This window comes from Pseudorasbora parva, chromosome 2 (assembly GCF_024679245.1).
Source record: "Pseudorasbora parva isolate DD20220531a chromosome 2, ASM2467924v1, whole genome shotgun sequence".
Taxonomy (NCBI): Eukaryota; Metazoa; Chordata; class Actinopteri; order Cypriniformes; family Gobionidae; genus Pseudorasbora; species Pseudorasbora parva.
In genome coordinates this window covers 22311380-22599737 of record NC_090173.1, presented here as the reverse complement: position 1 = coordinate 22599737, position 288358 = coordinate 22311380, and the positions used below count along the sequence as shown (strand labels likewise).

The window sequence follows — 288358 nt, the reverse complement described above, 5'->3', positions numbered from 1 at the left end:
GTCGTAATTTGATTGTTTTGTAAATTTTGACTATTTGTAATAAATTAATTATTTTTGCTTTTTTTGTAATAGTATACACTGTCGTAATTTGATTGTTTTGTCCATTATGACTTTTTATAATAATTGAATAAATTCACTTTTTTGTAATAGTATACACTGTCGTAATTTGATTGTTTTGTCCATTTTGACTTTTTGTGATAAGTGAATAAATTCACTTTTATGTAATAGTATACACTGTCGTAATTTGATTGTTTTGTAAATTTTTGACTATTTGTAATAAATTAATTATTTTTGCTTTTTTGTAATAGTATACACTGTCGTAATTTGATTGTTTTGTCCATTTTGACTATTTGTAATAAATAATTATTTTTGCTTTTTTGTAATAGTATACACTGTCGTAATTTGATTGTATTGTAAATTTGGACTATTTGTAATAAATGAATTATTTTTGCTTTTTTGTAATAGTATACACTGTCGTAATTTGATTGTTTTGTCCCTTTTGACTTTTTGTGATAAGTGAATAAATTTACTTTTATTTAATAGTATACACTGTCGTAATTTGATTGTTTTGCAAATTTTGACTTTTTGTGATAATTGAATAAATTGACTTTTATGTAATAGTATACACTGTCATATTTTGATTGTTTTGTCCATTTTGACTATTTGTAATAAATTAATTATTTTTGCTTTTTTGTAATAGTATACACTGTCGTAATTTGATTGTTTTGTAAATTTTGACTATTTGTAATAAATGAATTATTTTTGCTTTTTTGTAATAGTATACACTGTCATAATTTGATTATTTTGTCCATTTTGACTTATGATAATTGAATAAATTGACTTTTATGTAATAGTATACACTGTCGTAATTTGATCGTTTTGCGAATTTTGACTTTTTGTGATAATTGAATTATTTTTGCTTTTTTGTAATAGTATACACTGTCGTATTTAGAGTTTTTGTCCATTTTGATTTTTTATGATAATTGAATAAATTCACTTTTTTGTAATAGTATACACTGTCATAATTTGATTGTTTTGTCCATTTTGACTTTTTGTGATAAGTGAATAAATTCACTTTTATGTAATAGTATACATTGCCGTAATTTGATTGTTTTGTAAATTTTGACTTTTTGTGATAATTGAATAAATTGACTTTTATGTAATAGTATACACTGTCGTAATTTGATCGTTTTGCAAATTTTGACTTTTTGTGATAATTGAATAAATTGACTTTTATGTAATAGAATACAGTCATAATTTGATTGTTTTGCAAATTTTGACTTTTTGTGATAATTGAATAAATTGACTTTTATGTAATAGTATACACTGTCGTAATTTGATTTTGTCCATTTTGACTTTTTGTGATAATTGAATGAATTCACTTTTATGTAATGGTATACACTGTCATAATTTGATTGTTTTGCAAATTTTGACTTTTTGTGATAATTGAATAAATTGACTTTTATGTAATAGTATACACTGTCGTAATTTGATTGTTTTGTCCATTTTGACTTTTTGTGATAAGTGAATAAATTCACTTTTATGTAATAGTATACACTGTCGTAATTTGATTGTTTTGCAAATTTTGACTTTTTGTGATAATTGAATAAATTGACTTTTATGTAATAGTATACACTGTCATAATTTGATTGTTTTGTCCATTTTGACTTTTTGTGATAAGTGAAAAAATTCACTTTTATGTAATAGTATACACTGTCGTAATTTGATTGTTTTGTAAATTTGGACTATTTGTAATAAATGAATTATTTTTGCTTTTTTGTAATAGTATACACTGTCGTAATTTGATTGTTTTGTAAATTTGGACTATTTGTAATAAATGAATTATTTTTGCTTTTTTGTAATAGTATACACTGTCGTAATTTGATTGTTTTGCGAATTTTGACTTTTTGTGATAATTGAATAAATTGACTTTTATGTAATAGTATACACTGTCGTAATTTGATTGTTTTGATCATTTTGACTTTTTGTGATAAGTGAATAAATTCACTTTTATGTAATAGTATACACTGTCGTAATTTGATTGTTTTGCAAATTTTGACTTTTTGTGATAATTGAATAAATTGACTTTTATGTAATAGTATACACTGTCGTAATTTGATTGTTTTGTAAATTTGGACTATTTGTAATAAATGAATTATTTTTGCTTTTTTGTAATAGTATACACTGTCGTAATTTGATTGTTTTGTAAATTTTGACTATTTGTAATGAATGAATTATTTTTGCTTTTTTGTAATAGTATACACTGTCGTAATTTGATTGTTTTGCGAATTTTGACTTTTTGTGATAATTGAATAAATTGACTTTTATGTAATAGTATACACTGTCGTAATTTGATTGTTTTGTCCATTTTGACTTTTTGTGATAAGTGAATAAATTCACTTTTATGTAATAGTATACACTGTCGTAATTTGATTGTTTTGCAAATTTTGACTTTTTGTGATAATTGAATAAATTGACTTTTATGTAATAGTATACACTGTCGTAATTTGATTGTTTTGCAAATTTTGACTTTTTGTGATAATTGAATAAATTGACTTTTATGTAATAGTATACACTGTCGTAATTTGATTGTTTTGCAAATTTTGACTTTTTGTGATAATTGAATAAATTGACTTTTATGTAATAGTATACACTGTCGTAATTTGATTGTTTTGTCCATTTTGACTTTTTGTGATAAGTGAATAAATTCACTTTTATGTAATAGTATACACTGTCGTAATTTGATTGTTTTGCAAATTTTGACTTTTTGTGATAATTGAATAAATTGACTTTTATGTAATAGTATACACTGTCGTAATTTGATTGTTTTGCAAATTTTGACTTTTTGTGATAATTGAATAAATTGACTTTTATGTAATAGTATACACTGTCGTAATTTGATTGTTTTGCGAATTTTGACTTTTTGTGATAATTGAATAAATTGACTTTTATGTAATAGTATACACTGTCGTAATTTGATTGTTTTGTCCATTTTGACTTTTTGTGATAAGTGAATAAATTCACTTTTATGTAATAGTATACACTGTCGTAATTTGATTGTTTTGCAAATTTTGACTTTTTGTGATAATTGAATAAATTGACTTTTATGTAATAGTATACACTGTCGTAATTTGATTGTTTTGTAAATTTGGACTATTTGTAATAAATGAATTATTTTTGCTTTTTTGTAATAGTATACACTGTCGTAATTTGATTGTTTTGTAAATTTTGACTATTTGTAATGAATGAATTATTTTTGCTTTTTTGTAATAGTATACACTGTCGTAATTTGATTGTTTTGCGAATTTTGACTTTTTGTGATAATTGAATAAATTGACTTTTATGTAATAGTATACACTGTCGTAATTTGATTGTTTTGTCCATTTTGACTTTTTGTGATAAGTGAATAAATTCACTTTTATGTAATAGTATACACTGTCGTAATTTGATTGTTTTGCAAATTTTGACTTTTTGTGATAATTGAATAAATTGACTTTTATGTAATAGTATACACTGTCGTAATTTGATTGTTTTGCAAATTTTGACTTTTTGTGATAATTGAATAAATTGACTTTTATGTAATAGTATACACTGTCGTAATTTGATTGTTTTGCAAATTTTGACTTTTTGTGATAATTGAATAAATTGACTTTTATGTAATAGTATACACTGTCGTAATTTGATTGTTTTGTCCATTTTGACTTTTTGTGATAAGTGAATAAATTCACTTTTATGTAATAGTATACACTGTCGTAATTTGATTGTTTTGCAAATTTTGACTTTTTGTGATAATTGAATAAATTGACTTTTATGTAATAGTATACACTGTCGTAATTTGATTGTTTTGCAAATTTTGACTTTTTGTGATAATTGAATAAATTGACTTTTATGTAATAGTATACACTGTCGTAATTTGATTGTTTTGTAAATTTGGACTATTTGTAATAAATGAATTATTTTTGCTTTTTTGTAATAGTATACACTGTCGTAATTTGATTGTTTTGTAAATTTTGACTATTTGTAATGAATGAATTATTTTTGCTTTTTTGTAATAGTATACACTGTCGTAATTTGATTGTTTTGCGAATTTTGACTTTTTGTGATAATTGAATAAATTGACTTTTATGTAATAGTATACACTGTCGTAATTTGATTGTTTTGTCCATTTTGACTTTTTGTGATAAGTGAATAAATTCACTTTTATGTAAAAGTATACACTGTCGTAATTTGATTGTTTTGCAAATTTTGACTTTTTGTGATAATTGAATAAATTGACTTTTATGTAATAGTATACACTGTCGTAATTTGATTGTTTTGCAAATTTTGACTTTTTGTGATAATTGAATAAATTGACTTTTATGTAATAGTATACACTGTCGTAATTTGATTGTTTTGTAAATTTTGACTATTTGTAATAAATTAATTATTTTTGCTTTTTTGTAATAGTATACACTGTCGTATTTAGAGTTTTTTTTGGTCCATTTTGACTTTATGATAATTGAATAAATTCACTTTTATGTAATAGTATACACTGTCATAATTTGATTGTTTTGCAAATTTTGACTTTTTGTGATAATTGAATAAATTGACTTTTATGTAATAGTATACACTGTCGTAATTTGATTGTTTTGCAAATTTTTACTTTTTGTGATAATTGAATAAATTGACTTTTATGTAATAGTATACACTGTCGTAATTTGATTGTTTTGTAAATTTTGACTATTTGTAATAAATTAATTATTTTTGCTTTTTTGTAATAGTATACACTGTCGTATTTAGAGTTTTTTTTGGTCCATTTTGACTTTATGATAATTGAATAAATTCACTTTTATGTAATAGTATACACTGTCGTAATTTGATTGTTTTGTAAATTTTGACTATTTGTAATAAATTAATTATTTTTGCTTTTTTGTAATAGTATACACTGTCGTATTTAGAGTTTTTTTTGGTCCATTTTGACTTTATGATAATTGAATAAATTCACTTTTATGTAATAGTATACACTGTCATAATTTGATTGTTTTGCAAATTTTGACTTTTTGTGATAATTGAATAAATTGACTTTTATGTAATAGTATACACTGTCGTAATTTGATTGTTTTGTCCATTTTGACTTTTTGTGATAAGTGAATAAATTCACTTTTATGTAATAGTATACACTGTCGTAATTTGATTGTTTTGCAAATTTTGACTTTTTGTGATAATTGAATAAATTGACTTTTATGTAATAGTATACACTGTCGTAATTTGATTGTTTTGCAAATTTTGACTTTTTGTGATAATTGAATAAATTGACTTTTATGTAATAGTATACACTGTCGTAATTTGATTGTTTTGTAAATTTGGACTATTTGTAATAAATGAATTATTTTTGCTTTTTTGTAATAGTATACACTGTCGTAATTTGATTGTTTTGCGAATTTTGACTTTTTGTGATAATTGAATAAATTGACTTTTATGTAATAGTATACACTGTCGTAATTTGATTGTTTTGTCCATTTTGACTTTTTGTGATAAGTGAATAAATTCACTTTTATGTAATAGTATACACTGTCGTAATTTGATTGTTTTGCAAATTTTGACTTTTTGTGATAATTGAATAAATTGACTTTTATGTAATAGTATACACTGTCGTAATTTGATTGTTTTGTAAATTTGGACTATTTGTAATAAATGAATTATTTTTGCTTTTTTGTAATAGTATACACTGTCGTAATTTGATTGTTTTGTAAATTTTGACTATTTGTAATGAATGAATTATTTTTACTTTTTTGTAATAGTATACACTGTCGTAATTTGATTGTTTTGCGAATTTTGACTTTGTGATAATTGAATAAATTGACTTTTATGTAATAGTATACACTGTCGTAATTTGATTGTTTTGTCCATTTTGACTTTTTGTGATAAGTGAATAAATTCACTTTTATGTAATAGTATACACTGTCGTAATTTGATTGTTTTGCAAATTTTGACTTTTTGTGATAATTGAATAAATTGACTTTTATGTAATAGTATACACTGTCGTAATTTGATTGTTTTGCAAATTTTGACTTTTTGTGATAATTGAATAAATTGACTTTTATGTAATAGTATACACTGTCGTAATTTGATTGTTTTGCAAATTTTGACTTTTTGTGATAATTGAATAAATTGACTTTTATGTAATAGTATACACTGTCGTAATTTGATTGTTTTGTCCATTTTGACTTTTTGTGATAAGTGAATAAATTCACTTTTATGTAATAGTATACACTGTCGTAATTTGATTGTTTTGCAAATTTTGACTTTTTGTGATAATTGAATAAATTGACTTTTATGTAATAGTATACACTGTCGTAATTTGATTGTTTTGCAAATTTTGACTTTTTGTGATAATTGAATAAATTGACTTTTATGTAATAGTATACACTGTCGTAATTTGATTGTTTTGTAAATTTGGACTATTTGTAATAAATGAATTATTTTTGCTTTTTTGTAATAGTATACACTGTCGTAATTTGATTGTTTTGTAAATTTTGACTATTTGTAATAAATGAATTATTTTTGCTTTTTTGTAATAGTATACACTGTCGTAATTTGATTGTTTTGCGAATTTTGACTTTTTGTGATAATTGAATAAATTGACTTTTATGTAATAGTATACACTGTCGTAATTTGATTGTTTTGTCCATTTTGACTTTTTGTGATAAGTGAATAAATTCACTTTTATGTAAAAGTATACACTGTCGTAATTTGATTGTTTTGCAAATTTTGACTTTTTGTGATAATTGAATAAATTGACTTTTATGTAATAGTATACACTGTCGTAATTTGATTGTTTTGTAAATTTTGACTATTTGTAATAAATTAATTATTTTTGCTTTTTTGTAATAGTATACACTGTCGTATTTAGAGTTTTTTTTGGTCCATTTTGACTTTATGATAATTGAATAAATTCACTTTTATGTAATAGTATACACTGTCATAATTTGATTGTTTTGCAAATTTTGACTTTTTGTGATAATTGAATAAATTGACTTTTATGTAATAGTATACACTGTCGTAATTTGATTGTTTTGCAAATTTTGACTTTTTGTGATAATTGAATAAATTGACTTTTATGTAATAGTATACACTGTCGTAATTTGATTGTTTTGTAAATTTTGACTATTTGTAATAAATTAATTATTTTTGCTTTTTTGTAATAGTATACACTGTCGTATTTAGAGTTTTTTTGGTCCATTTTGACTTTATGATAATTGAATAAATTCACTTTTATGTAATAGTATACACTGTCATAATTTGATTGTTTTGCAAATTTTGACTTTTTGTGATAATTGAATAAATTGACTTTTATGTAATAGTATACACTGTCGTAATTTGATTGTTTTGCAAATTTTTACTTTTTGTGATAATTGAATAAATTGACTTTTATGTAATAGTATACACTGTCGTAATTTGATTGTTTTGTAAATTTTGACTATTTGTAATAAATTAATTATTTTTGCTTTTTTGTAATAGTATACACTGTCGTATTTAGAGTTTTTTTTGGTCCATTTTGACTTTATGATAATTGAATAAATTCACTTTTATGTAATAGTATACACTGTCGTAATTTGATTGTTTTGTAAATTTGGACTATTTGTAATAAATGAATTATTTTTGCTTTTTTGTAATAGTATACACTGTCGTAATTTGATTGTTTTGTAAATTTTGACTATTTGTAATAAATGAATTATTTTTGCTTTTTTGTAATAGTATACACTGTCGTAATTTGATTGTTTTGCGAATTTTGACTTTTTGTGATAATTGAATAAATTGACTTTTATGTAATAGTATACACTGTCGTAATTTGATTGTTTTGCAAATTTTGACTTTTTGTGATAATTGAATAAATTGACTTTTATGTAATAGTATACACTGTCGTAATTTGATTGTTTTGCAAATTTTGACTTTTTGTGATAATTGAATAAATTGACTTTTATGTAATAGTATACACTGTCGTAATTTGATTGTTTTGTCCATTTTGACTTTTTATGATAATTGAATAAATTCACTTTTTTGTAATAGTATACACTGTCGTAATTTGATTGTTTTGTCCATTTTGACTTTTTGTGATAAGTGAATAAATTCACTTTTATGTAATAGTATACATTGTCGTAATTTGATTGTTTTGTAAATTTTGACTATTTGTAATAAATTAATTATTTTTGCTTTTTTGTAATAGTATACACTGTCGTAATTTGATTGTTTTGTCCATTTTGACTATTTGTAATAAATTAATTATTTTTGCTTTTTTGTAATAGTATACACTGTCGTAATTTGATTGTATTGTAAATTTGGACTATTTGTAATAAATGAATTATTTTTGCTTTTTTGTAATAGTATACACTGTCGTAATTTGATTGTATTGTAAATTTGGACTATTTGTAATAAATGAATTATTTTTGCTTTTTTGTAATAGTATACACTGTCATAATTTGATTGTTTTGTCCATTTTGACTTTTTGTGATAATTGAATAAATTGACTTTTATGTAATAGTATACACTGTCGTAATTTGATTGTATTGTAAATTTGGACTATTTGTAATAAATGAATTATTTTTGCTTTTTTGTAATAGTATACACTGTCGTATTTAGAGTTTTTTGTCCATTTTGATTTTTTATGATAATTGAATAAATTCACTTTTTTGTAATAGTATACACTGTCGTAATTTGATTGTTTTGTCCATTTTGACCTTTTGTTTTAAGTGAATAAATTCACTTTTATGTAATAGTATACATTGTCGTAATTTGATTGTTTTGTAAATTTTGACTATTTGTAATAAATTAATTATTTTTGCTTTTTTGTAATAGTATACACTGTCGTATTTAGAGTTTTTTTTGGTCCATTTTGACTTTATGATAATTGAATAAATTCACTTTTATGTAATAGTATACACTGTCGTAATTTGATTGTTTTGTAAATTTTGACTATTTGTAATAAATGAATTATTTTTGCTTTTTTGTAATAGTATACACTGTCGTAATTTGATTGTTTTGCAAATTTTGACTTTTTGTGATAATTGAATAAATTGACTTTTATGTAATAGTATACACTGTCGTAATTTGATTGTTTTGCAAATTTTGACTTTTTGTGATAATTGAATAAATTGACTTTTATGTAATAGTATACACTGTCATATTTTGATTGTTTTGTCCATTTTGACTATTTGTAATAAATTAATTATTTTTGCTTTTTTGTAATAGTATACACTGTCGTAATTTGATTGTTTTGTAAATTTTGACTATTTGTAATAAATGAATTATTTTTGCTTTTTTGTAATAGTATACACTGTCATAATTTGATTATTTTGTCCATTTTGACTTATGATAATTGAATAAATTGACTTTTATGTAATAGTATACACTGTCGTAATTTGATCGTTTTGCGAATTTTGACTTTTTGTGATAATTGAATTATTTTTGCTTTTTTGTAATAGTATACACTGTCGTATTTAGAGTTTTTTGTCCATTTTGATTTTTTATGATAATTGAATAAATTCACTTTTTTGTAATAGTATACACTGTCATAATTTGATTGTTTTGTCCATTTTGACTTTTTGTGATAAGTGAATAAATTCACTTTTATGTAATAGTATACATTGCCGTAATTTGATTGTTTTGTAAATTTTGACTTTTTGTGATAATTGAATAAATTGACTTTTATGTAATAGTATACACTGTCGTAATTTGATCGTTTTGCAAATTTTGACTTTTTGTGATAATTGAATAAATTGACTTTTATGTAATAGAATACACTGTCATAATTTGATTGTTTTGCAAATTTTGACTTTTTGTGATAATTGAATAAATTGACTTTTATGTAATAGTATACACTGTCGTAATTTGATTTTGTCCATTTTGACTTTTTGTGATAATTGAATGAATTCACTTTTATGTAATGGTATACACTGTCATAATTTGATTGTTTTGCAAATTTTGACTTTTTGTGATAATTGAATAAATTGACTTTTATGTAATAGTATACACTGTCGTAATTTGATTGTTTTGTCCATTTTGACTTTTTGTGATAAGTGAATAAATTCACTTTTATGTAATAGTATACACTGTCGTAATTTGATTGTTTTGCAAATTTTGACTTTTTGTGATAATTGAATAAATTGACTTTTATGTAATAGTATACACCGTCATAATTTGATTGTTTTGTCCATTTTGACTTTTTGTGATAAGTGAATAAATTCACTTTTATGTAATAGTATACACTGTCGTAATTTGATTGTTTTGTAAATTTGGACTATTTGTAATAAATGAATTATTTTTGCTTTTTTGTAATAGTATACACTGTCGTAATTTGATTGTTTTGTAAATTTGGACTATTTGTAATAAATGAATTATTTTTGCTTTTTTGTAATAGTATACACTGTCGTAATTTGATTGTTTTGCGAATTTTGACTTTTTGTGATAATTGAATAAATTGACTTTTATGTAATAGTATACACTGTCGTAATTTGATTGTTTTGTCCATTTTGACTTTTTGTGATAAGTGAATAAATTCACTTTTATGTAATAGTATACACTGTCGTAATTTGATTGTTTTGCAAATTTTGACTTTTTGTGATAAGTGAATAAATTGACTTTTATGTAATAGTATACACTGTCGTAATTTGATTGTTTTGTAAATTTGGACTATTTGTAATAAATGAATTATTTTTGCTTTTTTGTAATAGTATATACTGTCGTAATTTGATTGTTTTGTAAATTTTGACTATTTGTAATGAATGAATTATTTTTGCTTTTTTGTAATAGTATACACTGTCGTAATTTGATTGTTTTGCGAATTTTGACTTTTTGTGATAATTGAATAAATTGACTTTTATGTAATAGTATACACTGTCGTAATTTGATTGTTTTGTCCATTTTGACTTTTTGTGATAAGTGAATAAATTCACTTTTATGTAAAAGTATACACTGTCGTAATTTGATTGTTTTGCAAATTTTGACTTTTTGTGATAATTGAATAAATTGACTTTTATGTAATAGTATACACTGTCGTAATTTGATTGTTTTGCAAATTTTGACTTTTTGTGATAATTGAATAAATTGACTTTTATGTTATAGTATACACTGTCGTAATTTGATTGTTTTGTAAATTTTGACTATTTGTAATAAATTAATTATTTTTGCTTTTTTGTAATAGTATACACTGTCGTATTTAGAGTTTTTTTTGGTCCATTTTGACTTTATGATAATTGAATAAATTCACTTTTATGTAATAGTATACACTGTCATAATTTGATTGTTTTGCAAATTTTGACTTTTTGTGATAATTGAATAAATTGACTTTTATGTAATAGTATACACTGTCGTAATTTGATTGTTTTGCAAATTTTTACTTTTTGTGATAATTGAATAAATTGACTTTTATGTAATAGTATACACTGTCGTAATTTGATTGTTTTGTAAATTTTGACTATTTGTAATAAATTAATTATTTTTGCTTTTTTGTAATAGTATACACTGTCGTATTTAGAGTTTTTTTTGGTCCATTTTGACTTTATGATAATTGAATAAATTCACTTTTATGTAATAGTATACACTGTCGTAATTTGATTGTTTTGTAAATTTTGACTATTTGTAATAAATTAATTATTTTTGCTTTTTTGTAATAGTATACACTGTCGTATTTAGAGTTTTTTTTTGGTCCATTTTGACTTTATGATAATTGAATAAATTCACTTTTATGTAATAGTATACACTGTCATAATTTGATTGTTTTGCAAATTTTGACTTTTTGTGATAATTGAATAAATTCACTTTTATGTAATAGTATACACTGTCGTAATTTGATTGTTTTGTCCATTTTGACTTTTTGTGATAAGTGAATAAATTCACTTTTATGTAATAGTATACACTGTCGTAATTTGATTGTTTTGCAAATTTTGACTTTTTGTGATAATTGAATAAATTGACTTTTATGTAATAGTATACACTGTCGTAATTTGATTGTTTAGCAAATTTTGACTTTTTGTGATAATTGAATAAATTGACTTTTATGTAATAGTATACGCTGTCGTAATTTGATTGTTTTGTAAATTTGGACTATTTGTAATAAATGAATTATTTTTGCTTTTTTGTAATAGTATACACTGTCGTAATTTGATTGTTTTGTAAATTTTGACTATTTGTAATAAATGAATTATTTTTGCTTTTTTGTAATAGTATACACTGTCGTAATTTGATTGTTTTGCGAATTTTGACTTTTTGTGATAATTGAATAAATTGACTTTTATGTAATAGTATACACTGTCGTAATTTGATTGTTTTGTCCATTTTGACTTTTTGTGATAAGTGAATAAATTCACTTTTATGTAATAGTATACACTGTCGTAATTTGATTGTTTTGCAAATTTTGACTTTTTGTGATAATTGAATAAATTGACTTTTATGTAATAGTATACACTGTCGTAATTTGATTGTTTTGCAAATTTTGACTTTTTGTGATAATTGAATAAATTGACTTTTATGTAATAGTATACACTGTCGTAATTTGATTGTTTTGCAAATTTTGACTTTTTGTGATAATTGAATAAATTGACTTTTATGTAATAGTATACACTGTCGTAATTTGATTGTTTTGTCCATTTTGACTTTTTGTGATAAGTGAATAAATTCACTTTTATGTAATAGTATACACTGTCGTAATTTGATTGTTTTGCAAATTTTGACTTTTTGTGATAATTGAATAAATTGACTTTTATGTAATAGTATACACTGTCGTAATTTGATTGTTTTGCAAATTTTGACTATTTGTAATAAATTAATTATTTTTGCTTTTTTGTAATAGTATACACTGTCGTATTTAGAGTTTTTTTTGGTCCATTTAGACTTTATGATAATTGAATAAATTCACTTTTATGTAATAGTATACACTGTCGTAATTTGATTGTTTTGTAAATTTTGACTATTTGTAATAAATTAATTATTTTTGCTTTTTTTGTAATAGTATACACTGTCGTAATTTGATTGTTTTGTCCATTTTGACTTTTTATGATAATTGAATAAATTCACTTTTTTGTAATAGTATACACTGTCGTAATTTGATTGTTTTGTCCATTTTGACTTTTTGTGATAAGTGAATAAATTCACTTTTATGTAAAAGTATACACTGTCGTAATTTGATTGTTTTGCAAATTTTGACTTTTTGTGATAATTGAATAAATTGACTTTTATGTAATAGTATACACTGTCGTAATTTGATTGTTTTGTAAATTTTGACTATTTGTAATAAATTAATTATTTTTGCTTTTTTGTAATAGTATACACTGTCGTATTTAGAGTTTTTTTTGGTCCATTTTGACTTTATGATAATTGAATAAATTCACTTTTATGTAATAGTATACACTGTCATAATTTGATTGTTTTGCAAATTTTGACTTTTTGTGATAATTGAATAAATTGACTTTTATGTAATAGTATACACTGTCGTAATTTGATTGTTTTGCAAATTTTGACTTTTTGTGATAATTGAATAAATTGACTTTTATGTAATAGTATACACTGTCGTAATTTGATTGTTTTGTAAATTTTGACTATTTGTAATAAATTAATTATTTTTGCTTTTTTGTAATAGTATACACTGTCGTATTTAGAGTTTTTTTTGGTCCATTTTGACTTTATGATAATTGAATAAATTCACTTTTATGTAATAGTATACACTGTCATAATTTGATTGTTTTGCAAATTTTGACTTTTTGTGATAATTGAATAAATTGACTTTTATGTAATAGTATACACTGTCGTAATTTGATTGTTTTGCAAATTTTTACTTTTTGTGATAATTGAATAAATTGACTTTTATGTAATAGTATACACTGTCGTAATTTGATTGTTTTGTAAATTTTGACTATTTGTAATAAATTAATTATTTTTGCTTTTTTGTAATAGTATACACTGTCGTATTTAGAGTTTTTTTTGGTCCATTTTGACTTTATGATAATTGAATAAATTCACTTTTATGTAATAGTATACACTGTCGTAATTTGATTGTTTTGTAAATTTGGACTATTTGTAATAAATGAATTATTTTTGCTTTTTTGTAATAGTATACACTGTCGTAATTTGATTGTTTTGTAAATTTTTACTATTTGTAATAAATGAATTATTTTTGCTTTTTTGTAATAGTATACACTGTCGTAATTTGATTGTTTTGCGAATTTTGACTTTTTGTGATAATTGAATAAATTGACTTTTATGTAATAGTATACACTGTCGTAATTTGATTGTTTTGCAAATTTTGACTTTTTGTGATAATTGAATAAATTGACTTTTATGTAATAGTATACACTGTCGTAATTTGATTGTTTTGCAAATTTTGACTTTTTGTGATAATTGAATAAATTGACTTTTATGTAATAGTATACACTGTCGTAATTTGATTGTTTTGTCCATTTTGACTTTTTATGATAATTGAATAAATTCACTTTTTTGTAATAGTATACACTGTCGTAATTTGATTGTTTTGTCCATTTTGACTTTTTGTGATAAGTGAATAAATTCACTTTTATGTAATAGTATACATTGTCGTAATTTGATTGTTTTGTAAATTTTGACTATTTGTAATAAATTAATTATTTTTGCTTTTTTGTAATAGTATACACTGTCGTAATTTGATTGTTTTGTCCATTTTGACTATTTGTAATAAATTAATTATTTTTGCTTTTTTGTAATAGTATACACTGTCGTAATTTGATTGTATTGTAAATTTGGACTATTTGTAATAAATGAATTATTTTTGCTTTTTTGTAATAGTATACACTGTCGTAATTTGATTGTATTGTAAATTTGGACTATTTGTAATAAATGAATTATTTTTGCTTTTTGTAATAGTATACACTGTCGTATTTAGAGTTTTTTGTCCATTTTGATTTTTTATGATAATTGAATAAATTCACTTTTTTGTAATAGTATACACTGTCGTAATTTGATTGTTTTGTCCATTTTGACCTTTTGTTTTAAGTGAATAAATTCACTTTTATGTAATAGTATACATTGTCGTAATTTGATTGTTTTGTAAATTTTGACTATTTGTAATAAATTAATTATTTTTGCTTTTTTGTAATAGTATACACTGTCGTAATTTGATTGTTTTGTCCATTTTGACTATTTGTAATAAATTAATTATTTTTGCTTTTTTGTAATAGTATACACTGTCGTAATTTGATTGTATTGTAAATTTGGACTATTTGTAATAAATGAATTATTTTTGCTTTTTTGTAATAGTATACACTGTCGTAATTTGATTGTATTGTAAATTTGGACTATTTGTAATAAATGAATTATTTTTGCTTTTTGTAATAGTATACACTGTCGTATTTAGAGTTTTTTGTCCATTTTGATTTTTTATGATAATTGAATAAATTCACTTTTTTGTAATAGTATACACTGTCGTAATTTGATTGTTTTGTCCATTTTGACCTTTTGTTTTAAGTGAATAAATTCACTTTTATGTAATAGTATACATTGTCGTAATTTGATTGTTTTGTAAATTTTGACTATTTGTAATAAATTAATTATTTTTGCTTTTTTGTAATAGTATACACTGTCGTATTTAGAGTTTTTTTTGGTCCATTTTGACTTTATGATAATTGAATAAATTCACTTTTATGTAATAGTATACACTGTCGTAATTTGATTGTTTTGTAAATTTTGACTATTTGTAATAAATGAATTATTTTTGCTTTTTTGTAATAGTATACACTGTCGTAATTTGATTGTTTTGCAAATTTTGACTTTTTGTGATAATTGAATAAATTGACTTTTATGTAATAGTATACACTGTCGTAATTTGATTGTTTTGCAAATTTTGACTATTTGTAATAAATTAATTATTTTTGCTTTTTTGTAATAGTATACACTGTCGTATTTAGAGTTTTTTTTGGTCCATTTTGACTTTATGATAATTGAATAAATTCACTTTTATGTAATAGTATACACTGTCGTAATTTGATTGTTTTGTAAATTTTGACTATTTGTAATAAATTAATTATTTTTGCTTTTTTTGTAATAGTATACACTGTCGTAATTTGATTGTTTTGTCCATTTTGACTTTTTATGATAATTGAATAAATTCACTTTTTTGTAATAGTATACACTGTCGTAATTTGATTGTTTTGTCCATTTTGACTTTTTGTGATAAGTGAATAAATTCACTTTTATGTAATAGTATACATTGTCGTAATTTGATTGTTTTGTAAATTTTGACTATTTGTAATAAATTAATTATTTTTGCTTTTTTGTAATAGTATACACTGTCGTAATTTGATTGTTTTGTCCATTTTGACTATTTGTAATAAATTAATTATTTTTGCTTTTTTGTAATAGTATACACGGTCGTAATTTGATTGTATTGTAAATTTGGACTATTTGTAATAAATGAATTATTTTTGCTTTTTTGTAATAGTATACACTGTCGTAATTTGATTGTTTTGTCCCTTTTGACTTTTTGTGATAAGTGAATAAATTCACTTTTATGTAATAGTACACACTGTCGTAATTTGATTGTTTTGCAAATTTTGACTTTTTGTGATAATTGAATAAATTGACTTTTATGTAATAGTATACACTGTCGTATTTTGATTGTTTTGTCCATTTTGACTATTTGTAATAAATTAATTATTTTTGCTTTTTTGTAATAGTATACACTGTCGTAATTTGATTGTTTTGTAAATTTTGACTATTTGTAATAAATGAATTATTTTTGCTTTTTTGTAATAGTATACACTGTCATAATTTGATTATTTTGTCCATTTTGACTTTTTATGATAATTGAATAAATTCACTTTTATGTAATAGTATACACTGTCGTAATTTGATCGTTTTGCGAATTTTGACTATTTGTAATAAATGAATTATTTTTGCTTTTTTGTAATAGTATACACTGTCGTAATTTGATTGTATTGTAAATTTGGACTATTTGTAATAAATGAATTATTTTTGCTTTTTTGTAATAGTATACACTGTCGTATTTAGAGTTTTTTGTCCATTTTGATTTTTTATGATAATTGAATAAATTCACTTTTTTGTAATAGTATACACTGTCGTAATTTGATTGTTTTGTCCATTTTGACCTTTTGTGATAAGTGAATAAATTCACTTTTATGTAATAGTATACATTGTCGTAATTTGATTGTTTTGTAAATTTTGACTATTTGTAATAAATTAATTATTTTTGCTTTTTTGTAATAGTATACACTGTCGTATTTAGAGTTTTTTTTGGTCCATTTTGACTTTATGATAATTGAATAAATTCACTTTTATGTAATAGTATACACTGTCGTAATTTGATTGTTTTGTAAATTTTGACTATTTGTAATAAATGAATTATTTTTGCTTTTTTGTAATAGTATACACTGTCGTAATTTGATTGTTTTGCAAATTTTGACTTTTTGTGATAATTGAATAAATTGACTTTTATGTAATAGTATACACTGTCGTAATTTGATTGTTTTGCAAATTTTGACTATTTGTAATAAATTAATTATTTTTGCTTTTTTGTAATAGTATACACTGTCGTATTTAGAGTTTTTTTTGGTCCATTTTGACTTTATGATAATTGAATAAATTCACTTTTATGTAATAGTATACACTGTCGTAATTTGATTGTTTTGTCCATTTTGACTTTTTGTGATAAGTGAATAAATTCACTTTTATGTAATAGTATACACTGTCGTAATTTGATTGTTTTGCAAATTTTGACTTTTTGTGATAATTGAATAAATTGACTTTTATGTAATAGTATACACTGTCGTAATTTGATTGTTTTGCAAATTTTGACTATTTGTAATAAATTAATTATTTTTGCTTTTTTGTAATAGTATACACTGTCGTATTTAGAGTTTTTTTTGGTCCATTTTGACTTTATGATAATTGAATAAATTCACTTTTATGTAATAGTATACACTGTCGTAATTTGATTGTTTTGTAAATTTTGACTATTTGTAATAAATTAATTATTTTTGCTTTTTTTGTAATAGTATACACTGTCGTAATTTGATTGTTTTGTCCATTTTGACTTTTTATGATAATTGAATAAATTCACTTTTTTGTAATAGTATACACTGTCGTAATTTGATTGTTTTGTCCATTTTGACTTTTTGTGATAAGTGAATAAATTCACTTTTATGTAATAGTATACATTGTCGTAATTTGATTGTTTTGTAAATTTTGACTATTTGTAATAAATGAATTATTTTTGCTTTTTTGTAATAGTATACACTGTCGTAATTTGATTGTTTTGCAAATTTTGACTTTTTGTGATAATTGAATAAATTGACTTTTATGTAATAGTATACACTGTCGTAATTTGATCGTTTTGCAAATTTTGACTTTTTGTGATAATTGAATAAATTCACTTTTTTGTAATAGTATACACTGTCATAATTTGATTGTTTTGCAAATTTTGACTTTTTGTGATAATTGAATAAATTGACTTTTATGTAATAGAATACACTGTCATAATTTGATTGTTTTGCAAATTTTGACTTTTTGTGATAATTGAATAAATTGACTTTTATGTAATAGTATACACTGTCGTAATTTGATTTTGTCCATTTTGACTTTTTGTGATAATTGAATAAATTCACTTTTTTGTAATAGTATACACTGTCGTAATTTGATTGTTTTGTAAATTTGGACTATTTGTAATAAATGAATTATTTTTGCTTTTTTGTAATAGTATACACTGTCGTAATTTGATTGTTTTGTAAATTTTGACTATTTGTAATAAATGAATTATTTTTGCTTTTTTGTAATAGTATACACTGTCGTAATTTGATTGTTTTGCGAATTTTGACTTTTTGTGATAATTGAATAAATGGACTTTTATGTAATAGTATACACTGTCGTAATTTGATTGTTTTGCAAATTTTGACTTTTTGTGAAAATTGAATAAATTGACTTTTATGTAATAGTATACACTGTCGTAATTTGATTGTTTTGCAAATTTTGACTTTTTGTGATAATTGAATAAATTGACTTTTATGTAATAGTATACACTGTCGTAATTTGATTGTTTTGTCCATTTTGACTTTTTATGATAATTGAATAAATTCACTTTTTTGTAATAGTATACACTGTCGTAATTTGATTGTTTTGTCCATTTTGACTTTTTGTGATAAGTGAATAAATTCACTTTTATGTAATAGTATACATTGTCGTAATTTGATTGTTTTGTAAATTTTGACTATTTGTAATAAATTAATTATTTTTGCTTTTTTGTAATAGTATACACTGTCGTAATTTGATTGTTTTGTCCATTTTGACTATTTGTAATAAATTAATTATTTTTGCTTTTTTGTAATAGTATACACTGTCGTAATTTGATTGTTTTGTCCATTTTGACTATTTGTAATAAATTAATTATTTTTGCTTTTTTGTAATAGTATACACTGTCGTAATTTGATTGTATTGTAAATTTGGACTATTTGTAATAAATGAATTATTTTTGCTTTTTTGTAATAGTATACACTGTCGTAATTTGATTGTATTGTAAATTTTGACTATTTGTAATAAATGAATTATTTTTGCTTTTTTGTAATAGTATACACTGTCGTAATTTGATTGTTTTGCGAATTTTGACTTTTTGTGATAATTGAATAAATGGACTTTTATGTAATAGTATACACTGTCGTAATTTGATTGTTTTGCAAATTTTGACTTTTTGTGAAAATTGAATAAATTGACTTTTATGTAATAGTATACACTGTCGTAATTTGATTGTTTTGCAAATTTTGACTTTTTGTGATAATTGAATAAATTGACTTTTATGTAATAGTATACACTGTCGTAATTTGATTGTTTTGTCCATTTTGACTTTTTATGATAATTGAATAAATTCACTTTTTTGTAATAGTATACACTGTCGTAATTTGATTGTTTTGTCCATTTTGACTTTTTGTGATAAGTGAATAAATTCACTTTTATGTAATAGTATACATTGTCGTAATTTGATTGTTTTGTAAATTTTGACTATTTGTAATAAATTAATTATTTTTGCTTTTTTGTAATAGTATACACTGTCGTAATTTGATTGTTTTGTCCATTTTGACTATTTGTAATAAATTAATTATTTTTGCTTTTTTGTAATAGTATACACTGTCGTAATTTGATTGTTTTGTCCATTTTGACTATTTGTAATAAATTAATTATTTTTGCTTTTTTGTAATAGTATACACTGTCGTAATTTGATTGTATTGTAAATTTGGACTATTTGTAATAAATGAATTATTTTTGCTTTTTTGTAATAGTATACACTGTCGTAATTTGATTGTATTGTAAATTTTGACTATTTGTAATAAATTAATTATTTTTGCTTTTTTTGTAATAGTATACACTGTCGTAATTTGATTGTTTTGTCCATTTTGACTTATGATAATTGAATAAATTCACTTTTTTGTAATAGTATACACTGTCGTAATTTGATTGTTTTGTCCATTTTGACTTTTTGTGATAAGTGAATAAATTCACTTTTATGTAATAGTATACATTGTCGTAATTTGATTGTTTTGTAAATTTTGACTATTTGTAATAAATGAATTATTTTTGCTTTTTTGTAATAGTATACACTGTCGTAATTTGATTGTTTTGCAAATTTTGACTTTTTGTGATAATTGAATAAATTGACTTTTATGTAATAGTATACACTGTCGTAATTTGATCGTTTTGCAAATTTTGACTTTTTGTGATAATTGAATAAATTGACTTTTATGTAATAGAATACACTGTCATAATTTGATTGTTTTGCAAATTTTGACTTTTTGTGATAATTGAATAAATTGACTTTTATGTAATAGTATACACTGTCGTAATTTGATTTTGTCCATTTTGACTTTTTGTGATAAGTGAATGAATTCACTTTTATGTAATAGTATACACTGTCATAATTTGATTGTTTTGCAAATTTTGACTTTTTGTGATAATTGAATAAATTGACTTTTATGTAATAGTATACACTGTCGTAATTTGATTGTTTTGTCCATTTTGACTTTTTGTGATAAGTGAATAAATTCACTTTTTTGTAATAGTATACACTGTCGTATTTAGAGTTTTTTTTGTCCATTTTGACTTTTCTGATAATTGAATAAATTCAGTTGTAAATAATAGTATAGACTGTCGTAATTTGATTGTTTTGTCTATTTTGACTTTTTGTAATAAATTAATTATTTTTGCTTTTTTGTAATAGTATACACTGTAGTAATTTGATTGTTTTGCAAATTTTGACAATTTGAAATAAATGATTTTTTTAAACTTTTTTGTAATAGTATACACTGTCGTATTTAGAGTGTTTTCTGTCCATTTTAACTTTTATATAATAGTGTACACAGACAAAATTTACAAAACAATCAAATTATGACAATTTGTAATAAATGAATTATTTTTCATTATACTATTACAAAAAAGTGAATTTATTCAATTATCATAAAAAGTCAAAATGGACAAAAAACGTCTCGGTTACGTATGTAACCCTCGTTCCCTGAAGGAGGGAACGGAGACGTACGTCAGAACTGAACCGACGAATTGGGATCTGCTCTCAGAGACCTATCCACTTCGAGTTTATAAAAACGAGCCAATCGGAGATTGGCATGTGATCCACACATTCCACGCTCCGCCCCGCAGCACGGGTATAAATAGGAAGTTGAATGGTAGATCAAATGCTTTTTTCAACTGAGGAGCCGAATACGTGACTGGGCTCCTAGCTGAAGCACAGCTCCTGGCGACGGGACGTACGTCTCCGTTCCCTCCTTCAGGGAACGAGGGTTACATACGTAACCGAGACGTTCCCTTTCAGTCGGTCACGTTCGACGTACGTCAGAACTGAACCGACGAATTGGGATCCCTTTGGAAAACGCCAGGATGCTGGCCCTTCCAGCGTCCTGCTTGAGCACACTGGACCGTCTAGTATGGTACGGAAGTCAGGGCTCCAAGCAGGGAGGTCAGTCACTGCTGTTCTGCAAGACTCACTTAGAGTGACCATAGACCGCTGGGAAGCGTGTTCTTCTCGGGAGAAGGTACACTGCGGGGCCACGTCCTTCAGGGAAGGAGTGGTGGCGGAATACACATAAGGACTAACCTGGCAGGGTAGTGCAACATATGGCAGTCTCTGGGGTGGTTCCAACCTAATTGTAGGAGGGAAAGAACACGCCCAGAGACGACAGAGCGGGCTCTGTCGAGGGAAAGACACGGGGCTAGCCCGAAGGGTAGCTGATACCGTGGACGAATACACATATGGGGTTGCCGTGAGGGAACCGCTACATATGGAACCCAGCCTACAACCACGTTCCACAAGCATACGGGTGCAGGCCTAGCGTCAGACGGTCCGCAACGTCTGACACCGCATGGGGTGACGGAGGAGCTCGACAGGGTTAGCCGGTTTCCCGGGGAACACAACTGGAGACAATAAACGCACGTATCCGGCCCAGAGGGCGGGAGTGGCGTTGCAAGCCGACACTTAGAACGGGCACTTAGCGCTCCTGGCCACCAGGGGCGAGGATGCGGGAAGATACCGACTCTACACGTAAGCTATAAAACCTAGCAAACGTGTTAGGTGTCACCCAGCCCGCAGCTCTACAAATGTCTGTCAGCGAGGCGCCTTGAGCCAGCGCCCAGGAAGAAGCAACACTCCTAGTGGAGTGTGCTCTTACACCGAACGGGCAAGGCACGTCTTGGGACTGGTAAGCCAAGACTATAGCATCCACTATCCAGTGGGCTATCCTCTGCTTGGAGACAGCCTTTCCCTTCTGCTGGCCTCCGTAACAGACGAAGAGTTGCTCTGAGGTCCGAAAGCTTTGGGTCCGGTCAATGTAAGCGCGAAGAGCGCGGACCGGACACAACAAAACCAGGGCTGGGTCTGCCTCCTCCGAAGGCAGTGCTTGCAGGTTCACCACCTGGTCCCGGAAGGGAGTGGTAGGAACCTTGGGCACGTATCCGGGCCTAGATCTCAGGATAACGTGAGAGTACCAGGCCCGAACTCTAGGCACGATTCGCTGACCGAAAGTGCGTGCAGGTCCCCTACCCTCTTGATCGAGGCCAAAGCAGTCAAGAGCACTGTCTTCATTGACAGGATTTTAATCTCAATGGACTCCAAAGGCTCGAAGGGAGGGCTCTGAAGTGCTCTGAGTACTAGAGCCAAGTCCCAAGAGGGTATCGAGGATGGACGAGGAGGATTCCGTCTCCTCGCACCTCTGAGGAACCTGACGATTAGGTCGTGCCTTCCCACGGACTTACCTTCGACTGCGTTGTGATACGCCGCTATTGCGGCGACGTACACTTTGAGGGTGGAGGGAGACAGCCTTCGCTCCAACCCGTCTTGCAGGAAGGAAAGCACAACACCAATCGAACACCTTCGGGGGTCTTCCCGGCGGGAAGAGCACCACTCAACGAACAGGTTCCACTTCAGTACATAGAGGCGCCTCGTAGAGGGGGCGAACTTACTTCTGAGGACGAGAACTTACACGCCCGGGAGGGGAGGCGCGGGGCACCACGCCAGTCCGCAGCGGTCTTGGGACACAGGTGCATCGCCACTGACCGCTCGACTGGAGGGATTCCCACGTAACCCTTCACCGCACCGCCATCGAGGGAGGTGAGGACGGAGGAGTCCGTCGTTCGCGAGCGAGCGCTATACGGCGCTGCCCACGACTTCGAGATCTCCTGATGCACTTCCGGGAAGAAAGGCACCGGGGCGGGGCGCTGAGAACCAGCACGGGCCGTCCCGAGAAACCAATCGTCCAGCCGCGAAGGTTCGGGACACGGTGGAGGGTTCCACTCGAGCCCTACGCTTGCGGCGGCCCGGGAAAGCATAGCCGTAAGCTCTGGGTCAGACTCGGGCAACGCTGTCACACCCGAAGGGGGCAGCGCAGCCGAATCCTCATCCTCAGAGCCCATTAGCTCGTCCCCCGATGCTGCGACCGACATCCTGTCTTCCGCCGGAGCCCCGAAGGAAACGACTGGCACTCCACGTGAGAGGTCAGCACGCTCCTCCGGAAACTCCACCGGCACAGCGGAGGGGGGAGGGGCCCGAGGAGCCATCTGACCCGGTGGGTTTGCCCTGACCGTCACCCTCAGGTCCCCACCCAAGTCATCAGCCAGAGTAGCAGCCCTCTGCTTAGACGCAGAAGGACCGCTAGACCGGGGGATGCGCGAGGGTGCTCCACCTGCCTTGAGGTATTGGAGTCTGGACCGTAACACTGCGATGGTCATGTTCCCGCAGTGGGAACATGAGTCATTCACGAACGCAGCCTCCGCGTGCTGAATGCCCAGACACAAGAGACAACGAACGTGACCGTCAAGCGGGGACAGAAAGCGACCGCACCCAGAAACACACGGTTTGAATGACATATTGAAAAAGACGCAGGGTCAAACCGTGTTGCTCTTTTAGGATGGAAAACTGCTCTTTTAGTTGTGCTGAAGCACTCAGGGAGATGACCGCGGTCAGCATGCAGTCCACAGTGCAAGCCTGCGTGTGACACTCAAAGGGGAAAACGCCCAGCGAACCAACAATGGAAGCTCTTTTAGTGAATGCAAACGATTGCAACAATGGTCGGTCTCTCGCTGAGAAGCGCTATAACACCTGCACTGGCAGTTCCTTCCTTCTCTCCAAGACTCAGTCTCTAAACACTCTTCGTGGAAACAGCAATGAACTGTTCGGCTCCGAAGTTGAAAGCATTTGATCTACCATTCCACTTCCTATTTATACCCGCGCTGCGGGGCGGAGCGTGGAATGTGTGGATCACATGCCAATCTCCGATTGGCTCGTTTTTATACACTCGAAGTGGATAGGTCTCTGAGGGCAGATCCCAATTCGTCGGTTCAGTTCTGACGTACGTCGAACGTGACCGACTGAAAGGGAACTCTAAATACGACAGCGTATACTATTACAAAAAAAGCAAAAATAATTTATTTTATTACAAATAGTCAAAATTTACAAAACAATCAAATTACGACAGTGTATACTATTACATAAAAGTGAATTTATTCACTTATCACAAAAAGTCAAAATGGACAAAACAATCAAATTACGACAGTGTATACTATTACATAAAAGTGAATTTATTCAATTATCACAAAAAGTCAAAATTTGCAAAACAATCAAATTATGACACTGTATACTATTACAAAAAAGCACAAATAATTCATTTATTACAAATAGTATACACTGTCGTAATTTGATTTGTAATAAATTAATTATTTTTGCTTTTTTGTAATAGTATACACAGTCAAAATTTACAAAACAATCAAATTACGACAGTGTATACTATTACATAAAAGTGAATTTATTCACTTATCACAAAAAGTCAAAATGGACAAAACAATCAACTTGTTTTCTTTCTTAGCAAAAATTATGCCTTTTGGCTAAACACCATTACAAACTCACACAATGAGGCTAACTGCCCAACCAAAGGAAACACTCATCACCAAAATGGTGATGACCAAATTAATCTAAACCTGTTTCCAATGGACAACATTTCTTGAATTGGCTCAACTACAAAAGATTTGTTACTGAATAGTTGCATATCTCCAGAAAACAAATAATGTCTAGTTTACACAAAAAAAAAAAAAAATGTCACAGACAACTTATTTTCAGTTCATATAACTGTGATTTACAACAGTTTAGTCAACAAAAAAAAAGCTAGTGGAAATTGGTACTAAGATTGTTTTTGTTGTACCCCCTTATTTATTTTTTTACAGTGCAGTTGAAACTAATGTGGTCTAACAGCGTTCAGATGGTCAATCAAATCAGAGTAGGCGGGTTTACATTCTCTCTTGGTTCGTGCAGTCTACACACACACACACACACACACACACACACACACACACACACATACACACACACACGTCAATCTATTGCTTAATGCTATTCCGGTGAAATCGCAAAACTTAATGCACACAAATTGCAACGTGTTTATGCTCTTAATATACAATCATTTATGACCATCTTTGATTTTAATGAAGAAGAAAAGTATATGAGAGCGGATTAGAACCCAGAACCATTGGGATGATTTACTAAAAGGCTACCATTAGACCACTGGGGAACTCAAAAATTAGCAGCTGGGTGTACGTATTTATTCACTCATGCGAATATTGTTTGCAAATAGTCCCAAATATATTATTTTCCAACTAGAATTTTGTTCACTGTTGTTTGACCTGGTTATGGCCTTGCTTTGAATTAGTTTATTATTTTAAATAAAAGTAAAATCGTTTATTATTTCATGATTACATAATGATTTATTTTCTATAGGCTATATTTAAAATAAAATAAAAAAATCGAGTAGGCAAGAGAATCCTATATGAACCATTCATGTTCAGAAAGGAAAGTACAAATTCAGAGGAAACATTCATGTTGAAGAACTGTTAATTAAGATTGAGAAGATTGGATCATTTGTGCTCTGTTTTTGTTTGTGGAATACTTGATGCGCCCCGGCCTGACCCAGTCTACCTCCAGTGGCCCCCAGGTAATTTGAGTTTGAGATCCCCGGCCTCGAGTGTACTTGACATTCTGTATAAAACCAAGGTGAACCATCAAAACAAGCCTTTATTGGCATTGAACATGTTTTCAAAAATGAACTATGACAAAGTAATGGATGTTACCAGAAACAAATTAAAGCAGAAGTGGCGTTGAGCTACTTGTTGCAGCAAGAAAGGCTAGAATGGCATTTTGAATGGCCCTACACATTCTTCCTGTTCTGAAATTGTGACAGCAACCGTCCGGGAACAATAGCGGCAGGAGTGGAAGCTCAGCGGCACCCCCACCTAACAAAGACCCGCTTGAGTATTATATACTCTGCCAGCTGGCCGTTTGGCATTGTATAGAATGTCTAGGAAAATGTGAAATATAAACCATTTCATACTTTGCTTTTCAACCAATCACAATGAAGATCCCTAACATAATAATTACACAAATGAGAGGCATGGCTTACCAACTAGACAAGAGGAAGCCAATTGGATGGACGTTGTTTGCTATTGGTGGATCTCATGTGAGTGACAGGTTGCCCCGCCCTCACGCTAGTAAACGTGTGATCAAAAAAGAGAAGAGCTGGAAGAGGGAGGGGTTATTTTGGTTAAAGAATACGAGGGCACATTAATTTAACAATGTGTATGGATAAATAGTTTATAATAAATATTGCAAGATTCTATAAAAATAAGAATGGTTGGCAACTAACCCTAAAGCAAGTAAATTACAGTGTAATTGACAACTTTGATTTCATGGTGACTTTAAAAATATATTGCACTCTTTTGACAGTGTCTGTGACATGAAAACGCCCTTACAATGGAAGTCTAAGGAATATCTTGACCAGAGTTGTGGTCAGTAAAGCGGGTGAGAACACATAAGATGCTCTTGGGTACCCTAAACATTTAGAGTTCTGTCAACTAAAACTAACCCATTCATTACTGCAGAATACAATAAATCATTTAATTGCAGTGGGAAACAAATGATGAGGAGGTAAATTATTTCAGGTAACAGGCAGAATCATCAACTGACTTTGAGCAGTGACAGATGTGGAGACGCGCTGGCTTAAATGCTTTCTTTAAAAGGTCTAAGGTTTCTGTTTTTTATGTACCAGTATTCTCCTTTTGTTCATTGCCAGGTATGCCTTTGGTGAAACAAGGTATGATGAATTATTTGATTTTTTTGAACATATGAACATATGTAGAACTGAAACTGATTTGTCAAAATGGCACTGCATGCATAAGAAATGCATAAAAAGCAGCAGCATTGGGTTGCTTTATTTACCCCTCTCTTAGACATGATTCACTAAGGGTTTTTTTTGTTACCGATGACCTTGGAGAATTGACAATGCCTTCAACCATGCCGTCAACCACCAGCTAAAATCTGAACAGGACAAATATAGGTTCAGATTTACAGAAATGTATGAAAAGCAGAATACATTTTTCAAGAATCTTTTTACTGTATTGTTTTAATGGCTGTTAAGGAGACATTTGTATGTTGTATTGTAAGGACAAGGAAATCCACCTTAAACCTCAAACTATTCAGTCAGATTTTGAACGACTGATTGACTAGTACTAAATATTGGTATTTATCACTGACACAGATATCATAATTTATCACTTGCATATCAAAATAGACCCACAACTACCATTCATACTATATATAGCGGTCTATTAATTTCTCTATTTGATCATATTTTTTACATTTTACAGTTGAAATTTTTTCATCGAGAAGTTCCAATGCGCGATTTTTATTTAGCCTACGTGGTTATACAGCATAAGAATAAAACACAAAGGCTAAAATAGTCCTTATCACATAAACAACCCCTTCTTCTAACAATAACTTGATTGATTGAGTGCAAGTTTAATTATTATTTTATACCTGTCTAAAGCTTATATGAACATGTTATTTGTTAAAAACACAAATTGGTAAAATAGGGTAGGGTGGGGGAAAATGCCCTGACTGTGTATTTCTTTCTGTGAAGCAAATGTTAAATGTGTCATTTATACTAGATTTCAGTGACAATGATATTAACAAAACACCAACTATGAAAAAAAATGTAATATTGGGTTAACAAAAATTAAACGTGTACCATTCCAAGAAGCCAATTTGCTTTATACATTTACACCAAAATTAGAGTAGTAGCATTTTTAGTTTAGCATTAAAAAGACAAGCTAAAACAACAGTATATACATAGGAATATTTATTAAAGGGGTGGTAAAACATTCTTTCGAAGGCCTGATTGTGTTTGTGGGGTGCACTGTAACGTGTTGATGCTCATTTTTTAAATAACTATATATATATATATATATATATATATATATATATATATATATATATATATATATATATATATAAATAAATTACATTTTGATGTTTGAAAGTCTTTAGGTTTTAACATAAATGCAGATATAACTGTAATTTAAATAAATAATAATACATTTTCAAATATTGCACGTCAATACCGAACAAAATACTCTACAGCCCATTTTGCCATCAATACCATATTATGGTCAATACTGCCGACATTGTCTTTGCTGTATCAGTAGGCTACATATTTATGTTTAACATGAAGTATAGGCCTTCCCTGTACGTCAACTAGCAGTAGCAGTGCCACGTCAGACATGCAGACATGCTTCCGGTGTGCAAAAGGCATAGAAAAGGCCACGTGGCTGACACGCAACAGAAATGCCACGCTTGCAGTGTGTCTCCGGCTTCTCCATCTCCACAGCAATAAAAAATGGCCTCGCCTCTCTTATTTAATATTCTCAGAGGGGTTTATGTAAATGTCGGAGTTGGTGATGTCAGAAACCCTGGAGGAATGTCTGTAATCCCTACCAGCCTGTTGCTGTAGTCCTTAGAAATAGATTTCTTTAAAAGCAAATATCTCCCTTTGCTTTAAACTTTGAACGCTGTAACTTTGCAGATGTTGTTTATGCTCAAACAGCAACATTACACTCTAGCTAAAGTTAGAAAAGGAAAATCGTGTTTTACCACCCCTTAATGAACCATACTGAAAAATGAAATTTAAGCTGATTTAAGTTAAGCTGATGCTAACTGGCTAGCTAACTAGATAGCTGGTGCCAACTTGTGGTAATTTCTTTTAAATATAAATTCAAAAAAAAATTATTCAACCTAGTTAAATTACTGTGACGGGAGAGAGAGTCGGAAGAGAGAGAGAGAGAGAGAGAGAGAGAGAGAGAGAGAGAGAGAGAGAGAGAGAGAGAGAGAGAGAGAGAGAGAGAGAGAGAGAGAGAGAGAGAGAGAGAGAGAGAGAGAGAGAGAGAGAGAGAGAGAGAGAGAGAGAGAGAGAGAGAGAGAGAGAGAGAGAGAGAGAGAGAGAGAGAGAGAAGCTGGAGACAACACAACGTGCTGGGACTCAAGCTGGAGGAATGCAGAGAGGAACTGCTTAAAGAAACAGGAGAACTATTTAAGAGACTGAGTTTGAACTGTGCGAAGTGCACATCATTGTCTGATTACCTGAGTTATTGAGAAATAAACAGCATTGAGTTCCAGCTCTTCTTCCTCACACACACACATACTGTATTACAATTACATGTGATGGCAGTTAAGGGGTTAAATGGGATATGATGTTCAGAACATGTTAACTTACAGTAATTATAATGAGACATTTTACCCAGGAGCACACAGGGCCTGAGTTACACACTTTCAAAAATGAATTTATGAAGAAAAAAAATCAAAAAGCGCCTACTTTTTTGGGGGGTTATTACAGCTTACACAACATATACTTACATGTTTATGACTTTTAGCAGTGATTTATGTAACTTCAAAGGGTTTCCTGTAAAATGACACCAACATTTTGAATCTAGACCACTGTATGTGTATGGGAAGCTTTTCATTTTGGGTAGGCCAAATACAGGCGGAAATCCCAAAAAATGCCCCTGAGTCTAAGAGGCTAAGAAACTTTCAATTTAATCAGATATTGTTTAAACAGTACAATAAGTGGATAAATCTCTACTTACTGCTTGCAGGAATACAGTTGTAATTGCCACTTTCTTCAGTTTAAGACACTGAGCGAAGCTTACTTGAAATGGGCCGAACAAACGAACGATCTTGAATTAAATTGTTGTGGTATCGGATTATAAACATCAACCATGACTGTTGACATTTTTTATCTGTGGGAAGGGTAGACAAGTCTCCTGCACAGCCTGGAACATGACGTGTCCATTCGGCTTCGTCAGCTCCGCCCGACAATGCACACGTTTGGACAGATGCAAATGTTGGGGGCGTGCATGATCCCTAACGGTTGCGTCACGGTTGGCATTATGTTGAGAAGCCCTTTTTTCGTGGTGCTTTTGATTTACGAGATTTACATATGAAGGAGGAGGCAATGGTGTTTGAGACTCACAGTATGTGATGTCCTTATACTGAACTCTTATTATTTCACCATGGCAAGGTTAATTCAATTTTTCATTCTAGGGCACCTTTAAGTAGCAACCTCTGCCCTATTTGCTTTTTTGTTTTTTTAAATTATTTTTTACAATGACTTGCTCCCGAGTGTTATACTACTAAATTAAACAATTATTTTATAGATTATAAAACCTGATTTTTTTGTAATTATTTATAATAAATAAATTGTTTTAATAAAAAAGTAATTTATATTATTTAAATTACAAAATACATTAATATAAATACATTTTATATAAATTATACAAAAATATATTTGTGCTCTTCAAGGTGTACAAGGTTGGTTTTCACACACACAAAAAAACTTTGCTTTGTGCTCCTAAAACTTTTTAAATCTACTGTAGGAAAGAAAACTATTGTAAAATTTACTTTCAAATTCTGTGAAGTTAAATGCATGATTTACAACCTGACTAAGGTCTATTGTCTTTCATATCATCAGGGTTTGGTCTGCACTCTTAGAAAAAAAAGGTCTGATGAAAAGCTGGGATGGGCTGGGTGTGTGTAATTGCTTTCGAATGCGGCATAACTGCTAATGGTGGGACTGGGAAAAGGTCAGTGGGCCAGGACTTGAACTGTCCAACTACTACCCACAAGGCTAAATCCATAAAATTATCCCATGATAGGATCCCCTAAATGAAGTACAGGACCAGAGCCCTATAAGGTTCTAGACAGAAGTTAGAACCTTTTTTTTCTAAGAGTGTGGTTTCAACTTTTACCTGCTTGGTGTGTGAGCAAGGTGTTGATTGCAGGTGTCTATAATCCTTGACTTGATGAAAACTGATTTCTCATGTGGGAACACACTTCATTTGAATGAAACACAATGATGTCTGCAGGTGTCTTTGAGTGTGAAGCGTTGAGTGCTCTCAGTAGAGGATGATCTGGATGAACAGCAGGTGGATGGACAGGGTCAGAGTGAGCTGAGCATCTCATCCAGCAGCCTCACACAACTCAACGATCTGCTGTCCAGAGTGACCTACACAGGTGCACAGTCATTTTGGAAAAGAAAGGGGCCATCGCCAAAGTTGGGACAACTTGGGAGCATGAAAATTGTGCAAAATGTCTTGGTATGCTGAAGTATTTACATTTGGCACAATGAGAAACAGGCAAGTACCGCTATCCTGGCAACCAACCAACCCAGACTTGTCCATCGGCGGATTGCCAAACAGGCAAGGCAAGGCAAGGCAAGGCAAGTTTATTTATATAGCACATTTCATACACAATGGCAATTCAAAGTGCTTTACATAGAAAGGAATTAAAATAGGGCTAAAAAATGCATAAGAAAAAGAATACAATGTAAAGAGAATTAAAAGTAATAAAATGATGATAACCAAAGAAAAGAACAGGTAACTAAAACAGTTATAAAAAATTATTTAAAAAATGATGCATAGATAAGGTGCAATCAGTCGGACGTACAGTGGCACAGTGCTCATTCAGTAAATGCACAGCTAAACAGATAAATGCAGTAAATGCACAGCTAAACAGACAGAGAAGCGTGATTCATCATCTCAGAGCACATGTCTTCCCTGCTCCAGTCCAATGGCGGCGTGGTTTACACCACTGCATCTGACACTTTGCATTGCACTTGGTGATGTAGCTGCTCGGCCATGGAAATCCATCGGTCTGTAGCTATTGACTCTAATAATATTCATATATAATTATTTAATTTAACATTTACAGTGGTTTATTGGTATGTTCTGCCCTGCTGTTAGCTGATATGTGACTATTGATTATTATACACTGCTCTGCTGCTGCTGATTTGATTTACAGGCAGGAATCGGGCTGTATCACAAGTCACCACCAAATACTTCCTGTGGGTTGATGATTTTATATTTTTAAATGTGACCAAGATTGAAAGCTTTGTATAGATTAAGGAAACGGTTCCAGAACTGGACATAGAGCATTTTTTTTGTTTTTAGTGTTGTACTCATTGTGAGGAAAGGCTTTCACAGGACATGGAACTGACTGTCAGATTTTCTTACTGATATCCTTCGAATCTTAGATCTAAATCCTTCATAAATGCACTTTTACTGCTTTAGGTGATGAGGATCCATTCAGATTTTGAGTCACTATGAGAGTCTGTGTGGTTATTTTTGTCATTTTACTCTTTTTGAGTTAAATTTGTCATATAAGTGGAAATGAAGTACATGGTGACAGGTGTGCAAATCCATTTTAGGAAACGAGGGCTGCTTTTTTTATTTTATTTAGTTATCATCAGGAATAAAAGATCAGCGAAACGGCGAATGCTGTCCTGTTCTTCCTTACACACACACACACAACACAACGCAGACAACAGACCAGTTAAACTTGTATTTGTACTTTGTTTTGTTCTTTGCGCATAATTAAATAATCAAACATGATCATATTTTACAGCCCCATTCTTTACTTGTGAAATCAAGAACCTGAGGATTTTGATACCACAATCTGTGTGTATTGTGTGTTATGTTGTGATTTTACTTTTGCCCATCCAAGGATTCTAAGTAATGTAGTGTTTGGTACTCACATCACCAGTGTTGGGTAAGTTACAAAAGATGAATTACTAGTTACTAATTACATCTTCAGTAGTGTAATTAGATCACTGTACAAATTACTCTCTCCAAAAAGTATTTAATTACTTACTACTTTCCAAATCCTATATAAACCTTGAGATCAAGAATAGACATTAAGTGAATAGTGTAAGTTAGGTCATGTCATTTAAAGGGTTAGTTCACCAAAAATGAAAATTAGCCCATGATTTACTCACTCTCAAGTCATCATAGGTGTATATGAAATTCTTCTTTAAGACGAATAAAAGTTGAGTTATATTAAAAAAGTCCTGGCTAATCCAAGCTTTAAAGGAAGTGTATGTAAGATTGCTGCCAAAACTGCTCCCCCTCTGACTCGAGGTTGCCAGATAGGCTGCAGGATCAGCAGGAACGTTTGTAGATCTGCAGCTGTGGTAACTAGAGCAGATCTGGCAACCCGGATGCCCAAACACTACTGACTTCGTGATTGGTCGATAGGTGGAGGGCGGAGCTTCAGGCCAAAACACAACATGTCAACATCAACATCAGTTGAGGACTGCAACAACAACTTTATAATGACAATATCCTGGCCGGACTACTGCTGTCAGTGATATAAGTATTTGAAATGAACATGATTTCTTAATGCCTAGTGAGATATCTGGGCCATTTTATGATTATTTGAAACTAATTTTTTACATTCAGTTCCTTTAAAATTGCTAGGATTGTTGATCTGCTTTTGGAGTCCATAAAAGTGTATCTGTCCGTCAAATAACGTGTTTCACACGGCTCCGGGAGGTTAATAACTATAACTATATAACCATCTGAAGTGAATTGATGCATTTGTGTAAGAATAATATCCATATTTAAAACTTTATTAAGTATAGTTTCAGCCGATCACCTATATATTTTAAACAATCCTCCTGGACGACCTATAGAGACAGGCATCAATAGTCTGACAAAGCCACTTTCTAATTTTGTGGACTTTGTTTTGAGGCATTTAATATCTGTGTTCCCAATTACCTTAGGAACACTAGTTACTATAGTATCAAATCTGGATAAAGACATTACACTTGCCACAAGGGATGTGACCTCTTCATATACTAATATTCCCAATACTGAGGGTCTTTTGACTTTGAAGCATTTTCTTCTCTCTGTGTAGTGATGCTGATGGTCTGGCAATAGGGGTGGGAATCTCTAGGCACCCCACGATTTGTTTCAATTACCATTTAGAAGGATTTCAATTACCATTCTTTTTTTCTATATAGATTTTCTTTTTTTCTCACTTGGTAGTTTTAAAGCAAAGTATTTGTAATGACCCATAGTGAATTTATTTCCAATATATTCTATTAATAAAACAAACGTAAGCGATTTTACAAGTCAACAGGGAGGTTACATTTGCCAGAATATGTCCCAAGTCACCCAACATGAAAAGTGTATGTAGCAGCATACTTGTAGTAAATTAATACAGACTTCAGCATAATCTGAATCACTAACACTCTGAATAAGCAACATAAATCGGATTTTATATAGCCTACAAATAAATAATAGCGTCTAAGACCCATGAATTAAAACTCCCTCCTGAGCACAGACATTTTTTTGTGTGCTGTATACCATAATCAAATACAGTTTTTATTAAATGAACATATAAATGAACATCTGCAGAGAATATTGCAAGTCATTGACCATAAAATTTGCGAAAGAGTTAGTGGTCCTCTGGTTGGCAGCAACAGCCGAGCGTTGGAAATGTGTAATATGGTTTCTCATGTTTCGAAAATATTTTAGTTTAGTTTGACACAACTTGCATATAGTGTGGCTCTTGTCAAACAACAAACTGTTGCTTTTTCCTCACGTGAAGCCAAATATATGGCTTTATCAGCTACTGCACAAGAAAGCTTGTTTCTGACCAATCTAATTAATGGAATGGACAATGCACTTGAATATGCACCAGTGACTATTTTTGAGGAAAATCAGGGTGCTATTGCACTTTCAAAGAATCCGGTGTGCCGACTAGAGGATGGATACCGACAGGCTCGGACAGATATTTAGAAATGACGTTCGGGTTGCAATCCTTTTTCTGCATAAAACCTGGATTAGCCTAAACTTTGATGGATAGATTATGTAACTAGATCACATGTTGCAGTTTAGTAACCATACAGTTTGTGAAAAATGGTAAGTTGACTTTCATTTCAATAAGCATTTCAACTGTTTTACGTTAATGTTTTGTTCTATTAGCTTGGGCCATTTTTAGTAGACCTTTGTTCATTTCATTTCAGTTGGCTATTTGATTGGGCTCTGTGTAACGTTTGATGCCCCATGTGCTTGCTGATGCGCTCGTCTGTAAACATTTCAGAATGCCTTCGTACAATTGCTTAATAAAAGCGGGATTTCCACACAAACAAACGCACATGTCATTAGTATATGAGGGGAAAAAAAGATTTTAACTGTCGGGCTCGGTTACTGCTCCGTCGGACGCAGGCCGGGCTCAGACAGAAAAATGCGACCCAATCCGCACTCTAGTGCTGACAAAGCTGTAACCATATCGACATAAAGTATCATTTTGTCAGATCTGTACTGAATGATTTGAAAGTCGTTTGTTTACATAGCAACAGGCTGGCCTGCTTTGTGCAGTGCCCCACCGGGAAAACTCACTTTGTCACAGGCCAACCATAAGAATGAACTCTCTAGATGGGTGAAGTGCAGAAACTGCATGTGGGCTAATCAGAAGTCAAATCAAGCAAAAGCAGCTTCACAGTGTTTAACAGGAAAATAATGCGACAATTTGATTCGGCTGTACAGTCGCTCTGGAGAAAACAGTGATGTCATCTAGCTCAGATCAGTTATCATATAGTGTCAATGCGGGCAGATCAGCAATATAGTTGAAAATGTATTTGAATATTTAGTTGAAAATTTTGTGAATCAAAAAATATTAGTTCATATTTAATCCTGTCCTTCCTTGGCTTGGTCTTCCTTTTGCCCTCTAAAGAGGTGTCTAGCAATCAAAATGTTGTAAACCTTTGTTCACTGTTAGGGACAGAGAGAGGCCTGGCCATAAACTGGGAACTGGAAAATGCTAAATGTAAGTAATTATATTGAGGAAAACTTGAGTTGACCGTTTCCATTGATTGCGTTTCTATAATGCACTTGAATAATTAATGTTACATTCATGTATGTATTAATAATTAATGTGGCTATGTCTCGTTTTCTAAAAAGTCATGCTGTCTTATTAGGTTACATGCATTGAAAATGTGTCTTTAAAAGAAGATAACACATTCAACTATTTCATGACTGTATATACGGCTCATTTGAAATGTTACATTGGCATTGCTTTAGACTTTTAAGTAGGTTATTCTATAAAATGACATTTGAATTTTCTGAGATTTTTTCACTCTCTTCTACTCAATGTTATGCTGTTAAGTTATTAAGCTGTAAAGGAATTTGAGGGAATAAATCAATAAGAATAGTAATAGAAGTTCTTGGTCTAATTATAGTTATTTGCACACAAAAAATCAGTTTCTAGTCTTGTCACCTTCATTTATGATTTACATGAATTACAATTGCATATTTTCAATGCGCAATTTCATTAAAACTAGTGTGCATCACTAGATAGTCCATTACTGTTGGTCGCTTAACATTTCTATTGTAAAACAGTTGTCTAATACACATCTTTCCACAAAGTCTCATTGTGTTATGACAGTGGCAGAAAAGTGGTCACAGTAAGACCTGCCTTCTTTGATTTGATTGGCATATCTCAATCATTTTGACATTGAAAAGCGCTGTGAGGCAGAGCACCCTAAAAATTTACCTTTTACAACTTTGTCATCCTAACAACAAAAAGCTTTACTCATTTTACACTAAAATAATATATTGAAGAGATAAATAATTTTTTATATATATTAAAGTTTTTCTCTGAAGGGCTGGGTTTCTGCTCATAACCGTTTGCACTTTGGGAGCATTACTCTGTGGTATTTCTCTCCATTTGAAAAAATGCATTAGTGTTTAACGTGAACAAAGAAATCTGATACACATTAACAGTACTTCCTAAGACCAGTGGTGCAGTGTAAAGTGATCAGCTCAGCAACTGGACAAGGAAGACGTCTCGGACATGCTCCTAAGAAGAAGCAGCTAATATATATAAATATATGTAAATATATATATATATTTTTTAATTATTATTATTATTCTTCTTCTTTTTTCTTTTTTTTTTGTAGAATGCCTCAAAAGCGCATGCCCAAGACTCGCCCATTTCTAATGGCTGGTTATGGCTCATGACTGACTTGGTCGCTGGACGTTTCTATCCCAAAACAGTTGTAAGTACATCTCACTTTTTTCAGGTTTCCATGTATGGTTCTCATTTTGCCAATTCACGTGAAAAAGTTTTTAAAAGAAAGGATATGTCTGTGATAGATGTTCAACATATGTGGCAAATATGTTTTTTTGTTGTGACTGTTTCTGTTTACTGATGGCAAAGACGCTTGTGTCCTTGCATAGAATAATTTGTTTAATGGCTTTCATGCTTAGATTTAGCTAAAAACTATTAGTTTTCAGCACAGATCTGCTTAGATCCACCTTCAATAAACAACAAGAAATCAAGCGTAGTGTTAGGTCTGGCAGATCTTGTAAGTCAAGCTTGCATCAGCTGACTATCAACTGATCCACATCCACCTAAAATAATACGACACCCATCATCATATTCATATATATGGTTCATTCTGTATTATCAGCAGCTTTACCTCATTGCTCAGGAGATAATTACCTTATCTGATATTGCAATACTTTGGTTCTTCAGTATAACTGTTAAATGATGTATCTGTATGATGTGTATGATGTATCTTTCAGATCAACATAATGGTGTGTAAGCGATACATCCTGCTTATATTTGTCCTGTTTGGCACCTTGAGCATTTCCTTAATACTAAGTGGAGTTTGGAAAGATATGAAAAGCATAACAGCAACCTGGTAATTATAGTTTTTTTTTTCTCAGTCTGTATCCGTTTCAGCTTTAAGTCATGGCTCATTCAAGCCATCACATTCAAGATTTTGTTTTAAAAACTGTGTACATTCGAATCTCTGAGCTGATGGCATCCTCCTAGCCACCTATATTAAAGATGATCTAGGCATATGAGATTTCAGATAATGGCGAGGAAAATTATTTGTCACTCTGATGAAATTACAGCACCCCATGAGTGTCTATTAACACCATTTATGGTTTGCGTTCAGCATCTGATAGAACGTTTGTACCCGGAAACCGTGACGTCAGACGTAACACAATTTTTTATTTAGTAACTTAATCAGTATTATTTATACTGATTTCAGAGCAACAGTGGAGTTTTTTAGTAACAAACTGTTTTTTTCAACTATGGGCACTTTCGGCCCTGTGAACAAACTCCGTTAAAACAGTTTTTAAACACTTAACTAGTGTATTTGATTTGCCTATAATGTCAAACAGTGGGCATACGGCACATACTCTACTACTATTGTCTAATTTTCACACTTTTTTTCTTTGAGTCATGAATATTTCAACATACAATTTCCACCGCATCTCACCTCAAATGATTTGTTCATGAAATAAAATGTCTAAACTTGAAAATGGATTTCATAGCAATATTAAGTATTATTTATATATCTTTATATCCTTATTTATACATCTTCAGATTCATAGCATCATATTTATGTATACTAAATACAAATAATAATACATTTGCATAATTTAATGAACATGCAGTTTGATTGGAAATGATGCACAAAAAACAAAAACATGATCAAAGTCAAAGAAACTATTTACCTAGCAAAGTGACTGCATCTGTTGACTTTATTCTGTTCAACAGTGCCAATCCTGAGCAAGAGACAGTCTTAAGGTAAATTGTCAATTCAATTTTGCTAGTTAATATTAAGTAGATAGGGTTAAGATATTCTAACTAACTAACCTGAGGTCTTTTTGACATGCTTATGGAATAACTAGACACCACAGCTTTGGACCTTCGCCCAGTCCAAATGTTTCCTGTAAAGGAGCCGAACTCACCAAACAATTTGTGCCAGAAGATGACCTAAATGACATCCTTGAACGCAGAGCAAAGGAGTTCAACCAACACCAGCTCAGGTTGAACAGGATTTCTCTACATCTCACCCAAAGTCCTGTAAAACACGTTAAATGTTATGTTAAATATAAAATATCTATCTTTATTGCTTTATTGATAATCATATCTTCTCTGCGCAGGGCAGCAAAGAGAACATTCAATTGATCATTTTTGGGAGCTACTTCTAGACTTCTTTTAATATAACAGTGCTATTTGCTGCTTGCATTTCTTCAGGATGGAGACAAACATACAAATTTTGATCGCCAAGGCCAACTCTCCTCTCCAATATCCTACAAGTTTCAACGTAGCTCCTCTGAAGAAAAGTTTAATACCAGGTTAGTATAGCTATCCTGTTAACTTTCATGTAAACCAGATTTACTACTGTAACAGCTAGAGCTAGCAGTTCACCCCAAATTGAAAATGTGATGTTTATCTGCTTACCCCCAGGGCATCCAAGATGTAGGTGTGTTTGTTTCTTCAGCAGAACTCAAATTAAGATTTTTAACTCCAACCGTAGACCCAATTGACATGCATTATACAAGCAACAGTTGGAGTTAAAAATCTTCATTTGTGTTCTACTGAAGAAACAAACACACCTACATCTTGGATGCCCTGGGGGTAAGCAGATAAGCATCACATTTTGTTTTTTGGGGTGAACTATCCCTTTAATAAATTGCTAGCTCTAGCTGTTACAGTATACTCACTTTCATGTTATTTTCAAACCTTTAAGATCTTTGCTTATCTTCAGAACACAAATGAAGATATTTTTGATGCTCTCTGACCTCTCCATAGACAGCAATTTAATTAACACTTTCAAGCCCTAGAAAGGTAGTAAAGACATCGTTAAAATAGTCCATGTGACTCCAGTGGTTCAAACCTTAATTTTACCAAGCGACAAGAATACTTTTTTATTCAAGAATTTTGACTTTATTCAATAATTTTGTTCTAGCCTGTGTCAGTCTCCTATGCAGTTTAAATTGCAAGTAGCGCAGCTCTTTCGAGTTGTATAACAGCCATGTGATGATGCATGTGATGATGACACAGGAGTTGCGCTGTTTTTACTTTGAAAACTGCGTGGAGACTGACAAAAGCTACAACAAAATGGTTGAATAAAGTTATTTTTGTTTGAATTAAAAGGATAGTTCACCCTGAAATTAAAGGTGCACTATGTAGTATTTTTTGCAGTAAAATATCCAAAAACCACTAGGCCAGTGTTATATATTTTGTTCAGTTGGGTACTTACAATATCCCAAATGTTTCCAACTATTTATAAATTGGGAGAAAATTGCTATTTTAACCAAGGACCCGGGACGTCTCAGCATAGCGTCTGAGAGTGTCGCCGTCATATCTGTGTTACGTTCAGTTTTTGGTTTTATTTGGCAGAAACTATTTACTTTACTCTTAGCAGTGTGCAACAAGTGGCACAGCAGACCCCAAGCGAATGCACAGAGTAACGTCATAACATCATTTTAAACACACTTAAATGTATTTAATTTGATAAACAGAGCTGTGTAACCTCATTCTCATGACCGGAAAAGCAGAAATAGCGCAGGCACCCATCATAATAAAAGGCCCGTTGCTCACGAGGCGTGTGTTTGTGTAACAATCGCTCCAGCGGCCTTGATAACTCCTCAACACTCAGTCCTGCTCTGCTTCATACTACAGTAACGCTAATAATTCATATTCATGAACATGATTTCTGCCCGAGTCCTATCCCGATTCTGTCCCACTGGCTGTGAGGTGGAGACAACATGTCCCAAGATTCTGAGCTCAAACATGGCATCATCAAACTACCACCTTTGTTTTGAATAGGCGCCCTCTAGTGGATGGAAAGTTGCATAGTGCAGCTTTAAAATAGTTATCTTTACTTACTCTCTAGCTGTTTCAATGCCTTATGTCCTTCGGTCTTGTTTGGACCTCAAAACGAGAAATTTTGAAAAACATCCTGCGGTTCTCCATATAATGGCAGTGAATGGCAACCAGGCTAAAACTTTACAAAAAGAATACAAACATATCATGTAATGATACGCCGAGACACGCGTCATATGAGTTCAGGATGCATACTATAAGGTTTTGAAAGAAAGAAACATTCAGTCAAAGAAGAAACATTCAGTTTTATTCAGTCAAGAAACTGAGCTTGACCGACTGTGCACGCATGTTCGAGTGCTTATAAGCCGTCAGTCAGCAGGCAGCCCATGATTTTTTTACAGCAGAAATAAAACATGTTTACAGCCTGGTACAAATTCATAACTCATTTGTTTGCATTATATAAAGCCTTAAAGTTGTGCATAATTAAGGGCGTGGCCACTGAGTGACAGGAATGATAGCCATTTAACAGCTGTCTGTTAGTCATGTGTCACCTCAGCTCCGCCCACATCCCGCCTATTTGGTCATTTTCTTTTATCCGGGCATGATATACTTAATAACCCTTTTTTTTAAAGTAATTGTTTTATTTGATTAAGTTATATATTTTTTATATATATATATAATTTCAGGTCTAGCACTTCAAACAGTAGGAAGGAAAAGGGAGCAGTACAAGGTAGGTATAATCTTTTTTTTTTTTTTTTTTCATATTTATGTGATCAAATTCAAGTTTCCGTTGAGCAGTTGCTGCTGGTGTCATTAATGAAATAAGCCTGAACCTCGAGCTGAAACTTGAATGTGTCGTATGCCATACCTTGTGCACAGCTATGACATACGACACAGTGCTGCCCACAAGACATAACAGCTCCTACATAACAGCTTATTTTTTTTAACTTTGGGTTGTTATATTTCTTAGAGATCTCTGCTTGTTCTAAATCAGATACAGATAAAGTAGGACAGTTAGGGCTGGGCGATATGGCCCAAAAAAATTATCACGATATAATTTAGCATATCAGTCGATATCGATAAATATCACGATAAATGTAAAATGTTTATTTCTTTAAAGATTAAAGGCATATTTTTGCTCCTGAGTGAAAGATGTAGAAAACAAACAGTTAGCTGTGGGTTTAAACTATCCTTTATTGTCAAAACATGACAAACACTTCCCAAACAAGTCAACAATTTATTTAAACTGAGGTAGATTTATTTATTAAAATCTTAACTGTGGCCAGCATTTTTTTACTCAACACTTTATATCAATAATATATCATTATACAGGGCTTGACATTAAGCATGTTCATGTGCTTGTCCTTCGAACAAGTAAATCGTTCAAGCTTGTCCAAGTAAAAAATTAGCTTGTCTGGAAAAGTGCGTGTGTGTGTTTGTGTTTGTGTGTTGTAAATATAATTTATTCTGAAGCAATATTCTCACCAGTGTTCAATCAGCTTTGACATATTTAAATCTGCATATTTGAAATTTGTGATATTTTCACCTTTTATAAAGGGCATTTTCCCTTAATCTTATTAAATATAGGCTAAGCTTCATGTTTCATTTTATATTTGTAATTTTGATCAATACATTTAATTAAAATAAAACACTATAAGGGCTGTTACCAATCAAATTAAATAATTTACACTGAAAAATTACAACAGCATTAAATAATGTTTTGAGATTTGTAGTTTTGAATAGACAAATAAGACATGTTGGAAAGTATGTTTAAAGATCAAATTAAACCTCCAGTAGGTGGCAGCAGGTGGCCGTCTTAATGAGCGAGTCATTGAGTCGTTCATTCAAACGATTCATTCAAACAATGAATTGTTCATTTACACACGTTGTTGTGAGACGCGTTGCGGTTCTGCTGTGAACGATTTTTGCAGCTTAAATAGAACAAAAACGCTCAATATTGCATCATATATATTAATTGTGTAAGTAAAACACTAAAAACGCAAACGGTCAAAACATTTGAAACAGTTTGAAACATGAAACATCGAAACATTTTGAGGCCCCTTCTCTTGCCTCACAGTGGATTGGTCCACCGTGCATCTCACCGACACACACACACACACACACACACACACACCTCACCGACAGTGGGCTGGTCGGGAGAGAGAAAAGTTCAGTATTTGTGGATCTCCAGTAAGGGCTGTCTAGTCTATTTTATTAATTTTAAACACCAGATGACATTATTTCTCTTTTGATACAGGCGATGCGGAGTCATTAATACATCACCAAAGACAAACAATTATGATAGCGATGTACAAGTCCGATGTTTTAGTGATTATAGTTTGGTAACGTTAGCCTGTTATAAATAAGTGACCCACTACAGCTAACAAGGTAAGCCGGTGTGTGAATGTAGTTAATGTAGATTCACGGCTGTGTTGGGCTGCATGTTATATGGAAGGACTTTGAAGAAACACGATAATTTAATAATTAAATTCCTGTGGTGAACGTAAACCTATGATAAGCAGTCCACGCACGTCGCTCTGTTATATGTCGGATGGGATCGCTAAAATATCTCCAAACCACTGAAGTTGAGCAAACTAACTTGTCAACGATATCTGTGTCCTCCGAGCTGGCCGTGAGCGCTGCATTTTCTTCATTACTGCTCATTTTTATCGCTCCACTTATCTCCGATCCTCCAAGCCTGTCAGCCACAGACTGTAAACATTACCGCGTGCAGCACGCAGACGCCCGGTCTGCAATACGCATGCGCAGCATTACGCATAGCGCGTAAGCATTATATCGAGAATTTATCGACCTGTTGTTATCGTTTTATCGAGGAAAATTATATCGTGATAATTATCGTTATCGTTTTATCGCCCAGCCCTAAGGACAGTAAACCCTTTATAGGCATGATCAGCGGCTACATGACCTCAAGCTTAAATCATCATAGCAGGGTATTATAGTCGACTATTCTATGCAACTCCTAGTACAAGGTTGCCCTTTGTGATTGTTTTCTTTTATGTAGGTAAAAGGCCATGCATGAGGTTTTCATTCATTATGCATGAACCCTTTTATCACCACTAAATACTTTTTGAAATCTTGAGATTCCATTCTAGATCTAAACTTATATTTGAATGAAACACAATGATGTCTGCAGGTGTCTTTGAGTGTGAAGCATGGAGTGCTCTCAGTAGAGGATGTTCTGGATGAACAGCAGGTGGATGGACAGGGTCAGAGTGAGCTGAGCATCTCATCCAGCAGCCTCACACAACTCAACGATCTGCTGTCCAGAGTGACCTACACCAGCACCATCTACCACATCAAGACTAAAGACCTGGGTAAGTTCAGGGGAGACCCTCAAGTAAAGTGTTACATTTCAGAAATGCATAAAGCAAATCAGAAATACATAATTTTAGAGAAATAAAATTAATTGTGAATGTTATACGCAGACTTTATTTATTAAAGGGGTACTTCAGCGCTGGGAAGATGAATCTGTATTTAAACTGGGTCATTAATGTAGTAGAAATGTGAAATTATTTTTGAATTTGGTGCTTTCTAGACTGAGAAAAGACAGAAAATGTATTTGTCTCATGGGGATGAAAGACTACAATTCCCAGAATGCTTCGCTGCCCTGTGAGGCCATTCCCAAAGCCACCGCTACTGAATCACTTTTACTTCCCCACCACCGCTTTCATCTTCATAAAATCAGTTCAGTTAGAGAACAGACACTACAATTAAACGACCAATTACAATTAAAACCTGAAAGTGTCTGTTCAATATATTGTGATTTAGCCGCTGAGGAAGTGTCAGCACAAACGCAGCAGGAGTCTGATTACACACATCGTGATGAGCTGAATGAGCTCTCGTGATGAGAGCTGAGGTTAACGCGTCCACGCTCGCGGTAGTAGTTCCCTTTCGGGGAACTCGAGCTGCGTCGAAACGCTGTGAGAACGCCTCTGCGTAAATGCGTCGTGAAGCGCGTGTAGAACCAATGCATCGGGAGATCGATCATCGCCGACGTGATGACGTCGCCGACGTGATGACGTCATCGACCGGAGACTATAAAAGGTCCGCGAACACAAACAGGAACTAGCTTCTGTGCCTTCAGTAAGCGATCTGTGTGAACCTGTCTGTCTATTTGGTGTTTTTGTCTGTCCATTAGAGAGAATTTTCCACCTTTGTTAAATATATCTGATATATATTTTATAACATAAAGAGAAAAAGGAGATTATGGCGAGTGAACAGCATTTCACAGTGTGTTTATCCCTGCCCTCAAAATATATATATTGCGTGTGGGAAACACACTCATTGTGTATGGCTGTTTGGGAGCGCAGCACGCTCAGGCAGCCCTTGAGGGGGCCGCTTGTGAGCATTTTTTGAGCGGCTTCCGTTAAGAATGCTGCGCTCCCGCCGGGCACTCTTCGAGGAGGGTGCTTCGGCTCGTGTTCCCCGCGGCTCGGTCCCGCTGCTGCCGAGGCAGAGCGGTGGCTTCAGTCGTGGGGTTCACACATGGACTTTACAGAGGGGTTTGAGACGGGCCCAGCCTTATCTCAGCCCTCACCTGTATTGTCCAGTGTCTCGTCTCGGGGTTTGGAAGCCCGCTCTGCGGTCTCTTCCTCCCCGGGCGGGGCACCGGTGCTCCAACTATCCAGCTCTGAGGAGGTGGACGTTGAGAGCATCGTGACTGAAGACTCGCCACTTCAGTCACCCGCTAGTGAGTTGAGGTTCTCACGAGAGCTGTGGCCAGGTTAAATATAAAAATAAAAAACGACTGGCTGGCGGAAATATCTGAATCCCATCGAAATCAGAGAAAACGAAATTAGAGGAGCGATTCCTGCCCTCTCGTGCAAAGCATCAACGTCCTGCCGTTCTTCCCTGACCTGCACACCGAGGTGTCTAGGTCATGGAGGAAACCGGTATCATATAGAGTGTTCAGCCCACATACATCTGCATATAGTAATATATTTGGGCTGAGACACTATGGTTATGGGGCGATGCCGAAGATCAAAGAGACGCTTGCGAGCTATCTCTCGCCTTCAGCTGCATCGTCCCTGGCATTTCCCCTCCGAAGGAAATCGGTGCTTACCTCAGCACACGGTACCCGTCTTCCTTCGGTGCCCACAGGGGGCCGCGCTGCTAACCCCGCCGCAATGTCAGGGGGCAGAGGGTCTCCGCGGGCCACCTGAGGGTGGTCCGCCCCCTCCTCGGAGGGCATGCAAGCAGTGAGGTCAGGTGTTCCCTGCCGGTTCGCCGTTTCAGGGCACTGCACTCGCTGCTCAAATTACACCAGAGGCCAGCCTCGAGAGGCTGGTTCCCTTAGTTTCCCCTCCGTGGGAAGACGGTGCTTACCTCAGCATACGGTACCCGTCTTCCTTCGGTACCCTCAAGGGGCCGCGCTGCCAACCCCGCCGCAATGTCGGGGCGCAGAGGGTCTCCGCGGGCCACCTGAGGGTGGTCCGCCCCCTCCTCGGAGGGCAGGGGAAACAAAAGGACGCTGAGGGTAGTCCCCTCCGAAGGGAAACGGTGTTTACCTCTGCCTACGGTACCCGTTGTCCTGCAGCGCCCTCTGGGGGCCGCGCTGCCAACCCCGCCGCAATGCCGGGGCGCAGACGGTCCCCGCTGGCCACTCAAGGGTGGTCCGCTTCCCCTTCGGGGGGCTCCCGAGCAGTCAAGTCAGTCGTTCCCTGCCGGTCCGCCGCTTCAGGGCACTGTGCTTGCTGTTCAAAGTACACCAGAGGCCAGCCTCGAGAGGCTGGTTCCCTTAGTAGATTTTCTAGACTAATGGAAACGTCTATTAAATATATCTCGTTGGGTCCTGCAGATAATCGAAAGGGGGTATGCCATTCAATTTAAAGGGCGGCCACCTCCTTTCAGCAGTGTCCTACCTACAGAGGTGGGCCCGGAGCAGGCTCTGGTGAGGGCACAGGAAGTAGAGACACTCCTGCGAAAGGGGGCTACAGAAAGGGTTCCTCCTCCCGGCAGGGAGTCTGGGTTTTATAGCCGTTACTTCATCGTGCCAAAGAAGGATGGGGGCTTACGCCCGATATTAGATCTGCATCTCTTAAATCGCTCAGTGGCCAAGCTCAAGTTCAAGATGCTCACACTCAGACAGATTGTGTCGCAGATCAAATCGGAGGATTGGTTTGTCACCATAGACCTCAAAGATGCGTATTTTGTCTCCATCCTTCCACATCACAGGAAGTTCCAGAGGTTTGCCTTCAGGGGAGAGGCATACCAATATCGTGTACTTCCTTTCGGTCTAGCTCTGTCACCCCGCACATTCACCAAGTGTGTGGATGCAGCTGGCGCCGTTGCGTCTGCAGGGCATCCACATACTGAATTATATCGACGACTGGCTGATTCTAGCGAATACAGAACAGATGGCGGTTCAGCATCGAGATGCTGTTCTCGCACACATGTCGAAATTGGGGTTGAGGCTGAACGCCAAGAAGAGTGTGCTTTCTCCGGCTCAGAGAACCACTTTTTTAGGCGTGGACTGGGATTCGGTAATTATGCGGGCGCAATTATCGCCAACACGCATAGCATCGATCCTGGCAGCAGTCAAAGAGCAGAAGCTAGACCGGGCCGTCACTGTGAAGCAGTTCCAGAAACTGTTAGGTCTCATGGCAGCAGCGTCCAACGTAATACCTCTTGGCCTACTGTACATGAGGCCACTGTAGTGGTGGCTCAAAACAAAAGGGTTCTCCCCGAGGGGAAATCCGCTCTGCACGATCAAAGTCACGCGGCGATGCCTACGTGCTCTGGTCATGTGGAAAAACCCGGGGTTCTTATCTCAGGGTCCCGTGTTGGGGGCTCATGTTCGTCGCGTAACGCTAACGACAGATGCCTCTCTCACGGGCTGGGGGGCGACCATGAGTGGTCACTCATCCCAGGGTCTATGGCAGGAACATCAGCGGCACTGGCACATAAATCGGCTAGAGATGCTCGCAGTGTTTCTTGCATTGAAACAGTTTCTGCCCGACCTCAGGGGCCACCATGTGTTAGTCAGGACAGACAACACATCGGTGGTCGCCTATATAAATCATCAGGGGGGTCTGAGGTCCCGTCCGTTGGATAAATTGGCACGTCGGATCCTCCTGTGGGCCCAAGGGAAATTGCTGTCAGTCAGAGCAGTATATATCCCGGGGGTCCTGAATCAGGAAGCAGACAGCCTGTAGAGGCAGGGGCCGAGGCCCGGGGAATGGAGACTCCACCCAGAGGTGGTGGAGCTCCTATGGAAGGTATATGGGAAGGCAGAGATAGATCTATTTGCTTCGGAGGAGAATTCTCACTGCCCGCAGTGGTTTTCTCTGTCCCATCCAGCCCCGCTGGGGTTGGATGCCATGGTACAGGAGTGGCCGAGGCTACCCCCTGTACGCCTTCCCCCCGATTGTCTTGCTTCCAGGAGTTCTGGAGAGGGTACGCCGGGACGGGGCCCAGGTACTTCTAGTGGCTCCGTACTGGCCGACCAGAATCTGGTTTTCGGACCTGATATCTCTCTTGGAAGGCTCTCCGATGGAGATTCCGACCAGGAGGGATCTACTCTCTCAGGCGGGCGGGAGATTCCTGCACCCACGCCCAGAGATGTGGAAACTATGGGCTTGGCCTCTGAGGGGGCAAGGCTCATAGAGGAGGGTCTCTCGGCCGAGGTCGTTGAGACCATCCTTCACTCCAGAGCTCCATCCACGAGGAAGCTGTACGCTTTGAAATGGAAACTTTTCTCAGCATGGTGCAGAGAACGCCAGTGGGACCCAGTTAACTGCCCGGTTGGTACAGTGCTGGAGTTCCTGCAGGCAAGGTTCTCGGCAGGGTTGACCCCCTCCACAATAAAGTTGTACGTGGCGGCCTGGGGTGCCTTCCACGTCCCTTTGGGTGGAGTGTCTTTGGGAAGACACCCTCTTATTACACGTTTCCTCCGTGGTACCTTAAGGTTGAGGCCGGCTATGCACTCGACGTTCCCAGCATGGGACTTGGCCATTGTCTTGCGGGGCTTGTCTGAGCCTCCGTTTGAACCCTTAGAGGAGGTTTCGGATAAGTTCCTCACCCTCAAAACTATCTGTCTTGGCCATATCATCTCGCAAAGAATAGGAGATATTCAGTCCCTGTCGGTTGGGCCCTCATGCCTAGAGTTTGCGCCTGGGATGGTAAAGGCTTTTCTGCATCCCAGACCGGGTTATGTCCCCAAGGTTCCTACGAGCCCACGGGGCCCCATAACTTTCCAAGCCTTCTGTCCTCCTCCTTTCACGACGTCAGACCAGGAAAGACTAAATCTGCTGTGCCCTGTTAGGGCGTTAGACACGTATGTCCACAGAGCTGTCTTGTGGAGAAAGACCGATCAATTGTTCGTCTGTTTCAGAGCCCCTAAGGGGGGGCTCCAGTGTCTAAGCAGAGAATGAGCAAGTGGGTGGTCGAGGCCATTTCACTTGCTTATGAGGCGGCCGGGCAGCCATCTCCACTGGCTGTCCGGGCGCACTCTACCAGGGGTATGGCTGCTTCTAAAGCACTTTTGTCGGGGGCTTCCCTCCAAGATATCTGTAATGCGGCAGGCTGGTCTTCGCCGCTAACTTTCGTCAGATTCTATGAGTTAGATTTGGCATCTACTGTTGGGGCGCAGGTACTCTCGTAATCGCGTGCGCTTCGGCTTCACACATACGAGGCACTTGGTCCCATGGCGATGTGGGTATAAGCGTTCTCACAGCGTTTTGAGGCAGCTCGAGTTCCCCGAAAGGGAACGTCTCGGTTATGTATGTAACCCTAGTTCCCTGAGGGAACGAGACGCTGCGTCGCCCTGCCATACTCCCGGCATGCCCGTGATCACTTACTTCAGGCTTTATCAGAAGCTAGTTCCTGTTTGTGTTCGCGGACCTTTTATAGTCTCCGGTCGATGATGTCATCACGTCGGCGACGATCGATCTCCCGATGGATTGGTTCTACACGCACTTCACGACGCATTTACGCAGAGGCGTTCTCACAGCGTTTCGACGCAGCGTCTCGTTCCCTCAGGGAACTAGGGTTACATACGTAACCGAGACGTTCTCAGCGCGTTCAGTCTTGCACGGTTTCAGTTAATGCCTTTGGAAGATTAACTTTCATAGGAATTACCTTGAGAAGATAAAATACTCACTTTGCTCCGCCGTTCCATGAATGCCTGAGCTGAGCTGTGATTGCGACCCCATCCCCCACCCAAGTGCGAGTTGAAAACATGCGGAAATAGCTCCCTCTGCTGGCTGTAGTCTGTAGCATCTGGCCAAACATTTTACAGATGACGCAAATCGACGATATTTGCATCACCGGAGTAATTTTTCCAGAAATAAAATGCATAAATCTCTCGTCTCGGGGATATGAGAGGGGGGAGCACGATAATTCGAATATACTCCAGGTTTTCTGTAGCCTAACAAGCCAGACCCACATCAAGATGTTTGGTCTGGAAACTCACCATAGACAGGGCTCAATCCGAGGGGCGGGATAAACGGTTGTCTTTCAAACTCCCTCTGCACGTGATAGGATAGAGCTACACCAACCAGAGCAACGAAGGTGAAACAGAGCTTGTTGATAGATAAAACATTCACCGTATCCGGTCGGCTAAACTCCGAACACATCTTCCCTTTTTAAGAATTGTTCTTTTCTCAGAGAAAAGCTTAACTCCAAGTCTTCCAGAGTCGCAGTCAGAGCTGATTCGAATGACCGCCGTTCGCCAGTTTCTGTGTTTACTAGAAGCACGCAAACGCAACTCGGCCGTCGTCATTATGGCCCTGCCCGCCGACTCTATACATGATGTGATTGGCCCGTCCACACAGTAAAAAATTTGTGGTGTTTTTTGTTGGTTTAACTTAAAAAAGTAAGTAACCTGGTTGCCTTAAAATTTAGAGTTTATTGAAATAAAAAATTTGAGTTGATACAATGAAGGAAATTAGTTTAATAAATAGAAACTCAAAATATTTTTGCATCTGAACCACATAAAAAAATTGATAAATCATGAAAACAGCACTATTTGGCATGTTTCACTGCGTCATCAGAAATAACACACACATTATTACCCAAAATGCTTACAAAATCTTTTAATAATGTTTTAATAAAGGTTGTCGAATCTCAAAAAAATTTTCATTGTATTAACTCAAAATTTTAATTTCAATGAACTCAAAATTTTAAGGCAACCAGGTAACTTTTTTTCTAAATAATTTTTTACAGTGCAGAGTGAGGGGAATACAGCTCAGAAGGGTATTAAGAGTTCCTAGACGACACTTGTGGGCAGATTAAATTTGCTGCCGCTAGGGTGCGTCTAGATTTTCTACTGATAGAAAGCCATATGCTAATCCCTGAAGTAACCCTTTAATTTGAATATATGCTTGCAGCCCATTATAGGCTATTCTTCTGCATGATTATCTCTTTACTATTTGAGTGAGTCTTCACTTTTTTCAAGAATAGTCATTTATTTGATGTCAAACCACATTTTCTCTTTAGTTCATTTCTCTTTTGAGGACCACGAGGCCATGTTTCCCATCATGATTAGGAGACCATCAGTTCCTGTTCTTTATGACCCAGGAAAAAGTAAGACCACAACAAATCAAAAACACTACGAAATAGCATGCTACCGTGGCATCAGTTATAAACAAACATCTATAAAGTTTGTAAAACCTGCTAATGAAATGCATCTACTTCTCTCTCTTGTAATTCAGATATAAGCTCTCAGGTAACCATAACAACCAAGACATTTCTGAGGTATAAGGAGCTGAACATCCTCATCCAGAGTATCCGGAAGTTTTACCCAAATATCAAGATCATTGTTGCAGATGACAGCCTGACGCCTGAACATGTGTCTGGGAACAACATAGAGCACTACATCATGCCTCCTGCACAGGTACATAACTGAACTGCCCCAAAACTTCAATGCTGTAGGTTACACATCTTAGACTTTATGTCCAAGGAAACGAACAACTGCCGATTATTATTTGGTTCCTCAGGGATGGTTTGCAGGCAGAAATCTGGCTCTATCCCAACTTACAACAAAATACTTCCTGTGGGTGGATGATGACTTTGTGTTCTTGAAGGAGTCACGGATTGAGAGTTTTGTGGAGATTATGGAAGCGATTCCAGATCTAGATGTTGTAAGTATAAAAGGATATTATTTAGGGAGGTGAAAAGTCTTGGAGCAATACAGCATTGTTAACAAGCTCTTTTTCTCTTTAGCTTGGTGGTGAAGTCTCCGGTGAGCAGTTTTATTTTACTCTCGAGTATGATGAGGGTGATAAAGAAGGTGGCTGTCTAAAGCGTATTAAAGGAGGCATTCACCAACCACTAAAACACCATGATGGATGCTACTTAGTGGATGGAGTCATCAACTATTTCCTGGCTAAAACTGAAGCAGTGCAAAGAATTGGATTTGACCCTTTCCTTAAAAGAGTTGGACACACCGGCAAGCACACACAATTTTAGCTCAGAAAAACATATTTATTGATTTATTCATTGCACATTTAATTATTCTAGTTCTATTCCAATTCATCTCATTTAATTCTTAAAATCTCTTTTTCTATTTTTTCCCCTCAGAGTTCTTCATTGATGGACTTGGAAAACTGTTGGTTGCATCATGCAAGGGGCTTTCTATTGGTCACCAGACACATCGAGCACAGAGCACATATGACTCATACCGAAATCAAGGAAAACTAGATGAGGAGAGAAAACTGGCCCACCATTTCTTTAAAAATCATCTCAAATACATCACATACTGATTAGTATTCATTCAATAAAAAATAAATAAATTGCATCAATCAAAGAAATGTATTAATTGCATCTGTGCACTGTGCATTTTACACGTCACTACTTTACAGTAGTGAAAAATGCATTTCTTTGGACAGAAACATATTTAAATGATATTCAGAATTTTAATGCTGTCAAAATTAATCTGCAAAAATAATCTGTCAACCAATTTTAGAATCAATGCACTGTATTCATTTGTGTTTTATTATACTGCACTGTATTCATTTGTGTTTTATTATACTGCACTGTATTTATTTGTGTTTTATTATACTGCACTGTATTTATTTGTGTTTTATTATGCTGCACTGTATTTATTTGTGTTTTATTATACTGCACTGTATTTATTTGTGTTTTATTATGCTGCACTGTATTTGTGTGTTTTATTACACTGCACTGTATTTGTGTGTTTTATTACACTGCACTATATTTATTTGTTTTTTATTATACTGCACTGTATTTGTTTGTTTTTAATTATACTGCACTGTATTTATTTTTGATTTTTATTATACTGCACTGTATTTGTTTGTTTTTAATTATACTGCACTGTATTTGTTTGTTTTTAATTATGCTGCACTGTATTTATTTGTTTTTTATTATACTGCACTGTATTTATTTGTGTTTTATTACACTGCACTGTATTTATTTGTGTTTTATTATAGTGCTCTGTTTTTTTTATTATACTGCACTTTATTTATTTTTTATTACACTGCACTGTATTTGTTTGTTTTTAATTATGCTGCACTGTATTTGTTTGTTTTTAATTATACTGCACTGTATTTATTTGTGTTTTATTATACTGCACTGTATTTGTTTGTGTTTTATTATGCTGCACTGTATTTATTTGTTTTTTATTATACTGCACTGTATTTGTGTGTTTTATTACACTGCACTGTATTTATTTGTTTTTAATTATACTGCACTGTATTTGTTTGTTTTTAATTATACTGCACTGTATTTATTTGTTTTTTATTATACTGCACTGTATTTGTTTGTTTTTAATTATACTGCACTGTATTTGTTTGTGTTTTATTATACTGCACTGTATTTGTTTGTTTTTAATTATACTGCACTGTATTTATTTGTTTTTTATTATACTGCACTGTATTTATTTGTGTTTTATTATACTGCACTGTATTTATTTGTTTTTTATTATACTGCACTGTATTTGTTTGTTTTTAATTATACTGCACTGTATTTATTTGTTTTTTATTATACTGCACTGTATTTATTTGTGTTTTATTATACTGCACTGTATTTGTTTGTTTTTAATTATACTGCACTGTATTTATTTGTTTTTTATTATACTGCACTGTATTTATGTGTGTTTTATAACACTGCACTGTATTTATTTGTTTTTAATTATACTGCACTGTATTTGTTTGTTTTTAATTATACTGCACTGTATTTGTTTGTTTTTAATTATACTGCACTGTATTTGTTTGTTTTTAATTATGCTGCACTGTATTTGTTTGTTTTTTACTATACTGCACTGTATTTGTTTGTGTTTTATTACACTGCACTGTATTTGTTTGTGTTTTATTACACTGCACTGTATTTATTTGTTTTTTATTATACTGCACTGTATTTGTTTGTTTTTAATTATACTGCACTGTATTTGTTTGTTTTTAATTATGCTGCACTGTATTTGTTTGTTTTTAATTATACTGCACTGTATTTGTTTGTTTTTAATTATACTGCACTGTATTTGTTTGTTTTTAATTATGCTGCACTGTATTTGTTTGTTTTTAATTATACTGCACTGTATTTATTTGTTTTTAATTATACTGCACTGTATTTATTTGTGTTTTATTATACTGCACTGTATTTATTTGTTTTTTATTATACTGCACTGTATTTGTTTGTTTTTAATTATACTGCACTGTATTTATTTGTTTTTTATTATACTGCACTGTATTTGTTTGTTTTTAATTATACTGCACTGTATTTATTTGTGTTTTATTATACTGCACTGTATTTGTTTGTTTTTAATTATACTGCACTGTATTTATTTGTTTTTTATTATACTGCACTGTATTTATGTGTGTTTTATTACACTGCACTGTATTTATTTGTTTTTAATTATACTGCACTGTATTTGTTTGTTTTTAATTATACTGCACTGTATTTGTTTGTTTTTAATTATACTGCACTGTATTTGTTTGTTTTTAATTATACTGCACTGTATTTGTTTGTTTTTAATTATGCTGCACTGTATTTGTTTGTTTTTTACTATACTGCACTGTATTTGTTTGTGTTTTATTACACTGCACTGTATTTGTTTGTGTTTTATTACACTGCACTGTATTTATTTGTTTTTTATTATACTGCACTGTATTTGTTTGTTTTTAATTATACTGCACTGTATTTGTTTGTTTTTAATTATGCTGCACTGTATTTGTTTGTTTTTAATTATACTGCACTGTATTTGTTTGTTTTTAATTATACTGCACTGTATTTGTTTGTTTTTAATTATGCTGCACTGTATTTGTTTGTTTTTAATTATACTGCACTGTATTAGTTTGTTTTTAATTATACTGCACTGTATTTGTTTGTTTTTAATTATGCTGCACTGTATTTATTTGTTTTTTATTATACTGCACTGTATTTGTTTGTTTTTAATTATACTGCACTGTATTTGTTTGTGTTTTATTATACTGCACTGTATTTGTTTGTTTTTAATGATACTGCACTGTATTTGTTTGTTTTTAATTATGCTGCACTGTATTTGTTTGTTTTTAATTATGCTGCACTGTATTTATTTGTTTTTTATTATACTGCACTGTATTTATTTGTGTTTTATTACACTGCACTGTATTTATTTGTGTTTTATTATACTGCACTGTATTTTTTATTATACTGCACTGTATTTTTTATTATTATACTGCACTGTATTTGTTTGTTTTTTATTATACTGCACTGTATTTGTTTGTTTTTAATTATGCTGCACTGTATTTGTTTGTTTTTAATTATGCTGCACTGTATTTGTTTGTTTTTAATTATACTGCACTGTATTTATTTGTGTTTTATTATACTGCACTGTATTTGTTTGTTTTTAATTATACTGCACTGTATTTGTTACTAGTGAATAAAAACCCATTTACTATGCCACGACCACAGATATGTGGTCAGTTAAATGGTTTTGAAGTTTACAGATTGTTATGCCTGAAATTTAGGTTTGATAACTTTAATTGATTTTATGCTGTCTGTTTTAAAGACATTGTGTTCATCAAGCTGTTAAAAAAAATTAATAATAATAATAATAATAATATTATATTGCAATATTATTATTTTGTCTATACTAATGCACAGCCTTATTAAACAGCGTGTTTGAGCTTCTGCAAGAAGCATTGAGTTTCATTCTTGTGTTATAAGGAACATTATCACTAGGGATGTCTCGCACATCCCTAGTTCAGTGTCACACATTGAAGGTGAAACCAGAAAAAGGCTCATATTTGATAATGCAGAGAAGCTACTGTTCATCCAAAAGACCCTGCCTCTTACTCTTCCAAAATAGACTGTATGGATATGATAATCATTTCAGTTGATCTGCTACTGTTGTGTGGTAGTGGTACTGAAATCTACTGAATGTGTTACAGGTTACATTTGTGAGAAATGTTTGTTTAGGAAAACACCAAGATGAATGTTAACATGTCAGCAACTGTTTCAATGTGCACATTTACTTTGTTAGTCAGAAAGTGAAAAACATCTGATGGAAATAAAACATTGTAAGAACAACTGTAATAGTATTTTTGAGTAATTGTGTCAGTATCGGCAAGTACCCAAAAAATGTAAGTACTTGTACTTGGTCATAAAAAGTGGTATCTGTGTGCATCCCTATATTACAAGTGAATAACTAGCATAGACAAGCGTAAGTAACTCAATTATCTCAGAAAAAAAAAGAGGGCGACAAATTAAGATCACATTTTGGCAGTAATTTTCAACCCAAGGTATTCAAAAGATGCAACGTTATGGAACTCAATGTTAGATATTTTAATATTCTCACAAAAAAATACCAACCCTCCACCTTTGCGATGGAGTCGAGGTTGAGAGAAATACAGGTCCTTCTAAAAAAAAAATTGCATATTTCACCAACTGAAATATTTCAGGTCTTTTATTGTTTTAATACTGATGATTTTGGCATACAGCTCATGAAAACACAAAATTCCAAAAATCTCAAAAAATTAGCATAAAATGAAAAGGTTCTCTAAACGAGCTATTAACCTAATCATCTGAATCAACTAAGTAACTCTAAACACCTGCAAAAGATTCCTGAGGCTTTTAAAAACTCCCAGCCTGGTTCATTACTCAAAACCGCAATCATGAGTGAGACTGTCGACCTGGCTGCTGTCCAGAAGGCCATCATTGACACCCTCAAGCGAGAGGGTAAGACACAGAAAGACATTTCTGAACAACTAGGCTGTTCCCAGAGTGCTGTATCAAGGCACCTCAGAGGGAAGTCTGTGGGAAGGAAAAAGTGTGGCAAAAAACGCTGCACAACGAGAAGAGGTGACCGGACCCTGAGGAAGATTGTGGAGAAGGACTGATTCCAGACCTTGGGGGACCTGCGGAAGCAGTGGACTGAGTCTGGAGTAGAAACATCCAGAGCCACCGTGTGCAGGAAATGGGCCACAGGTGCCGCATTCCCCAGGTCAAGCCACTTTGGGCTACAGAGAAGCAGCACTGGACTGTTGCTCAGTGGTCCAAAGTACTTTTTTCGGATGAAAGCAAATTTTGCATGTCATTCGGAAATCAAGGTGCCAGAGTCTGGAGGAAGACTGGGGAGAAGAAAATGCCAAAATGCCTGAAGTCCAGTGTCAAGTACCCACAGTCAGTGATGGTCTGGGGTGCCATGTCAGCTGCTGGTGTTGGCCAACTGTGTTTTATCAAGGGCAGGGTCAATGCAGCTAGCTATCAGGAGATTTTGGAGCACTTCATGCTTCCATCTGCTGAAAAGCTTTATGGAGATGAAGATTTGTTTTTTCAGCACGACCTGGCACCTGCTCACAGTGCCAAAACCACTGGTAAATGGTTTACTGACCATGGTATTACTGTGCTCATTTGGCCTGCCAACTCTCCTGACCTGAACCCCATAGAGAATCTGTGGGATATTGTGAAGAGAAAGTTGAGAGACGCAAGACCCAACACTCTGGATGAGCTTAAAGGTGGGGTAAGTGCTATCTGGTAACCATTGTTGATCTTTCAAATCACCAAAACAAACATGCCCCTACCCGCAAAAGGGTCTCGCCCCTATTTTGATAGCACCACCCCACACATATGTAACCCAGAGGCATCAACGGCTATGGTAGAATCTCTGTGTATCTAATCCAGGTCGAAAATTCAATGAAAAAGTCATTCCTTCTATCACAAAAACACAAACCGTTCTTGTGAACAACTCTATAGTACACGAGCAAGACAGTCCAACTAACGAACATATTATGACAAGATTAGAGTTACAGCAATCAAAAACACACACACAAACCGTTCTCATGAACAACTTGATAGTACACAAGCACACAGTCCAGCTAACGACATATTACAATTATGACCAGATTAGAGTCATAGTGATCACAAAATCACAAACTGTTCTCAAGAACAACTCTATAGCACAAGCCGACAGTCCAACTAACGACATATTACAATTATGACAAGATTAGTCATAGCGATCAAACTGTTCTCATGAACAACTCTATTGAACACAAGCACGACAGTCCAGCTAATGACATATTACAATTATGACTGGATAAGGGTTATATAGATCATGAAAAGAGTAAGCAAACATATATTAGGAGTATAGTATCTTACTTGTTGGAGACATTGTGTGAGCTGATGCTTGAAGCACACAGTGAGGAGATTTAGATGCTCCATTTGGTGTGGAAATGAACGGGTCTTTATCATCGCTGAAGTGAGACAATACGATCGCAAATGGACTAACAAGCGAACATGACACACGAGCATAGTCAAGCAGCATATATTAGGCTAGATCTCGGCTAATGTCCATCATGTGTGACTCGTGTGTTTTGAATAATGACGTGCACAGAGCGAGAGCGAGCACTCTTCTCACTATCAATAGTAGACACGCCCCTTAGCTGCTGATTGGCTACAAGTTTGTTATTCCACTCGGACCGTGTCCCGTTTCTAAAACGGTTTTGAAATAAGACTTACCCCACCTCGAAGCATCCTGGGCCTCCATAACACCTCAGCAGTGCCACAGGCTGATCGCCTCCATGCCACGCCGCATTGAAGCAGTCATTTCTGCAAAAGGATTCCCGACCAAGTATTGAGTGCATAACTGAACATAATTATTTGAAGGTTGACTTTTTTTGTATTAAAAACACTTTTCTTTTATTGGTCGAATGAAATATGCCAATTTTTTGAGATAGGAATTTTGGGTTTTCATGAGCTGTATGCCAAAATCATCAGTATTAAAACAATAAAAGACCTGAAATATTTCAGTTGGTGTGCAATGAATCTAAAATATATGAAAGTTTAATTTTTATCTTTACATTATGGAAAATAATGAACTTGATCACAATATGCTAATTTTTTGAGAAGGACCTGTAGATGCACCCAGATGGTTTTAAGAGGTTTAAATTGAAAAGTCATTGGGAACCTGCCAGTTTTCTGTCAAAAGTAGCATATCCAGGTTTGCGTCAATGATAATGTCATTTAGCACTGAGGACTTCAGTTCAAGAGTGTGTTTAATAGCATACGTCATATATCTGAAGATGCAAGTTTGACGTTTCAGGATGGAAGTGTACTGGTCTCAGATTTCCTAAGTTGATTACATGATTTTCCTGTTGAGTTTTACTAGGAGCACGTGTTGTACAGATAACCAGAATACTATTTTAAGACTTACAGTAGCCACGTTTACATGCACACTTTGTCATTCCGATTAAAATCATTCCAATTGAAAGATACAGTGGGCTGTTTACATAAGACTGTATCTAAACCGATCTGGTGTTTACATGTGCTGACACTTTCAATCGAAATCTTTTTGTGACATGCACAGTTTGTCTGCCGCATTAGAAATGTTGACGCCGTCCTCTCCAGCAGCTGGAATAGGTTCCCGGTTGCCATAGCAATTCTCAATGGCCATCAATACTGGTTTTATAAAAGCTATAATGCTATATACAAACCTATGCAAGTCACTTTAACATCAGACAAAAATCGCTCAAAAAGACAAAAGAACAAAACCAGCAAATGGTTACGTGTCAACAAGACCAAAAACCAATGGGACCCACGCAACAACTTCTAGGTTTAACTACATTAGCCACAACCGCATCGAATCCACTCTACAACAATCCACAGAAGGGAAGGCTCCCCTAACCCAACCATACAGAGGATTGACACCACAAAACGATAAAGAGAGTGGAGACTCACTGTATCAGATGTTGAGAAGGATAATGATAAAGATAGGATGGCGAGGGTCAGTCATCAAAAAATTACTGAGTGATGAAATTAGTCGAATGACAAAATAATCATAATCCAGGTCTCTCAAATTCCAACAGTATCATATCCAAAATGTATCAGCCGATAAACAAAAAAAGCAGACAGGTATCAGTGTGAAGCAGCAGAACAAGCGCGCCAGCGTTCTCACATTGGAAGCGTACATACATCCACCAACGACAAGTTTGGTTTAACTTGACATTCAAGGACAAGTTTGGTTTCCTTTTTAACTTCTAAAATAATTACTGATGTACAGTAGATTTTTTAAGTTATAAACCACAATTTTTACTCAATGTTGAAATTTTAATAGTATAACTTAGTTGTACAGCGCTTTTGTTTAAAAACGTGTTTAATGTTTAATTAAAATAAAAAATAAATTAAATTAATGTTTTATGCCTTCATTTGATTACCAGAAAATACACAACACTGAATTTGTGGGAAATCTTTTCATAGAAATTAAATTAAAAAATAAAATAAAAAGTATATGGTTGTTTTTATGAATTCAGTTAATTAAGTAGCAATTTACTGGTAAATATTACAGTGAACAAACATCACAGGATATGGCAGACAGCGACAAAGGCAGCTCTGGCATAATGTCAGCAACAATTCTATAAATAAGTTACAGTTTTTTTCTTGATTTAAACAACCCTAAAGTACCAAAAAAAGGTACCATTGGGTACCGGTACAGAATTTCAGGTACTGCTAAAAATGTGAACAGGACCAACCCTAATACTGGGTACACACCAAAAGATAATCGGGCTGATTTGGAGCCAATTTCCCCCCTTCTGACAATCCTAGCTATGTCCCAATTATCTTGATGGTTCTAAAGATTATTATCAGATTTTCCTTTGGTGTGAAGCGTGTTAAGAGTTTCCAAACCTTCTCTGAAGAATGTCGGAGCTGCCCTGTTTGCGAATCTTAAATATTCAAAATCCTGATGTGTGGGGGGAACCCCGAGGACAAATGCACACAGACACACACACACACACACACACACACACACACACACACACACACACACACACACACACACACACACACACACAAAGCGAAATAATATCCAATCAGAAAGCACGCTGAGAGAATATGGAAGCATTACAAATGCGGTCATGGTGCAGGACAAAGTGATGTGGACAGCAGAGATGGAGGATCATCTAGTTGATTTGTGGCAACAGCACAAATGTTTATACAACATGTCATGTAAAAACTACCATAATAGACTGAACAAGGAGAAGAGTGCTTATGCTTATTCTAAAGTCTTGCGAGATTTTGCAAGATTTCACGTGTTTACAGTCGGGACTCTGGTTGAAAATCTGTTCGTGTGTGGTGTGCTGTCTGTCACATCATGGCACACCACACACTATAGGTGCAAAACAGTTAAATCTAGGATTATTTGTCCTCGTGTTTTGTAGACTATCACATTTTGAAAATCTTATAAGATGTAAAATAATCTTTTGGTGTGTACCCAGCATAAATTAAGCATGTTTGTTCTTGCATGTCAAGCAAGTACAGTTGAGCTTCTGTTCATGTTTGCCGATTTTCACTGTTTAGATGTGTAAATAAAAGCCAAAATGCAATCTCTACATCAAATAAAGCGATCCAGTCTCTTAAGGAAAAAGTTGATTAATCGTTTAGGTTAACAAGAATTGGTTTTACACTTAATTTAACAAAGTTATAGTTGCGTGTACTGTCAATCGAGGGTCAAATCTCTCAGATTTCATTAGAATATAGGTTTGGATAAATATATCGACGACGAGAGATATTAGAATTAGGAATGGAATAAAAAAAATTTTTTTGGGGGGGGGGGGGGGGGGTAACCCTTTAAATGCTGGAAAATTATGTTATTGGAGAGGAAATGCATTCTACAGTTGATTCTACATTCTACAATCAAAGAATCAAAGAATAACAAAAAATGACCAGGAAGAGGAAATAAATAACCTTGCTCTATATTTCATAGTGAAAATCAAGAGTGAGAGTGACATCTTTGAGTCTAATCTCTTGGATTAAGACAGTCAAGACCTTGTGATGGGATTAGCTAAGGTGACGCGTTTAAGGAAAGAGGCTTGTCTCCAGGATAACAGATCACTCAGATGAGGCCATTAATTGGCGTTGACATTACTCAAGTAAAAGACCAAATATAAGATCCTTCAAGACTGCAGGTCAACATTTACATTTCTCCATCATTATGGATATCAAAATATTCTGGTTTCATTTAAATTTCGTTGAAATGGTGTGCTTACACTCACTGTGCCACAGTAGAAAAGACCAGATCAAGGAGACCTTCATTTCAATAGCTGCGCCCCTGTGAAGAGAGATCAAAGGTCACAGTACTGTATTTCTTGTATTATATCTGTATTATATCAGCCAGACCCATTAACTGTCTATTTTGAAAACAGTTTTCACCGTGGATAATAAATTAATAAAATATATTAAGTAAATATTTGTCTACAATAACTTTTATTTAATTTCAGATATTTAGTAATACATTTGTTTCTAATTTCTTGGAGGAATATAATGTAAATTTTGGTGTATATAAGCATTATGTAGAATAGCTGTACATAAGCCTTTTATTGTTCATCAGCAAACCCCATATCAATCATCCACTTATTTATTTAGGTGTTTTGGAAATGATTGACTTGTTAATTAGCTAGATGGATAATGCATTCAGTTGGTCATTTCTAGGCCACCTGCTCCTTTATCCATAACTAACTCACTTGTCTAGAGAAGGTCAGTGGCATGTTGACCTAAAATGTATTTAACCATGCTAAAGCTCTTAAAAACATCAAATGCGCAGATCCTCTGCACAAAATCCACAATTTTCCATGGCACAAGACATTACCTAAAATTAATCATATAAGAACAGCCCACATGCACAAACAAATAAACGCTCTGCCCTGGTTCCGGGTGATTTGACTTCCTTAATTACCAAGATGGCTTAAGCTGATCAGAAATCTGGATGAAGGAAGTGTGCTTGTTGGGGATCAGTCTCCACCCCCCCTCCCCTCTTACCATCTGGAGGTGATCCTGAAGAGGCGACGGCACCAGACCGAAGCGCTCAGTTCATCTCAAGACCACAAACCCTGTACATGGTCCCTTAAAGTGGAGCGACTGACCTGATCCCTCCATCGGCTGCCCCACTGACCGATAGGTAAGTGAAACAAAACAATGCTCTAAAGCTGATACATCTCTATAAATAATTAGGCTCTAATGATTAATAGGACTGACAATATGCATGGGGTATGTATGAGGAATCGTAAATAATATAATGCTATGCTGTCTTCTGAATGCCATCAATGTGAATTGCAGCAGTGGAAAATCTTTTTACCCTAATAGCACAGCCGTATAAATAAGTTATCACTATTGTTGATCATGTTGGTCAGCATATTTCTCCGTAGTAAATGTACACTAAAAATACTTGTATCATGCTCATCTGGGAAAGGACAATATTATCATCCTTTTTACTTTAGTTGTGGTAGAAATTAAATTCCTATCTTTTATAATATACACTTGTTTAATGTAATACAATTTGTTTACACCTTAATCAGGATTTAATGAAAGAAGGCGAGTCGTTTTTAAATTAACATCTAAAACATCTCTAAAAATCAAACAATGACACCACTAAGCACAATAAATATTCTATTCATTCTTGGCTTATTTTTTGTAAAAATATTTTACAAAATTTCAGTCAGTTTGTTTAAAACAGCAAAAGATCAGTCACTTTACTACAACAGCTCAACTGATCTTTTTCTAAATTAATAGTTTAGTATTACATAATCATGAGTTAAACATGTTCTGCTTGCTTAACTTCTGAACAATAAAACCTGATAATTTAGGTTTTTTAAAACTCTGTTTAACTAAAATGCGTCTCTTGTTACACAGTAAATTGATCTTAAAGGAGGTGATCTTAAAGGAGGCATCTTTTGAGGTATTTTGAAATGCAAATTAAAACAAAGGTTTACAGATTTAACATTTAACTTTCTTTGCTCAGGGCAAGATGGCGCGGGATATGTCCGATAAGGATATCCTGAAAATGGAGCTGGAACAACTTCAGAAGGAAGTTAAAAACACTAGAGAGCCTGTAAGTTCCTTTGCTTTCTGATTTATTTGGCAGCCCAAAGAAATGTGTGGTAATCATTCTATGCATAATCCCCTTGCATTTTGTTTATTTAATCATTTGATAATGCCTTCAGGTACAAGTAAGAGGCATCACCTGACATACATTCTCTCTTTCCTCAGGTCTCTAAAACCGCAAAGGAGATTTGTGAATGGGTGGAGACCCAAGCCGCAGAAGATCCTCTCATAAAAGGAGTTCCTGAGGACAAAAACCCCTTCAAGGAGAAGGGTGGATGCATAATAACTTAGCCCATGTGATTTTTTGTAGCAAAAGTATACAAGATGTGTTAATTTGTGCTAATGAGAGCAGTTTAGCAGTCTGTTATCTGAACTTAAATGAGGAGTAAGCACATTGTGCTTAGCATCTAGTCGCCATAGAGACGCCATGACCGTGTGACTTGAACAAATACTTGACCTTACAGAGTCAAAAAGGATTGGTTTTGGATGTGTATCTCTATCTTGTGCACATTATTGATGGCAGCCCTCTTGAAGCAAACTCTTTGTAAATAAACTCGAAATTTTGAAAAAAGTGCTGTAATTCCATTCTTGTTCCATTTGTCATTCCATTATATCAAAAAATAAAATTGATTCAGAAAGCAAAGAATTCTCTGTTCATTCCATGTAATGAAAATACTTTTTCCTTCAACCACATAAATAAAGAAGTTCTGTTTTGAAACTGAGCCCTGTTTACACTAATAAGTTTTCATTTTAAAATGCACAACTTCTGCTACCGTTACGCCTGTCTACACTACTTGTCTACACTACTCCAGTGTTTTCAAACCTTAAAAACAGAGACTTTTGAAAATGCCGCAGAAATTGTTTCAGTTTAAAAACTCAGGGCTTGCGTTTCAATGTAAACGGACCAAAAGAGACTTTTAAAACGAAGGCGTGGCTGTCCACATTACGCTACCTGAACATGAAAATAACAGACCAGGGATAAAACTTTGCGTAGATTTCATCCTAAAAGTGTACGTACGTACAAAAGCTAGATTTTGTGTATGTACAAAAAAAATCTGATTTCTAAAACCATGCGTACGCCAGAACCTGCGCAAAAATCCCTTTATAAAATCACAGCCAGCAGCAGATAGTGCGTACGTGCTTCTCCACCCTCTGTCTCCTCCTGAAATCCCCATATATGAAGGTTCCAACGCCTAGTTTTACTATGCATGACCTCATCTGCATATAATTTGCATGCATATTCCCATCCACGTGACTCCATGTTTAACACTGTCAAAGGTAAAAGCCATTGAAAAATATTAGATACGGACTATAAATGCCATTTGTGCCCATACACATTACATTGCTAAAAAAAATATTCAATATCCTTTTTAAGTTGTAGAATAAATATATCAAAATATCCATAAAAACAAAATTGTATAAAATACTTCAGGATTTTTTTTTTAACCTTATTTTTATTTAAAATATTTTGTTGATTTTAAACACACTCAAATAAAACTCACGCAGTTTTGCTGGACATCCCTGAATGAAAACTCGTTCTCTCCTTATTCTGCCATTGGTGTAATCCTCCAACAGTGCCACCATGAAGCATTACATACCCGGGTCACCGGAGGATTTATACGTTTCTAACAAATAGACTGATCGTTAACACCCTGACAAAATCACAGAATTAATTTGCAGGCGAAAATTGAAGACAAAAATGTTATAGTGAACACATTCTACTTAATGACAGTTTTGTAATGAACAGGGTAATAGTTAGGATCGATGAGTAGCGATTGTGCTTCATGACTGTATTTGCAGACTTTGACATTTTATGAAATATGTAGCCTGCATTAAAGTAAATATTTAGTTTTTACACTGTGTTGTGCAGTTCTCTAATAAAAGGGTATTTCACGCTATTCTGTAGACTATCACATGTAGTCGTGCCATCTCCTCCTGCTCTCCTGTTGTGGACAATGTGACTGTAAAGCAGCGCTGATTATTATTATTATAGATTTTTTAAAATACATTTTGAATTAAATTCCTCCAATGACGCAAATTGATGATATTTGCATCATAGGAGGAATGTTTGGCCAAAGGCTAAAGACTACAGCCAGCAGAGGGAGCCATTTCCGCATGTTTTACACCCGCGCATGGAGGATGGGAGATCGCACTCACAGCACTCAGCTCACAGCTGCAGCCTCAGGCATTCATGGAAACTGAACTACGCTGAGACAGAGAACAAAGTAAGTCTTTTAACTTCTCAAATTAATTTCTATGAAAGTTAAGCTTCCAAAGGCATGAACTGAAAACGCGCCAGACAGATTGTGAATGTATGCCGCAAATGTGGATCGCGATTACCTGCTCTCATCAGAAGCTCATCAGCTCATGATGTTAAATGTAATCTCGCTCCTGCAGTTAGTGCTCAGTGCTGTGACACTCACGCGGTGACTCACTCATTATATTGAACAGACACGGTCAGTTTTTAATTGTAGTGTCTGTTCTCTCAGTCACAGTAATCCAGTAGGTGGCTTTGGGAATGTCCTCACAGGGCAGCGAAGCATTCTAGCAATTTTTGTCTTTCAAAAATATGACAAATACATTTTCTGTCTTTTCTCAGTCTAGAAACCACCAAATTCAAAAATTATTTCACATTTCTAGTACATTAATGACCCAGTTTAAATACAGATTCATCTTCCCAGCGCTGAAGTACCCCTGTAAATGCCATTCATTCTTATAATCATTCTCCTCACATTTGTTTTCTAACTTCAGTTCACGATCTAACTTCAGTATCACCTGTCTCCGATTTTGAGTCGATCCGTCCACATGCAAACATGCCTTTGGTAAGGAAGTTTTTTTTTATTGTGAGCGAAGACTAATTATGCCATTTGTAAAACTTATAAGGTTAAAATAAACAGCGGGGGAACCACCAGGAAAACTCCAAACTCCAATATGCCCAGTTTGAGGATGGTAGTAAAGGTAAAAAGGTTAAAGCTGGCCAGAGCTCAGAGCCAGCCACAGATCAGCAGCCTCTCCTATCTTTCCTTGCAGTGAAAAGACCAAAGAAAATTCTGGAATTCATGGCGCTGGATGACCAGCCCTTCTCCATAGTTGAGGACAGAAGCTTCAGAAATCTGATACATTTCCTCAGCCCAAAACACCACCGCACTATCCAAACTGTTTAATCTCATGTCATGTCACACACTCAGCCTGTAACAAGTGTAACCCGAAACAGCAATCAGTTTTACAACTGATATTTGGACATCTAACATAAGCTTAATATCAATGTTGAGCCAGACTGCTACCTGGGTGGACAAAGATTTCCAGCGACAAGTATTTTTGCACTGTCAAGAAATTATGGTGTCTCATACTGCTGCCAACATAGCAGCAACTTTTGACATGATGTTGCTTGGTGGCGATTAGACAAGAACAGGATTCATGTTGTGCTTCGTGACAATGGCAGAAACATAAGCAAAGCACTTGATGAAGGCAAGTTTGTCCAAGTTTGCCCTGCGTGGCACATACGTTACAGCTTGTTGTGACTGAGGGGCTGCTGCTGCGGTGAAACATCACTGATGTAGTTTCAACTGAAAGGATGATCAGACATTTTCTGGCTTATTCACGACTTCATAACATTCAGGCACAGTTGGTTCAGCCCAGTAAAGACTGCAGCAAGATATTCCAACTAGATGGAATAGCACCACATACTATAATATGCTGCATTCGCTGGTGGAACAAAGACATGCTTTGGGGGAATACGCTGCGGAACATGATCTGCCAGCCACACTCAACGCGCATCAGTGGGGGCTTATTGAGAGCGTCATGAGCTTGCTCGCACCTTTGCGGAACTCACAAAAGAAACGTCATTCCAGCCATAACAGCACTTAAGCAACTTCTGGAGAAAAGGGCAGACACAGATCGTGGAGTGGGCACTACAAAAACCACACTGCTGGAGGCGTTTCAGCAACATTCAAAAGCAGCATTGTATACTTTGGCCACTGTTATTGATTCCAAGTAGGTTATATTCCCAACAGTTATAGGCTAACATGATGATGATTATTTTTCTGTTACTATCATCAAGTTGCAAATGCTTTGGTACATCCATGCAAAGCACTATGTACAATTCTCTGTTGTTTCCTACATTATCAGTTGCTTATGTCATGTTGATCAAAATGTATATTGGGTCTCTGTTGAATAGTCTCACCCCCCACAACATTTAGGCACAAGCTCATAGCATAAGTCTTTACATGCAAAATGGTTGAACAAGTTATCATAATATGTCAAGCATATTTCTATACTTTCTATATTTCCATTAGACTTTTTTCTAAATTCAGTGTTGTCTTCTCATTTCTGTATCTCAATGACATGTTCTGTCAATAAAATACAGTACAAACAGTAAGAGTGTAAATTTGAATCTTTTCCATTCTCTTGCAATTACACTTACACATACACTAAGATTTAACTTACAATTGACAATAATTGTCATTAAAACTAGCCGTAGTTTCCATCAGAACATCCCTCCAGACTAAACTGTTATATTGACAACATGACTAATCAATCTGACTGTCTTATCCGTACACAATGACACAAGGACTTGTCATTCTGATGGCACTGACATTTTCATTGACACAGATATTTACTTTTGAGAGATGAACTAAGGATTTTGAGTAAGAGAGTGGCTTTTGCGGGTTATCCATGGTGTTTTGCTATTTGTACAAATTGTTTTGAGAAATGCACTTACAGTTTTGCAAATTGTGAGTTTGATTTGAGAAATGTACCAAAGTGACTGAGAAAAACAAAAAACTTGAGTGTTGCACAATAAATAAACTGGATAACATAGCAATGGGTTAATATTTATGCTCTATGTTTTCCTAGCTATAATTGAAAGTTGAAACACAACAATTTGACTAATCCTTCTTGTCTTTGTTTACGCAAAGGTAGAAGGATCGCTACTTTTCAACAGAAGATAAAGACCAAGTGAAACAGAAGCTTTTGGCTAAGGTGGAGGGTCAGACCAGACATGCACTTGATGAACCAGTTGCAGAAGCATCTGCAGTACCTAGTCTTGTCAAAGAAGCACCTGTCGCCAAAAAGACATGTAGTCTACTACTTTCAGTACATGATGAAATACTGAAGGAGAATGCTGAGGTGGAGCAGTTGCTGGCCAGCCCTTTATCTGTGCAGGTACAGAGCGACCTAAATGAGATGCCCAGAAGCGAAAACGCATTGGCCATACTGGAGGATCAACAAAGATCGTTCCCCTGCACTTGCTCCACTTGCCTGAGTCTACCTCTCTGCTCCATGCAAAAGTGTTGAAAGGGAGCGCTTGTTTAGCTTGGAAATGTGATAGATGAAAAAAAAGAATCGAAGGCAGAGATGCTTCTGTTTGTGAGGAAAAACTTGCCATTAATGCTCAATTAGCATTTGCCTATACATATGATGGCAACATTTATTACTTGGAGGAGTGTTGTACGGGATTTTTTTTTACTTTTGTAAGTCATGTAAAAAAAGAGAAAAAGTTTTTTTATATAAAGCAACTGATTTCCTTTGTTATTTCTACTTCTTTCCAGGCACAGAACACTTATATTTTGAGAGTTGTTCAAGTGAGAAAAGATCCTGTTGTAATGCTTAATAATTTATTTTATAATAAAAATAAAATGTAGCTTTGAAGAAAAAGTGGATTTTTGTTTGTATGTGCTGCTATAGTTCTTAGAAAGAAAATCAGAATTGGCCAATCTCACTACCAAAAAAAATAAATTGCAATGGGTGCATCAGACAGAAATGCAGGCTTTGCTGACTTTTGTGATCCATTTAAGTAGCCGTTGTGCAGTTAAACTGTATTTTATAATATTGCAGCTTTCTATGTGAGCAAGAGGCAACAAAACAGACAAATGTTTACTTTCACAAGCAATCACGAATTTGCGAGCTTGCAATGGGAATCTCTATAAGTGAGAACGAGAAGTTTAAAGCACGTCAACCGTCCGCAGCATCTTATGGGATTTTTAACGGTTGGATTCTCAAGTCTGTATGCGATGCATCCTCAAATTCAAGAACATATTAGGGTACTTTCATGCTGATGACGTAGTCGAGACTCAAGTTTCGTTAAAAAGCAGAATGCTTGGTTGTTAATTATTTTTCTATGTAAATGTGCAATAGAAGGATATCTTTGACTGCACATATGTAACACAGGCCAGCTAGTAGTAGCCACTGTGCAAATAAACCTCACTCTTCCTCCCTTCCTGCGGTTACAGCCTTTAGCCTTGTTAGCATATCCGACTCTCATGTCGGAGAACTGGGTTCGCACAAGAGTGGGGCAAGTAGAACCTGGGTGAGGGGTTACACATGGCTGTGTATGACAGCACTTTGTAGGCCAAAACTTCTGGTTGCCTCGTACCGAAGTCTAAAGGTTTTCAGATCTGATCTGGCAAGACATCATGGAGTTTAACATTTCTGATGAAAATCTTTTGCCACTTAATGCTGTAGACTTTGGGGTGCCGTTGTGTCTTGCTTCCTCCACCCCTGCACACTGCGCGTGGAACCATAAACGGCACCGCTCGCACTGGACCCACTCATCAATGGCCTCATCTCCAGAGCCAAGTGGTACCACTCAAGGTTATTTTCGTAAACGAAAACTGAAACTAAGACTAAAACTATTGGTCAAAAAACATTTTCGTAAACTGAAATAAAATTTAAAAATCTGAATAAATAAAAAACTAAAACTGAACGAAACTAACTACTCTTACTAAAAAACTAACTGAAATAAAATAATAATTAGCAAAAATAAATATTCGTTTTCGTTATTAATAAGCTCTCTTTAATGTGGTGGAAAATCTGACTGTGGCGGTTGAGGGAGTGTCTATTGCGCTACTGCGCGTGAAGTGATCTGAGGAGGAGATTACCCGCTGTCCTATGACGGACGCGTGCAGACAGGCAACACATCGCTAGTCTTAAACGGCAGTTCACAAAGAATCAATGCGTCCGTGGCAGTGAAAGGGGAAATAACACAAGGTAATGAGATGCACGTTGAACTTCTTTTAAGCTCACTGTTTTAGAATGCCGTTTCTTACGTGACGAGAGATGCAGGCGCAAAAGTCAGCAACTATATTAGCAAATAACGTTACTAGCCTACTGTGCGTTTGAGATTTCATGTTTGCATAATATTGACAGGCTCAAAGGTGTTATCATAATCATTTACTACTAATAATATTATTATCTGTGTGGAGACATTTCCCCACAAAGTAGGGAATACCAGGATACACACACACACAGGTTTGTTTCACTATATAAGTGAGGACATTGTATGGACTTCCATTGATTTTATATCAGGTTAATGATATTTTATATCCCCTAACCCAACCCCTATCCCTAAGCCTACCCATCACAAGAATGTGCAAAACAATAGATTTAAATAAAAACATGTTTTGGCCGATTTATAAGCCTTTTAAACTAGTGAGGACCAGTCAAATGTCCTTATTATTCAGTTATCATAATATTTTACTAGATAAGTGAGGACATTGGTCCCCTTTACAATTATAGCACAACAAACACACACGCACACACACGTCTGGTGCGCTATTTTTGTGGGGACTTGCCATATAGACGTAATGGTTTTTATACCATACAAACCATATATTCTATCCCCCTACCCTGCCCCTAAACCTACCCATCACAGGAAACTTTCTACATTTCTACATTTTCAATAGAACTCATTATGTATGATTTATAAGCTTTTGTACCCATGGGGACCTCAATTTAGGTCCCAACGGTGACACGAGTCCCCATGAGTCTGTGTGCATTCAGGTTGAAGTCCTCACCAGGCTAGAAAAACACACACACACACACTCACACACTCACACACACACACACACAGAGCAAAACTGCTAGCCTACATTGTACTACTGAAGAAATTAAAATAAGCTTTTAATTGTTTAACAATATTTCATCTGCTATGAGTGAGTTTGTCAGGAATTTATAATTTTTACTTTTATATTTTACGTTGCATCTATTTTGTTCTTTAAGATAGATCCTCTGAGTATTAGCCTATGTCAAAAATATCAAATATAATTTTTTAATATCAAAATATAATTTCTTTCATTTTTAATCTCCAGATCGTTGTTTGTATAGGTCATAGTTTGCCTCAAGCTTTTTTGCTCAAAGGTGAAGACCCAACTTTATGCATGTTTTGTAAGACCGTCCTGGGTTTAAACAATAATGCTTGTTTATCAAGTTATTTCACTTAAGGATGTTTAGTAAGATTAAACTCTAATCTGTTAATTAAACTTTGCTGAAATTAAAAACCTTGATTTGGTCTTTACACTTCATTATGGTAACTCTGCTAAACTATTACTAAAACTAAAACTGAAACTAAATAAATAAAAACTAAATAGAAATGTATTTGCAAAATAGAAACTAAACTAAAACTAGCAAAACCATTTGTAAAACTAACTAAAACTAAACTGAAATTTGTAGCAAAATTGAAAACGATAATAAAATAAAAACTAATTTAAAGCCCCACTTGGCTACTTTTGCTCTCGGGGTCCCCCTACAGTTTGGAAAAAATAATGTCCTCAACTACTGTCGTAAGCTCTGTCATCCTACACAGGGGATGCCATCGCGCGTGCATTTGTTGACATGACAGCCCTGATAGCCCTGAACTAGTGATGCGCGGGTCGTCTCATAACCCGCGGACCCCGTATGTCTATTTAATGGTCGCGGGTGCGCGGCGGGTTGTAAAAATATATACAGTGGTGCGGTGCGGCCAAATAACTTCATAAAAGCGTCCCGCGGGTCGGTGCAGCAGTTCCCCTGAAAACTGCAAGAGGAGTTCTTCTGGCGTCGCGTGTGAAATGTCTTCATCCCAGGTAACGTTACAGTCAGTGGCATGTTTCAGCATGTCATATGAATATAATTTCATGGGTTTTATTTTTTTCAAACGCCAAATAATCACGATGCTCACGTTTACAAGCCAGCGTCATTATAGTAGTCTATTGGTTACCGTTTTACAGAATCTATATGATACTTCAGTTCAATGTTTGAGTGGTAGCTCACCGTAACAAGCAGGACAGCATCGGTCGGGCACGCCTCCTTCAGCTCACGCCGACGAGCAAACGCTGGTCACATTTTGATCCTCGTCCTGCCTTTAATCCCATCATTTTTTCATTTCCTCTTATTGCTTTCCTCCAACAAAACCTTTTCTTTCTTATTTGTCTCTGCTGCTTCAGACATGACTATATTATCCGACGAACAAAGTTGGGCTCGCACGTCCGAATGTAAGGAAGTGTGTGTGTTGGTGGAAGTGACGTATATGCCGTAAAGCAGTCGAGTTTTGTAGTTCTTTTCTTTTTCTCGGGTTACTACCTGAAACCCGAAGTTTAAAAGTACGATTAAAAACGATACAGACCCCATCAGGCTATGGCAGACGTGTCATTCAACCTATTGTAAGTCGATTTATCATCACAAGAGTCTTAAAAAATATATTATGAAGGTTGAAAAGTTACCTAGTGCTGCTTTAAAAAAGCGAAACTATAATAACCTTGGTACCACTCTACGGCAGAGAGCGCAGTGTTCTCTACCATCATCCATTAGAGGCGGAGCTTGTTTTTTTTTTTCCATTTTGGCTTCCTGGGCTAATCTTTTCTCTTGCTCCTTTTTGCCTTCTCTTCTTTACGCTTTCTCTTATTTCCTTCCTTCTCCTTCTCCTCAGCTTCTTTTTCTACCAGCAGGTTGTAATACTGGTCGCTGGTGATGACACGGGCTGGCAATGGGATGCGACACCTCACCTTCTCCTTCCCCTCCAGGGCTGGACTTATGAGGACGTTAGCCAGACTCTCAGGGATTATACATGCTGCCACCAGGTAATTTTTGGGAGTGACTCTGTTACAGGTGGGGAAAGCTGACTAAATGGTGGAGTGAGTGGCTGAAGGAGTGATTGGAACGCTGGATGGTGTGGCTAAAGGAGTGATGGATATAGTGGCATCAGTTTCAGTTTCTATTGCTATGTTCTGATGTTAGCTCAGGATGGCGGGCCTTAAACCTGGACCACCAAACATCACTTGGCCCCTTCTCCATATTTATAGTGGGGGTCTGGGATCATTTGACCAGAGTTTTGACCAGGGAGCGGGTTATAGACCATGGTCAGCAATCCAGAAAATGAGGGCCTCTTCCTCTGCAGGTGTCAGGACCGAATTAGAATGAGGGTTGTGGGAATATTTGTTTTTTACAGTCATGCAGAGCGGTGTGGAGAATGCTGTTTTTTTTTTTTTTTTTGCTGTTGCCCTCAAGCTCGCTCCTGCCTTCACTTTATCAACTGCCTTTTCTAACATCTTTGCATACTGCCTTTTCTTCTCTGACATCTTACTAACTTTCCTTTAAAAATAAAATATTATCATTAAAATTAACTGTTATATTTGAATCATGCATCATTCGCTTCAAATTATTTTGTAATTTAATAACTTGATGTATAAAATCTTAAATGTCAATTGAGGTATGAAATCTTATTAATTATGTGTAAATAACCTATCACTGTGTTTGCTAATGTTAAATAACAATGTTATTTTTTTAATGAAAAGTTGGCTATGCAATAACCTCAAACTGAGTTCCGTTCCGTAGAGATGTTTTTTTTTAATGAAATACAATTTAAAATGTTAAAAGATTCAATTAATGTACCGTATTTCCTTAAATAAAAGCCTGTAGTCAATTAAACGCTGGGCCTCTGATAGTGGCCGGGGGCGTGGTCAGCACGAACAAATAAAGGCCGGTCTCAAATAAAAGCCGGGGGAAAATGAGTGTATAATCTCCTAACTGCCGTGCGGATATGGAGCTGCGCGCAGAATAACAAAAAATGCCTATTATTTTGTTGTATGGTGATATTTTTGCAAATGTTTCTTTAAAAAAATCAATGATATTTGTCCATTGGAACGATCACTTTAAATTGAAAACAGTTTACATAAAGCAATTATATTTCAAACAGATGGAATTAGAAATACAGGCCTGCCCCTAATAAAAGCCTGCTTCAAATAAAAGCCGGTTCCCATCGGCAGTTCAGGTAAATAAAGTCTTTATTTGAGGAATTACGGTAACTTAAACACCACCACTGCATGCAGGATGATGGGCAAACCTGTCTCTGACTGAGATTTGTGCCAAGCGGCTATCGCACGCAATTAAAAATTCCCATTTCAAAGCATTTATTTAATAAATGTTCCCTTTCGAGAGAGGTTCCTCGTATTACGTATGGGAAAAACTCCTTTTCTCGAGAATGTGAAGCAAAACTTTTAATAAAGGTATCTATGTAAAGCGCAGTGAGCTGCACGGCCATAGCCCAGCGCGAGGAGCGCTCTGATTGGCCGGGCTGCGGCAACTGCAGGAACCTATGGTGAGGCGGCTGAGAGGAACGAACCAATGGGGGGCGTTCCAGAAGCCCGCCGAAAAAGGTGCTTATATTTGCATACAGGAGGCTATATAAGACCCTAATTCGCCATAGGTGTCAGATTTTATCTCCTTCAGCGATACCTTCGCTGGTCTCCGGAAGAAGCACCGCCGTTGAAAAGGCACCAGCGGAACCTGCAGCTGAGGACGACGGACTCCCTCTCCGCCTTCTCTGCCGTTCCAGCTACGCCATCCGGCGTTATATATCCTTTAAACTGTGTCTATGTTGAGTGTTATATGTGTTTGTGTGTGTGTTGCCGCTGCAACGCCACTTCTAGAGCTTACAGGCTTGTTCTACTCGAGGACTCTCTCGTTCCGCGGAGCTCTTCTCACTCTCCCTCTGCTCTCGTCCCGTCGCGCTGAATAGCGCCGCGGAAAGAGAGAATGTTAGAGGACATGAGCACACTCAAGCCGAAGCTCTCTTCACTCTGCCGCCGCCGCGGCTCTTCTTCCGCCGCTGCCACAGAGTTGTTCCCACTCTTCTCTCATTCCGTCGCGCTACAGCCGCGGACAGAGAATACTAGAGTGAATAGGCGAACTCGAGCCGAAGCTCTCGTCACTATACCGTCGCGCTGAGGAGGCGCCGCGGACAGACGGAGTTTTTCCTCAGTCTTCCTCTTCTCTGGTTCAGTCGCGATATCGCCGCGGACAGAGAATACTAGAGTGAATAAACAAACTCGAGCCGAAGCTCTCGCCGTGCTAGAAGCGCCGCGGACAGAGTTTTACCTCACGCTTCCAATTCTCTCGTCCTGTCGCTCTATCGCCGCGGACGGAGAATACTAGAGTGAATAAACAAACTCGAGCCGAAGCTCTCGCCGTGCTAGAAGCGCCGCGGACAGAGTTTTACCTCACGCTTCCAATTCTCTCGTCCTGTCGCTCTATCGCCGCGGACAGAGAATACTAGAGTGAATAAACAAACTCGAGCCGAAGCTCTCGCCGTGCTAGAAGCGCCGCGGACAGAGTTTTACCTCACGCTTCCAATTCTCTCGTCCTGTCGCTCTATCGCCGCGGACAGAGAATACTAGAGTGAATAAACAAACTCGAGCCGAAGCTCTCGCCGTGCTAGAAGCGCCGCGGACAGAGTTTTACCTCACGCTTCCAATTCTCTCGTCCTGTCGCTTTATCGCCGCGGACGGAGAATACTAGAGTGAATAAACAAACTCGAGCCGAAGCTCTCGCCGTGCTAGAAGCGCCGCGGACAGAGTTTTACCTCACGCTTCCAATTCTCTCGTCCTGTCGCTCTATCGCCGCGGACAGAGAATACTAGAGTGAATAAACAAACTCGAGCCGAAGCTCTCGCCGTGCTAGAAGCGCCGCGGACAGAGTTTTACCTCACGCTTCCAATTCTCTCGTCCTGTCGCTCTATCGCCGCGGACAGAGAATACTAGAGTGAATAAACAAACTCGAGCCGAAGCTCTCGCCGTGCTAGAAGCGCCGCGGACAGAGTTTTACCTCACGCTTCCAATTCTCTCGTCCTGTCGCTCTATCGCCGCGGACAGAGAATACTAGAGTGAATTAACTAACTCGAGCCGAAGCTCTCGCCGTGCTAGAAGCGCCGCGGACAGAGTTTTACCTCACGCTTCCAATTCTCTCGTCCTGTCGCTCTATCGCCGCGGACAGAGAATACTAGAGTGAATAAACAAACTCGAGCCGAAGCTCTCGCCGTGCTCATTCTACCGCCGCCGTGCTGAAGCGCTGCGGACAGAGAATACTAGAGTAAGTTAGACGAGCGAGCTCGGGCTGTTGGGTATGTCAAGAACAATGTCGCTGCAGCGCGCGCTTACTGCCAAGGAAGTTGTAATGGCTGCCTTGTCATGATAGCGCGCGCCCCTTCCACAGCGCGTTGCTGACTAGAGCGCGGCTTACGTCATAGCACGCGCTCACTGTCAGAGCATAAGGGCGTCGGAAAATGGCTGCCAAGCTAAGCCCTTTTTTCACTCTATCACTTCCAGTCCCCTTTATTCAGGTGGCTGGAAAGGTTTTTACACTGTAGACAAAGTGTCCACTACACAGTGTGCACCCCTACATAAGCACTGTTAATTCAGCCTCACAAAATCACAAATAAATCCCGCCGCGGCCGGATTACACCATATAAAGTCAACTAGCCTTATTGCAGTCAACTAGCCTGTGGTCAAACACGCTTGTCTGCATGCGCGCTTTCAGTCTAGACTAGAGCATAACGGCATTGTGGAATGGCTCACATACCACCCGCACTTCCTTACATTCTCCCAGTTCCCTTAAGTTAAGTGACTGGAGATGAAATATTGCAGTCAACTAGCCTGTGTTAAACACGCTCGTCTGCACACTAATGCTGTGTGCGTTTACCCCTGTGGATTTGCTCACTGGTTTGCACCGTGGGTATTCTACGTAGGTTGTGCGCCACTGCACATTGTTTACACTACACACAAAAGAGCTTTCTATGTAGGAAATGTGCCCACTTTACAGTCTGCACTCCTGCACCCAAGCACTTTTCACAAAGTTCACTCTCGCACACACAATATAAATGTGAGGCGTGCGCCCACTGCAAAGCCTGCACCGCCAAAACTAACACTATCCCCACAGTGTTACAAGCAGTGTTACAGCACAAGCAACCCGGCTAACAGGCCCCTATTACTAAGCGGCCAGCCCCCGAATCTAATTCAACCCCTGGCTTTACGAGCCCAGGCCTGGCAGGCCATTCCTGGTATATAATATTGGGTGTTGAACATATAAAACGAGGTTCTCGCTACAGTTTTGCTCGCAGACCCCGCGATTCAAGCCGTGGTCGAGCCCTCTGTAAGAAGCAGTGTCAGTCACGTGCTTCTCGCTGAGGCATTGAGACTGTTAAAGGAGAGAGCGGCGAAAACAGTACACCCGACGCTAGCGAGTCAGGTTTTTACTGTCGCTAATTCCTCATGCCGAAAATGGGTGGCGGTCTCAGGCCCATTTTCCAGGCATCTGAACAAAGCACTTATGACACGCTCGTTTCAAGGTGCTGACGGTGAAACAAATCCTCGCGCACATTCGCCCCGGGGATTGGGTTTTCTCAATAGATCTGAAAAACGCATACTTCACGTTACGATAACCCCCCACCCCCACTACAGGCCATTCTTGAGATTCGCCTTCGAGGGGCAGGCTTATCAGTACAGTCATTGTCATAGACTCAAGACTTACGGCATAAGAACCACCACGTCTTGATAATGTACATAAAATCGCTAGGGCAGCCGAGATCAGACTCTGTTCACTGCATGGCTAAGCATCTCATTTTATGGGCAGAGCACAATCTGAGCTCCCTAAGGGCGGCTTACGTGCCAGGTATTCTGAATCAGGGTCCGGACATGTTATCCAGAGGACCCATGTCCCCAGGGGGATGGTCCCTTTACCCGCAAACAATTCAGCTCGCACAGCACACGCTGCCCAATATTTTTTCTGCAAACGCAGGGATGCCCTGGCCCATGTTGGCCCAGACTCCCTCTATATGTTCCCTCCGATCGCGATCCAGCTGCAGCCTGTGCTTTTTAATAGCCCCACTTTGGAAGAACCGCACATGGTTCTCCATACTGTTTCAGCTGTCAGACACAGCCCCATGCCTATTCTGCCAATGAAAGGGAAGGTCTGGCATCCCAATCCCGAGCTGTGGGCCCTCCACGTATGGCCCATCAACGGTATCCGGGAACCTCTCTGACAAGTTATGAACACTATTTCGGAAGCTAGAGCCCCTGCTATCTGGCAGCTCTGCTTTGAAGTGGTCAGTGGTTTTCTAACCAATGTGCCACGCGAAACATCGACGCACACTCATGCGAACTGGCGGAACCGCTTGCTTTCTCCAAGAGCTAATGGATGCGGGCCGTCCCCCCTCCATACTCGGGGTGTGTGTCTCCGCCATAGCAGCTAGCCACGCTCCGATCGCGGCACATTCACTAGGGAAAAGTGATCTTATTGTGTGTTTTCTTAAAGGGGCCAGGAGATTCAGCCCGCCTTGCCCCTACCTCGGTCCCTATTTGGGACCTCGCCATGGTTTTGGAGGCCGTGAAGGGTTCCCCCTCCTAACCACTTCAGAACACGAGCTTGAAGCACATATCACTCAAAACCGTTTTTCTGCTGGCTGTGGCCTCGGTTAACCGAGTGGGTGGCTTACCTGCACTCTCCGTGAGCCCTTCCTGTCTTGAGTTTGGGTCCAGCAACTTCAAGGTTGTGCTCAAACCGAGGCATGGTTTTATGCTGAAAGTGCTATCAACCCCTTCAGTATGCAGGTCTTTGCACTGCTTAACCCGCGTCTCAGAGAGAATAAGACGCAAACCTATTCTGCCCAGTCAGAGCATTGAGATTGTATTTAGAGCGCTCCGCCCCCTTCAGGCAGTCGGATCAGCTCTTCATTGCTTCGGTGGCCGCACTAAAGTTTGTGCTGTCATGAAACAGTCTCTCACACTGGATAGTGGATGCAGTCCCACTAGCATATAGGTCCAGGACCTAACCTGTCCTACAGGCATTTAAGCCCACTCCTCTAGAGGCATGGCCTCATCTTGGGCTTGGTCGTGTGACATTTCTTTGGAAGATATCTGTGCGGCGGCAGGCTGGGCCTCTCCGTCCACTTTTATCAGATTCTACAAGTTGGAGGTTCCAGCTCTACAAGCAGGGCTTCTCTCCATCTAGGCTCTATCTTGACCCTGGCAAACAGATTGCCTTACATTTTGGCCTGTACACATTAGTCCTTAAGCACTATTCATTCATCATAAGATCCGACTATGTCCGATCAGCTGTTCAAACGAACCGACTCTTCCGGTTCTTCATTCCCCTTATAAGCCGCCTCTGTCGGTGTCTCGGGGGTTTATAACATGTGCTTTGGGTATACTGGGTCAGTCAGCACACACGGCGCTTTACATTGTGTTCCCATACGTAATACGAGGAACCTCTCTCGAAAGGGAACGTACTCGGTTACTTTCGTAACCTCGGTTCCCTGAGAGAGAGGAACGAGTATTACGTTCCGTGCCGTGTTTATGCTTCTCAGGTATCGCTTCAGTCGATCTTAAAACCTGACACCTATGGCGAATTAGGGTCTTATATAGCCTCCTGTATGCAAATATAAGCACCTTTTTCGGCGGGCTTCTGGAACGCCCCCCATTGGTTCGTTCCTCTCAGCCGCCTCACCATAGGTTCCTGCAGTTGCCGCAGCCCGGCCAATCAGAGCGCTCCTCGCGCTGGGCTATGGCCGTGCAGCTCACTGCGCTTTACATAGATACCTTTATTAAAAGTTTTGCTTCACATTCTCGAGAAAAGGAGTTTTTCCCATACGTAATACTCGTTCCTCTCTCTCAGGGAACCGAGGTTACGAAAGTAACCGAGTACGTTTTGTGATAACATAATAAATGTTTTGTGATAACATAATATTCATTCATTAAAGACTGTAACACTGTGAGAAGCATAATTTAAATCGAAATGTACATTTTCGCTGCACTTGTTTTCAATGGCAGTGGACACTCCAAGCAAATTTTCTGGAACAAACACAAACAGCAGCGGACTATCAGTTTTTAATTTTTAAAAAATTAATGTTAACAGAAAGGCATTCATAACTGAACAGTTTATAAATTAACGTATTTGACCGTTGAATCTTCCTAGCTAACTTCCAGCTGCAAGAGCTGCAAGTTTTTAAAACATAAATTACGTTAGTTATAGGCCTAATTGCTTTGAAATCTTTAAGTTAATCTCCAATATTTCTTAAATATTAAACAATATTTTGGTTTCATCACCAAGTATATTTGTTGGAAAAACAAAACGCGTGGTGTCTGGCAAAATATAAACAACAACTTTGTGATTTGAACGAGAATTAAACATACCTCTTCGTTTCTAGGATTCTTCATTTTCGGTTAATTATGTCTCAGCTTCTTCTTTAGGAGACGATCTTCTGTCGGCAGTGTCTCCCTCAACAACCACCAGGCGGTCTAACCGCCGCCGCCGCCATGCTGCTTTTACGCGAGGTCTTGCTGAAATTCGACTGCCTGCCAGAATCCGATTGCCCTCCGCGTGCACGCGAATGACGTCTTTCGTTGACATCGGGGCAATGGTGTTTGCCCTTTCATTTTCATTTAATTTAATTTATTGTATGTAGTTATTGCGACCTTATGCTGATAAACATTGTTTGTTACATGTCTTGAGTACATTGTGGATTGTTTTGTGTTTTTGAAATTAAAAATGATGAAGAAAACAAACAAATAAATAAATAAATAGCTAATACGTTTCCTCTTCAAAGCTTATTGTGACCATTTTTTTTTCTCGCAACAAACATTTATGATCATTATCAATATATTTGTGTGGAAACTGTATTACATTTGTCTTTCATGATTCTTTGAATAGAAATAGACATTTCTCTTATTTTTTTTAAAAGAATTGTCACTTATGATTAATGCAATGCTCAAGTGTTAAAGCTGACGTTTCTTCGCTGTGTTCAATTATTTTACTTATAATGGATAGGCCTGGACATGTTTCATATTATTTACAGCCAAATAGGCCTTACTATTACTTTTATTCAACATAGTTTTAATTTGCCATTGGAATTTTATCAGTGCCCGTTTTTCACAAGTGTGTATATTCAGGCAGTATAGTTTTACCTTGATTGAAAAGCTACAAACACACATCTCTGGGGACAGTTGCATAAACAGCCCTTATGTTACGATGTCTTAAGAACAATGACCAACGAGCAGTTAGTATAATCACTCTTACTTTTCAGTATCAAGTTATACCAATCATCGTTTTTCTGTAACTGACTTAAAAAGTTTTTAAGAAAACAATTAGATGACTGCCTAGACTAAGCAGCAGGCCACTGTTCTGTCTGATTACATTGCACCTCTAGGGGGCAGCATCGCGGCATAAATGAAGACTAGATGAAGATATCCACAGTAAATGCAGATCTAAAGCACTAATTTCCGACTACCTACTACTGTCTTGATTAACTTGCGTCTAATTCATGAGCAATAAGCACTCCTACTATGCCCAACATATGAGTAGTTAAACATTTTAAGAACTATGAGTCCTGTTCTTGATGCTATGTAAAGTATTAATTATTTCACAATGAATAGTTTTTTCAGTGACAGTCTTTCCTTAATAAACAGAGCTTCTTTTTTATTGTAAGGCATTTATGGTTTCGAATTTACTTAAAGATCCTTTTAAACATTATTTATTGTTGGCTTAATTTACGAATAGGCCTACTTTTTTAAAAAAAAAATGGAAAAAAGCAACTCTTTTTACGAAATGCAGGAATTAATAACCTAAACGGACTCGTTTGTGTAAAGTAAATCATCCCAAATCAGGAAGACAGCTGTTTTGCTGAACGGATTCAATATTCCAACCGTAGTGAGGTGGTTGCTCTATAGCGCCATCTACAGACTCATAATCTTATTTACATCACTACATCTAACATTCAAAAGTGTGTGCTCGAATCTGGAATTAAAATATATTTCAGTTCTCATCATGGGTCAGAAAACAAACTCGGTTTACTAGTCAATCTGTTGAGAATATTTTGCTTTGCAATACGCAGCAGTTTTGTTAGAAAACAGCTTATCTGTCGAGTCTTCTGAAACCTGATGAATACCAATTTGTCTTTGACTTGTGAGTTTATTTACCTGGGCCTCTAGGGGCCCGACTCTCACTTTCGTCACTGATGATGTTATCCCTGTAAATCTTCCGGTGACTATTTTGACAAGGCCTGGAATCAAAGGTGTGGTGGTGAGCAGTGCTCCAGAGGACTAAGTGGACACTTCCTTTAGAAACATGTATAATATAAGCCTGAGATGAATGCAGCAATTGTCAAAGACAAAACGCTGGTCCTCTCCTTTTTCCTTTTCTCTGACTCACTCTTTTTAATATACTATCATTTTTTTTTAAAGTGTGTCTGTGCGTTTCAGATGGATCTAAATTTAGTTTATTTAGGAAAAACTCTCCCCGACCTCTCTCCTCTTCCCTTTTCTTCAGTTCTCCTTTTGTTTCCATTTTGCAGCTATGTATAACTTCCTATTTGTTAGTGTATTATTGTGTTTTATTGAGGTCAAGTTACTCACTAATTCATTAAAAATGCTACACTGTAAAAAATTATTTCGAAAAAAAGTTACCTGGTTGCCTTGAGTTCATTGAAATTTTGAGTTAATACAATGAACATTTTTTGAGATTCGACAACCTTTATTAAAATATTATGAAAAGATTTTGTAAGCATATTGGGTAATTGTGTGTGTGTTTTATTTCTGATGACGCAGCGAAACATGCCAAATTGTGCTATTTTCATGATTTATCAAATTTTTTATGTGGTTCAGATACAAAAATATTTTGAGTTTCTATTTATTAAACAAATTTCCTTCATTGTATGAACTCAATTTTTTAATTTCAATAACCTCAAAATTTTAAGGCAACCAGGTTACTTACTTTTTTAAGTTAAACCAACAAAAACCAACCAACATTTTTTACAAGTTGGCCCCAAAATACTGTGACATCAGTTACTCAATACATGTTTAAAGTGGAAATGGAATTGAAGAAAACACTATGAGTGACTAAATGGTGTTCTGCCTCTTTAGATCTTAGGTATGAAAATTAATGATCCTTTTAATAAATTAATTGAGTAAAACTGCATCATTTTTCTGGGGAATATGAAAGTTAAACTGAGCAGAAAACTTAGAATTCTTTAACATTTTCTAAACGTAGTTGAATGTCATCAGAAGAATCAGATTTTTATACCCGTCCCTGGATCACGGTGCCTCGGCAGACTTCCTGTTTTGGGCCAGATTTACTGAGCATGCTCAGAAAGAGAGAGCGGCTGGTGGTGGAGAATTGAAGAGCGTGGGAGGTTTTACTGGATTGTCTGTGTGCCATACATGTCAAACTCGCCGCAATACATAATTATCCTGTCTTTGCTGGGCAGTGTCAGGATATCTATAGCTGTCGGTGGCTTGCTGTAATTCATGCTCTCTAGTCTAAATACTGATTCAGAGGGAGGAAATCTTTCTGAGAGAAATAGGTGGCTTTCAGTCGAGGCAGTGAAGCACTTTGATACTATGGTACCTCCAAGTTGTCATTTGCTCACCCTCATGTTGTTCCAAACCTGTATGACAGACCTTGTTGAACATAGGCCTACTTTACAATAAAACTTGCTGCAAAAATCCTCTTTTGTGTTCCACAGAAGTAAGTGTGAAATGGGTCATAAATGACAGAATTTTTAATTTTGGATAAATTATCCCTTTAAGTTCATCCTTTACTGTGCCACCTATTGCAGTTGGCAATGCTGTTTAGTTGCAAGGTCTCAAGAAGACAAGTTATCTTCCTGACTTTAAAGCTTGGACAACAAATATATTGTGACCCTTTGGACTCTTTAAATAAAAAAGTCAAACAAAACTGCTTTAAACTTAACGTACTTTTAGATGTTTTTTTTTTTGTAGCAACAGCCATTTGTGTGTGACAAGCTCTGATCAAGGAATTCTTGTTTTATGGCTTAAAATAATGTCAAATAGTTTTGTTTTTTTAGAACTAAATTTGCAGGCAGTGTTTAGACAGCACTGACAACACCACACCTATAAATGTTTTTTCAAGTGACCAAAAATATGCTGACCATGGTGTAACTTCTAAATTATTTTAATCAAATCAAAAAGGATTACTTTTATACAGAGCTTTGTGAAAGCATTGCGTAGAGGATGTTTAATTAGATCAAAGGCTTTCTGGTTAATCACATGTATTTTGCATATACATTTCAGGTCATAGATATAGAATGAGTTTAATTGTTTAACTAGCCTACGTGATTCAGAATATATTTACTGATGCACCCAATTACCATTAACATGTAAAAAAAAAAAATGCATGTCTCCAACTGAAAATAGTGACTGATAACATCAACATTTTCAGTTGGCCAAATTGAATTTCTGTGAATTAAATTGCATTCTTCCCTTCATTGTGAACACTGTGAATAACTCTCTACTACTGGTATTGTTCCAAAAGCTCTTAAAGTTGCAGCTATTGCGGATGTGATAAACCTAATCTAGCAAATTACAGACCCATCTCAAATCTACCCTTTCTTGATAAGGTTTTGGAGCGTGTGGTTATGGCACAACTTCACTCATACTTGTCTTCCAACAAGCTCTTCAAACCTTTTCAGTCTGGGTTTAGAAAGTGACCCAGCACAGAGACAGCCCTGGTTCGAGAACGACCTTCTTGTTTCAGCTCACTCTGGTGCCTTTACCATCTTGGTCTTATTAGAGCTCACTGCAGCAATTGACACGGTGTGCCATATTATATATATTATATAATTATATAATATAATTATATAATAAAAGTGCATTATATATATAAAGATTGTTTAAAAAAACGTAACAAAAATTTACTTCCATTATATTGAGCGGCCAGGATATTCTTCCCCCAAATAATTGTTTGTCACAAAAGAAAGAAAGTCATACAGGTTTGAAATAGCATGAGGGTGAGTAAAGGATGACAGATTGTTTCTTTTTTAGTGAACTATCCCTTTAATGAAAAGTATCATCAAATATCATCACGTAGAGGAGGGAATGTGTGAATGCTCAGATTTCTGAATCTCCTCCCTCACATCAGCAGAAGGGAATGTTCCTCCATTTCGCACAAGAACTGGCGCGTGTGTGTGTGTGTGTGTGAGAGAGAGAGAGAGAGAGAGAGAGAGAGAGAGAGAGAGAGAGAGAGAGAGAGAGAGAGAGAGAGAGAGAGAGAGAGAGAGAGATGGTGAGATATCTCTCTCTCTCTCTCTCTCTCTCTCTCTCTCTCTCTCTCTCTCTCTCTCTGTCTTCCTCTCTCTCTCTCTCTCTCTCTCTCTCTCTCTCTCTCTCTCTCTCTCTCTCTCTCTCTCTCTCTGTCTTCTCCAGATGTGGATCTCCCGTGGCCCTTCTCGTTGGCTGATCGAGCTCTCTGACCAGACTTCCAGCTGTACGCCATCCAGAATGGGCCACAGCTGTTTCCAATCTGTGTGCTTTTCCAATGGAGAGAGGAAACTCAAGAAGAATAGGACTTAAGTCTTGCCACTGAACAATTTACAAAATCGTCTTAGACACTCACAAAACCAGAAACATTTCAGTGCATTTCTCAAGTAAGATGCATATGCCATGACTGAGCTTGAAACACCTTTTATTAATATCCTGTCTTTTTTTTAATCACAAGCAATTCCTACCATTTAAAAATGTAAGGCAGTTCGACACTTCATATTCAGCAAGGGACAATTAAGTTGATCAAAAGTGACAGTAAAGACTTATAATTTTGCAAACGTGTCCACAAAAAGTGCAAGAAGCTGTTTATAACATAGATACAAAATAGAAACTGTTTCTTGAGCATCAAATCATCATATTAGAATGCTTTCTGAAAGATCATGATGTGACACTGAAGACTGGAGACATGACTAAAATCACAAAGTAAATGTTCAAGTGATTTTTGTTTTTGATTCTAACTTTTCATGCAACAAGATGTATCTTTCGCATTCATGAGTGGCAGTACATTATTATGTATGGAGAGTTCTCTGTTTTTTTAAAGATCATGATAACTGGCTAAGATCTTAAATTGTGTATCATGGAATGTAAGGGTTTTAAATAATCCGATAAAAACAAAGTAAGTTCTGTCATATTTGAAAAGGATTAACATGGATAAATCCTAATCGTGTAATAATCCTAGTCGTGGGCGTTTACTTCCAAGTATACTTCCAATAAGATAAATTAAGGTTATGTGTGCTTCTTACATTTGAAAATAGCAAAGTTATTTTAAATTGCAATATGTTGTAATGTTTTGCTCTTGATGAGCATCAAAAGAGGCTTTGATTTATGTCCATCTTTGAATGTGAGACTGTAAAAGAAAAGCAAGAATCAACAAATGTCAGCTGAGAGCATTTCTTCCTCCAGTGCAGTAGAGGTCTGTTCTGGACCAGTAAATGATGACGCATGTTTGCAGGACACAAAGGGAGAGAAAAGACAGAGGCGTGTCAGGTCCTACTCAAACTGCCCCATTTATATCCATATTGTTTTTAAATAGGAAATGAGTGGTGAGAATGAATGCAAGGCAGCAAAGGCAGTGTGTGTGTGTGTGTGTGTGTGTGTGTGTGTGTGTGTGTGTGTGTGTGTGTGTGTGTGTGCTCCTGGCAGACCCATGTGTGTCTGAGCAGTCCTATTAAGGAGTCGCACTGCTCACCCCAACTGGGGAAGGATCTAGAAAAGGTGATCTAAACATTGTCCACTCAGATCAAACCTGGATAGGATACCGCACCTATCAGGTCATTCCGTTTCAGCGGTCGAAAAATTCAAAAGAAATATATTCCATTACGCATAGGGAACATTAGAACTCTCCTGGACTCAAACTATGGCACTAATCGACCTAGTCGAAGGACAGCATTGGTTGCTGCTGAGCTTAAGCGTTACAACATTGACATAGCTGCATTAGGTGAGACCAGGCTTCTGGGAGAAGGATCACTAAAGGAGGAAGGTGAGGGCTATACTTTTTTTTTGGAGAGGATACCCTACAGGAGGACAGCATCTGCATGGCGTTGGTTTGGCCATTAAAAATAGCATCCTCCCAAACCTTACTGAAGCCCCAATTGGCATCAGTGAAAGGCTAATGTCACTCTGCTTCCCTCTTGTTGGAAAGCAATATGCCACTATTTTCAGTGCTTATGCACCTACTCTTCCATCAGAAAAAGAGGTGAAGGATAGTTTCTATGAGACATTGGATGAGGCCCTTAGGAAAGCTCCACAAAATGATAAAATCTTGCTGCTGGGTGACTTCAATGCAAGAGTAGGAAGAAATAATGATATTTGGGATGGAATAATTGGACGTCTTGGCATTGGAAATGTAAATGCCAACGGATTAAGACTCTTGAGTCTCTGCGCTGAACACAGCCTTACCATCACTAATACCATGTTTCAATTAAAAAACAAATATAAGACCTCTTGGTTACACCCACCAGCCAAGCATTGGCATCTGCTAGACTATGTCATTGTCAGACAGAATGATATGAGGGATGTGCTCTTAACTCGAGCTATGAGAGGAGCTGAGTGCTGGACGGATCATCGGATGATTGTTACCAAGGTAAACCTGAGGATCCAGCGGGCAGTACATCTTAGAAAGGCAGCATCAGGGAAGCTAAACTGCGCAAGGCTCCAAGATGCTGAAGTACGGAACAACTACCGATGCTCTGTTGCTAAGAAACTTCAGGACATTGAGCCTCTTCTCAGGAATGAAGAGACAATTGACAGCAAGTGGAGTTATATAAGTACATCACGCACAAGTACATGGCCCAATATCTTACTCTATCTGCCCCTTGAGATCAGCTGATGAACTGACCCTCATTAAGGACCAAACAGGTATTGTTCAAAGATGGGGAGAGCATTTTCAAGCCTTATTAAACCAACAGGCATCAATTGATCTTACAGTGCTGGAGGAACTACCAACTTTACCAAGCATACAGAGTCTTGATATTCCACCTTCTTTTTCTGAAGTGTATGCTGCAATCAAGAAATTGAAAAACAGTAAGTCCCCTGGCCCTGACTGTATTCCTGCTGAGCTCCTGAAGGAAGGAGGGTACCTCTGCACAAGGGCAATCCATCAGTTCATCACCCTAGTGTGGCAGCAAGAAAATATTCCCCAACAATGGAAGGATGCAAATATTGTCACAATATATAAAAACAAGGGTGACAGGTCCATTTGTGAAAATAGTAGGGGTATCTCTCTTCTTTCAGTTGCAGGTAAAGTTCTGGCAAAGGTAATGCTCCATAGACTTGTTAATACTATCTCAGAAAATCTATTGCCTGAATCCCAAAGAGCAAGGTTCAGAGCAGGTCGAAGTACAGTGGACATGATATTTGCCACACGCCAGCTGCAGGAGAAATGTCGCAAACAACATAAGAACTTGTTCATTGCTTTTGTGGATCTTTCCAAAGCCTTTGATTCTGTAAATCGTGACATTTTATGGGAAGTGCTTTTGCATTTTGGATGCTCTGTAAAGTTTATCACACTGCTACGACAGTTCCATGATGGGATGACTGCCAAAGTGACATTGGGTGGACTAGAATCTGCACACTTTGCAGTAGGCACTGGAGTAAGGCAGGGCTGTGTTCTTGCACCAGTCTTGTTTAACATCTTCTTACTGTGTGTCACAAAGCTGCTGTATAAAGAAATGGAAGAAGAAAGTGGAGTTGCAGTGGCTTATAGACTGGATGGTAACCTGTTTAACATCAGGAGGTTCCAGGCAGTCACTAAGCTTCAGTTGGTTCGCGTGTGGGAATTGCAGTATGCAGACAATTGTGCCTTAGTGTCACATACTCCAGAAGACTTACAGAATACTCTTAATGCTGTTGTTAAAGCATACAGCAGGATGGGTCTAGCTGTGAATATCAATAAAACGGAAGTCCTTTGTCAGTGGTCCTCGGATCCTCCACAAAAGCCACCAGTATTCACTGTTCATGATTCCACACTTACTGTAGTGCCACACTTTAAATATCTTGGCAGTTATCTATCAAATGACTGTAGCATAGATCAAGATATTCAATATAGGATCAAGCAGGCTGCATCTTCATTTGGGAGGTTGAGGAAAAGAGTGTTGAGGTAACACAAATTTAAATCTTTACACAAAGATTGCTGTTTATCGGGCAATCTGCCTCACCGCCCTTCTGTATGGATCTGAGACATGGACTATCTATGCTCGACATCTGAAAATGTTGGAGTCTTTCCACATTAGATGCCTGCAGCGTATCCTTAAGGTGACTTGGCAAGATCGAGTGCCACATGTTGATATCCTGAAAAAAGCTAACTGTTGGAGTATAGAAGCAACCCTAATGCTATAACAACTTAGATGGCTTGGTCATGTGGTGAAAATGCCATCAAGTCGCTTTCCACGTAAGGTATTGTACGGGCAATTACATCTTGGATGTCGTTCTGCAGGAGGTCAAAAAAAGAGACTGAAAGACCAACTAAAAGCCTCTCTTAAGAAGTGTGGGATGAACCCCTTATCCCTGGAAAGTAGTGCCACAAACCGTACACTCTGGCGAAAACTATGTCAGAATGGAGCACAAAGCTATGAAGCCAGGAGAATTGAACTTCGCCTGTCTAAAAGAGATCAGAGAAAACAGGCAATGCTTGTTCCCGCACCCCCAAGGCAATCCGGAGACATTTTTACATGCCCTGTCTGTAAAAGACAGTGTGCTTCCCGCATCGGACTTTACAGTCATCAAAGAACACACAAGTCATGTCGTCATGTCGTCAAGAAGAAGTCATCATCGGACATCGATGGACTATCTCAGAGTGTGTGTGTGTGTGTGTGTGTGTGTGTGTGTGTGTGTGTGTGTGTGTGTGTGTGTGTGTGTGTGTGTGTGTGTGTGTGTGTGTGTGTGTGTGTGTGTGTGTGTGTGTGTGTGTGTGTGTGTGTGTGTGTGTGTGTGTGTGTGTGTGTGTGTGTGTGTGTGTAAACTCTTACTAAACAGAAAGGCCTAAAATAGAATATTATTAAATATACAAAATTTCAGATGATTTACTGGATAAAATAGAAGAATTCTTTGTATATTCCTCCCCAAAACATCTCCTAAATAATATATCAAACCTGGTACTTAAACAATACAGCATCCATTTGCAGTCAAGGGAACATCTTAATATTTTTTTCACATATAATCTTAATCTGTAATTAACTCTAATGTTCATCAAATATTGTGTTAACACTTTACAATTGTTTGTTAACATTAGTTAACATGATCGAATAATTAATACTTCTTCAGTGTTTATTCATCTTCGTTTTTTTTCTACATTCACTGATACATTATTAAAACCAAAAGTTATGTCCGTCAATATTATTGACTGGCCTAGCTAACATGAGCAACCAATAAGGATGTATAAATAAATACTGTAACAAATGTACTGCTTTTTGTAAGTTAATGTTGATGCATTAACTAATGTTAACTAATATGACCTCATATTAAAGTGTTACCTTTTAATTATTTCACACTCAATTTCAGAATATAAAACAGAGAATCCATGAGTGGAGGAGAAGGGGTTGTTATTTCTATGAAATCCTAAGACACACTGATCTGCGTCCTGCCGTCTGCACCGGACATGTCCGCCCAGCATGACACCAGCAGCCAGCCTGTGGGTGGCTGCGTGAACTAGACAAAATATTCACAACATACCAAAAGATCTATTATCCAGATTTCTTTAACCGAGTAACAAATTTGAACTTTTTCCCAGAATAATAGAGTTCTAAAACAACAAAACAGACCTCCAATATTAGATAAGAAACATACGTTTCAAAAGCGGATACTAAATCAGTTATCAGAAAGACTGTGACATTACAACTACCCACATAACCACACATTCTTATTCACTCCACCCACACAGGTGATGCCTGCAGGGTATAAAAATGTGTTTAAAAACTGTATGTGTGTGAGAAATTAATAGGTGTGGCTGATCCATGAACGATGATTGACAGTAGAAGCTGTTGCTATATGAGTTATATATTTGTTTAATTCAGCTTCTTTCTCTTTTAGCTTCTTTCTCTCCTGGTTGTGTACTTGTTTGTTTGACAATATAATGTGGGAATGGTTGGATGACGGTATTGCGTGACTCATGTTTTCTTTTTTGCTCTTTGACATTTACCTATTCCATGTTTCCTTTCATGCCTACTTTGCAAATGCCCACTTTCATTTATTCTCTTTTTTATTTATTTGGTTTTCTTTTGCCTTCTTTCTTACTGCTTCACTTATTCACATTTTTACTTAATTTCAGTGTTGGGGTAACGCATTACAAGTAACTTGAGTTACGTAAGCAGATTACTTTTTCAAGTAACTAGTAAATGCAAAATATCTTGTAAAGTCTTAAAAGTTACTTTTTCAAATAAGTAATGCAAGTTATTTTGTTTTCCAATTTCTTGACTGACAGCTCTTGTCCCTTTGTTGAGAAAAACTGCAGAGGAGTTGTGTGTGCTTATTAAGATGCTTATTAGTTTTCGACTAAATGTGAGCATGCATTTACTAATCTCACTACTTAAAAGTATTGCAATTAGTTACTTTTTAAAAAGTTACTTTCTCCTGCACATTTTTATTTTATTTTCATTTTCTCTTCCTGGCCTGTTCCTCTCACTACATCAACCCTCTACAATATCTCAATCTCTCATTTTCTTTCCCCTTATATAATGCATCAGTTCTCAACTGCTCACCAATTTCAGAGCCTGAAAACTAAAGATTAAGGTACAATATGAAAAAAAGAACTGTGTTAGCTGACTTCAGACATGTCCAAGGATTTGAAAAAGAATACTATTGACCCACATGCGTGAAATGCCTCAGAGCAAAAGATCCTTTCAGCAGGGGACATTTTTAAACCATAGATGCAGAAAATCTCATGCAATTTACAATGTATATTTAGGGGCTAATACATGTATATTCTACATGTTCTACTTGAAACTTTTAAAAAACTCTTACATTTTTACTCACTTTTTTTTAGTATCTTTTCAGGTGTTACAATCTCATCTCAGGTTAGTTCTCTTCGTTCAAAGCTCTTTATGAAGGTTATTCGGTCATGCACTGGAAGGCCAGTAGAGGGCATCAGTCAAGCTGTATAACCCCCCCCCCCCACCCCCACCCCCTTCAGTTTCATATCTGCTAATCAGCAACACTCATAAAATCTAGTGACATGACATTAGAAAGTTAAAATCATAGTTTTGACTACATTTTTATTACTGTTTTTTTAAACTGTGATTTAAAGCCTATTTCACAGTTGCTGTGTTACTATCTACTGCCAAAAACATTCAAACTACCTTGCCAGCCTGGTGGTAATTTATGAAGCATTTTCTGTTTTAAACAGATAATATGTTGATGTTGGGATAGATAAGAAAACTGTCTATCATTATTAAACTGACCTGTCCTGGGACTTAAGAATTTTGAAGTCTGTGGAAGAATATTAAATGAGGGTCAATAGAAGAGAGGAAAACACTCGCTTTCAATTGACAGCACAGGTTGGCAGTCTGACAAAATACCCTTCCAAGACTCCTGATCAGATTGCAGGCAAAGGAAGAAAGCTAAGGAGAGAGGAAGGTGGGAAGATCATCATCCTTCTCTCCAAAGCCTACTGAGGAATGTCAGTATGTCTGGAGGAGAATGAGAGATTCCAGTTTCTTCTCTCTCTGTCAAAGCTTCTTTTATTCTCACCATCCCTAAGTATTCCCTATACCTCATTTTTTTAATGTTTAATATATATCCCTTAAGTTTTTTAGGCCACGATGGCAGAATAAATAGGAGTAAAGTGTCTGTGACTTTTTTTTCGTTTAATGCAGTGTTAAAAAAGTATTTTTTGTCACAGCTGATTGCTTTGGGACTTGTGTTCGGCAAAGAGAGAGGAAGAATAAAGGCACTTAAGTTATGCTGCAGGCAGGTAGAGGCAAGCTTCAGAGAGAAGCAGAGTGAAAGAGAGATTTAAAGGTGCAATCCTATATCACTAAACCTTCATCCATCACTAGTCCTTTATAGCTGTAGCCCTCCATATAGAAACCATTAAGACGTGAAAAAATAAGTTCAGATGTTTGTAGGATTAACATGCTGAAATCTTGAAGGGTTTGCTCTCTTACGATGGTTTTAATATGAAAAATAAAGAATCTGAATGTGTCAGTTTTGGAGTCGGCACAGTCTGCTTAGTAATTTGTACTGTAAATGATACTGTAAACTTGGTGTTTTTTCCAGGTTTAATGTTACCATGAAATCAAAATGGTGACTTTTTGTTAGTATTTATTATAAAATATTTATCCAGGCACAAAATTTGATTAAAATTAATTTGGCCTCGTAATCTTCGTAAAATATCCCCCCCTCCCTCTTGGGTGGGGCAACCTGTCACTCACATGACATCACAGCAATAGTAAACCACAACCATGCTATCAATTCCCGATAGGCAAAATCAAATCCCGCCATACATTTTTTTATTGTTCAAGAAGCCTGATCTATGTCACAATAGGGAAGAAAAGACTGTCACAACTTAAATAACCGAATTTAAATAACCCCGATTCCCAGAAGTGATAATCCAGCGCAAAAGTCAGCCCATATAATGTTAATATTTTATATTCTTTTCCTCTTTTAATCAATTTCCCAACACAAAATCACAACTTTAGCAAGCTTCTTATGTTTAGCTATAAGCTCAGTTTCTTCTTTAATAAATCACATTATTTTGACTCTCCATCCACACCCACTATTTTTTTTTCATTCTCCACCCCACTTTCCTCTCGTCCAGCCTCCCTGTTCTCTTTGGCTTGTGAGGGTGTGTTTGCATGTTGTCCGTATGTGGAGCTATTCTCTGTCCCCCTCTCCCGTTTGTGTGTGAGATTTGCCTCTTTCGGAGGCTCACCAAATGACACATGTATCGCCATGCAGTCAGGTGCAAGTTATTCTCCAGTTAGAACTAGAAACATTGGGCATTATTATCAAATTTCTGTGGAAATCATTTATAAATATATCTTGAACAAAATGCAGCAACATGAGTAAGAATGGTGTATGAATTTAGTTTGTTCTGCTTGTGTTTCATTACACGCCTGTCATTCAGAAGTCTCTTATATCCTCTCTAAAGCTTAATTTATTTGAGAGAGAAAAACACAGTAAAAACGAGTAATTGAAATACTAAAATAACTGTTACTAATACATTTTTCAAAATTGTATAACTGTGATGGCAAAGCTGAATTTACAGCATAATCTCTCCAGTCTTCAGTGCACATGACCCTTCAGAAATCCTTTTAGTGATGATTTGCTGCTCAAGAAACATTTTATTATCAATGTTAAAAATGCTGTATTTCTGTGGAAACCATGATACTCTTTTTCAGGATGTTTTGATGAATGGACAGTTCAGAAGATTTGATGATCTTTTGTAACTCTATAAATGTCTTTACTGTCACTTTTGATCAATTTAACACTTAGTGATAAAGACTTAGTGACCCCTAAACTTTTGAATTAAGATTTTGCCTATATACAACATAGATAATATTTAACTGAGTATTAATTTTATTCAAAACAGGAGCAAATATTTTAAGAACTTGGCAAGTTTCTACTTTATTAATTTTTCTATTTTAGGATTAAACAAATTCACCAATCCAAGGAAAAACAAAAGTTCGGTAATTTTGAAGACTTGTTGACCAAGTGACCTTTATCTCAGGTGACCATAAATGTATACCTGAGATAAAACATATTTAAAGCAATTTATCATGAGCTTCATGATACTATATAACTATATTGCAATAAATGTGAAATGTGTATTTCTTAGTTTTGCAGAAAATGCATGGCCTTTTATGTTTTTCTAAAAAAAACAAAAAAATTCAGTCAGAAAACGAACAACTAATTCACTTTCTTTTACAGAAATAACCAGCAGCGCCTCTTCTGAGCAAAGCGTAGCATCAGAAATGACGTTTTCATATATGTTATCGTGTAGTGTATGTGTGGATTATGAACTAATGTTTATTTACCTTTAATTCCACTTTCCCTAAATCTTTCTTTCTCCTCCTCCTGACCTTCTTTCTGGAGAGAAATCTACTTGGAGGCATGTGTCTGTCTTCTCTTCACTCCTCCTCTTTGGGTTCGACTTCAGGACATCTGCTCCCCCTAAAGTTTTTTCCCTTCATTACTGTCTTCTCTCATACTCCAGCGTACTCCTAGTGTTGATGTGGCAGTAGTTTAGCTACGAAAGAACAGAGAGGGAGGAGTGAGACAGACAGAGAAATATACATCATGTTCTTCAAACAAAGCAATGGCGTCTGTAAACATATGATATGGAAGTTGTCATCATCCATCAGCTGTGACTTCCTGTAAAATTTACACTGGATTTTATAGTTTTTGAGTAATATAAAAAATATTATTCATTTTAATCATTTATTATATCTAGTGGAAGTTAACAGTAGAAAGTACAACGAGGTATCTTTTGCTCACCAAGGCTGCATTTATTTGATTAAAAAGAAAGTAAAACTGTAATCTTGTTCTTTTTTTCTTTTTCTATTTTCAAATGTAATTTATTCCTGATGCGAGGCTGAATTTTCAGCATCATTACTCCAGTCTTCAGTGTCACATGATCCTTCAGAAATATGAGATTTTATTATGTGGATTTTATAATGTGTTTTTGTCAGGATTCTTTGAATAGAAAGTTAAAGAGAATAGCATTTATTTGAAATATCTGTAACTTTATAAATGTCTTTACTGTCACTTTTGGTCAAATTAATGTGTCTGTATACAACAGTATTCATTTCTCTTTTTTTAAATGAATGACCATCAAACTTTTAAATAGAATTGTATTTCTGTTTTTCCCCTTTTTTTCATAGATACCACGTCTTTTAATGCACTGTAAAAAAAAAAAAAAAAAAAAATCAGGTCTCCAATTGAAACATTTTAAGTGACTGATCACATCTAAATTTTTCAGTTGGCCGAATTGAAATTCTGTGAATTTATGCAATTTATTTCAAAGAAATTCAATTTGGCCAACTGAAAAATTTAGATGTGATCAGTCACTTAAAAATTTCAGTTGGAGATCTGATTTTTTTTTTTTTACATATAGTGTATGTTAACATTAATGCACAATGAACATTAGAACATCATAACATTATAACATAACATTAACCAATATTATTACAGTAAATGCATTAAATGCATTGCAAGTGATGCATAATTCATTCTTTAATGTTAATGTATGCTGTCTGACCTTATAGTAAAGTATTGCATATTAGTAGGTAAAATCATGTTGATTCTTCCTGTGAATGACAGGGGGAGTTTTAGTTTTGTTTTGGCTTACAGATGGGAACAAAAGAATGAGTGTGGGAGAGAAAAAGTATGAGGAAAAAAAGAGAAAAGCAAAGAAGAAATAACAGATGAAGCAGTAGACCACTCATGATGTAGTGGGTGTCAAACAATGACCAGTGAGAATGTTTTATCCATATCGACCCGCCCATCCGTGAAATAAGCCCACCCCGCATCCCTCTATTCCCTCTACTGCACATGAATGCAAAACCCACAAAACACATTCACTTAAATGCATATGTGTTACTTCTTTCTTTTAATATTTCCCCTCCCCCTTGTTTGTTTTTGTCATTATTCACTTACATGTTGATTTGAGCTGCACGGTATCATTTAACCTTGTTGCATCAACACCAGCAGGGGGACAAGTCTGGTATACACAAACAGAACATCCCTCCTCTCCCGTTACAGAATATACCCTCCTCCTTTCCACATCCAGTGTCTTACTCACTCCAGACAAAACTATAAGGGGGGTAGATACCGAGCCCTATCTCTGATGTTAGATCAGCTCGGGGTGAAAAAAATCCCGAATGAGAACTCATGCAGCTGATTTCAGGTCAGTGGTTGTGGTTAGTCGTAACAGCAGAGTTTTTCCATCTGTTGAGACCTCTGTAATTCGTCAGTGTTCTTTCATGAGTCATGGAAAAAAAGACACACAGAGCGAGAGAGGCATGGGGCAGAGCAAAAAACAAAAAGGCCAGCTTTCAGTATAAAAATCACCTTCTGTGCAAAAATTTGTCAGGATATAGATTAAAAAATGCAAATAATACGCATTAAAAAGGAGGGAGAAGCAGACATCAGCCTATTTAACGGGTGCTATGCGGGTAGATAAGAGTTTTTATTAATCATTTTGTGTTTTTGTTTGGGTCCCAGTGACCCCAATGATGAATGTGTAAGAATACTAATGTTATAGACTAATGTTCATTCATTTAATATGTTACTGCAGCTGACAGATGCTATTTTAAACTTTCCTGTACAACCATTTTTTTATGTGCTATTAGTATATTTGGCTTATACTTGTACTCAATCTTTTGATCAAGATAAAGGCCTACCAAACAAAACACAACCGAAGAAGAAGCAGATCCGAACGATAGATGCATTTCGTGCATATACACTAGCCTGGATGCCAGCCGAACTTAGCCCCGCCCACAACATTTGAGTTTAGGAAGTTCTGTCTGGACTTGATCCGTTGTGAAGCAGCTATGCTCGAACCAGAGCTGTTTGGACCAATCAAATTGTCAAGGCGGGCTTTATACAATGATGAACAGATAACGTAACAATCATCCATGTAAACAAAGAGCGCTTGGGTTGAAATCACCTTTACTGTTTCACTCAAAAATGATGATTTTGTCGGGAAGTACTCCTATCTTTAAATTCTTTTCACAACACCGGCAAAGATTGTTAACACCACTGACCTCTATATGGGTTTACACTCATTTTCTTTGTCTATTTCTTCCAGCGTGCATGCAGCAGTTCTGTTGACAACCATCCCTTGCTCACATACTCCGTTGCTCTGATTGGTCTATCCAATTGAGTGCAGAGGCATTTTCTTTCCTGATTTAGCCAATCACAGCCCAAAGCAGTATCAGACTCTGACTAGAATCTAAGCATGATGAAATCATGCTAATTGGACGTGATCATCAAACATTACAGTAATTTTGGTAAATTTCTCAGATCAGAATTGAAATTCTCAAAACTACCTGCTCAATATTCACATCATTGTGTCACTTGTGCACATCAAAAAAGCAGTTTCTCATTTATTTGAAGTTGCAAATGCTTTAGTACATCCATGCAAATGATTATGTATAGTTCTCTGATTATGTATATTTCCTACATTATCAGTTGCTTATGCCATGTTGATTAGAATGTATTAATGGGTGTCTGTTGAATAGTCTCACTCCCATAACATTTAGGCACAAGCTCATAGCATAAGTCTTTAGATGCAAAATGGTTGAACAATTTGTCATATGTCAAGCATAATTCTATACATTTCCATTAGCCTTTTTTTCTAAGGATATTCGGTGTGATGTGGATGAGAATTTGTGGCCCAACAGGCAGGTACATCAGGAGGTGAAGGAAGCCTTCTCTGTAATTCCTACAGTAGTGCATGTACAGTTTTCCCTAAGGAGATTGTCCATGCAGTGCTGCAATACAAACAGTACAAACATTTTGTTTTGAGAAATGCACTTACTGTTTTGCAATTTTCGATGATGATTCGATAAATGTACCAAAGCGACAGTTCTCAGTCGCTTTGGTGCATTTCTCACATCACTATTTACATTTGCACAACAGTTAATGCAGTTCTCATAAACTGCAAAAGCGTGTCACTTGCTCAAAACGAAAAGCTCATTCCTCAAAAGCAAGTATTCGTGTCAATAAGAGTGTTAGTGTCATCAAGACATTGTTGTTGTTAACATAGCTATCCAAATCCAGTGTTCTGTATTTTCCGTACGTGAGTATTTGTTGTAGCTGGCTATAAAAAAAAACAAAAAAAATAAATAAAAAAAAAAAAAAACAGTTGTGTACTGTGCTAATTAATTGAGATTTCTTACAGCTCTTACAGGTTGTTGGCTTTGTTTGTTTCGTTGCTTCTGTTGCTCTACCCTTTTTTGTAAGTCGCTTTGGATAAAAGCGTCTGCTAAATGATTAAATGTAAATGCAAATGTAAGACGAAAAGTCCTGACATCGTTGTTTATGAACAAGATAGTCAAATGGCTGTCATGTTTTCATTATGACAGTTTACTCTGTAACCGGTTTCCAATGCAAAAAAGTCAGATCTTGGCGACACTACCTGAAAATGCTCAAGACGGCACTATACTATATTTGCACAGCCATTTGAAGCCATTTGTTCACAGCTTTGTGCAAAAGAAAAAAATACCCTCTTATTTACAAAAAAGCAAACTCCCTTTGGGTAGAGCTGTGCACAACTCTAAACAATATTGCAGTACATATTAGATATGCATCAACATACATAAAACAAATGTTTTACACACCCCTTCTCCTCAGCGAAAGTTGAGATTCATCTGAGAGAATTTAGGAGACATTTTCAGGAAAAAATCTGATTTTGACCACTAGTTCAACATTTTTGTATGTGAAGACTTAAGCAATGAAATGAGGACTATTAGTTTTTTTATGGAATGACTACTCAGCATTCAGAAGTATAGTTCATTTTGACTGACATGACATAAGCAAATTATAATGTTATAAAACAGCAGAGAGTTGTATCAAAGAAACTGAAGCATGTCCAAAAGCGTTTGCAGTTTGTTGGAAGGAAGAGAAACTGCTACTATGATGAGAACAAATGACTAAATGTTGTGGAGGTTAAACTAACTGTTGTGCAAATGTAAATAGTGATGTGAGAAATGCACCAAAGCGACTGAGAAAAACTGTAAAACCAAACACTACCGAATAAAATGGCGAGGTAGGACATTGAGGGGTGTTGATTATATCTAAATTATGTTATAAATCTAAAATAAATGCGACATGAAACAGAAGCAATATTTTTCTAACAAATTTTATGTATTTTATAATCAGCTCTCATAAGATTCAATTTCAGTCTGATTATGTTGTTTTGAACAAGCAAATTGTTCTTGGGGTCTCGTTCTCTGAACAGAACGTTTTTAACTTACATCACCTTGAGCTGCACAACAATTCATTGTTTTCCTCTCTGTAACTTCTCTCCAGAGAAACACAGGCAAGCACATGCATCCATTCCATACACAGTTACACTTGTACTCACTTATACGGATGTATTATTTCTTACCGACCTTAGGGGGCGATGTCCCAGGAACGTTCCTTGCAAAGACCTATTTCCTGTAAGACCCAAGTCCATGCAGCCTGGTTGAGAAAATGTAACTGATCATGCTTTGCTCCTTAAATACATTCTTGAATTTATAACTTGTAAAATCAAAATCGACTGTTATATCAAAATGGTAGATTGAATGTATCTTTGATGAAAAAAAAGTATACATTTTTTTGGGGGGAAACCTTGAACTGTAGTAAAAAAAATATATATTAAAAAAGCCTAATTTAAAAAATTTTACTGTGGAAAAAAGTGTTTGTGGCTTTCAGAAAATTCTAAGGGTTTAACTTTGTACATCACTAAAAGTGACTGCTAAATAATTGTAAAGCGTTTTAGTCACACAATATATGTGATTTACACCCTTTTTTCTTATTTTACTCATATAGAATAATAATAGATATCGTTCTCAGCAGCACTTTGCCATCCAGTACCAGCATTTTTGATCATTTTCATATAACTTTCATGACCCCTAGAATATTATTGTATGAATATGTGAAGATACAATATATCAAAAGAAAGAACCCTGCTTTAAAAAATACTGTTATTCCAGCTTTTCATTCATTCTTTTTTTTTTTTTAAAATAAACTCTTGAATGTGATTAAGTTTCAAGGCTACGTCCAGATTCAGAAAGAGGATTAAAATATAGATTTCCATCAACAGCCCCAAAGCTGCACAGTCATAAATGATGGAAAATTCTTTCAAAGGCGGGGAAAGAGTTTATGGTAAGATAATTTTAAAGCTTTTTAAAATAATAAATATATTGCCTATCTGGTATCTCAGATTAAAAATGCCTAATGTTCATATTTTATTGACACTAGTAGTTTATGTGAAAGTCTAATCCTCCATTGTGTGTGATTACCTTCAGCTCCGGTGTGCCACGTCAGCTGGGACATCATATAGGAGCGGAGTCGACGGTTCTTTACGGGCCTTTTTAACAGGGATCCCCCTTTGTGTTTCTAGCTTGTTGGTGGTGCAAGTCCTGAGCCTTTAAAACAACTTGTTTCCACCAGCTTGGAAAGTCATAAAACATAAAGCCTGCCGCACCATCTTTCTCATTTTACCTGCCTTCTGCTGCCTATTATCGCACCAGGCTTCAGTGAAGGGGGTTTAAAGGGAGCCGGGCTCTGGAGACACTGAGGGGTCCGGAGGCATCTTTGAAGTCTCTGGTCGCTTGCAAAAGGGCCTTGAGCAGAGAATATCACCGTGATCACTGGTCCTAATGAGGGCCTTCTCTTAGGCGAGCTAATGAAAGCTTCTGTTTGAGAATGGAAAGAGGGCACAGCTGCTGGAGGTCAAACTGTTTCCTGCCAGCCCAGAGGCCAGTGGAAGCCTCTTATGTGCCCAGTGCCACTTAGCCTGAGAAGAGGGTGGTAGTTATAGGTAAATGTGGTCATACTGGATCAGTAGAAGAGATGAGGTAGTCGGAACTCATTTGTGGGTGATTTATTGTGAAGCTTGTTGAATGAGTTTGAGTACTTTTAGCAGGAGTAGTGCATCCTGGTTAACTACAGTAGACAACACTTATGGAACATCTTAAACTGTCATCATTTAGCCCACTCACCCTCCTGTTGTTCTACATCTGAGTTGCTGTTGTTGTTGTTTTTTGGAGGGAGATGCATAGTCTATAAAGTGCTACAGGAATGAGTTCAATAACGCAGAAACAAATTTTGGACCAGAGGCTCCCTTGTCATATCCTTGAGTGTTTTTGAATGGGTTAAGTTTAAAAGAATATTTGGGAAACTTAGAAGGGGGGTGACATGATGTTGTGTTATTGTGGTGTAGCTACTTTAACTCCCAAACTTAGCTTTTTAAAAATTATGTCATCGCTGCAGCACTTAATGGGGTCCAGTGCTGTTTGAGTAACTAAATGATGACAGTTTTTCATTTTCATTTCATTTTGGCGTGAACTATACCTTTAATATCTCTTATCCACCAGAATAGTTAGTGTTCTGAAGGAAGGCCCTGTTCTCGGCGTGGAGAACTGGAGCTTGCTGCGAACGGGCCATGTATTTCCATATAAGGAACGAGTGGTGACATAACGCTGCTACATGTTGTCAAGTTCATCAACACCAAACTCACTCATCCATGTCTTTATGGACCTTGCTTTGTGCACTGGTGCGCAGTCATATTGGAACAGGAAGGCACCATCCCCAAACTGTTCCCATGAAGTTGGGAGCATGAAATTGTCCAAAAATATCTTGGTATGCTGAAGCCAATGCTGGGGCCAAGCCCAATCCCTGAAAAACAACCGCACACCATAATCCCCCTTCCACCAAACTTGATATTTGGCACAATGCAATCAGGCAGGTACCGTTCTCCTGGCAACTGCCAAACCCATACTCATCCGTCAAATTGCCAGACAGAGAAACATGATTCATCACTCCATCACATCTCCACTGCTCTTGAGTCCAGTGCCGGCATGCTTTAGTTTATACCACTGCATCCGATGCTTAGCATTACAATTGGTGATGTAAGGCTTGGATGTGGCTGCTTGACCATGGAAACCCATTCCATGAAGCTCTTTGTGCTGTGATCTTGAGCTCATCTGAAGGCCACATGAAGTTTAGAGGTCTTTGCTATTGACTCTGCTGAAAGGTGAACTCCTGAAGAAAACCCATTCTTTCTCAAATGTTTGTAGAAGTGTCTGTATGCCTAGGTGCTTGATTTATACACCTGTGGCCATGGAAGTGATTGGAACACTTGAACTCAATGATTTGGAGGTGTGTCCCAATACTTTTTGTAATATAGTGCAGTGGTTTTCAAACCTCCCCTGGAGGCACCCTAACCCTGCACATTTTGTATGTGTCCCTTATCAGACACACCCAATTTAGGTCTTACAGTCTCTAACGAGCTGATTAGTTGAATCAGGTGTGATAAATGAGGGAGAAACACAAAATGTTCAGGGCTGGGGTGCACCGAGGACAGGTTTGAAAACCACTCACGAAAATGGGTATAAATAGATCTCGTACGCGGTTTTTCACGTGCATATGATACAGGCTTTATGGTGTATTATACGCAGGAACCACCCCCATCCTACCCAAGATCGTGTCATATACACACCACAAAGTGCGTATCATATGCATGCGAAAAACTGCGTAGCATATTCACACCAAAACTCATTTTGGCATATACATTCCACAAGATTGCACACTTGTACTATTGATACGCATTACCATGTGATTGTGTTGAATGTACAGTATATTTAAACTGAAATGTTGATTTACTCACTCTATCTCACGTTAGATGTCTCTCGCATGCACAGTTTTATAGATATAAAGAGAAATGCAGTAGTCATTACATTGTTCAACAAGACCGCCATAGACAGCGACAGCATTTCTCCACCCTCCACCTTCGTTCGAGACCAGGACTATCTTTTTGACCCAGAAACCCCTTGGTTTGAGAATGGACAGAACTGTGTCGGTGGAAAAGGGATATAAGAGAACTCGATTTTAAACTCATTGCAAAGGTTCCCTGATACATGTGCATGGACGTGTTCCTTCCATTTCTTTATTAGCACAAACTGCTAATTTTGCCATAAACAGCACTGCTGACATGAGTGCCTTTCCTAAATTTATATTTTTCCACATCGTCATGGGATTTTGTTCCCTGTGATTGGCCCATATCACCTCTCCCCCAGGGTTCTCAAAGCCCCCTTACCCATTTTTACAGTAAAGCCCCCTGCCGCTTCCTGGAACCTCATCAAACCAGAGCCAAGACCCTGATCCACCATTAACCCACCGGGGGACCCAGCACGCCTCGTCCCACTTGGCCTTGATCCTCAGGTTTGTAAAAAGAGGCAGTTTGTCATAAAATGCAGGTTTGGACCCAATATCCTGCAGCTTCCTGAATAAGCATCCATCTACCTGTGGATCTAATGCATGTACCTAATCATGTGCAATACAGAATAAGAAACTTGTTCACTTTTGCTATTAATCTTGCTTTTGATCTTTCTCATTCACCATGTCCAATTATCCCACAAGCAATAATGTTAAAATGTGGTACTGATGTTGTCAAATACCGTAATTGGCTTATTTTGATCAACTGAACACACACCCTGTTGGAAAAACAAAACAAAAAACTTTTTAGTGGTTCAATTCATGATAGACCTGCTTTGTCAGTGTTGTTCTGCATACTGTAGTGCAAATTTTGGTGGGCAGTAGTAGTGCTTGCGATCAGTTTAGGTTTAAAGCTGAGTCATTATTATGCACTCCCCTTAAGGATTATTAGGAACACCTGTTCAGTTTCTCATTAATGCAATTATCTAATCAACCAATCACATGGCAGTTGCTTCAATGCATTTATGGGTGTGGTCCTGCTCAAGAAAATCACCTGAACTCCAAACTGAATGTCAGAATGGGAACGAAAGGTGATTTAAGCAATTTTGAGCGTGGTGTGAATGTTGGCCAGATGGGATCGGTATTTCACAATCTGCTCAGTTACTGGGATTTTCACACACAACCATTTCTAGGGTTTACAAAGAATGGTGTGAAAAGGGAAAAACATCCAGTATGCAGCAGTCCTGTGGGCAAAAATGCCTTGTTGATGCTAGAGGTCAGAGGAGAATAGGCTGACTAATTCAAGCTGATAGAAGAGCAACTTTTTACAACCTTGTTACAACCGTATGCAGCAAAGCATTTGTGAAGCCACAACACACACAACCTTGAGGTGGATGGGCTACAACAGCAGAAGACCCCACTGGGTACCACTCATCTCCACTACAAATAGGTGCCACCCCTTAGTGCCAATTGGGCATTGTTTAAATGTCACGGCCTATCTGAGCATTGTTTCTGACCATGTCAAACCCTTTATGACCACCATGTACCCATCCTCTGATGGCTACTTCCAGCAGGATAATGCACCATGTCACAAAGCTTGAATCATTTCAAATTGGTTTCTTGAACATGACAATGAGTTCACTGTACTAAAATGGCCCCCACAGTCTCCAGATCTCAACCCAATAGAGCATCTTTGGGATGTGGAGGAACGGGAGCTTCGTGCCCTGGATGTGCATCCCACAAATCTCCATCAACTGCAAGATGCTATCCTATCTATATGGGCCAACATTTCTAAAGAATGCTTTCAGCACCTTGTTGAATCAATGCCATGTAGAATTAAGGCGGTTCTGAAGGCGAAAGGGGGCCAAACACATTATATGGTGTTCCTAATACTCCTTTAGGGGAGTGCATATGAATGTATATAGTTGCATTAGACAATTTTATTTTTATGATCCAACAGCAAGTACTCTTTGAAGACTTTTCCGTCCAGGTGCAAAAGAATATTTGGAAGATTGAGGCATATTTCTCTGCCTTCAGCTTCCAACATTTCTGGAATCTTCCTAAAGTGAAGCTGAATGCTCATGCTCTTTAGACTTTGAGAGATTTCTGTTTTACTCTGTTATTTTCATTATCTGCTCTTCCAGCCTGCTAGGCCAGGTCTGGTGACAAAGGACAAATTTAAGGGTGACACGCTGCAGAGCCACCTGGCAAATCACATGGATGAGATCTGGCTTTTCACTTTCCAGGATTACCAACCATTAGACGGATATTATCATCTGGGTTGAGTGTTAACCAGAAGGGAAGTAAAGTCTTTGCAAACTTTCATAGATAACGTAATGGTGTCAGTAGGATATTTGTGCATATCATTTTCTTACAGTTTCACAAATAATAAAATGCAATAAAATATCAACGTGTCAATTATTATTATAATTTATTACAAATATATTAATAACTATATTAACTATATTAATTCTTAATTCAACTTCTTGAGAAAAACAGCTAAAGTGAGGTAGAAAACAAGCTGAAGAAAGAGCACAGAGTGCTCTGGTGGTCAGGATGTCTGTAGGCTCTAATCTGTTTCAGGCTATGAGGTCCAGCCACGTCTGTGAAGCCTTTCATTTACGGTTTATTTTCATCCCTTTATTGGAGAGAGTTCCCCTCTGCCAAGGCAAAGACAAGCCCTCAACAATTGCTATGTGCTCTTTTTTATCCCGGGACCATTGGCTACTTAAGTCAAGTTGACTTCAAAGGCTACATCAGTATGATTTTAATGAGGTTCGCATTGCAGCATTGCAACTCAACAGCATTGTGGTGTAAAGAGCTAATGTGTAATTTACGAGCAGATAGATAGACAGATAGACAGACAGACAGACTTTAATACAGACTGACAGTAAAATATACTTATGGAGCCAATGAAATAAGACTACACCTGATACCCAGGTATAAGTTTGTGGAGGGCTGTAATCACCACCTTTTTGGTCCAGGTGTGCAGTTGTAAAGAATTTGAGGGACCCACTTCTCAACCCTCATTTAAGACAGGAATGTTCCAAATGCATTTCAGCTGTTAACACCAGACGACCTTACAGAGTTTCAACATTTTAGGTTTCTCCCTATTGTATATCATTGTAGAACACAGAATACCAGACACTACACATACACAAGGTGTTCAAAACCCCTACGGTTTTGTAATGGGAGATCACATCTCACAACCATTTACTTGGTTTGGCTGTACTGATTTAAATTAGCTAAAAAATCAAGTTCCTTTATCAGCTTTGCTTTGAGGCTTTGAGGCTCTCCCTGTTCACATTTAAATTTTTTGAGAAGCTCTGCTTTAAATGGCCTATCCAGAGAGCAGTTGTGAGTCCAATCGATGAGTTTCCAAGTGCTACTGAGAAGATCTGCCAGCTTTCTTCTTCTTTTTGTCAGAAATATATAAATGGTACTGGAATTTCCTCTGAATTCCAATCCTCCAATCCTTTGAGGTAGAGCATTTTTGGGATAGCCTTTCTTTGCCGGAAAAAAAACGGGAAAAAAACTAATAAATGGAAATTAGAAGCAGATCGGTTTAATTTCAGATCAGCTTTTTAAGTTTTAAGTCTTACTAATCGTTTTCCATTAAAGTGGATGACTTGTCTAAGTGTATTATATTTGTTTTGCTATTTCTTCCAGTTCAGTTATTATATAGGGTATTTGAAATTATTTATTTATTTATTTATTTGCCCACATTGATGCATTTTTAGGATATTGAAAATAAACCTTCAGTATAAAGTTTCCAGGTTAGATTAGATTTCTGTACGGCATTTTGTCGTTTCTCAATGCCTCTTGCAGGATGACTTGCAGATCTGCCATTAATAAACTCTGTCTTGTAAATAAACACCAGTTGAAACAAAGCAGTTGCGCTGATTAGGAATGCATGATTAGGCCACAATCATATAACTCAATCTTCATTTCTCATCATTGTTAGAAAGATCTCTAATGAGAACCTTTGAAAGCAATAATGTCAAGCAAAGATGTGGTAATCTGGAAGTGATAAAGCGGGTCATGCGTGATTCAGTGCCTTACTGTGTGGACCAGCCACTTTCAGTCCAGGCTGATTGCCATACTGATCGATACAGGGGAAAGCTGAAGGGTTGAAAAGCTGAAAGCGCGCTGCACTGCTAAGGCAAATGCTAACCAAGTATTTGAAGGTTAACCATTGAGCTCATTGGCTACCGATACAGCAGGAACCAATCAGCTGCGCCTCATAGATAACGATGTGATTGCAAGCAGATAGAGTGAACATGACACAATTTTATACACAAAAATAAACACATAAAAGTAACAAAAGGACAGGATTTTAAAAAGGTTTATAATAGTAATTAAAGACTTTGATAAATCAGAGTTCAAAGGTTTTCATAGATTCATGTTTACATAACCAGGGGCAGCTTGTCGACACCAAACGGGGAGTTTCTGATTCAGTGCAAAAAAATCTGTCAGTTGAATCCAATGAAAACGGTTGTTTCAAAGGGTCCTTTGATTTGTTATTATTTTATTACCATTTATTTTTGGAGCGACATTAATATGGATGCCACTCTATAAAGTATGATTTATGCTGTTTGGAATAAAGGGTCAAGGCTGGTTTATGAAAGCATCTTTCTTTGTTGTATTCAGGTGTTCTGTAACGAATAGCTTTTTGAGTGAAACTTTTATTGTGCAGTAGAGGACAATATACATTACTTTGACCTGTAAGAGTGATATATAGTCACATAACATCTGAATTTGCACTGAACAGTGTGTATGGCATCTCTTTCCCTCTCTCCTAGAGCTTTAATTATCTGAGACAGTCTGCTCTTCTGCCAAATAATAGGGTTTCTCTATAGGTGTTTGCTAGTAATATAGCACATTTTTGTACGCCCTAAATGTCACATTTTGTCTAAAAAAACAGAAGTCATTTTTTACAAGCTGTTGAACAAAAAAAGAAAAACACTTGACAGTTTTTGACAGATGAAAAGCCTCCCAACAAGACTTGTTCACTCCAAGATCAAATACTATGACGATAACTGTATTAACATGCACACAGATGGAAGAAAAGGAGGTTTAGCTTCACTTAAATGACAGAGTATGTGCACACAGATGTGTTTTCATCACTTCTGTGTCACATAACAAATTTACTTTTAAAATCAGCATGTGGCATATTAGTTAATTATTGCTTGACTTTTTTTAATACTTGATTCTGAGTAGTCAACCTCAACCTGCTGACTGTTTTTTTTGTTGTTGTTTTAAATACCCTGTATTAGCAAAAATTGTGGGATGCCGATGCCTGCCTTTATATGCACATGAACTTTAATGACATTCTTAATCTGTAGGGTTTACTATGGAGTTGGCCCACCCTTTGCAGTTATAACAGCTTCAACTCTTCTGTTTCTCCAAACTGTTCACACAAAGTTGGGATCATGAAATTGTCCAAAATGTCTTGGTATGCTAAATGCATTTAAACACCATAATCCCCCCTCCACCAAAATGAAAGACTGCAGCTGCTCACCCATTCAATTAAGCTCTTTGTGCTCTGATCTTGAGCTCATCTGAAGGCCACATGAAGTTTAGACATCTCTAGCTATTGACTTGGCAGAAAGTCGGCGACTTGTGAGCCTCAGCATGTGCTGACCCCGCTCTGTGATTTAACATGGCCTACCACTTCGTGGCTGAGTTGCTGTTGTTCCCAATTGCTTTCACGTTGTTATAATACCACTAACAGTTGACCATGGAATATTTAGTAAGGAAATTTCACAAATTGACTTATTGCACAGATGACAATCTATCACGGTACCACTCTAGAATTTACTGAGCTCCTGAGAGTGACTTTTTATATATATATTTTTTTTTACTAATGTTTGTAGAAGTGTCTGCATGCCTAGGTGCTTGATTTTATACACCTAAGGCCATGGAGGTGATTGGAACACCTGAACTCAATGATTTGGAGGAGTGTCCCAATACTTTTGGCAATAATGTATTATGCATATAAAATGTGTATTCATTTCATACTTGTTTGGAGCTTGAATGTTTTTGGGTCCCATTAACTTTCATTACATGGATGACAACAGCTGTAACCTAAATTAAAATCTCTTTTTTTCTGCAGAAGTTTTGGAACAACATGAAGGTGAGTAAAAAGCAGAATTTTCTTTTCTAAGTGGAAAAAATCTCTCTTTAATACTTGTAGTAGCAGCTTTTGATGACTAAAACAGGGTGTGCAAGTAGGATATGTACACTGTGAAATAATAAAACAAAACGGTTTAGAAACTATCTTTTTTTAGTGCTATTCTGTTGGTGCGGATAGTGTGAAAGTGTTTAATGCATCTCTTCATGGACAGAGACCATGTAAAGTCGTGCGACTGCCTCTTCCTGCTCTGTTTTAAGCTCAGGAAGGCCAGACGGCAGCACTCCGTCACTTCCTCATGTAAACAAAATCCACACTCAGTGCCCTTTCCTCTGCACGCTCTCACAAATAAACAGAGATAAGGCATGTGTGGAGTTGTGTGGGAGAAAATTAGGTGCAAAATTGTGGGACATTTTGGTAAATATAAGTGCAAATTTAAAAGGAGATAAAATGGCTGATTAATTTTAGCAAAATGCAATGGGACAGACGAAAACGGAAGGAACAGTAGACAGAAAAGAGATTAAATGTCCACGCAGGCTCCCATTTTTCCAACTCCTGGTTGGTAGCTCTCAAAATATCGTCGCTCTCAGTGGGTTAAAGTTTGGCTGATGATTCATGGAACAGAAATGCTGTACTACTGTAAATCAAATACCAAAGAGCGAACTTCTTCAATACTTTAAAAAAAGAAAGGAAGAAAAAGAAGCACGCTTTAAAAGTCATTCAGTTTGTCTGCGGAATTTTCCAGAGTTATAATTCAGTTCAATAACCAAAACAGTGTTGAGACTGCTCCCCACACCATTCAGACACATACAAGAGACTAGAGAAAGAGAAAAATAACAGTTTTTTTAGGAGCTGCCTCTAACATTGTACTGTTTGGATTCACACAGGCCATTTGGGGCTGAAAGTATGCTACCCGTTTAGTCATTATAAACAGTATAGCTTTAATGCAGACTGTGTAGAACAGTGCTTTTCATACTGACTGTGAGGCCGTACTGGGAGAGAAGGCTGGCCACAAACAATACTAACTCTTTTTGTTTACTTATTTTACACTTAAAAGCCTCCAAAGCCTCCGTTAGCATAGCTGGCATGTTGTTACCAAACATTTGAATAGATTAAGAGTGTTTAAAGGAAAAGGAAAAGGGGGAGAGATAGAGGGAGAGTATGTGGGTGGGACATTAGAGATGGACGACAGAGCAAAAGGGAGAGACAAGCGTGTGCGAGGGGGCGATTAGAAGGGGAAAGTGTGTGTGTCTGTGTGTGTGTGTGTGTGTGTGTGTGTGTGTGTGTGTGTGCGTGCGTGCGTGCGTGCGTGCGTGCGTGCGTGCGTGTGTGTGTGTGAAAGAGAGAGAGAATATTCCCAGACGTCTGCATGTGTTTACATAAGGATTGGGGTACTGGTCTGGACATAGAAGAGCAGAGTGCTGGGATTTCAGCTCATGTTCCTGATCCCCATAATAGCAAGTCCAAACACCTCAACCTGTCGTCAGTGTTATTTTATTATCGTTGTGATGCTATTGTAGTTGTTATTAATATTTTGAACACATTTAATGGTATATTTTAATAAAAAATAAAAATATATATTTAAAAATATAAGACAAATATAAAAAATATAAGACATTTAAAAAAGAATAACAACACATGACACAAACAGACGTCTTTGTTTGCCGTCTGTTTGTGTCATGTGTTGTTATTCTTTTTTAAATGTCTTTATAGTTTTCAGGCACACTGTAAACCCTTATGCTCAAAATACTTAATTGGTTCGAGTAGGACAAACTTAAAGGTCCCCTTCTTCACGATTCCATCTTTCAAACTTTAGTTAGTGTGAAATGTTACTGTTGGAGCATAAATAATACCTGTAAAATTATAAAGCTCAAAGTTCAATGCCAAGCGAGATATTTTTTTTAACAGAAGTTCCCTTTCAAAGCCTACAGCGAACGGCCGGTGTCATGACAAATCCTGTCCCCCTGTGAAATCGTGTCCGCAAGGACCCCCAGAGTGATTCTATTGGCTGAAAGAAATTTTAATAGGTAATCTGTTCAGAGCCTGATTACAATTCTTACACAATTGCGTTTTGATTTTTGCTGTTTAAATTGTGTTAAAATAGCCTTTAATATCTTACAAAGCATATGTTTCATATACTAGTAGTATTTTTGCTTCCATTATAGCAATCAATTACATATTTCAAATAAATGTTTTGCGTGTGTACTTAGTATGGCGATGAATTCATAGTTTATTAGTTTATTATTTAGTTATTTTTAAACAATTGATTGTCCAGAACCATGTATAACAACTTTGGATCAGGCATTTAAAACCGCTACCAGCGAGCACGATTTCACAGGGGGACAGGATTTGTCATGACACCGGTTTGGGCTACACCCCTGCACTTCCTTGCAGGAATGACGTCACTAGAACCGTTTGTTGACTAACCCTCCGCCTACCCACGTGGAGAAGAGCGCACATTCAGCGCTTGCATCTTCCCGTTATGGTAAGAGGCGGGACCTTTCCGGGCAATGTGCGCTAAGCTGCTGTCCAATCACAACACGGGAAGCGCTGGCCCAATCAGAACTCGTTACGTGTTTCTGAAGGAGGGACTTCATAGAACAAGGAAATCATCAGGCCGCTTTTAGGACAGAGGAAACAGCACTGTACAGATAAGTAAATTGTGTTAAAAATACTGTTTTTTTACACGCGAAACATGAACTCATGTTATATTGCACACTGTAAACATAATCAAAGCTTCGAAAACACGCGAAGAACGGGACCTTTAAATGAAACAAATTAGGTCAGTTAAATTAACTGTTATGGGTATTTAGAACTTTCTTTTTCTTGCGAGTTCACAGCACCTACATATCTCAACTAAACTGAACTGTTTCATTGTTTTAAGGATTTTTCTTCCCAGCATGCTTTGCCCATGGCATTAGAAAGCAAATGCTAAAATTAAGTGTTATATAATGTTTTTGTGCAAAATTAATGGTAAGGGAGATTTAGAAGTGATTAATGTTTTATGTTAATTTAGAAGAGTTTTTGTTAATGTGTGCTTTTGGAGAGTGTACATTTGGAGAGGATACATTTTAAGTATCAGCTTTGTCTCAGATTTTTGTCCTATAGCATACTTTAGGAGACTGAATTATACACAAATTATACGATTATAAATGTAGGCTTACAGTAAGCTTATAGAGCTATAAAGCTAAAGTGGATTGCATATGTGGTCTTGGGAAAATTTGACGAGTTCTTACTGAAATTTCACTGCAGACTTTGGTGTCTGCAAACTAAGCATTTTTTTCTTTCCTTAAAAACAAACAAACAAAAAAACAAGGAAAAGCATACTAAAACATTCTCTTCCAAATTGGTTGATTGCGCTATGGGAAGATTTACATTGATATTTGGTGAAAAAAATGTAGTAATTTATGTTTCCTGTGTGGAGTATCAGCTAGCTGCTATATGCTAACATCAGAACCGTGCTTCTTGCCTCACTTGAGTTGCTTCCCAAAGAGATCCTCACATGAGTCACTTATTCCATGTCAGATGGGATGCTGTCTATGTGAATAAAGTTAGTTTGTGAGGTTTTAGGTGAGGCAAATGTTTTGTGTCTTTGTTCTCGTGTTTTGGGTTTGGCAAACTCACAGAAGCCTAGGATCAACAGTGAAATTAGTAAGATGAAAGACCATTTACATGCATGTCATATCACCCAATAAATGCATTACCCCCAGAGAACATATAAAACTGTTGAAAAAATTGTCCAAATTGACTTCAGCTGTACAACATGGGGCATCATGTGCGCTACACTTCTCTCATCAAGTATTTTACAGTTGTGTAATCATCAAACTGATTTGATCTACTAGAAGAAACTACTGGGAATATAGATGCTAGACGACAACTTTAGAAATAAAATAGCAGAATAAACAAACGTCAAACAAAGCAGCAAAACTATTTCTAAATCTTTAGGTTTTGACCAAACCTGCTTAGATGGAAACGTTCTCAGAAATTTGTCTTACATTCTAGCAAGGTTCTGTCAAACAAACATTCTTCCAGTAACATTAATAGAAACCTTCAATGTTCTCAATAGTGTTTAATATTGAAGGGCCTTATTAATATATAATAAATAAATAAATAATATTATTCTATTTTAAAGGTTCCTCATATTGTCTTGGAGTCATCCAAGTTCAAAAACTATTTAATATACTTTGTATATCATCTCATTTCTCAGACCCTAAAACGACTCATTGGAAGATTTAGCCTCCTTACTGCCAGCCTACTCTGTTCTGATTGGTCAAACAGCCCAGTCTGTTGTGATTAGTCTACCATTTCGGAAACTAAATATCTATTATCATATCTGAATTTCCGTTTCGGAGGCTTCCTCAGCATTTGATATACAGTGATACAAGCGATGGCATCGATTTTTCTTTCTCAATTCCAGCATGAGTGTCTTCTATACATGTCGACAACACAAAGTAAACTTTTCCTGGCCTTAGCAATAATTACACAGCCTGACAAGCCAGACCCACATCAAGATGTTTGGTCTGGGAACTCACCATTGGCAGGGCTCCATCTGAGAGGCGGGATAAACGGTTGACTTTCAGAATCACTCTACCGATAGCGCTACAACCAACCGGAGCAACATGAAGCGGAGATTAAACTTCTAGATGATAGATTAAAGTTTTGCCATATCCGATCGGCAAAACTCAGAACACATCTTCCCTTCTTAAGAATGACTTCAGTGCCGTTCTTTGTTCTTTTCTCACAAGAAAAGCTTAACTCCAAGTCTTCCAGAGTCGCGGTCAAAGCTGATTTGAAAGACCGCCGTTCGCCAGCTTCTGTGTTTAGAAGCACGCAAGCGCAACTCGGCCATTATCATATTAAGCCCCGCCCACCGACTCTTTACACGATGTGATTGGCCCGACCAGAGTTTGGTTTTTACAGCTCAGAAGTGTATTGAGAGTTGCTAGACGATACTCGCGGACAGATTAGATTTGCTGCCGCTAGGGTGCGTCTAGATTTCTAGGCTAATAATTACAGTGTTCGAGGCTCAAAATAGACTTCCATGTTATTCGCAGACAACAAATGAAGACCACAGGGTGCCATTATGCAAATGTGTACATTGTTACGTTGTTGTATGTAACAGGAAGTAATACTGAAATTGCTGATGACTCATTCCGGAGTTCAGAATTAATTTTAGGAGACATAAGAGAAATGTCTAAACTTTGCAGACATTTTAGATTCACAATCAGCTATATTACAATTACATTTTGTTTCATTTAAAAATAACATTCCCATAATGTTTGCAAAATGATAAAAAAGTACGCCTCCCTTAACGCCTGTATAATTAAGAAAATCCGTTTTTGAAACATTTAAAATCATTTGAACTTTCAGAGAACATTCTTAAATTTCAAAAGATTACTGGAACATTAACAAAATGTTTTTAGAACAGATTTTTGTCAGCTTGGATCTGTTTCTAAGGATTAGTCAGAGTGACTCATGACCGCAGAATAAGATGTTATAGTTATTTAAACAGTCTGTATATGCTGCAAAAGGAACTATTATAACGTGTTTAGAAGCTTTAGCGAGTTACAGTGCCCAAAAGCAAAGGATCTTAAATTAAATCAGGTACACAGGAGCTCTGTGATTTCATGCATCAGTGGAATCATTTCTGTCTTTTTTCTCTGAGTTCTTCTGCAGCACCATTGCTGGTGGATGGAAGCTGCCGTACAGAAGAGGCTTCTCTCAGACTGGTCAGAGAGGCAGTAAAGAGCTGATCTCAATGGAAAAGAATTCAAAGCCTCTTCCCCCTCCCGTTCTCTGCTGTTTAATTCAAGCAATATGTGTCTAAAGTGACACTGAACTTTTTCTTCCTCTCTCGCTTTCTCTCTCTTCTTCTTCTTCTTCTTCTTCTTTTGGAGAATATGCGCTTAAAAGTAATTTCACTGTTTTGCATTGTATCACAGATATGCTTTTGTCTTCATCTCTCTCTCTGTCTCTCTCTGTGTGTCGATTCTATATTTGTCTTAGTGTGGATTTTCCTCAGGACTATACGTCACACTGCCACGTTATCGGAAAGCCATATTTTCTTGCTTTGTCTTTTGGTTTCTGGATAGCTTCTACTGGCCAGAATCTACTTTTGGGAAAACAATCTGAATATGGTCATGATCAGTTCAATTTATACCATTTGGAAGAATCCTGGTCTGTGTAGCTCAGATCTCACCTGCAGTTCCTCCAAAACTATATATATATATATATATATATACATACTTACAGCTGACATGTACATCGCCTCAGTTCTCAGTTGATTTCAGTAAAGGTGGCATAAGACGAATTACACAATATAATAAGCTTAAAAATACTGTAAATAAATATATCATATAATATATCTGTAAATAATATATATATAAGTAAATGGTCAGGTATTTGGAATAGTCTTCAGGCGTGTGTCTATGATGGCAGTTCTAGAATTTAGAACCAAGTGCATTTACTGATGTGTGCTTTGTATACTTGGTCGCATATTGAGAAGAGAAATGAGAGGAAAGTGGCAAAGAGAATATCTATTCTAAAGGAACAAGGCGTTCCTTACATTTTTGCGGTGTGGTCAGGAGAAGGTCTCCCCATTTTAGACGTAATGTTAAAAAAAGTGGAACTGTTTTTTTTTTTTTTTTTTTGAGCAAATCCCTCTCTCTCATAGACTCCTGCTCTCAGTCTGTAATGGGCCGAGACTATTTATTTATGATTGCAGGTCAGGGCAACGAAAAGCAGAAGCTAAACTTGAACTATAGAGTCTCGTAATGCTGCTAACACGTGACACATGGCATGTAGTCATTTCTTCCTCTACCCAAGTCACTACATTTCGGCCACGCAACACATTGACAAAGGACTGGAATTATTTGTACGACTCCATTAACCTGAATAGTTCTACATCTCGTATATGTTTTAAATAAAATTTTAAAATTTGCATGTTTTAACATTAGTTAATACACTGTGAGCAAACAACAGTTTTTATTAGCTAACATAAAAAAGAACGAATGCTTTAAATATATGCATTAACTAATGTTTACAAATAAGACATTATTGTTCTTATTGTATTATATATATATATATATATATATATATATATATATATATATATATATATATATATATATATATATATATATATATATATATATATATATATGAACATATTTTATAAAATATTACAGGATTTTTGTTGGATTATTTCATTTCATCCAGTTTTTTGGTTTGTGTTTTGCATCTAGCTAATTGCATATGCTTCACTGAAATGCTAGCACATTTAGCAAACTTAAATTGAACGTATTTTGCTTGACTTTCACTTGGTATATAATTTGCATGCCGGTTTCAGCTAAAACTAATTTTAAGGGCGTAGACCAAGAAGCCTTTAACCGTCTTTGATCGTGGCCTATAAAGAATCAAAACAAGTTGGTATGCTGTTGCAGCCAAGAGTGACTGCTTTGTGCCATGTTGCCAATGCTGGGGCTGGTATGTTAGCGCTCAGCTCTTGATTGTATGTATTCTGCCATGTGCAGGGTCATCGCCCATGGAAAGGAGGAGCTACGGTCTGATGGAGGAAACATCTGCATCTCAGTCTGAAATTTACAGCTCTCTGGGGAGAACCACAAGGTCTGTGACCAGGTTTCTCACATCTTCAGTCTTCAGCAAAATAGAGGAAAGACTGATCCTGGACCTGTTTGGGAGAATATATGCAGGTATATTCATTTGTTTATGAAGAAGTGGCTGAAAACAGTTGAAATTTTTCCTCCAACGCTGAAATAAAAACAAAAACATGGAGAACATGGGTGTCCAAACTTGACCCTGAGGGGCACTGTCCTGCAGAGTTGAGCTCCAACCTGCCTCAACACATCTGACTGGAAGTTGCTAGTAAGAGCTTGATAAGCTGGCCCTCCAGGAGCTCGATTGTAGAAACATTTTTCACTCAGAAATTGCATTTCACAAACCGTTACAAAGAAACGGCAAGATGGATTCATTTTAAAGTAGAAAAACAAACATTTGAAACCTTCGCACAATCGTTTTTTAGTTAAGGCAAAGTTAACTGGTATATTATGGGATGGTGTCACTGCACATTTTTAAGGCTAACAAGCCGCCCTGGCCAATGTAGCAGCTGCCAACGTTGACCTTCAAGGGTATGACCTTTGACCCTGGCTTCTAGCAAATCCCACCCACTTCTTCCTCTTAGTTCTCCCCATAGCAGACGTCTGATGGCCCTCTTCCTATCATCCCATCATGCCTGGATTTCACATGTGGCTGCAGAGAGGGATGGGATTTATTCTGTTCTTAAGCACTGGAGGATCACCCTGGCAACGTTGCTGTAAGCACAAACAGATGTGCGTTGAAAAATAACGGGAGGAAAATCTGTATTCAAGCGAACGGTTGATATGGTATGGAGGCTACAGGACTTGACAGGTCCCTTTTCAAAGCACACGCTGACATTTAGACAGTGTCTGAGTTCCAGGTCCAGTTAGGGAGAAGGAAAGGAGACTGTAAATGTTAACTTTCTGTGGTTGAAACCTACTATTGTCCGCCGCCTGTGAGCCTGGGATTCAGCCAATCGAGACGTGGCTACAGAGGGATCTTAGCCCAGAATGCTGCTTCCTGTAAAGCTTCTGCCGCAGAGGGCTGGGCGGGGCAGTGGGCGGGGCCTATGGTTTTTATAGGTGGGACATATTCCTAAATGCCTGACACATCTAAACCAGCTTTCGCTCTCTCCATTTTTCTCTTTCCTCCCCTGATCTTTTCCCTTTATTTCTGGCAGGTGTTTTGCAAAGGCCTTTTTATCAAAGTTTTTTGAATATTTGCGGACCACGTGGAAGTGAGATAAAAAATGGAAAGACCCCAACCTTTGGGTTATAGGGTTGTACAATGTTTAAAAACTGCCCCAGCAAGAATAGAATAGATTATAGAATAGCAAGTAAAAAAGTATATTTTTTATTTAATGCATTATTTATTACACAGTTAAACAGTAAAGCTGACCAAATTACGAAACAATAATTAAATAAAACAAAGAAAACTATATCAAATGTTACTTTGAAAAGGCCAAAGAATAAAGATGCATTTAAGGTTAGATAAAAAAAACAATGAGTATACATGCCAGAATAAAATAGAAACTAAAGGAAACTACTCAAGCTTTGAATAAATGATGTAAAAATGAACATTAAATAATAATAAAAAACATTTAGATCTTTGTCAAATTTGAAGTTAAAATTGTTCGTTGAAATTGTACAAAAAAAAAAAAAAAATTGAAGATTGAAAAAGTTACACGTAGTTTGGTATAGATATACAGATTTGTTTAAAAAATGTATATCCCGTCAGTACATGCACCTTAAAGGGTTTTTAAAAATATATATAAACTAGGCTATATAAAATAAAAGTGATTCTTGTAATTGTACATAAGGTAAAGCAGAAGAATAAAGAGAGTATCAAGGTGAGTTCCATTCGTCTTTAAGTGAACTGCGAAGTGGACTTCACAGGGTTTTCATTCAGTCGCATACAAGTGAGATTTTAATCTGAAGGGAGCAAACATGTTCAGTTCGAAGGGCACTGCGAACAGCATAGGGAGTAAGGGGACATCGATACATCACTTCACAGGAAGTGACGAGGAAAACGCACTCAACTGTCACTGCGCACAACACCATCCCCAGTCAGAACTAAAGATGGAGCAGAGCTTTTGAGAGAGTTTAACAGCCCTGTAATGGAGGAGTTTACTTATGCGCTTGAATATTCACAAGCAAGTATTTATGAAGGGTTATGTTGATGAATGTGGATTTGCATACTTTATTGCATGAATAGTTGTCAAACTGGCGAGAAACAGCTGAGGCTGCTTTATTTTACTTTACCTCAGTAGTGTTTACGTGCTGTGCATGGGAAAGAACTGTGGCCTGACAGTTAGTGTATGTCCTCAGTATTGCACATTGGTGCTCATATGGGTGCTGTGAGTTTGAATCTGGCTCGCATTTCTCTATTCCCTCTTTTCTCCCCATTATTTCCTCTCTAACCATCAAAAAGGCTGAAAATAAACATTAGGAAATACAGAAATCATCTCTGAATTCCAAAGCAATTCTTTCAGCTCCTAAGCTTGCTTTTTTAAAAGAAATGTGGGCTTGTTTCTCCCCTTTCTCTCTTCTTTTACCCTCTCTTAATACACCTATTCACACCTACTTTATCTTTTGTCCAACTAGCACCAATTAACATTTCTCTCTGAATGGGAAACGAGTATTGAGAGGAATAAACAAACCCTCTCGCTCTTTCTCTGTCTCTAACACACAGAGACCTCGGCTTGATTTGAAGCTGACTCAACAGCCTCCCGAAAGCTGATGTAATGGCCACTGCAGAATGGAGAATGTTGTTTGCGCTGAAGGGGTGATGGACCGAATGAGACGCATATAGGAAAGAGTGGGCTTGACAGAGGAAGTAAGCCTAACTCTCTCCATTCGTGATATGTTGTGGTTGCCTATTCCACTGCAGGCAGCTTTACTGCACTAAAGATTACATAGGTTATACCTTTAGGAAATAATTCAGATAATCCTGTTCTTAGTTGGATGGCTTATGATGATACAGTTATATAGATCGTGAGCTCCCCTCCCTGCAATTTAACCCATGCTTCCATATTTCCACACGCTGTGATTCACCACCCTGACTTTTTTTATTGAATCATGTTTTTTTCTCTCTGAATATTGTTGCCAGAGTCCCAGTTGGCCTAAGGTCAAAGGTCAACTAGAATCAAAGCTGTTTAGGAGATATTAAGTTCAAAAATAGACCCAAACAGATCTCATCGACAACAGCAACACACAGAAATGTATCACAAAGTGTACTGAATCAATTACATATTAATTTATCCACCAATTGAAATGTATAGTGGGTTTAAACTAAACTGAATGGCAAATACATGTGTTTGTATTTCCAATATATTCCTGCATACTGCTACTAGAGGTTAATTAAGTCATTATTCTTTCCTGTTGTAAACTTACCTCTACTTCTAAATTTTAAAACAGCTCTCAAAGCTTTTCTTTACAGTCCGAGGCGCCATACTGATCTAAACAGGTCTTCCAGTGAAACTCAAAACAGTCAGTCTAGCTGTTAAAACACACAGGAAATAGCAGCGCTTCAGCTTTTATGTGGTGTCGTTATTGAAGCCTCTTCACCTTAGGACGTTTTGAACATTGCGTACAACAATTAAAACTCACAAACATTGCTTGAAATGCTACACATGCACTCATTCATTCATTTACAGAACTCTTTACTTTCATTTATTTTGTACACAATGTACACTTAATTCTAATTTAACATTTTGTTGATTTTACTGACAATTAGAAACACATAAACAAACACATTCATTAAAAAGGAGACCATTTTACACTCTTGACCAACACTGCTGTAGAGTCACTTTATGTCTTAAAGGAACATTATGTAAGAAATGTGTGTCAATTAATCATAAAATGGCCCTGATGTGTCACTAGGCATTAAGAAATCATGTTCATTTCAAATACTTATATCACTGACAGCAGTAGTCCGGCCAGGATATTGTCATTATAAAGTTGTTGTTGCAGCCCTAAACTGATGTTGTCATGTTGTGTTTTGCCCTGAAGCTCCGCCCTCCACCTATCTACCAATCACGAAGTCAGTAGTGTTGGGCATCCGGGTTGCCAGATCTGCTCTAGTTACCACAGCTGCAGGTCTACAAACTTTCCTACTGATCCTGCAGCCTATCTGGCAACCTTGGATAGGATAGTGTTTGCAGTTTTGGCCATAATCTTACATACACTTCCTTAAAATAATGTTTTACTGTTTTTCACTCTTACTCTCAACTAGGACTAGGTTGCAAAATCCATATTTTCAAGGATTACTTCAGCAATTAGCATATGGCTTTATATCAGTAGAAACCCGGTAGTATATTCAAATTATCGTACAACTCCCAGAGTACAAATATCGTCATCGTCAGGCTGAATTCTACAGCCAGTAGTAGGAGCTATTTCCGCATGTTATCAAGGGGTGGGATCTCACTCACAGAAAGTAAATGCACACGGCTGCGCTCGACTTGGGCATTCATAACGGAGAGGTACTGAGCCAAGTGAGTGTAGCAAGCAGCGAGGCGAGGGACCGTGAGAGCGGGCCGGTGGTGAGTGATAATGAGCGCTAGCTGCGTGACACACCGGTCTCGTCTCACCACAGCAGAGTGACGGGAGTATAAAAGGTGGAGTGAAGGCAGTGGAAGATGAGAGAGGACCAGGCCTGGAATTTATGTTGAGTTTTGTTTATGTTTTGTTATGTGTGTGCGGGCAGTCAATGTAAAGTCCAGGCCTGGTCCTCTCTCATCTTCCACTGCCTTCACTCCTCCTTTTATACTCCCGTCACCCTGCCGTGGTGAGACGAGACCCGCGTTTACCTCAGCTATGCTCAGCTCTTTGCTCTCCTGATGAATGTAATCTGACTCCTGCTGCATTTGTGCCGTGACTTTCGTTCGGCTCACTCACACTTTATTGAAAAGACACGTTCAGTTTTTAATTGTAGTGTCTATTCTCTAACTGAACAAAATGATTATTACTGTGAAAATCAAAACGAAAACGATGGTGGCGGTGTTTGCTGCGGTGGGCAAGTGGGAGTGGCCTCATAGGGCAGCGAAGCAGGTGCATTCTGGGAGTTGTTGTCTTTCATCCACATGAGACAAAAATAAATGTTCTCTTTTCTCAGTCTAGAAGGCACCCAATTTTAAAATAATTTCACATTGCTACTACATAAATGGCCCAGTTTAAATACAGATTCATCTTCCCAGCGCTGAAGTACCCCTTTAAGCACCAGGAAGCTAAATAAATAGTACGAAAGCAACTTCTATGGTGAATTTTTCTTGGCTCCTCCTAAATTTTGCGTTTACTTTTTTGAACCCAGCCCCCTACAATAGATCAGCAGGCGGGAGAAAATGTGTGTACATATTCGTGAAATGAATCACCCAGTCTCCCCCTCCAGGGTATGAGGAGGACTTCAGTGCCAGACAGCCTCTCAAGTCAGATAAACTAGCCTATGGGAAGGAATTCCTTCAGCTGAGTGAAACTCTATCTAGAAGGCAACGTTTATGCTTTTTCTAAAGGGACAGTGACGGCCTGGTTCTTCACGGTCTGCATTTACCCTTGAACGTTCAGCTCCGCATCACCTTTCTCTTCTGGGACAGATTTGGAAAACCAGTCACATATGGTTGTTTACCAGTAATATATAACTAAATGCACCTGGAAGTTATTGGAAATTTCCTATCCATGACCATTATTCTCACAATATAGTTTTGTCTTTTCTCTTCTGTGCATTTCAAGAGCCTGAGAAAAAGAGAGAGAGAGAGAAAGGGGGAGGTAATGTTCTCTGCAGACGTAGAGTTCAGCTCACTCCCTGACTAATTTTCCCGGCTGGAACACTGCAGAAAGGGGGAAGGGAGCGACTAATAGCTTTTCAGCAAGACATTTTTCCAGCAGCACGCAGGTCTGGGCAAAGTGCTCCCAGTAAAAAGAGTTCGAAAAATTGAGAGTGGTGACTCTTAGAATGACTGATAAATGGCATGTTGAAGAACAAGCCTCATTCCTTGGCCTTTTAAATCTAAGGTGCTGAGGTTGCTGAGGACAAGAGGTTGCCATGTCACTGAAAAGGATGACTGCATATCTAAAGTACCCAATGTGTGGAGATCAAATAACATCATTTACAGGCAGTTTGGTCAGTAAACATAAGTTGTTGTCCTTTGCTGTTGTTGTTGTTGTTTTTCTCCAAAAAAAAAAAAAAAAACATTCTGAGATTTACATATTGAAAACAACTCTGCCTAAATCTGAGAATCTGCCTGAAGAGTTGGAAAAATTGAAAGTGGTTATTTTCAGAATGACTGTTAAATAGCATGTTGAAGAACAAGCCTCATTACTTGGACAAGACACTGGGAGACCAAATAAGACCAGAAAACCAGCTTAGGCTGATTTGAGGGGATCATGTGATCAGATTTGACTGTTTCCTGCATAATTAACTGAAACTGCAAAATTCAATGAGCAGAAAGCATTAAAACATAAGATAAACATGCAGCAGAAATGTCTATAAATACTAAACATGTATCAGGAATATTGAAATTCTTATGATACCATTAAATCTAAATTAGAGAGGCTGCAGAGGACATGAGGTTCCCATGACACTTAAAGGGTTAGTTCACCCAAAAATGAAAATTATTTCATTAATTACCCACCCTCATGTCGTTGGACACCCGTAAGTCCTTCATTCATCTTCGGAACACAAATGAAGATATTTTTGTTGAGAGCTGATGGCTGAGAAAGGCTTCAGAAAGGCCTCCATTGGCTTTTAGCACATTCCCACTCACAAGACCCATAAAGGCACTAAACACATCGATACAAAGTCCATCTCACTACAGTGGCTGTACAATAATTTTACAATGCGACAAAAATAGTTATTGTGCGTACAAAAAGTAAAATAACAACTTTATCCACCAAGTTATTGTCGTGAACTTGACGCATGTGCGAGAATATGACATAGATCCGCCGTTCAGATACTGTCACGCCCTCACAGTCATCTGTCACTGCCACGCCCACTCGTTCACCATCACCTGAATTCTGAACACCTGGGCACCATCACCAGTCACCACTATATCAACCCGGCTCACCTTCCCTCCCATTGTCTGGTCTTGCACGGATTCCACCATTGACTACCTGTCCTTCCAAGAAGCCCTCATCTGTACCCATCTTTGTCTTCATAGTCATCGTCATCTTCGTCTTCACCACCATCGTCCGTCGTCTGAGTGTCACCCACCTTCTAAGTATCACCTGTGTTTGAAACCTCTGTTAATAAACCTTGCACTTGCACTAATCCCTCTTTGTCCTCGTCTGTGTCTGACAGATACATGACCCAGAAGAGGAGGAGTTGAGTTCACGTCAGAGTCCAACACAGAAGACAATAACTTGCTGGATAAATTCGATAAAGTCAAAAATCTTTTTTTTCTTTTTTGTGCACAAAAACTATTCTTGTCACTTGGTAAAATTATTGTACAGCCACTGTAGTGAGATGGACGTTGTATAGATGTGTTTAGTGCCTTTATGGGTCTTGTGAGTGGGAATGTGCTGAAAGCCAATGGAGGCCTTTCTGAAGCCTTTCTCAGCCATCAGCTTTCAACAAAAATATCTTCATTTGTGTTCTGAAGATGAACGAAGGACTTACGGGTGTCCAACAACATGAGGGGGAGTAATTAATGAAATAATTTTCTTTTTTTTTTGTAAACTAACCCTTTAAAATGATGACTGCATATCCAAAGTACCCAATGTTTAGAGATCAAATAACATCATCTACAGAGTTGTGTCAGTAAACATACATTTTTAAAGGTCTTGCGATCAGTTCATAAAGTCCCAAAAGTCAGCTTATATGATTTTTTTGTTTGTTTGTTGTTTTGCTCCAGTGTGTAATTGATTATTCTGAGACTTTAATGTTGAAAAAACCTCTGCCTAAAGTGTTGGAAAAACCCCACATTTAATGATATCATGAGAGGTAGAATATTGTGTTCAATATGTATTAGCCTTTTTTATGGTGCTTTTTTTGTTTGTTTGTCATTTTGCATTCTCCAACCCCCTTTTTTATCTGGAAGCTTTTGGCCAGAATATTACTCGAAACAGAAAAAAGAAAGTCAAACAGGTTTGGAACAAAATGGGGGTGAGTAGATGATGACAGTTGTTCATTTCTGCACACATTAAACGTTCTCTCGAAGCTGAGATCCAGGTGAATGCATCCTCTGTGCATTATTAATTAAAGGTTTTGTGTGTTTTATAATGGAGCATCAAGTTGTGGCAGAGTGAATGAAAGTCCCAAAACCTGAGGCTATAAAGACATGAACATTTGATAGAGTCTCTGCAAAACATACCCATTTAAACACAACTGCTTGTGTTTGATCACCAAATGAACTACATCACTGTACAAATGACTCATTTTAATATTCCTGACACGTTTCGTATTTAAAGATCTTTCTGCTGCATATTTATCTTAATGTTTTCTGCTCATTGAATTTTGCAGTTACGGTTAGTTATGCTGGAAACCGTATGAGACTAGACATATGCTTGACTTCCTGAGAACACATGCACTCAATTAGAAGAAACAACACCTTCTTGTATTTTTCTCCTTTATCCGCTCTCCATCCACTTTGTTGAAATATTTCATGACCTTCGGACTTCCTCTGTCCTACTCTACAGTGGAGAGGAAATGGTTGTGTTCAGGGTCCTGCAAGGTGCTTAGGTTTGCTGTATAAAAATATAAAGGCTGTATAAAAAAATCCACAGTTCTCTTAAGCCTTGAAGACGACATATCATATTGTAAGCGCATTGTCAGCTATTGCACAAAGCTGTTTGGGGTCAGTACAGGTTTTTTTTCTATTCAGCAAAGATGTGGTAAATTGATTTAAAAAAATGGGACATTAAAGACTTTTACATTGTCACAAAAAAGTCTACTTCAAATAAATGCTGTTCTTTCAAACTCGCTGTGCATCAAAGACTCCCAAAGAATGACAGTTTCCACAAAAAGCCATAATCGGATGTATTGTTTGCCTCTGCGACCTGTAGATGGGCACAAAGACCACATGAGCTCTTATTTATTGACGAATACAGTAGCAGATGCACTCATGGGGTCGGAGGGTAAAAAGTACTATATTTTCGCTCTGCTTCTCTCTCTCTTGTCACATTCCTGAAATCCTCATCTCTTCCCCTCCTCATCTCCAACCATTTACTTTAGGTGATACTGGGTTTACTGCCTCGTGTCCTCCTTCTGCGCTGTCATTTCTGGCTGCAAAAAACACAGAGTGTTGCCATACTTTCCATAAACTCACTCACTCTCTGTCTTTTTCCGTTTCTATCTCTCTTTCTCACTCGTTAGCCTTGCGGTCCTCAAATAATGTAGCAAAATTGCAATCAAATAACTGCATTGTGTCTGCAAAACAGTACTGTACCCACCTCACAGTATCCTCATTTTAATTAAGTTTAAACCGCTTTAGACTGCATTTAAATATTGATTTATATATCATTTCAGCCTTAAGTATTTGTTTATTTTTACTTTACCTTTACATTAACTTGCATAACAAAGACGTGCCATTTTATTTGATGCATTTTTTGGCATTTTGAGTCACATGAAATATTATTTTGATTCTTATAGTGCACTGCAAGGCATTTCTAGTGGTGGTCTTTTATAGAACAGACCTTGTTGCATTAAGTTCAATTATGATTTTGGAGTAATAATCTTGATTTACTTAATTCCTTCTAAAGTATTTTTTATGGATGGTAATCTTTTGTGCCCTGCATGGTAATAGTTCAAGTTTAGTCAGTGAACCTTAACTGGCGGAATTAATTTAGCAATTTAGTATAATACTTTATAATACCTTCCTTAACAGGACATAGAGAGACAGAAAGAAAAAGAGAGACGAGAGAGAGAAAAAAAATCAAGAACCAAAGACAAGAAGCCTCGCCTAAACCTAAAACACATAATCAGTCCAAGGCAAAGGAGATTAAATTATACCAAAGTAAAACAGAATCCTGCTTCCACTCTTTCAAGCTCTTTTGGTAAATTACATGTCTCTTTCTCTCATCTCTCTCTCTCTCTCTCTGTAGGCCGTCCCTTAACCCTCCTAACCTTGTTCGCTTCTGGTGTGAGCTGTGAGCAGCCATGGTTGACCAATAATGTATGTTCATCAAAAGCTCATGCCACATTAATTTTGATATTCTGAACCATTTCTTACAAGGACTGCATAGACTGCACTGACTAAACAGTCTGAATATTTGTCAGAATTGCAGCTGCCCTCCCAGTGAACGGTGAACTGCACGGAAGACGGCTCCACTTCGATTTCCTTCAGCTTTTGCCGACTTGGGCGGCTCTTACATCCACGCACACACTCACACACACAGCTCCATAATGCTTTGCAGCCTCCAACGTGCCCAATCATTAGAGCTGTCTGTGTTTGTGTTGAGAGCTGGCATAACAAGCATCCGGAGCCTTCGTCAGGGAGGGCAGGTAGGACTACACTAAGTGATCTCAGGTGGGCTGCATCAAGAACGGCTGGTCCCAACTAAATGGAAACAGCAGGAATCGAACCTGGAGGGGAAGCTCACCTAAGCAGCTTCTTGAAATCCTCCAATCATTCAGTTCCAATCCCTATAAGTCCTCTGTCAGCAGATGCCCATGGAGACGTGGCTGTCTCCTCCTCCAACCACAGAGCTGTTCTTTTCTAACCAACACAAATAATCATGGAGGAGAAGGCAAATTTATCCCAAACACTGGATACCTGCAGTGTTTTACTACAGAGGGTGGACAGGCTCCCGGTTTCCTCAACTACTCAACGTTCTTTCCTGAGCTATAAAACAGTGCAAATAACATAAAATGTCAATAAAAACCTCAAAAGTACATGTACTATTATTGATTATATCGAGTCCATGTGGAAATAAAAATATTTGGTGCAAGTAATAGTATTTGGGTGGTTCCTAATATGTTCCTAATAACATTTTTAAAGATGGTAATCATGTTAGCTTTTTTTAACACTACCACAATTAAGGGATTTCTGATAGGATGTTGCTATGGATGATGGTACTAAGATTTAAAAAATATTCCAGGTATTTATTTTTATTTTTTACTGGAAATGTTCAAAACAAACAAGTTTCTTGTTGAGATTAAAATATGTTGCAGTATTATGTTTTTTTTTTAAATTGATAATCAACATTTTTTCCTGTTTTAAAGGAACTGTATGTAACTGTACAATCTGTCATATACTTCCTTTAAATTATATTAATTTTTTAATATTAATATCTCTTTAACTAGATGAAGACAGGTCCCTAATGACATCATCCACCAGGAAGTGAAATCAAGATATGTCTAACTTTAACTCTTCATTTTCATCTTTCATTTCATTTTTTCAGGATTGTGGAAATAATGGATTCATAATAAAAGTTCACGGGCTCTTAACGGGAATTAGCCATTAGTATTGGTTGCCCCATCCTTGTACTTAACAAAAAAAATAAATAATTAACTTGGAGGCTAAACCAAAAAAAATTCCAGCAAATTTCGTACTATGTGAAAATATTTTATGTACATAAAAAGATTCAACAACTGAGACATAAACTGAACAACGGGACACTTCTTTTTGCTGGGTATATGACTGCTATTCAATTAAATTCCGATTCTAAAACCGTAAAAAACAGATTATCTGAAGTGTCGCGAGTGTTACGCTTCAACACCTGTTCCCCAGAGCCCAGCATTTCTCTCCAGTCTCTGTGTACAGAGGGCACCTGTAATTGTGTGGGATGATTTTTACCTCTGCTCTAATGACAGACGTTTACAGTCGTCTCCAGACCGGCACTCAGGAGCGAGATCCCCCCTTTCACCACCACCCATCCTTCACCCTGTCATTAGTCTGGAACGTGAAGAGATTATCAAAGCAGAAGTGATGCCATGGTAGTGCCTGGTGGCCAGACAGCGAGTGAAGTAAAACACGCCGTCTGTGTGGAGGAAGAGGGCTTTGAATCCCCATCATTTCCTTTCGGCAGGTGTGTATCCACATCACCCTCCTTGCAAAAAAAAAAGTGCTGTGGCAGTGCCATGGTACAGATTCAATACTATGGTGCTTTGATATAAAATAGCTAAAGCTAGACAGGCGGACGGACAGATGATGATGATGATGATGACGACAGACAGACAGACAGACAGACAGACAGACAGACAGACAGACAGACACACAGACGACGATGATAGACAGACGGACAGATAGATAGATAGATAGATAGATAGATAGATAGATAGATAGATAGATAGATAGATAGATAGATAGATAGATAGATAGATAGATAGATAGATAGATAGATAGATAGATAGATAGATAGATAGATAGATAGATAGATAGATAGATAGATAGATAGATAGATAGATAGATAGATAGATAGATAGATAGATAGATAGATAGATAGATAGATAGATAGAGATGCAGCAGACACAATGGCTAAGACAATACGATCTGTCACACAACTGACATCAAAGAAATATAAATCTGAATGATTAGATGGCCAGATGGGTTCATTTCATAATTCTTCATTGGAAAGATGGACACATTTCAGAGGTTAGATGCACTACTATCCCTCTCTCTACTTGTAGCAGCTTGTAGACAGATGTTTCTTTTGGCTGTGCCTGCCCAAGGCACTGCGCAAGAAAAAAAAATCAAGTTTAAAGCAGGTACCAGAGCTGCCTTGTTACGCAGGGGCCGCGCAGTCTGAGGGTCATTTAAGCATCAGGAAAAGATCAATACATTTATGTCTCACAACAGTGCGTAAAGATTTACTGTTCCTTCCTCTAAATATAAACTGATGACAACCTTAAATTAACGCCCCCATAATAAACCAAAGACATTGTAATTTCTTTGCTCCATAAAAAGGGAGTAAAAAATGCAAACTACTCAGTTTACGTGTTCTGTCTGTCTGTCTGTCTGTCTGTCTGTCTGTCTCTGTCTGTCTGTCTGTCTGTCTGTCTGTCTCTGTCTGTCTGTCTTGCTATCATCATTGTCATCATCATCATCATCATCATCATCATCTATCTGTCTGTTTGTCAGTCTGTCTGTCTGTCTGTCTGTCTGTCTTTCTGTCAGTCTGTCAGTCTATCTGTCAGTCTGTCTGTCTGTCTCTCTGTCATTCCGTCTGTCTGTCTGTCAGTCTCTCTGTCTCTCTGTCTGTCTGTCTGTCTGTCAGTCTGTCTGTCTGTCTGTCTGTCTCTCTATCAGTCTGTCAGTCAGTTAGTCAGTCAGTCAGTCAGTCAGTCAGTCTCTTTGTCTGTCTGTCTGTCTGTCTGTCTCTCTCTCTCTGTCAGTCTGTCTGTCTGTCTGTCTGTCTGTCTGTCTGTCTGTCTGTCAGTCAGTCTGTCTGTCTGTCTGTCAGTCAGTCTGTCTATCTTTCAGTCTGTCTGTCTGTCTGTCTGTCTGTCTGTCTGTCTGTCTGTCTGTCTCTCTCTTTTTCAGTCTATCTGTCTGTTTGTCTGTCTTTTAGTCTGTCTGACTGTCTGTCTGTCTGTCTGTCTGTCTAATTCTACTTCCTTGCATTCAAATCTGAATCCCAATTATGCACACCGATTTTGCTATTCAATTCAAATTCTGGAACTGAACTGCAACTTAAAAGGCAATCTTAATTTAGGTCTGAATGTTGTAGAACCTTCACATCAACGCTTTTAAATGTTTATTTCTTAAACATGCCACTTGACAGGTAAGACACAATTAAAACTGCACACGTCTGCATATGCACCGCGTTCACGCTGTGTGTTTGAGTTAGTGTGTGTTTATTAGCCCTGTGAAGTGCACGTTTGCGTGTGCATTTTGCATATGTGTGCCAAACAGAAGCTTCTGGGTGCGAGGCACACTTCACAAGCTCCTGTTAGAAGTTAAAGAGCTACGAGAATGTGTTAGTTGGCGCCTGTGCTTACTAAGACACTTCTGTAGCGCAGCAGGTGAGCAGTCACACACTTACACACTTTTACAGCATCACATCTCACTCCAGAACCACACTGCAATTTAACAGCTAACATACAAAAACTGAGCATGCATAAATCCACAACGCTTGATCAAAGAGGCCACAAACATAAAGTGAATTAAAAACAGCTTGCATTCACTCAGTCCAAAAGTGCTAAACTTTATCTATCTATCTATCTATCTATCTATCTATCTATCTATCTATCTATCTATCTATCTATCTATCTATCTATCTATCTATCATCTGTCCATCCATCCATCATCGTCTATCTATATATCTATCTATCTATCAATCGTTTGTTCGTTCATCTGTCCATTTTTCTCTGTCATTCTGTATCTGTATGTGCATAAATGTAAAAATAATTTTGCACTTGTGTATACTGCATAAACCAGCCTGGATAAACATGCAATTAGTGCTATTTTTTTTCTGTTTTTTTTTTTTTTTTGGCAGGTAAAGCCATTATATTTCACTTTCTCCTGCTGTACTACCACAAATCCACTAGATGATAGAAACTCAGGTTTGTTTTTGGATAGATAGAAGTGGAGAAAGGTGAAAGAAGAGTAGCTTTGCCTCAGGTGTGGAGTGTTTCATTAAAGCTCTGCTCCAATGCTTCATTACCTGGTGTGCTGGTTCCTGCCCTGCAGATGAGTGTAAACCATGTGTGTGTGTCTGTGTGTGTGTGTGTGTGTGTGTGTGTGTGTGTATGTGTTTGCATCCATGTTCCCAGCAAACGTGTCCTTTAACAGCTCTTCAAATGAGCTTCCGTTCATAAAAAGCGAGGTCTTCAAAGAGAGGCACCTTTCGGTTCAGGCAGTCAGCGTGGACAGCTACAGTGTACTCATTAGGACCCTGTTATGAAAGGTGATGAAAAAGCAGCTGTTGACAAGGGATTCATAAGCCTTCAACACTGTACACATAGTGTTTTTACACACTTTAATAGACTGTTTAGGTAAAGAGTTCTGTAATCATGTACACTACAGACACATGAAGGTTTTACATAAATGGTGGGGAAAATACTTTCAAAAGCAACATGCATGCATCTTAATCAGTTAATCTAGTGAAAGTCTGGTTATTTTAAAAATCCACGCTACAGGAATGTGCCTCAAAACTTCTGACAGAATTTCATTGTGGGTAAAATTTGATTGCAAGAGTTATTAATCGTCTGTCAGCGAACATATAAAACTAGCGACTTCCGGTTTTGGTTTAAGACGGTGTAGTGTAACGGAGGCCAGCTAGTAATTGCGAGTTACCCTAACCTCACTCTTCTGATCTCAGGAGACGCTCTAGCGACTGACGCTAGGGGTTGCAGCCTTTAGCCTCCTTTTTAGGAGGCGTATGACTCTAATGCCGGTGGACCTGGGTTCGAGTCCCACTTGGAGCAGCTGGTTTGAATAGGAGATGTTACGTTGGTGCCGTGACCCGGGCGGGAGTGAGGTTTAGGGGGGTGAGTGTAACGGAGGCCAGCTAGTAATTGCCCTGCGAGTAAACAGACCAGTCAGTCAGATCAGTCAGGAGGCAATTGACTGGTAAAGTATTACCTTGAACTCAAATCTGTTGATTTTATTGTGTCTAAATAAACTTCATTTAAAGACGTATTTAAAGTGGTGGCATTATTTTAGTAACCTAGATTTACAGCCACAATTTGACCACATTAGAGTCTTTCGTGTCTGCCTTACAATCAGTCAGCAAGCAACCGTCCATCTGCAAACTCCATCAGCTATTATTGTACTAAGAAAGAAAGAAAGAAAGAAAGAAAGAAAGAAAGAAAGAAAGAAAGAAAGAAAGAAAGAAAGAAAGAAAGAAAGAAAGAAAGAAAGAAAGAAAGAAAGAAAGAAAGAAAGAAAGAAAGAAAGAAAGAAAGAAAGAATCTTGTCCCTACTCTAACCTTTTTTCTCAATCCAGTGGGACTCCACCCATAATCACTAGCTGACCTCGACGAGGCTCTGACCACAGAACTATAGATTACAAAGACCTGGGTCAGACGAGGAGGCTCTAAAAATGCCAGTTTCTATTTCAATGCTGAGCCTTTCTGCCACTGTAGCTCCGTAAACTCAGTGAACGCTGAAGGCATCCACCACAAACACTACAGAAATCAGCATGAGAAGGACAAGGGAGGCGTGACATGGAAGTAACATGACTGCTTCATCTTTCCTCATTTCTGTGTCATTAATTATGGAGCAAAGTTAGTTTGAGCATACAATGGTTGCTTATAGTTTAAAAAATATTGGGATTATCAAAATAATTTATTAATATTTTGCAAGTTTCTTATGCTCACCAAAGATGCATTTGATCGAAAATACAGTAGAAGCATTTCTTATTATCAGTGTTGAAAATAATTTTTGTGGACCCTGTTGCAATTTTTCAGGATTCTTTGATTAATAGGAAGTAAAAAAAAAAAAAAAAAGCATTTATATGAAATATAAATCTTTTGTAACCTTATAAATGTATTTACTGTCACTTTCACCTTGCTAAATAAAAAAAGTTATATATTATTTCATGAATCCTATGTATTAGCTAATGTTAATGAATCAAACCTCATTTGTAACGTGTCACCAATTCCAGGATTAAATGTTAATATTTCTCCTCTTCCATTCCAAAGATTCTCATCTGCAATTCCATTTTAGTAGAGTTCTTACTCCAGTCTCCGGTGAGCCGTCATTCCTGGGCCAGGAGATTTTTTTTTTCTCCCATTGTCTCTGGATTGAGTTTCAATCAAATCTTCCGAAAATCCAGTAAATACAGGTCGCCATTCCTGCAGAGATACAGTTGATAATGTTTAAATCTAGAGTTTGAAATCTACAAGAGCTTCGAGTGTCAGCAGAATTTAAGAACTACACACATTCCTTTTTGTAACCTAAACACTCTAAAAAATGCTGGGTAAAAACAACCCGAGTTGGGTTGAAAATGGACAAACCCAGAAATTGGGTTGTTTGAATGGGTCCATTCACTGGGTTCAAACAACCCAATTTCTGGGTTTGTCCATTTTCAACCCAACTTGGGTTGTTTTTAACCCAGTGAAGATATTGCATAAAGACCAGATATTTGTGTGGTCTATATTTTAATACTTGGGGGTATGTGCTATAATAGACACGACTGCTGTTCTGAAATACTTGATGCATCTCAAAAATGTTGTTTATTGATTTATCGCCTGCTGTTATGGCCTTACAGTTTATTTTGGGCAAACCTTATTTGTTATAAAATGTAGTTAATAAAATGTATAGTTCCATGTATCGTTATGTTTGACTCTGATGGTGCATGACATAAAAGGGCACTATGAGAAGACTCTCATAACATATCAATTTCCTTTTTGGACAAATTGTGGTTAAATGTACTTTAGTGCCAAGACACTACTCTTAAAAACTATTACATTGTTGTCTTCATGGTAGCCAATGCACATGTTGCTTGAGAAAGCAAGAATGCATCCTTTAATTGGATTTTTTGGAGCTATTTCCATAACATTCTGCCAAACGGATAGATTTAGAATCAAGCATTTTTTTTTTTTTTTTTTTACTACGTTTAATCTGTTGTAGTATGTGGTTTCCTCGTGTCATTAAAAACTTCGGAGTAACCAAACAAATGAAAAAAAGCAGGGCTTCGTAGAATTGGGCTGTGATGAAAATTGTCCAGACTAGACAGAGTAACTTTGGAGAACCTTGACTATAGTTTTAATGTAAAATAAAGAAAACCCAACCTCCCGATGAGCGGGCCAGCATCCGATGTGATTTATCAGTGTTTTACAGTCACCCTCCCATTCCTTTAGCACATGCTTCCCGTATTTCCAGGTTCACAGATCCTTCATCATATTGAGCGTGTGTGCATGTGTGTGTGTGTGTGCAGGACTGCGAACCATAAAGAGGATAAGCACTTTCCTAAAGAGGAACAGCTGTGGAAGCAAGAGCAGAGTGAGGCTGGTATTTTTGGAGAGCAGGCCTTCTGCCCCATGAAAGCGTGGGGCGGGTCACAACACCTGTTTGCTCAGGACAGATACCCGCCTATCAAAGCACAGAGTCTCCGACCCGTGCAAGACCGAGCCGGTTGCCGTATAATGACAAGACGGTCAGAAAGCTCCTCAATGCTGCAGCGCCAGCGTGTCCCTTTTCCTCAAGTATGAATGTAGCCTATCAAATGCCAGTGTTTAGCTTGATTCTGGTTGATAATGACAGAGTAGTATGTGTTTGTTGGCATTCAAAGGGTTTAAACTAATTCCTAGATATCATGACGCAACATATTTACTCTTTGTTAAAGGGATAGTTCACCTAAAAATGACAATTCTGTAATTCACTCACCCATTTGCTCATTTACAAGCATGTATGTGTAAGTGGCCATTTGCACAGAACACGTTTGCAGTTAAAAAAAAGCAAGATGCAGGGCAGATTTAACTTAATTTAACACATTTTTAAGCATGTAAGACGCGAGCACAATGGTTAAAGATGTCTGTCTAGCGCGCATTTTCATCACTGTAAAAAATTATTTAAAAAATAAGTTACCTGGTTGCCTTAAAATTTTGAGTTCCTTGAAATTAAAACATATGATAATCGACCAACTTTATTCAAATTTTATTAAAATATTTTGTAAGCATGTTGGGTAATTGTGTGTTTTATTTGTGATGACACAGTTAAACATGCCAAATTGTGCTATTTTCATGATTTATCACATTTTTTAATGTGGTTCAGATACAATATATATATATTTTTTAGGTTTCTATTTATTAAACCAATTACTTCATTCTATCAACTAAAATGTTTAATTTCAGTAAACTCAAAATTATAAGGCAACCACGTTACTTACTTTTTTAAGTTAAACCAACAATATTTTTTACAGTGTAGAAAAACAATGTAAAGTTGCACAGTGGAATAGGGAAACGGCATTGGAAACATCCAAAACAATATTGGATGCCAGTGAATTTAATTGTATTAAACAAACAAAAAACACTTTAATTTTTGGGTGAACTATCCCTTTAAATGTCCAGACACATGGGCCTATCATATTGCAGGAAGTAAAATTACTTTTTATTTTTCTGACCTCCAGTTTTGTTTGAACTAAAAGCTAGTTGAACCAAGGCCTAATCTAAGCCCTGTCTGTGAAACCAGGCCTAAGTTTACTGAAGTAAATGTATTTGGAACAGTAGCTCCTCATGCCATAGGAACCATTCATTTTGTTGCAAAACCAACCAGATTTAAGATCAATTTTTCGGCCCAATGAAAAGTACTTCTTCTTGCCTCTATCCTGCTGCCTTTTCCAGGTCACATCTTTAGAAGCCGTCTGTGCTGTGTTGTGCTTGGCTCTTTGTCTGTTGCAGCTCATGCTGGCTTTGGACAATGTGAGAGCTCCCAGAAGGCTTTGCTCTCCCAGGCTAAACACTAATACTTGGCTTCTTGCGGTTGCATCCATTTTCATAAATTTTCAAGTCTACTTTGGCCACTGCTGCATATTTCTTTATTTAGAGTATTTAGACGAATGACAGGGCCATGTGAAGAGACTTTTCTGCACATTACTTGACAACAAATGGCAAAATGTGCTATATACGCTGTGCATGGTGGCATGAAAATGAGTCTTGAGCAAAACACTGTGCACTTTTTGTCACATTTCTAAGTTAAGCTGGCACTACTCAAATGGCCTTTATGACTGGCAGTGAGAAGTTCATGCTTGACTTCAATCTTCAAAAATCGTCTATAACTTAAGGTCGGCTATATGACTACTAATTAAACGTCTGTTTCTGTGACTTTAGTTATTTATAGGTAGATGAATGTGTTTTTGCTGTTTTGTTCAGTAAAAAAGCTCTTGGCAAGCCTTTGGCAGCATTCCTGTTTCATTTGTATGCCTTTCATTTGGAATATGTTTGGTTAGTATATTTTTGTGAAAATTGTTGGACGGGGGAACAAATTATAAGCAAAAACTATTCATTTTTGTGGATTTGTAGCGAGGTCACAGTTAGTGTTGCCAGTGATTTGGTTCATTTTACCAAAGAAAATGAAAATAAATATGAATAGCCTATATTTCATCTTTTCTCTACTTTAGCAGTTATAATTCTGTAAAAAATTATAGTATTGTGGTACTAAAACTAATGCTAATAATTGTATCTTCTGCTCCCTTTTAATTATTTGCAAGTTGCTTTTGATATATCTGATAACTGAATAATGTAAATAAATGATATAAAGTAACTATATAAAAATGTTTAGAAAAGTTAATTTATGCAGAAACTCTTATTGAGCACATGAATTCACACGAACAGCATAAAAAATAAATAAGACCCCTTAACACTTGTCAGAAGCAATTATTTTATTTTATTTTTAAATGTAGCAACATGCAATAATTCCCATTATTCCTTTGATCTGTCATAATGTGTGAATGTAGCACAAGTGCTTTCCTCGCCACTGACCCTACGTGCACCTGAAAGCGATGAGGTGGCGTTTTCTCTCTCTCTTTTCCTCTCCCTCCCTTTCTCTCGAGGCTCGCGACTCCTTTCATCTGCATTATTCTGAACGGAATAAGGAGGCAGACGCAGCTCTTGGATGAGACACTGCTATGAAGATGAAGAGAGGGGGGAGAGCGTAAGCTCTGATTGGACAGCTCCTGAGGTGCGACGTGTCTGCGGAAGAGAGATGCAGCCGCTCGCAAGCCAAATCACTTTTTGTGGCTCGTGCGTGGCCGCGTATTAAGGATGTGCACCTTTAAGAGCGTATTCCCTTATTATAGTCTCTAGGCCATATTTGTGTTTCCTTCTTCCGTTATTATTACTAGTGTGGTTTCTTTCACTATATACAAAAAAAAAAAAAAAAAAAAAAAAAAAAAAAAATGAATCGCTGTTGTAAATAAAACGATGCCAAAGTGGCATCCTGCAGTGATAAGTGCATGGAGCTTTTCGAGCACATAGAATTCAATTATCGATGACAAAAACTGAGTTGAAACATGGAATTGAATTATCGTAAAATCGAATAAAGCATAAGTTATAGAATTCATGGTGACAGTGAAAAGAATGGGGGGAAAACGTTGCTGTTATGCTTTTATTAACAACAAAGTGTGTCCATCCTGAATCAGCATCAAAATATAAGGCATATTCAAAAATGCAACAAGCACAATTACATTTCAATTACAATTGCATAGAACAAAAAAAACGAAATAGCCTACTGTATTTGGCTAATAAATTCAGATATAAAAATAATAAAAACATAAATAGCACACAAACAAAACGTGAAACATTATTTCAATAGGCTACAGATAGATAGATAGATAGATAGATAGATAGATAGATAGATAGATAGATAGATAGATAGATAGATAGATAGATAGATAGATAGATAGATAGATAGATAGATAGATAGATAGATAGATAGATAGATAGATAGATAGATAGATAGATAGATAGATAGATAGATAGATAGATAGATAGATAGATAGATAGATAGATACTTGGCTGTAGAAATACTAATGGAAAAAAAACTAGACTACAGTAGGCTGTCTACAAAAAACAAAAACAAAAGAATTGTACCGTCGGTAGGTATTCAAAATAATAAAGAAACGATAACAAATTTAGTTCAGAAAGCATTGCGTGGTCCTCGTCTCTGTCCTGATCTGAAGAAAGTTTTTGGTCAAGAGGTTGTTCCAGAATATTCAAGATTGAAGAAAAAAAAGTCCGGTGATATGCCCACAATAGGCTACAGGTGGTCACCTTGGCACACAACCTAACTTCACCAAAAAGAAGTTCTGAGAGCAAACCCTCACCTTTTGTATTAAGAGATCAGGTTTCTTTAGATGTTAGTTCTGAAAACTTTGTGGAGACAGCCCCCCTGTCCTGTGAAGGAGGGACGCTGTTCTATTAAACGTGAACATGCTTGAGTTATCTGCTGCGCCCGGCGCCTCCCAGAAAGTTTGGGGTATAAAAGCCAGGATCTAGAGTTGGTTTAGGCAGTAGGGAGTTTCTGCTGGGGTCTGGATTGGAGTCACAGAAGACCGGACCCTACCGTGTATGATTGGAGTCTAAAGGAAAAAAAGAACTTCCCTCGCCTCAAAGAGTCTACATGTCTAATATTTAGACATGTTCAGCTTTGTGGATATTCGGTTGGCGCTGTTACTCAGCGCCACGGTGCTTTTGGCAAGAGGACAAGGCGAGGATGATCGTAAGTATAACTCTTCTACACATTTTCAAGCTTTGCTGGACGTTATTGGGTGCAAAAGTGAAGAAGTGAGACTATTTTGTGATGCTGAAGGAAACAGTAAGAGAAACTATTCTCTCAGGGCCAAAAATACATTAAAAAAAAGGCATGCAGGCGTTTTCTCTATCCTTAAGCATAGATTATGTTTTCTTCTGGAATGGGAGAGGAATATTTGCTTAGTCTGGATATGCATTAGACCCACTGGGCCTTTTCACGCTCTGCATGCGCGAGACTTTGGAGACAAGTTGGCACAGGTTTGGGGATTCTCCTCCACGCGCAACAGCTGCTATATGAGAAAAACAGACAGGGGAGAGAATATCAAATATTTCACAATGTGCCCAATACTTGAGAATTAACTGATAAAAATGTAGATCAAAAAACTTTGAGAGATATTAAAGTTCAGTAATTGCCTAGTGATGAGAATTGACCAGGTGGGGAGAAAAAACAAGCAGCTTGGTCACAATAATAAATAAAAAAATAAATAAAAGTGGATATGGGCTACTTTCATTAAAAAAAGAAAAAAGAAAATCCCCAAACAAAAAAAAAGAAAAGAAAGAGATGATCTCATTCTTGGTTAAGCATCTCTCCAAACTGATAAGTGAAGGCTGCTAACTACATTACAACAATACTATTTTGTTTTCTATACAGTAATAAAGAACGAATAAGTTTAAATGTTTTAAATATTTACTGTTAATTTATATTTAATATCTTTAAGTACTTTACCATCTGAAGGACTTGCGTATGTCAGATAGTATCACAGCGCCACTTGGTGGTTAAATGTGCAATGACATCATATTTTGCCAATCCCCCATCCCATTCCATTGACTTTCCCCCCTCTGTTATGATGATTGAAAACACATGCGGACCCTGCAGACTTTCCACTGAAGGAAAACGTAAGTCGTTGCCAAGCCGACAGTTTTCAATTACTTCATGATGGACGGTCAGCTTCAGCAAACGTGGAAACTTTCCCTCAAGCCCTTTCCTCTAAATAAGGGAACCTGGGCGTAACGGCACTACGCCACCTAGGGGACCTTTTCAAACCAAACATTTTTAAGCAAAAGTAAAGGTGTGCGTTAACACCCGCTATTCAGTTCCCACGTCCACGGGAGATGTTTACAAAGCAAAATACTGAAGAGTTTGCCTTATTTCAGTTGATATAATGCTAAATCCTTAACACTTTCCTCATAAGCTTTAAGTTTAGAGATCTGAGGGTTATATAGAGACGACAAAAAAAAAATGCATTATCAGCATTTCCCACCTTCCGTCACTGATTTAGGCTCACGTGGACGACAGTAAACAAGAAACTCGCTGACCTGAACTTAAAAATAAATAAATCGTATGACACTCAAATAACACACTTTTATACTCATGCAACTATTTTATTCCATTAGGCACAGGCGGCAGCTGCACATTGGACGGCCAGGTCTACAATGACAGGGACGTCTGGAAACCAGAGCCATGCCAAATCTGCGTGTGCGACAGCGGCACCGTTATGTGCGACGAGGTGATCTGCGAAGACACGACCGACTGCCCCAACCCAGTGATTCCCCACGACGAGTGCTGCCCCGTCTGCCCAGACGACGGTACGACGCCTTGATTCTCACGCACCGTTTTATTTATTTTTTACCTTGGGCAAACAGAGCAACCCCACATCCCCAATTTAAATGTCTGAGGAAATTCTTATGGATCCACAACATTCACTCCCTTGGATTTTTAAATGTGATCTTCAAGCTTCCAGCCTTATGGTCATTCACTGGATTATTTTTTTTTTTTTTGCTCGGCCCTTGGTCTAGTCGGCCTAAATCAAGGCGCAAGGCCTCAACTCTATTTGGGGAAAGCTGAGACTCACTTGTTAGGCTGATTGTTGATTAGAATTGATAAGAGGCATCTAATTAATTTATATTTTTATATGGTTTTAATATTTTTTTTTTCTTTTTCCCCCTCAACTGTATAGATTTCCAGGAACCCAGTGTTGAGGTAAATTTTGTTTTACTTTTATCACCTTATGTTGCCTCAAATAAGTTTTCAGTTCATTGCTTCATAGAAGAATCTTGTCAAATAGCCAGTATGACTATTGCAATAAGTATAGCATATTTTAACTCATTTGAAACTAGTTAAAAGTTGTTACATTACTTATCTGGGAAAACAAATCCTTATAAACTCCTTTGTGCTCATCACTCTGTCTTAGGGACCTAGAGGTGTTCCCGGCGAGAAGGGTGAGAGGGTAGGTTCATATTTCTCTCTTTTTATGCATATGTTTTATTGCTTCGTCAAGGGTTTTGCTTACTTGATGAACATCTTTAAGTTCTTGGAGAACTTTTTTCCTCATTCTAAATCAGCTGTCCTTAGCACTGCACAAATCTTATATAAATTATTCCTAAAGACCATATATGTTACAGGATTTAAATAATCTAATTTATTTAAAATTTGAGTTGGTTTGATAAGTGTTTGTTGGCCAGGTTAGGCATGGTTTTATATAGGTATATATATATATATATATATATATATATATATATATATATATATATATATATATATATATATATATATATATATATATATATGGCGAGTACCAGGAGCACTAATACTATGCTTTACTTTTGGCATGTCTTCATAACATCACAATTATGCTACAAGCACATGCAGATGGTTTAGTTTGTATTATTATAGTACCATTACTTGTGTTGAACTTTTGCGATGAGGCACAGAGATGTATTTAATTTAAAAAGACAACAGAATTATATATCAGCCCACCACTTTCCACTAATTATACCTCTACCAAGTAAAAAGGCCTGATCTGTAGATGTGGTGCATCATTTTGAACTGTAAGGGCTTTGATGTGAGCTGCTCTCAGTGTACAACCCTTTCCCTGTACAATCATAGTGAAGCATCTGCCTCATCCCCTTAAATCCTAATTTTCCATTTCCTTGATCTTAAACAGGGTCTTCCCGGCCCTCCCGGCAATGATGGAATCCCTGGACAGCCTGGTCTTCCTGGCCCCCCAGGCCCCCCTGGACCTCCTGGCCTTGGTGGAGTAAGTTTTTTAACCGTATGTGAGAAAATGCTAAATTTCTCCAGCAGATAGGTGAAAGGTGAGATTTAAATGCACCTTCAGGCCATGTCTGAAGGCCAGAATCTGAAATCAAATCCCATTTAAAAGACCTTTAGGTCACAGGGCTGACACATTTCAGCACCATTAAAGTGGACAGCACCCTCGGGGCAGTAGCTAAAGTTGCTTAAGAAGCTCAAGATAAGCCCCTGAACATGAGCTAGCTAGATACCTTCAGTTACATTTCACCTGTCCTGTGCTGAGATGAGCACAGATCCCTTTTAAGGATCTCTGATCTCATCCTTTGTAAGAACTAAACGGCCCCAGTCCAAAATACTGACGAGTTCTTTGCTTTTTCTCCTTGTCCCTCCACAGAACTTTTCTCCTCAGATGTCTGGTGGCTTTGATGAGAAATCCGGAGCAGCAATGGCCGTCCCAGGCCCCATGGTAAAAATGCACACATGCTAACCTACGGCATGCATCCTACAAACCCCTGAGTGATGCAAATGTCACTTCAGTTAATGTACAACATGCATTCCCACTTATTTATCGCTCTATATAATCACCACTCATATTTTTATTAACAGACAGCATCAAATCGGCTGCTGCACTACAAACACATGCTTAGTATATTCTTGATCTGAACAGAACTCACTGTAGACCAATACAATGCATGTGTTTAGCATGTAGATTCAAACAAAATATGCCTTGAACAATAAGTTGACCAATTGTTACTTTGTCAGGTTTACTGACTGTATCTCCTTTATCTCTTTTTTACAGGGACCTATGGGACCCCGTGGACCCCCTGGGCCTCCTGGAGCTTCTGTGAGTACTAAAAAATCTTATCATCCTGATATAATATGTTTAAACCAGTTCCATATTGGGAATCATAATTCAAATAATAGATAAATATGCATCATGGAATTGTAATGTTTGTTATACCACCCCTCCCCTCTTAAAAAAAAAAAAAAAAAAAAAGAGTTGTCATTTTCAAATAAATCATTTTTATTACTGTAATTTTGAAGCTACTACCTATTTCCTCAATGCAAATTGTATCGTGAGATCTCGCTTCTGTCATGTAACTCAGGATTGTGCTTTTTGTAATTTGTGCTTTTTGTAATCCTCCCTATACAGGGACCCCAAGGTTTTACTGGCCCCCCTGGTGAGCCTGGTGAGGCTGGTGCTCCTGTGAGTATCTGGACAAATCATTTGTGCATCTATCAAATCAAACACACAGCGTTTTCACAGTAAATATCTGAGATCAATCACTTTACCCGTTTACATTCACCCGCATAAATATTACTATGTGTAGAAGATGTGACGCCTGTTTGACTCAGTTGGGTCAAATGAGGTCAGAATGGTACATTGGGTCATGAATCTTGACCTCAGACACCTGGATTTCTTTTCTAATGATTGGATGCATGACATCAACCATTTATATTTGTATAACAGAGGACTCTTACCGGCCAGCAAAAAGTCTTTTTAGTCAATATTTCCCCTTTTTCATCATAATTCACATGCCAAAGTGTGACTCACTCATGCCACCGCAATGTGAAACATAAAAATACACTCACATGGACACAAAATGCTTTCCCTAACCTAGTTTTTTTTCGTCGTTTTCCTGCTTTAGGGTCCAATGGGTCCCCGTGGTGCTGCTGGTCCCCCTGGAAAGAACGGAGAGGATGTAAGTAATCAACATTTGTCATTTTTAGATTGTGTGTGTTTTTTTTTGTTTTTTTTTACTTCATATTAGTTATTGCAGTGTAGTTCTGTTATTGTACACTATAGTTCATCTAAGATTACAACATCATAGAGAAACGGATAAAGAAGCATCAGAAAACCGTGACAATGAAATAGCATGCATTTCTCATAGTTCATTCTAGGTTTTTATTTCTTTTTTTATTCAGCTTCTTTGTCCTTTTCTCATCTGTTTCTCTCTTGACTCTGTAGGGTGAGTCTGGCAAACCCGGTCGCCCTGGTGAGCGCGGACCCGCTGGCGCACAGGTGAGTGTTGCTATTCACGGGATTTCTGAATGAAAACACTGTATTATATTATTTATTAGCATTATGGTGTTTGACACACAAAAGAGGGAAAGACTGTAAAATTCTTCTGCTTTTCTCTTTCTCCCTAGGGTGCCCGTGGATTCCCCGGAACCCCTGGACTTCCAGGCATCAAGGGACACAGAGTGAGTGCTCTAGCTCTAGGAAGTGGTTCCTCTCGTTTGATGACTATCAACCTATGTCTACATGAACTTAATGTTTACGTGCATCCTCTGTACTTCAGGGATTCAGCGGTCTAGATGGAGCTAAGGGAGATTCTGGCCCTGCTGGACCTAAGGTGACATCTGAATTTAAAATCAGCATTACACTTTCAACCTAATTTTCACAGTAAGCGGACCATTTATAACGTCCTGTTTTGTCCATTAGGGTGAGGCTGGTGCCGCTGGTGAGAACGGAACTCCTGGCGCTATGGTAAGCATCTATCTATCATCTATCCTCACTGGATTTTCATATTCAAGCATGACTTTCGTGCTGTTTTGCAGATTCTCTCACATTTGCAATCCTTTCTAATGTAACTGTTTCGCAGGGTCCTCGTGGTCTGCCTGGCGAGAGAGGCCGTGCTGGTCCTCCTGGCTCTGCTGTAAGTAACCCATATAACCCTGAAGGGATCTGTACTCGATTATTGTCCTGATATATGACTTATGTTGCAGTATTATACATAATATGTAGATGTGACGTGCTGTACCTTGTTAACAAAGGACAGACAAGGATATTGAGTATTTCACAGTAGCTTAACAGCCTTTATCAAAGGCATCCCAAAACATAAAATGCAGTGTTTATAAATCCTTTATCTAAGTCCTGTCCTTTACAGTGCACAGATTACTCATTATAATATATAACAAATAATATTATGTTATAATGAATAATATGATATATAAGGAATAAATTCCGATTAATCACAGCTTCTCAATTTTTCAGGGTGCTCGTGGTAATGATGGTGCCGCTGGAGCTGCTGGTCCTCCTGTAAGCTGCCTTTTTTTAATTTATTTATTTAAAATCAGATTCTGACCAGATTGTTTTTTGTAAACCCACCAGATATGAATTAATCTGAAAAAATTATAATGAGTAAAAAATTCACTATAATTTCTTTTCTTTTTCTATTTTAGGGCCCAACTGGCCCCGCTGGTCCCCCAGGATTCCCTGGTGGCCCTGGATCAAAGGTAATATATATATATATATTTATATACTCTCATTTGTTTACATGATTGCACATATTTGAACTCCAAAAACCAAACAAATAGCTGGAGTGCAGAGTGGCACTGTATTTCGGCCAGTAGAGCCAGATGTCTCGTTTATGTAGGCCGAGAGTTGATCTTTGCAAATGTGTTATTAGGTCGAAGCTTATTTATTTGAACTTACTATTTGATTGGAGCTTGATTTAATAAAAAATCGATCATGCTACATGCTAAAATTCGATATGATATACAAACTTATCTTGTAGTGTCATAGAGATATTGATCTTAAGTTTTTTTATTGATTATAAACACAATTCTTCATTTATATTGACAATTGAGATGCCCCTTGCAGCTCTTTATTATTTTGACCCATCTCACTCTTGCTCTTTGCTTTCCCCAGGGAGAGGTTGGTCCTCAGGGAGCTCGTGGTGCCGAGGGACCCCAAGGAGCCCGTGGTGAGGCTGGTAACCCTGGACCAGCTGGCCCTGCTGGACCCGCTGTGAGTAAATCATTTGAAATGTTTTTTTCGGTCCTAAATTTTAATTTGTCTAGATATGTCCTGACCACCTTCTTTTTCTACTGTAGGGTAACAATGGTGCTGATGGTGCTGCTGGTGCCAAGGGTGCTCCCGTAAGTATTGGTTTAAACAAATGCTCTTGTTGATAAAAGTTCTCCTCTAGGCCAACATATTTCCTCTTCCTGGATAAGAACTTTGGTGTTAGTAAGTTAGCGCCCTCATCTTCGTTACTCTCTGCTGCCACCTACAGGGCACTCCTGGTATTGCTGGTGCCCCTGGCTTCCCTGGACCTCGTGGTCCTCCCGGAGCTGCTGGAGCTGCTGGTGCCCCTGGCCCTAAGGGTAACACCGTACGTGCCCATTTCTTCTCAGATCATCAGCCAGATTTTTTTCAAACTAAATGTGAATAATTTCACACAATTGCGTTTTACATTGTACAGGGTGAGGTCGGTGCCCCTGGTAACAAAGGAGAGGCTGGTGCTAAGGGAGAGGCTGTAAGTATAAACTTCACTTATTTCATCTAGAAAACCTTTTTCACTCTCTTTAACATTTTATGTAGATCGGATCATGCACATTTAGTTTAAGCATACCACAGCTTTGTAAAACCAGTGGCCTAAGACTGACAAAGCAACTATAATACAACTATTATACATTCGGTTTCATTTCTAACCATCTTCCTTTTTCTTGTGTGCTTACCCAGGGTGCCCAAGGAGTTCAGGGTCCCCCTGGCCCACCTGGTGAGGAAGGCAAGAGAGGAGCCCGTGGTGAGCCCGGTGCTGCCGGTGCCCGTGGACCCACTGGTGAACGTGTATGTACCCACTCTTAAACCTCTCCAGATATTCAAAATTACAACTAAGAATCTTAAAATCAGCATTGACCATAACAATTCTACACACCTCTTTGTGCAGGGTGCTCCTGGTGCTCGTGGTTTCCCTGGAGCTGATGGAGGTGCTGGTCCCAAGGTAGGTCTACATAAGATATAAAATATTACATACAAATATACATCATTTTTGGTTTGCAACTAAGTAGAACATTTGTGTAAAATCTTTTCGGTCATTATCATATTCATATATCCTATTTCAGCAATGATAAACGGTGCAACTTCTGATCTCTGTAACAGGGTGCCCCTGGTGAGCGCGGAGGCCCTGGAGTTGTTGGACCTAAGGGTGCCACTGGTGAGCCTGGCCGCAATGGTGAACCTGGTATGCCAGGATCCAAGGTGAGAAAATCAGCAGAAATGCTATATATCATTGGTGGGACTGATTGTGTATTAGTATGTCAGTGTTTGACTCCTTCTGTCTTCATGTCACTTACAGGGTATGACTGGTAGCCCTGGCAGCCCTGGACCTGATGGAAAGACCGGACCATCTGTGAGTGCCCACACAATTCTTCATAATATCTTAACAAACCCAATACACCATAACAGATAACCCAGTGCATGCTAAAAAAATAGTATACTAAATGTGATCTAGTATACTACTGGTTGAAATCCAGCAATATCAACCCCTAACACTTAGATTGTTTATTCCAGATTATTTAAAGACCAAAAAAAAGGTTTTAAAAAAGAGAGGCCTGGTTTCACAGACAGGTCTTAGATTAAGTCAGGGTTTTAAGAGCTGTCAGTGCAAGTTGCTTTCGGTTTAAACAGCTCAAATGTGCATTTTAGTTATGATTCGTATTAGAAAAAATTAACTAAGATGAATGAATGCTTATTGTTTATTCTTAGTTCATGTAAACCCATTCGTTCATATATACCATCTCATACCCAGATATTCATATCTATAGAAAGACTCAAAACATCAAAGCTCACAGGCCTTTTTTTATTTATTTAATAGGGTAATCCTGGACAAGATGGCCGCCCTGGACCTCCTGGCCCTGGTGGAGCCAGAGGACAGCCTGGTGTGATGGGATTCCCTGGACCTAAGGGTGCTGCTGTGAGTGCACTAAACTGTTGTCTCTTTCTGTTTGAAACAAACTACACCACTAGTCTATTTTTTATGTCTAAGAAACTTTAGAATTCTGATTTAGTGTGCATTTGTTACAAAAAGCTTTTTAAGTGTGATGTCTATTTTTTTCCTCTGTGCAGGGTGAGGCTGGCAAACCTGGTGAGAGAGGTGTGATGGGTGCTCTCGGTGCAACCGTAAGTATCTGTGCTTTTGTCTTCCATGCCACAGTTATCTTTTACCCTTTTTGGTTCATAGTATCTTAGTCAGGGCCTTATTCTATTGTGTTTTTTGCTTCACTATAGGGCGCTCCTGGTAAGGACGGTGATGTTGGTGCCCCTGGTGCTCCTGGACCTTCTGTGAGTTGCACTTCAATATCCCATAATGCATCTTTATATTATTTCAGTCTTATTTTAAACAGTGGTCCTGCTAATTTAGTCTCAAATGTTCATATAATGGCCATAAATACAACATTAAAATAGATAGCTTCAACTTATATTGTTCTTCTATCTACTACTTTACAGTAATTTACAATAACAATGAGGTATAATTACTTTAATGAACCACTGTGTCTATTGACATAGGGGCCTGCTGGTGAGAGAGGTGAACAGGGACCTGCTGGTCCTCCCGGTTTCCAGGTGAGTGTGCCCACACATCTTACCCATTTCATCCACTCTATACACAGTGTTTTTGTTATCGATATTGACATCAATATGCTAATCTCTTTTTTTCATCTAAATGACAGGGTCTGCCAGGACCTCAGGGTGCTACTGGTGAGCCTGGCAAGTCTGGTGAGCAGGTAAGTTGCTAGCTAATGTGCTGATATGGAATTGCTGTTTATTATATAAACCAGAAGATGTGAACCAAATATCTACATTTTTTAGAGGGGATTAATGAATGCTCAGCATTGCTTGCAAGGAGATGCAATGATGCACTTTCTTTGACATGGGCAACAGCAATAAGAAACCCTCATTAGAAATGAAATGCCAGGCGATACAATACTGATTTGCCTTCCTTGGCCTATCACAGGGTGTTCCTGGAGAGGCTGGAGCTCCTGGACCTTCTGGATCCAGAGTGAGTATCTACAGCATGATCACCAAATGGCAAATAGCCCATAATTGCAATTAAAGTTCTAGATATGTGAGATGGACAAGAACTGATGGTGTATCTATTTAATTTTTACCTAGGGTGACAGAGGATTCCCTGGTGAGCGTGGTGCCCCCGGCCCTGCTGGTCCTGCTGGTGCTCGCGGTTCTCCTGGTTCAGCTGGTAACGATGGTGCCAAGGTGAGTATCACCTGTCCTGACACACTTTGTTGAAGTTATAACAAACATTTACTGCGAATGGCTAAGTAAAATCCAGAGGATGTCCCAAAATGCGAATCAAAGTCATGAAGAGACTGATATCAAATGACAGTATGTATCAACTATAAGATGATTTTTTGTTTTGTTTCTTGCTTTCTTAGGGTGATGCTGGTGCCCAAGGTGCTCCTGGTGCTCAGGGTCCTCCCGGACTTCAAGGAATGCCTGGCGAGCGTGGCGCTGCTGGTCTGCCAGGTCTTAAGGGTGACAGAGTGAGTATTTATGATGCACCTCTCTCAACTTCTCAGAAACTCAGTACTAATTCACAGCAAGTGAGCAAATGAATCGAATGGCACAAATTCTCAAAACTGATGACAAATTCTTATCGCAGGGTGACCAAGGTGCCAAGGGTACTGATGGTGCCCCTGGTAAAGATGGCATCCGTGGTATGACCGGACCAATTGGACCTCCTGGACCTGCTGGAGCTCCTGGTGACAAGGTGAGTGTCTTTTATGCTAGATTCCATATATCTTTAATCTCTGATGATAAAGTTTACAAACTCGTAGAGCATGTTCAATCATAGGTCATCATTTGTATTTTAACATAGGGAGAATCTGGTGCTCCTGGACTTATTGGACCTAGTGGTGCCCGTGGACCACCTGTAAGTACAATCCTTGATGCACAGATCTGCTACACAAAACTGATTATTTAAAGAAACATTGAAGCTCTTTTACTAAAATGATCTGATGAAATCATCTGTTTTACCATTACAAATAGGGTGAGCGTGGAGAGACTGGTGCCCCAGGACCCGCTGGATTTGCTGGACCTCCTGTGAGTAATCAACTCTTTTACATAGAGTACATATAGTTGGCCAGTTCTTAGTTCATTAGTTCAAACATCTTGTTTTTCTCCAACAGGGTGCCGACGGTCTGCCTGGTGCTAAGGGAGAGGCTGGAGACAATGGTGCTAAGGGTGATTCTGGACCTCCAGGACCTGCAGGAGCAACTGGCGCCCCAGGACCTCAGGTGTGACCTTCTCAGATCATCTCCTCCTCAAGACATATTCTCCTTGGGTCTATAAAGTTATATCTATGTAATAGTCATGGTTGTATTTACTAATGTTGCGTCATCAACATTTTTAATCAAATTGATTTGTGCCATACAGGGTCCCGTTGGTTCTACTGGACCCAAGGGTGCCCGTGGTGCTGCTGGTCCCCCTGTGAGTATGACTTCCATAATTTTTCTTGAGCACAAGTAAAAATTACAGTATGTTATGAATTTAAAGACACTTGGAAATTATATATCACAATTAGTCAATCCATTTTTACTTTTTTGTTTAGGGTGCTACTGGCTTCCCTGGTGCTGCTGGCAGAGTTGGACCTCCCGGCCCTGCTGTAAGAACCTCTACAACAATGATTTACATAGTAGTAAATTGTTCATCAAAGTAGTAATTGTGATCGTCCTCCATAAATAACAATGGTTCTCTAATTGCTTTTCTTTCTTAGGGAAACTCTGGACCCCCAGGACCTCCTGGACCCGCTGGCAAGGAGGGCCAGAAAGGTAACCGTGGTGAGACTGGACCTGCTGGCCGCACTGGTGAAATGGGTGCTGCTGGACCACCTGGTGCCCCTGGTGAGAAAGGAAATCCCGGAGCTGAGGGTCCCAATGTAAGTCTTTCATGTCGAACAATAACATTATTACCTTACCTTCTGGCCTTGTTAAGTTGCATGGCTGTAAGCAAATTATGAGTGTAATATCAATTACAGTGCCTTGCTAAATTATTCAGATGTCTCTCAAAATCCCCACAATTTTTGGCAGTGTTGAATGTGCACAACATATATTTATTTGAGCGTTTAAAATGCTATCCTGGCCTCAAATGACCACAAAACCTTTTCCCACATCACAACTGGCCCAGTGTTATGCTTTTAGGCAAACTGCAGACAAGCTTTAATTTGGTTATTTTTGAGTATAGGCCTGCAAACTCTGTATCAAGGAGATTACTTATTACGGGCCTCTCAATTTCTTCACTCTCAAGTCATCTCTAAAATTAAAGCAGGATGGTTTGAAATGCTTATGGTTTGAAATAATATTAATTTTGTATCCTTTTCCTAACTCATGGGTTTGTTTCTCTTTATTTTATGCTCTTTAGTCATTTTCAGTTAGTTATCTTACAAATTCACAACTTGAGTAGTTATACTGTTAGAGACTTTTTTAATCGATTATAGGTAGTTCAATTGTAAGACAATTCTGTGCTACTTATCACAATTGTTTGCCCTAATACATACTCTGCTAGAGGGAAATAAGATTCACCCTCTGTCTTCCATTTTGATTTCCATGGTAGTATAAATTAGTAGATATTTATACTTAATTTTTAGCAATAAAAACACAGAGCACAGTTAAATAAGGATAAGATAAGAATAAAATAAAGGCATTGTCTGTGATGAACTTCCTATATTATCTCACTAATATCGCTCCTTCTTTTCCTGCAGGGCCCTGCTGGTACACCTGGACCTGCTGGTATTGCTGGTCAGCGTGGTATTGTTGGTCTCCCTGGACAAAGAGGCGAGCGTGGTTTCCCTGGTCTTCCTGGCCCATCTGTGAGTATTCTGGCTCCCTTGTTTTACACTCTTTAATGGCTTATCTACTGCTGTACAATCATGAACTTGTTTAATTCAGCCAGTATCTACTTTCAAGAGTTCATCTTGTTGGAAAGCTGGTTTCTTCAGCATCAATCATGGTAAAGCTTCACATCTCTTCATCATTCCATATAGGGAGAGCCTGGCAAACAGGGACCTTCTGGTCCCTCTGGTGAACGTGGACCTCCTGGACCCATGGGACCCCCTGGATTGGCTGGACCTCCTGGCGAGCCTGGTCGTGAGGTTAGGATACACACCTATACTCCAATACCTATTGAACTTCATTGACAAATACAAACTGAAACTATAGAGTCCTGCCTTGTTGACACCTTTGTACATTGCTTTACATTAGGGTACTCCAGGTAATGAGGGATCTGCTGGGCGTGATGGTGCTGCTGGCCCTAAGGTGAGCTGGAGCTTTCATGCTTTCCCATAATGTAACACATTCAGTAGTCACACCTCTTTGACCACACATTAGTTTGTGTGACTGTGGTGGTGCCCCTTACAAAATTCTGTTCTTCCGCTCGTGACATAGGGTGACCGTGGTGAGACTGGCTCTGCTGGCACTCCCGGTGCTCCTGGACCTCCTGGTGCTCCTGGACCCATTGGCCCTGCTGGAAAGACTGGCGATCGTGGAGAGTCTGTAAGTGTCCCATCTCTAATAATGAATTCAGTTGTTGATGTCTTAAAAAGTATAAGAGTAGATTAAACAAATACATGTTTTCCTTCTTAGGGCCCTGCTGGTCCTGCCGGTGCTGCTGGCCCTGCTGGTCCCCGTGGACCCGCTGTAAGTCCTGACTCAAAGAATCAAACCACAAAAGAATTGACAAACCAGACTCCAGACGTGTAGCTCCATTGGTGTTCTACACAATACTGTCGTCTGAGATGTAATGTCTTTATTCAGGGACCCGCTGGAGCTCGTGGAGACAAGGGTGAGACTGGTGAGGCTGGTGAGAGAGGCATGAAGGGACACAGAGGATTTACAGGAATGCAGGGACCCCCAGGACCACCTGTAAGTGATTCTGTTTAGCTAATGGAACTTACAGTATAACTCTCGAATATAATATCCATAGTTTGATTTTTCTTTTTCTTGTCCATAGGGACCTTCTGGAGAGCCTGGACCTGCTGGAGCTTCTGGACCCGCTGGACCTAGAGTAAGTATTATTCAAAGAAACTTTGAAATAATTGTTAATACTACGTGTTAATTCTACCATTGTTAATACTACCATTATTTCTCTGCTTTGATCAAATAGTTGAATTATATACACAGTGGCCTGAGTGTTTTAAAGATCATTCTGAGTGGATTTGGATGTTTCTATTTTTGCATAAATAGGGCCCTGCTGGATCTTCTGGATCTGCTGGTAAGGATGGTATGAGCGGACTTCCTGGACCCATTGGACCTCCTGGACCCCGTGGTCGCAATGGAGAAATCGGACCATCTGTGGGTGATTCTTTCTTTTTCAACATGACTTTGCTCACAGTAAACCGAACATATACTTTAACCCCGCCATATTTGGTTTACTCTCTGATATAGGGACCTCCTGGACCTCCCGGACCCCCTGGACCTCCTGGACCCTCTGGTGGTGGATTTGACATCGGCTTCATTGCCCAGCCACAGGAGAAGGCCCCTGATCCCTTCCGTCACTTCCGTGCCGACGATGCCAATGTGATGCGCGACCGTGATCTGGAAGTTGACACCACCCTCAAGTCCCTGAGCCAGCAGATTGAGAGCATCATGAGCCCAGATGGCACCAAGAAGAACCCTGCACGCACTTGCCGCGACCTGAAGATGTGCCACCCAGACTGGAAGAGCGGTACGTTTCTCAATTACAAAATTCTACAGTCATCATACTACATTGTCATGCTTACTTTAATCCTCTCATTCTTCAAAAAAACAAAACACAGGTGAGTACTGGATTGACCCTGACCAGGGCTGCAACCAGGATGCCATCAAGGTCTACTGTAACATGGAGACTGGCGAGACCTGTGTCTTCCCAACTGATTCCGCCATTCCCAAGAAGAACTGGTACACAAGCAAGAACATCAAGGAGAAGAAGCACGTCTGGTTCGGAGAGGCCATGACCGATGGCTTCCAGGTGAGGATTTCAGCTAGACCGAAAAGTTTTACAGATGTTTATTTTCATGTCTTTTAATTATATTTGCTAATTTTCTTGTGCTTTCCTCTCAAATCCTACAGTTCGAGTATGGCAGCGAGGGCTCCAAGGCTGAGGATGTCAACATTCAGCTCACCTTCCTGCGCCTCATGTCCACAGAGGCCTCTCAGAATATTACATACCACTGCAAGAACAGCATTGCATACATGGACCAGGCCTCTGGCAACCTGAAGAAGGCTCTTCTGCTGCAGGGCTCCAACGAGATTGAGATCAGAGCAGAGGGCAACAGCCGCTTCACATACAGCGTCACTGAGGATGGTTGCACGGTGAGTTCAAGATCATGATGCGACCATCACAGTCATTCAGCATCTTAATATCACAGCATATTTAATTATGAGAGCTAATACAAGACACATTATTACAATGACAATTTATATCAATATGATTACATTTAAATGTATTTATTTAGCAGTAGCATGAACTTCCATTAATTAAGCAACATACATTTTTTTATTATTATAGCAACATAAAGAATGTTTTTTTAAGGTTCTAATTCTATCCATTTTCCTTTTTTCCATCTCTCCAGTCGCACACCGGTGCATGGGGCAAGACAGTCATTGACTACAAAACAACGAAAACATCCCGTCTGCCTATTATTGACATCGCCCCTATGGACGTTGGTGCACCTAATCAGGAATTTGGCATTGAAGTTGGCCCAGTCTGCTTCTTGTAAAAAAGAAATCTGGACTTGAGATTGTTTGTGTGCGTGTGTGTTTTTTTCTAGCAATCATCTCTCTAAAATCTTTTCTATGCATTAAATCCAAACCCTAGAATTCAATTTGGCTGTCCAAATGGTCCACTTGCTTAGACCTGTGCTTCAGAAGACAGTGGTTGTGTGTTATCAGGCTTTTTTTGGACCACTATTTTGTCATCACCCACACTGAGGATACTTTAGAAGACTCATTTGTTTCACTGGCAACAAGAAAATAATATATGCTTATAAAAAAGTGTAAAATCCCCCTGGAGTTTTAAAGAAACATCACAGTGACTTTTTTCAACCACTGAGGAAGGACAATGAAAGAGCAAAACCAAATGCTTTGTACCATGTTCAGGTGTTAAATAAATCTGTAAAATGACATTTAAGTGTCTTTGTGTTGTACCCATTAGGACCATCGGGTGCTGAATACCAACGTTCCTCTCAAGAATCACACAAAGTACATCTAGTAGAGACAGGGGTTCAACTTTGTTTTGATGTCTTATGGCTACCTCAAAAAAGAAACCTGCAATTCCCAGTGTTGACCAACACCAGGTCAGGATTTTACTTGGCAGAAGTATGATTAAAAGATGACAGCTGTAAAGGTGCTATTTCCCTCTTGAGGTCCTAAAAGTAATGTATTGTTCATCGCTTTTGCTCAAAGGGCCTTTGGTGCTAAAGAAATCCAAGTGTCTTGCTGCCCAGTTGTAACAGATGCCTCTCTTTCTCAAGTGTAAGCTAAGAGCCAGACAGCAGAGCTTTTGTTAAGAAGCAGTACTGTAGCTGTGATGCACACAGTCTTTTCAAGTTCAGAATAAGCAGGTGGAGTCTGTTTTTATGTTCCAACCACCTTTTGACACTTTTTGGTTGTTGTCTTTTGGTTTCTTTTCAAAATATCCCCCCCAATGTTGTCCAGTTGCTTCCAGCTATTCCCCCACTTCCTTCCCATCATTCTGTAATCAGGATTTGTTTGTTTTCACCCAACTTTTTTTTTAAAGCATAAAACAGGCAATCAAATAGAAAAGTCCTAAAATTATGAGAGAAGCACACCATAGGGGGGTTAAAACAAGAAGATCTGTACCTATTTTGTATATGTATAATAATTTGAGATGTTTTTAATTATTTTGAATGCTGAAATAAAGCATGTTAAGTGGTCGACTTTATGTTTGTCAGAAGTGATCTTGACTCGTCCCTGACTGCCAAATGGACTTGAATGAAGCACAGCTTGCACCTGTTACAGTTGTTTTGACTAAAAGGAAAGATTAAAGAAAATATCAGAAATGTGCTACTTTTTTTTTGGTGCTTTTTTCATGTTGATATTTTTGCAAAAGTAGTTTCTTATAATACTGAGCAATCCATAACCAACAGGACAAAAACTTTGAGCAAAATAACTTACGTAGAATGTTAGAAAGAAATACTGCATGTTCTGATGTTTTAATGTACTAACCTTGAGCAGCCTTGAGGCACTTATGTTGACCAAATTCGTCTTGAAATCATTGCACTCCAGGATGTTTTGAAAAATATCCCACACTGATAATCCAAGTGATCCATTTGTGGAAATTCGGATCAGGACTGGTTGTTGGTTGATGCTCCAAACTCAAAGCTCACATCTGTCGGAATCATCTGTCATCCGAGCTGTCGAGGATAATATAATCCGCAAGCAGACGATTCCTTTGACTTGAAAGCCGAGAGAGAGATGTTGCTATAAACATAGTTTTCTTTTTAAAAAATGTAAATACCAAGTATTTAAAAGTGGAGCTTTTGTGGAGCTCAAATGGAGGAGAACTTCTCTTTTGCTGCAGTCTGCACTGAAATCCTAAAGGTGGTAGGTGGTGAAGGTGGTAGTGCTGTAGGACACAACAGGGCCATTGTATCGTAAGGTATGCGGAGGCTTCCGTAGTGGGGGGCTTGAATATCTAAAGCGCTAACTGGATCCATGCACTCATTTTCACTTTTAAATACTGACATTCTTTGGGGAAGGGGAAGATTTTGCAAACCTAAAAGTGAAACAGTAGGCTTTATTTAAAGAGTAGCCAAAGATTATAAGAAATGTTTAATCATTATCATATTATTTGCACGTTTGGCAGTGACTGTTGCATCTAGCTACATCTAATTATTATTATTTTTTTTCTTTGAGATCATTTAATGAATCTGTAAGTTTTAGTTCTAGATAAAAAAATGTATAGGCTATGCAAAAATATTAGCATGTGGTGTGCACATATAGTACATTTTCGGTGGAGACATTAAAACTAAAAAATGAGAGTAAAGGTTAGCTGAGATATGAGTAGGTGAATTGGGAAAATTGTTCTTTGTGCTTACAGGGCGAATGGGGTATAGGATGATAACTATGTTAAATTATTAATAAAATTAGGACTAATTCAAGGCATTAGTTTATAGATATGTGGACGAGCTGCATAAACATAGCCACTATGTGAATACTGTGTGTCTTAAAGAGATAGTTCACCCGCAAAATTTCTGTCATTATTATTCACCCTCATGTCGTTCCAAAACCGTAAGACTTTCGTTCATCTTCGAAAACACAAATATTTGAATGAAATCTGAGAGCTTTCTGCCCCTCGATTGACAGCTACACAACTGACACTGACGCTTCAAAAGAGATCGTAAAATGAATCCACATTAATTGAGTGGTTTAGTCCAAATTTTCTGAAGAGTCACGATCTCTTTATATAATGAACAGATTGAATTTAGGCTTTTATTCACTTATAAATATTCATCAACTCTCACAACAAATGTGGTACAGGGAAGCTCAAGCGTGTTTGCTTGATGTGCGAGAACCAATGAGGTTCATTCTTGTGTTATGCAGCACGTTTGAGCTTCTGCAAGAACCAATGAGGTTGGTTCAACCATAGACATCATATAGATAGACGCCCTATCGAGCGCTACTGCCTATTGGCACGGTCGAGCCGTGGAGCCGCCATCTTGAACCGGTCGCCAGCTCCACTCAGTGTAACTTGTTTGCCAGGTGCAGTGAGCTGTCAGCGCATTCAATTAATCATATCTCCCTGAATACCTAACCGATTTTAACGCTGGGTTTTTTGCTGCAAAGGTCATTAATGTAGCTATGATACAGGACACATGGTTCAGCGTTTTTTAATATTCTTAAGCCATATTCGGATGGTAATTGTTTCTCGTGGGGTCGTAAGGTATTTTTCGGATGCATTTTAAAGATCTAAAGCCTACACTTTTATTACTAAAATGCTGGAAAGTATTTACAAGAATAATCTTTCATCACCGCTTAAAAGAGAAAGAAAAAAAAAACACTTAAACATTTGAAATGAGCCGTTATTTCCGCTCATTTTTAAAATTACTTTTTTTTTAAACAAAACATTTAAATAAAATAATGTCTTATTATTAAATATGATTTTTTAAATTATTTTTATTCCAAGCATATGACATTTTTACAGCAGACAATCATTTGAATTACCACGTGAGCAGTGTTTCCCAGGTGCGGAGGATCACTCGCTCCTCCATAAATCACCATCCGAATAGACAAGTTTTATCACTGAGGTGGCATGCAAATGTATTTTACAGACGTCCACATAAGAAAAAATTACCGTCCGAATAGGGCTATAGTGGGCTTAACAGTTACATAATATTCTGATATAAGATATAAAGTGTCCAGACGTCCAAAATCAAAATATGTGATAGAGGATATAGGGGGTTTATATTACATTAATATTACACATTACATTCATTTATATTAAAGGGGGATTATAAAACCACACAATATATATGATAAAGAAGCAGAAACAGAGAGTTGAAGTAAAATAAGATATTTTAATAAGTTGAAACAATTTATAATGATTTGTGACACACTCTCTCTCTCTCTCTCTCTCTCACACACACACACACACACACACACACACACACACACACACACACACACACACTAAATATATAATATTCTGATAAAGTTCCGGCATCAGCCTTTGTGATTGGGATTGTTCTGTTCGCCTTCATCTGCAACACAACGACAGTTATTAGGCCCGGTCAGCAATGCATGTATTAACTTCAGATTGGATTGTGTTGGTACTAATAGGCACATAATGTTACCAAACGCTAAAAGTAAGTTTCGTGCATCTAACAAGTGCTTTCTAACATCTTTTTGATATGAATAGTAACTTAAGTTATGTGGAAAACACTTGAGTTGAGGGAGATACATAGCTTAGCTAACATATGCTACCTTCGATTTCAGTACAGTAAGTTACTATCAAAGATCCTTGCTCCTTCTCAATTATCTGGATTTAAGGACAAAATACATCCAATAGTACGATGGCAAAGTTAAATCTTAATTGTGAAAAGTAATCCCGCGAGCCCTACCTGCGATGGTTCGCCGATTAGAACAGGAAAATGCTGCACAGTGCTCTGGCATCTTAACTGCTGCTATGCAACTAAACTAGCCCTGCGTCCCAATTTGCATACTATCCATCCTAAATAGTATTCGAAAATAGAATTAGTATGTCCCAAATCGTAGTATGTTGAAAAGAGTATTCCAAAGATTCCCGGATGGTTTACTATTTCCGGTACTATTTCCATTGCGAGTTGGACGGGGATTCGATTAGAACTACAAACGCGGATAAAAAGCGTTAAAAAACTACAAACATGACGGATGTGCGAGTTTAGTAAAGTTTAGATAAAGGGGTTTGAGTGACCCTATCAATATTTAACCTGACAAAAATATATTTATTCAGTGTTGTCCATATTACATTGCACATGCAGCAGCATTGTGAACTTTTGTAATGACATGTTTGGCCATTAACTTTTAAATGCATCATTATATTTAAACTGCAAACACATGAGGAGAGTCTCTGCATTAAAGACCCACAAATGGCAGATCAACGAGCGGCTACATTTCTCTCCGATACGGTAGGAGATTAAACTGAATGTGGAGGATTTGAACTGTGACGAATCTGACGATGATTGACAGGGCAGATAAACGGTGACGGGATGCACGTAACTAAGCGACAGAGTCCGTTAAAGATGGCGAAGTAGTATGTCCCGAAGCTTGTATACTTTTCTGCTACACACTCAAAAGTATATACTTTTTCTTCACAAAAAGAGTACATACTTTTAGGACGTAGTATAAGTAGGTGAATTGGGACGCAGCATACGAGTACGACCGGTTCAAAATGGCCGCCGCAAATCTCGGCGCACAGCAGCCAATAGGGCGTCTACCTATATGATGTCTATGGGTTCAACGAGCAGGTTCGGTTGAGCTTCTGTTTATGTTCGCTGATCAATGTGTGAATAAAAGCCTAAACTAAATCTGTTCATCATATAAAGCGATCAGTTGCAGAAAGCTCTCAGATTTCATAAAAAAAAAGTAATTAAGTAATTCAAAGAAAATCACTTTGAATTACCATAGTGTATGAAATGTGCTAAATAAAAATGTGCTAAATTGAGCACATTTCATAGGAACACATTCCAATAGGAACGACATAAGGGGGAAAATTAATGACAGAATTTTCCTTTTTGAGTGAACTATCCCTTTAAGACCTGGTCTGACCAACTAGTTAACCAAGGGGTAATCAGTCTTTTTTTATTTTTAAAGAATCAAAGGACACCAATCTACATTGTTATGTAACTGGGGGGGGGGGGGGGGGGGGGGATTAGGACTAGTCTTGAAGAATTTTTTTTTTGGATGACTAACTTGTAAGACAGTCTAACATGCAACGGAACACAGGAAGACTGTACTCGTACTGGCTCCCTGCGCCCTCTACTGGATCAAGTACAGTAGAAATTATTATAATTCAATAAAAAGGGCATTTAAAAAAACAATGTATGTAAGGAAGTAAATGTAAGAATAGACTGTGTAAGCACAATTCTTCCTAATGTTTCACTATGGTAAAAGTGTACCTCACAATACATGATCTGGCTACAAGGTTTTCTGTCTCTCTTTTTTTAGAGTCAGTTGAGTTCAAACTGAGAAGGCAACTTTGGGGGAACTTGGAAGTGTAAAAATAAGAGAAGCTGAAAGAATTCCTACTGAAGAAAATTTTGAATTTATACCCCCTAGGAGCAAATGTGCAAAACTGACAAACACATTTGATGTAAGCTGGCGATTTAAGGCCCAGAATATGGACCAGGAGTTAGTTCTCTCTCCAAAGACTTATTTGGCTATACTTATCTTTTGAATGGCATTTACACCTTGTTCTTGGCCATCTGGGCTATCTTCGTTCGTTTGTTACATTTATATAGCGCTTTTCTAGACAGTCAAAGCGCTTTACATATAGAAGGGGGAAATCTCCTCAACCACCACCAATTTGCATCATCCAACTAGGTGAATTGTGTCTTGGTTTGTGTTTGGATTGTTTGTTGTTGTTGTAGTTGAACTGGACTGATATTTGTGTTTTTTGCCTTTTCTTCATAATGCTATTTCTTCAGTAAGAAGGGAACATTATCGGATCGTGGCCACAACAAATGCCTGTGTCTATAAAACTTAGGCAGTGACTTGTTGTCTCGCTGTCTTATCATCAGGCTTTGACTTTGGAGCCAGCATTTGTGTACGATGGTCCCTAACAAAACTGATTTCAGACTGGCTTCTGTGGCAGCATTATGGTTAAAAAAGTAAACAGAGAGTGCTTTGGCGATAATTAAGCAAGTATTTCATTACTACAATAGTAATTTTTAGCTAGAAATTATATCAAAAGTGGCAAGCGTTGGTCAAAAACGTACTCTTACACACAAACTGACCACCGACCGCAACTGTTATGGAACGCATATGATTGTGGGATATCAAAGGCAGCTAAGGATACATATATCCTGCCTTTCATCAAGAGAGACAGGAAGGAAGTGAAGCTAACATTAGATTAGTGCCTTTATGCTTACCTTGCTATTTTCACCATCAGATGGCGCTGCGAGCTAAGCTGAGGTGACTCTACTTGGTCGCGCGAAGAACGTGGTGCAGCAGAGCAGACAGCAGAGCGTCATTCGTCAAACATCAGAAGAAACATCGTTATTGATTTCAAGGTAGTAACATACTGAACACTGATGTTAAACTAAAGTAATACTGTTTATATGTGCTTTATAACATGGCCTCAACAAGGTGCATGACTGTTTTGCACAATTTTAAACGTCACAAAAAGTTCCAGTCACATATCAACGCAGTAATTTCCACACACATTAGTTTTTGAAACTTAGTCTATGTTTAGGATGGGAATCCAAGTCTTTAACAGTGTAAAAAGCTCAGTATGCATGAAACAGCATTTCACCCCCCCCCCCCCCCCTTTAACTATGCACGTGAAGGTAAACTCAAAAACAAAACTAAAACTAAAACAATAATTAGACTTGCAATAATTACATTAGCAAATATTAAATACAATTATATGTTCAATGTATGTTGTATTTTATTTATCATATATATATATATATATATATATATATATATATATATATATATATATATATATATATATATATATATATATGTCATGCGTATTTGTAAAGATATAATTTTGTTATAATGTTTTTAACTGCTTGCTATTTTATACCAGACCAAAAATCCTAACAATCAAACTAAATGAGAATAATTATTAATGTTAGTAATCTCTAACTCCTTACCCCTAATACAAAACCCACAACAATTAAAAAGCTAAAACTTTTGTTTAAAAAATGCATTGTGAAAAATCTCATTTGTTGCTATCTATTCATTAAAAAACAGGAATTCCTGTTTTTTAATGAATAGATAACAACAAATGAGATTTTTGTGACAACTCAAATAGGATTCCATTTTAGAAATCTGGTCACCTTAAAGGCAGCATTTTACATTTTTCGGACACCGCCCTTAATCCATGAAAACGAGATCATTTTGTTGAGGTAACGACATCCTTATTATGTAGACCTCCAGATATGTTGAGGGAACAACATATTTTTCTTGTGGGCCACGTAAACAAAACTTGCATGACCATAGAAACCTGCATTCTGTTTCAAATCAATGCAACTATATCTAGGGTAAACTTGACTATTTTTGACGTTTTGACACTCAATTTCTGTATAACCAAATATATTAGACTAGTCGATAGGGCAGGAAATTATGTAGCATATTGTTTGGGGTATTTACTGATTTTGATTACTTTCTGGAAAATTAAGCACTATTTATAATAACAATAGCTACCAAACTGGAAAAAGTGAAAACCAAAAATATTTAATAGTAAAAGGGGAATCTAACATTACGCTTTGTGTGATTTACGCACACTTGACACTTGCACGCTACCTTTCTCGTCACCATATCTTGGACTATTTACCCACCTATACAGGATAATAATGAACTGCGCAATGATGCGTGTGGAGTAGTTCAGTATCTAGAGGCGGCACGGCACCCTGTGATCCGTTTGAGTCTGATCAATGTCAAACAAACAATAGCTAGTGTGATCCAATTTCACTGAGCACACTCATGCATAAAAGCCCAGTGCAGGGGGAGTCTGTGTGTGTTATGTGAGTAGAGAGATTAGTATCAGAGGAAATATGGGTCACCGTGGCAGACAATATGCAGTGGAGGTGTTGCTGAGGCAACCACCCAGATGTTAGCAAAGAGCCTGGAACTGCAGCCTTCAGCTGTTCTGAATCCCTGAGGAAGTCTCAATCATCTGCTCATGCTGCTGCTCTGCTGTCACCAGGAACATAATGAGAGAGTCACACTGTTTAAATTAACTTCTCAGTGTAGCTTTAAATTAACGCCCCCCTTTCCTTGTAACATTTGCTATCCAGTATATCAAGTAGCCTAAGTAATATATCAGCAAGTCATATTGTAGTCGAATAATGTGGGTATCTGTTGACCAGCTCATAGCTCCTGTAGGCTACATGATTCCTAGACTACAAACGAGATTGTCACAGATGATCTGTCTGTCTTTTGTGCCTGTACTGTGTAGCATCATAGGCTGAGTAAAAAAATCTTCTTTATCCCTTAATTCAAAATTCTTTGCAGCAGCATGCAAGTGGCACTGAAAAGGCTGTCCCACTTCATCTTCAGTCCATATTCAGTGCCCACAGACACGGTTTCCACAATCACAGATTGAAAGTGTAACAAAGACTCCCCAGGGTGTGGGATTCCATACCGGTGTCCTGGCTACAGTCTGTACAATGGTTAGGGATATTCTGAACTTCTAAAACCCACCACACGATGTCGCCCTCTTCACACCAGCATTTTCCTGCAGAAAGAGGCCCAAATGCCACTCAAGTGGGTTAGTGTGTCTTTCTTGTATGCCTTCACGCATTGCAGTGGTTTGATCGAGAGATTCAAAGGATAAATATAGTAAAAATTCTATCTATCTATCTATCTATCTATCTATCTATCTATCTATCTATCTATCTATCTATCTATCTATCTATCTATCTATCTATTTATCTATCTATCTATCTATCTATCTATCTATCTATCTATCTATCTATCTATCTATCTATCTATCTATCTATCTATCTATCTATCTATCTATCTATCTATCTATCTATGTATCTATCTGTCCGTCTGTCTTTCTGTCTGTCTGTTATCTAATGACTTACGCAAGGAACCAATGCCTGTTTTGAGGGGTATGAGGTTTATATGGGAACATAGTTTGATCAACATGACATTAGTAATTGATAACATAGGAGCAGCAGATAACTGAACTTTATCAGTTTTGTAAGGTTTAACAATTTTGAGAATTTCAGTTCAGATCTGAGAAATGCACATAAGCGACATTTTACATTTTACATGACATACTGGTAAGTGGGAAAAACTGTAAGAAAAAAAAAAGCATTTATAGTCCTGAAATAGAAAATAAATAAGTTGAATTAAAGAATGATAATAAATGAAAAAGAAAATAAAGGAAGGGGACAATGAAAATAAATAAATTCATTAAAAAATATATATACACTACATATTAAGAGTCAGCTACAAATTATTATGGAAGAAAAAAAAGACTAAATGTAGAAAAATGGGACAAAAAAACAAAACAAAAAACAAAGGGGCCGAGTAAATTCTATCTCTTCCGTCTTAAAACGTGAATTAATTTACACATGGATTATAAAACATTTGCGCCTGTAGCTAGCCTACTGTAGAGTCTATGCTAGTGTTGTGCAATGGCAGTTATTGTCAAGTTCCCTTTCGAGAGAGGTTCCTCGTATTACGTATGGGAAAAACTCCTTTTCTCGAGAATGTGAAGCAAAACTTTTAATAAAGGTATCTATGTAAAGCGCAGTGAGCTGCACGGCCATAGCCCAGCGCGAGGAGCGCTCTGATTGGCCGGGCTGCGGCAACTGCAGGAACCTATGGTGAGGCGGCTGAGAGGAACGAACCAATGGGGGGCGTTCCAGAAGCCCGCCGAAAAAGGTGCTTATATTTGCATACAGGAGGCTATATAAGACCCTAATTCGCCATAGGTGTCAGATTTTATCTCCTTCAGCGATACCTTCGCTGGTCTCCGGAAGAAGCACCGCCGTTGAAAAGGCACCAGCGGAACCTGCAGCTGAGGACGACGGACTCCCTCTCCGCCTTCTCTGCCGTTCCAGCTACGCCATCCGGCGTTATATATCCTTTAAACTGTGTCTATGTTGAGTGTTATATGTGTTTGTGTTGCCGCTGCAACGCCACTTCTAGAGCTTACAGGCTTGTTCTACTCGAGGACTCTCTCGTTCCGCCGCGTCGTTAAGCGCCGCGGAAAGACGGAGCTCTTCTCACTCTCCCTCTGCTCTCGTCCCGTCGCGCTGAATAGCGCCGCGGAAAGAGAGAATGTTAGAGGACATGAGCACACTCAAGCCGAAGCTCTCTTCACTCTGCCGCCGCCGCGGCTCTTCTTCCGCCGCTGCCACAGAGTTGTTCCCACTCTTCTCTCATTCCGTCGCGCTACAGCCGCGGACAGAGAATACTAGAGTGAATAGGCGAACTCGAGCCGAAGCTCTCGTCACTATACCGTCGCGCTGAGGAGGCGCCGCGGACAGACGGAGTTTTTCCTCGGACAGAGTTTTACCTCACGCTTCCAATTCTCTCGTCCTGTCGCTCTATCGCCGCGGACAGAGAATACTAGAGTGAATAAACAAACTCGAGCCGAAGCTCTCGCCGTGCTAGAAGCGCCGCGGACAGAGTTTTACCTCACGCTTCCAATTCTCTCGTCCTGTCGCTCTATCGCCGCGGACAGAGAATACTAGAGTGAATAAACAAACTCGAGCCGAAGCTCTCGCCGTGCTAGAAGCGCCGCGAACAGAGTTTTACCTCACGCTTCCAATTCTCTCGTCCTGTCGCTCTATCGCCGCGGACAGAGAATAATAGAGTGAATAAACAAACTCGAGCCGAAGCTCTCGCCGTCCTAGAAGCGCCGCGGACAGAGTTTTACCTCACGCTTCCAATTCTCTCGTCCTGTCGCTCTATCGCCGCGGACAGAGAATAATAGAGTGAATAAACAAACTCGAGCCGAAGCTCTCGCCGTGCTAGAAGCGCCGCGGACAGAGTTTTACCTCACGCTTCCAATTCTCTCGTCCTGTCGCTCTATCGCCGCGGACAGAGAATACTAGAGTGAATAAACAAACTCGAGCCGAAGCTCTCGCCGTGCTAGAAGCGCCGCGGACAGAGTTTTACCTCACGCTTCCAATTCTCTCGTCCTGTCGCTCTATCGCCGCGGACAGAGAATAATAGAGTGAATAAACAAACTCGAGCCGAAGCTCTCGCCGTGCTAGAAGCGCCGCGGACAGAGTTTTACCTCACGCTTCCAATTCTCTCGTCCTGTCGCGCTATCGCCGCGGACAGAGAATACTAGAGTGAATAAACAAACTCGAGCCGAAGCTCTCGCCGTGCTAGAAGCGCCGCGGACAGAGTTTTACCTCACGCTTCCAATTCTCTCGTCCTGTCGCTCTATCGCCGCGGACAGAGAATACTAGAGTGAATAAACAAACTCGAGCCGAAGCTCTCGCCGTGCTAGAAGCGCCGCGGACAGAGTTTTACCTCACGCTTCCAATTCTCTCGTCCTGTCGCTCTATCGCCGCGGACAGAGAATACTAGAGTGAATAAACTAACTCGAGCCGAAGCTCTCGCCGTGCTCATTCTACCGCCGCCGTGCTGAAGCGCTGCGGACAGAGAATACTAGAGTAAGTTAGACGAGCGAGCTCGGGCTGTTGGGTATGTCAAGAACAATGTCGCTGCAGCGCGCGCTTACTGCCAAGGAAGTTGTAATGGCTGCCTTGTCATGATAGCGCGCGCCCCTTCCACAGCGCGTTGCTGACTAGAGCGCGGCTTACGTCATAGCACGCGCTCACTGTCAGAGCATAAGGGCGTCGGAAAATGGCTGCCAAGCTAAGCCCTTTTTTCACTCTATCACTTCCAGTCCCCTTTATTCAGGCGGCTGGAAAGGTTTTTACACTGTAGACAAAGTGTCCACTACACAGTGTGCACCCCTACATAAGCACTGTTAATTCAGCCTCACAAAATCACAAATAAATCCCGCCGCGGCCGGATTACACCATATAAAGTCAACTAGCCTTATTGCAGTCAACTAGCCTGTGGTCAAACACGCTTGTCTGCATGCGCGCTTTCAGTCTAGACTAGAGCATAACGGCATTGTGGAATGGCTCACATACCACCCGCACTTCCTTACATTCTCCCAGTTCCCTTAAGTTAGTGACTGGAGATGAAATATTGCAGTCAACTAGCCTGTGTTAAACACGCTCGTCTGCACACTAATGCTGTGTGCGTTTACCCCTGTGGATTTGCTCACTGGTTTGCACCGTGGGTATTCTACGTAGGTTGTGCGCCACTGCACATTGTTTACACTACACACAAAAGAGCTTTCTATGTAGGAAATGTGCCCACTTTACAGTCTGCACTCCTGCACCCAAGCACTTTTCACAAAGTTCACTCTCGCACACACAATATAAATGTGAGGCGTGCGCCCACTGCAAAGCCTGCACCGCCAAAACTAACACTATCCCCACAGTGTTAAAAGCAGTGTTACAGCACAAGCAACCCGGCTAACAGGCCCCTATTACTAAGCGGCCAGCCCCCGAATCTAATTCAACCCCTGGCTTTACGAGCCCAGGCCTGGCAGGCCATTCCTGGTATATAATATTGGGTGTTGAACATATAAAACGAGGTTCTCGCTACAGTTTTGCTCGCAGACCCCGCGATTCAAGCCGTGGTCGAGCCCTCTGTAAGAAGCAGTGTCAGTCACGTGCTTCTCGCTGAGGCATTGAGACTGTTAAAGGAGAGAGCGGCGAAAACAGTACACCCGACGCTAGCGAGTCAGGTTTTTACTGTCGCTAATTCCTCATGCCGAAAATGGGTGGCGGTCTCAGGCCCATTTTCCAGGCATCTGAACAAAGCACTTATGACACGCTCGTTTCAAGGTGCTGACGGTGAAACAAATCCTCGCGCACATTCGCCCCGGGGATTGGGTTTTCTCAATAGATCTGAAAAACGCATACTTCACGTTACGATAACCCCCCACCCCCACTACAGGCCATTCTTGAGATTCGCCTTCGAGGGGCAGGCTTATCAGTACAGTCATTGTCATAGACTCAAGACTTACGGCATAAGAACCACCACGTCTTGATAATGTACATAAAATCGCTAGGGCAGCCGAGATCAGACTCTGTTCACTGCATGGCTAAGCATCTCCTTTTATGGGCAGAGCACAATCTGAGCTCCCTAAGGGCGGCTTACGTGCCAGGTATTCTGAATCAGGGTCCGGACATGTTATCCAGAGGACCCATGTCCCCAGGGGGATGGTCCCTTTACCCGCAAACAATTCAGCTTGCACAGCACACGCTGCCCAATATTTTTTCTGCAAACGCAGGGATGCCCTGGCCCATGTTGGCCCAGACTCCCTCTATATGTTCCCTCCGATCGCGATCCAGCTGCAGCCTGTGCTTTTTAATAGCCCCACTTTGGAAGAACCGCACATGGTTCTCCATACTGTTTCAGCTGTCAGACACAGCCCCATGCCTATTCTGCCAATGAAAGGGAAGGTCTGGCATCCCAATCCCGAGCTGTGGGCCCTCCACGTATGGCCCATCAACGGTATCCGGGAACCTCTCTGACAAGTTATGAACACTATTTCGGAAGCTAGAGCCCCTGCTATCTGGCAGCTCTGCTTGAAGTGGTCAGTGGTTTTCTAACCAATGTGCTACGCGAAACATCGACGCACACTCATGCGAACTGGCGGAACCGCTCGCTTTCTCCAAGAGCTAATGGATGCGGGTCGTCCCCCCTCCATACTCGGGGTGTGTGTCTCCGCCATAGCAGCTAGCCACGCTCCTATCGCGGCACATTCACTAGGGAAAAGTGATCTTATTGTGTGTTTTCTTAAAGGGGCCAGGAGATTCAGCCCGCCTTGCCCCTACCTCGGTCCCTATTTGGGACCTCGCCATGGTTTTGGAGGCCGTGAAGGGTTCCCCCTCCTAACCACTTCAGAACACGAGCTTGAAGCACATATCACTCAAAACCGTTTTTCTGCTGGCTGTGGCCTCGGTTAACCGAGTGGGTGGCTTACCTGCACTCTCCGTGAGCCCTTCCTGTCTTGAGTTTGGGTCCAGCAACTTCAAGGTTGTGCTCAAACCGAGGCATGGTTTTATGCTGAAAGTGCTATCAACCCCTTCAGTATGCAGCTCTTTGCACTGCTTAACCCGCGTCTCAGAGAGAATAAGACGCAAACATATTCTGCTCAGTCAGAGCATTGAGATTGTATCTAGAGCGCTCCGCCCCCTTCAGGCAGTCGGATCAGCTCTTCATTGCTTCGGTGGCCGCACTAAAGTTTGTGCTGTCATGAAACAGTCTCTCACACTGGATAGTGGATGCAGTCCCACTAGCATATAGGTCCAGGACCTAACCTGTCCTACAGGCATTTAAGCCCACTCCTCTAGAGGCATGGCCTCATCTTGGGCTTGGTCGTGTGACATTTCTTTGGAAGATATCTGTGCGGCGGCAGGCTGGGCCTCTCCGTCCACTTTTATCAGATTCTACAAGTTGGAGGTTCCAGCTCTACAAGCAGGGCTTCTCTCCATCTAGGCTCTATCTTGACCCTGGCAAACAGATTGCCTTACATTTTGGCCTGTACACATTAATCCTTAAGCACTATTCATTCATCATAAGATCCGACTATGTCCGATCAGCTGTTCAAACGAACCGACTCTTCCGGTTCTTCATTCCCCTTATAAGCCGCCTCTGTCGGTGTCTCGGGGGTTTATAACATGTGCTTTGGGTATACTGGGTCAGTCAGCACACACGGCGCTTTACATTGTGTTCCCATACGTAATACGAGGAACCTCTCTCGAAAGGGAACGTACTCGGTTACTTTCGTAACCTCGGTTCCCTGAGAGAGAGGAACGAGTATTACGTTCCGTGCCGTGTTTATGCTTCTCAGGTATCGCTTCAGTCGATCTTAAAACCTGACACCTATGGCGAATTAGGGTCTTATATAGCCTCCTGTATGCAAATATAAGCACCTTTTTCGGCGGGCTTCTGGAACGCCCCCCATTGGTTCGTTCCTCTCAGCCGCCTCACCATAGGTTCCTGCAGTTGCCGCAGCCCGGCCAATCAGAGCGCTCCTCGCGCTGGGCTATGGCCGTGCAGCTCACTGCGCTTTACATAGATACCTTTATTAAAAGTTTTGCTTCACATTCTCGAGAAAAGGAGTTTTTCCCATACGTAATACTCGTTCCTCTCTCTCAGGGAACCGAGGTTACGAAAGTAACCGAGTACGTTATCGGTGTATGCAGCTAAGCTACCATATTGTATTGTCCTTAAAATGTTAAAATAACCTGCGATGCTGTTGTGTAGGCTACTAGCGGTGACGATTAGAGAAGGGCACACGCAGAGAGAGAGAGAGAGAGAGAGAGAGAGAGAGAGAGAGAGAGAGAGAGAGAGAGAGAGAGAGAGAGAGAGAGAGGGGAGGGGGGCAGGCGCGTCACACACTCGTGGGGGGAAATCAAGAGGACGAAAACGGCTCGTGGACACAATGGATTTGCGAACCAATGGACTTTGCGTTGATTAAAGGACGGAGTCTTCGATGAACACGAGAAACAAGGTACGTTCAGTTATTTGAGTAGAGCGCGACACGTTGTATGTCGCTCGCTTCCTCATTTTCTTTGATTCTAACGGTAGAACCGTTATTTGTACGGTAGAGGATGCAGGAAGTCGAGGCATCATTGCAGAAAGAGAGCGCGGCCCGCTCTCTCGCTCGCTCCCGCTGGGTCCTAATGTGATGTTTTGACAGGCTGCAGCTTCAATCTCCTGACACTCCTTTACCACAATCAGCGGCGTAGAATATATATATATTTTACCGTTTACGATTTTAATCAGCGATGTGGGTTGTCTTGCACACTAGGGATATCTAGATCTGAGCGAAATTAAAACGACAGCCGATGTTTCGGCGCCTAAAGGCTGGTTGATTCATGCTGCCAAGATAAGTAATCTACTGGCATCAGCAGCAGCAGCATGGGATCACAACAAAGCCTGTCTGTCCATGCCAGTATGCATGGTATTTCCCAAGGATTTGGAAACTATATATATATATAAAGTGTCCCATGTTCTTGTGCCTGTGTTTACGGTTTCGTTGACAATCTGACTTCCTTTATCTGACAGAAAGATCTATTTGACGTCTATAGATCCAACCCTGTTGGAGCTGCGTTTTGTAACATGGTAGCTGGCTTCTAGTTGATCATTTTCTTGTTTAAGCTGAATTTTTATTTCTCTAAAAAACAGATGGGTTGTTGCTGGATTAAGATGGTCTGTCATCTAAGTACTATCGTAGGCCATCTAAAAACAAGCCACCATGTCCCAAAGCACAGCTGCAGCCAGTCTTATTTAATACTTTTTTTTCTGCCAAAAAGAATAGTTTATGTTTATGAAAAGTGTTGAAAGTGTCTTTATGTGATATGTAGGCTATACTTTAAAGTACTTCTCAAAGAAATAAAAGACATTACGGAAGTGTTTCGCACCAACGCTTAAACAATTTCCTTTACCGTCTTTGATATTGTGACAAATTTTAATGTAATGAGCCTGTATTTATTTATTACCTTTTTTCTTTCTTGTATTTGTATAAAAATTAATCTTATATCTTCATTTTCTCCTGATTATGAGAATTTAAGTTAATTCTCAACTAAGAGGTGTCTGAATGAGAACGTGTGTTCTGGCTTTATGACCCTGGCATCTGTTTGTGGCCATGGTAGAGATGTCAAGGAAAGCTCAAAAACACACTGTTACTAAACATGGAGGCATTTGGACTGAGCAGTTGTCAAAAGTGTTTAGTCACTTTAACTACATTTAAAAATGAATGAATGCCATCAATTAAATCTAAACATGGAGGCATTTGGACTGAGCAGTGGTCAAAAGTGTTAGTCAGTTTAACTACATTTAAAAATGAATGAATGCCATTCAATTAAATGCACAAAATTAAACCAATTTTCTTTTTTTACTTTATCTGAACTTTATGTATGAACTGGAATTTTGAGGAATGGCCTAGCATAATTTGTCTGCAGATGTCACTGGTTTAATATTTTACATTTAACATTTTCTTATCTAGCAGATGCTTTTATCCAAAGAGACTTACAAATGACAAAAAATATTTTTTTCCTTACAGAGCAATTCATCCCATAATTTTGTATATACAGTGAGGTTCATACATGTATAAGTATGGGTTAAGTGTCTAAAGGACCACCCTATATGTTTATATTTCTGATAAAGTCATTTATTTTTGTCTTATTCATACTTTCTCCTTTCTCTGTTTTGCGGCTGATAATATGGACCGATCCTGAATGCTGCCCCTTCTTATTCATTCAATAAAGAGGAGAAGCAGAGGGCTATGCTGTTTCTGCTTGTCTTTACTGCTGTTTGATTAACCATGATGAAGACTGAACCCACATCTGCAGCCAGCGGCAGCACTAGCACCACGCTTGTAGCAAGAAGTGCATCGCCGCACAGGAATGCCTATGAGGCCGGAATTCAATCTCTCAAGCCTGTAAAAGATTCCAGTGCTGCTAATGGGGAGGATGGGAAACCTCGACCACAGGGCCGGGGCCGCAGGTACGGCTCCAATGTGCACCGCATCAAGAACATGTTCATGCAGATGGGTTCTCCCGGGGATGAAGAGGATCCGTCCAAGGCCAAAGCCCCAGACCAGGCGATCCGACTGTCCCTGCCCAGAGCAAGCAGTCTGAATGAGAATGTGGATCACAGTGCACTGCTCAAACTCGGTGGGACTGTGTCAGAGCGGGTTAGCCGGTTCGATGGAAAGACTGATGGTAGCGGATCCCGTGGAGCAAGCACAGGCTTCTCCAAGCTGCAGGAGACACGGAAGATATTTGAACAGCGTCACATGCAAGAGAAGCAGGCAGCAACTAATCGAATCCTGTTAAAGAAAGAGCGGGCGTCAGGGTTTCAAGACAGCCGCCTGGACGTGGTAGTTCGCTTCAATGGCAGCACTGAGTCATTGGACAGGCTGGATGCAGGGGACTGTCCCGCAGATGCAGTGTCACCTACGGTTAGCCAGCTGAGCGCAGTATTTGAAAGAGCTGACCAGCGTAACAACCTTCACCGACCTTCCTCAACATCCCCACTGCCTTCTCAAGGAGTAGACTCTACCCCTGCCAAGGTGGAAGAAATCAACTCCAGTGTCACCACCAGAAAGGCACAAGCGTTCCCTTCAACAGAAAATCAAGAGGAGGGTGCTCAGCGCAAAGACCAAGAAGCTAAACCTGGAAGTCAAAAGAGTAGATCAAGCATCCAACCTGACGGACCCAATAGCAAACTATCTGAAGATGTGACTTCCAGCAGTGCTGGCACAGTTTTCGATACGTCCAGATCAGAGGAGATCCAGAATGCATCAAGCAATGATTGCAAACCAGGGGAGCATGCAGCACCAAGTGCACCGGACGCAGGGAGCAGACTGGTACAGGCGGATGTCCACGCCTCTCTGGAAAACGGGGAGGCCACCAGCAGCCATGAGCCCTCAGAACAAAGAGAGGAAATTGGACAGGCCTGTGCTGAGGAGGAATCCCACAGAGAGGATATCTCAGAAGCAGATCTGGTGGACATCAGCGCGTACAGCGGGATCGGGGAAGATTCTGGTGGTAGTCAGCTGGATGAAGATGAGGAGGCTGAGGACGATGATGCTTACGAACCAGAATCCAGCTGTTCAGAAATCCCTGGGTTGCCTGTAGAAGAGGAAGCACCCCCCAGCAGGAAGATTTGTTTCAGTACAAACCCTATCAAGGTAAGTGGCTTAAATGTGTGAAAGCAAGGACTGAAAGAAACAACGCATTGTATAATAAATTGAATGCACTGGTGTGACAGCGTACGTCGCCTTAAAAGCTGTGGGCACGGTTTCAATCTTAGGCTTTCTAGAATAAATTATGATAGCTTGTAGCCAATATTTTAAATACAAATATGGATTGGCAGGGTTCTGATGGCTGCAGGAGTATGAAAATTAGAAGCCAGCCTTTGAAGAAATTACGCCTAAAAGTGTGTTTGTTATTGGCGTGACGCTCATGTAGAAGATGCCTTTGTTTTCTCAAATGTTCAGACTTCTCTATGAAGACTGCTTGCAGAGTCACCTCCGGGCACCGTCAGCACTTTGATATAGCACACGCATGCCACTAGCCCTCTCCAGCTGCTGACGGCCAACTTCTGCTGGTTTGCTCTCTCTCTCTCTCTCTCTCTCTCTCTCTCTCTCTCTCTCTCTCTCTCTCTCTCTCTCTCTCTCTCTCTCTCTCTCTCTCTCTCTCTCTCTCACTGGCTGTTTTCAGTTGGCACTAACAGAGTGCATAGTTTGTCAGGTGCTGTGCAGTGTCCTTTGCATGAGAGTCACATGGTCGTGTTCCTCTGTGTTTTGGCGCCTTTCTCATGTGAATTCTGTTTTCTTGAGACAATGGCACATTCACATGATGACCATCACTATCAGAGCGCCATCGCTTCAAACTGTTCATGCGCACAACAAAGGGATAAGTTGTGTTTAGTGCTTTAAAACACATAACCGCTACCAAAACGGTACGGTACTTTGCTCTGCAGGTGCTAGATTCACAGCATGGGAATTGCCAAGTCTCAGTAAAAGCACACCAAAGGCATGCTGTATCTAAAGTGAACACTTTGTAATCTTACTGACGTCAAGGGGATTTGATACCGGGGGGTTTGCTGTGTTACAAAACTGTGGCTGTCATTGTCCCTTATTGCTCCTAGTGTAGACATAGCACACTTTAAATCAGAATAACAATGTTAACTTCAGTAGCAAATGAGATGCTTGAAATATATAGCTTTTTTTAATCTATTTGGACCTTTGCACACCTGTGCTTGCCTTGTTTACCCTACAGAATCAATCATTCTTTATCATCCTTTTCATTCTTTATCATTATCATATCCTTTTTTCATCATCTTTCTCTTTTTTCTTACCCTTTTTTCTCTCTAACAGCTCTTTTGTCATTGTAGCAATGGAGGAGTGTAAGTGTGTTTTAATATAACAACAGTAGGCAGTTAAATGAACTAAAAGGGTCAAAAGTTCTGTAGATGTTAGTGTGTTTTTTGTGTATAAATTACTTTTATACAAAAAGCACTTTTCATTTACCAAACTAGGATTCATGAGGGAACTGCAGAAAGTTTTAAAGTTAACAGAAAGCTAATAATTAATGAAATCATACAAATAAATATCAAATTCTAATAAAATCTAATTCAAAATCTAATAAAAAATTGACCTATACTAAAAAAAAGATTAATACTTTATTTGTTTACCTGCATGTAATGTGACCATTATCCAACATTAGAGATTTTTTATTACAAAAAAACAATTACAATAAGGCAATATAAATAAAAATATAAATATAAAATCACATAAAATTTAGGTCAACTCTATATAGAGGAGACGGAAATGGAGGGGGTGAAAACAAGAAAGCAATTATACATCCGGGTCTTCTAATAGTTCATTTCTTCAATAAAAGTAGTCTTCTTTCACTTTTTTCAATTTTAACATTCTTAAAGATTTACAGTAAATTCATTTTTTTTTTTTGAAAACAGAACAAAATTGCTTTGTTTTAAGGCACTTACATTTATGAATATAGAATTTCCCCAAAATGGAAATATTTTTCAGTAGAAATTTAATGTGTAGCCTACATCTTCCATTATTATACATTTTTAGAAAATGAATAAATCAAAATGTAGTGTCAATTTCGGAATCACAGAAAGTACAAATATTCTGATCAATATTTAATATATATCTAAGAAGAAGTTTTAAGGATGGACCAGCATACGAATATCTCAGAGGCAAATTTTGTGTAATATTTTACAAAACGTGTTATGCTGTCAAAGAAATTTAGGGAATACCTGCAACAGATAATACCTAGATACGTAAGTATCCAATCGAGAAGCACCTAAATAGCGCTAGACATTGTGATGCTAACTTTGCCATTACTTTTAACTAACTGCTTCCAGACCAGTATCAATTTTAGTGGATGAATGTAGTCAGTCTGACCACAGCTATGGATGATCACCTTAACTATGAACATGTTGACTGCTATAGTGTTCCGATACGTTTAGTTTTCAAAGCTTATCAGTTTGTTTTTTGTTAAACGTTTGCATTGAATAGCATGTTTGTGCTGTCTTTGTGCTAGCTATTGCACGTGTTTATGTGTATAAAGTGTTTAAGGTGTCCAAATTTTGGACCACTGTATCTGTGTTTGTAAGGGAACGGAAGGAGTAAAGACTCAAAAGTTATCTTTCTGAACCCATCTGTGTCCTGTGTCTGTTGTTGCTTAAATGCAAATGTTTGCTTGCATGAATATTCATTGTTCATTGTACCATCTGTATTTTCCTTGATGGTTGGTGGTTGACTCAGAGCTGCTGGTAGAAGTTGACTTTTGGATGTGATCTAAGACCAGTACTGAAGTTCATTTCAGGAGTGAGAAACTCTGGGTTTAGATGCGATCAGATCCTAAAACAGTGTAGAAAATGAAAGTTTTACTTATATATATATATATAGCTTGAGAGACTAGAGGAAGTGATATTCAAGTTTGCTAGTCTCTGACTAGTACTAGTGCAAAGACAAATGACTTAATTCCTCTTTAAGACATACACTATAAACTAATTTTGTAGCATGTTTTCTATAGCTTTTTTTCTCTTAAGAAAGTCATACAAGTTTAAGTGTAAGTTTGCATACCTTACATCAAAGTATACTTATCAGATTTCAGGAAGAAGATCCACCACAGAGCAACTATTTTCAACTATTCTCTTCACTTTCACATAATCCAGAAAGTCTTACTCGCTACAGGTGGTGATGGAGCTGTTCTTTGGATTAAGGTAGCGCTGATTTCTGGCAATAACACAACAAAAATAATACAGCTATGTGGTGTTGTGTTGCTGAATTAGGCCATTATTAAGCTGCGGCAGGAAACTGGTGAAAAAAGGAAATGCTGCCTTAAAGGGGCAGTGCAGTTTTTTAAAATGTTTTTTTTTTTTTATGAGAGACTGAAAACCATGGATGCATCTGTTATTGCCTCCTGCACAGAGAGAGTTGCTTTTGTCAGAGCCAAAATATGCCTAAACTAATCTAGCATGGTATTACAGACCATTAGGCATCATTCAGCGGTATCTGAAGAATAATGTCAAGAGCTGCTGGGGAATCAATAGGGCTGAGCTATACAGTATGTCACATAGACATATTTTGGTTTTATAATTTGACTCAACATCAGTGAATATTTGAATCATCACTTAAAGTTATTTTTAGGTGCATATTACTGTGTATATAAATAAAAAATCTTGGTGCATATAAATAAAAATTAATTTAGTGAAAAACATAGCTGAAAAATCTTTTAACTTGTTTTTTATAACTAAATGTATGCTGTTTTTGACTTCTCATTTCAGTCAGTGTTGTTTTTGTGTATTATTTATATACATTTACAATTTTTATTAATATTTAGAATAGCCTTTTTATGTTTTCATTTCTCATTGTGTTCTCATTAACATTTATTTATTTCAACGAACAAAATGCTTTAAATAGTTTTTGTTTTTGTTACAATAACGCTGTTTTCAGTACAAATACATTATTACTGAATATAATCAAAAGGCTGAAAAATATTGCATTTGTTTGTTTAGCTATACATTGGTCAGGCTTCGCTTCAGCATAGTTTCAGTGTGATTAAATGTCATATACATGAGTTTTAGCATTTGAGGTTTCCAAACGGACCAGTTAGTGTGCCAGAATAACCTCCAACCTTCCAATTAGAGCGCTGATATATTGCGATCCACTCGTGTACATTGATTGAGAAAGACAGAGACATTGTTAGGCAAGCTGAATAATATACTGAAAAACAGGGAGGGGACTGTTTAAATCCTATAGAGGGCCTTTGGCTAGATGTTAGGTGAGGTTATTGATTGATGTATGGCCTCATTTTGTTAAACAGTTCTCGCTTCCCTTCCCCTCAGTCAGTGGCAGGCTATATACACACAGTCAGGTCACGGATGTACCCTCTGTCTGTTGGCAAAAGGCTTTCAAATATATGCAATTATAGAGTAAAGACCTTATGAAAGTTGTTAATTGCCTGGCGATGAGAAACTCTCCACGTTCCAACCATTTTCTGTTTGTTTTTCTCAATTAAGAAGAGAGAGGATTAACAAAAGCTTGTTTGTAGCTTTTGGTGACTGGACACCAAAGGGGATTCTTGATTTTTGCATTGGAAGCTTTTTTCTTTAATGTTTTTTTTCCCTCAATCTTTTTATCTGGCATTTTAAACCGTTTGCATTAATTCTTAGGTTAAAAAATAAGGGTCTTTCTTAAGTGCCATGCAGATTTGTCTGCTATTTTGAGAATGACATGATTATTTGATATTTGCAGCTGAAGATGGGATCAAAAAGGCAGGAGAGTTTATGAAATGTTCTGTTTCAAAGCATGTTTACTACAGCTTGTTTATATCATTGTCATATTGGATTATAGTATTCAAAAGGAATTCTTTTGCATTTCAGATGAATGATTATTGATGTGTTTAAATGCCTCCAGCCAAACCCAGACCCCTTATTTACAAGCCTTCCAGTGTAAATTCAAATTAAACTGCTGCGTCTTATATATGTTTGACAGCAGTCGGGCAAATACGACTTGATGGCCAATATTAAAGTCTGACTTTAATTAAAGTATAAAGCTTAGCCAATATCCAGATGTGCACTTAATTGGATGTGACAAAGACAACTGTCATTGAGGTTTTATATTTTCAGCATGTTGGTAGATTCAAGCCAATTTCTAGTACTTTAATGAAGGAGTAAGGACAATATTTATCAGGGTTTTACGGTCTCATGCTGCAGTTAGTGCTGGGTAGTAACTGATTACATGTAATCTGGATTACGTAATTCAAATTTTAAAAAATGAATCTGAATCTAAAGTTTTAAATTGCTCGTAATCAGACTACATTTATTATTTATTGATTATCTCTAATTCTTCTTTTTCATGTTTACATTTTTTTAAAGTAATAAAGCATATCTTCTAGTTTTGTGAAATTGAAAAAACATTTGATTTAAAATGTTTATGATTATTTTTTTCACAAACCCCATTATCTTAAAGACCGTAAATTGTGTGTTCACACAAAAACAAAATGCCAGGTCATTGGAAGTAGTCTGAACCCCATCTTTTCAGCAGTCTCGCTCCGCTTGTTTGGAGCGTGCCAGTGTTCGGATGACAGCCTGTTCCAGTGAATCACACAAAGGGTGCGTTCACACTTGTCATGTTTGGTTCGATTACGAACGCTGGTGCGATTGCTCTGTTAGTGCGGTTCATTTGAACATGTGTGAACGCTGCCATCCGAACCCTGGTGGCACCAAACAATCGGGCCAAAACCGCTGCAAACATTTTGGTTAATTTTAATCGAATCAAACATGCCAAGTGTGAACACACCTTAAAAGTAATCAGAGAGTAGTCCTATTATATTACCCAAAATGTGTGATGTAATAGATTACGTTACTAACTACGAATCAGTAACAGACTACAATTTGTAAAGTATACTCAGCCCAGCACTGGCTGCAGTAGTAATGTAAATCATATGTACATTAAGAGATCAGCACTTAACTACAAAATCATTGGTAACAGATCTAAAAGCAAAACCAATGGCGCCGAATCAGGAAAAAATCTGTCATTTCCTCCATTGATTTTCTCTCTCTAGTCTGATTGATTCTTTCTGGTGTTTCTCAGCGGCTGTAGTCAGTTATTTTTGCTCCCGGGGAGAGATGGACTGGCTACAAAAGGAGGTCACAGGGTGCCTCTGTCTTGTCAGATGTCTTTTAAATTGATATCTTGCTCAAAGCCATTAATCTGCTGGCCCTCATACTGTGAGCCATTAAATTTATCTTTTTATGATAGAGCTCTGCATTCTGAATCCACTTTGCCATTTTAAAAAACCTCTTCCCTTTTAGACTGGCAGAGATTATCTAGGTATGAGCCGTACTTTATATCTAGCTTTATTGCAAGACTATGACTAATAGTTGTATTGCAAAAGCGGTATCAGATTACATAATAGTTATAATAATGGACCATGCAAAATGTCTCTCTGTAGCTCTGTTTGTTACAAAGACATATCACTATACTTGTACTGATTTAATGATATAAAGCATTATTGTTTTTTACAACCAGTACTGTACGTATTAACATTTACCTTCATTTAGCTAATAAGCTAATAGCCTTCATCCAAAGCAACTTACAAATTGGGTGCATCACAAGCAATTTATCATAAGCGCAAAATTTGTGGTACACAATGCCACATTTTATTATGACCAGTTGCACAAAGACTAAAGCAAACGTGAAGCAGAAACCATTTTAAATATTTTTTTCCGGCTATTGATAAGCCAAGGTAAATAAATAATCATTAGACTGTAACAATAAATACATAATGTAAAATGTAAATATTTTATTTATAATAGTGGCTAAATGACAGTCACATAAACGCAAACAATAAACCTCTAGTTATTTAGCAAAGTTTTATTTCAAAGCGAGGTTCCAGCTCAGCACTTTTTAAGCACTTCTTCCTCTTTAAGCACTAGGTCACACCTTTGCCGTCACTGTCTTTCCTAGTGTAAAAATTCTGCAAAGTAAGCAAGCCTAATACAACAATGTAATATAATCGCTTAGTAGCGCTTACTAAAGGCATTTGTGTTTGTTGTTGCTTGCTTTAGTCTCATAAGCTCTGAAACAAAACTCAGTGGTTTGACTCTTATTTCAGCTGTAATTTCCTCCTAATTATCCCAGATGATTTCCGTGTGGAATGTGTCCCTCTCTGAGCTCTCTTTGTTACAGAGCAGCAAAACAAGTGGATGAAGCACTGTCCGGTATCTTTAGCAAGATAGAAGCAGCATTCTTTTGATGTTGTTTTGACTGAGTCGAGTGCTACAGAGTTTGGTCTTGTTTGTGAGTCAAAGGCTACGTCTTTCTTGGTCTATAATGCACCCATAGCCACTTCTTCTCTAGTTCCTGGGTAAGAAATGCCAGGCAAGGCAGCAAGCTTCTTTTTTTCCCTCTGTGTGGGAGAGCAGAACGTCAGCTCTTGGATAACTCACAGGGAGTCTGTTGTAGAAAGGTTGCCAGGGTCACGCTGGAATGCCCAGCGCACTCATTTATTTCTTTCGTTCTTTCTTTCTCTCCGCCGCAGTTTCTCTTTAGCAGTCGTCGTCTTCGAGCGCTGGCTTTCTGGAGAGAGAGAAACGGGGCACACTGAAGCCTCTGTTCTCCACTTCTTCACCGCTCTCAGAGTATCTCTCACTCAGCCTTTTCCGTTAACGTTCCCTCTATTAAGGTCTTGCACATGTGCTTTCCAAAGAAGTCTATAAAACCTGAAGAAAGCTGTCTGGTAGCATTCCTAATCTTATCAATGCCAATTGTGTGATTGACACATTCAAGCAGGCAATTTTGAAATCTTCCGTTTTTGCTAACAGAATTTGTAACAAGCATGCTAATCAGTCAAACTTTGCCCTCCTCCTTATTAAAGTGGTCAAAAAAGGTCAACGTACTAGAAAAACACTGGAACTCAAAACGTCCTCCCCCGTCCAACAAGATCATTTAATGAAACTACCGGTAGGCTGCTAAAACAACTCAACTTAGCAACCACAGCAACTGTGACCATGATGAAAAATGTGTTAATATTTATTATAAACACAATCCCTGGGCATTTCAGTCTAATGCATACAATTGTTCAGCATAGATTATTTTGTGAATTTGTCACAATGTAAGATGTTGGAGGAGTTAAAAATATATTGGACAAGAAAGTAACCGGTGTAAATGGTTTAACATCGTATAATATGTAATTTTGTCACCATACTGTATGTAAAATTATAAATTGAAAAGAGTAAAAAGAAGTGATTCATCATGTGCCTGTATTGTGCCACCTGTTTTATTATGGTGGTTATCAGTATAAGGTGCCAAGCAGATGTTGATACTTCAAGTAGATTGAGTATTAATATTACATCATTTAATTCAATATATGTTCCCTTTCAGTCGGTCACATTCGACGTACGTCGACCGACTAATTGGGATCTGACCTCAGAGACCAATTCCAATTCGTCTGTCTAGTTCCGACGTACGTCTCCGTTTCATCCTTCAGGGAACGAGGGTTACATATGTAACCAAGATGTTTATATGTTATAAAATATATAGGCACCAATATAGCCACACTGTAATACCAGAAATATGTCCACTGTATGTTTTACAGTGAATTTCCGCTGTTTTTTAATGTAAGTTAGAAGATATTTTTAACAGCGTATGCATAGTCTATAATGGTCATGAAAAGTGCAGTATGACTGTTTTACATTATACGTGGACCCTTGGGGGGGGATTATTTAAAAATGTGATATGACCCCTTTAAGAAACACTATATCTCACCTGTTGACTTCATAATATCTACCCTACTGTTTTTTTTTTTTTTTTTTTACACCATGACTAGCGCTTCAAATTGGTGGTTGCAGGGTTGGGTTTTTTCCACATCATTTATGCATGATCTAGAATCTTCTGGTCATGTTTCTTTAGATGTTTCAGCAATGCTGAACTCTTTCTGCCACCTTGTTTGCTCTGATTACGGATCCTTGAATGGGTTTTCCTGAAAGCCGCAGTGAAGCGACCTGGATGCAGACACAGAGCCAGAGTTGCTTTTCTTATTTTCTTGTTAAGCCCATTTGTTGTGCACACATTTTACAGCACCACTGCAGATTCATTCTGCAGCTTTACCTGCTCTCAATACTTCAGGAGTTAAATCATCAAACCAAAAGAGTCATCATTTACTCACCCTCATGGTGTTGAAAACCCAATGATTTCTGAAGGATCATGTGACACTGAAAACTAGAGTAATGCTGCTGAAAGTTCAGCTTTGCCATTAGAGAATTTCTAAAATGTACTTAGATAGCAAAAAGTTATAATATTTCACAATATTAGAGGTTTTATCTTATTTTTGATCTAATAAATGCAGCCTGGATGAGCATTATGAACTTCTTTAAAAAACATTTAACAATATTACCGACCCCAAACTTTTGATTTTGTCATTGGTATTGTCATTTAGGTTTGGAACAACATGAGGGAGAGTAAATGATAACAGAATTATGATATCATTTTAGGATGAACTATCCCTTCAAATCCTGTCTGTATTTCCTGTAATGTTCCTGAAACAGATTGACTAGAGTTACTAATGGCACAAGCCATTAAAACGTGTCGTGGAGTTAATCACAAAGGCTTTAGTCATTCTATCCCGAGAGACTGCATTCCAGTGCTCTAAATAGCAAGTCCTGATGTCAAGAAACCGTAATACAATTAGTTACATTTGCGTGTTTGTGCTAGAAAATAGTGGAACAGCTGGTCAGTCCATAGATCAATAATAAGGTAGTATCAGTGAAAGCAGGACCAGCCAATGCGGCCTGAACAGGAAGCCCTGTGTGTGACCATGATTGTTTTTCCTTCATCTGGTAAGCCTATTCATTTCACCCGAAATACACTTGAAACACAAACTGTCCCATTTTACAGACTTTCCCGTGGCCAAAAGAATAACAAATACAGTAGGTACTGACTTTTAATCCCATCAAAAAAACTTGCATCTCAAAATTTATGTAAACAATTCTTTATCTCAGAATGTTTTCTGTTGGGTTAGTGTTCATCAAAAATCCCTACTCTTAAAGGGATAGTTCACCTAAAAATGGAAATTCTCACTATGTCTGAAATTGGATACTTCCCTACTATATAGTATACAATTTCAAATGTATTACCTACTCATTTCGAGTTGCACCCTGTTTGCGATTTTGGACGTGGCGTCTGTACGATTTACCCTTGTGTTGTACATAAAATGAAAGCCAATGGGGTCCAATGTTGTTTGGACTCCAGTGCTCTACAAAATATATTTTGTGTTCCACCACAGAGGAAAGAATGTCATGTGCGTTTGAGTTTACATGAGGATGAGTAAATCATAATTTTCAGATTTTATTTTCTACAAAAAAACAACAACTTTTAAATCTAACTAGAGCAAACACATAGTAAATGTAGGGAACACATTAGTCCAACGAACATGTTTAGTCCATGTAAACATTTTTAGCTCTTTATCCATGTGAAATGAGCCATAATGCTTCAGTCACAGACTACTGAGAGCAAACAGCAGTCAGTCAGGAAGAGATCAAATGTCCTCAGGACTCACAGCCACTTGGTGGGATTAAAGCAACAGGTTGATTCTTAAGGATTAGCGGTGTGTCTTGTGAGATTAAAGGAGCCTGTAACCTACAATAACCTTTAACTGCATTTCATGTTTTCATAGATTTATATTTATATAAGTATATTTATATAAACACCACTGTTCAAAGATAAATACTTTTATTTAGCAAGGACACATTAAATTAATAGTGAAGTGACAGTAAAGGAATTTATAATGTTACGAAAGATTTCAGTTTTTTGTTGCACGTTTTTGAACAAAGAAAAAGTAAATTATGCATATTTTCAACATTGATATAACAAGAAATGTTTTTTGAGCAGCAGATTAGTGTATTATAATGATTTCTGAAGGATCGTGTGGCTGTTGAAAATAAATAGTTAAGCCATTAAACTCTGTTCATGATCTAAATGGGTTTGTCCATCGAACTTCCACAGCTAATCAATTTCATACATTTTTGATACAAATCCTTATTTTTGCCCTCTGCTTCCCCAGCACCACCTGCCTAGATCTGCTCCCTCTCTCTAGCAGTAGCAACATGTTTCCCTTAAAGCTGCACTATGTCATTTTTCCATCCGCTTGAGGGCACCTATTCAAAACAAAAGCGTATAGTTTGATGACGCCAAGTTTGAGCGCAGAATCTTGGGACATGTGGTCTTCACCTCACAGCCGGTGGAAAAGAATCGGGCAGAAAACATATTGATGGATGTGATTATTAACATTACTGTAGTGTGAAGCCGAGCAGGACCGAGTGTTGTGGAGCTGAGCAAGGCCGCTGGAGCGATTGTTGCACAACACACGGCTCGCGGGAATTTTAGTATGGCGGGACACATTCGCCGGCGCCATTTTCATAATGCAGCTCTGTTTATCATATTAGATACATTTATGTGTGTTTAAAATTATGTTATGACGTTACTCGTTCGCTCAGTGGCTGCTGTGACACTTGTTCACACTGCTAAGAGTAAAGCGCTTCTGCAGAATAAAAATGGAAACTGAGGGTAACGCAGATATGACGCAATTGACAGGTGACTCCCTCAGACATCCCGGCTCCTTGATTAAAATAGCTATTTTCACACAATTTACAAATAGTTTGGGATATTGTAAGTAATCAACTGAACAAAATATATAACACTGGCCTAGTGGTGTTGGGATAAATTTTACTGTAATAATACTACATAGTGCACCTTTAATTTTATGTTTTTGGAGAGATGCAGTTTTGCCAGCCGAAATTAGCAGGAAAATTCCTGGTCTCTGAAGAAGCCTCTTCATAATTTATTTATATGTTCAGAATCAGATTAAAGTGGGTGCAAAAGCTGCATATCCATGTGTTTGAGGGGTTTCTGCTGTTCTGTGTGCGCTTGTTTACTGAATGGCGAGTGTGTGTGTGTCTCTACGTCTCTTAACCTGACTGCACTGAAAAGCTCTTAGAGCTGCTAGTGTACTTTTACACTAGACATTTTTTATAGTCTCAAAGTCCTTCACCTTATACTATTTTTTTTTTTTTTTTTACACATTGCACCAATAAGGATGTGTTAGTCAGACATGCTGCTTGAGCAACTTCATTTCAATAACAGGTCTTGTTCACACATGACCTCTAAATTTAATTAAACTTGCTGCAGACGCGCATACTGTCACATTTCCTTTCAAATAAATGTGTGTGACCTCTCAGCTCACTGTCATAGCTGAGGAAAGAGAGCTGTAGTCATGCTGACACACATTGTGACATTAATTAACTCAAAGAAATTCTTATTTTGTTTTTTTTGAGCTTCTGCAATTTAGGCACACAAAGCCAAACTAAAAATAATGAAAAGTAGAATACACAAATAAATTAAAGTTACTGAATAAATAAATCAGTAATGATGTCATAAATCACGAGCATGACACTTGTAAATTAAATAATTTATATACAGTATATTAATCCGTAATCAAAACTTTAGGAAATGGGGGATGAAAATAATCCAAGGAGCTCTAAAATAATTGTAGAATTGAAAGACAGCATCAACGAATGTTATTCCACCCCCACTTCATGTGCACAACGTTAAATCCAAGTTTTTAAATTACAGCTGCATCTGGGGTAAAAAGTGAATGACTTTATTATTGTTATTTTCAGAGCTTTTAATATACTCTTATCTTAAAAAGAGTATATTAACATATTTTCAACAAGAATCATTTTAATTAGGAAACCTCAGAAATCTGAAACCAGAATGAAATAAAAACAATAGTTTTGCTCAAAATGGTGTTGTTTCCAAACAATGGGAAAAAATAAGCATGTTTCGGTCAAAATGAGCTGAAAAATATCAGCATATCTGATATTGGCAAAAATCCAATTTGTGCATCCCTAATAGATTTGAATGCCACAATTTGACTGGTATTAAAAAATGCCAGTAAATGTCCTTTTATGTCATGGAGTGCTGAGTGGGTTTTTAAACTAGGTAAATGATTATACTACACCCACTTAAAGCCGCACTTGGCTACTTTTGCTCTCGGGGTCCCCCTACAGTTTGGAAAAAATAATGTCCTCAACTACTGTCGTAAGCTCTGTCATCCTACACAGGGGATGCCATCGCGCGTGCATTTGTTGACATGACAACCCTGATAGTCCTGAGTTAGTGATGCGCGGGTCGTCCCATAACCCGCGGACCCCGTATGTCTATTTAATGGTCACGGGTGCGGGGTGGGTTGTAAAAATATATACAGTGGTGCGGTGCGGGCCAAATAACTTCATAAAAGTGGCGCCGCAGTTCCCCTGAACACTGCAAGAGGAGTTCAGAGTTCTTCTGGCGTCGTGTGTGAAATGTCTTCATCCCAGGTACAGTCAGTGGCATGTTTCAGCATGTCATATGAATATAATTTCATGGGTTTTATTTTTTTCAAACGCCAAATAATCACGATGCTCACGTTTACAAGCCAGCGTCATTATAGTAGTCTATTGGTTACCGTTTTACAGAATCTATATGATACTTCAGTTCAATGTTTGAGTGGTAGCTCACCGTAACAAGCATGACAGCATCGGTCGGGCACGCCTCCTTCAGCTCACGCCGACGAGCAAACGCTGGTCACATGTTGATCCTCGTCCTGCCTTTAATCCCATCACTTCTTCGTTTCCTCTTATTGCTTTCCTCCAACAAAACCTTTTCTTTCTTATTTGTCTCTGCTGCTTCGGACATGACTATATTATCCGACGAACAAAGTTGGGCTCGCACGTCTGAATTTAAGGAAGTGTGTGTGTTGGTGGAAGTGACGTATATGCCGTAAAGCAGTCGAATTTTGTAGTTCTTTTTGTTCTCGGGTTACTACCCGAAACCCGAAGTTTAAAAGTACGATTAAAAACGATACAGACCCCATCAGGCTATGGCAGACGTGTCGTTCAACCTATTGTAAGTCGATGTATCATCACAAGAGTCTTGAAAAATATATTATGAAGGTTGAAAAGTTACCTAGTGCTGCTTTAAAGTGTAACTTTGCCAATTTTTAACCCACTTTGTTTTGTTACAATGTCGGTATTATATTTAAATTAAATTGTGACAAAGGGTTATTAATTAAACATTTATTGTAATGGAAGGTTTATAACTGAAAATTATATTGTACTGTGACTACTTTAAACAGTATTATGGATGTTGAAGTGGATGTATGGATGTAGAGTTTTCTCTAGTCAGGTAGCACAGATCTGAAAGAAAAAAAACATTTCTCCTTTCTAGTAGAGCTATACGATTAATTATTAAAAGATTACGATCTCGATTCAGATATCCATGCTATCTTGTTCCTAAATGACAGCGATTCGCCTGTGTCTGTTAAACCTTTGACTAAATCACACCGGAACATTCAAATGTGTGTTTGCTGATTCAGAGAGAACAGTTGTCATTGGGTATTAAACAGCTTCAAAAACATAATAATTTTAACTTTTATTAATTTTTTAACTGCACATAATCATTGATTTTGTGTTACAAATATTGAGAATAATTATTACAGAAGTACTGGGATAAAAGTTTATAGTTGGAATATAAACACTGATGTCTACAGAAGCAATCAAAATAGAGCAAGTAACTTGATGCTTCAAAATCATATAATGATTGTATGGATTACATCGCTACGTCACCAAGTGGCGACTAGTGACTGTTAAAAAAATTCTTTGTCATTGAATCATTAATTCAAGAGATTTGTTCAAAAATGCTGATTCATCTAGTAATTTAATAAGTGAAGTATTTTTTTTATTGAATCATTCATTCAAGATGATTTTTAAATCATTAATTCAGATTAATAAAACATTTTAAATAGACTGCAGCAATTTAAATTTTGTCTGAACCTCTATCAAAATCGCTGGAGATTTATCCAGAATCATGCTGCTCTACTTTCTATAGTATGAGCAGCCAAGTGTTATTGAAAGTCCATTCTGTCCAGTTTTAAAAAGCTTCTGTTATAATTTCCTAATATTTGGGTGAATGATTATTTTTAAAGAGGAACAAGAGTTACACAAAGTCGATTAAGTTTCACAAAAGCTAAACTGTAAAAAGGTGTTAATGCTAATAGTTGATGTGTTACTGTGCTTGCTTTGACAGTGTTGGCGAGCGGTGCCAGTTTTAAAGTGCTTTTCAGTCTTTTACCCTGCTTAGTAAAACTGATCTTAATCAACAACTTCCTGTTGTCAAAGTTGGCTTCCTGTTTCTTTGCCTGTTGCATTTATTTTCATTAAAAATAAATGTGAAGATCGTGATTTACTGTGTTCAGGGTGCAACTAAACTCTTAATGAACGTAGAGCTTTTAGAGAAAGATTGTGGTTTGAAAGGTTTTAATTGGTTTTCCGGTGATGGGAGTGCATTTAAATTCTCTAAATGGCAGAATGTTATCCATATCAAGCTCATAATAGCTGTTTTTGAGTTTTAAAAAGGGATGTGTGCCATCTGATTGTGTATTAGTTTTAAACTAATACACAACTTTAAACTTAACTTTTAAAATGGATTAGGACTAACTTCCTCTTCACATCTCAGCCACGGCTGTTTCAAAAGAGAAACCACCACCCAATAATAAATGTTTATTAAAGGAAATACAGGAAGGCAGCATTATGGTTTAGTTGTTGGCACAGATTTGGGCTATGTGTAATATGTAATAGGATATTTCTTTCACTATATTAAAGGGTTAGTTCACCCAAAAATAAAATTAATGTCATTAATGACTCCATATGGGACATCAGTTAGTTCATTAGAATCTCTTGAAGCATCGAAAATACATTTTTGGTCCAAAAAATAACAAAAACTACGACTTTATTCAGCATTGTCTTCTCTTCCGCCTTTCTCAAATAAAGATTCATACGGTTATGAATCAGCGTATCGATTCATGATTCGGATCGCCAATGTCACGTGATTTCAGCAGTTTGACATGCGATCCGAATCATGATCGATACGCTGATTCATAACCGTATGAATCTTTATTTGAGAAAGGCGGAAGAGAAGACAATGCTGAATAAAGTCGTAGTTTCTGTTATTTTTGGACCAAAATGTATTTTCAATGCTTCAAGAGATTCTAATGAAATACCTGATGTCCCATATGGACTACTGTGATGATGTTTTTATTCCCTTTCTGGACATGGACAGTATAGTGTGCATACACTTACATATACGCTCTCGGACTAAATCTAAAATATCTTAAACTGTGTTCTGAAGATGAACGGAGGTCTTACGGGAACGACATTAGGGTGAGTCATTAATGACATTAAATTTAATTTTTGCGCGAACTTACCAAGATGTTAGCAGCAAATCCTTTAAGTCCTGTAAGATGTGAGGTGGGGCGTCCATGGATTGGGCTTGTTTGTTCAGCACATTCCACAGATGCTCAGCTGGATTGAGATCTGAGGGATTGGAGGCTTTATGCTAGTGTTCTATTCCAGTTATTATCCATCATTCTTTGTTGTAATGGTCATGAACATCAGTGCGTCTAAATAAAATCAGAATATCTTATAAATATTCAGTTCATAAATGTTCAGGGCAAAGGATTGAATACCAATGAAACGTCTACAAGAGAACATCATTGGTTTTGTTATATGCAGATGAGTTAATCTGCATTAGATGAATATTAAATGGGAAGAGTGCTGTTCCGACCACCCTGCAGTGTCTGTGCTCTCTCTCTCTCTCTCTCTCTCTCTCTCTCTCTCTCTCTCTCTCTCTCTCTCTCTCTCTCTCTCTCTCTCTCTCTCTCTCTCTCTCTCTCTCTCTCTCTCTCTCCTTGACCTGTCTGTGGGGGATACTGTCGACCACCCTGCAGACCACTTTTTCAGGGCTTTAATTATTAGGCAGACACAGGTTGCTAAGAATATTTGTCACAACCTTTCAGAACACCCGGGGGTTTCTCATGTGTGTGCCGGTGTCACATTGTATTAGTGTTTGTAAGTGTGTTTGTGTCTGTGGAGTGTGTATCGGTCTGCATTTAAAGACAATCGCCATGGCAACCGGGGGAGGAGTGTCAAAACAGTGCCTGAGAGGCTGATTTTTCACCATGGCTCAGAGAGAAAGGCGTTAGCATTATTGCTTGCTTGGAGAAGAGCAAGAAATAAACTAGTGGCATACAAAAGTGCATAGAAACGCATGTGGTCTGGTAAACCCTATTTTTTTACAGTCTATGGGTAAACCTCAAGTTTTGGGGGATGGGTGAGGGGTGATCTATTCTGCCATCATTAAGCTAGTCGCTTTAAGCTAGAATGCTCCATGTGTGCTGTTCCTGTTAGTCATTTTGGGTCAGCCACAAAAAAACTGAAAACGCATACACACAGACAGAGAAAATAAATGCTCCTTTTTAGTGAAAGTCTGATATACACCGGTCAGCCATTTTTATTTTTGATAGAAAAAGGAAATAGTCAATAATAGTCTATTGGGTCTCACATAATAGTATTGACACTTTTATTGTTCATTTATTTTGAAAATCATGAAAAATTATAAGCAAGTTGTTTTGGATAACATTTATAAAACATTTGTCAAGTTTAAATAATAAGTTGTTAAATGATTGATCATGATGATTTTTTTATTAATTATAAAAAAAGTATTATCACTTAATAATGATGACTTTCAGATAGGAATATTAATAATGTAAAAATGTTTTAAATATAATATTAAATATATTTTTATTTAATGTTATACTGTATGTTTGCTTTAAATTTCAGTGAATCAGATGATACAAATTTAAATATTGATAATATAATATTATTTATAGTTATAAAATGTACAGTAAATGTTATGCATCAATGTGTGTGCATCATTTACAATAATTTAAAACTTGGTAAAGATTTTCATTATATATTTCTGCCTATATTTTCTGTCTTATAATTTCCTTTCCTTTTTCCTTTATATATATATATATATATATATATATATATATATATATATATATATATATATATATATATATATATATATATAGTAATGGAAAGACCCACATGTGTATGTGTGGCTGCTCAAATTCCAGGACCCTCCACATCTTCCTGTTTTTAACTTCAGTGATGTGACTCGCAGAGAAATGAAGGCTTGTGTGATACTTCAACACTATCCATGAGGAAAACATCTTATAAATCACACAGAGGGAGTTTTTTTGAGAAAGTCATAATGCAGAATGTTTTCTGTGATGGGTAGTTTTAGGGGCAGGGGCAGTGTAGGGGGATAGAAAATACGGTTTGTACAGTATAAAAACCATTACGCCTATGGAAAGTCCCCATAAAACATGGAAACACTACGTGTGTGTGTGTGTGTGTGCAGCATGCTGTAACTCTTAGCACACTGCACTGTCCCCCTGCATACCAGCTAGTGAGAGTTTAGAGTGTCTGAGCCAAAAACACACAGTCAAACCAGCTGCATTCCACATGCACACACAGCAACTGTGTTCATGCATGTGGGGTTTCTAGCTCATGTATTATCTCTCAGCTTGTTTGTTGTTTTTGTGTCATATGCTTAATATTTTCTGTTAGTATGGCAGCTCTTTGAAGTATGGCGCATCAAGCTTTCTTTGATAGTGAGAACAAGGACAGGAAGTGAGCCACAAGACTTGAATAGCCATATAAACCCTATGGCTGGCTATATGAACCTTAGTCAGACTTAACACAGACTTGAAACAGACGTTTACTTAGGCACTATAATTAAAGTTTAATTAATGTATGTTTGTATATATATATATATATATAAATATATATTTTATTTTATTTTTTGACTACTTCCAGGTTCATGAACCTTACTTGTAAAAGATTTTGAGGATTCAATCTTGCAATTAATTTGAACTCATTGACATTGCCTCAAATTTGATGTGGCTTCTACACTGACCGAAGTTTGTAAAGACTATAAAGTCTCTTCAGGTCTGTGGAAGGAGTTCACAGAGGATGCATGTGTTTCAGACACATCTGGCCTGTGAATTTCTGTCGTCCCTTCCAACATTCCATCTGTCAGAGACGGAGAAAGAGGTACTTAAGGGGGACACCGAAAGAGGCAGAAAAACTGAGACGGAACAGACTTTTAGCCATTTGACAAACAACCCACAGATGGCACTTGCACTGCACTGTTTGAATTGGCCTAAGAGACATGAGTGACCCAGTCTGTGTTTACGGGAATTCAGAGATCCTAGAATTTAATGAAAATTGCGTATGCAATGATGCAGGCATTATAGACATGATGATATATATATATATATATATATATATATATATATATATATATATATATATATATATATATATATATATATATATATATATATATATATATATATATATATATATATTGCTCCTCCCCTCTTGTACAGCTGTCAAGAGGAAGGAAGGAGTAAAAAAGGAGAGGATAGAGAGAGGAGGGGAGGGAGAGAGTAGGGGGGGGTGGCACAACGATGTCATAATCACAATCGCCAAGCCGTTGCCATGGAGACAGAGACATGTGAACAGGCCGATGGCATTCACAGTAAGGGTGCTCCGACCTGCTGTTCACTTCAGCACTGAGATGCAGGGAATATTTTTAGATAAGAGATGGAGCGAATCTCAGGAAGAGAGGAGCGACCCAGAGGAGAGACGGAGGTGTGAGCGAGAAATAAAATGGTGATGTGGTGTATTAAATCTAGCTGTGCTGGAAAATCCTGATGGTTTTATGTTGTCTATGTGGCTGTAGACTTGGTTTCAAGCTGGTTGGAGCTGTTGACCTTGGATTAGCAATAAACCAGCTACAATCTTTCAACAACAAAAACAACTACTTGAGCAGATTTGGCCCAGATTTTCTTGCAGGAAAGATAGTATCAAACCTAAGTCATGTTATGAAATGTAAGTGAAAACAGAATTTAGTTTGATATTTTGGGAAATTAAAGAGAAAGTTCACCTAAAATGAAACTTCATTCATCATTTATCACTTCTCTGGCGTTTTAAACCTGTAGGACTTTCTTGTGTGAAGTGGAAAAGGAGAATATTTTGAAGAACATTAACTCTGATCCTTTCCAAACACTGTGACCATAGCTGTTCACGCAAAAATAAAAATTCTGTCCCAGCTACGCAACTGACAAGTTCATAAAGAGATCATATGTATTAATTGAGTGCTTTGGACCAAATTTTCTGAAACTTTATATGATGAACAGATTTTATTCACATATAAACATTCATCAACTCACACATCCTTGTGGTTCAATCTGTGTCTTTTCAGAAAATATGGACTGTATACTTATGGATTAGATCTCTTCTATGAACTTTTTGAAGTGTCAACGTTCCGTAGCTGTCGATGGAGGCTCTCAAATTTCTCAGATTTCATGAAAATATCTTTGTTTGTGTTTCAAAGATGAAGGAAAGTTTAGGTTTTGGGGGGGAAGAAAAGCTTTAAGATCCAAAATAAAGCATCATAAAAGCAGTTTATGACTTAAGTGCTATTTTCTTCTCAAGCCATATTATATGAGTGTGGTTCTCTATGTGAAAACCACACTCATATTGAAGATATTCATGGCTAAGTCTTCCCCTCCAATGTGCTGTTAAAGGAATAGTTTACCCAAAAAAAATTCTGTCATCATTTACACACCCTCATGTTGTTCTGAACCGTTATGAGTTTCTTTCTTCTGCTGAACACAAAAGAAGATATTTCAAAGAATGTTTGTAACAAAGCAGATAGAGCAGCCATTTACTATCAGTATTTTCCCCTACTATGGTAGTGAATGGTTGTTCTATCTGCTTGGTTACAAACATTCTTTCAAATATCTTCTTTTGTGTTCAGCAGAAGAAAGAAACTCATAACGGTTCAGAACAACATGAGGGTGTGTAAATGATGACAGATTTTTCGTTTTTGGGTGTACTATCCCTTTAATCACTGTGACTAAATCATTGAATCAGTAAGTTCAACTGAAGAACCATCATTTTTTGGTGGCAGATCATTTGAGTGATATAAAACTTGTATAGTTTTTTTCCAGATCTTTTATCAAAAGAAAAGTAGCAGCCTATTAAATGAAAAACATTTTTGGGGTGAAATATTCCTTAAAATGGGATGAAAATACTGAGTGAGTAGATGAATAAATGGAGATGAAATAAGAGGAAGTGAGTGGTTGTGAAAGACACATACTCAGTGGTATGGGGTGGGCTAAGGAAGTTGAAAATGACTAAACAAAGATTAGAAAAAAGAGAAGCTAGGGGGAAAGTCAATGTCTGTAATTTTACTGCATTATGTCCTTGTGTACCAAACTATTGATGTGCAGAATTTTCACATTTCCAAGAATAAGATAAGTTGACGGCAGCACCAGCGGAGAGACAGATGGGTACTGATCACTGCGTTACTCAGCTACTGATGTAGATTTTCTCTATCAGCAGTTTTTTATATACTTTTTATTTCCCACTGCAGTAGGGCATGGGGGGGAAAAAATGTTTTTAATCATTAGTTTAAATGAATCTGTAAAACTTTGCCTTGTTTGAAATAACATAATTCATAATGATGACATAAACCATATTCAAAATGAATTATTAACTTTGTTAACTTTATTAAGAATCAATGGTGTCTGGTAAAAGAAAAAAAATCACTCCGATTGTGTAAATCAAAATATATTAATATAATAATCATATTGAAGTAATATTTGAGAAATATGGCCATATATCAGTGCAGCTGTGATTTAGCTGCAAGCACTAAATGATTAAATATTTTTAAACAAATCAGTTTAATACATAATTCTGCCACTAGTTTCATTCTTGAAAGAATCAGCATTTTTAAACGACTGGGTTGAGTGAATATTTCAATGATTCGCTCATCAAGATTCTCCTTTTGATGCGTTTTTGAACAAATCTGTTAAATGAATGATTCAAACGACTCACTCGCTTGTCAGCATTTACTTGGTATCATCAGCATCTGGTTCAAATGGAAACATTTCTCCTCTATTGTGCTGCCATATATCTCATTGTTTTAACACAGGGCTTTAGCAAGCTTAGATCAAAGACAAATCTAAAAGCTGTTACCACAAGATATTCAGCTGATGTACACAAGTGTTTCTTAAAGCCTCATGGGTAAACTGTGGTGCTTTATATAGAATGGCACTCTGTTTCCGGAGCAAGGCTTACTGTTGTAGTTCTCAACTGTTATAAATGAACCCACAGTGATACACCCATGTGCTTGTGTGGTTTCATGGCCCCGGTCTCTCTGACGGTGAACATGATGCATTACTGTAGCTGTATAAACTACTGCATCAGTGGCAACCAGAAAAATAACTTTTACTCAAGAAGATGACTTAAGGTCTGGACGGATATTTCTAAAGGTGTGAAATTTTCACTATAAAATAATGATCGTCTCCCATAAAACAATCGGACTTTTTTTTTGTCAGGTTACAGCAGCATGCCTCAGTTAGCACCTGCTGGTAGATGTCATAACTACACCATCTGTATATTATGTATAATATTAGAGATTATAGTGTTTTGCTATTTTTTTTGTGTCTTAAGAAATATCTTATTCAGATATTTTGGCATTTTTATGACATGGCAAGGTTATTTCAGGTTGTTAAATGACACATAATGTAGCTTCAAATAAAATGTATTTATATCTATGAATGAATACAAATGTATTTTTTTACCCTAAAATGATTTAAAAACGTTTTAATCATTATTAATTGTTGTATACACAGATCAGCCATAACAATATGACCACCGTGACCTTCCTAATGTTGTGTTGGTCCCCCTTTTGCTGCTAAAAAGGCAAGATGCTCTGACCCAGTCGTCTAGCAATTACAATTTGTCCGGTGTCAAACTCACTCCAATCCTATTGCTTGCCAATTTTTCCAGCTTCTAACACATCAACTTTGAGGACAAATGTTCACGTGTCAATTATATCCCACCCACTAACATGTGCCGTGATGAAGAGATAATCAGTGTTTTCTCTTTCACTTCACCTGTCAGTGGTCATAATGTTATGCCTGATTGGTATAAATGCTTTTCAAATCCATATAAAATCAACATGGATACAAAACTATATTTCTAAGAACTTGGTGCAGGTATCTTATATTTGACAAGAATTTCAATCTGAATCATTATTAATGTGATTTTGAGGTGATTTTGAGTTCTTGATGGTTTGCACCAACTGCTGAAAACTTGTTGCTGCCCAGTGAGTCGATGTGCTGCCGTCAGTGTCTGACCAATATAAAAAAGCAAGTTAAAAGCAAAAACAGTTGTTTAATTAGACTCTATACAAACTCAAGCTTTTTGACTTTTGTTTTCCCAGGTTTTCACCACATACTCCAACGAGGACTATGACAGACGCAATGATGAGGTTGACCCCATGGCAGCTTCGGCCGAGTATGAGCTGGAGAAGAGGGTGGAGAGACTGGACCTATTCCCTGTCGAGCTGGAGAAAGGTTCGTGACCCGCCGTACTAGACTTTGTGTGTTTTAGAGCCTCTGTGGTATGTTGTCTTAAGGGTCCTTAACTTCCTGTTTCTAAACAAACCGACTGAAGCAGCTTGTTTTTGTCTGTAAAGTAAGCAGCTTTTGCTGATTAGAAAGGGATATTAGAAAGCCTTCTCTCCTTAAGCAGTCTGGTGGTTACCATAGCTAATAACTACGTGAAATATCACAGCGTACACAGGGGCGTTTGTGTTCAGCTGTGTGTAGAGTTTATATTGCAATGATCATCGTCCTATTTACATCTTATAAGCATGTAACAGTTACACTCAAGGTGCGCTTGTAAAAATAAGTGATTAAGAACAAGACCATTCCACGAGGATTATTTGAAATCAAATGTGTTTATAATTGCTAAATAATTATAATCTCAAAATCTGGTCAAAAGATTTACAATCACAGGATTAGTCACATACTAATCCTAGCTCATTATCCCAAAATGTAGTTATTTGTGTCTAAAAGCCTTAAACCTCTCTAAAGTGCCCATTTACTTTTGAATACTTAAATTTCAGTTAGTTGTTGAAGCAACTTTTCTCATCTTTAAGCTTTTAATAATTTGTTTTAATTTAGAATTATTTTAAATACTAAACACTTTTTAAAAATGGTTTTATTCTTAGTTTTAGTGAACAGCAAGCAACACTGATTTAAAGATGTTGTTTTGCTATATTGAACAAAGTACTACCTAGATAAATAACTAAATCTCTAATTTCTGCAGTCTTCCTACTTAAAAGTTTGATATGGACAAGATTAGGGCTTGGCATTATCTTTTTTGCTCACCAGCCGCTGTGGCTAGTGGTTTTTTAATATTACTAGCCACTCCGCATTTTCACAGGCCACAACTTTGACATATATACCGTTGTGGAACTGCCATATAGATAATTTTAATATTATCTGTTTCATAATTTGGCAGTAGGTATGTGAGGCTGCTTTCAAGTTTTAAGACCTGGTGCATGGTACTATTATACTTATACACATGCATTTTCTCACATCAGTGTATGTTCACTAAAAACCAAGGCCGGCATTTTGACTATTTTGTGTGTACTTGACTGTTCAAGCGCAATCAGCAGTGAAAAAGAACTCAGAATTCAGTACCGAGAGGCGGCTTTATGTGCTCACTTTGGGTGTAAGCACAAAATCTGCAAGAATGAGTAAAATTATGCTCAATACATGCAATCCCACGGTGAAATTAAAGCCCTGTGACATCAACAATATTTATCCGGACCAAATGAAAAGAGTGAAAAAGAGTGTGGGGAGGCGGGTTTGTGTGTAATTTACTGTCGGAGAGATGAGAGAGCTAGACAGCGCAGCTGGTATCGTGTATCTATCGTGCAAACAATGAAACAGTATTGGAAGTTTTTTAAATGTTTAAGTCCCAATATGTATCAAGTGTCAACCTTTTTTTTTTAAAGTGTATATATTAGCCTATATATAAAGTTTAACCTGCCAAAGTGGCTTGTAGGGGAGGCCGCTTTACACGCCGCGCAAGTCCACCCGCATTTGGTGGGTTGGCGGGTGTTGATTTCCAGATTAAATATTTCTGTCATTATCTACTCCCTATCGAAAACACCATAAAGCACTTTTAAAGTAGTTTGTGCAACTTGTCGGCTATATTCCACATTTTCTGAAACAATGAATTTAAATTTAGAACAGACTAAGGGCCCTATTTTAACGATCTGAAACGCAAGTGTCAAAGCGCGAAGCGCAAGTAACTTTGTGGACGGGTCTCGGCGCTGTTGCTATTTTCCCGGCGGGATAAATGGCTCTTGCACCCGGCGCAAATCTAAAATGGGTTGGTCTGAAGTAGCTTCATTATTCATAGGTGTGGTTTGGGCGTAACCTGAATAAACAAATCAGAGCGTCATCCAACATTCCCTTTAAAAGTAGGTGCGCAAGTTCCATTATGGATCGCTATTATTATGGCGTATTGACCAGGCGCACGCATGGAGCAGTTCACAGCCGAGGAGACTGATGTTCTTGTAAGAGCAGTGAAAGACAGAGAAGTTGTGTTGTATGGGGATGGGAGAAACCCACCCAAAATAGCGTCGGTTAAACAGTTTTTTCAGTTTTTCAGTCGATTTTTTTTCCTGGTTCTTGACGGACAAACCAATTTGTGTCCTTTTATACATATATGTCTTGCCACTATTGGGCAAACAGGTCTGATCCTTAATTACTTCAATTAGCCTGAATAATTTGTAAGCTAGATTTATGCCTATTTTTTCACATCTTCGTGGCACACCACAATGATTTCCGTCATCTCGTGTTAATATTTTTTTAGTGTAACAGTTTATGATTTGCAAAAATAACTGTTGCATCTGTGTAGATTACATGAGCAAAGTGTATGCGTGTTGTGCACGCTATACATTATGGTCAAGCATGCGCCCTTAAAATAGCATAATGAACAACAACGCACCACTGACTTTAGACTAGTTTTTTTTTGGTCAGTGGCGCAATTGTTTAATGGAACAGCAAAATAGCACTAGGGATTGTTTGCGCCGGAACACGCCTCCTTTTTTGCGCTGAACCGCCCAGGGAGCGCAAGTTCATTCACTAGTTTAGCGACGTGCTTCTGTGGAGGGAAAAGCGCGCTTTGCACAGGTGCAAAATAGGAATGAGACATGTGTAGGTGTACAAAGTCAATTGCGCTGGGTGCAAGATAGGGCCCTAAGTGTTTTTCGCTATGAATTCCACTAGATCTCAAATCCTGCTTATGCTGCCGCATATTAAAACTAGGTGTTGTGTTCATTTACGAGACAAATGAGCTAGTCATGAATAACACTGTGATTCCTTCCGGTCAGATAAAGACGGATTGGGAATCAGCATCATCGGGATGGGTGCCGGTGCAGACATGGGCCTAGAAAAACTGGGAATCTTCGTCAAAACGGTGACGGATGGAGGAGCCGCCCACCGAGACGGAAGGTCAGTAATTATTGGAGACGTGTGGGATTTACATGGATTTAAGCGAATATGAAAGAGTGAAAAGAAAGTGGAATTCCTTTACCTTCTGTCCGTCTGTAGTACCAGGACATCTGTTTTTATCAGTTAAGTCGGCAAAATGAATTAAAAGTCACAGAGGAATCAATAGGCATGCAGTGGAAACTATGATGCTGATGCTTTTTTAGACTGATATGAGAACACGTTCATGCTTTGTAATTTTTATAACAGAAGTCCATCATGCTTGACTGAGAATTCAGTCAACACGCATGAATGTAAGAAAGGATGATGTGTAGTTTATTGATCAAAATTCTGTAGAATATAATTGATCTGATTTCAGACAATGAGTCGTGGAAATCATGGAGAAGCTACTTTTCCTGTCAAGCTCAAGAGGTTTGAAAACATAACGGTGATGCAGCCTAGAGAAGCCCATGACAGATCGCAGGAGATTCAGCGAGTGTTATATTCTTAATAAAAATCCACAACGTTATTATTTCTCTCCGGTCTTGAGTCAGTAGATTCATGGTGCATTGCAGTGGCTTCCTTCTCATTTTGCCATGACAGTTAGAAACCTAGAACCCACAGGAGAAATACAAATCTAATAAGCCAATGCTAAAAAATGAGCTGTAACCACATGTGTCTTTCCAAGCACCTAGATATTGAATGGGACTGACTTTAGCGCTAAGAAACGACCTCATCCTCACTTTCTGGCACCTGGTCCTTCTGCTGTCAATCAAACCTACGTCTGTCCTGACAAACAGGCTGCCCGGGGCCGTTTTGGATGGGGTTGGATAGTTTGACATGTTTTGTGACTGAGAGGGTCAGTCGATCATTTTAACGGCCTGGAATACAAGAAGTGCTTTAGTTAAGTGGGGCAATGATTCACTGCCGCTGTCGGTCAGTTTTCAGGTCTATTTCAGACCATGTACATTACTTCTTTGGCAATGTCATTTTCTTTCCACAAAGAGTGATGAGATTGATCAGTAGCTTGGCCCAAGTTGTAGCAGCCATTTTACAGATGCACTTTTTTTCTCCCTGAGCTGTTATCCTGGTTCTTTTTCCTTTCGGCAGGATCCAGGTGAATGACTTGATCGTGGAGGTGGACGGAACCAGTTTGGTGGGCGTGACCCAGAATTTCGCTGCATCAGTCCTCAGGAACACCAGCGGCACTGTCAAGTAAGGAAACAACATTTGCATAGTAGCTTTTGGAAAAGAGTCAAATTGCAAAATGTTTGTATAAATGTTTTGAATTATCGCTGTCCATTTTATTTTTTTAATGATCAAATGCTAAGTAACAAAATACTTTCCATGTGTTCCCTTTCTAACAAAATTGTAATGTTTGATTGTAATCATAATGACAAATCTGATGCTTACAAAAAATATATAAACCTTGACAAAAAGTAGTCTTTTAGAATGTCTAAATATATATCTAAATGCAAAACCTAATCAAATTAAAAAATGATGTCTAAAAAAACAACTGGATTCCAAAAGCATCTATATATTTATATAGGGAGCTATACAGACTGTTACACGACATATACACGACTATCATCTCTGATATTGCCTTTATAATGCAGCTATACACGACATAAGTATAATGCAGTTACACAACATCAAAGTCCCTATCAAGGAAAGTCTGTTCACTCAGCGGCCATATCTGCAACGCCTCCGGGCTATCTATTTAAATCATAGACAGTAAAAGAAATGGACTGAGCGATCCCATTGACGTCAACGGCGAAATAATGAAGTCAACCTAGGGGCACTCACTTCCTGATGGCTGAGCGAACTGCGCCGGCTCAGACTGAGCTTGAGGACGTAGATGTGACGTGAGCCTCCTGTCTGACAGCTGTAGGTCTTCTAGTAGTTGTGGAAAGTGAAAGCTGAATCACGTTGTTTAAATATTTTCTCCCGTTGCTTTTGGTTCACTATGGGCTTCTCCCCATTCTTCCCCCTTGACTTTATCAGACTTTATGTCTCCACATCCCCCCGACTGTCTCATAGACAGTAAAAGATTGCCTGCGAGCGTCTCCTCGGGTCTATACGGTAATTTCTCAACTGTGCGACAGAGTCGCGTTGGTTATGACGCAATCGTTAGCCTATTTTTACAAAAACAGCTTCTGCGGGGCGATAGTGTAAGATACAAGGTAACGGAGCCTTTTATGCATTGTCGTGTTTCTTTAGAAATAAACAATGGACAAATGGAGTCTTTAAACGTCTCAGATGTAAAGTTATTCACTGTCAAAGTGACTCAAAAATGAATGGGAGTCAATGGGATGCTAACAGCAGGTGATGGCTTGGATAGCAATGGCAGCCCCTAGGGGTGGAACGCTTTCCGAGCGCTAGATTACCCCCTTGATTTAAATGGGGGAATCTTGGAATCTCATAGCTTGCCGAACTTACAATTAAATAACATTTTTCAATTCGGCAACAAAATCTGACACGAACTGTCCCATAAAAGTGGTTCCTTATTCGGTTATATAAGGTTATTTTTCAGGCTAAACGAGCCAATGCACATATGCAGTCCTAAATGGAGTCTCAGGTTTCTATGGGAACGGGAGCTTCTAACACCAGCTGCGGTGACGCAATGACTTTACCAGTCAGCGATTGGCTCTTTTACTTTCGAAGGCGGGACTATTCCGCCATATTCATGTTGCAGTTTCTCCAATTCATGAGTAATCAGGGTCCCCGCGGAGTCTTAAAAAGTCTTAAAAAGTATTAAATTTCAGAATCAAAATATAAGGCCTTAAAAAGTCTTAAATTCGCGGAAGCATTGCGTTCTAGGTCTTAAATAGTCTTAATTTTCCTACGTCCATGTAACGCAACCTCATTGAAACGCTCTCACCTCCCGCAGCACGCGCGCACGTGTGTGTGTGTGTGTGTGTTTGTTCCGTGGTGTTTGTAGTTCTTTCTTTCGCTAGACCAACTATTGTTCGCTCTATTACAACTACAAATTAGGCAAGCATGCCACGTGTATTGCAGCCAATCACCTTTCGTGTTATTGGCACGAGCCTCTTTCTGATCGTATCCCACAGACGCATAAAACAGATTTTATTCTTCAGCTGAATCTGACGGTTCTTGCACTTCCGCGATCATGAACGCGAAGGCGAATCTTTCTCACCATCTTGCATAATGACAACATAAAAGTATAATATACTCGATTGCACTAAATAGAGTTAATAACAGGGATGTAAACGCCGAACTCCGATGTCAGGCTGTGTGTGTTTGCTGCCTGTCAGCGCTCGCGCGAGTGTATTGAATGTGTTATTTTTAGGCTCATTAGCCTAACGTTACTCTTGAACGATCAAATATACACATTATGCACATATGTCTATATCCTGATTTGAGTTAAAACGTTTGGGAACTGTCAGTAAGTACTGGATCTGGGCATTAAGCTCACAAAGTGAAAGCAAACTAATATAGCTTAACAACAACACAAACGGGGAAAACAGCACTTACACTTAAAGGAACACTCAAACTTTTTTAGAAATCGGGCTTATTCTACTTTGCTACATTTAGATATGTGGGGAAATGCATTTTAAGCTAAGCTAGCGGCGACCCTGCCAAACTAAAACAATGCATGCACTGAGACAAATGCATTTGCCAAAATATCTAAAGGGTTTATCCAAAAGAAGTTGAATAAGCCCTATTTCTAAAAACAGTGGAGTGTTCCTCTTTGTATGCATCTTTATGTTGTATTTATTTGTCCTATTGTCATTTGTTTATAAGTATATATTTTATTACTGACCGATTACTTGATTACGTTATTACAACGTTTTACTTATATTAAGCAATTGCTTATTGCTGTGGTTTACTTTTAAGATGTTGGTCATATTTCCCACCCCAAGCGATCGAGGTATTAAAGATAGATAGTGCACTACTGGAACAGCCTTTTTTGTTTTTGTAATATGCCTACCAAACAAGATTCATGCATTTTGTTAGTTTTATTGCCATGTGTGATCATTGTGCATCTAACATAATAATATGGTTAATGTTGCATCCTAGTTATGAAAAAATAAAAATCTATGAAAGTGACCACCACAAAAAAATTATATATATATATATATATATTAGGGCTGGGTATCGATTCAGATGTTTAGATTCGATTCGATTTTGATTCACAAGTCCTCAAATCGATTCAATTTCGATTCTCAATTCGATTTTCGATTCAACTCAAATGAATATAGATTTAATAAATACTATAGGTATTTATAAAAAAGAACAGTGAACATAAATGTGTAATTAAAAAGAAATGAAGAGCCACAATCATGTATGTAAAACTTTTTATTTTAGGTACACCTGAGTACATTAAAACAGAACGCATCTCTATATTTAAAATCCATACAATTGTTAAATACAATTTTGATGCAACTTTATTTAAAAAATGTATCTGAGAAGTATTTTATGGATGTTTTGATATATTTATTCTAAAACATAAAAAGCTAGGATATTGGATGTTTTTTTTTTAGAAATTTTCAGTACACGACAAGCTTTTCTTGCAATTTTGCTGCTCATGTGTGCAAATTTACTTTTCATACATGAGAAATGCGTTCATTATTTTTTTAGTCTATGTTAGTTGTAGTGGTAGTTGTCGTGGTAACGGACAACAATACCTGTGGACTAACTATTATTAGAGGAAATCTGTTTATAATATAAGCTAATAGGGTTTGAATTATTGATCCTGCGCTGTATATGGACTATAATTTGAATATGTCTATAATGGCTAACGTACGTGCTTAAGTGACTGCTCAAGTTTGATCCTAATGCAAGGCAAGCATTCGCGTGTATGTAATTATTTTTAGCAGTTGTGTGATTGGCTGTGTGTGTGTGTGTGTGTGTGTGTGTGTGTGTGTGTGTGTGTGTGTGTGTGTGTGTGTGTGTGTGTGTGTGTGTGTGTGTGTGTGTGTGTGTGTGTGTGTGTGTGCTCGGCTGTGTGAGTGTTGTCACATAAAATGGTTCCGCAGATTTTTAGTATTACTACAGCATTTTACCTCAGCTTCATAAAAGTCGACAACGCACCGGAAGCTGCCATTTAAACACTGAATGGATAAATGATGTGCGCCTGTTGCTCCTTTGTAAGATCACGCAAGGCAAATGGGTGACATCTAGTGGAGAAGACTAGTAATTAGATTTCAATGTTAGCGGAAATAAATATTTAAAAAAATCGATTCATGGCATTTGAGAATTGATTCTGAATCGACCAGATTTTAAAAACCGATTAATCGAAAAATCGATTTTTTTTTTTGCCCAGCCCTAATATATATATATCCTAATCCTGGTGGGATTGAGCTATGAATAATAAGTTCACTAATACTTTGTTCAATTTAAAATAAATTAAATAATATAAGTTTAAGTAATTGAGTGATTCTGGATTTCTTATGCATGTTTTTTTATTGCGCAATATAGGTCTTAAATTTTATTCATAATGGTCTTAAAAAGGTCTTAAAAAGTCTTAAATTTGACTGGGTAAAACCTGCAGATACCCTGGTAATAGTGAACCGTGTTTCTATATCTATAGTCTTTGATGACATTACACATTTTTAACATTTTTGACCAGATGGCACTATTCTCACTTCGAAAAAGTGGATTTTAAAGGCGTTTTCTCTTTTTTTTAATGTGATATCTTGAATTTTTTGAAAAATAATACAAATAAAATAAATATATTATTTCTAATGGAAAAAATAGCTCATGAAAATGGTATAAATATTGCATAGTATCATACAATTTTAAATAGTAATCAAAATATATTATTGTGTTAAAAACGGTTGCGAATGCACTTTTCGAGATTTGTTGATGAATTTAGGTAGACCTCAGGCTTTATTGTATTAGAACTTTATTTCCCTCTTGTTAATCCAGCATTATCTTCTGTGGTCTCTTTTGTCAGATACTCACTGCCTCACTATCATCTCTAATATTGCCTTTATAATGCAGTGTATCAATAAGATTGCTGCTTTCTGTTGCTTTGACCTGTGTGATTGTATCTACAATCAAAATGAGGGATTGGATATTTGTGGCAATTCAAACAAGCTGACGCATCTGCGTCCTGTTTTCTCTTAATCTGCCTTGCCTTGGCTAGGCGTGGATGGTCTATGATTGTAGTGCAGGGAATGGAAAATGTGATTAATAGACAAGGCTTAAGCCCACTGGGAGAGAACATGTTTAATAATAACTTTTATTTTTGTGGAATTCCTCGACTGACAATCAGCCGCTTTTAATACAGTTGAAGGCATCAGGATGGTGATGAAGTTTTTGAGGGCTTTATCATCTTTTCAGCAGATCTTTTCCTTATATCTTAACTAAACCTCACCCCTCAAAACACCACAGAAATGACAGCTAGTCCACCAGGTCACCTGATTGGCTGGTGTTTGTGTTGCAGGTTTGTGATTGGCCGAGAGAAGCCAGGGGAACAGAGTGAGGTGGCCCAGCTGATCCAGCAGACACTGGAACAGGAGAGATGGCAGAGGGAAATGATGGAGCAACGCTACAACCCCTACATGGAAGAGGACGAAGAGGTAAAGCTTCATAAGATACGCAATGGGGCAGTCAGCCATTCAATTTGTGACTAGATTGTGCATATCGAGAGGTCACATTTTGAAAAAGAAAAATCTAAATCCTGGCTATCACTATTTAACGTGCATTTAGGAACACAACATGAGCCAACCATCTTCACATGCTTCTAATGAGAAGCGCTAAGCTTTTCTGTTCAAATACAAGTTTGATAGTTTAATGTTTGAAAATAAAGAAATCAAAACGGCCATAACTATAAGTAGTGTAATTTTATACTTGCAAATTAAAGTGAGATATGACGACAGTAATATTTCTTATTCTTTTAATCATTTTTATTTATAAATAACAATAATAAGTATTATTAATATCATTAATTTATATCCATGTTGATATATAATTACAATATTTGGCCAAATTGCAAAACCCTACAAACAATCACAGCAAACGTGATTTTTTTTAAAATCACAATCACAATTTTTATCAGAAAAATCACATTTAGATTTGAATGCACTAAACAGTGCAGCCCTTATTTCTATTTTCAAACATGGTTTTAATATCTAAACCATTAGACCAATTTAAATTAACCTATTCATTGGAAGTATTTCAATATATTATATTATATTATATTAATTATATTTTGCCAGTGACTGAGACTTTTTTGGTGTACACCCCCCACATTCGTTGTATACTGATGAAAGTGTGTTCACCCTGTATTTTTCAGGTAGTTTAGAAGTTAGCAGGCTGTTAACATGAGCACTTCAGAAGAAAAAAAAACATTGTAGATTTTGTCAAAGTTTGAGAGGGTCATGTCATCAAAAAGAGTTTAGCATAAAAGAATATATGACTAGATTATAAAGTAGTGTATTTAGCTTGAAAATGTTTTGGGGGCTTAAACTGTGAACCTATTGCAAAATGATAAAAAATGTATAAGATGTCTTTTAGATATTTGTGGGTGTTATAGAACATCTAGTAAATCTATTTTTTTGCCTCTAACTGAGTGTGGCACCCCTATGCATAGCATATGTTACTCCTTTTTTGTCTGGAAATCCCAGCCGGTGTGTGTCATACTTTTCAGCGGTCAGCGGCTTTCTTATGAATTACAGACACAAGATTACCGTAGGACTTTCTTCATCACAGCCTTGTCAGCGGCCGTCCGTTTCTGAGCTTTGTATTGGGATGAGAGGAGTTCATGAGACTTAGTTTGTATTTGCCTTGAATTTTAAACAACCACGTTTGAATTTCTGATTCATTCAGTAAAACTTTGTTGGTGGAAAGGACAAACTTTCCATGTTAAGAAATGCTTAACACAAATACTGTAAATCTTACAGACAAAGAGGTGAAGAGTAAAGTGACTAATTTCCCACATAGTGTTTTGTTTACTTCAGAGACTGTAATCATATACATTTAGTTATCTGCATCAGCTTGTTTTCCCATCTCTAATATATCATTTTCACTCGAGTATGTGACAGATTTATGGAGGAATGATATTTTACCTTGTTCTTGGCAGTGCATCAACACACACTCCAGTTGTTTATGACATGTTTAAAATGCTCAGTAGTGTTTTCAACAGCTAATACAATCTAATTGCATTCATCTTACTGTGCTCCTTAATGGCGGGTTATTAGAAGTGATTTTGTGCATGCTGTGGACATGATGTCAACATTTCTTCATCAAACAGAAACTATGAAATAACAATAATGAGCTCTGATTTAAAGCATTCATTGCTTTAACACGTTCAACCTGTACATCATGTACATGTCTGATAACTGTCCTCCACACCTGCCCACATAGCTATGGCGTGAAGGGAATTGATTAATAATTATGATGTTAAATATTCACAAGTTCTCGCATTTGATATTCTTGGAGATCTTGGGTAGAGCAGACTTCCATCACAGTGCGTCTCGCGGCTTAATTTGCCAACTCAGTGCCCTCTGAGTGCGTTCTCCTTCGCAACACTGAGCGCACGTCAGTCTAATGCTGCCTTAACGTTTGACAAGTGCCAAAACAGACCGTTTGCCTGCTACTTCACCCACATGGCAGAGTTCAGACCGATACATGAACCAAAGGAGAAAGAATGACAAACTGGCCTTTCTGAGATAGAAAAAAAACATTTGTAAATACAGAGTGTGTATATATATATAAATATATATAAATCTTAAAGGGGGGGTGAAACACTCAGTTTCAGTCAGTGTCATGTCAATCTTGAGTACCTATAGAGTAGCATTGCATCCTGCATATCTCCGAAAAGTCTTTATTTTTTTATAATTATATAAGAAAGATGCGCTGTTCCGAGTCTTTCCGAAAAAAGCCGAGCGGGTGGGGGCGTGTCGTGTGAGCGGAGCTAAATAATGACGTGTGCAGCAGCGCGCTGCTATTGTGTTGAGTCGAGTGCGTCGTAAAGCAAAATAAAAATATGGCTTTTAATCAGATACAGCCATACATCTATGATCCGGAATCAGACCCAGAGGCTGCAGTTGAACAGGAGCAGCAGCAAAAACGACTAGAGCAGGACGTCTCTATGTGGTACAAGTTATACACTAACTATATAATATGCTTAGCGGCTTGTGTTATTTACATATTTATACTTGAATTATATCGTCGTATTTTTGTCTTTGAAGGTGTACATGTGGGAAGTGCAGTTGTGCACGTGTGTTTGTGTGTTTACGCGTGGTTTGTGTAGACAGGTTAAGTTAGTGTTTACATAGAAAGACACGGAATAGTAGCGCATTTGAATGAAGAAGCGTGCTTATTTAGTTCAACATATTTCCCCACTCTTTGTGTATTGTTGTTTGGAGTGCTTTTACAATACACAAACATAAAGTTACACATATAGTGGCCAGCTAAACAAATGTACACGCACTACACATCGCATGCTCCATTGATCAATTAACTATACGTGATCATGTTTGGGCTACTTGATGAGCATAGGCAAAAACACAGACATTTGAAGCAGTCTCACTCACCGCCTGCGGTTCTAACGTTGGGACTGCTCCATCATTCAGCATTAGGCGATCGTGAAAATCCGGTGTCATGATAAATCCTGTCCTCCTGTGAAATCGTGTCCGCAAGGACCCCAAGAGCGATTCTATTGGCTGAAAGAAATTTTAATAGGTAATCTGTTCAGAGCCTGATTACAATTCTTACACAATCGCGTTTTGATTTTTGCTGTTTAAATTGTCTTAAAATAGTCTTTAATGTCTTACAAAGCATATAACTGAAGCTATAAGTGCTTATATAAGTATATAATTCAGAACATGTTTTTGCTCCCATTATAGCAATCAATTAAATATTTTAAATAAATGTTTTGCGTGTGTACTTATTATGGCAATGAATTCATAGTTTATTAGTTTATTATTTAGATATTTTTAAACAATTAATTGTCCAGAACCATGTATAACAACTTTTGATCAGGCATTTAAAACCGCTACCAGCGGACACGATTTCACAGGGGGACAGGATTTGTCATGACACCGGCGTCGAGCTGGGCCTTGTTTATGAAACAGTCGGCACCGAAATGCAGCGAACAGATATAAACATTCGCGCAACTCAGTTGCTGATCCGGAAAAGCAAATTCCATCCACTGTTGCCTTAACGCGGGGTTTTGGGGAATCTGTGCAGGACTGTCTTGGTCTGGCAACCAAAAACGCACTTTTTTGGTGACATTGTTATGTGCACATCACCTGTCCAGCATCCTACAAAGCCAGCGCTTTGATGGGCGTAGCCTGTTACTTTCGCTCTCTCCCTCTCTCCCTCTCTCTCCCTCTCTCTCTCTCTCTCCCTCTCTCTCTCTCACGCGCTTCCGGTAGAATTGTCCGTAAGGCCCATACAAGGAAATTCCGCCCCCATTAACGTCAAAGGGGACGCATGATCGCAAAAAACTTGCCGAAACTTATGACTAACCGGAAGTAGTATTTTTGACAAAGAAATACTCCCATCAAACGTCCACCTTAACTTTTGAAACTTTGTCCATGTTTAGTATGGGATTCCAAGTCTTTAACAGTGTAAAAAGATCAGTATGCATGAAACAGCATTTCACCCCCCCTTTAAATTTCAATATTCTATTGCCAAAGTCTATACATGTGTATTTTCCTGAGAAAACTGAAATAAGTTTTTAAGTTAAATGTTAGGTATTAAAAACGATATTATCTCATCTTAAAGGGATAGTTCACCAAAAATGAAAATGGTGTCATCGTTTACTCACCCTCATGTTGTTTCAAACCCGTATGAATATTGTTCTTCTGCTGAACACAAAACTAAATATTGTGGAGAAAATGGGCAATCAAACAGTTGATGGACTTCTATTGACTTCCATAGTATGGAGAAATTGTTTTTTTTCCCCATTTTTAGAACAACTTGAGGGTATACAGGGATGAGGGTATACAGAGGGTATACAAATGACAGCATTTTCATTTTTTGGGTGAACTATCCCTTTAAGATGAGATATTGCGATTCTACGTCATTTACTTGTAATGCTCAACTGATACCAACCTACAAATAGACTGTATAAGATCATTATTAACAAGAAAATAACATTACATCAGAGGAACCAAGATGTTCACCAAGCATTTCTGTCACGTGTCACGAACTGGCTGTTTACCTGATAAGAGTTTACCCTGTTCACTCATCCAGACAGGAAGTCATTGTGCGAGAGTTCGCCTGCCCATGCCCTGACTTGCAGCAGGGGAAGTCCATTGTTAAAAGGATGTTTGTAATGGTGGTGTATTTGCAGTGGCTTTTAGGCTGTGTTGGGTGTAAATCTGGCTTTTGGGGTCAGATTAATTGCAGTTTTGGGATGTGGAAGATGTGTTTTTTTCCAGATATGTTGGGGCATGCAATCTCTCAGAAAAACACTAGAGATTTTGTTTTTGTTTAGTTAAGATCACTCCAAGGTCTCAACAGCTCCCAAATCGCCTCAAATATGGCACATTGATGTATCAAGTGGTTGCAGTTCTTGCAGTTTGCTTTTGTCCAGCTCTACTTCATCTTCCTGCAGTTGAAGTCAATTCAAAATGGTGGTTGGCCAGTCACAGGTTTTCTTAATATATATATATATATATATATATATATATATATATATATATATACACACACACACAGTGTCCTGGCATGAATCCCTTGATCCAATTGGTTTCTGTCTAGCTTAACTCTGACATCTAGTGGTTAATGTTATTAACGCACTGTTATTAACACCAATACATACTTAAAGTCCCGTACATAAACTGATTTTGCTCCATAAAGAACTGACAAAAAATGTATTTGCACAAAAAAAGGTATGCGTTTCAATGTCTGTCTTTGTCTCTTTCAATTTCTTGTCCATGTTCAGACGGGCGAATATGCCACAGATGAAGAAGAAGAGATGAGCCCCATGTTTCCTAATGCCATCGAGGTTTTTGACCTGGCAGAGAATGAAGACATGCTTTCTCCTGTGGAGATGGACCCAGAGAAACTCACTCACAAGTTTAAGGAGGTCAGTAGAACATACAAGGAACTCCTTAACCTGGCCACTCGTATCTATCTATCTATCTATCTATCTATCTATCTATCTATCTATCTATCTATCCATCCATCCATCCATCCATCCATCCATCCATCCATCCATCCATCCATCCATCCATCCATCCACCCACCCATCCATCCATCCATCCATCCATCCATCCATCCATCCATCCATCCATCCATCCATCCATCCATCCATCCATCCATCCATCTAATGTGTCTGTCTGTCTCTGTCTACGCTGTAAAAGGGACATTATATATACACATTATTATACATCTTTTCTTCTAAAAAAATTGCATTCACACTTTGTTTAAAATCCAGAATTATATGCTTCAATGTCGAATTGTAAGTAACAGTAATTGATAACTATTTAGCATTTTTAACCCTTATTCAAAATAAAATAAATACAATAAAAAATGTTTTTACATTATGTACATTAACATTGTTTCCTGTGGATGCCTCCATCTCTGTGTCTCCAGCTCCAGATTAAACATGCTGTGACCCAGGCTGAGATCCAGCAGCTCAAGAGGAAGGTATGGCTGACCGTCACAGACCCCACTTGTACATGTCTTTTAGTCTGCTTGCTTTAGATTTCGGAATAATAAACATATGTAAGAGATCTTTAAACAACCTTTATTTACCCTTGTGACAAGATCTCTGTCTCTCTCTCTAGCTGGCTCACGCTGAGCAGGATAAGCTGCGCTGGCGGATGGAGAGGGCTCAGTTGGAGCAGACGGTGAGAGAGAATAAGGAGCGGATGGAGAAGTTGGAGGGCTATTGGATGGAGGCTCAGAGCTTGTGCCAGGCAGTGGACGAGCACCTGAAAGAGACGCAGACGCAGTACCAGGCGCTGGAGCGCAAGTACAGCAAAGCCAAACGCCTCATCAAAGAGTACCAGCAGAAGTGAGTTTGGGGAATTGTGGATAATAACGAGTCAGACTCAATATAATCATGATTACAAAACGAAAATAAGCATGTATGGGGTTTGTGTTTGAAGGATTTAGACAAAACTCCTTCATGTGACCGAGCGAAAGGGTTTAAACCGTTGTGTATATGTGCACATTTTCTAATGCAGAGAGATTGAGTATTTGAAGAAGGAGACTGCGCAGCGCAGAGCACAAGAGGAGTCAGAGGCCAGCCACAAGGTGGAGACAGAAAATCTCCAAGAGAAGGTGCGTTTGGAAATCAGTATTTGTAGAAACTGACAATTCTCATTCACTCATACATGCATACACCAAATAATCGGAATGAGGTCAGTCGGACTGAAAATCCTTTGTGTAAACATCCAATTAAGCTCAATCCAAATAAAATTCAGATTGGATTGAAAGGGGTGGTGTAGTCCTAAATTGACTCAGCTTTGCCATCACAGGAATACATTATTTTAAATTGTAATAATATTTCACAATATCACAATTTTTACAAAAAGAAATTTGTCAAATAAATGCAGCTTTTGTACAGTATTTAAAGGTGCCATCTGTAAAAATTGAGATAAAAATATCCAAAAAATGACCTACACGCATCAAAAGAATGAGAAGAAATAAGGGCGATGATGTCATTAAAAAAATGTCAAGTTATAGTGCTGTAGAGATATCAACCTTAATTAGTAGTAGCATTACTAGCCCCGGCCCGACAGGTATCGATACACCAGTCTCGGCCATGGGGGGTGGTATGTGGGCAACATAACCACCAGCCAACCTGCCGTACAGCCCACTACTTCATTTCAGTTCAGGGAAGAGAGTGGGCGGATGGCCGAAGCCCTTGGCCCCTTAAATGTATCTGATATGATAAAAATAGCTGTTTTTACCTGACCGGAAAAAGCGGAAGTGCGGGCACCCAGCGACTGTGTCCCGTCCCGTCATAATAAAAGTCCCGGTACTCGCGAGCCATTTAGAATAGGCGCCCTCCAGTGGACGAAAAGTTGCATAGTGCACCTTTAAATAACTTACGAATAAAAGCGCCTACCATGTGTATAAATGTAAAAATGAAGTGTAACTGGCCTAAACTCCAACGTGTTTTTATCTCAGATTACTGACCTGGAGTCAAAGGTTGGCGCTCTGAAGAGCTTGGAGCCTTCGTAAGCCTTCCGCTGTGGAACTGACGGAGAGAACGACAGAAACGCCTTGAACTCCGCCCACTCTACCCTCCGACCACATTTTTCCTCCATGACCTGAAGAACCTGATGAACTACAGGAAACATGCTGAGGGGATGTTACCGGGGACGAAGAGGGGACAAAACAAACACTGTACCAGACGCCTGAGGGACGTCTAGCCATCAGGAGGCCCTTTTTATAGTCATTTATTCTTCTTCTCCTTGTTTCTTTTTAAGCGCCCTTAAAGGTATTATGAGCCTCTCTGCTCTCGGCAGGAATGTAGAACCTCTTCCTTAATAAATGTTCACTCACATGCTTGCAGGAAAAGAACGAAACGGTTGCCGTACGAAGACGACACGGATGCCTACACGCACCCTCAATAAGTGTAGGATCGGCGAGAGGGGTGGCCTGTATAGCAGTGACTGACAAGAGGACTGTTTGTATATATTCTGGCATATATATTTAAATATTAAAATCGCTTAAGCAATGTGCTGGGGGGAGGAGATGGGGTAAGGGCTTTACTTTTCACATCTTGGCAAATAATACAGTGAAAGTCCATTTTTGCATGGCAAAAAAGATGGTCGGGTTTTTTTGTGTGCAAAAGTGGAAAACGGTGTGAAAAGTGTAATCTTGACATTTAGAGGTAGCAATCAGGAGCTTCTCATGTTTGCTTTCTCTGTAAAATATATGGTAATGGAAGTGTTGAATGAATAGGGGCTTATGGGTAATGGTTTCTTCATAGGAGAAGCATCACCCTGAGCTTAAACTCCAGTGCTTGTGGTTAGTTGGTGCAGTGTTTATGTGCACTGCAAATGTGCCTCGGTCAACCCCGCAATGTCACCTGACTCTGTAACGTGACAGTGTAAGGATTCTGAATCAGTCAGAAATATGGCCTTGCTTAATTGCTACACAAAACCATTTACCAGCCCTCTCAGTTTTAAGCAGACTCTTAGTGTGTTTACTCCAATGTATTGGTCTCCGGGGACCGTGTTAAGTGCACTTGGATTGCACTACAGAGTCGTGGAGAATCCTAAAGTTTTATGTCTGTTGGCTTTCATTCTCTTCTGTCCTGCTGGACGTGAATTTATACAGTATTATCATTCCATATACATTGATGTGGAATAACTTTTAGTTATTTTGTAGTGTTATAAGCCACGTTTGTCTCTCTTTTTTTGTCCTTAATGTGTTCTTTTAAATTGTACTCCTGGAAAAACTGGAATTTTGACAGCAATTGTAGGAATTTGAGGCTTTAATGGCCTCAATTTAGCGTGTTGACACAAGCATAATTTACATGTAAAATCTTCGTAAACCCATTCTTATGTACATTTTTGCATCTAATTCAGTTCTATTGTAAGAAAATAACGTCTTGAACTGTCTTTGTCAGCAACTTGCGCACGAGTGTCCTGTTGATGTGAAGCGTCTCAAGACCCTTCGTTCTTTTGTTAAGGCTGCATCCGAAAGCTTAGGTAGCTGACTTGTCTCGCTGACCTAGTCAGCGCTTTTGCGCACAACTCTTAGAATGCAACAAAATAGAGAGTGCTTTAGTAACCCAGACAGCCCGGATCTGGGCCGACACTATGTTGCTGTTAAATATGTAATTACTCATTTTCTAGAAATTAAAATTTAAAACATCAAAATTGGAAAAAGTTGGTCAAAACCACAAAAATGAACACTTTTAAACCCCCATTTCTTTTTAAGCTCAGCTGTCAGGGAATGGAACACACAGGATTGTGGGATATCATAGGGCAGTGAAGGATACAGCTATGCTGCCTTCAAAAATCAGTCACTTGATGGTATCTTAGTAGATAGGATATGCAACACGATCATTGATTTAGGACGTGCCTTGTTGACATTTCAGCTTTTTTTGGATACAGCCTAAACTGAAGAATGTCTTCTGTGTGGACAGCCCTTACAAATCATTGGCTAATCACCTGAGCGCTGTGGAGGGCAGATTATAGATTGGTAGGGTAGCCGTAGCTGTGGCCTGTTCCCTTCACATCAGCCGTATAAATCAAAGAGAAGAGTTTGCCTGGAAAACTAAGCACAGTATCAAACACCCTCAAGAGTATTGGAGTTCTTCCATTCACACCCCATCCCCCCCCCCCCCCATACCCCACCCTCCCAAGCTTTTTTTATGTGATTACATTCATATAGTTTTTAATACATTTTATTTAAATATTACAAGTCATTTTACATTGGTTAAAATGTTGAACAACAGGGTAACTCTGAGAATACAAAGGACAAAGCAGAGTTTTGTCAAACGATGCAACGAATAAATAGGCATATTCTAGGAATCTTAAAATCATTGATATTCTGCAGGTAAGTCTTATACGTCAATCATCTTAAATCTCAAAAAGACTTGAGTTCATGTCGCCTAAAACAATTTTTCAAGCAAGTGAGGAGAAGCACTGACCGTCTCCATTAATTAAATGGGACTATTATCTCAGTTTTACTGCTTTTAATTCGTTGGCTGTTTCACCCTGACTAGAAACCTCATCATTATCTAGCAACCAAGTGCAGAATGTTATTTGAGAAGTTGAATTGAAAGGATTAGACAATGGTTGACGCCGCAGTAAATGTATATAGATCTCAAAAAGAATCAATTTTGAGGGCTTTTTTCTTTTCTTTGCACAATATAAAGGAAACGGTGATTTCCCATCCGCATGGAAGCCCACTGGGTTGACAAGGAGCTAAGACGTTCGAACAAAACGTCATATTTGCTGTGTATAGTTCTGTTTACTGTGAGCCTCTGTTTGCTGGGGTTTATCATTGTAATGTGCTGGCTAGTACACGATGGCCATGTGTATGGATGTCTAGACGGTGGCACAGTTGAAACATGGAAACGTTCATTCATTTTCCCCGTGCGTTACACTGTAAAAACGAGCAAACTGAGTTATGGAGGAAACGGACACTTTAAATCTTATTAACGCTTTTAAATTTCACACTTTAGCTTAGCTTAGCTTAGCTGCTGCCTTTAATGAAATGAATTTGCTTCCATGTACAGGAAAGAGCTCTGTGTTGCTCTCCTTACCTGCTGGTGTAATAGTTGGTTCCTCTTTATTTTTGGTGTCTACAGTGTATTTTAATCGAAATCTAATAATAAAATGAGTACAGAATAACATGATTAAAGATGTTACGTTGTGGTATCATTAAACATGCATCAACTTGCTTGGAAACAAAAGTTGGAGGGAAAAAAATGCAATAACTTGATAATTTGATTGTAATTTCCGTAATTATGACATGCATTTGCCTGACACCTAAAGTAAAACAGGAACGTCATTGATTTTATAGTTGTTTTACGAACTCGACTCCATTTCCTCGGTACTGTTTTAGTTCCTTTTGTACCCCTGCCATGTAAATTGCTACCACATGAAGAAGAGGAAAATGTTCACCATTTGAAACAAGCGTCATCATGTTCAATAATTGCATAAGTCTGTCATAATAAATGCAGCAATGTGCTGAGCAACAGCAATTTTGTCTGTTCTTAAAGGCGATTAGGTTTGACATAGATGATCAGGTGATTTTCTATGATGTTTTGTTGAGTTGAAATGTATTATTTCTTTGACTTTATAGCACCGAGCGACATTGCAAAAATAATGACTGATTCATACAAACATACAGAAGACCATAGGGGCCGTGCATTATTATTTTTCCGTCTATCATAAAAATAAGTGCCGAAAATAATAATGCATTGCCCTCTGTGGATATCATATGTGGTTATGTTTGGAATGTCATTATTTCTGCCCTTCTATTTGGTGCAGTCACAGCTAACAGGGAACATTCTTAGAACTTTGCTGAATGTTCTGAAAAGGTTCTTTCAGAGATCGTCCAGTCAATAGAAAGGTTATGTTGTCTTTAATAACGTTATCATAAAAATGATATATTTTTGTTCATTTGTTTGATATTCATGAAGGTTTTAAAACATTTTAGCTGGACGTTTGTCTAATGCTTTTAAATGTTACTAGCTTCTTATTACAGATGGTTTAAAGAACTTTCAAATGTAACATTCCCATTATGTATTAAAAAAATAATAATTATATATATATATATATATATATACACACACACACACACACACACACACAACTGAGAGCATTTAGAAATTGTTTTCATAACAAGATTTATGGATTAAAATATCCAAAAATCACTAGAGCGATGTTATATATTTTGTTGACTTGTGTACTTACAGTAGGCTATCCCAAATGTTTCATTGTTAAATGTAATCATTGTTATATAGTTCAACACAGTCAATATTATTATTTACAGTACATCTGGAAGCACTTCGCTTTTTCCACATTTTATATTACAACTTTAATCCAAAAATGAATTAAAATCATTATTTTACATTAATTCTACAAACAACACCCTATAATGACAACTTCACATGTAAATCTCATGTATTCACAGCCTTTGCCATGACACTCAAAAATGAGCTCAGGTGTTTCCACTGATCACCCTTGAGATGTTTCTACAACTTGATTGGAGTCCACCTGTGTTAAATTCAGTTGATTGGACATGATTTGGAAAGGCACACACCTGTCTATATATAAGGTCCCGCAGTTAACAGTGCATGTCAGCACAAACCCAGCCATGAAGTTTAAAGACTTGTCTGTAGAGCTCCGAGACAGTATTGTATCGAGGGACAGATCTGGGGAAGAGTACAGAAACATTTCTGCTGCACTGAAGGTCCCAGTGAGCACAGTGGCCCTCCGTTATTCATAAGTGGAAGAAGTTTGGAACCACCAGGACTCTTCCTAGAGCTGACCGCCCAGCCAAACTGAGCAATTGGTGGAGAAGGACCTTAGTCAGGGAAGTGACCAAGAACCTGATGGTCACTCTGACAGAGCTCCAGCATTTCTCTGTGGAGAAAGGTGAAACTTCCAGAAGAACAACCATCACTGCAGCACTCCAACAATCAGACCTGTGGTAGAGTGAACATGACAGCCCTCCTGCAGTTTGCCAAAAGGCACCTGAAGGACTGTCAGACCATAACAAATCAAATTCTCTGGTCTGATGAAATCTGTAGGGGAGGCGGTCATCTGTGGCATAATAAAAGCTTGACTGCTCTCAAGTCATGTCCTGCTTGTCTCTCATTAGCAACCGCTCCAGCGGCCTCGTTCCACTCGAACAGCTTTTAGCCCCGCCCTGCCTCATACATACTACATTGACATTAATATGAGTCTTGTCAGACCGGATGTAGCGGTGAAGACAACAACTCCCATGATTCTGTGATATCAAGGCACCTTCAAACTACACCTTTGTTTTGAATAAGCGACTTCTAGCTGCGAAAATTACTAATTGTGCTTTTAATGGAAACATTAGCAAATCATTCTTGGAACTTATTTTTGTTGGGTTATTGGTGATTGTTAGCTCATGGATCCAAAGCACTACATTAGGAAACAATGTAATGTTCCTTGTTATTTTGAAGAAACCTAGACCCAAACGAGACTGACAATGAAACGGTTTGAATTCGACTGATCTGATTGCAGTCAATTAGTAAACTCAGCAATTGTGAACTCTCCAATTTATTCAGTCGGAGTGAGTCTTAAAGATGAATTGGTCTTGCCCAAAATGAGACAAAAGCAGAGAGTAGCCTAATATGATCCTTGTAGTTTGAGAGACACACACACACACACACACACACACACACACACACACACACACACACACACACACACAGAATTTAAGCTTTGTGGTTTTAAGCCATATAAAACACAACACCATTATTGCATCAAATAATCACTGAGCGTCTCGAGTGCTCATCACAAGAGGCTTTATTTTAGATGCATCTTTGACTCATGTCAAGAAAAGGGGGCGGGCAGTATTGCCTGCCCAGCCCTCCGTGTCTTTCACTGGACATGTCTGAGTTTCAGAGAATCGCACTGTAAACACGGACTTCTGTACAAAACCAAAAACAACAAGAGAATACCCGCTTTAAAAAGGTCAAATAAAAACAAAATGAGAAACCTTAACCAAATAAAAACAGCAAAATCCAACTAAACCACCTACATGCTGTACAATTCATCCATTGCTGACAGACAATGCAAAAAAAAAAACTATGCAACCAAAACAGAGGATATGTACAAGTCGTCTGTAGTGGATAAGAAATGATATCAAACCGAAACAACGAAACCAGCGAATATGCTATACAATTCTTTCATCGCAAACCACAGACTCTGCTGGGTCGTCGCCTTTTAAACTGTACACATACTTTTTTTCTTAGATTTACAAAACAAATATTCTTCTTGAGAGTCCATCTCATAGCTCTTACATAAAATAGAATCATATTCATATTTATTTTGCTATTTACATGACATATGTACAGTGCGGCCTTATAGGCCGTCCCTTAAATGACCTCAGGAAGAGATCCTGAGAGAGTCCAATCCAAGACAAGTCTTCCCGTACAAAGACCTGACTTATTAGCTTGGGATCGTTCAGGACAAAACTCAGGTGCAAATAAACACTTTTCCAGTCATGAGAATGAACTTTTCCATTGGCCCTTTCAACATAACTCAAGGGCATACTGAAAACAAGTGCTTGACCAAGTAAAGCTCAACTTGAAACGAAGCTGGGCCAGCAGGAACTATTAATATTGACGGCATATTACATAAAGCGTTATAATTGGTTCTGTCCAAACATAAGATAAAATACTGCATTTGGTCTTTTTTTCTTTTTGGTCTGTTACTAATCGTTAATAAATGAACAGCAGGCAAAGTTAAATTTGGCTTCAAGATGGCAAAAACGAATTCTTATCATTATTTTTGCTTGTTTTTCAGAAGTAACATCTAAACATCCTGAAAACAAGACACATTTATATTTTATTCAAATTCATTTGAGAAGCAAAATTGCATAAGATATTAAACTTTGTTTTCAGAATGTACAAACAATAGTATTTTTTTTAAATATAAATCTAACAAAATGTAGTGTTCTTTATATATAATATTTAAATTATATATTAAATATGTTACAATTACTTAGTGTTATTAAATGTAAATATTAAATGTATCATTATTATGCAATTTTGTTTCAACAACAAAACAAAACAAAAAATATCGAAAAAACAAGACAAAAATATTGATCTAATCAATTTCCTGTATACATTCACTTCAATGTCCAGTTAAAGCGAATTTCTTCTGTATAATGACTTCATCATTTACATTATTCAGGTTATTTCTGAAAATATCCTGTACGTTGGAGCTGGTCTTGGATTCGGGACTCATTTGATGGCTGGGGATCCATATAGTTCAGAACACTAAGATCTAACGACTGCAGCCGAGTTAAACGGCGTTGCAGAAAGTGCCAATGTTGGCAGGGGAGGAGGGAAGACCAGAGGCCGGAGTTCAAGAGGTCAGATTGTCTCATGTATTTTAGGATATGAATGGCCAAAACGCAGTCAGTTTCTCTGAAGGCCCGGATGAAAAGCTTATTCCGGTTTGGTTCAGTTCAACTGATGGCAGTGCAATCAGGACAAGTTTCCCTTCAGTCGTGAACAGCGGAAAAAAATAAAGGTAGAAATGAATCCAGATCCCTATGCATGGTCATAATAAACATTGACACAGAATCACTCAAAGCACAATTCACACCATTTTCATGAACAAATGTCCTCGTTCAGCGATCCGGAGGCGGAGCCTGAGATGATTGACAGCCCAGCTGGGTCGATCTGTGGCAAAGGAGAATGCAGGGTTGGGTGTCTGGGTTTATTGGGGGAACAAGAGGTTTTGTAGATATGGCTTGTAGGTACGCTTGGTCCCTTCACATGTCTTTTGGCTCCAGCTTGCTGGACATGTCAAAAAGCAGGTTCTGATTGTCGATGACCTGCAGCTGCCGAACGTACGCTTTCGTCTGAAGATGAGAGGGGGATGGCTCGGCCTCCATGGCTGTTAGAAAGACAAAAAGGAGTCGATTAAAGGAACTGGAAGAAAGAAGTCTGAAGAAACAGATGTAAGTGGTAAAATAAATAAAAATAATTAGTAAAACCTTATCATAAACTATTTACTATCTTTAACTAAATAAATGTATGCAATATTTATAATAGTATACACTAGAGGTTGGAATAAATAAGTCGTATTCTAACCAAGGTGGATTTTTTTAAAATAAAAAATACAGTAAAAGAGTAATATTGTGAAATATTTTTACAGTTTAAAATAACAGTTTTCTATTTGAATACATTTTAAAATGTTCTTGTAATGTCAAATTAGAATTTTCAGCATCATTACTCCAGTCTTCAGTGTCACATGATCCTTCAGAAATCAAATGGTGCTCCATTAATAATAATGGTTCTTATTTAATGTTGAAAAAAAATTTGTATTTAAAAAAAAAAAAGAAAACTCCAGAAAAATTGCAATCCCACAATCAGGATTTTAAACCATATTTAGCCACATTTTGATAACAGGATTGCAAATATATATATATATATATATATATATATATATATATATATATATATATATATATATATATATATATATATATATATATATATATATATATAATTAAAAAGCATCATCCTGCTCTTTTGCAAAACATAATTTATGTTCTGCTGAAGAAATGATCTGAACTGACTGTGTGACTGTGGCTGACCACATGGGGGCATGGTAGAGCTGGGATACCGGCACGCACATGCTCACAGGCACTCATGTCCAGCTGACCTGACTGACTTTACACACACAGCATCCGCTGCTAAGCCACACTTTTCAAAAAGAAAGTGTGAGAGAGAGAGAGAGAGAGAGAGAGAGAGAGAGAGAGAGAGAGACAGAGAGAGAGAGAGAGAGAGAGAGAGAGAGAGAGAGAGAGAAAACAAGAAAAAGAAAAAGAAAAAGAAAAAAGCAACTCTTTCAGTAGCTATAAATAGATCCACGTTGTCCTCTCTGATCTCAAGAAGAAAAGTGTCACTCTGACTCTGCCTCAGAATCTATGGAACGCATTTTATGCCCAATTTTAAGTCAATTAAATAAAATAATAAAAAACAATTAACTAAATCATCATAGAAAACTGCATGCAAAATATGTGCCAAAAATTGAAAATGAAATTATTTCATTTTCATGGTGACAAGGCATCGTCCCTGTCAAATTGAAAAATAATATGCACTTTTTATTTGGGAAGGCACACATGAAAAAAAAATTAAAAATGCAAATTAGGGCTATCAAAATTAACACGTTAATTTAACGGCACTAATTTTATTAACGCGTGCAGCACGCATTTTCTGTCTGACCCGTGGTCTAGCCCGTATTTGGAGAAATCGAGAGCAGCCATAGACATTAATGAAACAAATGATGTTATATAGCCTACACAAGCTGCCATTTTTTTCTGTTTAACTTTTCTTAGACTCCAGGTCGAAATAAAAGAAAAGAGCGTTTTTACACTGAGCACGTTTTCTGCAGTCCAGAGTCCAAGTCTGAGCACGAAAGTTTACCGTAGTTCTCGATTTCCCCCGCAGGCAGCGTTGGTCAACTTGATTCTGTTGAACCCTGGCACTTTTGCATGAATCTTAATAAACACAAATCTATTGGATGAAGGGGCCTTTTGTTGCACTTGTAAAGGAGATTGCATGTGCGATGCGCATACACTGCAAGCTCGCTCTCGCTCATATCCGAGGTAAACACTTAACCTTAAATTCTCCATTCCCCCATAACATTTTTTATTAATCCGTAGTTTGTTTGTTTGTTTTTACTAATTTAAAAGTCATTATTAATTCATAATATGAATAATATGTAAGGATTATTCAGTTAAATTTGATGCAATTTTATTATATAAATATCGCTTCAACTTGTTTTGAGTGCTTTTTTTAAATACAGAACAGAACTTACAGGTCAATTTTATACCGAATTTCAAATTGAAGTATGAGCATTTGCATGAGTATTTTCTCGTTAATGTCTTGGAGCAACATTTTGACTTTCTGAAATCATTTCCTTGGTGATTTTTCTTTCCTAAAAGTAAAACCAGAACTGATCTGCCATCATCCTCTTTGAGCCGCAGCATCCTTCCTTTGACACGTTGACAGCAGGAGCGCATTAGAGACAATTACAGAGTCATTAAGTCTCACATCCGAGCATCTCCCCCAAAGTTCAAACCCGCTCTATAGGAAATGGAGTTGTGCATGGTCTGACAAATGTCAATGGCTGCAATTTGTCCACAGAAATGGATGCCCTCTGGCCTCGGCACGTCACCAAATGAGCTTCAGCCACCCTATAGAAATGTCATTGCAAATGGGGTCCGGTTACGTGGGCCACAGATGGAATGTCACTTAACAACGGCATAAATTAACAGCGTCTGATGAAATATCTCACAGTGCAGTTTTAATTGTGCAACGATAAAGCGAATGAGATGTGCTGTTTTTGGTGCATCTAAATGAAATTCTTTGCTGTGCATGTTTGGAAATAAAATGTATTGTTTAAAAAAAAAAAAAAGCCCACCAGACTGTAAAAGTGCGGTGCGCTTGGCCGAGCCTCAATCCCTCTAATGGAAATAGATGAGGGCAATCCACTCAGGTAGACGAAGGGAGAATGAGTCCTGATAATTACAGCCCTCATTCAGAGGAAGAGACAGGAAAAGAAGTGCCCTGATGCGTAAGACCTGCTGCTCACCTTCAACAGGCTTACATCAGAGCCTGACAAACTGGAGATATTGGACAGCAACTACAGAAAAGTACAAAGCTCTGATAAAACAATAATAGGTAAAAGCTGAAATGGCTTATTTTCTTAGTGATTCATTTAAAAAAATGAGCTGACTCAGGATTGAGAGCTTCTGGATCCCTCCTCCGGCCGATGATCAATGTTGTTTGATTGTTTGGGCATGTAAACAAAACTATCACCAGAGCGTAGGGGTGTCCTGCTATTTATTTTAAAACTTGTTTATGTTAGGTAGTTAGGTTAGTTAAATGTATTTTCTTTTGCTTCCATTAGGTAATTTAGTGTATCTTTCTTTTTAGGTTTGTTTTGTTTGTTATGTTGGCCTTTGGACACCCTGACGAGATGCTTGCCCTCTTATGTATGATCATTTAATACATTTAGATCTACTTATAGTTGGTTGTATGTTTGATTATCGTCTGGAGTGATTCGTTGCTGGGATTCCTAACCACAACCCATTTTCTTATTATTATGCCCGGTTAACGTGTGTGTTTCCTTCCTCTAGACCGCAGGGCGCAATACAAAGGTATCATCTCACATCTATAATTTAGGTTAGTACGGCTAAAGTGCATTCAAGAGGTAAAATGCCTCTATTACAGAGGACCTATTATGTGAAATTCATGGTTTTAACGTGGTGTTTAAACATAAATGTGTCTGCAGTGTGTGTAAAAACCCATCCACATAAGCAGCGTCTCAGAAAAAGGCGTTTGCAGAGTCTAGCATTAGTGATGTCACGTTGCTTAGGCCCTGCCCACGAATGCTGGCGGACTATTAGCATAGATTAATGTCCTGAAAGAGACGACACAGTCCGCAATAGAGATGTAATCACAACCAAACAGATGTTTTAGTTTTTGGCAGAGTATCCAGCTGTACAGGCTCCGCCCTATTCTGGAAACTGGGGTGGGGAGCAGCCGCTCATTTGCATTTAAAGATACATGCGCAAAAACGGCATGTTTTTCCTTACAACATGGTATAATAAATAATCTGGGGGGTATTTCGAGGTGAAACTGACATTCTGGGGACACCTGAGAAAGCCTGATTCGTGTTCGCATAATATCTCTGATATTAACAAGAACTGCAAATAAATGTATCGATTTTCATATAGTACATGCTAGTATGCAATTCACAAATAAATAAAATTGCAATATCAGACGAAAGTCAGACCAGTCATGTCTTGCACATGTGATGGAATCTGGCTCAACGCATTTCCTCATTACCCGTTCTTTTCATGATTTCCTGTCATATCTTCAGTTGATCTATTGAGTTAAAAATACAAAATATAAATATAAAGTAAAAAAAAAATAACTTAATGGATGATTGTGGGTGGATGGTTATCAGGAATATTTTGAGAAAAAACTAACCTATCACTATTATTTTATAGAGGTCTCAATCCAAAAATGTCATCCAAAACACTTGGTATATCATATTTGAACCATAACCACAGCTACATCTGTTTGTTTGCTTGTTGTTTACCATTTGATGATCATAGAAACTGCGGTTTAAAATGATAAGTGATGATACAATTATGCATGACAACCTCAAAATAAAGTCACATAGAGAGGAAGGAAAAGGGAACTGTTTTGCAGGGTGTGATGGTGCAGATGCTCTTTAAAGACATGCCAGATGATGCATGAGGCCGAATCGAAAGCTGTGTGGGTGCGTGCAGAGTCACGACTTCTCAACCTCACAGAACGTCACTCTTCCCATGGAAACCACGTTTTGTTTGTGTGATTGTTAAGATTTGAATCTAGGGAGTCGAGTTTCCAAGGCAGTGAATCTCCTAAGAATAAATGTAAAATAGAAACTAACACTTAACTGATCTGAGCTGCAAAATAACCGCAAGAAAAAGAGCTCAAAACCTAGTCCATACCCAATATCAGTATCAACACAAATAATAATAATAATAATAGGCATTTTCCGCATACAGACAACGTTTTCAAAACTTTCTCCATTCACATGATCTTTAAAAACGATGAAACACGCTGTATTATTGATATTATGTCACTTTGTAAAGAAAAACTACACGCCTATAGACTGAACACGTAATATACATGCATATGATGTCACAGTTTTTACAATTTCGTATTTTTGTACCTTAAGATAACTATATTGTTTTCGAAAGTTGTTTCGATTTTAGGCACACAAAAGGCGTCGTCGTGTAAATAAATGGCCAAAACTGTTATAAAATTCCATAAATTGTTTCCATTTTCAACTAAACGGCCTCCAAAATAAAAATAAAAACCTATTTAGACCATGTAAAAAAAACTAATAAAAAATAAAAAAGCACACTTTATTAATATTAATATTAGTAACTTAAATGAAATTCAATGTACAATAAAAAAAAATAAAAAAAAACATTTGAAACTATTTAAAAGTTTTTTGGAATTGCTAAAACACTAAAATGACATGCACAATTATTTAAACTGACACACAGAGAGCAAAACCTCTACTCAAGTCTCCCAAAGTCTAAACACGTTTTCTGCTTTACACACTTTTTGCAATTCAAAATGGCACTTTTGAAATGAACTGAAGACAGTTCTCTGCATAAGACACAACTTTCACATGTTTGCCATTTCAAAACACCGCCATTCAAAAGGACACCACATGAGCTGATTGGCCAACACGTGCCGCCTGGCCAAACACCTCATTGGTTAATTGTTAACACTTCAATCAGGATGGAAGCACTATGAAAGACCAGTGAACACCTTTTTTTTACAACAACAATGGAAGACATTGCAGAAAGAGGAAAAGGGGGGAAGCAAATTTCGTTTTGTTCAGTCCAATGTAAATATATCTGCTGTGCTTATGTTGCACTGACTTGTTTGGTGAACATTTAAAACAAAAATGTTTCAACAGCATGTGTGTATGTTTGTATCTGCAGATATTTGCACAAATCTGGTAATATGAATGAAGTGTGTGCCAAGTTTGATTTTGATAATGCTATATGTAGTTTTGGTTGCAGTGCTTCATTTTGCAAGATATGTGAGGTATTTTGCAGGTTGGGGCACCCAAACTGCAAAATCACACATGGTCAAGTATTTTGAAAAAAACTATTAAAAAAACTATAGTAGTATATCAATTAATATAAAATAACACTGCAATTATGAATGTTATTACTTATAATTCACATGCAATGCAAATCGTACTGTCTGTGAGCACAAATGTTGTGAAGTGCTGTCCTGGTGTGGCATGTGTTTGTGTATACACACACTGTGGGGATGGGCATGGCCATGTGCTTTTGTGGGTGTGGGTGTGTGTGTGTGTGTGTGTGTGTGTGTGTGTGTGTGTGTGTGTGTGTGTGTGTGTGTGTGTGTGTGTGTGTGTGTGTGTGTGTGTGTGTGTGTGTGTGTGTGTGTTTAAAGTGGTGCCCTGTGGCTCATGGCCCCGAGGGCTGTGCTGTCCTAAGCAGATGGGCTGTGGCAGGGTGGAGCAACAGTCTCCTAGATCTAATCCACTCAGACAGGTGTGTGTGTGTGTGTGTGTGTAGGTGTGTTATGTTGGCAGGTGGAGACATGCTCTACTTTTGCACTAATCCTATTTGACAGGTCTCTGTCTGTCTGTCTGTATGTATGCGCACGTGCATGTGTGTGTGTGTGTGTGTGTGTGTGTGTGTGTGTGTGTGTGTGTGTGTGTGTGTGTGTGTGTGTGTGTGTGTGTGTGTGTGTGTGTGTGTGTGTGTGTGTGTGTGTGTGTGTGTGTGTGTGTGTGTGTGTGTGCAAATATACACATACCAAGCTGTGTGCTCCTATACCGTCGGATGCTTCGCACCATCTCGGCCACTTTGTGCTTGGCAGAGAAAAAGAGACAGAGATTTGATTGACACTCAATCATTAATGATATACAATGACAAAATAATGTATTTTTGGAAGGATCAGGGCTTCGTATAGTTCATTTGATTCGTTTTAACTGAACGTTTAGAGGGGGAAAAGAATGCAGAACGTTTGGAAAACAATTCTTATTGCACTCACTGGCCACGTCCACACTGTAAAGTTTCAGGAGTAACAACCACATTTAAATAAAGGGGTGAGACAGTGAGTACGATACATTTTCATTGTGTGTGTGTACAGAACACGACTGAAAATTGCGCCTGATATTGCGATGATTCCCAGCATGGTAACCATAGCAAAGTTCTGGCGTCTCACATGATTAGTATCTGTTATTTTTGACAAAAGTAATAATACAGCGACCAAAGACTCGTCTAAACCAGAGCTAACAGCATGCTTTGGGCTGCTTGAAAGTGTTGCCATGACCACTTATTTTAAGAGTTTTGGGATTGTTTGGGTTCAGTTCATAAAGCCGTCACGTTTATGAGGATTTTAAAGTGGGCAGATGAGGGTCGAGATAGTTTGGTCTTGTTTTCAATATAAAGCATTGGACTTAATCTTGGTTTATTATGGGCTTGTTCTTGTTCACAAGTTGCTTTTTTCTAGCAAGATCTGGCAACACAACCGATTCAAAGCTTTTCTTGCGCACAGAAGAGAGAAACATCTCTGATGCGCACATAAATGTCATTAACAACTAATGTTTCAGTTCGGTTCCAATACATTTCTGTAAATGCGGTTGTCACTGGCTGCATTTTTAATGATGATTTGGTTGTAGAATGTGGTTGTCACTCCTGTAAATGACTGAACTGTGTGTGTAAGCATTAAAAGCTGAACTGATGACAACCAAATTTAACTGCAGTGTGTATATGGCCAATATATCCTCATCAGGCTGACCAATTACTGATTGGCTTCTTGGAGTCAAAAGAGCCCACACAGACATAAAATCATGGAAATCATTTGCTTAATTTTTTTTAATGTATTTAAAAAAAAAAAAAATCAACCAGTGTCAGTTCTTAATTCTTAACCCTATTTTTAAATAATGTGAGTAATGTATAAATGTTCTTCTCAAAAATAAAGACCTTTAAAACCAGTTAGAGATGTTAAAGGTTACAGCTAGTCTGTACAGTAAAAATATATAATTAAAATAATTTTAATATATAATATAATTCTGTGGTATGTCCTTGTTTAAGTAGCTACATCCATTATCTGGAATAATAATAATAATAATAATAGTTTATTCCACAGTTAACATTTGAAAAGTTGTATTTGGCATACACTTTATATATTTCAATACTTATATATATATATATATATATATATATATATATATATATATATATATATATATATATATATATATATATATATATATATATATATATATGTATCTTTTTATATTTTTAGTTTTTATTACATCATTTCTTGTTTATGATTTAGTAATTTGGTTTTGTGGGGTTTTTTTATGATTATATTTTAAATAAATATAATTATAGCTTTTTTTAAATATATAATAATTCTGTGGTTTGTCCTCGTTTAGGTAGCTAGGCAAAAATGCCGTGCATTAATGTACGCACATCATTACTTCCATTATATGTGCCAACTCACCATCTTTTCGAAATTAACCAGCTCCCCATGGAAAGTCTTACAGCTCTCATGAAGGAAGGTCAGATCTGCAGAGAGCGAAAGAGAGAGAGGGAAAGCGAGTGAATGCATAATAAAGGGAACCGTTATGTAATGACATGTCATCATGCCATCACTCGTTCAGCCAGGCGTCTTCTTTCTGGCTGAGCTGAACTGAAGCTTGACGTTCACACGCAAGAAAAGAGAAAGAGAAAGAGAGAGTGTGCGCGAGTGAGAAGGAGAAGTGAACAGTCATCATGTCATTATGGGTGATCTGTCAGCACCCGATCCAGGTCTGGTGAAAAGAGAGAGAGAGAGAGACAGGTAACATGAGCAGATAGGAGAATGTTAGGGACGTTACATGCTGTCAGGATGAGGGTACAGAATACAGATGATTGAGTACAGAAAGAGAGAGAGGTACGACGTATCGGCCAATAAAAGTCATTTTGCATTCACACTGCAGGCTTACAGTTTCACACGACTGTTTGAGCCGTGCAGTTCAGCGGGAGCTCACTCTGTCTGCGCCATGCACAGTTAGTGATCTGTGCAGCACTAAGATATGGTGGTTCTGTTGATAACCGAGACCCGTTTGAATATAAGGTGTAAAGAACGATGTAAATTGTAACACTATTAATAATTTTTACTGTATGTTTGATCAAACAAATACATTGACAAGCTTTCAAAAACATTCAAACAAATCTTTCCAAACGGTAGATTATATGTTGCATCAAATATGTTAGCCTACTCCCAAACACACAGTTCTCAAAGTGATTTGTGAATCGATTCAAATGAATCACTGAAATGAATCAGTTCAAAAGAGCTATTTGAATGAGACATGACTAATGTAAAGCACGTTTCTTAGGCTTAGCACGCTTTCTTTCTGCAATCCTTTCTGAAATTGCAATAATTCAGTATGCCAAGGCCGTAACCATGTCTTGAACATTAGGAAAAGACCATGATTTTTTTGCCGAGTTGGGACAGGAGTTACTGGGTAATTTATTTGATAAAAGGTATTACATAATTAAAAAAATAATAGGGATTTAAGGGAATAACGAAAAAGAAATTTAAACCAATTTAAACTATTTGCAAACAGACCTAATTATTTAAAAACTATATATTCACTCTTGTGTGTATGTCACAAATGCAAACCGTTTCTTGTCTCGTCACATTTAGTTATGAATGACATTAGCATATCAATTAAATAATAACATTTTTCTGGCGAAATTTCATAAAAATGTTGAGACGCTTGCATCACTGGACATTACTGCCGGTCACTGAATATTTCAACCATAAAACAGTCGTCAAATATTAAATGTTTAGCTACTGACTCGCCACACACTCTCCCTGCTAAAATGAATGTTGCATTGGCATTCACACTCTTCTGTGAACAGTAAATCTCACTCATTCTGACAGTGATGAGCGCTGTTAGGCCGCTGAGGCCGGCCGGCCTATAAAATGTTACTTTAAAAAAAATGTCATTCTAACAACAAACAGATCATATAAATATTGTCCCCTGCCAATATTTATATCAATATAAATATTGATTCCCCTCGTTCCCCTCAATATCAATGGTGGTTGTGGCGCTGCAGTATGCAGGGTTTTCAGTAGTTTTTTGTTTCCTAATACATTTGTAACACAAGGATTACTGACAATATTTGCCAAAATTACAGTATACAACCAGTGTATTGCTCAGACAGGGACTGCAAACATTTAAATGCTAACATTTAGTCTTGTAAAACCTTTTTTTAGGTTTGTGATGCTGATCTGTCTGTCTGCCCATGTGGCTTTATCTGTATTCTGACGGTGGGGAATCCCTGGAGCTTAACGGATTTGAACACTGTGTTTCCTAGATGCTCTGCAGGCACTGTGAAAGTGTAAATTGTCATGTGTCTGCTGGGATAAAGATGTTAGTATACAGTAGTTGACAGACAGCAATATTTGTGTCCAGGAATGTAGCCTGATCCGAAATCATATCAACATGGATAAAGCAGGAGTCGCGTGTGTATTTCTGTTCATGTGTAATATGAATGCATTTGGCATGTCCTCCGGTGAATTCGTTTATGCTGATCGTGCTGTATGCCTGAGGACAGTAGCCACGTTTTATCTTCATCATAAATTTAGAAGGATGTGTTTAAAAAATCTCCTCAAATGATTTGGGTGGAAATATCCGACTACAGAGTAGGGGCTAAAATTGTGACCTTGGAAAGAAAGCTGAAGAAGTCGTTTGGGATGTTTGTTTGTGATGGCGGAGCGAAATGTGACACACGTGTTGCATTTTTAATGTTTGGCTTTTTTGTTAAAACCGCCTCAGAGAAGCAGGTCAGGAGGTGAAGCGTGATGAACTCCTACTCCTCTTTCTCTCCGTCGCTCTTTCTATAAGAAGCTTTATTGGCATAGTTAAAAATACAATAAAAAAAGACAATTAAATCATAATAATAATTAATACTGTATAAAATACATGGTTGTCGGAAGCAAAAGAAATGTCGGTGGGTCCTCCCCCAGCAAATTTTTACTGGAGTAGATGCCATTTAGCCCGCTTTGTGCAAATTGCCGTGTTTACTAAATGTCTGGTTGGGACAGACAAAACTACGGAAGACACTGAATCTTTCACAGTGGCAATAGCGTAGAGCAGGGTTCTCAAATTCACGGCCCGCGTTTTGCGAATTAGCTTTTATTTGTATATTTTTAGTTTTAAAAAAATTTGTAATTTGGTTTTGTGCTTTTGTCTTTCTTTTTAAAATAATTTGTATATAAATTTTGGTCCTTTTAAAACAAACTTTTCAGTTTGTTACCATATTTCAAATTTTGGTTTACATTACAAGTTCCTCATCTAATAGTTATATTTTATTTTATTTCAGGTCGACCTACCGAAAACAGTCATTTTGGATAACAATAATAATTTTTCTATATGAATATTTTAAATGTTATGATGGCAAATCTGAATTTTCACCATCATTACTCCAGTCTTCAGTGTCACGTCATACATTTTGAAAACATCTGAAAACAGCTGCCTAATATTTTTCTGAATTATTTGATTAGAAGTTTAAAAGAACAGCTTTTATTTTTTTGTAACATTATTAATGCCTTTGCTGTCAATTTATAATCAATTTGACAAATCCCTGTTGCATATTATGCTGTGCGGCAACTAATGGGAAAAATTCAGTATTTTATTAAACAAATCAGTGTTTTGTTCATCCAAATGAATCAGTCTGCTAATATAAATCACACTTGTCAAGTTACTGGTCCTGTGTTCATTGCTCTTGGGCCTGTTTTTTTTTTATAATTGTAAAGTCAGGCTTTTGTCTGAAGCCTGTGTGTCTTGTGATAGTCATGTAATGTGTGTGTCGGAATGAAACGCAACGCAACGCTCAGCAAAGACTTTGATGCTCAACTGATCCTGACAGGCTTGAGTCAAGAGCACCTACAGGGAAGGAGACAGAGAGTGAAAAGACACGGAGAGAGAGACTACAGACATGAGAGAGGACAGATGGGACAGGAATATGACAGCTGTGCGTATCGCATGAATGTGTGTAGAAATGTGGATGAGCGAATATTCAAAGGTGTGTGTATGGTTTTAAAATCTGAAGGGGGACAGAAAGTGAATTAGGTCAATATATATATATATATATATATATTTTTTTTTTTTTTATTATTTTATATATATATATATCATATAATATAACATCATATATTGATGCTAAACAGGAATAAATGACATCACAGTAATAAATGACATTGTAAAATATATTAACATAATTATAATAATATTTGCTAACTATTTTTACTGTATTTGTGATCTAATAAATGCAAACTGGGTGAGCACGTCTCTAAAAAACATTTTTAAAAGAATGTATGAATGTAGTAGAAAAAGGTGCAACAATGCATTTCCTGAGTGAGAAAATGTGCTTTGAGCCTCCAGTACAAGACTGTGTTTTATGTGCTTTTGAGGCAACAATTTGCGCATATAAGCAACAAAGTGTGGGTCAGGTTTTGCTTTTATTAGGGGGGCCAAATACCCCCTTAAGCCTGAAATCCCATATTGTGGGTACACAAGGAAAGCCATAAAGGAGCTAAATAATGTCTTAATGACAGTCTAAAAACACAAAAATGTTTCTGTGAGGATTGAGTTAGAGAATAGAAAATTGAAAATATCATCATCTTAAAAAACAAACAAACAATGGACGTCCCTTCATAAATACACGTGTTTGTGTGTATCCCTAATGTGTTTTCATGCATTCTGATCCCTGGTATATGTTTGGCAGCAGGGGGTCTACAATCCTGCATGTAAAGAGCTGCAGAACAGAGGGACGGTAATTAATGAGGCGGGGCCTTTCAGACCCACTTCAAATCACAGAGGCAGCCGCGGCAGGAGGCGACTTTATGGACCACATATGGACAACAGCTGAAGGAAGAGTCAGAGACTGAGACTGTACATGTGTGGGACTCACCCTTCAGCAGCAGTGGAGTGAAGGGTATGAGTGGGGCTCTCAGGCTCGCTAGAAGGTCTCTATATGACTTGTGGTTTCTTGAAGGGTCCTGTAGCAAACATAAACATCATCGTCATTACATTTTTTTTCTCAGTGGTTGCTCTTTCAAAGCTCAAGAGACATAACGAAGTTCTCAGTTATGCTGCATTTAGGTGAGATATCACTCCAAATGAAGTATTTATTTTACTTGGGTACTGAGTAGAAACAAAAATAGACACTTTTTGACATACAATTAGAGAGTTATAAAAGGTTTAGTAATAAAAGTTATAAAATGAACATGGATTTCATAGCCCAGATGATTTGATCAAGGAACAATTTGGATACAAGGAAACAAATTGATCGAAAGATACAGTAAAGACAACATTTCGGTAACACTTTTCGTAGAAGCCTTGTATAATGCATTATAAAGCTATTCATAATGCATGTTATTAGGCAATATAATATTTGCAGATTCATTGTTACAGCTGAAATTGGATGTTTGTCATGTGTTTTAATAATACTTTCTAAATTGTGTTCAATTAATAGACAAGTATTATAATTTATTATTAATTTATTATTAACTCTGGTTATTCGTGAGACCATACAATGCATTATAATGTGCTTTACCATGCATAATTAATGCATTAAAATAATTTTATAATGCATTATATTTGCATTTATATTCATCAATGTTATGGTCCTGACAAAACAGTTCCCACAAAAATATTTAAGGTTCAGGATATATGACGAGTTATTGAAGGAAATGCAATATAATATACATAACTATGTTTTCAGTAGAGCAAATACCTTCCATAATGTACCGTTATGTTTTTATTACCTTAGAATGAGACATTTCTATAGACATATACACCACAGGTCCCCTAACAGTGGAATCGCCATTTTGAGCATTCCTGTTTCTACAGTGGCCCTAAACGGACAAACTTCTCTACAGAGTGGCAACTACTCTCTGCTCTCTTCGATGACGACATGTTTGTCCTCTGTCGGCCACCGTAGTGCTCCGAAAGGAGGTCAAGGGTGCAATTTACAACTTCACTGCTAGATGGCGCTAAAAATCACATACTGCACCTTTAAGCAGCATAGCCCTTTTCAACATTGATAATACTAAGAAATATTCCTTTTTATTAATAAGGAATATATTACATTTAAAATAGATTAAAAGAGAAAATGTCTATTTTAAATTGTAATAATGTGTCACAGTATGACTGGTTTTGCTGTATTTTTAATCATATAAATGCAGCCTTGGTGAGAAATCCATGAGAAACATTTGAGCTCATACTGACATCTCAAACTGTGCTCAGATTTGCAAAGATCAAAAGATAAGTTTAAGATATTATTAATATAATAATAATATATAATAATAAATAATTTGTTACATTTATATAGCGCTTTTCTAGGCACTCAAAGCACTTTACATAGAAGGGGGAATCTCCTCAGATTAAGATCTGTTCTGAAGAGAAACCCCGAAAGAAAGCAGGAGACCAAAACACACGTCGTTGTTTGCTCTCCGTTTAATCCCATTGCTGTCTAGAAGAAACAATTACGATATTAAAGACATTGCATTTGTGATTGTTTTCCACTTACAGCAATGCTCTCGAACTGCTGAAACTGCTTCCGGAACTTTCCTGGCAAACCCTGCCAAAACACACACATACATATGCAATAAGTAATCGACACATGGCAATTAAATCTCTATTTGGAATCGGATGGAGGAAAACCAACACATAGGCAACACAACACATATGAGGCAAAAAAAAAAAAAAACAGGATTTAAAGGTTTTGATTTTATTTTTTTAAAAAGCATGATCGGGGACAAGCTGATATGGGAATATTTTCTTCGCAACGGCACAGGCTGATTCAGTTCCGTTGCCATGACAACTGCTAATAGCCTCCTGCCAAGAATAACACTCTGCGCTGACTTCTTCTGAGCGAGAGTAGGCAGAGGTGCTAAGAGACTGTGTGTGAGTGTGAGAGAGAACGAGAAGTGAAAAAGAAAGAGGAAGATTAACAAACAAATGCACTCACTTCCCAGGTCAGACGTAGGCGGCTGACTGCAGGATTGTCCAGTCCCAGAACCAGCGCCAGGAACGACAGCAGATCCTGCTGCTGTTTACATCTAAAACACACACACAATAGCACTGATTACATGCACAGACCCGATAACGAATGAGACAGTGTTGTTATCGTTATCTAAAACTAAAACTATTCCAAATACAGATTCAAAAATAAAACAATAATGAAAACCTTAAAAAACGAAGATTTCAGTAGTATTGAATTTAGCATTAAAAAGTATTAAAATAACTAAAACTGACATAAAAAGTTGAAGCACTATAGAAGTTGTAAACTGTAAACTTTTTTAATTCAAATCTAATTCAAAATATTGCTAAGACATATAATAGTAAATAAAAATACTAAAATAACACTAGAATGTGAATGATAGGTGAATAAACTTAAATCAAAAAAGGCAACTTTTTCAATTTTTCAGCATCTTTCTGAGCCTTTGAATGGAGCAGATGTTTATTTGCTACTGCACCTTTAATACTGTATGCAAATGACCTCTGCTATGATTGGCTTTGAATGTGAAATCACTGCAAACCCCCTCCTTCAAGTTGCTGAATACTGAGCAGGTGCTGATATATACGTGGGTGGTCATATGTTAACGTGTTCACGGTTCGGGCGATTTATGAATAGTTAATTTTTGTCCCCTTCATAAGCGGATTTAGCTTGTACCCAACCCAAGCACATATACACTCACAAGGCTGCAATCTTGATGAACTTGCGCAGTAGCTGTATCCTCTTTGGAAGCGACTGGCACTGCAGGATCTCAGTGGCGACCCAGTGCTGCACTTCACTGCATCGCTGCAGGATCAGCTCCAGGTTGAGGGGGCGCCAGCGAGCCTGTTCCCCGTGGAACACGTAACACACGAACTCCACCTGTCCAAAAATAAATCAATAAATCAAATAAGAATAGGAACTAAGACAGGGGAAACATTGCAGAAGGCAGCACATTGCATAACGGGTCATAAAGTTTTGTTGTTTTTACATGAACTTTGCTATGCTACTAGCCTTGAACTTAAAGCCAGTTTCCTAATACACACATTTGATTGGAATGGTGTGTGTTTTGTAGCTCTAGACTCTTGATCAGACTTTTTTTGGAACCGAGCAGCAATTATAAATATGCATACTGACAAATGATGATATATTGTTGACCATTTTTGGACAGTGTTATATAAATAACATATTTCAGTATTATTTATATACTTTTGTATTATTACATTTTTTTTCAGTGCTTTTACCTTTATATATATTTTTTGTTTTTAGTGCAAGTTTTAGTCATTTTTAATGTACTTTTGTATTTGTATTTATAATGTGCTTTTTTCATTTGTTTGTTTTTATTTCTATATTCTATATATCTTAAATTTATTTATTTATTTGGAGTCATTTTAGTACTTCAACTTCAGTTCAGTTAGTTGTCAAGGCAACATTTTTAAAGTTTTTAGTTTAACTTTAGTTCAAAGTATTTTGTTTGTTTTGGTTTTACTTAATATGTATATTTTAAGCTTCATTTCAACCCCCCAAAACAATTTTAAATATCTTTTATTTTAAAATAAAAAATAGATAGATTATTGTATTTTATGTAAAATTAACAATAATTGTTTTAGATATTTTTAAGAAACTGTAGCATCGAAATCGACATTATAATACAATCTGAAAATCTTAGACTCAGGATCACATTTATTTGTGTAAAAACCTTGAACTAATACAAATTTTGCATATACACTGAATGCACTATAGGTTGCATTGCATAAAAGCATCTGCCACGCACACAAAAACTAATAGCCAATTTAAAGCACAGGCCACAAGGAACTTGTCCTTTGAGAATGAATCTCCTGATATCTGCCCATTGAAATGGTTGGGAGCATTTTTTCTATATTATTATGTGCACAGTAGACTACGAGAGCTGTATGCTGGAGTGTCAGTGTGTGGTGAAGCAGTGCTGAATGCTGATGATTTGAGGGCGGTAGTGTCCTGACCTCGTGCACACAGCTGAAGAGTTCCCAGTCGAACACCACCAGCTGATTGGCCACCTCCTCTGCGCTCATGTCATGGAGTTTGCTGTCGCCTGGTGACCAGTGGATCTCCTCGGGGAGAGGTATCTGATCGACAAAGAAATGTGGATCAGAATCACCAAAAGACACTGAGGGGGAGAAGGCAGTATGGGTTTTTCAATAACTTCTACATTTAGTGCCCCCAGGCCTTGCATTTTTCTTACATCCTTGGATTTCTAACCACATTTTCTCTCACACAGCGAAGATGAAATACAAAGTTCTGTCATGAAACTCTAGCAGGCTAAAAGGTCCTTCACTCTATCTGTATGCAATCGGATCATTATCTATAGGGCACAGCTGATTGGTTCCCATGATACCTTCAACCTTCAAATGCTTGGTTAGCATTTGCCTTAGCAGTGCAGCGTGCTTTCAGAAACTCTTCAGCTTCCCCAGCTTTACCTGTATAGATCTATATTGTACAGCAGCAGCATGTCTTACATGCTCACAACGGTGTGTTGTGAATGTATTGGCAGTAGTAAGTCCTGTACTTCCTCTGAATTCCAACAAGAGCAAATATATCAACACTGTCATACCCAGCATGTTAAACATGAGAGTTGTCATGACAGAACTAAAGTTTTAGATTTTAAATAACTGTGACGAGATACTACTTTTGGTTTGTGTTTGAATAAAACAATATAATGCTTTCTAAACCACTGAATTGTAGACAATAACTAGCCTAGAAATCTAGACGCACCCTAGCAGCAGCAAATCTTATTTTCTGTGAGTGTAGTCTAGCAACTCTCCACTGGCTTGTGAGCTGGAAATACCAGCTCTGGTCAGGCCAATCACATCGTGTATAGAGTCGATGGGATAAAATAATGACGGCAGAGTTGCGGCGAACGGCAGTCTTCCGAATCAGCTTTGGCCACGACCCTGGAAGACTTGGAGATTTTCTCTGAGAAAAGAACAAAGAACGGCACTGAAGTCATTCTTAAGAAGGGAAGATGTGTTCAGAGTTTTGCCAACTGGATACGGCAAAACTTGAATCTATCATCTAGAAGTTTAATCTCCGCTTCACGTTGCTCTGGTTGGTTGTAGCGCTATCCTATCGCGTGCAGAGGGAGTTTGAAAGACAACCGTTTATCCCGCCCCTCGGATTGAACCCTGTCAATGGTGAGTTTCCAGACCAAACATCTTGATGTGGGTCTGGCTTGTCAGGCTAGACAAATACCTTCACTGAACATTGTAATTCATGGTGTTTGATAACACATTATAATTCCTGTGTGGGCATTTAAGGTTGCTATTTATGAAGGTCTCCATGGCAACACCCGTCCCCACCCCCACCCACCAGCCCACGGTTCTCACCAAGCTCTCGAGCTCTGAGGGCTCGCAGGCGAACAGGTGGGTGTTGACGCCCAGGGTGGTGAAAACGGCCTCGTCGCTGGGACGGAACACAGCCTTCTCTGAACAAACACAGATTAGATTGTGGTGTTAAAGCAGAATATCCAAGTTTTTCTGAACAATGTTGTGTCCCAAAACAGTGAATCAAGGTCGGGATCCTTATAAACTTGACCATATTGTAAACAAATTACAGGTTGTAGTGTGCAAGTGAAGTCTTGGTAAGTTCACATGGTGTTTATGGGAACAAACTTTAATGCTCTTACCCCCAGATGAAGTGACGGCCACCAGTATAAGGTTGGCAGGTTGGGTGGGCTGGTCCTCACTATACTGGAGCTTCTCTCTCACCAGAGCCAAGATCTCCCCGACCCGGCATGAAAGACGGCTCCGAATGGTGACGTACGAGTGATCTGGTGTGTAAACCCTGCAGAAAACTAAACAAAGACCAAGCTGTCAATCCTGCTGTCCAACACAAAGTCAGATTTGCTTGTATACCATTCACTTGAGATTTCAGGCAACAGTAATCACACACTTAATAACTTAATAATAATAATACAACAAAAATATAATAAATTATTGGTTAATAATTTTTTTAAATTATTAAACACAGGTTTAGGTAGCTCAACACATTTGCAACAAAATCATTTTAATATGCTAATCTGAAGATCAAGAAACATTTCTTATTATTTTTAATGTTGAAAACAGTGCTTAATATTTTTGTGGAAATAATGGGTCTTTTTTTCAGGATTCCAGATATCATTATCATCATCGCACATCTGTAGAGAATCATTTCATCACAAGTTAAATGAAAGATCCAAAACTTTGAATAGTATTATGTATGTACAGTATTGACTTCCTCTCCATTGACCAGTCACATCTCAGATGAAAACAGAAACTGGGTCACTGGAGGCTTCAGGGTGGCAGCGTTTTGTACTGCCAGATTGCCTATTGATTAAGGTCTGGGAAATCACTTAGCTTGGCTTGAGCCACTATCCTGACAAAGAGTCCCATTCCATCAGATGAGCTCATTGCATCTATAAAACTTGGCAGACGCATCCCCATGACCCGATTTGTCATCCTGGTCTGAATGAAGTGGAAGCAGACTGGCACTTTTACAAAAAAGGATGAATAAGATGATTTACTAACAATATTCTCATGGGCGTTATTGCACAGCTAAGCAAACGCAAAGTTCATAAACTGTGGTCAGTCTGTGCAATATTTATGCATTCTATTAAAACACAGGTTCAGACGTACTCTCGTCTGAGCCGCGGAAAGCCTCTCGGGGCTGCAGGCAGGCGTCGATACGTCTGAAGTGTCTGAAGAGTGGGCGGACTTGCTTCCTGCGACTTTCCTTGTCTTCCTCAGCTCTATCGGATAGGAGGGGAAAACAAGTCAGGTAGCTATTCAAGTGCAAATAACTAAATAAGTTATTCGTCTCAAAAGACGATTATAAACCTAAAATTTGTTTGGTAATGGCATCAGGGATGGAAAATGTGCTATGAATGGGCAAGATATTTGAGGACCAATCATGGCAGGCTCTTAAACTATTTGTTATGACTGGACTGCAAGAAATTTTAAACTCCAATATGCCAAAACAGTGAAAATAACTATGTTTACAAGGCATATTTATCATTTAAAGATGCAGAAAGACCAAACATGATATTGTCATTTTAATGTCATTCTCATAATATATAGGCCTTTTTTTTATAAACCGGGTTACAGAAATAAACTGTTTAAGGGTTTATGAAAAGACTGCTGCCCTGTTGAGAGGCTTGTAACATTGACAATCGAAAACAAACACAACACATTAAAGTATTAATGTCTGCACATTAATTCGTCTCCTGCTTCTAAAGCTCTTAATGGGCAACTACATGTGTCTCATTTCATACTTTACTTCACAAAACTAAGAGTCTTCATGTATTAAATGATTTCATGTTCCTCTATGATTTCTGCAGCCATTATAGCTCATAAAAACATTTATAGCTTATGGTAATATTCCACTGTGAGGATGAAGAGGATTTGGTGCTTACGGGCTGTGTAATATCTCAGTCCAGCGCTGAAGTTTCAGGACGTCTTCCACCAGTTCAGGAAAGCGACTGAGCTCCTGAACAGCGCACAAATACAGATCCTAAAAACATAGGTTGCATTATTATTAAAACCAAGAGGAAGAGAATAAAGAAGAATCAAATAGTGATTATGAAAACTCAACCTCTTTATATAACAACACTTTATAAATTGTTTTAATATTAATGAAATGGGAATGTGAAAACACAAAGCTGTAGTTTATGGTCTGACTTCCAAAAACATAGGAAAGGAAACATAAATAATCCTTGTGTAGTCATGTATCCGAATAAAATATCCCAAACCATAAAAAAGTAATGGAGCACAGGTGATGTGAAACGGGCAAAAAGCGCAACATTATGTAATATGTTTTATTCGCATAATAACCCTGATAGTCTTATACCAATGATGATACTCCAAGAACTGTAGGTACAACATATATAGAATCCTGCAATTAGGTTTATACTTTTTAACCATTAATGCGGTTTATGCTTATAGGAAGAAAAACAACAGTTGTCAATGGGGTATGAAAAGTAATATTAATTCAAGATATATTCCATAACCAAAACTCGTGTTGCTTTCCAAATCCAGGGTATTCTCACAAAAATGCGTATAACTAGTACGAGTGTGAAATGTCGTGGAATGTATACGCCAAAACTCATTTTGGCATGTCTATGGCACGCGGTTTTTCGCGTGCATATGAGACGCATTTTATGGCGTATTATACATACGAACCCCCCACCCCACCACCCTAAACCTACCCAAGCGCGTGTCATATATACGCCATAAAGTGCGTATCATATGCACGCGAAAAACAGCGTATCATATGCACGCCAAAATGAGTTTTGGCGTATACATTCCACGACATTGCACACTCTTACTATTTATATGCATTTGTGTGTGATCGGGTTGCCAAATCAATTCATCTAGCTTTAAGGATTTTTAGGCAATTGTACTGGTAAACAAGACAAAATGATGTTAAAGAAATTACATTGAACTTATTATATACTATTCTATGTGCTTGTGAGTTTGTTTTTAGCTTTTTAAGTTTAGGATTTTTGAGCATTAAAAAAATGATGAGCATTCCTTTGAGGATGGTTTTTTTTTTTTTTTTTTTTTACACGTGTGCAGTACCTTTGGGAATGTGTTGGAGCGATCTCCCTCCTCCTGCAGTAAGTCTCTGTATGTGTCCAGATAGCGGAAGGCCACAGTCAGAACTGCAAGTTTCCGCTCGGCTCCTTCCCAGCCGGGCCAGCCCTCACCCTGCTTACCCTCTGAGCTGAATCTGAGCCAGGAGTTAAGAAACAACACGCTCACGAGCCAACGCATACACACCTGCGCTCACTAAGTGCAGTGAATATAAATGTGCACACATCTGCACCCAGACAGACAGACAGACAGACAGACTGACTGACTGACTGACAGACGGACAGACAGACAGACAGACAGACATGCTTTTGCCTGTTGTAGCCTAAAAAAATATACAGTTTTTGTACTGAGTGGCTTTTGCGGAGTACATGTCGATAAACACATACTCAGACAGCCACTGTCCGATCACCTGACACAGATGCCGCGCTGGAAAAACAAAATCTATGCCTCTGTGGCCAGACAGCCAGAATAATTACAACCTTTGAAAAGTACTGAGGGCGATAGAACACACCCTTCACACCCACACACACTCACGCTACAACATAAACACACACAGAATGGATTTTTTTGTTACTCACACACTTACATAAGTCACGTTGGTGAAGTAACACATAAGCATTTGAGCAAAGACGTATCCTTTTTCGGTACGTAAAATGACCTAAAAATCCACAAAGGCTCCCTGTTCCCAATCCTAACACTCATATGAGCAGGAAACCTGAAAGGCGGGCTAAATTTAAACTGGAGTATCCTTGAGCCTGACTGCCTATAATTAAAGAGTCCCCGACACCCCGTCTAAAATTGACACAACTATTCCCGTACAATAAAGGCCCAAGAGGAGATTCTCCAAATGGCATCCCAGATCTAGTAAATCTATATCCAGAGCCGTCACCTCTGTTTGGGAGCCAGAAAACAGCAGCAGTCTGAGCCACTGGGCAGCTGCAAAAGATGAACTCTGTTTCCTTGCACGAGTCCTGGATCGCGGTTTGGAGCCCAGCCAGGTGGACTCCGCCGGGAGTGTGCGTCAACGTGTGAAGAGCTGAAAGCACTATCAGTCCTGAGTGAAAAGGAATCATCCTGCTTTGAAATCCTTTTATTAAACGCCTTAAATGAGCCCTGACTAGTGGGAAGTGTAAAAGACTTGTCTTTTCTAAGCAGGAAGCAGACATGTTGCCACAACAAAAAGATCTGATTAGGCCTGGATTAGGTCAAGTCAAAGACCAGGAAAAAAGGTGTGGAAAATAGAAAGATAAATGGCTCAGGAGGAGGGAGAGGAAAGAGAGAGAGAGGAGTGGATCATAAGGCGAGGTGGCGACGGCAGTCAGGGAAGATTAGCGAGGGTCACTGATTGCCGCAGAAGATCCGCAGCAGACACGCTGCATTAGGAGCACTGAGGCATGCAGACGGGCCTCCCCAGGAATACCTTTGTGCTCAAAGTCTGCGGACAAGCCCCTCAGACGCCATTATGGTCTGGATAGGGGGGATATGGCACTCACAAAAGGAATGTAGGTCACCAAATAAGAGGGGACTTATGGAGAGAGAGAGAGAGAGAGAGAGAGAGAGAGAGAGAGAGAGAGAGAGAGAGAGAGAGAGAGAGAGAGAGAGAGATGGGTGTCCTCTGCACACACACACACACACACACACACACACACACTTATACACACTCAGCCTAAAGCTTACAAAACAAACACATTCTCCACATTGCACTCTTCTTATCTGAATTTCAGCAACCTGGATGGACCCCCTGAGGGACGGAGGGGGTGGGCCCGCATAGTCAGATAGAGGTGGGTTAGCATTGAGGCTAATTGGTAAATCATTTTGACCCAAATTAAACAAATTTAAGCAACATGTGCGACTGCTCTTAGCCCCCTGCGGTAGGAAAACGCTGAGCTTCTCAGCTATGTTTGTTGAGTGTTTTAGCAGATAATTTGGTTCATTTTTGGAAGTGTTTGAAATTGTTTGAAAGAAAGTGTTCAGTTTTTCTGGAGCATCATAAAGTAAACAAACTAATTGGAGAACATTTCGGGCACTAGCATAGCTGTCACTGCAATAATTCAGTTTCAAACACAGTAACATAAACAAACAAAACAATAATAATAAAGCGTTATCATTTAATGTTGCACCACAAAATTTCACCAGAAATACAGTTAGTTATTTAGACATGATTTAACCAGTTCTGGGTTGAGAAGGGAACCTTTGGTCTGGAAAACCATAAAGCATTGTCATGCTAGACTTTGAGTATGTGAAATTTCTGCAGACACTGCAACGGATATAGACAACAGGATATGATGTCACACTATGGTAAAGAGCCACCAAGGGGACATGATGATGGAAAAAAAAGAGATGGGAGGAAAAATTATAATGATTTTGTGTTTTATCACTTATGATTTCCGTAAAAAGCATTAAAATATATTTTTTTCCCCCAAATAAAAGTTTTAAGAGTGGATGCAACATTTCTCAGGGCAAATGCAAAATAATTTTTCATCTTATTTTTTTCTTTTTATTAAACAATCAAATGATAAGACTGTAAAAAAATATGGACGTAGTGTCCATGATGTAACCCATAGGATTCTGAAGAGCTGCTCTGAAGCGTAGAGTAGAGACGAGCTGGCCGTTGCCAACTTGTCATTACGCTTCACGACTGGATAACAGAAAATGGATAAAGAGACGTGGGCGAAGCGTGAAGGAGCTTATGCGTGACTAACAGACAGCAGACAAACGGCTATCCAACTGTCACTCAAAGTGACCACGCCATTAATTATGCACAACTTTAAAGCTTTATATAATGTTCAACCTCACAAAATTAGCCGTATAGACCAAAACCACAATTTGTACCAGGCTGTAAACATGTTTTTTTTCTGCTGTAAAGTTGGGAATTTTAACATGGGGCTCAATGAGATTCTGCTCCCTTTTGGAGCCTGTCCCTAGTGGCCAGTCGATGAATTGCAGATTAAGTTACTTCCTTATTAGCTTCAACAGAAACTGGGGAAGGTTGCCACCTGAATCAAATACCAAGAACAAATAACGTAATCGAAATTAATTAATTATAATAAAGTTAAACATTAAGGGCCAGATTTACAAACTGTTTATTCCAGTGCAAACCCTCTTTGGGTGTTAAAAACTACTGTCAGGATTTGCTAGAGATGCGCAGTGAAAAAAACGTTACGGGAGGAGAGTATTTAAATTAATCATAAAAGGTGTTAAAGGTGATTTTAATCATAAAAGGTGATTAACTACGGTTCGCACATGTCAATTTACTGGTATTAGTGCCATTATTTACCGTCCAAAAAAAACTGCTCTGCTCTCGGTAGATTGCGTTAGTCATTATGGAAATGATCCATCTCTGTCTGTGTTCTTTAATTTGCGCGTAGATCACATACATTCACTCGCATTGGCGATTTCATGTTTTTGCGCTCTCATGCTTATTTACCCTGTTTAGTAAATATGTAAATATATTATTTAAATGTACACTATGTAACTCTTCTGTCCGCTCCAGGTCGCCTATTCAAATCAAAGGCGTAGTTTGATGATGATAATTTTGAGCTAAAAATCTTGGGACGTGATCTTCACCTCACAGCTGGTGATTATGACGTTATGTTATGCTATGTTATGAGGTTACTCTGGTTGTTCGCTCAGTGGCTGCTGTGTCACTTGTTCACACTGCTAAGAGTAAAGCGCTTCTGTAGAATAAAACTGGAAACTGAGGGTAACGCAGATATGACACAATTGACAGGTGACTCCCTCAGACATCCCGGCTCCTTGATTAAAATAGCAATTTTCACACAATTTACAAATATTTGGAAACATTTGGGATATTGTAAGACCTCAAGTGAACAAAATATATAACACTGGCCTATTGGTTTTTGAATATTTTACTGCAAAAATACTACATCGTGCACCTTTAATAGCTTAATATTTAAAGTTAAAGTCTACTCCACCTTCCCTCAGCCAATGAGAGAGTCCTGAATCCTGGTCCTGAAGTAACATTCCCAACATAAATGGTAGGCTAAGCTTTATTCATAATGCTAATGTTAACCAAAAATGATAGGCTGATAAGACCATTATCCTGGCCCGCCCCGCTAAAACTGATTGGCTAACATAAGCATTGACCCAAATATGATGATCCAGATCCAGATCAATGTTTTACTTGGATAAATCACCTTAGGGTTATGGTCGCCCGTTGAAGAGTTTCAGAATTAAAAAGGTTGACACTTATGGTTCTGGCGAGAAGAAAGGATACTGCTGAAGCAAGACCTGCTGGAACTTGTCTGGGGCCAGGAAGATTGGGTGTGTCAGCATAAAGTCATCCAGGAGTATTTCTGCAAAGAGACAGACAGAAGAACACAACCTCATTAGTGACGTCACAATCGAACAAAATGTTCATGTTTGTCTGAACAAACGATTGCAGTGATTGACACAAGGAGGGCAGAATAATGAAAGAGAAGAAGGAAGCTGAGAAAATGATATCTTTAGTGCAGACTTCGTCATAGCTGTTCTGCAGGTTGTGAACACTCGTTCGGTTAGAAGAGACGTGTGTGGAGAGACGAAGTTGAACCTAGCCCTCACCTCTGCTAGCTCATCTCAAGGACAGTGGGTTTGTGGGTAGAATAAATCACAGAGCTTTCTGGCCCACTTTGGATCACAGACACTCCCAAAGGCTAGGCAGCGGCGAGGTATTGTACAAGCATATCTGCCTGTAGAATATGAGCCTGAACATTAGCAGACAAACGTAAAGAGCCTAAAACAGTGGAAAGGAAATCATAAGCAGCATAACGAATGAGCGAGACCAAAAAACTATGTGAAATGCCCCCCAAAAAGTATAGAAACGTGTATAATATCTTTCGATCTGGGGCACATCTTGACAGTGAGGTATTCAGGGACTGTATTTTGGCAGATGAGAGGACATGATGCTGATTATGTATCTGGGTTATATCAATGTGGAGCACATAAATCATTGATTCTTAACTATTAAAAACGTGATCGCCAAGAGGAATGAAAAGAGAGTCAGTAGCACAAAACGAATGTGTCAGTTCAGTTCAAAAAGCTAAAGCTTTCATGTGCCATGTAAAGCAACTAATACATTCCCATTTCAGAACCGTAGCCCACAGAATCGACTTGGTTCAGTGAGACGATGAATTTAATTGGGATAAACTGTCAGTTGACTTTTCATAGTTTCAATTAATCATCTGAACAGCGAAGATTTCCACAATCCACAATCATTCTCTGATTTGACTACTGATTAGCAACAACTGATCACTGATTGGTGCAGATGTGTTTGTTTCAGTTCCGGACTGTAATTATCGAAAAATGACGTTGTTACGGTGAACTCAAACTCAAAGCGTTCTAATGTGCATATTAGAAACATGCTCAGACCTGCATACTTCACACCTCTGTGCGTGTTTTTGTGAAGTCACACCTCTTTTGAGAGTTACAGGTGAGGCATAATGGAAGCTTGTGGAAGATAAGGTCACATGCACACCTCTCTCTCTCTCTCTCTCTCTCTCTCTCTCTCTCTCTATGTATATATATATATACACACACACAAGTCGAGGTGGGTATGTGAGTTAGGTTCCTTCCACATCTTTGCAGCTGCAGATCTCTTGCGGTTGCTACGGCAACGCTGACTTTAGAGGCTGCATGGTGAGTAAGGAGAAATAAAATAGATGAGAGACAGAGAGCGAGGCACACAGACAAAATACAGACAGGCGTACGCATACAGACAGATGCAAAAAGAATCAAGGTACGAACCCACGAAAACGCAAATGGGATGCAAAGCCAGAAACGGCGAAGAGTCAGGCAGGCGAGTTAGTGAGAAAAACAGGAACGGAGTAACCGGAGGAGGAGTCGACAGGGTTAATTATCACCTCTGATATCTGCAAATCCCTCTAAGGCACTAACAGAAGACACGCGCCGGACAACTTCTACTGAAGTCAAAGAGGAAATGATGAGGTGCTGTGTCAGAGCTGCTGAGGGTGTAGAAGATATTAAAGCAGCTTCAATTTTTCAGCACGTGAGATTGTGAGGGCTGACTGGAACACTTCTGATCCCCCTCCGGTCAGATTTAAGCATTATTTTCTAGGGCAATGACCATCTCTCTTCATTAGCATTTGTCATGGCTGTTGAGATTAAATTAGGGTGGGAGTTTATAATTCTCGATAACTTGTGCTGCCGCTGTAATTGAGCCATGTGTTATATTTCAGTGTGTGGGTCTGTTTGCCTCCCTCAGGCATACAATGCTTAGCAGAGAGCATCAAAACTACTCTGAGGAGCCAAGTGAATTCCTGCATCACGTGAATAATCACCGCATCACGCACATTTAATGCATCCAGCTGTCCTTACTCAACAATTCTGGCTTCAACTCAACATATTTGCGCCAATTTAAAAAAAAGTTTTATGCTAATACAATTTTACCACATCATTGTAAATCAAAGCAATAAAACAGGAACATGCATGTGTGCGTTTGCACCTTGCAAAAGCAGAAACGATTACATTTACAACTTCCAAATTGTAAAATTACAAATTACAACTTCATTTCTCATAACTGCAACTTTATATCTTACAACTTCAACTCATAATTAAATTTTATATCTCTCAGGTGTGACTATATCTTTTAATCTTTCCCTCAACTGCGACTTTATATCTTACAGCTGCAACTTTCTTTTTTATAATTGTGACTTTAAATCGTACAACTGCAACTTAATATCGTACAATGTGACTGTTATTTTAAACTTTATGTCCTGTCTCCATTACCTGTTTTAGGTGGAAACAGGCTCCCATAAGAAACTGCCAATGTGGCTTAGCCATGTACAGGTTTGATTTGCCCATTTAGTGGTAAATTAGTCCATGCTGATGTTTAGCTTGGAAATATAAATCAGCGTGAAGATGAGGCACAGAAGACGCAAATATGACACCTTTCCGCCTCGCATGCTTTTTCTTTATTTAATCCCTTCTTTCACTGACGGCCCCCGCATTCTCCAGCGTTCTTTCATCCATTTTCCTCTTTCGACTCACTAGTTTACATTATGATAGAGCTTAAAGGGTAGCAAATCTCCTGCCCAGATTGGCACAAAATGCATCTCTTTAAATGACAAGAGTGGGAATTGAGTAAAATCCAACACCCACCCTGATACCCACATACCCACACAAGCACATGCACACACACACAGTCATTGTCAAATATAGAAGCTGCACATGTATTCTCCACACCAGCACATGCTCTCACACTGTGAGAACCAATCTGAGCAGATGCAGCAGGGAGTTCAGACGGACACCCATCGTTCAGACAAGTGAAAATCACTCCCTTTCTTTTCATCTTAAGGTCAAGAGCAGCTCCCGCCAAAAGAAAATACCATAATCCTGCCGTCTTTAGACGAAGGGAGGAAATGGGGTGTGTGTGCAACTAAAAGCAGTCTCAAAAGAATTTCAATTTTTAGCTAAAACGACCTTGATTTGACTAAACTGGGATCATTTCACACTCTTTGTTTAGCAGTCTCGACACTAAGGCAGCGGTCTTATTCTCCTCTGTCCAGTTTCCATTTAGGCTCAAAAGCACAACTTTTGTTTCTGCTATACACTAATATCTGCCAGTATCTTGACCCCCCACCACCTGCACATGGAAAGCAAATGGAGACTTTTGCTTAAAGGGACAGTTCAGCCAAAGATGAAAAATCTGTCATTATTTCATGCCGTTCGAAATCTGTATTATTTTATTTCTTAAGCAGAACACAAAAGACATTGTTCAAACAACAAAATACCTTCAGATATTTTTCAAAGTATCTTCGTTTCTGTTCACAGAAGAAAGAAAGTCAAACAGGCTTGGAGCAAAATGAGGTGTAAATGATGACGAAATTTCATTTTTTTTTTTATTGAACTCTCCCTTTAGTTAGACACCAATAATCTCACACGTCTCTCTAGAGTTTCAGAAGAGTTCTCAACCATGTCTCAAACTGCACTCAGATTTTCCAAGATACTAAGCTTTCAATCAAAAATCAGTGATTTCAAAATGAAATGTAAAAAATGAAATCTTATTTTACAATGGTCTTCCACCTTTTCAGGGTGAAGATGTAAATAACAAGTGGATGTGTGAGCCTACAAATCTAGATGCACCCTAGTGGCAGCAAATGTAATTTGCAACTCTTCGTTGGCTTGCGAGCTTGAAAAACTCTAGTCAGGCCAATCACATCATGTATAGAGTCAGTGAACTTAAACTGTTCTTTGAGAAAATAACAAAGAACGGCACAGAAGTCATTCTTAAACATGGAAGATGTGTTCGGATTTTTGCCGACCAGTTATGGCTCTGGTTGGTGGTTGGTTGTAGCGCTATCCTATTGTGTGTAGAGGGAATTTGAAAGATAACCGTTTATCTCGCCCCTCAGATATAACCATGCCAATGATGTTTTCCCAGACCAAACATCTTAATATGGGCCTGGCATGTCAGACTTTGAGACTTCCAGTTCATTTGAAGAATAACAAAGTGTTGAATGCAGTAAACGGTAAAACTATTTGCACAACATATAAGTGTGTTTTTGATTATGATAATGCATTAAAACAATACAATAACAAATACTAGTTTGCAATATCAAGCAGCATAACCGACTGTTTTTGTTCAGCAAAAATAACTGGAAGTGAATGACACCGGAACCTTCAAGTTACAAATGGCCGCACCCACTCTATCTTTAAAAAATAAGGTGGATAGTATAGTAGTAATGCATTTGCATACTTTGTAAACTTCATAAAATAGTTTAAAAATGTATAATTGGCAGACCCCATGAAGACCCCAGCATTTTAACAATTTTACATATAGACCAAGCTTAATCTTTTAAGACTAAACACTGGTCTGGGGAGTCTGCTCTGTTTTTCTCCTGCACAAGAGGCATGATCAACGGGCGTAGCTCAAATGACTCTAAGCAATTGGATAGTCCTTCAACCAATCAGACAACAAGAGGCATGATCAACGGGCATAGATCTATCTCTTCTCTATCCGTCATTGTATTAAACCCATCAATAGTGCGCCAGTCTGTGATTGGTTCCCGCAAATGTGTAACAGAAGCAGGGTAAAGTAATGTACAGTGGTGCATTTCTCTATGGTAGTTAACTCACTGCTTAACTACCATAGTATGTTGCATCATTGAAGAAATCAACTAATCGTTCAACCCCGTTGGTTAATGATGCCGCAGGTGGTGGAGTAATAACTGCTTTTAATTAATTATTCTGAGATAGAATCAATGCTAGATTTTTTGCTCTAAATTATGGACATGGCACATGAGGACTACTTCTTATTTTTCTCAGTTATTTTGAATTTATTTCCAGATTTAGTCATAGGCTCGTTCTCACATAGAGCACTTCTGCACTTTAAATCTCTTGACAAACTTAAAAGACATAAATTGCCTGCGTATGTATTCAACATTAAAGATATAGATTGTACTAAATGTCAGCTTGCTTATTTTGCTCAAGATAAGGATTTATTATGTCCACATCATGCAAACAAGAAACTATGTATGTAACCACATGTAGAGAGCTTTCATTGCAACCACTCAACTTTGCGATGCTGTTTGCGAATGTTCGTAGGAACTATTGTTTCGGGAAACACAGACTCGTTGAACTATGTTGATAACAACGGAACTTGCGGCCATAGTTGGCTAATGATGCTTTTGGGAAATACACCTCAGGTTTCCAGACTGAGCTGCAGGGCTAAATCAAATCACCAGCGGATCAGGCTGGCGTTACAGTCTAAACTCTAGGTCGAAAGAGCAACATTTGAGAGATTTAATTTTACTCTGTGTCTATATAGAAATGTGTTTAGGCATGGGGGACACCTCAAGGTTAGGGGTCGTGGGGTTTCACACTCAATAAACTGCTGTATTTAAGAAGTCCCAGGTGCATGGATGTGGTCAATGTAGACTGTAATCAGCTGTAGATCGGAGATTGGGATTTCAGGAGAGCGTAATGGAGAGGACCAGGGTGGTGTTACATAAACCATGATAGACATTCCGTTACCATGGAGGCCTTATCACATCTAAAACCCCCACTACCCACGCATGCTCTCCTTTCTCTTCCTCGTCTTTTCTTCATCTCTCCCTCGCTCACGTTGGTGCCTTTTGGCATGACGCACCGTGTGTGCGCATTGGTGTGTGTTTTGAAGGTCTCTGTTCATTCTCTGAGGCAGTATGCGGTTGTTCTTCATATCTGCTCGTATCTCGACCCCCCCTGCACAAAATTCTTCCATTCTGGGAGGCATTTCACCCTTCAACTCCCATCTTTTCTTTGGATCGTAACACAAAACACCATCATTCACATGCAAATCTGCTTTGGCGGGCCGCCAACTATAAGTAAATACACGAACGCCACTGGAGGATCGCCGCTATTCTCGAAACAATCCTTTGAAATGAATGCTCGTGGTGAAAACTTCCCATACAGTTTGGAGGGAAGAAAGCAGGTGCAAGTGAAAATACATACGCTTTAAGTCTTTCAAAAGCTGACAAAAGCAAGAAAGAGTCTATGTCAAGCTACCAGTCTAAAAGAACACAAACACACACACACACACACACACACACACACACACACACACACACAAACACCTTACAGCCTTTAAACTAAAACAGAGCTTGCTGAATTTAGAAGCATGCCACTTTTTTTAGGTCTAACCCAGTTCAAACTGGCACCAGGAGAGATTGTTCCTAGAGCAGGACTCACAAAAAGCATTTTTAAATCCTGCTCTCTGGTCAACCGGGAGAAATGATTTGAAACCTCAGTGACTTGTATTACATAACTTGAAAATGAGAGATGCTTTAATAGCTTGATAACATCAGTCCAAGATGTGCCCACATGAAAGCACGACACAACTGAACTCCAGATAACAGAACACCCAAGCAAACAAATCCAAACCCACAGCAGAGTTAATGGATTCATTTTGCACCCTTTTGTTTGCCAACAGTGTGCACGACCTTTGAACCTGGCCCTGAAATTATGCGTTACCGCTGCAGGCAGTGTGTTGATGCTGGTGTTACTCGGGGCGGTTTGCAAATTTTCTTGCAGAATCGAACTCAAATACGTGCAGTTTTATCACAAAGACGGTGCGAACTAGGGGTGTAATGGTTCTCAGCATTGCTACAGGAACTAGGGGTTTCACTGAAAGGGAATTTAAGATCACACAACTTAAAATGAAGCTTCTATTTTAAAATGTATTACATTTTACACCTTTATAAGGACTTTATGAAATCATTTTTATATGTTGTCTAATGTGGTTTGTGACTTAAAAATATTTCAAAAGACGATCTTGCACGGAGTGAGTTACGTGCCTGCGCTGCTTGAGGAGCAGCATGTCTCAGATCTCATCTGGTTCACCCAGACATCGATGAAAAACTGAATATAGAGGTTGTCATTTAACTCTGTCCTCATTCTTTTGTATGTTCATCTGTAAGTGCTGTATGGGCAGCTTAAGTTTAGGATTTTTGCTGTATTCCCACCATGTTATAATTACTTTAAATAAGACTCTGAATGCTTTCAAATATTTCTCTCTGTACTTGTCATGATGATGTCGGACTGGACAGCACACACCTTAAAGGGGGGGTGAAACACTCAGTTTCAGTCAGTGTCATGTCAATCTTGAGTACCTATAGAGTAGCATTGCATCCTGCATATCTCCGAAAAGTCTTTATTTTTTTAATAATTATATAAGAAAGATGCGCTGTTCCGAGTCTTTCCGAAAAAAGCCGAGCGGGTGGGGGCGTGTCGTGTGAGCGGAGCTAAATAATGACGTGTGCACGCCGCTGCTATTGTGTTGAGTCGAGTGTGTCGTAAAGCTGTGTCATCCCTAACAGCGGGAAAAAAACTTTATTCAAAATAAAAATATGGCTTTTAATCAGATACAGCCATACATCTATGATCCGGAATCAGACCCAGAGGCTGAAGTTGAACAGGAGCAGCAGCAAAAACGACTAGAGCAGGACGTCTCTATGTGGTACAAGTTATACACTAACTATATAATATGCTTAGCGACTTGTGTTATTTACATATTTATACTTGAATTATATCGTCGTATTTTTGTCTTTGAAGGTGTACATGTGAGAAGTGCAGTTGTGCACGTGTGTGTGTGTGTTTACGCGTGGTTTTTGTAGACAATTGTAACGTTATTAAGCGGACTGGTTTTGCACGGCAGGCTAAGTTAGTGTTTACATAGAAAGACACGGAATAGTAGCGCATTTGAATGAAGAAGCGCGCTTATTTAGTTCAACATATTTCCCCACTCTTTGTGTATTGTTGTTTGGAGTGCTTTTACAATACACAAACATAAAGTTACACATTTAGTGGCCAGCTAAACAAATGTACACGCACTACACATCGCATGCTCCATTGATCAATTAACTATACGTGATCATGTTTGGGCTACTTGATGAGCATAGGCAAAAACACAGACATTTGAAGCAGTCTCACTCACCGCCCGCGGTTCTAACGTTGGGACCTTTATCGTTGGGACTGCTCCATCCTTCAGCATTAGGCGATTGGGAAAATCCGGCGTCAAGCTGGGCCTTGTTTATGAAACAGTCGGCACCGAAATGCAGCGAACAGATATAAACATTCGCGCAACTCAGTTGCTGATCCGGAAAAGCAAATTCCATCCACTGTTGCCTTAACGCGGGGTTTTGGGGGAATCTGTGCAGGACTGTCTTGGTCTGGCAACCAAAAACGCACTTTTTTGATGTCATTGTAATTGTGCACATCACCTGTCCAGCAGCCTACAAGCCAGCGCTTTGATGGGCGTAGCCTGTTGCTTTCGCTCTCTCCCTCTCTCTCTCTCTCTCTCTCACGCTCTTCCGGTAGAATTGTCCGTAAGGCCCATACAAGGAAATTCCGCCCCCATTAACGTCAAAGGGGACGCATGATCGCAAAAAACTTGCCGAAACTTATGACTAACCGGAAGTAGTATTTTTGACAAAGAAATACTCCCATCAAACGTCCACCTTAACTTTTGAAACTTTGTCTATGTTTAGTATGGGATTACATGTCTTTAACAGTGTAAAAAGATCAGTATGCATGAAACAGCATTTCACCCCCCCTTTAAATCTGCAGTGGTCAGGTGGTACAGTGGCAAATGCCGGCCCACTTCAAGCAGTGCTCTCGACTGAATAACTTTTTTTTTATTTAACTCTTTCCCCACCAGCAGTTTAAAAAACAAGTTGGCTGTTCCCTGTTCCCTTTTTTTTTGTCATTTTCACAAAAATGTCATGGCCCCCAAAATATTTTGTTGCATGAATATCTGAACATGCAATATATTAAAACTAAAAGAGCCTCTTCTTTTAAACAACAACAAAAAAGAAAAAGAAAACATTTTATTCTGGCTTCAAGCATTCTTTTTTATCCACACTTGAATGTGGTAAAGTTTAATAAAAAAAATAAAATGAATATTTTAAGCAAAAGGCTGAGAAAAACACATTTTTTTTAAAGACTCCATCTGGATCAGATTCAGAACGATGATCCAAACATGCAGTTGATCGAGTCCATCAACACCTCCTGGGTCAACAGGTGTTGATTTATATGCTGTTTGATGTTGGTGAATGCGTTATTTCGCATATGCATATGATTACGCATGTTAATTGTTTCTGCATCTTCTTGTCCTGTGTTTTAAACAGTAGATTCAGTACTCTTTCAGGAAATGTGTAAAGCCATAAAAACTCCCCTTTGGCAGGAAAGTGCTTTCGAGATAATTCGTCACTGGCAGGGAAAGAGTTTGTTTATTCAGTGAAGATTATATGCAGTGTCATTTTATTTGATTGAAATTCTGTACCTGAAAACTACTATTAGATCAACCTGAAAAACCTATAAATCTTTATTTTATTTGTCTCTTTATTCTGTTGTATTTATTTGTGCTATTGCTTGTAGTTTAATTATTATTTGTTCTTTTTTTTTTTTTTGATAGTAGTCTTTTTTCTTTACTGAACATAGCACATAACGAAACTTACCAACCGAGATACAAACTGAACCTTGAGTCATTTAAACCCTTGGACATATATTCCAACTCTAATATGTGTATATATAATATATACACAGCCATTCAAAAGTTTGGGGTCAGTAAGATTTTTTTCAGTAAGAGAGAGAGATTTATACTTTTCTTCAGCAAGGATGCATTGAATATATAAAAAGGGATAAAATGCACCACGGTTTCCGCAAAAACATTAAACAGCACAAATATGTATTAAGCTCCAACTCGTCATATTAGAATGATTTCTGAAGGATCATGTAACACTGATGATGCTGAAAATTCAGCTTAAATAAAAAACATATTTCATAATGTGATGAATAATAAAACAATTTACTAAGAAAGTAAATGGGGTCAAATGTCTTTACCTGTTGCTTTTAAAAGGTTATCACATCTATATACATAATCGATATCCTCAAACCAGCTTGTGTTTGCAAAATACTGCATAAGCTTAAACTTTGGTGTGAAAATGTGTCGCTTTCCACCTCCCATCGCTCTGTTTCCCGCAGGCAAAGAGAGATGAACACACTCAGCCCATCTCCACAGCGAGAATGGCCCCGATACTTCAAAATAACATCTAACACATGTTTGATTAGGATGATAAGAAGATCATCAAAGCTAAAAGCTCCTTTATGGCTCCATTTCTAAACGATTCTGTATGTAATCATCACCCTCCTCCACTAGAGTGAAAGAACTAAAAGAATTTGCTTCGTCGCCACTACAGTACGCAGTGATTAATATCACACACTGCTACGTTTATCACTCTCTGCATTATCGTTTACGCCAGTGGTCTTAAAGCATGGAAAGCTGTTTGAAGCTTCTGTATCTTTGGTAAGCTGTTTCGGAAGGAGGCTTTCCATGTGCGACTGCTTCTTGGTGGGAGTGATCACTGTGTGCTAATCACATCCTTCTCTCTAGCAAGCAGGAGGCTGTTTTCAGGCTGTTATTAGGGCTGTCGGTCAAGCCACTGATCTGGGAGCTCGAGGCCATCTGTGTGTGTGTGTGTGTGTGTGTGTGCACGTGTGTGTCTGAGTGTGCAAACTGCGTGGTGAAAAAGAGCAACCTCTGCTGTCACTTCAAAGGGGCGTCACGTGGCGCATTTGCTATGGTTTGATTCAGTCACTGACTCGCAGTGACTGCAATGCTGTTTTTGTAATGCAGAATAAAAAGACCAGAGAGAGAGAGAGAGCTTCAGAAGTCCGTCTTATAATCGCTTTCAAAAATTGTGTCTACATCGCCTGAGTGTGATTTTCTAACACCGAGGCATGAATAACATAGGGAGTTTGCAAAAGGAATATGATGCAAAATAAGACATGAACCCCTGCAAAGGAAGTAATTTTAAATACAAATATGTGTGTGTGTTTTAACTAGGTTTTCAAACAACGATTTGTCGATAATGCCACTAAATATTTATATTACAAATAAATGCTGTTCTTTTGAACTTTCTATTCATCAAAGAATCATGTGACACTGAATACTGGAGTAATGATGCTGAGCATTCAGCTTTACCACCACAGGAATAAATACAAATTTAAAATATATAAAATTTGCATTATAAAATATAAAATTTGTTTTTTAAATTGCACATATTTACTGTTTTTACAGTATTTTGAACCAATCAATGCAGCCTTGGTGACCACAAGATTTTTTTTATCTGCCGATCTACACTATACAGACACATATACACCACAATATATAACAAAAACTTCCTTCCACTTATCCCACTGTTCCCGCCGCCTTCCATTTACCTCATCTTCTTCACCTCCACCTCATCTGAAAGTGGCAGTTGCCATGTGAACAGGTGCGGAGTCTAAGAGAGGCTCCTTCACACAGGAGCTTTTGTGTTAAGAGGAGCCAAAATGCTCACACAAATATCCATATCAGAACATTGAGGAGAATAGCATCAAAAAATGTCTATTTACAACTAAAAAAACATGATATGCCCAATTCTAAGGCAGCACTACTTGTATCCTTTGCAGGCAATCCCAGAATGTACTGCCGAGTAAAGCAAAAATAAAATAATCTAAGATGGTAGATTCTAAATATATGCATTCAAACAACGAGAAGCATTGATACAAAAGGGTTTCGCATTTTTTTAAAGAGGATGAATAATGCTATTTCATGCATTCTGACTTATTTACACTGTTAAAGGACAACTCCAGTGAGAAATGACCCTAGGAGTAGTTAACAGATGGTTACAGAGTAGATTGTTCTCTGGGATGCGTTTTCATGGAAATCGAATTTAAAGAGTTTTATCTTTAAAAACAGATTAGCTTATAACACTAGTCTATGGGGCACAGAGTAGTGAAATTAAATCTCTAGTTAATACCATTAACAAGGCTCAAAATAGCCTCACACTAACACGGTAGCATAATGAGGGGTCCCTACATGCAAACCGAAGCACTGAGAACTTTGTAAGTGTACAAACAGTTTAATAAGAAGATACTTTATAAACATAGTGCCTTACGCGTTCACGGACAGGCACCATCTTGGAAAACAGTCTCGACTCATCGAGTCACGAACGCTGTGCTAAGTGATGAACTGTGACTTGGAATCTCATATGGTCCGTTGTTTCCGGAAGAAAGCACTGAACGCAACAGAGAAAGTAAATAAATAAAAATAAAAATGTCCATGTTATTACATTTCACAAACTTAATTCCTATCGACCAGCTCACTTAGAACAGCGCTCGTGGATCGATTCGTCGAGACTGTTTTCCAAGATGGTGTCTGTCCGTGAACGCGTAATGCACGTGTTTATAAAGTGTCTTCTTATTAAACTGTTTGTACACTTACAAAGTTCTCAATGCTTCGGTTTGCATGTAGGGACCCTCATTATGCTACCGTGTTAGTGTGAGGCTATTTTGAGCCTTATTAGTGGTATTAACTAGCAATTTAATTTTACCACCCTGTGTCTACCCTGTGCCCCATAGACTAGCGTTATAAGCTAATCTGTTTTTAAAGATAAAACTCTTTACATTCGATTTTCATGAAAACGCATCCCAGAGAACGATCTACTCGGTAAGCATCTGTTAACTACTCCTAGGTTCATTTCTCACCGGAGTTGTCCTTTAAAGAGTTGGATTCTCATGCTAAACAAGTTGGATGTATAATGGAGTATTTCTGCCAAAACTCCTTCAAAGGATTTGAGTTTCTGAACAAGTTTCTGAGTATGGCCCTAAACTACGTCCTGAAAGGCAGAAATCCTTCTATAGGCACTTCTCCCGGATGAGCACGTGTGCACAGAAAACAGAGCGAGAGCAAGAGCATCAACAACGAGCTTCATTCAGGTTACGGGAGCCGTCGGTAGTGCTGTCATTTTGTTTTTAGACCATGAAAAAAATAAGGAAACTAAGGAAGTGTGTTTTTGGTTATGAGGGAAAGATCACCTTTTTATGCTTTCCAAATTACCCAGCGTTAAGGAAACAGTGGATGCAGTTTGTTTTTCTGGCACAGCAACAGAGTTCTGCGAGTGTGTTTGTTTGTTCCCGGTCATGAGTCGAAATCGCAGGCTGTGAGTGAAACTGCATCCAATGTCCGTGTTCTGTTGCCAATCGGTGCATAAGTGCATATAATATCAACAACACAAACGTATAAGTGAATGGAAAGTTATCCTGGGATAATGCCATGATGTATTAGGTGTGCGTGCATGTCATACTTCTTAGCTCCGCCTACTGCACGCCTTCACAAGTTCGGCTGTATTCGTGAAGAATCTGTACAGCATATCTGTCTTTTACAAATAGGATAAAACTAAAGACTCAACAGAGATATGAAGGATGCAATGCTGCTCTATATGTACTCAAGATTAACAGAAACTGTGTGCGTTATATAGCCTTTAAATTGACTATTTTTAGAGTAATAGAACTAGCCTGGATGCCAGCAGAACTCAGCCCCGCCGACCAACATTTGAGCTCGGGCAGTTTGGTCTGGACTTAATCCATAGAGGAGTGATTATGCCCAAACAGAAACTGTATTCACGTTAGCAGGGGGGGTAAAATATGTGTTATTTTGGCAAGGTTGCCTGTTAAAATTTGCATTCCTAGGTCTATATATCACATAATTGAGGTTGCTTTACTTCAAGCACGGACATGGAAAACAACCCGTGGGAAAACCGCAGACTTGGCAACACAGTGCAGTTGAGTTCTGTTGACATTTGACAATTAATGTTATGCGTCGCTTTGTTGCTCTGATTGGTTGTAGGTCTATCTACTTGAGGTCTTTCCTGGTTCGGTTGAAACACCCCATAATCACAGCCCAATGGACCGGTTTCTCCCAATGGACTCATATTCTGACTAGAATTGAGTATGACGAAGTCAGGCTATATGAGCACTAGCAGTGACAAAGTAATGGGTTTTATGTACTTTTGTATCTGCCAAATGCCAAACAATTTTGTTACGCTATTATAGAATAACATTATAATAGATAATACCAAACTCTACTGGAATCAGCTGTGAGCGCTATTTACATAGTGGGTATGGAGTTGTTGCAAGAGTTTCCTAAGTTGGCTGTATGGAGGAACAGTACAAATGAGTCGCATATCACACAATAACACAAACACTTGAAAATACCCTACTGTATATTAGAACCCACTCCACACACACATTTATCAGCAGAAACATACATCAAAAGGTATATTCACAAAGTCGAGATGGACACCGTAGCTGCTTTCAGCGGGGCTGCCCAGGTGCGTGGATAAGCACATGAGTGGGCATGACCATTAAGGTTCAAGAAGAAGGGGGGCGAGAGGGTGACAGACACAGAACGAGAGAGATATCTCGCTTTTCCTCACGATGTTATGTAAAGCCCTGCAATGGGAGGCCAGTGAGTGGGCAGTCATTCCACTCTAATCCCTCACTCTTTTCAAAAGAAAAAAATGCCAGCATTCCACCTACACAAACACACTCTCTCCAATTGCACTTCTCTCTCTCCCTCCTTGCATTTATTTCTTTCTCCTCACTTGCTGAAGATTCTTTAAAACACCCTCAGGATAGTTTCGGCCCACAGGAAAGCAGCACATGCAGAGTGGGGTGGGCCTTATACAACAAGGTCTCAGTCTACAGAGACTATTTAAACCTCTATTTTACTATCTTCATTAACTTCTGATGATTATACCTGGAGAAATGACGACAGAAGTTCTTGAGAAAATGATCTGAGGTGTAAATAAATGCCATCACTCTGTAACCACGGGACATTTACATCATTACAAATGCTGACTGGCACCATAAGAAACTTTTCCCAGTCCCAAACCTTTACTACAGCAAAAGTCTTGACATGTGATGTTAAAGACAGCAGACAGGAATACTCCTTTAGGAATATGGCTGGGAACCATGAGCGAGTTTTAATTCATTATTTTAAAAAACACTACCTAGTGAAAAATAAATATACCACAATGTAATTGAAATACATTTATTTTATGCTAAGTATACTACAAATACATTTACATATTTATGTACTTAACATAAATAACCTACAATTGTACTTTTGGTATACTAAATTGGTACATACAATGTTACTAATTTTGTACTTAATGCACTTTAGTTATCCAGAAATAATGCAAACGGTGCAGTCCGATTGCTGAAGGAATAACTGTTAGTGTTAGCGAAACATATGAAAATCATACAGCTTACAATTAACTGGGCAACTTAAATCAGTGAACTCAATAACTGGATGATACAACATTGTTCAAGATAAACTTTATCAGTATTTTATTTTTAAAAAATAATAATAATTAAGGACATTTTAGATTATATATGTTAAGCGTAATTACTAAACTGCATTTGTCACTTCTAAAAAGCCTATTAAAATAAATTAAAATTTGTTTTAAAATGTATTACTTTATTAGTATATTATTCCTATTCAAAAATAGTATATATGGGAGGAAAAAAATGACTCAAATATCAAACAAAAAGTATTTTTGTTAACTCATACAAAATAAATTTTCTCAAAAACATAAATTGATGTGTAGTATATGCAGTGGCGTAACTTTTATAAAAGTGGGTGGAACATAAATTGTGTATCATATCATATGCACGCAAAAAAACTGCGTACTATATGCACGCCAAAGCTCATTTTGACGTGTGAGGGGCGCTCATACATCAAAATACAACATACAACAACTCACGTGCATATGATATGCACTATATGGCGTATTAATGGGGTAGCATTGCTGATGCAATGTTATATCAGATGTAAAATATGTACAATAACAATTGCAGAAAAATTAGTTTTAAGATGTCTGGAAATCAATTAAATATGCCTAGTTCATTTATTGATATAGATCTCGTTTAACTATCTAAACACAATATAGTGTTGTGCCAAGAATTTTCACGTGAATAAAGGCATATAGATTTGCACACTTTGCTTATAATCCCTGGTCTAGTCTGTTAAACTTGTCAAGAGTTCTCGTTTCTCTCGTAATCTGCCCTCGTAGCCTATTTTTTCTCTCATCAAAACCGAATACCATCAGTGGTTGTACATCAAGAGCAGGGACAGTTTTTGTGCATTTTGTTTCGTGATCTGACCGGAACAAACAGAAAGTCTCTGCAACGGCGTTAAGTGTTAGATTAAAGCGCTGGTCTGTGTGGAGACTGCACGAGCAGCGAGAGAAATCTGCACCACTGATAACAGCGGCAACGAGCGCCAGATCGCCTCTTATTTAACAAACGAATGAAATGATGCTCTTCTACTTAACCAGAGATGTTTTGTTTGTATTAGTTAGGTTCATCCGTGAAGCAAGATGTTTTAAAAAAAAGTGGTGGGGACATGTCCCACCCGTCCCACCCGTAAACTACGCCTATGAGTATATGCAGTAAATGGTTCAGTCCAGGTCACCCCATACAGTTTGTGTAGTTGGTATGAACCGCGAGTGTACGGCGCATGTGATAACCATAGAACAGGTGAACATGCGTGAGTAAAGAGAAGTTCAACACATCTAACTTTGTGTACGTGCCTTTATGGGAGTTAATCGTTCAACAAAGCATACAACAGATGTATGTATAAGAACTGCCGAAACATTTAAACAAAAACAATTAAGCATGAAGTCCCAAGCCGCTCCCCTCAGCACATACGAGTGGAGGAAAGTTTCCCAAAAGCGGCAACTGCCACAACTATGGAATCATATGGCCGTTACACAGCTCTTACCCTGCCCTCTGGAACTGTGTTCTGACACGCCAACCAACAGAACTACTTTTGCCTAAGGCTCAAAACTGGAAGGGCTACAGGTAAACAAAGTTATGTAATGATCAACTTGCTAATCTCGGTTCGATGAGCCCTTCCAAATCACTCCATTACACACTACCAGTCATTGCACAGACTCATGAGTTGTCCATGCACATTCCAGAGATAAAGCGGTTTCATGGGTGTGTTGTGCTGTCTTGAAACAGAGCTAAAATAAAGGGATTCTCGATTCTAAATAGAAAACCCAAAAGATAAAGGTAATAAAAGTAAGTATTACCAGGTTTTTAATATTTTAAAGTAAATAAATTCATAATGTACTACAATTTTAAGCATCTACAAAGAGCATCTACATTTACTCATTCGGTCAACAGCTGGGCAGTGTGCCTCCTTCACCCTGATGACTGCATGTGCATCAGGACTGATATGTAAGGTTAACTCTTGACCCTGGATCAGTGGACTCCCCTCAATCTATAATCCACAGACACTCTACGGACAACAACACTAGATGAGACAATTTGCAAGCCCATTGTTGGCTAATCCAGGATTAGTGGCACATTTTCAAAATTTCTCTGGCCTCTATAATGACAAATTGTATAGAGAAAATGACAGTTTTATCTAGAGGCAAGGCATTCCCCCGTTACATAAAAGAAGAAGTTACACAGGTTAAGAATGAGGCCAAATGTCTAAAAAACTGAAATCTCTCTGATCTGTTTTAAACATAGAGCAGAGGTTTGAGAAAAAAAAATGCGCAAAAACACATCCAAAGGTGAAAAGGACAACATGAGCTGTCAAGCACATAGAATTAATGAACGTTTAGGTCCTGGCTTCATATTAGAGGTTAGTGAGAGCTAGAACGGGTTTTAAAAAGAAATGAAACATAATGAATGAACTTTGGATTTTGAATCATTAAGGTTATGTTTCAAGCCTCAACTTTTTCAGTCGGTTTAAAGACTTCAAATTCTGCAAGTCCTTCAAACCTCTCTGGCTTTTTTGGCTCTTTTAAAGTGTTAGTTCACCCAACAATGGTCATTAATGACTTACCCTCATGTCATTCCAAACCCGTAACACTTTCGTTCATCTTCGAAACACAAATTAAGATATTTTAATGAAATCTGAGAGCTTTCTGTCCCTCCATTAACAGTCTACACTTTTAGAAGAAAAGTTTACATAGAACCTTAAAAGGTTATTTCGGTGCTACGTATTTGGAACCCCTAAAAGGTTCTATACAGAACCCTTTTTAAGTGCCTAAAGGGTTTTTTCTTGTCATTATAGAAGCTTTTTTTTTAGCATAAAAGGTTCTTTGAAGTTGAGTAAAGAACTAACCTTTTCTTCTGAGTGTACAATGGACACTTTAACGCTTCAAAAATGTGATAAAGCTATCATGAATCCATATGAACCTTATTGGTCCTTTCACGTCAAGTGAACATACTTGAGCTTACGTTTATAATATCTGATGTGCATATTTTATGAAGGCTTCTATGTGAATAAAAGCGTAAATTAAATCTGTTCATTTAACGGGCGGCAGTGGCTCAGTGGTTCATGTAGGTTGTCTACAAACCGAAAGGTTGGTGGTTCAATCCCCGGTTCCACCTGACCAAGTGTCGAGGTGTCCATGAGCAAGACACCCAACCCCAGGCAAAACATCCAGCTCCCGACGAGCTGGATGGCACCTTACATGGCTGACATTGCCGTCGGTGTATGAATGGGTGAATGCGAGGCAAAATGTAAAGCGCTTTGGATGGCCATAGGGTCTGTTAAAAGCGCTATATAAATGCAGTCCATTTACCATTCATCATATTAAGCGAGCATGTCTTTTTAAAAGACATGAGATATAAGGATTCTTTTTTATGTCAAAGTGGTAGTTGCGTAGCTGCAATGGCGGAAATGAAATCGCTCAGATTTCATTAAAAATATTTTCTTTTGTGTTCCAAAGATAAACAAAAATCGTAAATGTTTTGAACAACATGAGGGTGAGTAAACGATGACAGGATGTAATTTTAGCTTGATGCGCTTTTCTATACTATTCACAACAGTCCAATCCACAACAGCCTATCCGTAACCATCATTTACCAAGTCTACAAAAAGGGATGTTTTATTAGTTACCATACATCCTATTAATGCATTGAACCATGGCAAAAAGCCCCTCTGCCCATTGATTTCACATCAAGCATAATTCTCTCTTTATGCACCGGCATACTGTAGAAATCCCTGCAGTTTCCATGGTTACTTCACAAAAACACTCTAATGCACATGTGCAGTGCGGACTGGTGCACTGTGGCTGCAAAGCATCACTGCCAATGAATGTGTGGGAGAGCCATTCTTCATTGCATAAAAGTCCTGTAACTTACAGGAATAGGTGACATGTATGCACTTGTTACAGACAACCCATTCCCATCACAACACAACACCATTTGTAATTTCCCTGAAAAAAGTCCTTTGTCTAAGACTAAAATAGAAATCCCCTCACTGGTGTTCATGGTATTTTCTACATACAGGTGCTCAGTGCTGTATGTGGGTGTCAGGTGTGGGTGTTGGGCGGTAGCTGCTTGTGGGATCATAGCACATCCATAACACCAATTTGAGGAAAAACACACAGGAAAGCACCATGGAAACATTTAACATTTCATCAATTGTCATTAGCTTTCCCATAGCCAAGGAAATACACCAGTCTATTTGAAGATATTTCCCAGCCAGTTCCTCGTTTAGTGATAGGATCTGTTATTGACAAATGTGAAAGCACTTTGTTTAATGGTATCACTCTCTGTGACCTTTCGATGTGACCTTTTAAATGTTGCCAGTGCTCAATATAATCTCAAGGTTTACGACTAGCCTTGCCTGCCTTCCAAGAATACAGTGGTCAACTGTCATGCCACATCTATGTGAAATAAAGTTCATAAGTGTTTAATAATTGCTACTGCACTATACAACCTAACTGACAACTATTTGTCAAGTGTTATTCAGCTGACACAGCACAGGTTTTACCCGAAAATGCAGTTTTGAGGCCAGGAAATTTAAGGGAAGGGAGTCAGTTTAGTTATTGATTCTAACATTAAATTCTGGTTCCCTTCTGGTACAACACACCCACTTCTCATGATTTATTCAATTCAAGTCCTGTCCTAGAACTTTTTTATTTTACTTTACTCAGAAATACATCATATTGTTTCATGTAGATTTTTTCAAGTTGAAATGTTTTTAAATTAATATATTTTCTTTAATAAAAAATCTTGTGGCATGACACAAAAAGACAAACAAATATTTACAAAAAATAGCAAGACGTGACAAAACGCCCAACAATTTAAACATCCTGTTTAAAGGTTACTGAGGAGATCAATAGATGAACTAGCGCATTACGATCAGGAAATTATGACATTTAATTTTCACAAGTAAAAAAAAAAATGATTTGCGCTTTACAATGTAATTGATTATTCCTCTTATTGTGTAAAGATGTGCAGCACACCTTAGGCTATAGGAAGTAGTAGCCTAATTTATTCACAAAGTTTGAATGTTCCTTTAAGTCTTTGAAACAAATGGTGCTGTAATAGGTTAACATTAATAACATTTAAAAGATGTATAATACATTTAGAGATGTTTAAAATAATGCTGTCAAATCGATTAACTGCGATTAATCGCATCCAAAATAAAAGTTTACATAATACATGTGCATGTGTAATACATGTGTATAATTATTAATGATATATTTAAGAAAAAATATTATATTTATTTAAATATATTTATGTTTATTATATATATATATATATATATATATATATATATATATATATATATATATAACATAAATTATACAAATATATAAATACAGTTTATACATGCAAATATTTATCAAATATATAGGCCTATACGTGGTGTGTATTTATATAGCCATGATAATTGTATACAGTAGCTACTACACACACCTATATTATGTAAACAAACTTTTATTTTGGATGTGATTAATCGCAATCAGTTGATTTGACAGCACTAGTTTAAAATATTTCTCACTTTAGTTCAATTTCATTTAAGATTATTATAATACTGATTATTAGCCTACTATTAAGATCGTTTGTGTCTACTCATGCGTGAACTCGTTTGCCATTACGCGAATTTTAAATGAAAGTGGAAGTGCATTTAAAGTGCACAATAATCGCGGTATAAACTTAAGCTAAGTCTTGCGGAGCTGCTATTTAATGTAACGCATTAGGCTCTATAAACCCAAACATCCACCGCCACCAAGAATAGGCTATATCTGTCAGTGGAGCATGAACATGAACACTCGCGTCTCACCTGTGCAGTTGGCGTACCGCTTCCCCGCCACACTATCCAGCAGCGCCAGCGCTAGGTTGTCTGGAGTGTCCGCGGGCATTGGGGTCCAGTTCGTGTCCAGACTCGCCTCTGAGCTTTGCTCATCGCTGGACAGCGACGGGCTCCTGATGTCCGCAGTGGCGGATGGCCAGCACGGTGCTTCTTCGGTCTCCGGGCTGAACACCTCTCTCGCCGGGCCGCTTTCGGGAGACGTCTCCCTGAAGAACGGCACCACACGGGACAGACTGGCCCGCCGCCTGGATGCCCCGGTGCCGGTGGCCTTCTCCCCAAAACCACCCGCCCGAGTGAGTGCATTGGTCTGTTTCTTCAAGAATTTTTCAAGAGGCTTCATTCCAGCCGGCATTTTGATGACAGAAATCACAAGAAGGCCGTGGGTTGATTCTAATACTCAATAATGAACTCTGATGATAACCGTATAGACGTGAGCGTATAGGCTACATCATAGCTGGATAATGCTGAAACCCAACTCGTATTGGAAAATGCCTGAAGAATATACCTTCCTCGCTGCGTTGTTAAGGTGTCAAGAATAAAATACGGCCATTTTCAATGTTCCTTTTACACAAGTGGATGCTGCTCGAGTCCTTAGTACTAGCTACTCTCAGAAGAAGAAAAAAAACCCAAACGTATCCCAGGGAACCCCGTCCTCCACTGCAGTCCTTCAGCTCGAGAAGAAGGCTATATGTGTGCGGTCATTGCCACTGTCAATAAAGCCTTGATCGATGATTCAATTAGACGAATACTCAGACACAAATTATGAAAATAGCAGCAGGTAGCAATAATGCATGTACGTGTATAAATCAGTCTCTGCCAAGATGCTGGACCATTTCAATTAATCGTTTACCGCAGCAGATCTGAAGGAAACGGGCTTCCGTCGCAGACGAGACACGCGACTCAAAACTGATGATTATTCCCTGTCTGTAGATCCCGGACCGGTTCCAGTGGTATCCGTATTTATTTTTCTGTCACGGAGTGTCTCTGCGTCTCAAGTCCGCACAAATACTGCGCTCCGTCGCCCTCGCATACAGTACAGACTCTCTCTCTCTCTCTCTCTCTCTCTCTCTCTCTCTCTCTCTCTCTCTCTCTCTCTCTCTCTCTCTCTCTCTCTCTCTCTCTCTCTCTCTCTCTCTCTCTCTCTCTCTCTCTCTCTCTCTCCACCCGCCTTCTCTGCAGCTGAGTGCGTGTGTTATTGGTGGTGTCAAGAGATATTGCTCAATTGCTTTGAATCGCAGCAATTGCAGTCACACGCTCATATAGGCTAACAACACAGAAAATCCACACGCCAAAGACTGAACATTTCCTGTGATTATTTTTAAATGTGTTTTACCTGTAGGCTAGGCTTAGCCTACTATGAATTTTGCACTTCATTGTGCTGTGCTAGGAAATGTCCGTAAAACTATGCCCTACTTTTTCTGTTATTTTTGTTTTTATATAGGCTAGCCTAGGCTACGAAAAGTGGATCCAAAAAGTGGCACGTAAGAGGTTGTTAAAAAGTAATTCTCACTACAATGGCTCTACAATAATTTTATGAAGCAACGAGAATAGTTTTTTTTTTTTTGTGCAAAAAAAAGAAAAAGAAAAATAAATATAAATAACGACTTTGATGGGCCTAAACAAAGACCTGAACGGTTATGATGAATCAGCGAATGTCACGTGATCGCAGCAGTTTGGTAGTTTGACACGCGCTGAATCATTATTCAAAACTTTGTTTTGAAATCGGTCGTTATTTCGTTATTTATTTATTTTATTTTATTTTATTTATTTTTTGCGAATAATGAATCAATACGTGGATTCATAACCCCATCAATATATAAGTCGTTATTATTATTTTTTGCACACAAAAACTATTCCCGGCGCATCATAAAATTACTAGGCCAGGAAGGAGCCACTGTAGTGAGATGGCCTTTTTAAAACTACACTGTGTAACTTTTTTATTTTATTCTTAGCTAAAAACACTTAGTTCTTTCAAAAATATATGTGCTTATTAATGTATATTTACTTCTTTCACGTAATAAAGAAATAATAATAATAATTCATTACATTTATATAGCGCTTTTCTAGGCACTCAAAGCGTTTTACATAGAAGGGAGAATCTCCTCAACCACCACCACCACCAAAGTATTCTCGTAAGTTTATAATATGCCATTGAAAGTACATACGGGTGAGGGGTTCGAATGCTGGTCGCCATGTTGCCCCTCCATCTTGAAAGTACATTAGCCAAAGAGGGACATACCCATAAATTCAAGCTTCGCATTTCGTGTTTTAACACTTGATGGCACCGTGTCGAATGTGAAGAGGGGGATTGCCATGTTAATCTTGGACTAAATCGGCCACCGTAGGAGTTAAAACGAAATCAGAATTGAGAGGAACAGAAACTATTATTCACTGGATGTTCATATACCTTTTCACCACTAGATGGGGGAAAATATCAGAGTGTAGCTTTAACAACATGTTTAGTGCCTTTTATGGGTCTTGAGAGAGGAAATGACATTGGTGTCAATGAAGGCCTTTCTGAGCCATCGGATTTCAACAAAAATAAAAGGTGTCGAACGACATTAGGGTTAGTAATTAATGACAGAATTTTCATTTTTGAGTAAACTAACGCTTTAACTATGTAGCCTTCTAACATTTAAATTAATCATTTGATACAATGCAATTATTGTGTATATACATGTTTTAGATTGTAGTTTAAAAACCAACCATACTTACATCTGTAATTCATTTCTGTAGTTACATTTATAATTACACTGTTGACACTTCCCTTAACCTAACTTACCCGTACCAACATGTCCCTAACTTTACCGGTATCCCACCTCAATATGAGCAAAATTGTCCTGCAATACAATACGAACAAAATAAGTACATTGTACTTATTTTTTATGTAATTACATAGAAGTTAAGGCCACCTACAATAAAGTGGGACCCAAAAAGCCTTAGCTTTTTTTTTTTTTTTTTGCGCATTTAATTTGGTCTTACCACAGTCATTATGACATTTAAACTTCTATAGCCTAGGCTACTCTTAAAAATAAAGTTTCATTGGCATTCATGGTTCCTTCAATGAAGAAATTTTAACATCCATGTTATATACCTATCCATTTTCAAAAGGTTCTTTATAGTAAAAAAAAAAAAAGATCCTTCAGACAAATGTTTTTTCACACTAAACCAGAGGTCTTCAACCCTGCTCCTGGGGACCCACTGTCCTGCAGAGTTTATTTCCAACCTGCTTCAGCACACCCGTGTATTTTCAACAAGATCCTGAAGAGCTTGATTGCCTTTACCTTTCTTTAATTAGGGTTGGCGCTAAACTCTTACTCCCTCAGGCCATCCTAGTGTATATGACTTTCGTCTTTCCGGTGAACACAATCAGAGTTATATTAAGAAATATCCTGATGTTTCCAAGCTTTATAATGACAATGACGGGTTCTAATGAGTTTGAAGCTCAAAAAAAGTGCATCCATCCATCATAAACATACTCCACACGGCTCCGAGGGAGTTAATAAAGGCCTTCTGGAGCGACTCGATAGGGTTTTGTAAGAATAATATCCATATATAAAGTAAAATATCAAGCTTCTGGCGGATCGCCTTCTGTATTCCGCCAGTGTAACTTATGAAGAAAGTGTAACGCTGTTCAAAACGCTTGCATTTAACATCATATGTCGTGTCAGTTTTTTATATAAGTTGAATACGGAAGGTGGTCTGGTGAAAGCAAGATATTTTACTTTATGTGTTAAATATGTTTTTCTTACAAAACCCCATCAAGTCACTCCAGAAGGCCTTTATTAACTCCCCAGAGCCATGTGGAGTATGTTTATGATGGATGGATGCACTTTTATGAGCTTCAAACTCATGCATCGATTCACTTCAGATGGCCTTTTTTAACCTCCGGATCCATGTGGAGTATGTTTATGATGAATGGATGCACTTTTATGAGCTTCAAACTCATGGCACCATTATGAAGCTTGGAAAAATCAGGATATTTATTAATAGAACTCTGATTGTGTTCTCAGAGTTATAAAAGTCATATACACCAATGGCTTGAGGGTAAGTAAATCATGGCGTAATGTTCATTTTAAAGTGAACTACTCCTTTAAGAACCGTTTACATGTATTTTGTGTTACCATTAGCTCTATTATGGTAGAAATTGTGGAAATTGTGGAACACATAAGAACATAAGAATGCTGTTGCTGCTGTTATAAAGACAACATTCATTAATGTAGAACCTGAGACTAAAGTTCTGTGCTGTATCAATTACAGCTGCCATGTGTCTTGTTCTCCTATACAGTTAGCCAGCTGTATGGTTTCAAATTGCCCAGCTGGAAAGCACAAAATGGGTTATCTCTGTCACAACCACTTCATGAACACACACACTGCATTTAAGTGTCTTTAATCAAAAGCACTTATTGGGAGACGCACGGCGACACCATCAGGTCTGGTTAAGGTATGAGTGGCTTATGTGAGTAGGCAACTTCATTATCCGTATTAAGTTACATTGGGAAGGCCATACATGGTGTCTTGTTCAAACGTCTATCAGGAATCAGTATCCCAGGACACCTATGAGGGGTAAATATGGGATCCGGTGACCATCGGTGGCCGGCCGCACTACTGGGCACTTAATCGAATACAGAATTATTACAACACATGGGAATAGATACCAATTAATTTGCTTAAAAGACGGAGCATAAACACGTATTTTAAAACATTTATGAGGTCTATGTGGTTTCGAAAAAATATGTTAAGAAAATATTATAAGACCTGCCTTTGCAATAAAACTCTCTAAACTAATAAGATATGGCATAAAACAAACATGCTAGTTACACTCTTAGAAAAAAGGTTTAATGGTTTCTACTGTAGAACTCTATGGTCCTTGGATCATTTTATGTAGCCTAATTATTTTCATTTAACATTTTAATTACATTTAATAAATTAAACAGCTCATAAACAGACTTTATGACTAGACAAACAGGTTACACTTTAATTCAAGGTGTCATTGTTATTATACATTTAAGTACTGAGTAATATTAATTAACATGTACTTATAGGGTTAGGCTAGGATTTGGTTGAGGGTTAGTTGCATGTAGCTATGCTTGATTTATTATAATAAGTACAGGTCCTTCTCAAAAAAATTGCATATTGTGATAAAGTTCATTATTTTCCATAATGTAATGATAAAAAATAAACTTTCATATATTTTAGATTCATTGCACACCAACTGAAATATTTCAGGTCTTTTATTCTTTTAATACTGATGACTTTGGCATATAGCTCATGAAAACCCAAAATTCAAAAATCTCAAAAAATTAGTATATCATGAACAGGTTCTCTAAATGAGCTATTAACCTAATCATCTGAATCAACTAATTAACTCTAAACACCTGCAAAAGATTCCTGATGCTTTTAAAAACTCCCAGCCTGGTTCATTACTCAAAACCACAATCATGGGTAAGACTGCCGACCTGACTGCTGTCCAGAAGGCCATCATTGACACCCTCAAGCGAGAGGACAAGACACAGAAAGAAATTTCTGAACGAATAGGCTGTTCCCAGAGTGCTGTATCAAGGCACCTCAGTGGGAAGGAAAAAACGCTGCACAACGAGAAGAGGTGACCGGACCCTGAGGAAGATTGTGGAGAAGGACCGATTCCAGACCTTGGGGGACCTGCGGAAGCAGTGGACTGAGTCTGGAGTAGAAACATCCAGAGCCACCGTGCACAGGCGAGTGCAGGAAATGGGCTACAGGTGCCGCATTGCCCAGGTCAAGACACTTTTGAACCAGAAACAGCGGCAGAAGTGCCTGACCTGGGCTACAGAGAAGCAGCACTGGACTGTTGCTCAAATTTTGCATGTCATTCGGAAATCAAGGTGCCAGGGTCTGGAGGAAGACTGGGGAGAAGGAAATGCCAAAATGCCTGAAGTCCAGTGTCAAGTACCCACAGTCAGTGATGGTCTGGGGTGTCATGTCAGCTGCTGGTGTTGGTCCACTGTTTTATCAAAGTGCAGGGTCAACGCAGCTATCAGGAGATTTTGGAGCACTTCATGCTTCCATCTGCTGAAAAGCTTTATGGAGATGATTTCGTTTTTCAGCACGACCTGGCACCTGCTCACAGTGCCAAAACCACTGGTAAATGGTTTACTGACCATGGTATTACTGTGCTCAATTGGCCTGCCAACTCTCCTGACATGAACCCCATAGAGAATCTGTGGGATATTGTGAAGAGAAAGTTGAGAGACGCAAGACCCAACACTCTGGATGAGCTTAAGGCCGCTATCGAAGCATCCTGGGGCTCCATAATACCTCAGTAGTGCCACAGGCTGATCGCCTCCATGCCACGCCGCATTGGAGCAGTCATTTCTGCAAAAGGATTCCCGACCAAGTATTGAGTTCATAACTGAACATAATTATTTGAAGGTTGACCTTTTTTGGATTAAAAACACTTTTCTTTTATTGGTCGAATGAAATATGCTAATTTTTTGAGATTTTTGGGTTTTCATCAGCTGTATGCCAAAATCATCAGTATTAAAACAATAAAAGACCTGCAATATTTCAGTTGGTGTGCATTGAATATAAAATATATGAAAGTTAAATTTTCTTTCAGAGAAGTACAGAGAAGGACCTGTACATGTATATATGTAACAAGGACACAGGGAAATAAACCATTACCAAAAAATCGAATAACTCATTATTACACACAAAGATAACGTAAATATATTAGCAACAACATTTATTAGTGTAGAACCTGAGATTAAATGGTGTTAGTAAGGTCTGAGGTCTGATGTGTCTGCTTGTGTCTTCTAGCAAGTGCCTTTTGATTAAAGACAGTTATACAAGTCTGTTTATTAGCTGTGTAATTTATAAAATGTAAATACAATTTTTTATTAAATTGAAACTAAATCCATAAAATGATCCCATGATGGGAAGACCAAAAGGTTCAATATATGAGGCACCTGAGAGAACCCAGATGAACTCGTTCAACTGTGGTTAGAGCTTCTTCCGCTCATCATATGTGATGACTGTGCATAGCAAAACCAAAGGATGGGAATTTCCGCCCTCAGTGACATCACACAAACAAACGTGTTCAAGTTAGACTGGGCGAAATGAACCTCAGATACATCGTACATAATCCACTTGAATTTAGAGCAATGTGTGTGACTTCACTCAGCCATGTCTGCAAGCTCCAAACTGCGGGCGGTAAAAAGTATAAATTTAGCTCTGCGTCAGTAGAGGTCCTCATTGTCACCATGGAAATGAGTGAAGCCATGCTGAGGAGAGGTGGAAATCACACGTGGGGTTAACCACTGCAGTCATCCGCTGGTCACTCTCTCCACCCTTATACACTCAGTGGCTTCCCCCGGTTATCTCACGCCAGACCGTTCCTCACTTCATCCCATCTACCGCTGTGGTTTCTGTGGCCCCTTAAATGGGGAAGAACATTGCATTAGGGCTAGATGTGTGTGAGTGTCAAAAGAATGACTTAGTCAAGTGTTTGTCATATCGTTTAGTCTTATGACCTTCTCTGATGATGACTGACATGATGTCAACATGCAGAGTCTTTGACTTCATCACAAGAACCCCCACAACAGCATCCGACCTGCCATCAAAGTGCCGTAAATGGCTAATGTTTTCTGTTCTCTCAACTAGAGAATTTAAGGGGTAATGAACCCATAAATAAATTCACTCTAAACCCAGATGAGGTCCTGCTACTGGGAATGACATGAATGAATGTCAAAATGCACAGACATAGAAAAAATGGTCAATACAGTGACTAAATATTTATGTTATGAATGATAATTGAGTATATACGTTCATTAATGTTTTATATATTTTTTACTGAAGCTTAAGTAGTATGCAAAATTATATATATATTATATATATATACACTGTAAAAAATTTTGGTTGTTTTTTGTTGGTTTAACTTAAAAAAGTAAGTAACCTGGTTGCCTTAAAATTTTGAGTTTATTGAAATTAAAAATTTGAGTTGATACAATGAAGGAAATGTGTTTAATAAATAGAAACTCAAAATATTTTTGTATCTGAACCACATAAAAAATTTGATAAATCATGAAAATAGCACTATTTGGCATGTTTCACTGTTTCATCAGAAATAAAACACACACAATTACCCAATATGCTTACAAAATCTTTTAATAATATTTTAATAAAGGTTGTCGAATCTCAAAACATTGTCATTGTATTAACTCAAAATTTTAATTTCAATGAACTCAAAATTTTAAGGCAACCAGGTAACTTTTTTTCTAAATATTTTTTTACAGTGTATATACACACATTCATATAAACATGTATGTTTTTTTTTTATATGATACAGTAAATTGAAAACCAATATAATATATAGACATACACACACAGTATTTTTCGGAGGCGGACGCCGTACAGTAGAAAGATGTTCACGCTGCTTTATCGCATTAAGTACATTTTTCAAGTGTCTATAGTGATTTTCTTCTGAAAACTTTTACTTTTCGCAACATTCCAAAGCACAGGTCAGACTTTTTACTGCACTACTTTCCATATTGAATCATTTAATACTAGTAATGCTGTATACTTTTACTCAAGTAAAAGTAATTACAAGTTTTACTTAAGTACAATTTTTAATGTAATTAAGTATTAAAGGTTAAAAAAAACATTTATTTATTAAGTGTAGTGCATTAAAAGAGAATGTGGATGAAGTAAAGGTTTTCCAAAGAAAAGCACTGATAAAGAGTTTACTTGAGAGTGAAGTAAAAATACTTCACTACTGTTTGCCTCATATATTTTTTAAGTTAAATGTATAAATTATCTTACTCAAAATATTTTAAATCCAGAGCCATTAAAACATATAATTACAAAATAAAAATTTGCAAGGTCTGCTTATTTCAACTTTCAATTTCTTACATTTGAGCCAACTGATTTGAGGGTTTATATTATCTGATTCAAATATCAGTGTTATATCAGTGATATCATTGATTTATTAGTGAAATATTAGTGATTTATGCTCGGGGGGGGGGGGGGGGTAATGCAATTGGACAATAGAGTTATACATTTTGTATCCCTACTCATAAACTCTTTTGCAACAGTATGTTTATATTAGTCTCCCTTTAGAAATCCAACAAAAACAGAGCAGTAGTTCCACAAAGGCGAAAGAAGCCCTTACCATTAATTCCATAAGCGTCTTAATCTTTGTAATGAACATGATTCTCTAATATATTTGCCTGGCAGTGGAGCCCACCAGCCCTCATAGATATATAAACCCACCCACCACCCACACACACTCACTCACTCACTCACTCAGATGATGGATGACCTCAAGAGCCTAACGCACTTGCCCTGGAGTGAGGAAAACAGAGCTCACATCTGCGATGAGTCATTAAATACACCCCTCACCCCCCACCCCTCCGTGCTGTCACAACGCCATCCTTATGCCATGCGTTATTGTATACAATGCAAACACACAAGCACACACAATTGCCATGTTGTCATTCCGATTTGTGAAAAGGATTGCACTATATTGTACGGACAAAACGTTAATACCGAGACACGGCATTTTATTTTAACAATAAACAATAGATCCTCATGTCCAACACTTAAGACCTCTCCCCTTTAAACCTAGACAGAAGCCTCTCATGTGGAAACACACTCGCTCCTTCATACACACACACACACACACACATGAAAAGAAACTAAGATGAATGTTGTAGGCCTCTAGAGTGCAGGATCAGTTGTGTGTGTGTGTGTGGACAATTTGTGCCGTAAGGAGATTATCTTTAACTCATTAAACAGACCCACTTTCAAGCACTATGATATACAAGCCCCCCTTCTCATCCCTGATACCCGTACACATCCAAACGCATCATGAGAAGGAGAGCCGTTTGTCTCACCCCAGTGCAGACGCCCTCCTCCCAGTCAGGCTGGCAGATTAAGATGGTAACGTGACCCCTGAAGAACATTTTCATAGAGACACTATTATTTCACTGTGATCCTCGGGCTTAACATCATTTAGATTGGCATCAATCGGGAAGCGTCACTAGATTATGCTACATGTCTTAATGTGTATCAGCCGTTTAAGACCTGACACCAGATGACTTATCTTAATTCTTTTCAATTTGGGAAAGATTTGGAAAACAGAAATGCTATTTGATTGTCAAATGCGTGGGGGATTAACTTCAATAAAGGTCTAAAATGTTTTTAAAATGTTGTAAAATACTTTGGTAGCAGTTTAAGTAATACTTTATTTTACAGTGCCCTTGTTACATGTGTTACATTTACTTAGTAATAACAGTAAATTATGCATAATTACATATAACTCAATCGAATCCTAATACTACCTTAACCGTATAGTAAGTACATGTTGTTAATTAATATTACTCACTACTTACATATAATTACACTGTAATGACACTGTTCCCAAGCTATATGTACTTATTATTGTAATTACAATAACGGAGTAATAACTAGGTACTAACCTGTAACCTTCCTCTAAACCTAACTTCAACCTCTGTAGTTACCTTATATTACCCAGTACTTTCTTAGGTAAATACACTAAGTGCACAAACTATAAAATAAAGTGCAACCCTTAAAGGGATAGCTCGTTTTAAAATGAAAATTATCCCCTGCATTATTTACTCATCCTCAAGCCATCGGTGTATGAGACATTTCTTCTATCAGCTGAACACAATCAGAGTTATGTTAGTAAATATCCTGACATTTCCCAGCTTTGTAATGGCATTGAATATTGTCAGAGATTTTGAAGCTCAAAAGTGCATTCATCCATCATAAACGTAACCTGTCCGGCCCCAGTGGGTTAATAAATGCCTTCTGAAACAAAGCAATAGGTTTTTTTTGGAGAAAAATATCCCTATTTAAAACTTTATAAACAATAATCACAATTTCCGACAACGGCCGTTCACAGGTTCATGAGAGAGGAAGGGTGACCTCTGACCCGATGTAGGACATATGAAGTAGGCATGGTGTAAGCTTAGGTGAGAATTGACAAACCTGAAATGATTGAGCAAAACAGGATGCCGGTCACAAATTAGAAGCCTAAAGTGAGAAGTTTTGAAGAAAAGTGACAAACCACATGAACATCATGTTCTATGTCATATGTCGGGTGAGAGGCCACCTTCCCACCAGAACTTGACTCTCTCGTGAACAAACACGGCCGTTACCGGAAGCAAGCGATTATAGCTTATACTGTTTTATATTATGTATATTTTCTTACAAAAACCTATCGCTTCGCTTTAGAAGGCACTGGAGCCGTATGGATTACTTTTGTAACGGATGGATGCGCTTTTTTGAGCTTTAAAAACTCAAGAATGATAACTGTAAAGATAATAATGATAACTATATATTAGCATGCACATTAGCGGGCAATATTATTATGTGTATTATAAGTGCGCTGCAGTTTTATTTTCTGCCGCTTCAAATGCTCGACCTTTTTAAAGCAGGATGGATTCTGATTGGCTGTCAGGGTTTCATCAGATGGAAAATATAATAATGATTGAATGCGTTTCCAACTATATCGTTTCTCTGTGTTGTTATCATAAGTTGTGTCTGGACTGGGTAACGGCACAAGAGTCATTTGTGTGAGGAGAATTTAAAAAATAAAATAAAATAAAAATCACACTGTAGCCTATATATGTGTTTGATTATAGAAAGGGCTCATAAAATAATAATGAAACTGTCAGATTATTTTTTGTGTTCAATCTGCATTCAAAAAGAATATATATATATATATATATAGTTACTTTTTTTTACTTTTGTGGAACCAATTTTCAATAATAAAAGATTATTCCCAACACTAATAATGACAATATTTTTATTTATGAGTGAAGTATTATTTTAATAAACATGTATTACATACATAAACTACCTCGTTTTTAATGTTTTAATGTAGCCGCCTCTTTGAAAGAAAGAAGCAAAAAAGAGAGCAGAACAGACAGAAAGAGTGAGACTTCTTTCTCACATAACAATTGTGGAGAACAAGAGCACATTAGACACACACTGTCTCGCATTCACCTAGGGATGCACGCAGGTTAAAGTAATTTCCTTGGCTGTGATATCACACCTCAGTGCTGCTCTCAGCTGTGAAGAGAATGTGAGAAAAATGCATCGTGAACAAAGAAAGTGAGGAAAGAGAAAATCAATCTAAAGAAATAACAGCGTGTATGTTTTTCAGATGCCTGAGTCACTTTCGCTGAGTGTGTGTGATCGAGAGCGTGATGCACATACACATACACTTCTCATTACGCATGCACATTATTTGTCTCGATGCATGGATGCTCTAACTGCTCCCATGAATCATGTGAAAGTTTAATGATACACTCCTGACCCTTGATGGGGGATGGGGGCCCAAAATGACATCACCCTGAGAGACAGTGGGCTTTGTTTGGCTACTGTCAGTCCACAAAGACGCCAGAGGGGGAGACCCCACCTCCGCCATGTGCATCTCTACTGCAAAACAATGGGTGAGCGAAGAGACGATTTAAATATGCAGACACCGCCAACTTAAAGCTTTAAAAATGCATTGGTGACAAAATCTCTCGAAGAAGGCTCGTTAATTGTGCAGACTTTGTGAGTTTTAAATGCATGTCAGATTTAGGGCAATACAACTTTAAAGGTTTTTCTGGATCTTTGAAATCCTAAAGTTTGGGTTCAGTGTAGGATCATTTTCTTTAGTACACAAATGTTCATCCGTGGCTAAGTTCTTTCATGAATTCTTAAAGGAAAAGTTTGAGCAGAAAATAAAAAGCCTCTAAAATGTAATGTATTCACCCTCATAGTTCCAAATCATGACAAGTCTTAAAGGGCTGATGAATTGAGAAAGCAACTTTCCCTTGTACCTTTGGTATATAAAAGGTCAGGGTAATATAAAAATATCCTGTAAGTTTCAGAGCTGAAAACTTCCTTGTTAGTCAAAGAAAAGCTTTTATAGACATCAGGCCCAGAAAAAGAGGCTCTCAAATCAATGGCGTATTAGAAGGGGGAAATGACGCCTCTACAGATACGTAAACCTGTACGCCTGCTTCTGTAGCCTTACCCACCAAACGAGCAATGAACACGCCGAAGATAGCAAGATAACCGCTTGTAAACAAGACACAGGTCGACAGTGGATTTGCAGACATATTGAGATTAAAACACAATGCTGTTCCTGCTATATTGGATACGACAGGAATGGTGCAGCACACTTATGTGAGAAAAACGTGTTTTTTTATGTACTAGTATTGCATTGTAACAGATCGTACTGATTATGTGTACGTGTCTAACAGAACATACCTTAGCACAGTCACAGGCTGGAGAATCCTTCATTTGATGGTTCATTGCGATTTGGGACCAGACTCCCAGGGCCCGCAAAGCCCAAAGTCCCGGGGCGTGTGTTTTCCAGACAGGCTACCAAACGTAGGCATGTCGGCAGGCCGATGAATCTTAAATAGGGAAATAACATTAAAATGTGCATGGTCCTGCTTATATCCACCAATCGGGCAGGTCAAGTAATAATTTTTTTTTTTTTTTTAAATCAATCGCTCGTGGGTGGATGACAGATAAATCATTGTGTTTGTTTGATAAATACGTTTTGAGACTGAGCCCCATCAGAGAATTATTCCAGCCGCTTTCAAAACAATCCTTCCCTCGTGTGAACTGATAGGGGAGCTGAAGCTCATTTGTAATCCCTTTGTAATCATTAACATTTTAGTAACTGTAATTTAATTAATTTTTTTGTTATTAACAGATTACAGTTATTTTGTAATTAAATTAAATATAATTGTAACTTATTTGTAAGGAGAATTGTTTTTAAATTAACTAATGAAATGTTAAAAGGGTTACATTTAATATTTTCTGTAAAAAGCTATGGATCTGCTGAATGTGAGTGAGTGAGTGAGTGAGTGAGTGAGGGAGGGAGGGAGGGAGGGAGGGAGGGAGGGAGGGAGGGAGGGAGGGAGGAAGGAAGGAAGGAAGGAAGGAAGGAAGGAAGGAAGGAAGGAAGGAAGGAAGGAAGGAAGGAAGGAAGGAAGGAAGGAAGGAAGGAAGGAAGGAAGGAAGGAAGGAAGGAAGGAAGGAAGGAAGGAAGGAAGGAAGGAAAATTTACATGCCAACAACATTCAGCCAACAACTGAAAATAAAAAGGAAATTAATATTTTGATCTGTAGAAAAATAACATCTTTTAGAAAATATGGTCCTGCTTACCCATGACAACTTGGAGTGATGTGTGGGCAGTGTGGGCTTGTGACTCTAAAGGAATCTGTGACGTTTGGCAGGTTTGTGCAGGTCATCTGCGGCCTGAAGCCAGAAATCAGGCCACGTTTCAGTGAACTCAGATGCAGCGTACAAACAAATTCAGCCACGTGATCTATCCTTCATGTGCTGTGGGAAAGCGTCGCTGCAAGTGTGTTTGTAAACACTGCATCGGTCTGGCAGGAACAAAATATCAAGGCTTTTTGTCTTGGGGGAAAAAAGAAAAGAAAAGGGGACCCTTCAGAACCTGAGGCCCCATCACATTTGGCTAGTCTATGCAAGTCACTGCTGCTCCAGAGAGAAAGAATGAGAGAGATTCCATACATACCAGATGACAGACGAGGTCAGCTGGAGAAGATATATGCATGTGGGTCGCTGGAGGAGAGGGCAGAAAAAACAACTTGACAATAGTAATAATCTTCAATATTTTGGTCTATGGCTCGGGTCTATCCTTCAATGCACGGCAATATTTTCTGTGGAGTAAAAGTCATGTGAGAGCATTTTTCCTGATGATACAATCTGATATATCCCTCAGTTTATAGTTGAAGTTCAATGGTTTGAAACAAATCCTCAATCATTAAAGGGTAAGTTCACCCAAAAATGAAATTGATGTCATTAATGACTCACCCTAATGTCGTTCCACACCATGTAAGACATATAAGAAAGATATATACATAGATATACATTTATATCTCAAAGATTCAAACGGTTATGAATCATGAATCAATCTGCTGATTCATAACCGTTTGAATCTTTATTTGAGGTTTGAAAACAAACCCGGAAGAGAAGACAATGCTGAATAAAGTTGTAGTTTTTGTTATTTTTGGACCAAAATGTATTTTCGATGCTTCAAGAGATTCTAATGAACTAACTGATGTCCCATATTGACTACTGTGATGATGTTTTTATTCCCTTTCTGGACATGGATAGTATAGTGTGCATACACTTGCATATACGCTCTCGGACTAAATATAAAATATCTTAAACTGTGTTCTGAAGATGAACGGAGGTCTTACGGGTGTGGAACGACATTAGGGTGAGTCATTAATGACATCAACATTTTTGGGTGAACTAACCCTTTAACATAAATACTAGTTATCTGTGCCTTTGTAATCTTTATTCATATACATATACATGCACCTTGGGAAATGAAGACTGAAATAAGAAATCTGGTAACACAAAGCCCTTGGCTTGGTTTCTCCCTTTCAGCAGTGACACAGGACCGTCACTCACCAGTTCACACGTTTTTTCAACATGAAACTGTGAACAATGGTGGAGGCATGTTCTACCCAGCATACATCACAAAGAGTAAATGCAGGCTAAACGCTTCTATACATAGGTCAGTGACTACTGTTATCTCACTGAGGTCACTGTTCCTTTCAACGGCTGTGCATAATAATCACATTAGATTTATTAAAGAGGGTGTTTTCTGATAGGGTGTGGTTAAGATGATGCATACGACATCCATTGTTTCAACCATACAATCGGATCGCTTTCAATTCAACTGTAGCCCCAAGCTGAGTCACTATGCAAGTGTGATTGGTCCGGTGAGGCAGTTGATGGTTTCAGAAAGCCAAGTGTGAATGCAGAAGCTCCCTGTAAGGTTGACACTCTGGTAAAGGCCATGGGTGATTCAGAAATGACACTATTTATAGACTTCTAGTGAAGCTGAATCTTTTCAAGTTGATAACTTTCCTGCACAGTACAAGTCAAAGGTTCAGACCTACTCAGTTTCCCCATTCTTAGCCTACTTGGTATAAAATAATAATAGTATCATCAAACATGTGAGACAACATAAATGGAATTCATTTTTAAAACTATGTCTGACTATCATTAATGCACTGTGAAATAATGAACAAACATATGTACTAAATCACAACAATCAATAAATGCTTTAAAAAGTACTTATTAACTAATATTAACAAATGAACCCTTATTGCAAAATGTTACCAATTAATTAAAATGTAAATTTAATGTAAAGAGTAATAATGTCTCCGTATTCACCAGGACCCCTGCTTTAAATCGACAGATAAGTATCATCAAAATAGGGAAATTTTAATATTAATTTATTTACTTTTATAGTGTTTACGAATATTTGGAATTAGCTTTTTTTAATCATTAAAAAAATCGATTTAATTCCATTTTAGATTTAGTGAGCTTAATACTTACACTTATTGGATTTCAGTTAGTATATTTAAGTATATTATATTTGAAATGTATATAAAATATAAATGCAAGATGAAAAATGAGTAAAAAAAAGAAATTATATATTATATATATATCATTTCTTTTTTTACTCATTTTTCATTGTGCATTTATATTTTATATACATTTTTAATAGAATTTTGATTTTGAGTTTTAGTTTACTAATATATATATATATATATATATATATATATATATATATATATATATATATATATATATATATATATATATATATATATATATATATATATATATATATATATATACACACACATACATAATATATAATTAGAATGTAAAATAGCTTTTATCTATAAGGTAAGCTGTAAGTTATTCCTGTGATCACCTGAATGTTCAGCATCATTACTTAAATCTTCAGTGTCACATGATCCTTCAGAAATTATTCTCATGCCTATTATTATTATTGTTAAACACAGTTTTGCTGCTTAATATTTTTCTAGGATTATTTGATGAATAGAAAGCAAAAAAGAGAGACATTTTTATAATATATTTTATAAATGTCTTGGTCTCATTTGATTCATGCCTTTAAATAAAATAATTACTCTATTTTCTTAAAAGAAAAAACACCTTACCCCGAACTCTTAAATGACAGTGTAGAGGGAGGGGAGAACCCCTCCCCAAAAAAATTGATAAATTCTCTTATAAATTAGAAAGTAAAGGATCGTGTGACACTGAAGACTTGGAATTCTGATTTGCATCATAAAATAACATTTTAAACGAGTCTTTCAAACTTTTGACTGGTAATGCATATTTAAAAAAGCCATTTTATCTGAATATGGTAAATATTAAAATAAAAACAACAGAAAGGGGGAAAACAACCATCGAGCTACTGCAGTATTTAGTCTACTGTTGGTGTGTGAGGGCGGTCTCCGATTGTGTGGAGGAGTGTGACAGTGCCGCACTGAACAATAAACCCATTAGTTCCCCCAAGCGGACATTCTGAAGCACTGCCAGCGACACCAATATAAAACCTGACCCCATTTTTAAAAACAACTCTATCGGTTTGGTTTCACATAGTATATATAGTATACACTAGTATATTTTAAAACACTCGAGTGGTCATGCATACTGGTGAATATGAACAGCCTAGGCAGTCTTATTTGGCGTTGTTATGGCCTGTGGAAAGAAATTTGTATTTTGTATCTCTCTAAATAACCGTTGCAAACGCAGCAATGCCTCGTTAAAGACAGTAAATCCAAAGCGAAACGTCAAATAAACGCAAAGAATTTCAAAATTACGGCCCGACTGTGGCGCCCGTACTGGCTGAAGTGTAATTTTGAGGCGCGCTGCTATAAAAGAGTTTAAGCGGCAGCAGCGGCGCGTTCCGCCGCATGACAGTCACTCCCTCTTGGCAGGGTGGGATGCGGCAGAAGGCGACGCTTCGCTTTTGGCAAAGTCAGAGTTTAGCACACAACCACAGGCGGCAACTCAGACAAACGCATGGTCCATCATGCTCTGTTTACAAACTAGAATGGTTTTTACCACTAATAATAATATTGCTTATATTTCATTTTTAAATGTCTTTCTTTGAAAATTCAATGGAAAAATGTATATATTGATCAGATGGGAGACCTAAAAAGAACTATGTGCATTGATAACTGGACAAAGCAAATAAATGGCTGCTAT

At 37.8% G+C, this 288358-nt stretch overlaps 5 protein-coding genes across 5 annotated transcripts; 4 read left to right on the top strand and 1 right to left on the bottom strand.

Annotated features, from left to right (window-relative positions):
• The first annotated feature begins 26942 nt into the window (after nucleotides 1–26942).
• LOC137048812 (beta-1,4 N-acetylgalactosaminyltransferase 2-like) lies at nucleotides 26943–53016 on the top strand. The gene is made up of 15 exons (XM_067427108.1): nucleotides 26943–27039; nucleotides 27621–27641; nucleotides 31778–31974; nucleotides 37620–37718; nucleotides 38248–38366; nucleotides 39236–39265; nucleotides 39370–39507; nucleotides 39719–39819; nucleotides 41980–42023; nucleotides 44448–44628; nucleotides 51752–51838; nucleotides 51967–52148; nucleotides 52252–52395; nucleotides 52478–52703; nucleotides 52835–53016. Exons 1-15 carry the CDS (start codon nucleotides 26943–26945, stop codon nucleotides 53014–53016), a joined length of 1848 nt encoding a protein of 615 aa, XP_067283209.1.
• Nucleotides 53017–63502: 10486 nt separating this feature from the next.
• gngt2a (guanine nucleotide binding protein (G protein), gamma transducing activity polypeptide 2a) lies at nucleotides 63503–65210 on the top strand. The gene is made up of 3 exons (XM_067428849.1): nucleotides 63503–63638; nucleotides 64479–64568; nucleotides 64727–65210. The coding sequence occupies exons 2-3, from the start codon at nucleotides 64485–64487 to the stop codon at nucleotides 64850–64852; spliced, it is 210 nt and encodes a 69-aa protein (XP_067284950.1). The 5' UTR covers nucleotides 63503–63638; nucleotides 64479–64484; the 3' UTR covers nucleotides 64853–65210.
• A 75114-nt stretch (nucleotides 65211–140324) lies between these two features.
• col1a1a (collagen, type I, alpha 1a) lies at nucleotides 140325–157286 on the top strand. The gene is made up of 51 exons (XM_067412478.1): nucleotides 140325–140543; nucleotides 141971–142162; nucleotides 142534–142556; nucleotides 142768–142803; nucleotides 143521–143613; nucleotides 144004–144075; nucleotides 144409–144453; nucleotides 144763–144816; nucleotides 145259–145312; nucleotides 145579–145632; nucleotides 145761–145814; nucleotides 145913–145966; nucleotides 146056–146100; nucleotides 146216–146269; nucleotides 146608–146652; nucleotides 146796–146849; nucleotides 147265–147363; nucleotides 147450–147494; nucleotides 147632–147730; nucleotides 147821–147874; nucleotides 148081–148188; nucleotides 148289–148342; nucleotides 148501–148599; nucleotides 148697–148750; nucleotides 149216–149314; nucleotides 149467–149520; nucleotides 149629–149682; nucleotides 149908–149961; nucleotides 150069–150122; nucleotides 150353–150397; nucleotides 150511–150609; nucleotides 150789–150896; nucleotides 151016–151123; nucleotides 151232–151285; nucleotides 151402–151455; nucleotides 151542–151649; nucleotides 151789–151842; nucleotides 151964–152017; nucleotides 152129–152290; nucleotides 153113–153220; nucleotides 153395–153502; nucleotides 153612–153665; nucleotides 153795–153902; nucleotides 153993–154046; nucleotides 154164–154271; nucleotides 154360–154413; nucleotides 154593–154700; nucleotides 154794–155073; nucleotides 155165–155355; nucleotides 155457–155699; nucleotides 155960–157286. Exons 1-51 carry the CDS (start codon nucleotides 140462–140464, stop codon nucleotides 156104–156106), a joined length of 4347 nt encoding a protein of 1448 aa, XP_067268579.1. The 5' UTR covers nucleotides 140325–140461; the 3' UTR covers nucleotides 156107–157286.
• Nucleotides 157287–171998: 14712 nt separating this feature from the next.
• On the top strand, nucleotides 171999–219086 carry ppp1r9ba (protein phosphatase 1, regulatory subunit 9Ba). Its single transcript, XM_067412459.1, has 11 exons — nucleotides 171999–172134; nucleotides 173894–175320; nucleotides 198418–198550; nucleotides 201388–201508; nucleotides 202595–202699; nucleotides 207897–208032; nucleotides 213351–213494; nucleotides 214004–214057; nucleotides 214198–214427; nucleotides 214600–214696; nucleotides 215549–219086. Exons 2-11 carry the CDS (start codon nucleotides 173950–173952, stop codon nucleotides 215600–215602), a joined length of 2445 nt encoding a protein of 814 aa, XP_067268560.1. The 5' UTR covers nucleotides 171999–172134; nucleotides 173894–173949; the 3' UTR covers nucleotides 215603–219086.
• Nucleotides 219087–221370: 2284 nt separating this feature from the next.
• Nucleotides 221371–271325, bottom strand: rapgefl1 (Rap guanine nucleotide exchange factor (GEF)-like 1). Its single transcript, XM_067412467.1, has 15 exons — nucleotides 270251–271325; nucleotides 249062–249140; nucleotides 244810–244960; nucleotides 243645–243742; nucleotides 242869–242981; nucleotides 241881–242048; nucleotides 241582–241679; nucleotides 240202–240324; nucleotides 238923–239101; nucleotides 238193–238283; nucleotides 237752–237802; nucleotides 236132–236219; nucleotides 231669–231733; nucleotides 229971–230025; nucleotides 221371–223491 (listed from the first exon to the last, which is right to left on the bottom strand). The coding sequence occupies exons 1-15, from the start codon at nucleotides 270630–270632 to the stop codon at nucleotides 223367–223369; spliced, it is 1866 nt and encodes a 621-aa protein (XP_067268568.1). The 5' UTR covers nucleotides 270633–271325; the 3' UTR covers nucleotides 221371–223366.
• Between the last annotated feature and the right edge of the window lie 17033 nt (nucleotides 271326–288358).

What these genes read in the sequence shown, in the direction of transcription:
- LOC137048812 (XM_067427108.1), top strand. Translation starts at nt 26,943, where the DNA reads ATGGCTTACCAACTAGACAAGAGGAAGCCAATTGGATGGACGTTGTTT. An exon ending in TATGCCTTTGGTGAAACAAG is followed by an intron (nt 27,642 to 31,777) that starts GTATGATGAATT and finishes GAGTGCTCTCAG; the next exon opens with TAGAGGATGATCTGGATGAA. An exon ending in AAATTGTGCAAAATGTCTTG is followed by an intron (nt 31,975 to 37,619) that starts GTATGCTGAAGT and finishes TTTTTTTTGTAG; the next exon opens with AATGCCTCAAAAGCGCATGC.
- gngt2a (XM_067428849.1), top strand. Translation starts at nt 64,485, where the DNA reads ATGGCGCGGGATATGTCCGATAAGGATATCCTGAAAATGGAGCTGGAA. An exon ending in TTAAAAACACTAGAGAGCCT is followed by an intron (nt 64,569 to 64,726) that starts GTAAGTTCCTTT and finishes CTCTTTCCTCAG; the next exon opens with GTCTCTAAAACCGCAAAGGA.
- col1a1a (XM_067412478.1), top strand. Translation starts at nt 140,462, where the DNA reads ATGTTCAGCTTTGTGGATATTCGGTTGGCGCTGTTACTCAGCGCCACG. An exon ending in CTGGCGATCGTGGAGAGTCT is followed by an intron (nt 153,903 to 153,992) that starts GTAAGTGTCCCA and finishes TTTCCTTCTTAG; the next exon opens with GGCCCTGCTGGTCCTGCCGG. An exon ending in CTGGACCCGCTGGACCTAGA is followed by an intron (nt 154,414 to 154,592) that starts GTAAGTATTATT and finishes TTGCATAAATAG; the next exon opens with GGCCCTGCTGGATCTTCTGG.
- ppp1r9ba (XM_067412459.1), top strand. Translation starts at nt 173,950, where the DNA reads ATGATGAAGACTGAACCCACATCTGCAGCCAGCGGCAGCACTAGCACC. An exon ending in TCAGTACAAACCCTATCAAG is followed by an intron (nt 175,321 to 198,417) that starts GTAAGTGGCTTA and finishes TTGTTTTCCCAG; the next exon opens with GTTTTCACCACATACTCCAA. An exon ending in TCACTCACAAGTTTAAGGAG is followed by an intron (nt 213,495 to 214,003) that starts GTCAGTAGAACA and finishes CTGTGTCTCCAG; the next exon opens with CTCCAGATTAAACATGCTGT.
- rapgefl1 (XM_067412467.1), bottom strand. Translation starts at nt 270,632, where the DNA reads ATGCCGGCTGGAATGAAGCCTCTTGAAAAATTCTTGAAGAAACAGACC. An exon ending in ACTGAGATATTACACAGCCC is followed by an intron (nt 242,982 to 243,644) that starts GTAAGCACCAAA and finishes CCTATCCGATAG; the next exon opens with AGCTGAGGAAGACAAGGAAA. An exon ending in TTTCCGCGGCTCAGACGAGA is followed by an intron (nt 242,049 to 242,868) that starts GTACGTCTGAAC and finishes GTCTTTGTTTAG; the next exon opens with TTTTCTGCAGGGTTTACACA.